The sequence below is a fragment of the Cervus canadensis genome, chromosome 1 (genome assembly GCF_019320065.1).
Source record: "Cervus canadensis isolate Bull #8, Minnesota chromosome 1, ASM1932006v1, whole genome shotgun sequence".
Lineage (NCBI taxonomy): Eukaryota > Metazoa > Chordata > Mammalia > Artiodactyla > Cervidae > Cervus > Cervus canadensis.
The window spans coordinates 109,889,945-110,092,972 of NC_057386.1; the positions used below are offsets into that span (position 1 = coordinate 109,889,945).

Consider the following 203,028-nt stretch of genomic DNA (forward strand, 5'->3'; position numbering starts at 1 on the left):
GACAAGGACTGTCTTATGTACCTATGAGGTGCAAATGAGATGTGAAGAGGCCTGTTGACAATGAAAGGGTGAAAGCGAGGGACGGAGGGGGCTACCGTGATTTTTCTCTCCTTTACCTTTTCCCGGTTATAAGCACAGGTATAAGAATCAGGTTGTTGATTAGTCTAAGTGTTAGTTTCCTCAGTCTGGAATTACCACAAACTCAGTTGTAAATTACCACAAAACAGAAATTGGATTTCCCTGGTGGTCCAGTGCTTGAGAGTCCACCTACCAATGCAGGGGACACAGGTTCACGCACTGGTCTGGGAAGACTCCACATGCCGCAGGGCAACTAAGCCTGTGTGCCGCAACTACAGAGACTGTGCCCTAGAGCCCATAAGTCACAACATGAGAAGCCCACGCAAAACAACTACAGTGGTCCCCACTCAACGAACGCAGCTAGGGAGAGCCCAGCGTGCAGTAGTCAAGACCCAGCACAGCCAAATAAAATTAAATTAAATTGTTTAAAAAGACATGTATATTATCTAGGGTGAAACAGATCATCAGCCCAGGTTGGATGCATGAGACAAGTGCTCAGGCCTGGTGCACTGGGAAGACTCAGAGGGATCGGGTGGGGAGGGAGGTGGGAGGGGGGAACGGGATGGGGAACACATGTAAATCCATGGCTGATTCAGGTCAATGTATGACAAAAACCACTACAATATTGTAAAGTAATTAGCCTCCAACTAATAAAAATAAATGGAAAAAAAAAAAGCAAATCTATTCTCTCACTGTTATGGAAGGCAGAAGTTCAAAATCAGTTTTACTGGCCTGAAATCAAGGTGTCAACAGGGCCACTCTATTGAGGTTTGAGGGGAGGGTCCTTCCTCGCCTCTTCCAGCTTCCAGTGGCTGCCAGCATTCCTTGCTTGTGGCTATACCACTCTAATCTCTACCCCTGTCTCTTTGGGTGTGTGAGTGGTTAAATACACATGGCATAAAATTTACCATTTTAACTATTTTAAAGTGTATAGTTAGTGGCACTCAGTACATTCACATTGTTGTACAACCATCACCACCATCTATCTTCAGAACTTTTCATTTTCTCAGAATGAAGCACTGTACCCACTAAACAGTAACTCCCCATTCCCTCCTCCCCCAGCCCCTGGATATCACCATTGTACTTTCTGTCTCTATGAACTTGACTACTCTAGCGTCCTCGTGTAAGTGGGATCATACTGTCTGCCTCCAACTTCATATTGCCTTCTCTTCTGTGTTTGTCTGCCAGACCTCCCTCTCTCTCCCTCTCCTTCACAAAAACATTTGTGATGGCATTTAGGGTCCACCAGAATTACCTAAGATGATGTATCTTTATCTCAAGCTCCTTAACTTAATCACAACTGCTAAGACCCTTCTTTCAAATAAGGTAGCATTGACAGGTTCCAAGGTTAAGACCTGTTACCTCTAGGTGGCCATCATTTGAACCACTGCAATCAGCGATGGTGAAGAAGTCTGAATGTGGAAAGCGTTGATGTACCGAGACTGAATTCCCCTAAAACTGATGTTTCTTGCTGAATTTATGATTCACTTTTCTATCTGAAACGTGATTCTCTTTCTTGTCCAATCCCTGCTCCCCTAAGGATTGAGGAATATCAAAGAAAAGCTAGCTTAAAACTCAGTATTAGAAAAACTAAGATCATGGCATCCGGTCCTATCACTTCATGGCAAATACTAATAGAAAGGGTAAAAAATGGAAGCAATGACAGATTTTATTTTCTTGGGCTCCAAAATCACTGTAACAGTGACTGCAGCCATGAAATTAAAGGATTTTTGCTCATTGGAAAGAAATCTTTGACAAACCTAGACAGCATATTAAAAATCAGAGACATCACTTTGCACATATGCAAGGTACATATAATCAAAGCTATGTTTTTCCAGTAGTCATGTATGGATGTGAGAGCTGGATCATAAAGAAGGCTGAGTGTTGAAGAACTGATGCTTTCAAATTGTGGTGCTAGTGAAGACTCTTGAGAGTCCCTTGGATAGCAAGAAGATCAAACCAGTCAATCCTAAAGGAAATCAACCGTGAATATTCATTGGAAGGACTAATGTTGAAGCTGAAGCTCCAATACTTTGGCTACCTAATGTGGAGAGCCAGCTCATTGGAAAAGACCCTGATGCTGGGCAAGACTAAGGTCAAAAGAAGAAGGGAGCAACAGAGGATGAGATGGTTAGATAGCATCACTGACTCAATGGACATGAATCTAAGCAACCTTCAGGAGATAGTGAGGGATGGGAACCTGACATGCTGCAGTTCATGGGGTCACAAAGAGTTACATACAACTTAGTGACTGAACAACAACAACAAAGAAAGAGGGGACTGAAACCAAGCAGAACCCTGCAGGGCCTTCCTGAGTACAAGTCCCACCATGTCCCCTACTTTTTGTTTGGTCTTCCTCAATAGACTTCCCTAGTAGCCCAGACAGTAAGGAATCTGCCTGCAATGCAGGAAACCTGGGTTTGATCCCTGAGTTGGGAAGATCCCTTGGAGAAGGGAATGACAACCCACTCCAGTATTCTTGCCTGGAAAATTTCATGGTCAGAGGAGCTACAGTCTACGGGGTTGCAGAGTCAGACACGACTGAGTAACTAACACTTTCATTTTCACTTCAAGTTCCAAAGAGCAGACATAAGCATTTAACAAATAGAACAATGGTCGAAGGACTCCTAGGTCCTCCTGAAGAGACACAGATAACAATCTGATTCATACCTTTGAGTTGTTCTGCAGAAACTAAGACACCGCCCCCCAATGGTGATTACATGCTGACCACAAGCACGTAGACCCCAGACTGGCTGGAACCAGAAGGTTGATAATGAAGATTCCTGAAACATCACCCTGTTACCTCACCACCAACCAATCAGACTAATGTCCATGAGCTGATCCCTCCCGGGAGCACCCTACAAACCTCCCCTCAAAGTTGCCTTAAAAAAACCCTTGCCTGAAAGGCACTGAGCCACCCAGGTCTCTCATCAATAACCCGCATTCTCCTTACCTGGTGCCCTGCAAATTGATGCTGCACTTGGCTTCACCACAACCTGATGAGTAGGTTGCCTTTGCTGAGCTGAGCAAGCAGACCCAAGTTCAGTTTGGTAACAGGAGGAAGCAGGCTTGAAGCTGCTTCGGGAAGGGCAGGGAGGGGAGGAGGGAGTTGCTGGAGGGATAAGTCCAGACCCAGGGGTAAATGTCAAAAAGCTGCCAGGAGAAGAGGTGAAGATGAATAGAAGAGTTGGGAGAGGGAACCAGTGAGTTGGCCTCAGCTGTCCACCCCTCTCTCCTGAACTACTGTCTGGGCCCAGGGGGAGCAGGGGCAGAATGGAAAGCTGAAAGGGACAAAGTGCTCCTGACTCTCACTCTAAAGCTAAAGTCAGCAGGTGTTGACCTCTTGTGGTCTCCATCCCAGCATCAGAGCCCTGGCTAGGCCTCTGTCATGCTGGGTGACCTTGGGCAAGCATCCTACGTCATCTGAGAATCACCTCTACAGAGGGAGGTGGCAGCTGCATGCACTCAATGCCACTGAATTTTTCACTGCAAAATGGTTAATTTTATATTATGTAAATTTCACTCCAATCTTTTAAAAACCCATGCACAAGGTTACAGGTCTGGAGATCATAAAAATTTAATTCCCCAGGCAGATTATTTCTCCCCAACCTATCGGCTGATCCTAAAAGTTTCAAGAGCTTCATTCATTTGTCCAACAAGTCATTTGAGCAAAATGAAAAGGTGAATTTATTTCTCCATCAAAAGAATTCTCTTTGCCATCTAATGGCTGGTCCTGATCATCCTACATTGAGAAGCTCCATTCACGGATTCATTCATTCAAACTATCCATTGTATGGCAGGTATTAGGGGTTACAGACTTGAATAGGATACAATCTTTGCAGTAAACACAAGAGTGTAGATATCTCTTTGAGGTATGTATTTCATGTCCTTAAAATGAATACCCAGAAGTGGGATTGCTGAATCACATAGTATTCTATTTTTAATTTTTTTAATATCTTCCATACTGTTTTTCCATGATGGTCACACCAATTTACATTCCTACCAACTCCACATCCTTGCCAGTTGTTGTTATCTCTTGTCTTTTTGATGATAGTCAGTCATTCCAAAACGTATGAGATGTGGTTTTCATTTGCATTTTCCTGATGATTAGTGATCTTGAACACCTTTTCATGTACTGAATGACTCCTCAAATATTGTTTGCATTTCTTCCATTTTGGGGGTATTAAATGATAACTGTGTGAAATGATGAATATGTTAATAAATTTGATCATGGTAATCATTTATAATGTATCCATATATCAAATCATCACATTATACACCTTAAACATATACAATTTTGTCAGTTACATCTCAACAAAGTGAGTGGGGAAGAAAATACTAGCCAAAAAAGAAAAAAAGACACAAATTCTGCCTTGGGGCCCTCCCAGTCCATCAAGGAAAGTTTACATCCAACATGCATGTGCTGTTCCCTATGCAAGGAGGCCTTTTTCCCTGCTCTTCACCTGGCTAACTCTTAATTCTTTATCTCAGCTTAAATTTCTTCCAAGAATTTTCTTGACCTGCACCCTACCCCTAGCCTAAAAGCTCTTTGAGAACCCTGTTCTCAGTTCCTATTCTTGCCTGTCCTGTCCTTGTCTCAATTTTCAATTGACTTTTAGTTGTATAACTATATATCTAGGGTTCCCTCTAGACTATGAGTTTCATGTGGGTAGCCCCAGTATTTCTTGGCCATTCCTGTGCCTAGGACTGGGGCTGAGATATAGTAAATGCTCAATAAATATTACCTGGACAAAATGAATGAATTAAAATAATGAACACAAAAAATTATAACATGACAGATGATGAGGCAAGGTGAGGTAGATCAGGCTTAATTTTGTCCCACTAAAGGGTGCAGAGGGGACAAAAGAAACCCTCAACAAGGGGCTATTTGCACTGAGTGCTCAGGGAAGGTGCGTGTTTGCTGACACGCACAACTTAAAAACCTCGGAAACACAAGAAACGGGCAACACTGACTGCCTTCAGGGAGAATATCTGGATGACTGGGAGACTTTATATATGCTCACACTGGAAACATGAGAATGTCTAATTAATTAGTTCAGTAGATAGTAAGAATGAGAGAGGGTACGAGGGAAAGAGGAAGAAGCCTACACTAGGATTGCTGAACATTCAAGTATTTGGGGGCCTCAGAGATCTTCCAACCTGGCTTCATAATATGTTCACTGACTCAAGAAATATATTTTGAGGGACTGCCCTGGGGGTCCAGTGTCTAAGACTCCACACTCCCAGTGCAGGGGGGCCCGGGTTCAATCCTTGGTCAGGAAACTATTAACAGATCCCACATGCCACAACTAAGACCCAGCACAGCCAAACAAATAAATATTTTTTAAAAATAAAGAAAGAAAAGAAATATATGTGGAGGGTCTTATATACCCCTGGCACTGCTCTGGGTGCTGCAAATAGCAAGATGCAAAGATGCAGGAGTACAGAATCTAATAGGGAAAAGACCTTCTAGTGAGAAACTGAGGCCCAGAGAAAACAGGACCTCGTCAAGATCGCCCAGATTGCTGGTGGAAGAGCTGGGGCTGAAACCCAGGTCTGCAGGTTCCTGCTTGGTTTTATTATCTACCCTGGGATTAAAGTACAGTGAAGCAAATGGACTTAATTACCCAGGCAATGCTTGCAAGTGTAAAAATAAGTGAACCACAAAACTGGCTTCCCAGAAAGAGTTTTCATCTCCTACACATGCTTTCTAGTGGTCGTAGTCACCGCCAACCCATAAAAGATTTCCCAATATGATCTTCAGCCTTCATTCACACTAACAGTATTTGTTGTTTAGTCACTCAGTCGTGTCTGACTCTTTTGTGACCCCATGGACTGTAGCCTGCCAAACTCCTCTGTCCATGGGATTTCCCAGGCAAGAATACTGGAGTGGGTTGCCATTTCCTAGGAGTCATTATAAATAAATACTAATACACACACACACACACCCCTTTCCAAATGATGATTCATTTGTCCTTGTTGAGACACCAAAAATGCTAAGACAAAGTAATAAAGCATAGACTCAGCTAAAGAAAGATCTTCTGTCTGAGCAAAAGGAAAGACCTAACCCACAGTCAAGTATACCTGATCCCTGGGATTTTTTTAAGGGTCTTCACCAAGCTCTTCAATAGGTTTTTTCCAAGTTTGGAAAATCCTACCAGGAGGCAAGAAAAGAAGAGCATCACTCTCATTACACTGAATAACAAGGATGTAATCATCAGTGGCCTGGGGTTCAGCCTAATGTCTTAGGCTAACTTAAAGTATTATATATACATAAACATACAGCTGATTGACTTTGTTGTACAGCAGAAACTACACAACATTGTAAAACAACTATACTCCAATTAAAAAAGTATTATAGAACAGGTATAAAAATGAAATCATATATACACAAACACATATAAACATCCCCATAAACATAAACCCACATAGACATACACAAAAATATCAACTCCAAAGCACAGAGTAAAATTCTTAGTTGAAGAACCATCGATTCTAAATTGGCTACAGTTAAAGAAAGAACTTCTTAAGTTCTTTAAGTTCAGGCTTCCCTGGTGGCTCAGTCGGTAAAGAATCTGCCTCCAATGCAGGAGACCTGGGTTCAATCCCCAGGTCGGGAAGATCCCCTGGAGAAGGGAATGGCAACCCACTCCAGTATCCTTGCATGGAGAATTCCGTGGACAGAGGAACCCCAGTCCATGGGGCTGCAAAGAGTTGGACACAACTGAGCAACTTTCACTCACTCAAAGAAAGAACCATTGGGATGTTACAAAATGCAAAATCCTGAAATCTCTGTCTTCCAAGTGATTCTATGATTGAAGGAGGACCTCCTGGTTGACCTTCCAGCTTTAATTTGGCTCTGACAGGTAGGTCGAATAAGGAATTGATCTTTGCTGAGACTGTAATTGATCTTTGCTGTTGGGTGAGAGGAGAAGGTCCAGGGTTGTGTTTGAAAAAAGTGGAGAAGGAAACTGAGATTTTTTTATTACAGATTTAGGACATGGATCCAACCATAAGGCCTTATTTTTAAGGGAGGGCCACCACAAAGCCCATTTGCTCTGCTAGCCAGCCAGCAATCATCACAGATCTTTGTTTACTCTCTTGTTTTCATTCATCCTGAGTCAATACCCACTTGTTCCCCATTTCCACTCCTTGTGAGAGCTTCATCTGATATTCTCCAAAGTCAAGTCAAAGTCATTATTTCATGTGAAAGAACTATGAGCTTTTTGGGGCAAAGGCCTCTTCAAATCACCACTGTCATTAACATTGTGATTACACCCACATAGTCTTGATATGGGAGGGCTGCTTGTGCCTTCTTGGGCACCAGAAGTTGCTGGTGAGTGGCCTTGAGGGCCAGTTCTTTTAATACCTGAATCAGACATGTGTCGGGTTTTCAATTTCCACAATCTCTAAGATAAAAGACTCTTCAGGCTGAAAGAGGTTTAAGAGCATTTAATCCACCCTGTTACTTCTGAGGTGGCATAGTGGTAAAGAATCCACCTGCCAATGGAGGAGACACAGGAGATGCAGGTTCAATCCCTGAGGTGGGAAGATCCCCTCGAGTAGGAAATGGCAACCCACTCCAGTATTCTTGCCTAGAAAACCCCATGGACAGAGGAATCTGGTGGGCTACAGTCCATGGGATCACAAAGAGTTGGACACTGCTGGGTGACTGAATATGCACACATGCCCGTTTTATACTGGAAATTGAGATTCAAAGAGGAAGGGTGATTTGTCCAAGGTCATTGCCTGATCTCTGAGCTCCCAATCCAATGTTCTGCCTTTTTCTCCAAAAACATTGTTCAAACAAACTCTTACAATTTCTTATGAAGTTAAACCTACATGTAGCCTATGACACTGCAATTCCACTTGTAAGTATTTACTCAAGAGAAATGAAAACATGTGGTATGGTCTAAAAGTGCCCCCCTAAAATTCACATGTTGAGTTCTAACCCCAAAAGGTAATGGTATTAGGAGGCAGGGTCTTTGGGAGATGATTAGGTCATGAAGGTGAAGCACTCATGAATGGGATTAGTGCCCTTATAAAAGAGATCTCAGAGAGATGCTTAGCTCCTTCCACCAGGTGAGGACACAGTGAGAAGGCCCCAGCTCTGAACCAAGAAGAGGGCCCTTACCAAAATTCAACCATGCTGGCACCTTGATCTTGGACTTGCCAGATTCTGGAACTGAGAAATAAATTTCTATTGTTTATAAGCTACCTAGTCTGTGGTATTTTGTTATAGCTCTCCAGAACAGACTAAGACAACATAATCCACAAAAGGACTTCAACACAAGTGCTTACAATAGTTTTATCTATAGCAAGAAATTAGATGCAACCCAAATGTCCACTAACAGGTAAATCAATAAACAGACTTTGGTATAGTCATTCAGTATAATACTACTCATCAATAAAAAAGGAACAAACTACACAATACAACATGGATGAATCTCACAGACACTGAACTAGGAAAAGAGGGCAAACATAAAGAGTACAGACTGTATTATTTCATTTGTCATAGTTCTTAAAGAAGCAAAATTAACTATAAGTCTATGGTGACAGAAAACAGAATACAGTTTTCTGGAACAGGAGAGGGGTGATTAACTGCAGAAGGGCATGAGAAAATTTTCTGCAGCACTGGCAATGGTATATTTCTTCACTGAGATGGTGTTACATGGGTGTAAACATTTGTCAAAACTGACCAAACTAATAAACCTACTGAAAGAGACAAAAAAGCTGTACTCTGAAAACTGTAAGACATCAAACACACAAACAGATAAGAAGATATACCATGCTCATGGATTGGAAGAATCAATACGTCAAAAATGTTTATACTACCTGAGGCAATCTACAGATTCAATGCAATTCCTATCCAATTACCAATGGCATTTTTTCACAGAACTAGAACAAAATATCTTAAAATTTATATGGAGACACAGAAGACCCCAAGTAGCCAAAGCAATCTTGAGAAAGAAAAATGGAGCTGGAGGAAGCAGGCTCCCTGACTTCAAATTATACTACAGAGCTATCATCATCAAAACAGTGTGGTAATGGCACAAAAATAGAAATATAAATCAATATTTAGACCCTAAATAGAAATATAGATCAATCAAAATATAGAACAGGATGGAAAGTCCAGAAATAAATCTATGTATCTATGGTCAATTAATCTATGACAAAGAAGGCAAGATTACAGAACAGCAGAAAAGTAGTCTCTTCAACAAATGGCGCTGGGAAAACTGGACAGCTGCAAAAAAAAAAAAAAAAAAATGACATTAGATCATTCTTTAACACCACACATAAAAATAAGCTCAAAATGGATTTTTTAAAGATCTGAATGTAAGTCTGGAAATCATAGAATTCCTAGAGGAACACTCTGACATAAATCATAGCAATATTTTTTTTTCAGATCTGTCTCCTAAGCAAAGAAAATAAAACTTTGAGAAAAAATGAGAAAATAAACAAATAGGACCTAATTAAACTTAAAAGCTTTTGCAATGCAAAGGAAACCTACTGAAAGGGAGAAAACAGTTGCAAATGATATGACTAATAGAGGGTTAATACCCAAAATATGTAAACAGCTCATACAACTCAACATCAATAAAAACAAACTTCCCAATTTAAAAATGGCCAAAAGACCTGAATAAATATTTTCTTCAGTCCACGGGCTCCCTTCATCCCCTCTGGCATCTTGCTACTGACCCTCCTCTTCTCATATTTCCAACTGAGCCAGACTTAGGTTCTAACTGGGTCCCAAAGTCTTGATGGACTGTGGGTGGATGGACAGACAGGAGATTCCCGGGAGCTCTGCTCAGCTCAGGACCCTTGACTCCTTCTCTGTGACCTTTAGCAGGGCCCATATCTTGAGCCTTATCACATAATGAGTTTGGTACATTCATAGGCCAATAAATCAGAAGGTACTCTTCTCTCAGAAGATATATAATTTAGGTGATAACCTCAGTCATGCCAACATGCTGCTGCTTAGTCGCTTCAGGCATGTTCAACTCTGCGTGACCCTATGGACTGCAGTCTGCCACACTCCTCTATCCATGGGATTCTCTAGGCAAGAGTACTAGAGTAGGTTGCCATGCTTTCCTCCAGGGGATCTTCCCGACCTAGGGATCAAACCCAGGTCTCCTGCATTGCAGGCAGATTCTTTATCACTGAACCACCGGGGAAGCCTCATGCCAACATACCCCCACTGAAAAATGTTTAAGGGGGCAGTTTCTAATTCTGTTATCACAGCTCCCTGATTACACATGTGTCACAAAGGCATCCACGGCTACCACACTAGGAGCCCAGAGCCAAAGTCTTGCCAAAGCCAGCTCACCACCCAGAGGAAGACAACTGGTCTACATGTCCAAATCTGCTCACCTAGATTGGAACTTTCTCAGTTTCTTTCAAAGATCTGGAAATTCCATGGCTTGACTGTGAACCCTGGAAAGTTCACTAGAGATGGCATGACTCATCCTCTATCTTTCACAAATGGGACACTGAGGCTTAGTGAGGCCATGCGGCTCAGCCAGAATTCAGGCCTGCTGCTGCCTTAATGCTTGCCCTATTTCACCCCTCAGGTTTCTGGGCCCATGGAGTCAGCCTTTTAATGCCTCTTCCAGTGCTTTCCTCACCCCTTCCCCCAGCAGCCTCCCAGACCATCATCTCTCCCCAAATTGTTGCTGCAGACTCTTGTCGTTTCCCTCCTCCAAGTCTCCGCTTCTACCAGTCCATCCTGGGTGATGTGCCAAGTCACTCTCTGACCTGAAAATTGTCAAGGGCTCCCCCTTCCTGCCAAAGAAAACCCAAAAGCCTTGACCTGGTGCTGAAGGCCCATCACCATCTGACACCAACTTGCTAATAGTTTCCCATTCCCCTTGACCTCCCCTCCCCACAGATCCTAGGCCTAGCCTAAATCAGCTGGTTGCTGTTCCTAGTATCTCCCTTCTGCTTCTGCATTTGGTCATGCTACTTCTTCTACTGAGTTTGCAAGCCTGGACTACCCACTGCTCACCTGTCACCTCCACCTGTCTAAACCACCTTCCTATAAGGCTTGACTCAAATGCCCTCTCACCCCAAGAAGCTTCCCCATACTCCACTCCCAATGGAAATTATTGCTCCTACCTCAAGACCCTTGGGCTCAAGACCTTGGGCTTCCCAGGTGGCACTGAAAAAAAAAAAAAAAAAACTGTCTGTAAATGCAGGAGACATAAAGAGACACAGGTTCGATCCCAGGGTCAGGAAGATCCCCTGGAGGAGGACTTGGTAACCCACTCCAGTACTCTTGCCTAGAGAATCCCTTGGACAGAGGAGCCTGGCAGGCTATGGCAGGCTACAGTCCATAGTGTCGAACAGAATTGGACAGGACTGAAGTGACTTCACACCACACACAAGAGCCTATGATGGATAAATCTTAAGCCTTAGGTATTTATGTACCTGTTTTCTCTCCTAATAGGATACAAACTTTCTCAAAAACAGAGTACATATTGATTTGTCTGTATGTTTCCCACAGGCCCAGCATGGTACCTTTTATTCATTGATTAATTCTTTCATTAATAATTTACTGAATGGAATTTTGGAGTCCAAGAGACCTGAGCATGAGTCCATAGCTCTATTTATCTACTACCAGATAGATCATGATAGTATTATGATCTTGAGTAAAGCACTTAACCATTCTGAGTCTCAGGTTTTCTCCTCTGTGAAATGAGGATAAGACCTAAGTCACAGTGTTACTGTAGTGATTAATGAGGTGACATATAGGATATGCTTAGCACAATGCCTTACACATATTAATAGCAATTATTCAATTAATAAGGCAATACTAATAATAAAAATAAACATAGCTCCTGCTATATGCCTGGAATTATGGAGAATGCTGGGGATACAGAGGTAAATAAAACAGGGTCCACGCCTTTGAAGACTCAGAGACCAGTGAGGAAGCAGCCAACAAGGGAACATCTAGGCTGCACATCGTACAGGGTGAGAAGAGCTCTGACAAAGACACCCACGGGGTGCTCCAGAGCTTCCGGAAGGGGCCCTGAATCAGGGCTGTGCCCCAGGAGGCAGGGGCTCAGGGAAAGCTCCCGGAAGAGTGATGTGAGTAGTTCTGGAAAAACTAGTGATAATGATCCAGGGGAAAGAGGCAAAATAGGCAAGAGGGGCACGAGGAGCACAGCGCACGTCAGAGCACCACTGTACCCTGCACACAGCCGGCGCTCAGTAAGAGGCAGCCTGGGGTGCAGGGCAGAGCCACAGGCTCATCTGCCACAGTCGCGGCGGGTGACCCTGGATAAGTCTCGTCCCGGTCCTGAGCTCACCGCCCTCAGGTGACCCACTCCCTGATGCTGAGGTCTGGGAAGGAAGCTGAGCCTCTGGTGCTCCCTCACTCCTCCGGCTGAGTCAGGTAAGGGCATGTTTTCACCTGCTCCATTCAGGAGTCTGGCCTAAGAGGTTGGCACCACCCTCTTTAGGTCACACCTGTGTCTGAAGTAAGAAACACTAATCACCTTACGAGCATTGTCACACCCTCTTCCTGGGAAGTTTTCCTTTCCACAGCTGGGGTGGGGAGCCCAGAGACTCCAGAGAGCGACCTGGTCTCAGGTTCTAGCCACAGGACACCTATTGTAGACTAGGAGCAATCACAGAATTCAAGGCAAAAACAAGCATCCTCAGTGACTGTAATTTTTGTTTATCTGGTAAGAAACAAATAAACTACATTTTAAACATTTTAAAACAATCTTTTTGAATGGAAAATTACTGATTTATATAAAACTGGTCAATTTTGTCAATGCAATATTTTCTTTCGATTTTATTAAGATACAACTGGTATGCGTGCGTATGTGCTCAGTCACTGAGCCATGTCCTACTCTTCTGCTACCCCATGGACTGTAGCCTGCCAGGATCCTCTGTCCATGGAATTTCCCAGGCAAGAATACTGGATTGGGTTGTCATTTTCTTCTCCAGGGGATCTTACCAACCCAGGGATCAAGCCCACGTCTCCTGCATTGGTAAGCAGATTCTTTACCACTGAGCCACCTGGGAAGCCCAGTTTAACCTTACGTAAGGGGAAACAGAACAAGCAAAAGATAAAGTGTAAGTAATGTATTTGCATATTCAACAAAATTGTGAGAAGGACAACAGAGAGCTGATTCATGCATGACTGGATCCAGAAACCCAAATGATGTCAAGACTTCCTTGTTCTAACTTTGTGCTTCATCTCTGCTGCTTCCGTGTTGACTGTCAGACTGTAGCTGAGCATTCCCATCTGGCGTAGAACATGTTCGCTATTGAAAAGTATTTTTAAGTCATCCAGGATCCAAAAAAAGCACTACTAACAATTTTCCTTTCCAGGTTTTATGTATGTTATTGTACACACATCTGACACACCCTAATATGTGTGCTCACATACATACAAACATGCATACATAATTATTTGTTGTTTAGTTGCAAAGTTGTGTCTGACTTTTCTGCCACCCCATGGACTGTAGCCACCCAGGGTCCTCTGTCCACGGGATTTCCCAAGCAAGAAGACGGGAGTGGGTTGCCATTTCCTTCTCCAGGGGATCTTCCCAACCCGGGGATCGAACTCGTGTCTCCTGCTTGGCAGGCAGATTCTTTACCACTGAGCCATCTGGGAAGACGACATAATTTTCCAGGGAGCATTTATCGTGTGCATATAGCTTTGTAGCCTACTTTTGTTACTTAGTACTCTTTTATGAAGATTTTGCTTGTTATTAATCCTTTTTGAAAATGGGGGGAAAGCACACAACTATTCTCACAGTTCTGGCTCCAAGGTCAGAAGTCTAAAATAAGTTTCCCTGGGCTGAAATTAAGCAGGGCTGCACTGCCTCCAGAAGCTCTAGAAGAGAATCTGTTTGCTTGCCTTTTCCCCTTCCAGAATTACATGCTCATGGCCCCTTTGTCCACCTTCAAAGTCTTCTGTGTCAAGTCTTCCTCTGTCTCTCTCTCACAAGAACCTTTGTGATGACACTGGGCCACAGAGATAAACCATGATAATCTCCCCATCTTAAAATTCTTACATGCACATCTGCAAAATCCCATAGAAGGTAACATCGGCAGGTTCTAGGGATTCAGACATACATGCTTTGAGGGACCATTACTCAGCCTCCCACCACAGGGAAGCCCCCACCAGCTGACGAAAGGAGACATGTCTCACACACACCCAATGAGGAGGAGGCAGCCAAGCCAGCTGCTGAACTGGAGTCACATCCCACACTCTTCTGGAAAGTCATGAGTTGAAACTCTTGGCCACCATCCAATCTTGTGGGTTTGTGATTTAAATATAAGCTCTCATGGACCCTTACCTCCACCACCATATATTTAAAGCAGAAACTTGGGGAGCAGAGTCTCAGAGCCTGGAAAACTTGGCTGCCCACTCACTCCTACAAAGGGCCCACTCCTCCTAGGGTTTCTCACAACACTAATCGGAAACCACTCGTGAAGCCCACCACCCTTGATTTTATTCTTTTTTTTTTTTTTTTTTTTTGACCAATACAAGTCTTAGTCGCGGCATTCAGGATCTTTCGTTGTGGCGGCATTCGGACTCTAGTTGTGAGTTATCATGTGGGATCTTAGTTCCCCAACCAGGAGTCAAGCTTGTGTCCCCTGCATTGCGAGGCAAATTATTAACCACTGGACCAACAGGGAAGTCCCACCTGCCCTTGATTTTAGACACTTCTCATCTGTCAGAGCTCTCTTGCCCTGCCCACCTCATAGCTGACTCTCACCAGGCTGCCCTGAATAACACCCTACACATAGCTCAGTACTGGGGAGTCCAAAGATAATCAGACACTGTCTTCAAGCTCACTGGAGAGATGCCACTTACATAACTCATTGTTCCTTCCTCAACAGTTTTACTTCTGCCCAAATTGCCCTGCCCTCTAATAATAATGTGAACAATAATACTAACACTGCCATGTTAATATTATGGCAGCTACTCACCATGTACTAGGCACTAGGCTAGGCACTTTTCAATATATTGGCTAGTTTAATTTTCATAAGAATCTGATATAAGGTGAGATCTATTGCCAGGTTCCATAGATGAAGAAACTAAGATGCACAAAAGTGAGATAAATGGCCCAAAATCAGAAGTAGTAAGAGACAAAGCTGAAATCTGAAATTTATATCTTAGTCTGTGCCTTTGGCACAACCAAGCAACATTCAAGTCTTCCATAATTAACCACATCCAGCAAGGATTCTACCCTTTCTCTGGCATCCCAAAGCCAGATAATAATTATAAATAACGTGATTTTAAATTTTAGTAAAGGACCCTAAATAGACATTTTTTCTAAAGAAAACACACAAATCACAACTAAGTATACAATGGTGCTCAACATCACTAATCATCAGAGAGAAGAAAACCAAAACCACAATGAGAGAGACTTCGCCTTCCAATGCAGGAGGTATGGGTTCGATCCCTGGTCAGGGAACTAACACTCCACATGCTTTGAGGCCAAAAAAACAAAAACATGTAATGGAAGCAATGTTGTAACAAATTCAATAAAAAATTTTAAAATGGTCCACGTCAAAAAAAAAAAATCTTGAAAAAAAAACTCAATGAGATATCAACTTGCACCTGTTAAGATGGCTGAGTCTAAAGTTTGTATGGAAACTTCCCTGGTGGTCCAGTGGTTAAGAATCCTCCTTGCAATGCAGGGAATGTGGGTTCATCTCTGATGGGGGAACTAAGATCCCATATGTGACAGCACAATTAAGTCCGTGCGCCATACCGAAAGATCTCACAGGATGCAATGAAAACCCCCTGTGCCACAACTAAGACTGAATGCAGCCAAATAAGTATTTTTAAAAATAAATAAAGTTTGTATGCAGGCAAAAGTCCCAGGATAGACAACACAGTATTGAAGATGAGGAACAAAGTTGGAGGACTGACACTATCCAACTTCAAGATTTATTATAAAGCTACAGTATAAAGACAGTGTGTATTGGCAAAAGAATAGACAAACAGATCAATGGAATGGACTAGAGAGCCCAGAAAGAGACTGCATAAGCATAGTCAACTGATCTTTGACAAAGGAGCAAAGGCAATACAGCAGAGAAAAATAGTCTTTTCAACAGATGCTGGGAGAGCTGGACAGTCATATGCAAAAAAAAAAATAAATAATCAAGACAAAAATCTTACACCCTTCACAAAACTTAACTCAAAATGGATCATAGACCTAAATGTAAAATGCAAAACTATAAAATTCCTAGAAGGAAACACAGGAAAAAACCTAAGTAATCTTCAGTATGGGGATGACTTTTTATATACAACAACAAATGTATAATCCATGGAAGAAATAATTCATAACCTGGACTTCATCAAAATTAAAAACTTTTGCTCTGAGAAAGACACTGTCAAGAGAATAAGGAGACAAGCCACAGACCAGGAGAAAATATTGCTAAAGATACACCTGATAAATGGCTGTTATCCAAAATATGCAAAGAATTCATAAAACTCAACAATAAGAAAATGAACAACTCAATTTAAAAATAAGTCAAAGACATGAAAGCACATCTCACTAAGGAAAACGTACAGCTGGAAAATAGCATATGAAAAGATGTCCAACATTGTATATTATTGAGGAATTATACAATTTTTTAATAGTGCTAAAAATACAAAAGAATGCAGGGTGTCAGCCCCCCAGCCCAGAGCTGCTGAAGCAGAAGCTGCATTAACAGATCCCCAAGTGACATGGGCTTCCCAGGTGGCTCAGTGGTAAAGAATCCACCTGCAATGCAGGAGACCCTGGTTTGATTCCAGGGTTCAGAAGATTCCCAGAGGAGGACATGGCAACCCACTCCATTATTCTTGCCTGGGAAATTCCATGGATAGAGGAGTCTGGTCGGGCTGCAGTCCACAGGGTCAGAAAGAGTGGGACACAACTGAAGCGACTAAGCACAAGTAACGTGCACGTGAAGGTCTAGAAAGTATTGAGTGAGAGGAACGCACAGTTGGGACACTGGTGCTGCTCCTTGCTCATTAGACAAATAACTTATTTCTTCTTGACTGAAAAAATTAGGGACTTCCCTGATGATCCAGTGGCTGAGGCTTCATGCTCCCAATGCAGAGGGCCCAGGTTCAATCCCTGATCGGAGAACTAGATCCCTCAAGCTGTGCTTAAGAGTTCTCATGTAGCAACTAAAGATCCCCATGCCACAACTAAAAAACCAGCATGCTGCAATTAAGACCCAGCACAGACAAATAAATAAATGCATATATTTTAATTAAATTTTAAAATAATAAAACAGTGCTGGGAAAATTAGACATCCTCACACACAGGTGAAGTTCAATCTAAACTTCGTACTTATATGAAAGTTAACTATCACAGATATAAATGTAAAATGTTAAACTACAAAACTTAAAAACACAGGAAAAAGTCTTCATGATCTAGAGGTAGGCAAAGAGTTCTTACACTTGATACCTAAAGCACACAGGGCTTCCCTGGTGGCTCAGAAGATAAAGAATCTGCCTGTAAGGAGGGAGACCTGGGTTCGATCCCTGGGTTAGGAAGATTCCCTGGAGAAGGGAACGGCTACCCACTCCAGTATTCGTGTCTGCAGAACCCCATGGACAGAGGAGCCTGGCAGGCTACAGTCCATAAGGTCTCAAAGAGTCAGACACGACTGAGCAACTTTCACTAAAGCACAATATCAAGCATTGGAGAGGATGTAGGGCAATTGGAACCCTCATATATTGCTGGCAGGAGAATAGAATGGCACAGTCACTCTGGAAAACAATTTGCTGTTTTCTTCTAAAGTCAAACATATAATTACATGTGCCCCAGAAATCCCATTCTTAACTTATTTATTCAAATAAAATGAAAACCTACCTTCACCCAAAAACCAGTCATGCTAAAAACTGGAAACAGTGTCCCTCAACTAGGGAATGGATAAATAAATAATAGTATAGCCATAAAATGGACAATTATTCATTAGTTAAAAAGTAACACATTACTGATTCAAGCAACAACACTGATGAATCTCAAGTATATTTTGCAAAATGAAAGAAGTCAGAGTCAAAAGGCTACATGCTGTATTGTTTCATTTATATACATTCTGGAAAACAGAAAACCACAGTAATGGAGAACTGATCACCAGGGGTTAAGGGTGGCGGGGTTTACCACAAATTGACAAAATGCGGGAATTTGTGGGGATGATGGAAATTTTCTGTATCTTTATTGTGGTGGTAGTTCTATGACTCTTTATTTGCCAAACTTCATAGAACTAAACATTCAAAGAAAGTGAATCTTATTCTATGTAAATTTAAATTAAAAAAAAAAAAAAACCTGCCGTGAGGGACTTCCCTGGTGGTCCAGTGGTTAAGACTCCACACTCCCAATGCAGGGGGTTCGATGTGTGGTCAGGGAACTAGATGCCCCAGGCTGCAACTAAGACCTGGCTCAGGCAAATAAATTTAAAAATAAATAAATTTTTTAAAAACTCCAGTGAAAGATCTGTGATTCACAATAAAGTGTCAATTAATAAATTATCTTTTTTTTCAGTTTAGTTCGGTCACTCAGTCATGTCCGACTCTTTGTGACCCCATGGACTGCAGCACACCAGGCTTCCCTGTCCATCACCAACTCCCGGAGCTTGCTCAAACTCATGTCCATTGAGTTGGTGATGCCATGCAACCATCTCATTCTCTGTCATTCCCTTCTCCTCCTGCCTTCAATCTTTCCCAGCATCAGGGTCTTTTCAAAATGAGTCAGTTCAAAATAAGTCAGGTGGCCAAAGTATTGGAGCTTCAGTTTCAGCATCAGTCCTTCCAATGAATATTCAGGACTGATTTCCTTTAAGACTGACTACAGTCCAAGGGACTCTCAAGAGTCTTCTCCAATACCACAGCTCAAAAGCATCAATTCTTTAGCGCTCAGCTTTCTTTACAGTCCAACTCTCACATCCATACAGGACTACTGGAAAAACCATAGCTTTGACTAGATGGACCTTTGTTAGCGAAGTAATGTCTCTACTTTTTAATATGCTGTCTAGTTTGGTCATAGCTTTTCTTCCAAAGAGCAAGTGTCATTTAATTTTATGGCTTCAGTCACCATCTGCAGTAATTTTGGACCCCAAGAAAATAAAGTCTCTCACTGTTTTCCATTGTTTCTCCATTGTTCTGTGGAGTGATGGGACTGGATGCCATGATCTTTGTTTTTTGAAACTTGAGTTTTAAGCCAGCTTTTTCACTATCCTCTTTCACTTTCATCAAGAGGCTCTTTAGTTCTTCACCTTCTGCCATAAGGGTGATGTCATCTGCATATCTGAGGTTATTGATATTTCCATTTTTTAATTGATATTTACTGATGACCATTTTTTTATAGTGTAATAAAGGAAAAATCCCCCAGATGGTTCCAAAATGCTATCAAGGTTAAGAACCACAGCCCAGGGCAGTTATCTTCCCACGTAGGTGTGAACATAGCTCCCCTAGGCCTGCCTTTTCTTTCCAGTCTTCTCAAGAGAAGTTCAAGTCTCCCCTCCCACCCCACTGGGTCACTAACAAAGACTCACTGCGTTGTAAAAGATGACCCATGAAGGCTTTCAGAATGAAAGTGGAGATTGACTGAACTAGGAATATTTCATTTGGTGAAAAGGAGACTCAAATCACACAAAGTTATTTTCTTTAGGGTAAAGGTGGGTCACCCAGATAAAGGGTCACCCTTTATCCGAAGGGTGACCAGGTGGAAAGAATAGAAATGCTTAGTGTTTCTAGTGGGAAGCCAGGAAACAATGGGCGGAAAGGGGACAAAGTCCAAAATAAGGAAGAGATTTCTAACAACCAGCTAATTTGAGAATAGAATGAGATGCCTCATGGAAGAAGTAAACTTCTCAGCCTCAAGGACTAAACAACAGAAGTGGGTTGACCGCTTAGCTAAGATTTCATACAGGGGATTTCAGCACTGTATAAAAGGTTAGAATCAATGGCATCTTACTTCTAGGTCAATTTTAAAATTCATGAAGTCCCAAGCACTGCACAGCAGAAGCTGAATTCCCCTAGACTCTTTAACTTAGTAAAATCTGAAAAATACTATGAAGTCCTACTGCCCCAAATCTCTCCTCTGCCTGAAATTCCCTCTTACTTCCACAAACACTAAATAATGCTCAAGTGGAAGGTAATGTGTGAAAAAAGTGTTGCTAAGGAGATAAAAAGAGGAAGAAGATGTGGCCCAGTTCCCCAACTGGCTACCTCATCCCCCAGGAACTCAGATTAACTATCATTTCTAAGGAAGCCTCCCACTGCACCTAAAATCTGGCTTAAATATTCTCCCCATGTGTCTTTAGTTCTGGGTACTTCTCATAGCACACATCATACTTCATTTTCCACTTTCTTCATCTGACTGTGAAGTCCATGAGGACAGGGGATAAATAGATGCACAAAATAAACACCCAGAATATCTAAAGAGCTCTTATGCTTACACTCTCTTTCTGGAAAGCTCTCCACAGGCTTTAAGAGCAACCTGAAGACTAAAGCGAAAGTGTTACTCGCTCAGTCGTGTCCGACTCTTTGTGACCCCATGGACTGCAGCCCACCAGGTTCCTCTGTCCATGGAATTCTCCAGGCAAAAATACTGGAGTGGGTAGCTGCTGTTCTCTTCTCCAGGGGATCGTTCTGACCAAGGATCAAAACCGGTCTCCTGTATTGCAGGCCAATTCTCTACCATCTGAGCCACCAGAGAAGTCCATAAAAGTGAAAGTGAGAGACTAAGCCCTGCCTTTTCATGTCCCCAAGGCATATATGCTAGTGTCTTTATATAGACTAAATAGCTAATAAAAAGATAGAATGAAAGCAATGTCATCTAAGGAGCAAGAGGGTCCACGGGCTCCTAGAGTTTTGCAAGAAGGAAAGACCAAATTATTGCCTCTTTTTCCGAGAACTTATAAGAAGGAATGTGGCAGAAAGTTCTGGAAAATCCATACAAGTAAGGTAAGAGTTAAGGGTTCAGTTCAGTCACTCAGTCGTGTCCGACTCTTTACGACCTAATGGACTGCAGCACACCAGGCTTCCCTGTCCATCACCAACTCCCAGAGCTTGCTCAAACTCATGTCCATCAAGTCGGTGATGCCATCCAACCATCTCATCCTCTGTTATCCCCTTCTCTTCCTGCCTTCAATCTTTCCCAGCATCAGGGTCTTTTCCAATGTCAGTTTTTCACACCAGGTGGCCAAAGTATTGGAGCTTCAGCTTCAGCATCAGTCCCCCAGTGAATATTCAGGACCGAGTTAAGGTTTAGAGACCCTCTCTTTTCTAGTGTAATGCCATTATCTTAAAAGCACAGCAAAGAAACAAATTTATTTGTAACTATCTGAAACCTAATAGAACATGAAATAGGGTAGTCAATTAAATTATCTATTTAAATTGTGAAGCCACCCCTTAGTCACAGTTCTATTTGTTGAATGACAGTGTGCAAATTTAGACATTTTCCATCAAGATAGAAACTAAAAGCAAAGAAGGATATAGCGCCATCCTGAAGTGAGACCCAGCATTGCACTGAGGTGGTTCCTCCCAAGGCTATTCCACTGGCTGTATGTTGTCTGGGTGTGGAGTCACCGGAGACAGGTGGGAGTCCTCAGAAACTAAGAACTAGAGTAAACAACAGACATGACTAGGAATCAGGAGAACCTGTTCTGGGGTTTCCTTGAAGGAATTGGAGGCCTGGAGGCCTCCCTTCTTCCTAACATACTGCAAGCAAAATCAGACGGCCTAGATCAGAAAGCCTGAAGGTGAATGAAACAGGGGAAGACAGAAAGAATAAATAGTATATTACCACTGATGTTCCCAGAGCGTGAGTGAGCTGGTATTGGACTATCTATGAGCCTCATTCCTTCTTGAAAAATAAGTTAACCTTTTGGGACTTCCCTAGTGATCCAGTGGTTAAGATTCTGCACTTCCATTGAGGGGGGCACAGGCTCAATCCCTGGTTGAGGAACTAAGATCCCACATGCCTCAGGACAACTAAGTCTGAGAACACAACCAGAGAGAAGCCCAAGCACCATACAGAAAGAGCCTGCATGCTGCAACTATGACCCAACACTGCCAAGAATAAACAAATATCTTAAAACCTCTTATTTAAAAAAAATAATAGGTGTTATGAAAATAGCTACTCCTTCTAAGCTGAATGATGGCTGTGGAAGATGTCATGTGTTGCTTCTCAGTCATCTGAAGGTTTACGTGTGTGAAGGTTTACAACGCGTGGTTGTTTTGATTTTTGCTATGTGTGCAGAATTGCGTAGATAAGAGCCCTTGCACACAGGGCAAGTTCCTCACAAGACAGTTTCTGTTCCCAAGAGTATGTGGACCAGTGCCCCAAGAGTATGCCCCCGAGAGACACGTGTTTGGGTGTCTGCAACTGAGCAGTGTGCACGTGTACACAGTATATACATACTGTATATACATAAAACACTGTTTCCTCTGAAGACTTTTGTTGTCAAGGAACAAATTCAAAAGTCATTTCCTCGTGTTTATCAGCATATCAGCCAAGGTTAGTGAGTGGCCAGATAATTAAAAATTGTTTGTTCAATGGGGCAGATCTTGTTTTAATTGAAGCCTCTTAGAAGCTTAGATATATATATATAATATATATATATATATATCTTAGGTATATAGATACCTAAATATCTTCTAGATAGTGGAGAAAAATGTGATGACTGGTTATAAGCATTCTGGTCTATAGGTTGGTGTGGGTCACCAGGCTATAGACATCACAAGGCCCTCTGCCCAGGCTTCCCAGTCAGAGTAGGAACCCTATTCTGTGGTGCCCCCTTGTCTTGGGATACCTTTTCTGCTGCCCTTCCACGGAGGTCCACTCGGGCTCAGGAGGGCTAAAGTCTAGGACACAGGACTCCAAGCTCTGATCAACCTCTGCAGTCAGCTCCCTTGCCTGTGCCAGGACTCTGGGGTCACCCCTGCAGAGGGGTTGCAGTGTGATGCGATGGTTCCGTGCACCAACATTAAAGCCAGACAAACCTGGGCTTAACTCCCAGTGCCTCTGCCTCCCAATTGGTAATTCAGTGATTTTCTTTCCTAAGCCTCCATATCATGTTTCAACTATGAAACATGGATTTTTTAATATATTTTTTTAATTTATGTATTTGACTGCAGGTCTTTTTGTGGCACAAGGGATCTTCAACCTAGTTGTGGCAGGTGCGATATAGTTCTTCGACCAGGGATGGAACCCAAGCCCCCTGTGTTGGGAGCAAGGAGTCTTAGCCACTGGACCACCAGGGAAGTCCCTGGATTTTTGGAAAATAAAATTCACCAGGTTATTGAGAAAATTAAGAACTTGAAGTGAAAAATCCTTAGTAAAGTGCCTGATATAAGGTGATGTTCATTTAATAATTACAGCTAATATTTATTGAATATTTACTCTGTGCCTGTCTACACAGGCATCATTTCATTTAATCTTTACAACAATGGCAGAGTAGTAGATAAAAGTATTATAATCCCCATTTTACAGGTGAGAAAACTGAGGCACTGGCACAAAGTCACGCAAGTAATAAGAGAGAACTCTGAGCCCAGGTAATCTAACTCATACACTGTCATTTTTAATATTATTATTATCAACAAAAACAATAACTCAAAAAGGATTCCAGTGCCAACTGTGGAGGGAATTGCTCTGCCATCAGATTCCCCTCAGATTCTTTTAATATTAATGTTAATGTGCATCCTTTCCCCCTGCTTCTAATCCAGATTTTAGCCACCATTCACTTATTCTCTCAACAGACATTCATTGGGCAGCTACTATGTGCCAGGCACTGGGCTTGGCTCTGAGGACACAGCACTGGCAAAACAGTGAAGCCCCAGGAGCTTGGGGCTGAAGAATGAGAGCAGCCAGTAGTGCAGAAACCAGAGACTCTAAGGTAGGCATGAGTGTGGCTGGCACGAGTTAAGACGGGACAGAAGGGCAGAGTGGCTGGAGCACTGAGCACGAGGAGATGGCCCCTGCCCCTCCCTGAACTCGAGACCTGCAGTTCACAAGCTGATGGCACACACCTCCCTGGTGGTGCCCAGAGCCCTTGAATATAATATGCCCAAAACACAAGTCATTATTTTCTGCAGCCCACTCCCCTCCCCTTAGCAGCCACTGCTCAACTAAGCATCCAGTGGCCCAAGCTAAAGACCTGTTAAACGTCTCTTGAATTTGTCCTTTCTCAATCACCAAAATCCTTGCTTTGGTCCAGCCTTCATCATCACTTGCCTGAGCCACTAGACTGACCCTAACTGCCTCTTCACCTTCAACACCTCCTTCAGACTGCTGCCAGAGTTCTTCCCAAAACAAACATGTGAATATGTAACTCCCAGGGTATAAAAACCCTGATGGTTCCTTTGTAGTCTCAGGATGAAGTCTAAATTCCTTGGCCTGGCAGATAACACCCTTCATAATGAGGGGTTAAGCCACGTTTCAGCCTTATCTCCCACTAGTTGTCCACGTGTCTCAGAGTACTAGCCATATCTAATGACTTTTCCATAGCACCAGGAACAGCACATGCTGTTCTCTCTGCTTAGAATTCCTCTTCTGTTCCTCTCTCCTCTAAGTACTACTATTCAACCTTTCAGATACAGCTCATCTCCTTGATACAGCCTTCCTTGATGTCTCCAGGAAGAACCATCCACCTCACTCTCCTAGGACACATCGGCTCAGTTCAGTTCAGTTCAGTCACTGTCATGTCTGACTCTTTGTGACCCCATGGACTGCAGTATGCCAGGCTTCCCTGTCCATCACTAACTCCCAGAGATCACTCAAACTCATGTCCATTGAGTCAGTGATGCCATCCAACCATCTCATCCTCTGTCGTCCCCTTCTCCTCCCACCTTCAATCTTTCCCAGCATCAGGGTCTTTTCCAGTGAGTCAGTTCTTTGCATCAAGTGGACAAAGGATTGTAATTTCAGTTTCAGCATCAGTCCTTCCAATGAATATTTAGGACTGATTTCCTTTAGGATGGACTGGTTGGATCTCCTTGCTGTCCAAGGGACTCTCAAGAGTCTTCTCCGTGCTCGCTTCGGCAGCACATATACTAAAAAATTGGAGCGATACAGAGAAGATTAGCATGGCCCCTGCGCAAGGATGACACGCAAATTCGTGAAGCGTTCCATATTTTTATAACAAAAAAAAAAAAGAAAAAAAAAAAGAGTCTTCTCCAACACCACAGTCCAAAAGCATCAATTCTTTGGTGCTCAGCTTTCTTTATAGTCCAACTCTCACATCCATACGTGACTATTGGAAAAACCAAAGCTTTAACTAGACTAAATTTTGTTGACAAAGTAATGTCTCTGTTTTTTAATATGCTGTCTAGGTTGGTCATAACTTTTCTTCCAAGGACCCATAGTACATGATATTTACAAAACAGCTATAGCATTCATCAAATGTGTTCCTTGTTATTTGGTTATACAGCTATCTCCCCACCAAACTGAGCTCAGAAGGGCAGGGACTGTGCCCTGTTGAGCACAATGCCTAGTACACAACAGATGTTCAGTGAGTGTTTAATGAAAGAATGAATAAAAAATGATAGGCCCTAGAAAAAAGTCAATGAGTCCCTTAAAAGCCAAATTTCCAAACTTGGTCTCATTAGCTCAAATCAAAAGTCTACAAGAAAGCCTGAAGGCTGAGAAGTAACCAAAACCAACCTTGTCTTACCACCTGGGAATCACAGACTGTCAGAAATAACCAAAGCCAAAGGAGATACTAAGGTCTCAAGATTAGTAATTTATCCAAGGTCCCCCAGTTAGATGCCATGAGAGCAGAACTGGAAGCCAAGACTCCTACCTCCTAGTGCAGGAAGGGCCTATCCAAGCTAACCTCCATCCACAATTCATAGATGAGGGGAGTAGGGAGTTCCCTGGTGGTCCAGTGACTAAGACTCTGCCCTCGAAATGCCGGGGGTGGGAGGCAGGTTCGATTCCTGGTCAAGGAACTAAGATCTCACATACTACAACGAAGAGGTCACATGCCACAGCTAAAGATTCCACATGTTGCAACTAAAACAAAAAAAGATTCTGCATGCCACAACTAAGACATGGTGCAGCCAAATAAATAAATAGTTTTAAAACAAACCAAAAAAAAGCCCTATGTTTAAAACAAACACAAGGGGAGCACTGTTTTGCACAAAGATCATTTTGTACACAGGGCCTCCAAGAAGGTTTCCCTAACTCAACAAGTTAGTTATGCTATTGGGTGAACTGTGTCCCACCAAAATTCATACGTGGAACTCCTAACCTCCAGTAGCTCAGAATGTGACCTTTTTGGAGATGGGGTCTTCACAGAGGCAATCAAGTTAGAATGAGGTCATTGGGGTAGGTCTTAATCCATCAGTATGACTGGTGCCCTTATAAAAAAAGGGATGTTTGGAGACAGACACATATACAGGGAGAATGCCATGCAAATGTGAAGATGGCCATTTTATATAAAGGACTTGAGCATCACTGGATTTTGGTATCCATTGGGGGAGGGGGAGGTCCCACTGGACCCTGTGGGGCCAGTCTCCCACAGATATGAAGAGACAACTATACTTTGTTATGGCAGCCGTAGTAAATTAACAGAAGCTCTCTAGCAAAGTGGTTCTGAAAGTGCAGTCTTCCAGTGGAAAACAAGGGAAAAAGAGAATCAGCACCACCTGGGATTTGTTAGACAGGCAAGACCTACCAACCAGAAACTCTGAAATGGGGACCCAGCATCTATGTCTCAGTAAGCCCTCCAGGTCACTTCTGATGCACACCCAACTTGAGAACCATGGTCAAGAGCTACTACTTTAGCTACACTGGGTTCTTTTTTGGTTTTTGGCTGTACTGGGTCTTCATTATGGCATTCAGGCTTCACTTGTTGCAGCGCATGGGCTCTAGAGTGAACCAGCTCAGTAGGTGCAGTGCACAGGCTTCTCTAGTTGTGGCTCGGTCTTAGTTGCCCGGAAGCATGTAAGATCTTAGTTCCCCGACCAGGGATCAAACCCACATCCCATGTGTTGGAAAGTGGATTATTAACCACTGGACCACCAGGGAAGTCCCTACCCTGGGTTGATTAATGTACCTTCAAAATTTATGTCCACCCAAGACCTCAGAATGTGACCTTATTTAAAGTTAGGGTCTCTGCGGATGTAATTAATTAAGATGAGGCCATACTGAATTAGTGTGGGCCCTAAACCCAATGACCAGTGTCCTTTTACACAGAGAAAACAGACACACAGACACACAGGGAGAACACCGTGTGACAACAGGCAGAGACTGGAGGGATGCGTCTACAAGCCAAGGGATGCCAGAGATTACCGGGAGCCACGAGAAGCTAGATGAGAAGCAAGGAAGGACTCTTCCCTAGAGTTTTCCATTCCTGCTAATATCATGATTTCAGACTTCTAGATAATTTCAGCCTCCAGAACTGTAAGAGAATAAATGTCTGTTATCTTAAGCCATCCAGTTTGTGGCACTTTGTTACAGCAGCCCTCAGAAAATAATTCTGTATTCAATACAAGAGTCACAAGCCATATGTGGCTGTTTAAACTGGAGAAGGAAATGGCAACCCGCTCCAGTATGCTTGCCTGGAAAATTCCATGGATGGAGAAGCCTGATAGGCTATAGTCCATGGTGTCGCAAAGAGTCGGACATGACTGAACAACTTCACAAACATAAATTAGTTAAAGTGAAATAAAACCAAAAATTCAGTTCCTCAGCTGCACTGGTCACATTTCAAACGCTCAATAGTCACATATGGCTTGTGGCTACTCTATCTGATGGCACAAATAAAGAACATTTCCATCAGAACCAGAATGGCTTTCACGTTTTTAAATGGTTGAAAAATTAAAAGAATAATAATATTTTGTGCATGTAAAAATTATACAAAGTTAAAATTCAGTGTCTATAAATAAACTCTTATTGGACTACAGTCACATCTGTTCACTTGCACACTCTGACTGCTTTTGTGCTACAACAGCTGAGTTGAGTGGGTGTGACAGAGATTACATGGCTCATTAAACAAAATATCTACTATCTGGCCTTTTTCAGAAAACGTTTGCCCTACTTTTTTCTAGAGCAAGTTTATGCTGCTCTAGAGAATAATGAAGAGTGACAGGAAAAGATATTTTAACAAATTTGCACCGTGCTGAGCACAGAGGGATCCATTCTGAGATGTCCATTGGATGTACTTCCCAGAATGGAGTGAATTCAAGATTACACACTATCTTTTTTATTTACATGCATATAGTATACATATAAATAATAACCACGTATGAACACTCACACATGTACATTATTCACAGTCACATACACACAGTATATGTTTAAAGAAGGAACTAAAGGGACATTGACCTAAGTATTAAGGATGGCTGACTAAGCAGAAAGGGGAGAAGGGAACTGTGGAGTCTATTTCTTCTGATATTATTGCCCTCAGTATTTTCTGATTCTTCTGTAATAAGGAGATATTGCTTTTTTAATAAGAAAAAAATCTGCCTGATTCTAAAGCCAAGCTCCTAACCTCTATAGCATATTGAAAAGGCTGGGCTTCATGCTTTCTTTCCCTATGCTTTCTTGCCCCATTTACACTGACATATTGCCAACTGACTCTTCCTCTCAGGGCAGAACAGTGTTACCTTTATCTGTGGCCATGAAGCTCTACCAGCAGAATGTTAGTGATCAGTAGCCAAGTAGAAACACAGAGGGCCTTCTGGTCACCCATGAAATCCCTGGGAACTGCCCGTCTTGGTTGCACACAGGAGCCTAGCCAGTGTGCAACATTAACCTCTACTTCCAGAAAAATCAGCAAATACATACAGCTACTCTTAAAAGGAAGGATCCACATTTGAGGTTTACCCAACACTAGACAGAAAGCCTCCGAAAACCAGCCCACTTTTAAGACCCAGTTGATGATGATCTAAACTCAGGGGACCTGAGTTCAAGGTCCTGCTCCGTAACTAACTCCTTGGGAAACCACAGTCCCTCTATTTGTCCTCTCCTGACCTCAGTTTTGCCTCTGGTAAAGGGTCAGCCTTGGATGAAGTGACTTCCAAGTTTCCCCTCAGCTCCAGTCTGGGCCACTTTGGATCCCCCAGTTGTGTGTGTATGCCTGGGACAGGGTCCAAAGAATTCCTCAAGGGTCAAACGATTAACCATTGTACTGGGTCAGTTCCAGAAAGGACTCAAAAATTAATCCAGTGGCTCCTGTTTTCCCTTCAATCTTTACCATCCATACTCTGGTGAGGCACCATTCCTCTCCTGCCTGCACGGTCCTGGTGCCATCCCCTAACCCTCTATCCAAAGTGCCCCAGTCCCTGCCCCCCACTTCCCCCTCCTCCTAACTAAACCACATCAATCCTCACCCCTTAAATACTTTTTGACTTCCCAAGGCTCTGTGACTACAGCTGTCTGTTCATCTCAATATATTGCACTCTATCCCAGTGGAAGGCATTTACACAGATAGACTGAGGCTGTAGTGACCACTCCTAGGGTTACTTCTTCCTACTTGGTTACTTCTCTTGGGAGTAGAAACAGCACTGTGTTCCACCTTTTATTGTATGTATGGGTTCATTGTTGAGAATGCTGGAATATTTGAAATGCCTTTCACTGAGCTGAGAAACAAGGCCTGACCATGGGGAAACATTCCTCACTCTTCAAAGTACTTGTAAGCTCTCTTAGCTCCTGGGATTTTAATGGGACACCTGTGAAACAAGTCAACCACTTAACTGGAGTGTGAAGCACGTAACATGGACGTGAAGCATCTCCTTAAGGCCACACGGCAAGTTGGTGGTAGAGCCCCAGCATATGCCAGAGTTTTCGCCTCCCAGTTCTGGGCTTCAGAGTGTGTGGCACACAGCAAAATCATAGCCTCACCCTCTTTTTAAGAAATTATAGCTAGCTGCAGCCTCCATACCAACACGTGGATACACACACACACTTCATGAATACCTCTCACTGGGCTCCAGCCTGCTCGAGGCTTCACTTCTTTAGAATCTCAGACTGTTTTCCTCCCCTCTTTTGATGTATTATTTACTTGACTAGGTCTTAGTTGTGGCACACAGGATTTTCTGTCTTCTTTGGGGCATGTGGAATCTTTAGTTTCAGCCTGTGAACTCTTAGTTGTGGCATGTGGGATCTAATTCCCTGACCAGGGATCAAACCCAGGCCCCCTGCATTGGGAGGACAGAGTCTTAGCCACTGGACCACTAAGGAAGTCCCTCGCCTCTTTCATCATCATCCTTTAAGGGAACAACAGTTCCCAACCGGTACACTTTTTGAAGAGATTACAAGAGGCCAGGAGATGCTGAACTTGGTCCTACTTGCTCTGGTGTGCTCCCCTCAGCCCCTCCTTGTGCACTAAACTGCTTACCAGGGAGAAGAGAGGCATAAAAGCTTTAGACTGTGGGCAAGCACTCCAGCACACAACTGGGAGCTGGGCTTCCCAACGGAAATATCTTTGCCCTGTCCAGTGTCCACGGAACCATATTGTCTCCCCACAGACACCACCTTTACGGTTTAGCAGGGTTATTTAGGAATCTATAGATAAATTCACATGTTCATATATATATGGCTCTTAGGTGCCAGTGTTTTTAGACAGGTACATTTATGCTAGTGTGTGTGCAGTATGTAGGTATAATGTAGACATCCATGTGTGGCATCAGCAAGTCCCTCCTGAAAAAGCATATATGTGTAGATGAGTATGTGCATGGGCATAAATCACCATTTACCCACCAGTTCAACACAGATGTGTTGTTATTTCAGGCACTCTGCCAGACTCTGGGCTGAATAAGACACAGTAGATGGATGGGCACACACCAGGGTACATGAGTGGAAGGTGTGTTTTTCAGTACTATGTAAATGTCTGTGAAATCACTGCACATATGTATGTGTACATCAGGCCCACAACAAGCTAGGAGGGCACATCTTGTTGATGCTGCTACGCTCTCTCCCCAAGCCCCAAGGGTCAGATCTAAACAGCCCTTACCTGAGCCTTGGGCAATAGAGGCATCCTCTGCCCCCTGCTCTGCCAAGGAAGAAGCCTAAAGTGCCTTGTCCACCTCAACATTCCAGCCATGCCACCCTTCCCACCCACAGGGGGGTGAGGCAATATTTCTTGATAACAGGGCACCAAGAGTCCAGGCTGCTGGAAACCATCTGAGTTTCACATGGTTTTATGGTTCTATAGTTAATGTTTGGCCCTGGGTTATTTCTATCCTAGGAGGTAAGCCAGAAAAGGCAGGGGAGAGATGGAGGCAGGGGAGATAAGGTGCCAGGTCACTTGCAGGAGGCACTCACCCCAGCAGTCACCTCTGGCACCTTAATACCTGCAATGTTCCAGGCCCTACCAAAGGAGAGAGCCACTCAAGCAGGAGAGAGTAAGGGCTTCTGGGAACAGGCCGTGGAAAAGAGAGCCCTTGCAAAATGTACCTCACGAGGCCAGCATCCCCTCTCCAACCTTCAAATGGATCCAGGAAGCCCCTCCACCAACACATCAGCTGGCCTCTGTGTGGTCACCTCCTAGGACACAAGAGCTCACTATCTCCAAGATGCTCTCTTGAGAGTTTCTCTTTTATCCCGGGACAAAAATCAACCTCCCAGCAACTTTCATTCATTGGTCCTACTTTCCCTTTCAAAAAAAAATATTCTTCCTGGGAAAAACTTTGATTAATAAATTTGATTGATGTCTCCAGAAGGTTCCTATTTCAAATGCTAATACATAACCTGGGAAAAATACGGCATTCGTTTAGCAGACTTTCTCTAGTTGCCGAGCACGGGCTCTAGAGCTTGTGGGCTCAGTAACTATGGTGTGTGGGTTTAGTCACTCTGCAACATGTGGGATCTTAGCCCCCTGACCAGGGATCAGGGCAACTAAGTTGGTGACTGTATATGTTTCCCTTTGGGATGATAAAAATGTTTTGGAAATAGACAGAGGTGATAACTGTATCACATTGTATTTGTACTAAATGCCACTGAATTATACCTTAAAATAGTTAACTTTATGTTGTGTGAATTGCACTTCAATTAAAAAAAAAAAGACCTGGGCTACCAAAGCCACTTAAATAACTTCGTGGGCACTGCCTTCTCACCAAACTGGACACCACCCCTCTGCTTAACAAAGACAGGGAACCACAGCTAGGGACCTTTCCAACCCGACAAGCCAGGGAGTCGGGGCTCCCCTTCCTCACTCTGTCTCCACCTCAGCAACTCTGTCTCTCACTCTCTGCCTAGTGAGGCCACATTGCCCCCAGAGCCCTCAGAGGTGTCAAAGCAGGAAATCAGGGCAGAGGGGAGCTCCTGAGCACTGACCATCCTCTAAGCTCACTGTGTGCCTCCTTCACAGTTCCCACAGTAATTCACCAGCTGCCCAAAGCATCAGTCCTGTTAAAGGGGTCTATGCAGGGGGCCCAGGTTCTATCCTCGGTCAGAGAACTAAGATCCCTCCAGCCTTGAGGCGCAGCCAAAAAAAAAAAAAAAAGTTATAAAACTACAGTTCAAAAAAAAAAAAAAGACTACAGTTCAAGTCCAGGTCTTCCCTCTCTCAAATGAATGCTTTTAACCATGACATGACCACACTTTATTTGCAGGCTGACTAGTCCCAGAGGGTTCTTTATCTCCTTCCTTTCCCCATACAAGCTCCTGTTTCACACCCAACCTTGTCCTGTCCTCTGAGCACCAAAAACTCCAGGCAAGTGGTTTCTTCTGCCTAAATGGTTTCTGTTTCTAAGCACTCTCCTTAATTGTTCCCGATTGTCTACAGTCTAAAGCCAAATCTCCTTAACCTGAGAATCAAGGCCTCTCAAGATCTGGCACCAGGTCTTTTTCTATCACTCTGCTCCACACACCCAATATTCTAGCCAAACAATTCTTTCTCTGCCCTTCCGTGAATCATGTCCTTTCTTGACATACCTTGTCCCTGAAAAACCCTCTCTCCCCACCTCCACAACATAGCCAAATCCTGACCCTTTGCTCTGATCCCACTTGGTATCTTCTTTGAGTTCAAAATTTACACACACATACACACACACACACACACAGAGGCTTTCATTCTTCCTCTAGTTCTCATGGGTCTCTGTATAGACCTTTATGCATGTGTCCCTGTGTTAAGGTATTTCAACATACATTCCTTAGAACAGCACAGTAAACAACCCAGGGTACCCAGCCCCAGTGTTTGGCACACAGTGGTACCCACAAAAATCATGCCCAACTAACTGAGGTGAATTCAACCTCACTCCCTCACTCAATTCAACTCACTCACTCAATCACCTCATTTCTCTTTTCCCCTAATGGAAGTTTTCCTGCCAATTAGGAACACTACAGGCAATTCGAGGAAGGTATTTAGAATGCTAATGAATGAAAATAACTTTCAGTCACATCTATTTCATATAATCACTATGAGTTTTATGACCTTGCTTGCCTTGATTGCACAACTGTTGGTGGCATACCCTGCTCAACTCAAGGAGTGGAAGTGTTCCCCTACCAGATGATGTCAGCCAGGGGTAATATGAAGGGAATGAGAATTCAACATCTGAGGTATCCATATCTTCCTGAGTTCATTGAGATCCCTCCTGCCTCTTCCTCAACTCCAACTGAGAGAACCAAGTAGTTTGGAAGTCCAAAGGCTGTGCTGAAATTCTGATCTGACAAGGTCCCAGGAAGGCAAGCAAGAAAGGGCCAAGCCAACAATCCTCACTCTAGGTGTAATGTAAGGCTGCCCTCAGCAGAAGTGCCCTTCCATTTCCTAACCACCACTGCCCCCTGGTGCCCTGAGTGGCCACATCTGACAATGTTTGTGCAGCCCAAACCTCCAGTGCAGCACTGCCCAACAGAAATATAATGCAAGCAAAGATGTAATTTTTTTAATAGCTACATTTTAAAAGGTAAAAAGAAACAGGTGAAATTAAGTCTAATAATATATTTTATATAACCCAATATATTCAAACTATTACTACTTCAACATGCAATCAATAGAAAAAATATTAATAAGATAGTCTATGCTCTTTTTGCCATGCTAAATATTCAAAATCTGGTGTGTATTTTATACCTATGGACACCTCAACTCAGACAAGCCTTTTATGTTAAGTGCCCAACAGTCACATGTATCCAGGGGCTACTGTAATGGATAGCTTAGCCCTAGTGCCTTGACGTGCACTGGCCTAACTAGCATTATCTCGTGTCCCAAGCCAATGGTAACTCTAGATCAATCCTCTCCCCTGAGCTCCAGGCTCAGAGAACTAGCTTCCTTCTTGGCCTCTCCACTTGCCTGTGTAACAGAAATCTCTGTAAGTTTGCCAAAACTGCACTCACTTTCCACCCCAAAACCTGTCTCAACAGCCCACTCAACTCAATAACATCACCATCCAACTGGTTGCTGGAATTAAAATCCAAAGGGTTATCCTTTTCCTTCACCCCTGCCCCACTCCCAAGCAGTCATTGAGTCCTATCCATTCAGCCCATAGATATGTCTGATTACTTGTCTCTACCTCCACTACCACCACCCTCATCCAGGCCAACATCATCGTTGCCCTGGACTACTGGCACCAGCCTCCAAACTGCTTCCACTCCTACTCTCCCAACCCCTCACTCCACACCCACAAGGAGCACGGAGGGATTAGACTTCTCATATCCCTCACACTGTCCACATCTTTCCATCAGCTTCCCAGTGCCTTCTAATAAAATCCAGAGGATTTCCTGGCAGTCCACTGGTTAAGAGTCTGTACAACCACTGCAGGGGGCACAGATTTGATCCCTGGGCAGAAAACTAAGATCTCACAAGTCAAGAAGCACAGCCACACACATACAAAAAAAATCCAAACTCCTCTCCTCGCTTGGCCACTCCCTTCATCACCTGCTCCCTGCACCTGGCTGCCCATCACTAAACTACCAGATATATGCTGCAAACAAAACATGCTCAATTCATTTCCATGTCCCTCTGTCTGGAATATTCTTCCTCCTCCTTGCATGGCTGTCTCATTCTCATCATTCTGGTTTGAGAAGCCTTCCCTCACCATCCTATCTGCCATAGCGCCCTCATCTTCAGTCATTTTATATCCCACAACCTTCTTTTTATTTTCTTTTTTTTATTATTATTATTATTTTTTATTAGTTGGAGGCTAATTACTTCACAACATTTCAGTGGTTTTTGTCATACATTGATATGAATCAGCCATAGAGTTACACGTATTCCCCATCCCGATCCCCCCTCCCTGTTTTTATTTTCTTTATAGCAATCATCATCCCCTGAAGTTGTCTTCCGTCTCCTCCCGCTAGAACATAAGCTCCATGAGAGAAAGAACTTCCCTTCTATTGTCCACCTTTGTTCTTCTAGCAACTAGAACAGCACCTGGCACACCGTAACCTAGGAATGAGAGCGTGAGTAAGTGAACGCTATTCCCTCCGTTTGGAGCACTCTCTCCCTTCCAGGCTTGGTTCCTTCTTCAGGTCTTAGGCTGAGTGGCACCAGCCCAGGGAACCCTCCCAAACTGCAGTGCTTTATCTTTTTTCTCAGCATCCTCTCTGCTGCTCTCATAGCACAATTTTGACCACAGTCAATTTGTTTACTTCATTTTTTGTCTTCTCTGATCTCTCTTACCACTGCTGTATACTCTGCACCCCAGAAACAGGGCGGCATCTGCTCCATTCGCTCTGTCTCTCACAGCCTAGCGCAGAGCTGCACTTGTGGGCGGCGCACACATCCTAGTTGGATGAACAGCTAACTCTTCTTGGCTCCTCCCAGACCCCCGCCCCCGGGGGTGTTCTGCAGGCCCGGTCCCCTTCGGCTCTGGAGCCGCGGTTCCACCTCGTGGACTCTGGCTCGCACCTGACAGGAGAGGGTCCCCCACCTGGAAGAAAGGGGAGGGGGCGGGGGCGGAAGGAGGGGAGACCCGCCTCCAGAGGGAGCCGAGTTCAGCACCCCCAACCCTGTCCCCACCTCCCTCTCCGCGTAGGTAAAGCCTCCTCCTCGCGAAGGTCTCTGAAGCACCGCAGGCCACGCTGCGGGCGCCTTCCGCCCGGAGACCCTGCCCCGCCAGGCCCATCCCCAGTCCCTCGCGTGGCTGCTAGAGCGCCCCCGTGGCCGCGGGAGATCCTCCTTCCCTCAGTCTCGGGCCGCGGGGGACGCGGGGGACGCGGGGGCCGCGAGGGCCGCGAGTCCGGCAGCCCAATCACTGAAGCCCGGGCAGGGGCAGGGACACGGTCTGGCCTCCTTCTCTGAGTCCCTCCGTCGCCCCTGGGAAGCCACCGAAGCCGGGTGGTGACCCCCACTCCCCTGGCTGCGGCGCCCGCAGAAGCCCCGCCGCGTCCGCCGCCAGGTCAGGGTCCCGCCGCCCGGCTCCTCCCGTCCCCACGGACCCTCGGCCTCAACGGCGACAGAGCCCCGAGATGGCACAAGGGCCGACGGGAAACTGCGGCCGTGTGACCTGACCAACTGACCTACTGACCGGCTGACCGACTGACGGGACCGACAGATTGACTGACAAACTGGCTGACAGGATGGTTGACAGAAATGACAGGCTGACTGGACTGACAGGCTGGCTGACTGGCTGAAGGAACTGACAGGCTGACAGAGAGAACTGACAGGTGACTGACAGGCTTGATGGCAGGATTGACAGGCTGAGTGACTGGACTGTAAGACGGCTGACGACATTGAGTGGCAGGTCGGCGGCGGCGGCGGGTGTTGCCATGGCCTCTCAGCCTCGGCCTCCACCTCCCGCTCACTTCACGCCAACTCACCCACCGCGAAAGGTTTCCACAGAGACCTGTAGCCGCGACTTCTTTCAGGGGCCAAGCCGGAGACCTTACGCGGTCCGCGGGGTCAGCTGGTGGCCTCACTCTGAACGAAGGGGCAGGGTCGAGGGGTGGGGCAAGGGCTGTGGGCGGGGCCATTGGTGGCGGGGCGCGGGAGGGCGGGGTCGGTTGGGCACGGCGATGGGGGTGGGCAAGGGCTAGGGGCGGGGCGACGGGTAGATAAGGGACTGTGGTGGGAGGAGTCGGTGAGTGGGCGGGGATAGAGGTTGGACTATGGCTGGAGAAATTAGAAGATGCTTCCTCCTTGGAAAGAAAGCAATAACAACGTCGTAGACAGCATATTAAAAAGCTGAGACATCACTTTGCCGACAAAGATCTGTAGAGTCAAAGCTCTGGTCTTTACAATAGTTATGTACAGATGTGAGAACTGGACCATAAAGAAGGCTGAGCGCCAAAGAATTGATGTTTTCAAATTGTGGTGCTGGAGAAGACTCTTGAGAGTCCCTTGGACAGCAAGGAGATCAAACCAGTCAATCCTAAAGGAAATCAATCCTAAATATTCATTGGAAGGACTGATGCTGAAGCTGAAGCTCCAATACTTTCGCCACCTGATGCAAAGAGCAGACTCATTTTGGAAAAGATCCTGATACTGGGAAAGATTGAAGGCAGGAGGAGAAGGGGACGACAGAGGATGAGATGGTTGGATAGCATCACCAACTCAATGGACATGAATTTGAACAAAATCCAGGAGGTGGTGGAGGACAGAGGAGACTGGCGTGTTACAGTCCATGGGGTCCCAAAGAGTGGACACGACAGCAACTGACCAGCAACAACAGCAACAGCTAGAGAATGGCAGATTTCCCCTTCACCCCTGGGCCTCCTTCTCTGGAGCAAAACGGGCATGTCCCCTCAGGAGCCTGAGCTGTGCTGCAGCTCAGTCAGGTGACCTGTTGGAGAGAGAGGTTTCCGCCTTCCTTAGAACCTGGGCATCCTGGGCTTCCCAGCTTCAGCAGGGGATGGACAGGGCCTCTCAGCGGCAGGCCGGCACAGAGCTCCACAGTGATGGAAACCTCAATATGCCTGGGGCCCCAGAAATCCTGGAGGGCTCTTCAGGGACATGGGGGACCCAAGTGAGCAGGTGTGGACAGGAGCCAGTGGGATATTCATTGTGTCTGTACTGAGCCCACACTCGCCCCCATCTACTCCCTCCCCCCACCCTCTGGTCCTGGCAGCTCATCAGCCAACTCATCTGCCTTCCCAGGGCCTGTCTGGAGTGCAGCGAACTCCGGCAAGCCCCCTAGGTGGCGGCAAAGGACCGAGAAAGTGCTCCCAGAATGGCCTCTCACTTCAGCCCTGAGCCCAGAAAAGTCTGGAAGGATGGAACCACCTCGCAGAGAACCGAAAGCCAGAAATGCAGGATCGCCTCACGTCATGCGATTTGAATTCTGACTTCTGGTCCAGGAGCAGAGACAAAGCGAGAGAGGACAGGCCAACAGGAAGGGCCGGACACTTGCCATCCCAAGGGGTCCTCACCCATCTGAGGCTGTTTCCTTACCTGTAGAATTAGGTACAAGAAGGGCACCTGCTCTTACGGGAAACTTTGAGGATTCACTGATACACTGAATGGAAATCACTTGGTACATTGCCTAATACATGTTAAGTGCTCAGTAACTAGTCACATTAATAAACATAAAGCAGCTTCCCACACGCCTCCCAAACCACGTCCAGCTGCAAACTGAGTGTGATGGTCTTGTTTACTGTGTCAGCTTGGCCAGGTTATAGTCCTCAGTTATTGCAATCAAACACTAATCTTGGTGTCATGATGAAGGTAGATGCAATTAAGTCAATTGACTTTAAGGGAGATTATCCTGGCTAATCTGGATGGGCCTGATTCAGTCCTGCTTGGAAGGACAGAGCTTAAGAACCAAACAGAGGCTTCCCTGAGGAAGAAGTTACTCTGCCCTTGGACAGTAGCTCCCGCCCTTGGCAGGAGTCCCAGCCTGAACCTCACGATTTCACACTCACTTTGCCAGCCCCACGCTTACGTAAGTCAGCTCTTTGCAATAAATCTCTTAATGTGCATCTCCTATTGGTACCCTTTCTCTGGCTGAACCCTGATGAATATATGCAGAGGAAGCAGGGGTGAGTAAGTATGTCTGTATATGTGTGTGCTGGCATCATAGGGCTCAGTCCTCTTGTTAATTCACTTTTTTGCAGCTCGAGGTAGCCTGTGTCTTTAGGGTCCTATCAATTCAGTCGCTCGGTCGTGTCTGACTCTTTACGACCCCATGAACTGCAGCATGCCAGGCCTCCCTGTCCATCATCAACTCCCGGAGTTTACTCAAACTCATGTCCACTGAGTCGGTGATGCCATCCAACCATCTCGTCCTCTGTCGTCCCATTTTCCTCCTGCCTTCAATCTTTCCCAGCATCAGGGTCTTTTCCAATGAATCAGCTCTTCGCATCAGGTGGCCAAAGTATTGGAGTTTTAGCTTCAACATCAGTCCTTCCAATGAACACTCAGGACTTATCTCCTTTAGGATGGACTGGTTGGATCTCCTTGCAGTCCAAGGGACTCTCAAGAATCTTCTCCAACACCACAGTTCAAAAGCATCAGTTCTGCACTCAGCTTTATTTATAGTCCAACTCTCACATCCATACATGACTACTGGAAAAACCATAGCCTTGACTAGACGGACCTTTGTTGACAAATTAATGTCTCTGCATTTTAATATGCTGTCTAGGTTAGTCATAACTTTCCTTCCAAGGAGTAAGCGTCTTTTAATTTCATGGCTGCAATCACAATCTGCAGTGATTTTGGAGCCCAAAAAAATAAAGTCTGACACTGTTTCCACTGTTTCCCCATCTATTTGCCATGAAGTGATGGGACCAGTTGCCATGATCTTAGTTTTCTGAATGTTAAGCTTAAGCCAACTTTTTCACTCTCCTCTTTCACTTTCATCAAGAGCCATAAGGGTGGTGTTATCTGCATATCTGAGGTTATTGATATTTCTCCTGGCAATAGCTGGAGGCTAAAGCAAAACCATGACTGTTTAATAGCAGGGCGTGGGGGGGGGGGCGGGGGGCGTCGACTGGGAGGTGGGTGGGGCGGGTGCCTGGGTGCAGATCTGGGCTTTAACCTCATGGGTGTGAACTGCTTGTTTCCAGGCTTTTTCTAAGATGCCCTTTTCCCAAGGGAGGCCAGGCTCATCTTCCTCCTCCTGCAGCAAGCGTAGGATTGGAAGGAGGGGTGCAAACTGTGCTGTCTTCCCGGGAGCCAGCTGGTGAGGAGGAGGCTTCTCCCTCAGCCATCAGCCAGTCCTCGTGTCCTTGCCCCGCCTTTCCCACCTCCATCCCACAGGCCGTGTGTCACATGCACACCCCACACTCCCACCCTCCTGCCCTCATCCCGATAGCTGCCGACACCCATCGATCCAGTCTATACTGGAGGACCATTCTGATCACTTTACTCACTTCATTCAGCCTCAGCACAAATCAATGGGGTGGGAACTCCTACTATCATTATCCCCATTTTACAGAAGGGGAAGCTGAGGCACGAAGGTCACTCCTCCTGGGAGAGCAGCCTGGGGAAGGGCCCTAAAGCACAGATGACAGTGGTGAAGATGAAGAAGGTGGCCCTTGGAAATCCTGTCAGCTCTGTCTCCCAAATATATGCTCCTTATCCTCCACCTGCCTGCCATCACCCAGCTCCCCCGCGCCAATCTCCCTCCTAGGCAAACTGCTCCCTTACTCTGCCCCACATTGCAACCAGATTTTGAAGATACAAACAGGACTGTGTCTCCTGCTCCTCTAAACACATCCATGGGGCTGCCCAGCGCTCTGGTCACCTCTCCGCTCTCATTTCCTGCCTGCCCACTCCCTCCTGCCCTGCAGACTGACACAGCTTCCTTTCCATTCTTGGTGCTCTGCACACTCCCTTTGCAGATGCTGTTCCCTCTGCCAAACAGACTTCTCCCCACCTACACCATCCCGCCCCCCTTACTAAGTCCCCTCCTGCCGCAGCTGCTTCAGTCACCTGTGTTGAACACACCCCTGGTGCTCTGGGCCCTCCCTTCCGAGTGCTGCATTCAGTCTGCCCTGCAGCACTCACCTAGTGACTGCATGTTACCTCAGCCCCCACCACACACAGACACACACACACACACACACACAACTGTGAGTTCTGTTAGGTGGGTTTTGCTCACTGTGGTATACCCAGTGCCTACACACCGAAGAGCAGAATCCATGCTTGTGGGATGAGCCATAGGTGAGGAAGTAAGGCCAGGCACTAGCCTGACCTAGGCGGGAGCCACATGCCCTGGTTCACTGGGGGAGGCCCAGTTTTCACCTTTTTCATCCAGTGTAATAACCACCGTGCCCTTATTTACTCCCCAGTGTCCCAATTTGGTGACATATTAAATGGTCAGCCTAGTTATTAGAAAGTAGAAGGGCTTTATCCCAGAGCTTCTTTTCCAGCCCCCACATTGGCTTCCCATTTTTTTCCCTACAGGCCCAAAGCTTTTACTTCTGGTTCTTGAGATCTTTGTAATGGCTCCCTACATTGCCCCCCCCAAGCCCCCAGAAATACATAAGAATTCTATTTGCCCATTTTACTGCAGAACTAGCCTCCTGGAGGGTTGCCATGGTGATTGAATGATGTCACTGCCTTAGAAACTGTTGCCTAGGAGATGAGTGATGTCACTTCCAGGAGATGATTGCCATGGAAACCCTCTTGGTGGAACTAGGGGGTGGCCAGGAAAGCAAAGGGGGGGGTGTGGAGGGCGGATGCAATAGGGACAAATGTGAAGGGCGGAAGGAAAAGGGAGGGGGAGAGCAGGAAAAAGGCCAGGAAGAGGATGGGGACCATCCCAGAGCAGTTGAAAATAACAGAGCATCATAGAATCTCCAAAATGCAAAAGTACCCAGAGACCACCCCAAGCATCCGCCTCGGTTTTAGAGGCTGCTGAGAGGTCAGGACACGCTCAAACCAGTTTATAGGTGATGTTAGAACTAAGCTCAAGGACTCATGACCCCGGGTTTTTTTTTTTTTTTTTGGCTACACCACTAGGCATACAGGATATTAGTTTCCTGACCAGGGATCAAATCCATGCACCTTGCACTGGAAGCATGGAGTCTTAACCACTGGACTGCCAGGGAAATCCTGACCCTGTTTCTTAAGTGGCTCATTGGTAGATTTGAGTGTGGAAGTGAAGGATTCCTTCTGTTCACTTCTCTTTTCAAAATTTTGGTCTCAGGTCAGTCATTTACTAATGAAGTCAACAAATTCTTACCCTGAGCTGTGTGCTAGGCCCTGAGAACTTGAGTGGCATCTTTATAGTTATTATGTTTGTATTGTATCCCCCACTAGTTTTAGCCCCACAAGGACAGGTAATTCACCAAGGTATCCACCCCCAGCACCCTGACCAGTGCCTACCACATAGTAGGTAATGAGTTGTTGACAAGACAGGTGATAAATGCCATCATGCGGTGCAGACCTACAGTACAGGAGCCCAGGGGGGAGCTAAAGATGAAGGAATCCAGTGTCAAGTTTGTTTCCCCACAAGCCGTGAGGCGCTGAAATCATTCCTATCTTCCAGGGTCTCTGTAAAGATGCAGAGACCACGTACTTAGTGTCTGGAACACAGGTGTTCGAAATGGTTGTGCCCATCAGCCCAACATCTGCGTTTTGTAACAGAAGATGATCTATTCAGTCCCACCCAGCTGCGACTCAGTGCCTGTGCCTGCCCCATAGCTGGGGGCAGGGAGGCGGGGTGTCCTGAGAACGGAGGGCTCACTCGGCCTCTGGCAGGGCCCAACAGTGGAATGCAGCCTACTTTACAGAACCAAGCAGCGCCCTGAGCTCCCCAATCCCAAGTGATCTGAGATGGCCAAGTATTTACCCCCACAATAGGGCCATTATCAAGAATCCTCCCCTTTCCTCCAAATCAAACAAATGGACCTTTGAGCAGGGTTTGAGGAGTTACTGAAAATCTAAGCATTAGCACCAATACACTGAGATACTCCTTGCCAAGTGTAATTCATTAAACTGTAAGTGAAATATTAAAAGCACTGAAAAGTGTACCCAGAACAAGATGTGTGTGACATCCATTTTTTTCTTCTCAACCCCAAGACTGTAGCCCAGTGGAAAAAAATGAACAAGGATTCCTGGGATCTGAATGCTAATCTAGGTTCTGGCACTAACTTTGCAGTGCAACCCTATTCATTTCTCTGGTCTCATTTCCCCTGCGGTAACACTGAGATGACCCTATTTCATTTCATAAATTTATCTTGACAAGCTTTTCTTTTTTCTTTGATCTTAACAAGTTTTAAAACATCAGAGCATGCAGAACTGGAAGGAAACCTTTGAGACCACGCAACAGAGATGCTTTCAGCTTTACATCACGTGTAATTTCAGGTCCTCTCTAAGAACCCTCTTTATTACTTGTGGGGCTGACTGGAATTGTGTCCATACTTCCCCACACCCTGTTTCCAGACCCAAGAGGATGCCTTGCACATGGTACTCAAGAGTTGAATTAAAACTTATATTCCAAATTCGATGAGGGACCTGAACCTCGAAGGTTGTCAGGTGCCTGGGGCCCACCAGAGGGCAGTTAGGACTCTGAATTAGAGACTGTGGACTAAGACAGCCTTAGGTCATGGGCAGAGGCTGCCTGTGGCGCCAGCTGATTCCAGAGGTCCGCCAGCTCTGCACCTATTTCCTACCCCTGTAAGGGAACAAAACTTTTCATAAGACGGCTGTGAAGTGAAAATGTGATTGCTTTTTCTAAATCCCTTTTTGTGAGGTGCATTCCTAATGTAAGAAGTTATAATGTTTGAAGTATTTTCATCAAAGCCAAGTACCTTAGCCACATAAAGCTTGTAGCTTTAAAACACATGACCTACTAATTGAAGCAAAACTCATTGTAATGATTTTTGCTAGCAATTAGGTCAACCTGAAATAGCTTCCTAAGGACTACTCATTAGCATGTGGGTCATATCAGGATGAGAAAATAGGTTAAGTGTCCATGCTGTTCTGTGCTCCACCACAATGTAGGACCAAGGACAGAGACTGGGCATGGCCCCCTTCACCAGTCTAGTGTTCAGCTTCAGTCAAGAAGGCCCTAAGGGGCTTAGGGCCTTTGTGTAACTGAACCAACCCGCTCGACAAGCATATCCAGTCCCGAGTATCAGGCTGGCAGTGCCAGAAATCATAAGGGGCTGGAGTTCAAGGGTCCAGTTGGTGACACAGGGCTTCAGGAGTGGCCTGGGGTGGAGGCAGATGGCGGGGGGAGTATACTAGGGGCCAGGCCTTTCTTGTTCTTAAAACTCAGAGGGAGTTCTGTTACCCTATTTTAAAGAATACTCAGAGCTTTCTTAATAATGATTGCTCAAGATTGTACTGGGTATCCAAGCTGTGTCCCTAACTAACATTTTATTCCACGCAATGCAGAAAAACTATTAAGAAAAATGGTGAACATGTACCTACTTTGTGTGTTAAAAAACAACCAACGTTCTGTGGGGTGGCTGGAGCTACACCCTCAAAGTCAGACACAGACACAGACACCTTCCAGAGGGGCTGTGCCTCAGAAGACGCACTAGGGTCTTCCCTTTAAAGGAACCAGCAACAGGAAGAGGGGACCAGAGAGGCCACATTAGCTGGGTTCAGAGAAAACTACTTAGAATTCATGAGTCTTATGTGTATGCTGCAAAACCTGTGATGGAATCAGGAGGCACAGACTCCCTATTCCAGAAATGCTTTGGAGTTTGGAGAGATCAAATCACAATTCAGAGCAGGGAGCTGTGACAGCTCTTCAAGAGTGAGAGAAATGAAGACCATACACGCAGAGGTAATATCCCCAAAGCAGCATTTTTATTTACCCACTGAATTCCAAAACATTTAATTTAGGAGTCTGGCATTTCATAATCACCCATCTTGATTGACATGGGCTGACACACATGGCGCTGTCAGGATACACAAGGACGATAGCCAAAGAGTTACAAAAAATAAATCCATGATTCTTAAACAATTGCAACCAAAAAAAAAAAAAAGTTACAGGTATCAAAACTTTAGATGCATTGCATTGAAAAGAAGGTTTGTGCACGTCATAATTTAAAGAGGCGAACAAGGTGCTACTGAAACCTCACGTTAAAGTTTATTATTAAGCTGATGGAAAGGAGCAAGTGGTCTCTCGTCCCGGCTTCCCTTAATGGGTTTCCATTAGCTAAGAAAGAAGAGGGAGGGGTGAATTCACTTTTGCATGCACAGATGTACTGCTTTAACAAAACACTAGCAGCTGGTTTGAAGTGGACCATTTAAATACCAACTGTAGCCTGCGTGGCTAATTCTCCTCTCTAACTTTCTGTGGCTTTCGCCTGCACTTCACCTAGACAGGCAAGCAAACGAAAATGCCTCCTTCAGAACGCACCTGTCTGCACAATCCAAAAAGGGAGCTCCTGTGGGCTCAAAGCAACCGTCAGTCCAGCAATGCCCATGAATTAATTTATCTGGAACTGCTTCCCGGGGCGGAGAGCAGGTCTGAGTAGCTGTGCTGCCGTACAGAGAGGTTGAGCACTGGATACTGAGTGAGTGTGGCGAGGAGGGACTGGTGGTGAAGGGGCGGGGCGGGGCGGGCCAAGGCGCTCAGTTGCCTTCTCCGGCTTCCTCGTCCTGCTGGTCGCTCGTCCAGAGGGTGAGGTTGTCTCGCAGCAGCTGCATGATGAGCGTGGAGTCCTTATAGGAATCCTCGTTTAGTGTGTCCAGCTCGGCTATGGCGTCGTCGAAGGCTTGTTTGGCGAGGAGGCAGGCCTGCTCGGGCGCGTTCTGGATCTCGTAGTAGAACACGGAGAAGTTGAGGGCCAGGCCCAGCCGGATGGGGTGTGTGGGCTGCATGTGCTCCTTGCTGATCTCGAAGGCCTCCTTGTAGGCCGCCTCTGAGGCCTCCACCACACTGTTCTTCTTCTCGCCAGAAGCCACCTCGGCCAGGTAGCGGTAGTAGTCGCCCTTCATCTTCAGGTAGAAGACCTTGCTCTCGTACTGGAAGTCATTGCAGTTCTTGATGAGGAACTTGTCCAGCAGCGCCAGCACATCGTTGCACACCGTCTCCAGCTCCTTCTCAATCTTCTCCCGGTAGGCCTTCACCTTCTCCAGCTTCTTCTCATTCCCGTCAGCCATGGTCTTCTGCTCGATGCTGCTGATGACCCTCCAGGAAGACCTCCGGGCACCAACCACATTCTTGTAGGCCACGGAGAGGAGGTTTCTGTCTTCATTGGAGAGAGGTTCATTAAGCTCGGTCACCTGCAACATCCCCAAAAGATAAACACTGAGACCCAAGTTCGAAAACCCGGGAGAGATCTTCCCTTCAATCCCGTCAACAACCCTCCTGAAAAACAGGATTATGTGGTACTTCGCTGGTGATCCCATCGTTAAGACGCCATGCTCCCAATGCAGGGGGCACGGGTTTGATCCCTTGGTCAGGGAACTAAGAAGCCACATGCCTCACAATATGGATAAAAAATATCCAAAATGAAACAGGATTACAGAGAAGCCACTCAAGAAAAACCAATTGGACAAGGACCCTATCTCAAGGGAGACTGAAGTCTAACAGAAGAGACAGACACCAACTCAAAAACACTAGAAGAACTTCGAGAGATTCATAATTCAGGCAGGCCTTGTGCCAAGTTCTTAAAAAGTAAAACAAGCAATTGTCTATCACCACTTCCCTCCTCAATAAGTCCCACACAAAATATAAACACCCTCCCTCTTCTAGCTTCCCCCATTTCCCAATCCCCAGGACTCTTCCTCTTCTGCTACAAGCCCTTAGCCAGGGATGGTCTCCCCCTCTGCCCAGTCCATCAACCCAACCACACTTCATTCTCCACAGTGTCTTCAGCTGTAAGCCTCCCCGACATTCCCCAGGAGGGTTGCCCACAAGCTGGGCTCCTCAGTACCATCACAGATAGGAATGGTGGCCACACAGGTCTGAAGTAATCCCCTATTCTCTACTCATCCACGTTCCCAGGTCCTTCAACACCTGGAACCCCACTGGTGTTCTCCAAGGACTGCCTTTAGACACTCACATACTCATATCACCTTACTACAAGTATAAAAAGATTTTATATTTTCCTGATAATTTGGCCTTTTATGGAAGCAACCCATATAAATCAAAATTCTATCTCAAATACAATGACAAATCTCAGAATGCCTGAATCCTTTAGAATGACACTTTTCTAGGACAATATTGCATAAAACAAAATGTGAGGCAAGAACAGAATTGAGAAAGCTCCTCAGATCTTCCAGTAAGCAAATCCCAACTAAGGCCACTTGATATTAAAGTGCAAACGACATCCATAAGGAGTCACTATATAATATACCTCATCCTGTGACCAATAAAACTGCTTTTGTTGGACTATTGCAAAGACACCTCAAGATACGTCCCCAGAGTATATCATTAAAATTCAGTGCATACCTGAAATATTTATATATCACAGAGTGTTTGTACAAGAGGCAGTATCATTATTCAGAAAAATCCTAAGACATCTGGAACATAGCCTGAGCTAGTTGTGTGACCTTCAACAGAACACAACTTTTCTGGGCATCAAAAGTCAAATTAGTGAAGCCAGCCCAAACAACCTCCAAGGATTTCTTCAGCTCTAAAGCCCTAGGATTCTGTTTTTCCTGAGCAATAACAACAGGTGTGGTTAAGGCCTGAGGTCAGTACTATAATGTGTGGGTCTATCTGTGGGTCCCAGGAATCCACAGGTCTGATCCCTTCTCCATCCAGAATAAACCGCCAAAAAAGGCTACTGGGCAATATTTGTAATGACACCTTCACAAGAAACACTACTGCCTAGGAGTGTCAGTGTTTATGTAACAATCACCTGGTTGCCTGCCAGTCTGAATGAATCACTATCGGCATCAGCTGAGTGTGACTAACAGCTAAACAAGCATTGTTCTCAGAACCCCAGCCAGGGCCTAACTAGGAAACAACTGCATATGTTTAAATATAGTGTTTTTTAATACTCCTGGATTACAACTTGGCTAACAAAAGGAAACTTATGGGAGGAAGATAGCTTTATTACTTGATCAGATAACTAAAGAAAAGTGGGCATTTTCCCCAGATTGGAAAATTATAGACTGAAGTGAAATCCGATGGCCTGTTGTAAAACAAGATTTACAGCCAGTCTTGGCTATTGATACTTATTGCAAATAACCTTCGCTAATGTTTGTTAGTGCGAATTCTCAACACTTCAACTTCCAAAATACAGGAGCCAGGATACTTAAAGACAAGTCTGGTCACCCACAAGTCTGATCTACCTCAGGGGTAGATCCTGAGGGCAACGCAATGCAGGGCAGGAAAGTAGGAAATGCTGGTCCCAACCAACCCTCAGACGAGCCAGGCAGGACAGCCACCTGCGGATTCAGCAGAGAGGACTTCCTGCATCTCTAGGATCACAAGTTTCCAAACAGCTAACCAGGAGCAGACAGACTAGATACGGAATTCTCAAGACAGAAGAGACCTAGACAAGGATTCTCAACCTTCTTTCTCCTCCAATGTTGGTTCCAACACTCTCATGTCCATCATGAGATGTCCACTGGGCCAGCTGTGCCCAGTGCAGCGCCCCCCCGCCCCACCTCTGCTCACAGCCCCTCTGTCTGGTTCTCCTGCCCCACTCCTCACCCCAAGTAATCCTACTTAGATGCTTCCTGAAAACCTTGAGATTGTTGAGTCTTTCCCATTTGGGAAGGAGCTCCTCCCATCTCCTTTGAGGACTGGCCTCCCTGCCAGTCATTCTGCTCATGTGTGTCCTCACCAGGGAGCCTCTGGCTGCACCAGCTCCCTTCACCCTTCCCTGCTCTGGACCACATGGCATTTCTGAAAGCATCGAATGACCTGGTCAGTTATGAATTTATTTATCTTCTTGTGACACCATTGGCTTATTCAACAATCCCCAAGGGCCTCCTCCCACTAACTCAAAGGGCAATAAGCTATGTGTTTGTGAGTAAAAATAGACCCGCTGCCAAAAATAGCACATGAACTATTTGGGAAAACTTAAAGTTCTCAATCTGGGAAACATCCAACCTCAAAAGTAACACTGAACAAACAAATGAAAAAAAAAAAAATCACCCCTGAGCTGCCAGACCACATGGCTCAAGCTGAGGTTTAGATACTCCTCCTCCCGAGAAGCCTTCTCATCCTTCATGGCCACACACACACACACACACACACACCCGAGAAGCCTTCTCATCCATGGCCACACACACACACACACCCCCCCGAGAAGCCTTCTCATCCATGGCCACACACACACACACACACACACACACCCGAGAAGCCTTCTCATCCTTCATGGCCACACACACACACACACACACACCCGAGAGCCTTTCATCATGGGCCAACACACACACAAACACGCACACAACACACACCCCCGAGAAGCCTTCTCATCCATTGGCCACACACCACACACACACACACCCCAGAGCCTTCTCAATCCATGGCCACACACACACACACACCACACACACACACCCACCCACCCCCGAGAAGCTTCTCATCCCATGGCCCACCACACAACACACGCAGAAGCTTCTCATCCATTGGCCACACACACACACACACACACCACCCGAGAAGCCTTCTCATCCATGGCAACAACACACACACACACCCCCGAGAAGCCTTTCTCATCACATTGGCCACACCACAACACACACACACCACACACAACACCGAGAAGCCTTCTCATTGCCATGGCCCACACCACACACACACACCCCCGAGAAGCCTTTCTCCATTCGGCACACACACAACACCACACACACACACATCGAGAAGCCTTCCACTCCAATGAGCACACACCACACACCACACACACCCGAGAAGCCTTCTCCATCCCATGGCCACCACCACCACACACACACACCCCCGGAGAAGCCTTCTCTATCCATGGCCCACACACACACACACACACACACACACCGAGAAGCCCTTCTCATCCATGGCCACACACACACACACACACACCCCCGAGAAGCCTTCTCATCCATGGCCACACACACACACACACACACACACACACACCCTTCATGGCCACACACACACACACACTCCCACCACTCCACACATTACAGCCACCCACACCCGCATGCTACCAACAAGCTTGCTTTTGATATAGAAGTTTACAACAGAGGAAAAAAAAATCCTCAAGAACAATTACATAAACATAACCACATGATAGTCTTTAAGCTTCTTTGGCAGAACCCTATATAGATTTTTAAAAAAGAAAAGTGACCAAAAAAAAAAAAAAGAAAAGTGACCTTGAAGAATGAAAACTTTTTTTTTTTGGTTGATTCTTTCCCAAGTTAATGCCCCCCAAAGTGAGGATTCTGCCTGGTACCCCACTGGCAAGGCACCCATCATTGGTCTCCACTTGCCCTAACCTGGAAAGACCACCTTCTGTCCTCACCAGCGAGAAGCTGCAGGTTCTGCAAGGCCAGGAAGGGCCCTGGCTTTGAGCTCACAGCAGGTGAGTTCGGGTAGTGACTGTTCCCTCTAAGCTCACTACCGGTCAAAATAGCTACCCTTGTATCGTTAAGAAACCACCTTTGTCTTGCTCTGGGCTTAAGCAGACATTTTCACGGGCCATGACTGGCATTAAACACAACCCCATCTGAACAGGGTCACTGCACACTACTGCCCTGAGGCACTAGCTCCGAAGTCTTCAGAAGCTGAGCGGGTTCCAACCACAGGGAAGTGCCAAAACCCACCACTAAGGAGGGGACGCCACTGCAGGGTGAGGAGCAGGAGGGGCAGTTTCAACTGGCTTCGACCTGGACACTTGGAAGAATCTGACCAACCTAAACACTGAAACTTGGGGGGTCTCTAGGCTTGTAAAATATACTAAACACAATATAGAGAAACAATCTCTTAAAACTATAATTTAACAGTCTTGCACTTCTCAATTCGTAACAGGAACTCAAAATAATACTTTTGCTTCCTAAGCTAAAAAAAACCCAAAACAAAACTGGTCTTTAAGAGACCAAGCACAATCCAGATGTGAGTCTGCCTATGTGAGACCAAGCATAATCCAGTTATGTTCCCCTGCTGTAGCTAAGACCCATAAGTGGCAGATTCTGTCTTTAATTAAACTTGGCATAAATGACTTATTTCTAATAGAGGGAATTATTTGTTCAATAAGCCCACTTATGTGACTGGCTCAGAACTTAAGTCACCAATGATGACAATGGCTAACGGATGAGAAAGTATAGGAGAAGAAACTTGATCCCTCAGCCTCATGGGGCATCATCACTGGGTTAAAGGGACAGCTCTAAACTTGAGAGCCGCAATCTTCACTTTACAGCTCGACCTTGAGAAAATTCATCTCTTCAAATCTCATTTGTAAAATGTAGTAACAGGATCCATCCAGAGTTGTTCTCAAGAGTAAATGAGAACATACACATGGAATCAAAGCCACCATTTACTGAGTGCCTAATAGGTAAAATGGTAAATTTAATAAACCTGATGAACTATAACATAGAACACAACCTTGGGTTATCCGCCCCCACCCCCCGTCATTATTTCTGAAAAAGTGTGACACTGAAGTCTTATCACTAATATCAAGTTCCAGACAAAGATGAGAAAATACATTTTTGGTTTCTTTAAAGGAATGGTGGGGTTTTTGACAGCAGGAGCTTTTGGGGGGATAATTTAGGAACCCCAAATCCAGATGGGGACAGCTCATGTCAATGCAGCAAAGCTATGTAAACTGCTCACCAAGTGAATGTCTTTTAACTGAGAATATTGCAGGACTAATGCAGAGCCCTCTTCCTTCCTCAGCCATTAAGACAAAGTGATACTTACATTGGCAACATGGCTTGCTGGTTCACATACATTTCAAGTGGTAGTACCAGTGTGGCTGTATGATGCCACACTGGTCACAGTTCTGGTCCACCTCAGAATCATCCTTAGTTTCCATATCTGCAACATGGGTTAAGTCCCAGCCTAGGACGCTCAGCTGTGCTCTCCTTTCACAGAGCACTTGCTCACTCCCTACTTCCTGAGATCTTACACCTATTGGAATTAACAGCCTTTGGCCACCAGGCTGGACCTCAAAAGCTGCAGCTTTGTTGCCTGCACTTAAGATTTCTACAGATAGCCTTCAAGTACTTCAGGTGTATTTCTCTGTCCTTTGTCGATGACTGTGCAACGATATTAGAACACACCATGCCATCCCAAATAATTTTGACATTTTATAACTTCATGATTGCCACCTATGTTTCAGTATGGATGACTAAGGGTAATGACATGACTGAATGATGTCTATCCATGAGTATTCACTAGAAATCTATCTGATTAGTTACTCTTTCCTTAGATCACTTAGTTTTATGCACTAATATTTTTATCCCACACTATGGATCTATCTCATAGTTCTCAGGAGAAACTAGGCTCATTTTATGGAGGTGATGAATTGTATAAGGTCATTCCAAGACTGGTCTGAAATGGACTTGGGTTCCAGAATCTTTCACAACTTTTCTTTCCACTATTCCACTCTATGTAAGCAGCTAGATGTGAGATGAACTGGAAGACACACCTTTATTTAACTTCAAAAACATTTCTTGCCTCTTCAAATTGGGGCATGAGGCAGGGAACTTCAGCTCTCAACTGATGTGAACAAACACGTTTGTTTTCAACATGCGTGATTTTCAGGCCTTACCGACACCATCCTCCAGGTGATGCTGGGAGCATAAGGAACATCAGTCATTACAGGCAGGCAATATTATTAGGTACCATTTAAACGATAAAGGAAACAGAAAACAAGTTAGAAGAATGAAAGCTAAAAACCCACTTGACAGTAATACCAACATAACTAGTTTTGCACTTCAGAGGACCAAGAGACAAGAGATTGTGAGCTTCAAGGTCACAGACTGGCTGCATCAGAGCATTCCCTCACTCAGGTGCTTTACAGCAGTCTACTTACCTGCCCTGAAGAAAACCCCCATAAACCTAGAGAGTTAACAGAATCCCAAATCTTCCCAAAAGCTGTATTTTAGGCCTAGGATATCAGTGAAATAGGGACTAAGCCTTCAAAAAACATTAAAAATTTAACGTTCAAACGTCAACTTGGGTAAAATGTGAGAAAGTTTTCCACTGACCTTGCTGAGTCCTTTCCAATAAATATATCCGTTAATTTAGATGAGAAAAAAATTTTCTTTAATAGAAGAAACAGGCATATTGACCAAAAAAGTTCTCGTTTTAATAGCAGTTACCTTGAGGGAATGATTCTCACAATTCTGAGATGACATAATTAGAGCTTGGATTGAATTTTCAGGAGCCTACCCAACCCACCAATCATCTCTGATACCGATGTTATGTTTCCAATACACGTTTGCAAAATCCTACCTTAATGTCTCAGAGAAAATCTGTGGCCACAAGTAGGAAGCTACAGGAAAGCATTTTTCAAGCCTGCTTACAAAGAGCAGAAAACCAATTATTTTTTCTCTGCAAACTCTATTCCTTTCCTGTTACATCTCTGCACTCTCTCCTTACTTCTCATTTCAAATTTCCTGTTTCCCACAGTTCCACAACTGCTTTCTAGTCATTTTCCTTTAATCTCACTCACTTTGTTTCCAGCCCCCCCTTTAGTCCCCAGAAGGCTTCTAACACTGCAGTCTTCAGGTCCCACTGGCAGGACAGGTGAGGGCCTCACTAAAGTGTCCAGAGAGTGGTCTCAACCTGCACAACCCCGGGCCTCAGTGACGAGGGAGAAGAGGCGCACTTAGTGTGACGTGCTGAGTGGACAGGAGTGGCTTTATCCCAAAGATTAAGCCCAGGACCCCTTGAGAGGAAATGCACTCATAGTCAGTCTTATTTCTGTAAAATCTGCTAAATTATTAAATCTTTTTTTTTTTTCCTTATGAAACCCTCAGAATTACATAGACTTCAGGTTCCAAACCTACATCGTGCCTGGCCTGGATGAAAAGCTCCTTCTTATCTAGCCCATAACACCCTGCTTGGGCTCAACTGGAGATAACCAATGAGTCAACAAATAGGCGGTGGTGATGGTGGTTTCCAGACACCTGGTTCAAGGTATGATGTGGAGAACATGGGAAAGATAGTGCTTCAAGTACCCTTCTCACCTGGATGATCCTAAATTTGGACCCCAACAACAGATTTCACAACAGCAGATTTTGTATTAATAACAAAAATCTTAAAAGGAGCTTTTCACATGACTCTGAAATTTTAGGGAGCCACTGTATTTGAAGATTTTTCAGTATCAAATCTCCTCCCAAGGCACGAAAAAAGGGCAAAGGAGCTAAATAACCCGGGACAGTCATTCTTGAACTTACACCCACTGGCACTTGCCTTGAGGGATGGGTCAAGGGCAGCTCTGAGGCCCACCCCACCCCCCACCCCGAGTATCTGAGTCTGCAGGTCTAGGGTGGGGCCCCAGCGGATCCGCCCCCGTCTCAGGAGGTTGTGCGCTGGGTGAACAGAGCAGGTTGCCGACTGTGGCTCTAGCCCTGTGACCTTGACGCAGAGAGAAGTAATGATCATTTAGAGAAGACGTGAAACACTACGAGGAGACAAAGCAGTGAGAGGGTCGCTGGAACTCTAGGTCTCAGACACGCAGGTGGTGTCTAATCCAAGGCACTGGCCAGGGTGTGGCCGGCCACGATTCCTTCCCCGGAAATGGAGCTGCAGGCGGGTCTCCGAGGATCTCGAGAGGGCAAAGGCACATGGGTTCGGCTCGCCCAGGAGTCGGAACCCGTTTGGGGTTCCAGGCAGACGGGCGCAGCATCCGACATGGGAGGGGGCCCCACGCCCTCGCCTGACTGCAGGGTAGGGGTCTCGGCACACAAAGCGGACCCCGGGCGTGGGAGGATGGAACTAGAGCGGTTCCGGCGAGCAGAAAGAAAGCGCATCGGGATTACACCGACTTCGGGTCGTGGCAGCGGAAACCAGTGGAGACAGGGCGCCACTCACTAGGTGATTCTTTATTACAAGTTGGGGTGCGTGGAGGAAAGCGAGAGGGGGTGCCCCAGCCTGGCGGAACGGGCCGGAGGAGGAATGCGGCTCCCCCACGCTCCCCCGGGCACCCTCCCCCATCCGGGCTCCAAGCTGGGATGCCGCGCCCCCCATCCGCCCGCGGGGTCCCCGCTGCGCCCCCTCCCCGGAGACCCCACCCCGCCCGGCCGCAAGAAATGGCGGGACGCGCGGCGGGCGCGGGAAGCGAGGGCTGTGGGCCGGCGGCCGCGCCCAGTCGGGCGGCGGGCTCGCCCCGGGCCCGAAGGGGCTGCAGCCAGGCCGCCCACCCCTCCCCTACACCGGGCCCCCGACCGACCACCCGGGCTCCCGGCGCGCTCACCGCCTTCATGGCGGAGGCCATGTCGTCGTAGCGCTCCGCCTGCTCGGCCAGCCGCGCCCGCTGCAGCAGCTGCTCGCGGTCCCCCATGTCGCTGAGCCCGGCCTCGCCTCGCTTCCCGCTCCGCTCGCTCGCCCGCGCGTCCTCTCCGGTCGCCGCGGAGGCCGCCGCCGCGCACGCGCACTGGCTTGCCGGCCGGCCGAGGCTGCAGGCAGTAAGCAGCGCCTCTCGCCCTCTCGCTGGCTCGCCCCGCGCTCTGTGGCTCGCGCCGCGGACGCCGCCGAGGGAGGACAGGCGGCCGCGCGGGGGGCGGGGGATGGGAGGACGGGAGGACGCCTGCGCAGTGGGAGCGGCCGGGCCGGGCGGCGCGGAGCGGCGCGAGTGGGAGGGGGGAAGGGCGGCCCGGCCCTAACGGTCTATTTCAAGGTGACGTCACCTTCTATAAATAGCTGCGGCCACCGCCCCGCCCCAGAGTCGCGCAGGCGCCGTGTGAGTGCTGCATTTTACCGCCGCAGAGGTGGAGGTGCGAGAGGGGAGACCTGGGGTGGGGCCTGCGGAGCCGGGCAGCGGAGCGCGGTGACGGAGACCCCGCAGGCCGCGCACTGTCACGGCCCCATCCAGAAAGGAGGCTCTGAGTTCAGGATAGACGTCTGGCTTGAGGAGGGACCCAAAAGCAAATACACTTAGTGCTTGGGAGAGCCAGGAGGCCGCGTGCCCGAGGGGCGGGCGGACCAGACTCGCGCCCGCCCAGCCTGGCCGTTGGGCTTCTGTGGGCCACACCCAGCGCTTGGGTCCGCGCTGGCCGGGCGGGGTGGGGTCCAGCCTTCCGGAACAGCCCCACGCGCGTTCACTCAGGGGGTCCCCACCCTGGGAGGTGGCCTTGGCCCTTCCACCACGGGAGGAGGGACTGAGTGGCCCCGCTGGAACGGGTAACACCACACACCTGCTGGCCTGGTGCTAGGCCCTTGCAGGCACGATGCTATTTAATGCTCACAACCCCAACCCTGTGGGCACTGCTGGTCTCCCCATCTTTCAAAGCCGGAATAGTGACATGCTCAAGGTTACACCGCCTGTAAGTTGTGGCATGATTCCCCCTGTGGGAAAGAGGAGAGTGGACCAGCTGTTCACTGAGCCCAGTCCTGGCGTTCCACGCTTAGGACCCCTGGTGCCAGGCCCTGGGCAAAGGAGGAAAATCCCAGTGACTGAAGCCTGGCCAGACTTAGCACAACATGCCAAGGGAAGTGCAGGAGAAGGGAGGGGCCTTTTGCTCGCTGAGGACCTTATTGAGCGCCTACTGCATGCTCAGTACTGGGGAAAGGAGTAGCTACAGAGTAGTGCCTGCCTCTGAGAAGCAGAGACCTAAGTCCTCAAGAGCAGGTGGGCTAGACGTTGAAGGAGGTGAGTCAGGGAAAAGGTCTTAGGGAGCGGGGTCCGGCAAGGGTGAGGGCTTGGCAGTGAGGAGAGAGGCCTGGCAGTGGGACCTGAGGTTGAGTAGAGCAAGATCATGGAGTGTTTTCAATGCCAGACTGAAGATCTGAGGCTTTCCCCTTGGGTGACTGAGAAATACCAGAGGCATGGGAGAGATATCTTGGGCCCAGAATCTTGCTCTGCAGAGTCAGATGCATTAGAATGGAGAGGAAAGGGACTTCCCTGGTGGTCCAGTGGCTGGGACACCACGCTGCCATTGCAGGGGCCAGGGTTCCATCCCTGGTCAGAGAACTAGATCCCACATGCCACAGCTAAGACCTAGTGCAGCCAATAAATATTTTTTTAAAAGGTGGGAGAGCCTCCCTGCTGGCTCAGTGGTAAGGAATCCATCTGCCAATACAGGAAACGTGGGTCCAATCCCTGATCGTGGAAGATCCCACATGCCATACAGCCAACTAAGCCTGTGTGCCGCAGCTATTGAGCTTGTGGTCTGGAGCCTGGGAATTGCAACTACTGAGCCCATGTGCCTAGAGCCTGTGCTCTGAAACAAGAGAAGCCACTGCAGTGAGAAGCCCACACACTGCAACTGGAGAGTAGCCCCGCTCACCAAACCTGAGAAAAGCCAGAGCAGCAATGAAGATCCAATGCAGTCAAAAATAAATCTTATAAATTATTTAAAAAGAAGGGAGAGAGAGGGACTGTAGAGTGGGCCTTTTTTGGACTTCAGCTTACCACCTGTAGAACTAGACTTGAACTGTTTAAAGCACTGTAGAATAGGAGAAATCCTGGAATGTCAGAGCTAGCAGGACCCTTAGATTCACCACTGTCTGACCCCTCGTCCTGATTCGGGGAGAGTGAAGTCTCGGGGAGGAGGGGTTGGCCCCAGTTTGCACAGCCAGCAGAGCCAGGGCCTCCACACTCAGTCCTCTACCTCCTGGGCCGCCTTCTTCCTGCCGTGATGCTGCAGTGAGGGCCCATGACACAGCATTTGAGCATGTGTCTGGAAGGAAGCCCCCACCCCAGGCTTCTCCATGCTTTGAAGAGTCACCTTTGCTAACTACAAATGGAATCAAGGTTAAGGAACCAGGCTGATCTTTCCCCTAGTGAATATCTTTAAGGTGTGTGATGAGTGACTGTTAGTTGCTCAGTTGTGTCTGACTCTTTGTGACCCCATGGACTGTAGCTCCCTAGGCTCTTCTGTCCCTGGAATTCTCCAAGCAAGAGTAGTGGAGTGGTTTGCTATTCCCTTCTTCAGGGGATCTTCCCAACCCAGGGATCAAACCTGGTTCTCCGGCATTGCAGGCAGATTCTTTACTGTCTGAACCACCACGGAAGCCCCAAAGAGTGATAGATACTAATTTATCATACATCGTGGGCCCCAAGAGGATGGGTTCCTGTGAGAGGCAGGAGGAGGGCAAGCACTAGGGGGTGCTTCCACAGTGCCTTCCAGTCCTTAGACGGATTTGAGCCCTTCTGGCTTCTAATCATGTTGGACTGAGAGTGATTTCAGAACAGTGAAAATCAGGTAGACTGGGGCATTCATACGTGTCAAATGGGGGACAGTGGTTCTCCCATAAGGCTTTTTTCTTCTCACAAAACATCACTGTCTCCACCTCCCCCACCCCTTAATCCAGTGTACTCTGGCTCCACACCCACTCCTGCACCTGGCTGGCCCTCGCTGTGGCCACCAGTCCAAGGTCACTGCACAGTCCTCCCCTTCCTGGCCCTCTTTTCTGCACTTGGTACAACTGCTCACCCCTTCTTAGCAGGTTCTCCTCTTACCTTTCATGACCCTGCCTCTCCTGGCTCTTCTATATTGCTCCAGCCACCCCTCTCTGTCTCCCATGTGGACTCGTCTTCTCAGCCTACACAGAAACGCTAGGGCTTCTCAGAGCTCTGCCCAGGCCCTCTGCCCTATCCTGGGTGACTTCATCCACTCCTGCTCTTGAAAGGAAGGGAACTTCTACCCCATTGCCAGCGCTGGGCCAGGGGCTTTGCAGAGATGCAAGGTTGGTAGGACCTCCACCTCCATCTAACAGATGAGGAAATTGGCTTGAAGATATTCCATGACTTGAATAAAATCACGCAGGGGGTAGTCAGCAGACCCAGGATTCAAGCTCAAATCTATCCACCTCCTGGGCCTGATGGCCCCACGATGTCTTGAGGTGTAGCTGAGAAGGGGTCAAGGTGTGACTCCCCTTTAGCGGTCACTCAGACTGTGAAAAGCACACACAAGCCCCCCTCTTGTAGCCTACACATTTACCAGCATTCATCCCCTTCACCCTCAAGGGAGAGCTGCCTGCTCCCTAAAGTCTTGTAAACAGAGACCAAGATGACCACCTTAGGTCACCGACTCCCAGAGCTCAAAGTACCATCAAGCAACATTGCTTTTGAGCAATTTCCAAGAGGGCTGCTGAACCCGGGGATGGGGGCTGATGATCAAGGTCAGACACACTGTGTGGCCCCTCTAGCTCGGAGCAGGTGCCCAGAGCAGGGGCCAAGTGCGCTGCATCCTCACCTAGCAGGGTCTCACCCGGGGAACAGAGCAACACTCTCCCCACTGATACGTGTGTGTGACGGAGATCTGGGCTTGGGTCTGCTCTGCCGGTTACCAGCTGAGCACCCTTGGGAAAGCCACCTGTCAGGAGAACCCTGTTTCTTAGGGTTGGGGATCAGCAAGAGCAAGTTCCCACCCCGCCTGCACCAGCCATCACAGCTGTAGAAAATTCCAGGCCGTGCCCTACCCTGAGCCAGTGGTAACGACTGTTTCTCACGCGGGACTGGATTTCCAAAGCATCACCAGAACCCTCCGCCGGAGCCCAGTGAATAGGTGACCCAGAAAAGGCACGTCCTGCTTTTATTTTTTTTTTCCCCTCTCTGGGACACTCTGAGCTCCCTGTGAAGTCTGGACACCAAGGGACGTGTTACAAAGAAGCCCTAGTATTGTTCTGGAGACACGGCGTTCACACCGTCGGCATGGTTACCAGCTTGAGCAGGAGGGGCCGCCCGCCCACAGATTCGTGTCACCTAGATAGGATTTTCAATTTTATTTTTCTCCCAAGTGCAGGCCTCCTGCCGCTTGAGTGACCTGGCCAATTCCAAGCCAGGGATGATATCACCACCAGGAGCAGCAGCAGCAGCTCTTGCTGTTAATTGCTGGCTCTCTGCCTGCCTTGGGGGTAAACACTTGACCCCTCTGGACCAGCTCCCCAAGTCCTCACATCATATGGATGAGGAAAAGGAGACCTAGAGCAGTGAGGTGCTTGCTCAGTGGTCAAGGCGGTCACGCCCAGCCTCCTTGCCCACGCCCACTCTCTGCCAACTGGCCAGGCCCTTTTGCAGATACCAACTTCCATCGGCTGTGTCTAAGGTCAGATTTCCGGATCTGAGCGCACAGATTTCAGGATCAGCCAGAGTATCCTTCTGCTCTTTGAAAGCCCTCCTTGGGAGCAGATTGGCTTCCACGGCAGCTTTTGGCATTAAGAAGTGCGAAAATGTCCTGGTAGCCGCAATCTGTGAGCTGGTGGGGAGCTTGGAGCCCCGTTCTCAGTAACCCCCATCCCCTCCCCCCGCAAGCTTGTTCAGCGGAGCTTGGCTCTGGGGAAGAAGGCCAAGCTGTCGCCTATAGAATCATAGTTAAAACAAGGGCGAAAAAGGCTTCTGCTTCAGTTCCACAGATGATCAAGGAGCTTGTGTTTCTTAGCCAGAATTTTCTAGATCCTGTGGCTGGAACCATCTGGATAGTTGCCTTCTGTGTGGCTCTCAGGAGGTAGGCCCAGGTGGGAGAGGCTGTGGTGGTCCAGGGAAAGCTGGAGTGCGGTGACTTCCCTTCTTAGAGCCTCGGACTTCCTGGCTGTGAAATGGGAGGCTGTGCTGGCAGATGGCCGAGTTCTGTCTTTTTTCGAGCTCTGAAGGTCTAGGGTGTGACACCACTGGAAGTTCCATAAATGACATGGCAGCTCAAGAGGATGAAGCAATGATGCCTCAAAGGCCCAGTGTCTGGCACACATCCACACAGGGAGTGGAAGAGGGTAGCAGGACCTCCTCCCCCGCAGGCCGTGGGCAGCGGGTGGCCAGTGAGCTCCCGCTCAGTCAAGGTAAGGACGGTGTTGTTGTTGTTCAGTCAGTAAGTCATGTCCGACTCTCTGGGACTCTGTGGACTGCAGCGCACCGGGCTCCTCTGTCCTCCACTATCTCCTGAAGTTTGCTCAAACTCATGTCCATTGAGTTGGTGATGCTGTCTAACCATCTCATCCTCTGCCACCCCTTTCTCCTTTTGCCTTCCATCTTCCCCAGCATCAGGGTCTTTTCCAACAAGTCGGTTCTTTGCATCAGGTGGCCGAAGTCTTGGAGCTTCAGCTTCAGCAACAGTCCTTCCAATGAATATTCAGAGTTCATTTCCTTTAGGATGGACTGTTTTGATCTCCTTGCAGTCCAAGAGACTCTCAAGAGTCTTCTCCAGCACCATAATTCGAAAGCATCAATTCTTCAGCGCTCAGCCTTTCTTATGGTCCAGCTCTCATATCCGTACATGACCACTGGAGAAACACGAAGGTTCGGTATTTCCGTTCTGATTTTACAGAGGAAGAAGCTGAGGCCCAGGAGGTTAAGATTGTCCCACTGCAGCACAGGGAGCAGGGGGCGGGAACCCGGATCCTGACCCACCCCACCATCATCACCATCCTTCCCATGCCCGCCCTGACCTGTGAGCACGTGAAAAGTTCTTTCAGTTGTTGAGCTGCGTGCATAACTATCATTAACTGCTGCTTAAACCATAGCGTTGGAAGTGAGGGTGAGAGCTGATAAGTTTCTACCAAGGTTCTCTGCCAGGCAACTGTGCTCAAAAACAGCTTTTCCTCCCCAGTATGTTAGTAGGAGGCAAGCAGATTGCTGCAGCCTTCTGTCTTCTTCCAGACGACAGTGGTGGGCTGGCCCCGACTCGGGAGACAAAGGGATCTAGAATCGCCAAAGCCAGGGGAGAAGACTGACTCTAGGGGGCTGGTCTCTGCAGACGGCCCTGGTCATAGGTAGGAAGAACGTACTCACCCTTAAAAGATGCAAACCCCTCTGCCTGGCATTTTGTGACCTGGCCCTGGCCCACCTTTCCAAGCTACTACCTACTCTGTGGACATCCTAAGACCACTGGGTTCACAGGCCCTGCCCCCAAGTTTCTGCCAACTTTCCCATTCTTCCATCTTTTCCTCTAAGTCTTTAATACTCAGCTGAAAGCTCACCTCCTCTCAAGAGCTTTCCCAGGTCTCCACCAAGAAGCTCTCTCTCCTTCTACTCACTCCCACCATGACTCGTATCCACCACCTGCATGGACTTCTCTTGGTAGGATTGGTATTTCCTGGCCAGCTACTAGGCATCAGGCCCTATGTTATGCAATTTAATCTTGTTTAATCCTCATGACAACTGTAACCTGGGAGCATCCTCTTGTACCCATTTAAACAGATGAGGAAACGGAAGCTCTCACACCCAAGGTTGTGGAGCTAATGGGGGCGGAGTCAGGATGTGAACCCAGGCCTTTTTGACTACGAACTTCATGCTTTTTGTCACTTTTACCAGCTGCTTCCTGCTTCCTAAAGGAAGTTGGCATTTCCCGCCTAAAAGGTAAACACTAGAGGACAAGCCTGCATTTCATTTCGTTCACCATCTAGGGGTCCGGGGTGCCGTTCTTCATGAATACTCAATCAAACCTGATCATACTTTGTGCCTACTGCAGAAATGCCACTACAAAGGACTTCCCTGGTGATTCCGGGGGTTGAGAATCACCTTGCAATGCAGGGGACGAGGGATCAATTCCCTGATCGGGGAACTAAATTCCCACATGCCACAGGGCAACTGAGCTCATGTACTGCAACTGCTAGGCCCACACACACCAACTAGGGAGTCCGTGTGCCATGCAATGAAAGATCCCACATGCTGCAACTAAGACCTGACATGGCCAAATAAATAAATTTTTTTTTTTTTTTTAAGAAATGCCACCACCAAGATCCCTCTTTGTAAGTGACCAAGGTCTTCTAGGAGGGGAATGTGCTCTTTACTGGCTGACAGCTGATTGGCAACCTCGTGGAAGATAAGACAGGAGGGAGCTGAGGGAGGAAGGCAAGAGTGCAGGGCCCAGGAGGGGTTTGAGATGAGGAGGAGGAGGTCTCCCTGTTGAATTTGGCCACCTTGCAGTAACTTGGAGTATAAGATCAGGAGTTGCCTGATGGGGCCTCAAATCCCAGCTCTTCTGCAGTAGCTGGAGGAGCCTGGACAAATCATGGCACCTCTCTGAGCTTCAGTTTCCTCATCTGTAAAGGGGGCTTGTTGCTCACCTGGCCCCTGATGCCAGGAAGAACAAGGATGAGGGAGAGAGTGGGTGCTGCCTGCCTGGCAGTTGTGACTGTGCTGTTCCATCCTTTATGTGGACATTGGAGGACCAGGCCAAACTGAAATGCCCTCCTCATGAAATCGCTGGGCGCTGCAGCAGTACAGAACTGACTGAATCACAGACTTGTAATAGTGGTCCAGCAGTTGAGACTCCGAGCTCCCAATATAGGGAGCCTGAACTGTGGTGCTGGAGACGACTCTTGAGAGTTCCTTGGACAGCAAGGAGATCAAACCAGTCAATCCTAAAGGAAATCAGCCCTGAATATTCATTGGAAGGACTGATGCTGAAGCTGAAGCTCCAGTACTTTGGCCACGTGATGTGAAGAGCTGACTCACCGGAAAATATCCTGACGCTGGAAAAGATTGAGGGCAGGAGGAGAAGGGTGCAACAGAAGATGAGATGTTGGATGGCATCATCGACTTAATGGACATGAGTTTGAGCAAACTCCAGGAGACAGTTAAGGACAGGGAAGCTTGGCATGCTGCAGTCCGTGGGGTCGCAAAGAGTCAGACATAACTTAGCAACTGAACAACAATAGGGAACTAGATCCTACATGCCACAATGAGGACCTGGCACAGCCAAATAAATAAATATTTAATTTTTTTACCGTTTTTCCTCACCAGGTGTTGAACCTGGGCCCCCTGCAGTGGAAGCACAGAGTCTTAGCCATTGGACCACCAGAGAAGTCCCTAAATAAGTGCATAATTTTTTAAATAATACGGATCTTAGAGACAAACAACTGAGGCTGGCTTTCCCACTCCGAGACCACACTGCATGATGGGCTATTAGCTAGCTCTGCCAGCAGATGAGCCTGGCTCCAAATCCAGCCCCCGCTTGCTCTGTGGCCTGGCTCCTCATCTTTAACAAGAAATTACAAATAATTCCTTTGCCACGGCTCTGTTGTGAGGATCAGAGACCCAGGCTGGTGTTAGTGTTAACTATGGGGAACTGAAGCTCACAGAGGGAAGGAAATTCACTCAGTCACACAGCAGAGCAAGGCATAAGCCCTGCCCCCCGCCCCCCGCCCAAAGCCAAGGCCTGGGCTGTCCTTGGGCAGCTGCAGCCTTAACCTCAAAGAAGGCTGAGGAATTCACACTGCGATCTCTCGTGGGATTCTGGGTCTCGTTGAGCTGAGACCCCCAGCTGGGTTGCCTGTGGCTGGAAAATGTCAGAGAGCCAAGTCAGAGCCTGGGGTCTTATGTCCAGCTGGGATCTGATCCACAGTATTACCCAGGGCTTGTGATGTCACCTCTCTGAGCCTCAGTTTCTATGCTCCCCAAATCAGGGTAAGGATCCCTGACAGGGTGAGGAATTCTATGAAGGCACAGAGCTATTTTCATAACAGTTACTCCTGAGTTCTCGCTGGGCATCAAGCCCTCTGCCATCATTAGCTGTGGCTTCCTAGAGTCCTCATAGCAGCCGGTACAGTGGAAACCCAGCTGCAGGTAAATGAGGAGGGATAGAACTCAGGTCTGAGATCTGATCCTAGTCCTTCTTGCTAAAACCCTCACCCGTCCTCTTTTCAGACCTAACTTGGGCTCCTTCTTTGGGTTTAGCGTAATCCTAGTTTCCTCTGGGAGGATCTCTTGGTCGCAGGCAGGCTGGGGTGGGCGCCTGCCCTGGCTCACAGCACTGGGTCTACCGTTCTGCATTAAGATGGTTTCTTCCTCTCCACCACCAGACAAGAATGTCCCATGATGAAGGACCTCGTCACCCTCATGACTGCATCCCCAGAGCCTAGACCTGTGCATGGCATACTTGTTGTTCAGTCATTAAGTTGTGTCTGACTGTTTTGCAACCCCATGGACTACAGCATGCCAGGCTTCCCTGACCTTCACCATCTCCCGGAGTTTCATGTCCATTGAATCAGTGATACTGTCTAATTGTCTCATCTGCTGTACGTGCTTGGCATACAGCAGGTGCTCAATAAATATCTACCTAATGACTGAACGTATCGTGCCAGCATCAGGATGCCACCGGGGCCCTGAGGGAGCCAGAGAGATGGGAGGAAAGCTCCTGGACTCCTGCCACGCCTTACATTAGTGGCATCTTCTCCAATAATCGGCCCCCAGGGACACCATCTGAGCCGGCTGAATTCCGGGCACCGCTTCACCTTGGAAAGGAGGCCACAGCTCTCATCAAACAGCCCAGTAATTGACGTCACAGCAGTGCCGGGAGCGGCTCCGTTAATATTTAATGAAGACTCCACTGCGGCAGAGCTGCAGGCTAGGAGGGCTGCGGGGCCATGCTCAGTCCCCACGGGGTCGTGAGGAGGGCACAGATGGTAAAGTTTCCTAAACCGGAAAGCCCCCCCTGACCCCGCCCCGGCAGATGAGCATCACAGCAATGAGTTTTAGTCTCCCGGCTTAACTCAGAAAGAGTCAGGGTATCACGTGCCTGCCGTGGGACAAGGAGACTGCTGACCAAGCCCCGGCGATACATGTGGGGGGATTAGGGGCTCCCGGGGACGTTTCCTGGAGACAGTGGGAGGACAGAGTCCTGGCGCCGACCGGTCCCAGACTCCACCCCAGGTTTGCATTGCACAGCTGGGCAGCAGCTGTGCCACTGAGCCTCAGTTCTCTGATCTGTGCAATGGGAATCATGATACCCTCCCCGAGAGGCTCCTGTGAGAATTAACAGAGATGAATGCTGTAAATCGGGAAGTGGCTGGTGGCTCAGTTGGTAAAGAATCCAACCGCAATGCAGGAGACACAGGTTTGATCCTTGGATCAGAACGATCCTCTGGAGAAGGAAATGGCAACCCACTCCTGTATTCTTGCCTAGAAAATCCCACGGACAGAGGAGCCTGGAGGGCTTATAGTCCAGAAGGTCACAAAGAGTCGGACATGACTGAGAGTCTAAAGCACCACCAGTGATGTAGAGGACCAGCCCAGCACACGGCAGGACCTCAGCAGACACTGTGTGCCTCCTCTCAAACCAGGTGTGGGGGCGTTTCATGCGTTCATCGGCTGGAGTGATGGGGGAAGGGAAGAAAGAGCAAGGGGGCGAGGGAGGGGAACTCCGTCGCTGTCTCGGGTTTGGACTTGTTACTGTGGTGGGGCAACATCCCAAAGAGACGTCAGACGGAGGACGGACAGAAAGCCCAGGGTGGCAGGAACCTTGTGAACCGTCTCTTCTGATTATCTATCTGACCCCTTCACTCGACAGAAGAGGATGCCAAGGGCCCCGGAGGGAGCAGATCAGCCCAGAGGCTCACACTGCAGAGCCGGGGTCTGACCTGGTCTTCAGTCACCCACCTGAGACAGCATCAGCTGAGGGATGTACCCAGGGCCACCTGCACGGAGGCAGGTGACGTGACAAGAGGCCCTGTCCTCTGTGTCTCTGACCTGGACAGAGCAGGGCCTCATCATTCCGCCCCCTTCCCGGTCTCCCGTCAGTGTGTTTTCCCACAAATTCCTGGAAGTTTCACAAAAATGTAAATCCAACCGTGTCGTCCCCTGCGTAAAGCCCTCTGTGGGCCCCAACTCGGGGGTGCCAGAGACGATGCAGCAGGCCCCCTTAAAACTGAATTTCAAATCAACAAGTAATGGTTTTTAGTATAAGAATGTTCCACATATTGCATGCCTATAATTATACTTAAAAATGTATTTGTTGTTTAGCTGAACTTCAAAGTTAACAGGACAGCCTGTATATATATATACATGTATATATATATATATTTTTTAAACCTGGCAATCCTATGCAGACTACCTTCAGGAAAGGGCTGGAGTCTTTTAACTGGCCTCCAAAGCCCACTTTAATCCCATCCGTGCTTAATCACTCAGTTGTAACTCTTTGCGACCCCGTGAACTGTCGCCCACCAAGCTCCTCTGTCCATGGGATTTTCCAGGTCAGAATTCTGGCCATTTCCTTCTCCAGAGGATCTTCCTGACCCAGGAATTGAACCAGGGTCTCCTGCATTGCAGGCGGATTCTTCAGTTGAGCTACCAGGGATGCCCTATAAGCTCCTCCTTTCCCCTCTGCTTCAGACACAGCTCTTTGCCTTTACCAGACAATCCCCAGCTCTCCCCACCCTCTGGCCTTTGCAGCTGCTGTTCTTCCGCTGGAACCATCTTGGTGTTTCCACGCCCCTGCTGCCCCACTGTGCTTGACCTGACAGCCTTCAGGCCTCCAAAGGATCATTGCTTCCTCCTGGACGACTTCCTGGCTCTCCAGGCCTGGGTGGTACTTCTTCTTGGCTCCCACCATGCTTTGGGCAGGTCCCCCGTCCTGGTGCCTTGATGCAGAGTAGGGATTCAGCAGACATTTGTTGCCTTGGATTGCTAAATCCCACAGCCCCTCACACTTCGCCTATCAACGGTTTCCCCTTCTTTATCCAAGTTCTTTGCATTCACATATCACCTCCTCAGAGAGGCATTTCTTGACCATCCTGGCTGAAACAGGAAACACCCCTGTCCCAGTCAGCCACTCCCTGTCCCATTACCCTGTCTCATCCCGTGCACAAGTCCTTGGCGGATTTTTTTTTTTTTTGGCCGTGACTTGTGGCATGCAGGATCCTAACTCCGTGATCAGGGATTGAACTCACATACCCTGCATTGGGGGCACAGAGTATTAACCACTGGACTGCCAGGGAAGTCTGTCATCCACAACATTTACTGCTGTTGGAAATCATGACTTATTCACTTGTGTTCCATCGTCCATCTCCTCCACCAGGCAGCCGCTTCCCTGAGGGCAGGGCTATAGGGGCACATTCCTGTCCATCTCCCTAGCTCCTGTGGGGTGTCTGGCCCGGGGAGGATGCTGCAGACTTGCTGATGGTAACTCCTGGGCCTGCCCCTTACTGGTGTGGCACTTGGGGTGCAGAGTGATGGGCGTGAGCTCCCACCTTCTGTGTCCTCCACGATCCTCGCCCTTGGGAGGGCAGGCCAGGCTGGGCTGTGTTTCAGGGGCAAGAGCTTCAGGGAGCCCGAGCTGAGCAGGAAGGAAAGAAATCTGCCAAAGCATTCATTTTCAGCAGGGGCTGAGATTGCGAGCAAGGACGCCACTGGGTTTTCCTTCCTCCAAGTTGATGGCTGAGTACCAGCCACTCAGCACATCCTCCTGAAGGGTGGCAAAGCTGAGACCCTAGACCACAGGAGACGGTGTTGGGGGCACTGGGTCACTCCTCAGGGGCCAAAGATTCTAAATCCCTAACACAAAGTAGATCCTCTGAGCCTGTCTTCTCCAGCACCGAAAAGTAGGTCCAGCCACTGCCTCCACTGTGGGAAATGCACACCCCAGAGCAACAGCACCTGCTCTCCGATGCCTCACGGAGCTGCCACTCTGCATCCTGTGGGGGCAGAGAGCCCATCACATGTTCAAGTCAGCCCACTTTCGAATCAGGTGGCCTCCTGTCGGAAGTGTGGCCACGCTGCCACCTGTGTGAACTTGGCATGAGGCTGACCTTCCTCGAAGCCGGCCTCTGCATCTGTAAACAGTGGACAGTGAAGACCCAAGGCTGCAGTGAGGAGTCAGGCAGGCCCTCAGCTCAGATTCAAGTGCAGAGCAACGTTAAACTGATTGTAATGTTTATGAGCGTATCTTCTTGCGTTCATGTAGCAGGGTGGACAGCAAGGTTTGCAGTGAAACAAGGACCCTTCCTGGGAACTGGAGCCACATTTAAGAATTGCCTGGCAGGGACTGGAGTTTTGATGTGAAACCCTTGGCCCCCGTTAGAGACATAGATTCTATTCGGCAACTGTTCTCTAAACAGATGAGAGAACTCCTCAGAGCATCCCCTCAACCCTCCTGGGGGCCCCCTGGTATGGATAAGCCACTGGTTTCAGGGTAGACCCCTGACAAGGATTCAAGAGGCCTAGGTGGGAAGGCCGGCCCTGGCATGAATATCCTGTGTGACCTGGCACAAATCGCTTGCCCTGTCTGGGCTCTGGCGGCCTCATCTCTAAGACTGGTCGTTCCTCCCTGAGTTACCAAACTCACAGAGTTATTGGGAGGATCAGAGATTTGTTGGGGGAGTGTTTGATGAAGGAGGATTGCTATTAAAACTGGAAGCACTATGGGAAGCTGCTGTACCTTCAGCTCTGTGCCTTTGCTATGAACCTAAAAGTGCTCTGAAAAACAAAGTCTATTTTTTTAAAAAAAAAAAAGGACCCCTATATTTTCCACCAAAGACCCTCTAAAGCCTTTATTTAAGTCAGGCACTATAATGAGGGTTCAAGTTCTAACTTGTAACTTGTGTGACTTTGGGCAAATGAGTTAACCGCTGGCAATGCTAGAGGTTTGATTTTTCATTCTGTGGAGACAGTAGCCCTGGGGCAAGAGAAGAATTGGGAATGTGCTGCAAGATACAGGATAGATGAGACGAGGAGGAGAAGCTCAGCAGCCTCCGAACACCCTGGGCAACTAAGAACTGACCCACCTGACTTTGAGCTGAGGTGGGGCTACCTGTTCATTTGCATCCCCTGCAAGCAGCCCTCTGGATCTCAGCCCCACCCCAGGTAGAGAGTGACTCAAGTTGTTCTGCAGAGACTGGTCCCTCTGCCCCTGTTGCCATGGCGCTGCAGCACCAGCCTGGCCAATCAGGAAGGAGACGTGTATCTGAGCCTCTGTTGCTAAAGCCAGAGCAGGACACCCAGCCAATGGGAAGGGTGGCAGAGTGGAGCCACCATGGAAACCTCAGCCCTGAGGTTCCAACTGGGTTTTTGTCTCCATATCTTGTATGCGGGGGTAGGGGGAGGGGTAGGCTGGGTTTTCTGAATTCCTTTTTTTGCAGAGAGCATCCTGCAGCCTGTGGAGGACACCCAGGAGTCACGGCAGGGGTGCATGACAAGAAGACATCTTCAATGAGTCAGAAAGGACCCCAGCTTAGCAGGACACAGCTTCAGATGTCCCCTTCATCACTCTTCCCTCAGATGCTCGGCATCACCTGTGTCTGTGATCTTAGCTCATCCCCACAGCTCTGCCTAGCCCCATCTGTCCTAAGAAACAGTGGTAGGCTGCAGAAGAATCCCCACTCCCAAAGTAAGAAGAGGACAGTGGGGCTAACCTCAAAGGACGCTTTTCTGCCCTGTAGCTTTGTGGTTCTATGAAATCTGTTCCCCCTGTTCTGCTACATGCAGGGTTGAGCAGGAGGAGAGAGAAAAGGATCAGTCAGACACAAGCGCTGCCCCTTTGTAAAATCAGAAGATGGGGCAAGCAGGCTCTGCGAGTCCTCTGAGCTCACATTCTAGACTCAATACTGATTTTTTTTGGTTTTGTTTTGTAAATATTTATGTATTTGGCTGAGCTGGATCCTAAGTGCAGCATGTGGGCTCAGTATGCAAGATCAGCCTTCAGTGCAAACTCTTAGTTGAGGCATGTGGGATCTCGTTCCCTGGGCAGGGATCGAACCCGGGGCCCCCTGCACTGGGAGCACATAGTCCTGGCCATTGACCACCAGGGAAGCCCCCTTGGTGCTGTTTTAACCTTCAGGCTCTAGATAAAGGGGATTTACAAGGAATAACTTCCCAAGGGGGAGCCCTGTAAATAATGCCAGTGGACACAAGTAAGACTCAGGTTGCTTTATGCCCTTAAGATGCCCGGCCGGCAGGGCTGTCCATTGTGGAGCCAAAGCCCACAGAGATGAAGCTACCCCCTCAGGTCACACAGCTGCCCTAATGCATAGCCAAGCCTGGAAGGCTAGCTAGCTCCCCAGCCCAGCTCTGCAGCCTGCCATGTGTGGTCTCCTCAAACCAGCCTTCCCACCCGCAAGCAGGCACGTTCGTTCATTCGGGGAGGGGTGTACGCCCACACTCCCGACATCCTTATTTTGCAAACACAGACATAATAACAACAGCAAGGGAAAGTGTGTCCCACCCCTTCCCCCCCCGCTCTCTTCTCGCTTTCACTCTGTTGCCTGGCAACAGCTCCATCCAGAAACCTAGGTAGCATCCTAGGCAGCTCCCTCGCCCTCATTCTTCCCACCAAACACATTGCCCAGTCACGTCCCTTTATCTTCTAAATGGCCTCCTCGCCCACTCATTCCCCCTCCCCCACCCCTTCCCAGCCTGAGGTTCCATCATGGGTTTCCTGGCTTCTCACAGGTCTCCTGCTGTTACACCTGCCTGTCCCACCCCTACTTCCATTTCCTATAACCACAGCCAGACAAATCTGATCATGTCACCTGATGCTTCCTTAGAACCTCTATGGCTGAAAATTGAAATCTTAAACAGGCCCAGGAGGCGCTGCATCAACAGGCTGACGCCCACCTGCAACTTGCCCTGGCATGCGCTCTGCCCTCTCTGCCTGGAACATTCCCCAACACACTTCCATTCCTTCTAGTTACTCCAACTCACCCATGAATTCTCACTTGCTCAGGGAGACTTTCTGACCTCCCTGAATAGGTCGAATCACGCTGGTTTGGACTCTCCTGGCACCACGAACCCCTCTGACCATATCACTTCACAGTTGCAGTTTTATACTTATTCATGTCATTATTTGATTCATATCTGTAAGCCCTGTCCCACTTGATGTAAGCTTTGAGTGACTTTTTCTTGTTCTCTACCTGAAACATGTGGATGGAAGGATGGATGTGGCTGTTGTTGGGTGATGGACAGGTGTATGACTGGATGGAAGAATGCTCTCACTTTCCCCAGGTCACTTAGATCTAATCATATCTCCCTCTATTCTGAGCCAATCCCATTCATTCAACATGCACCAAGCATCTCTCATGTGCCAGGAATGTGACCGCAGAGCTGTGACAGCCCAGGGAAAGAGAGATTGCTCTGCCCTGGAAATTTAGGTAATAATAATAGCTACCCATACTTGGGCTCCCTGGTGGTCGGACGATAAAGAATCTGCCTGCAGTGCAGGAGAACCCAGGTTCCATCCCTGAGTTGGGAAGACCACCTGCAGAAAGGAATGGCTATCCACTCCAGTATTCTTGCCTGGAGAATTCCATGAACAGAGGAGCCTGGTGGGCTATAGTCTTTGGGGTGGTAAAGAGTCAGGCGTGACTGAGCAACTAACAACAGACTCGTACTTAATAGACCGCTGTACGCTCTCCTCCCGGGAAGCTCCCCACCCTTTCCTCTCTACTTGTCCAGCCTGGGAAGTGTCTCTAGGTTCAGCTTAAGTGTTACCTCCTCCCCTGATCACCCGTACTCAGAAACGCCCCTGGCTCAGAAGTCTGCGCCACTCTTGCAGGGCTTTTTTGGTAAATTGCTTCACACGATCCTTTCCTTTGAGTCTCCTGCTCTCTACCAGGCTCTTAAGTAAGCTCCCTGGGGACAGGATTCACTCTCCTAGAAGGTCTCCCTCCTTTTTTGAAACCTCATGAGACCCTGAGGGTGACAATGATTACCCCCATTTTAAATAGGAATTGGACTTGCCCAAGGTCACACAGGTAGTAAGTGATGCAACTAGTGCTGAAAGCAGGTTGAATCTAAACAAAGATTCTTAATTGGTCCCCCCGCCTCGACCCTGGTCAGAATATTTTCTCTACCATCCCCTAATGGAGCCGCCCCAGCTGTGCCTGGACAACTGTGATGGGGTGGCCTGCTCTGCGGTTGAATAAGTGCCTGTCAGAAACTATTCTAAGCCCGGGACGTGCCCATGTGAAACTGCTCCCCAGTGACCCCGGGATGCAACCAGAACAAGCGTGTCCCCTCGTCCACATGGCAGCCCGTCAATAATTCACGGCCAGATCCTGTGTCTCGCCCGCATTTCATCCTCTCCATGGAGGGGCTGCAGAGTGGAGACAGCGTTCACCCCCACTCAGCTGCTGTCCACGGAGCAGGAAATTTCAAAAGAAAATTAAGTACGTAATTTGACAAGTGGTGATATTAAGAGGAAAAAAGAAAGTGGAAAAAAAACCTATCTCAACCTCCATCACCCTTGTTTCATAAAAGAAAGGGCATCTTGACACACAAAAAAGGAGAGCAGACAATCTGAGAATTAATTTAGCTTTACAAGAACTCCCTGTAGTGTCCCGGTTTTTCTCATTTTGGCATGTTCTGGCTCAGACTTGGGGTGGGGGTTACTGGCCCAGGACTGGAGCCTGCAAGGACCTCTGGTCCAAGCAATCGAAGGAAACACCATCAGCCAGAAAAATGAGGGCATCGGGACCCCAGAGTCGCCCTGTTTCGAGAGGGAAGGAAGAGCTGGACGTCTGGCCGTGAGCTGGCCAAGCTCAGGAAGCCAGACGGACTTCCCCATAGAGTCGCTGCTTCATGTCCCATTTCTGTCTTGGCCTCGCTGAGCAAAGGCTCTCCCGATGCCTGCAACCTTGTGGGCACCGTGTGGAAGAAGGCAGCCTGCAAGCAGGGGCTGCCCCTGGCCACGCTGCGAGCAAGTGGACCCTCCTGGAGGTCGGGAAGACTGTTCCTGCTCTGTGGCCGGAGGCTGGTGAGGGAGGCCGGTTGGTTCTGCAAAGGCAGCAGATTTTTCTCTTGGGGTGGTTCTATGTGCAATCCAAAGGCTGTCTCCCCACTCCTTCACTTAATATTTACCATATGCAAACACCGTGAGTGCAAAGGTGGCAGAGGATGACCGCATCTCTGCTCTTGTGGAGCTTAGGGTCTCGTAGGAAAGGCACACATCCAACCAGGGCAGGCGTGCGTGCCTGCTCATGGCTGCAACAAGGGTGGCAGAGAAGACTCCCCGTTGCAGGGTGGAGGGGTGCCGGAGGGAGCCCCCGTCAGAGGTCTCGGGAGGCTGAAGGGCCATGACCAAGTGAGGAGGCCTCAAGCAGGGGCAGGAAGAGAGAAGGGTCATTCCAGGCAGAGTGCCTGGCGTGGGGTGAGCAGCCGTTGAACAAAGAACTGACATGAGGGGACTTCCTGGTGGCCCAGTGGTTAAGAATCCGCCTTGCAATTCAGGTTCAATCCCTGGTCAGGGAACTAAGATCTTGTATGCCACAGAGCAACTAAGCCAATACAACACAACTAGAGAGTCTGCACGCCACCATGAAAGATTCCACATGCTGCAGTTAAGCCCCACGCAACCAAATAAATAAATACTTTTTTTAAAAAAAGAAGAATTAACATGAGGTTGGTGTGACTGCAGAGGGTTGAACAAGAGAGAAAGTTGTGCAAGGTTGAGGCTGCAAAGGGAGGTGCGGCTGCCAGGCTGCTCCCGGGGGGTTGGTCTCTTCCCAAGTGGAATAGGAAGTCCCCGGAGGGTGCCACGCAGGCAAATTGGCCAGGTAATTGTTCTTGCCTGGAGGCAGAGAGGAAACAAGAGTCGTGTCTTTTAAGAATCAAACTGGTGCCAATGGTGGTGAAAATCGCAGTAGAGGCAACAGTGGAGAAGGAAATGGCACCCTACTCTAGTATTCTTGCCTGGAAAATTCCATGGACAGAGGAGCCCGGCAGTACAGTCCATGGGGTTGCAAAGGGTCGGACACAACTGAGCGCGCGTGCACACACACACACACACACACACACACACACACACGTTCACCTACTGCCCACCACTGAGGTGGGCAGTGTCACTTTACAGCTCTCAAAATCGAGGCCCGGAGAGATTAAGTAACTTGCCCAAGGTCACAAAGCTTGTAGGGGGTAGAGCAGGCAGGTGACCGAGCGACCTCTGAGCACCTAAAGAAATGACTGTTGTAAAGAAATCAAAGGACAGGGAAGTGCTGTCTTGCAGGAGAGTCTGGGGACAGCAACGCAGGATGAACCCGATGTGAAACTTAGGCCCTTGTGTTCGGTTCTGTGATCGGGCACTCAGTGAGTACCCACTGCATGCCAGGCACCCTGTTACTGTAAGTACTGAGGCAGGAATGGAAAACAGTCCCAGAACTTACATTCCGCTGAGGAAAGAAGACAGTGCACGCGTGGGCCAGTGACGCGGGTGGATTCAGGTGATGTCAGGGGCGGTGAAGGGGAGATGACGGGGGGTGTGATGGGCAGTGGAGGGCAGAGGGATGGTGTTTCTCTAGACAGGGGAGTCAGGGAGGGTGACAGGTGACATCAACAATGAGGAAGCAACAGAGCCACGATCCTGGGAGGAGGATTCCAAGAAGAGAGGAGAGTCATGCAAAGGCCCCGAGGCAGGGGCAACCTTGGGGCATTCATGGAGTAGAAAGAGGAGGCACTGCCTCTTTCAGAGTGAGTAAGAGCAGTCAAAAGAAGCATCCAGAAGCCCAGGCCCCATATCGCCATGTGGGTCATGGCAAGGAGTTGGAATTTCATCCCAAGTTGACGGGAAGTCACTGGTGGGTTTTCAGGCAGGAGAAGGATACACCCTGTTTTGTGTTTGAAAGACAGCACATTAGTTGCTGTGAGTAAAGTTTTCAAGGCGAAGAAGGATGCAGGAGGACCAGCCAGTGGCTGCTGCTTCAGATAAAGGTGGAGGTAGGAAGAAGGGTCACAGTACATTTTTGCTAATGGATTCGATGTGGGGGTGGAGAGAAGAAAATAAAAGATAACTCCAAGGCTTTCAGCCTGAAAACTGGGTAGGTGATGGTTTTTATTGTCATTCAGTTGCTAAGTTGTGTGCACCTCTTTGCGACCCCATGAACGGCAGCACGCCATCCTCCTCTGTCCTCCACTATCTCCTGGAGTTTGCTCAAATTCATGTCCATTGAGTCAGTGATGCTATCTAACCATCTCATCATCAATCACCCCCTTCTCCTCCTGCCCTCAACCTTTCCCAGCTTCAGGGTCTTTTCCAGTGAGTCGGCTCTTTTTATCAGGTGGCCAAAGTACTGGAGCTTCAGCATCAGTCCTTCCAATGAATATTCAGGGTTGATTTCCTTCAGGATTGACCAGAACTAGCATGACTGTGGGAGGAGCAGGTTTAGGTGGTAGCAGGGAGGATGCAGCTAAATCAAGACCTGTTTTTTGTTTTTGTATTTTGGTTGGTTTTTTTTTTTTCACCACAAAACATGGCTTGTGGGATATTAGTTCCCTGACCAGGGATAGAACCCAGGCCCTTGGCAGTGAAAGTGCAGAGTCCTAACCACTGGACCAGCAGGGAATTCCTAAGAGCTGTGTTATGGGCACATCCAGTTCATTATGCTCTCTCTCAGGTCTCTAGGGAAGGCCAAGAAGGCAACTGGACAGACAGGTTAAATTCAGAGTTGAGGCTAGAAGTCTCAAGTGGAGACTCACAGGTATGTTGATGGTGGCCAGAATTACAGGACCGGTTCGCCAGGGGAATGAGACGCAGAAAGAAAGTCCAGGGTGCCTGGACTGGGATTCTGCAATGGAAAGAACTTGGACAGCGGCCCAGAGGCCAACAAGGGAAGTCACAAAGGAGACACAAGGAAAGCCCACCTGGCCCAGCTCTGCCCCGACCACCCTTGTAACCTTGGGCAAGCCGCCCCTCACCTCCAGACCTTGACTTCCTCTCTGAAACCACAAAGGGGGGCCCCACCCCAACCCAGCGCTGAGGTGCCTCCAGCCTGTGGCCCCTTGCTGGATGAAGAAACCGAAGCTCAACCTTGTCCACCTCGCTTCCAGGCCTCTTACAATCCGGCTTATGTCAGATGAAATACAAAAATATAGCAAAACCCAGCCCAAAGGGCCACCAGCCAAGGGTCGGGTGCCAAGGCAAGATCATGGTGACCTGGAGTAGAAACCAGACTCTCCCACTTGTCAGCTGGGTGACCCCGATCCCCAGAGGGTCCTTATCTGTAAAAGTGGCCAGTGGTCCCCAGCATGAGGGGTTGTTGCTAGAAAGGAGCCAGGTAGCAAGTAGGGCACCCGCATGTTTCCAGGCGTGCGTGCCTCCGGGCCAGCTCCTTTCCCCGCTCTAGGGAGATTCCTTCCCTGAATCAAAAGAGAGGGGTTCCAGGTGCCTCTACCCTTGCAGGACAATGCAGTCCTGCTGTATTCAGGCCCGGGGCTGCGGGCTCTGCGTCACCCCTGCCGCTCACCTGCAGGCACGTGGCTGCCATGGCAGGAATCGGGTGTCTGCAGAGACCAGGCTAGTCAGTCATCTGCTGGATCCTGCCTGGGGCGCCACAGGGACTAGGAGGAGGGAGGGGCCATGGGCTCCTAGTCTGGCTGTGGCTGTGGCCCAGCGCCACTTTCCAGGCGTAATTAGCGTGACTGGCAAAGGGCAGTGATGTGACAGCAGGGAATCGCTTTAGCAGAGAGCAGGCTGGAGCTCGGGCCAGTGTGTTCAGCCCGATGACAGCTCCTGGCTCCGTGTCTCCTGGAAGCACCCCGGGGGAGGCAGAAACTGCAGCCACTGGAGCCTGATTCCTGGCCCGGCTCAGTCACGATTAGACTAATGACTCCACTTAGGGGGCACCTCCGCCATGCCAGATGCCACGCCGGCGCTCTATGTAAGGGCTCGACAAACCCTGCAAGGACAGTGAACATGTTCCTACTGAAAAGATGAGGAAACTGAGGCAGGGGGAGGAGAAAGACTTGCCCAAGGTCCCCCAGCCTTCAACACACCCCTGGAGGATGCACCAAACAGGTAGAACCTTTGTGAAGCCTGCAAGGTCCTGCATGATCCAGTCTTTGCGACGACATCGTCCCCCACTACCCCTGAAGCTTCTTTCCATCACAGGAAATCTTCTGCAGCCAGGAGCTCCCCTGTCTACCGTCTCTGCCCTTTGCAAGCCCTGCCATCCACCAGGTCTCCATGGAAGAGCCTCCATGAGCCCCAGTCTCGGTCAGGTGTCCATCAGACCTTGTGCAGTGGCCTCTCCATGGCCTTTGGAGCATCTTTCCCACCTATTTTTATTTCACAGCCATCACCATATTTATTTGTGTGGCCTTTGACCGTGTCCTTCTCCCTCCTGTATCCACTCAAAGCCTGGCACGTAGATGGGTCCTAACGTAATGATGGATGGGAAAGTGGAAGCTGAATGTGTTAACAGTGAATGAGCAAACAAACCACACACACCTCCCTCCTGCAGTGACGGGCTGGCTGCGGCTCTGCCCGGAGACCAACCCCCTTAGAGCCTAAATCATAACACTGGGTAGAAACAGCATCTTCCAGTCACAGGGATGCTGCCCGAGGCAGCGAGCACAGTGGGAGGTGGACCCCAGCTCCCTGTGTGGGTCCCCACACCAGGCCGCCTCCTCTCTGTCGTCCTCTGAGTCTCAGACCCCAGCAGTGGCAGCCAGGCTCCCGCTCCTGCAGGAGGCGGTGGTGAGGGGGTGGGCCGACTTGCTTCCTGTCTCACAAGGGGAAGTGTGTCCCATTTCACTTCTGCTTTGAGGCAAGGCACATCCTTTGTGTTAGACCACCCTGGAGTGTTCTCATCCTCCCAGCACCAACTACCAATGGCGGCCAGTGCGGTGGTCAGGCCCTGGGGAGCCCCGAACCCAGCCCGCATCCCTGTGGGGGAGTCCAGGCTCGCAGCCCTGTCCTCCCTGCTTCTGGGACATGGCCACCCCGCCCTGGAAGCCACTGTTGGTGGGCTGCTGGCTCCCACGTCTCCATCCTGGGGTGGAGAATCCTGAATCCAGTCCTTCCTCTGTGTGTGTGCGCTCAGTAACCCAGGCTAAGTCCCTCCACTTCCCTGAGGAGCAGGGGTGGGTGGGGAGGGACTGTCCTCAGGCCCCAGCACCTGGACAGTGGACGCATACCGGCGGCTTGGAGGGGGTCAAGGTTACCTTTCTTCTGCTTTCTTTCCTTCCCTTCCCAAGTTTCCAACCGGCTGGTGGTACACCAGGCTCTCAGTGGACCTCCGGGCACATTCAAGTCAGAAGTTTTGGGCAGGCACAACAGCCCTTGCCCAGCTCCCCTGTACAAAATTACGCCCCCTCTTCTATTTCTGCCGTACTTTATGCATCTGCTGTCCTTCACCGGGAGTGCAGGGCCGCCTTGGTCCAGCTTTGCATAAATGTTGGCTGAACGAATGAATTCAACCCATTCTATATGAGCACCCGTGTGGCGTGGGCACCCGCAGTGAAGGTACACGGTGAGCGAGGTCTGCTCTCTGCTCTCAAGGAGCACAGACAGCTGGAGAGGCAAGCTACGGGTACCACGAAAGGGAAACACAAGAGCTGCCCTGAAAACCACGTCCCAGGTTGCTTATCCAGGCTCCATTCCCGTCCCCCCGCCTGGAAAAGCAACCCTGGACGTGACACTCCATTCCCACCAAGGCTGCTGAAGGACTGAGAAGGGGGCTCTCTCAGCCTTGGCTTCCTGCCGGTGGAGAAGGGAAGCTCTGGAGTCCCCGGGGCCCCCGGGTTTCACCCAGACTTGCTGCCGAGGGAGAAAGTGCTCAGAGAGCCAGGGGCCTCTGGGAATGGCACTGCAGCTCTCCTCCTCCTCTCACCCTCACGGGGAAGAGGGCTCCTTCTCGGAACGCTGCTGTGAGGACTCACCGAGAAACAGATGGCTCTTGCCGCAGCCGCAGAAGCGGGCAGAGGTCAAGTGTACAGGCTGGTGGCACTGAGCTGTCGGCACCCGCACATTCCAGGCCAGGCCTGGGGCCAGCCTGAAGGCCAGGAGCTGCCTGGAGCGCTTGCAGGCTGACGTCAGGGCCTTCAGGCCAGAGGGGGGCAGCCTGGGGGAGAGGAAGGGCCCTTCCCACCAGACCTGACACTGCACCTCAGCGGAACAGTCAGCTGGCACAGAGGGCCCCCAGGAGGGAAGGGTGGGCGACGCCTCCCTGTCCTAGCTCCCCGGGGAGAGGAGAGGCACAGGGCAGTGGACGGGGCCTGGCTGGGCTCTGGGGTCCCACAGACCTGATTCCAGCCGCGGTCGGCTGTATGGCCTGGGTGTGTGACCTTGGGGCTCCCACCCTCATCTGGTCGTGACAGCTGTTGATAAGATTACAAGACGGAAAACATGGCAAGTATGCTTACACTGTCCAGAACACAGGCTCAAGGAATGGTGCAACCATTATTATTTCACGCATCTGTTTTCCAGGTAACCGAAGGGGCTTGTGACTGGTTTCTTCTGCCTTCTCCCCCGCTCCCTCCACGTGAGCAAAGCCTCGTGGCGTCTCAGCTGTGTATCGTGTGCTCGTTTCTTGTACTGCCCGAACCTTCCATCTCGTTTTGATGGGTCTCTTCCTACAAACAGGCTTCCCTGGCTCAGACAGTAAAAAATCCACCTGTAGTGCAGGAGACCCAGGTTCCATCCCTGGGTCGCAAAGATCCGGTGGAGAAGAGAATGGCAACCCACTCCAGTATTCTTTTGCCTGGAGAATTCTGTGGACAGAGGAGCCTGGTGGGCTACAGTCCGTGGGGGGTCAGGAGGAGTCAGACACGACCAACCGACTTTCACTTCACTTCTCTACAAACAGGAGACGGGCTTCTGTGCCTCTCTGACGGAGAACTTGGCAGTGTTGGCCCAGCCTTTGGGGGTCCTGTGGCTTTGGGGCCCCACGCTCTGAGAGGTCCTTGTGGCTCTCCGTCCGCCCCGACTGCCATCGAGCCGTCACTTGTCATTCACCCTGCTCGCGAGTCCTCTGCCTTCCGGTGTGTGACCTTTGCTCTGCTTTGGTCTGAGAACCAGATTTCCAGGCGGGTTAGGGCTGCAGGTGAGGTAAGTGGGAAGAAGCCCAGAGGAAGGGTCTGGGGGCAGGGCTTCTCAAATGGACCATGGAGAGCCTGGTCACTTAGGCGTCGTTTACAGCGCAGAGTCCAGAGCCCCCAAATCAGAATCTCCAAGAGAGGCTGTGGAGCCTGCAATTTAAGGCGCTCCTGTGCAGAGGAGCCTTGGGAAACCACGGCTGGGACTAAGGTGGCCCCTCCTGCTCTGAAGCCCCGCTGGCTGAATTCTTGTTGCTTCAGTAACGGGATGCATTTCTTCCACCCCACACCCCCCCCACCCCCGGCGCTTTCCTTCCGCATCCCACCCCCATGTGGTTCCTCACCCAAGGCTCATTTCTACATCCGGGAGGCTGACGGGTGCTGCCCAGGTATATAGGGGGCCTGTGTGCACTCCCTGCCCCCGGCGCAATCAGCGAGCTGAGAAACGTCTCCAGAACTCCCAGCCTCGGACCACCACCCTGTTCCCGATGGGCAGGAGCCAGGAGGCTCTTCTTCCTGCTCTCAGCTCAGAAACGACTTCCAGTGAACTCACAGCCACACGCCCCAGGTGGATTCTGGAGTCCTCCCCAGCGTCCGCGGCCATGTCACCAGCCTCCAGGGCCCCAGCGACGGGGCATAACCGCCTGGCCCAGGAGGGGGTAGCTGCCGCCAGGGACCAGGCTGGGGACCGAGATGCTGCCTGGGGCACTTTATTCCCGCTTCTGCTCTGTACAGGTATATACAGCTGTGTGAGCCTATGGTACATTATTTCACAAAATTATACATCCTGTGCGCACTCCTCCTGGGAGGGAAGCGGCAGGTCCCGCTTCGCCAGACTGCGGATGCTCACGGGGCTGCCCTCCCGCCCGCTCCCAGGGCACAGCGGCTCCTGCAGCCTCCCTTCGGGGAGAGGATGGACACTGGTGGGGGACATGCACCCCCACAACCCCCATCCGCTGAGCCTGCCTGACCATCCCCCTCTGAGTCTCATGGGCAGTGGGACGCCAGCTCCCAGCACCCTGGCCCATCACGGGGCGCTGGCATGCATCTTCTCCAGGCAGCCGGTCCAGAAGGCCACCAGCCGATTGTCACGGTTGCCACAGAAGTCTGTGAAGTCCTTCAGCAGCCGGTCGGCAAACCTCTCGTCGCCGGTGGCGCTGGAGCGCCAGGTCTTGGTGAGCATGGTGTTGTAGGCCCAGTTGTAGCCCACGCGCTCCTCGCAGAACAGGGTCTGGCTGGCGGAGCTGGTGGAGTTGCGGCGCCGCCGCGGCTGCCCCGAGAACTTGCGCTTGGAGTAGGGCAGCTGCAGGAACACCGTCCCTGCAGGGAGACGGCTGGGTCGTGGTGCCGCCAGAAGGGAGGGAGGCACAGGACCCCAGGCCAGCCCGCACACACCATCCTACCCCACCATCCACACCACGCCTGGGGCGCCTCACCTGTGACGTGAATGTACTGAGGCTTGTTCTCTGCTGGGAAGTTGAAAGCGGATGCAGAGTATTTATCTTGTACAAACCCAAACCTAAAGGACAGACAGGGAGACACGCTGCTGAGGACCTCCTGGGCCGGAGTGTGGCTGACACAACCCTCGGGTGGCCCAGCCTGGGGAGAGGGGACCTGGAAAGTCCCAGGGGAACATCCCCACTGCTCCTCTCCATCCTCACCGCTTCCTTCCTCACTCCACTGCACTGGCACTCCCTCCCTCTCCCCTCCACCACCCCACCCCCGAGACCCTCAGCTCCCCAGGGAAGGCCCTTGTCTTAACTCCGCTGAGTTGGCCAGCCTCACTCCCCTTCCTGTCTGTGCTCCCATGCTAAGTGCAGTGGTTCTCAATAAGGGCTTTGCACTGAGAAATGCCGTAACTGCAGTCATTTTCCTTAAGCCGAGAAACACACAGGGCCCTGCCTCACTGTGTTCTGGAAACAGGCAGGAGGGGCTGTTTTTCATCCATGCATGGTTCTGGGCCTTGTTTTTCTGTTTCCACGAAGCCCATTCATCACAGCTCCACCTGCTAAGTGCCGTAGAGGATGTGCTGGCGAGCGCGACCCCTGCCCTGAGTTGAGGGGTTTTTGTAACAAGGGCTGTGAGGAGGCAGAACTAAAGTAGGTACAGTCCTGTCTCGTCTCCTGGACTGAGCTCTGGGGAGGTGCTGTGTTGCATCCTCGGCAGAAGCTCCTGGTTTCACAAGGGCACCTGATAACTCTTTGCTGAAGGACACGAGAAGTCAGATGCGTAAATTAAATGGATCGGCTGCTTGAACCGTGAGCTCATCACCATCGGCCAGTTCTAGCACATGCAGGCACAGCTCTGGAGTTCACCCTTCCTCCTCTCAACTTTCCCATCAAGGCTATCTACTCAGTGTGGATCAGCACAACCTGCTGACAAACTCAGCTGGGGTCTTCCTAATAGTAACTACCATCTCCTGGAGGCTTACTAGGTGACAGGAATGTCAGGGAACCCTGCCAACAAGCCAGGAGAGCATGGACGCAGCGCAGCTCACGACTCCTCGGCCGGATGCTTGGTGGAGGGGTGGGCGGGGCAGAGGTGAACCAGGCCTGTCTGCTTCTCGCGTCAGAGTCCTTTCCCACCGACCTCTTCACTTGACGGCCCCGAATCGTACACCCTCCTCCTGGGAGGAGGAAGCCAGGTCCCTGGCACTTACTTCACAGCCTTTACCAGGCATCAAAGACAAGGGCAGAGGCAGACCTAAGGCAGGCCTGGGCCAGTTTGGGTGGAGGAGGCTGAAGGGTCTGGACTTCATCTTATGGCTGTGGGTGTGTGTGTGTGGTGGAGGTGTCTCTGTGCATGATGAGGTGTGTGCACAGTAGGTGTGTGTGTGTGTACACAGTGTGTGCATGCACACATGGTGGGAGTGTGTGAGCATGGTGTCTGTGTGCATGGTGGGTGTGTGCAGTGGGGGTGTGTATGTGCACAGTGGGAGTGTGTGTGCATGCTGTGAGTGTGCATAGTATGTGAGTGTGCACGGTGGGTGTGGGTGTGCACAGTGGTGTGTGCACGGTGGGTGTCTGTGTGCATGGTAGGGGTATGAGTGTGCATGATATGAGTGTGCATGGTATGTGTGTGTGCACGGTGGGTGTGGGTGTGCACAGTGGTGTGTGCATGGTAGGTGTCTGTGTACGTGGTAGGGGTGTGAGTGTGCATGATGTGAGTATGCACGATGAGTGTGCACGGTATGTGTGTGTGCATGGTGGGTGTGGGTGTGCACAGTGGTGTGTGCATGGTAGGTGTCTGTGTGCATGGTAGGGGTATGTGTGCGCATGATGTGAGTGTGCATGGTATGTGTGTGTGCACGGTGGGTGTGGGTGTGCACAGTGGTGTGTGCATGGTAGGTGTCTGTGGGCGTGTAGGGGTGTGAGTGTGCATGATGTGAGTATGCACGATGAGTGTGCACGGTATGTGTGTGTGCATGGTGGGTGTGGGTGTGCACAGTGGTGTGTGCATGGTAGGTGTCTGTGTGCATGGTAGGGGTATGTGTGTGCATGATGTGAGTGTGCATGGTATGTGTGTGTGCATGGTGGGTGTGGGTGTGCACAGTGGTGTGTGCATGGTAGGTGTCTGTGTGCATGGTAGGGGTATGAGTGTGCACGATGTGAGTGTGCACAGTATGTGTGTGTGCACGGTGGGTGTGGGTGTGCACAGTGGTGTGTGCATGGTAGGTGTCTGTGCGTGGTAGGGGTGTGAGTGTGCATGATGTGAGTATGCACGATGTGAGTGTGCACGGTATGTGTGTGTGCATGGTGGGTGTGGGTGTGCACAGTGGTGTGTGCATGGTAGGTGTCTGTGTGCATGGTAGGGGTATGTGTGCGCATGATGTGAGTGTGCACGGTATGTGTGTGTGCACAGGGGGTGTGGGTGTGCACAGTGGTGTGTGCATGGTAGGTGTCTGTGTGCATGGTAGGGGTATGAGTGTGCACGATGTGAGTGTGCACAGTATGTGTGTGTGCATGGTGGGTGTGGGTGTGCACAGTGGTGTGTGCATGGTAGGTGTCTGTGTGCATGGTAGGGGTATGTGTGCGCATGATGTGAGTGTGCATGGTATGTGTGTGCATGGTGGGTGTGGGTGTGCACAGTGGTGTGTGCATGGTAGGTGTCTGTGTGCATGGTAGGGGTATGAGTGTGCATGTGAGTATGCACGATGGGGCGGGTGTGTGCACGGCGGGGCTGGGACTGCTGAAGGCTCCTGAACAAGGTGAAATGACCCTAAAAGCAGCACAGGGGGCTTTGATTTTCTGTGATTAACACCGGGCAGCCACCGGACCCTGAGCTAGTGACACTCTGGAGACAGAGCTGGACTGGCCTGAGCCCAGGAAAGGCCTTCCTTGGTACACACAGCAGGTTTCAGTAAGTAGCCACTGAATGTATCTATCGATTGTTAAGTGTTTACTGTCTTCTCAACATGGGTCAAGGGGCTCCCGAAAAATTCTACCGGTCATCTCCTGGCAAGTTTGGCTCTGGGTGGAGGCCGAGGAGATGGCTCTCTGCTCGCCCACCAACATGAATGAGAGGGAGTCGGGCCTGAAAAACTGCAGCTCCAGGAACTGGACAGGAGGTGCCTATCTCTGAAACTACGGCAGAGGGACCTGTCGGAGATACACAGTAAATCTCTCCTTGGAGGACTGGATCTGTCTCCCCAGAAAGGGAATGGACTAGCTTCATTGTTTGAGACAAACACCGGGGCTTCCCCATGCTTCCTTCTTGTTAAGAACAAACCTGTGTGCAATGGCTTCCTGGAAAAGGTGCATTCGGTCCCAGTATGTTTCTGGTTCAAAGCCTGAAAGGAAAAAAAATAAATGCTGAGTTGCTATTCTAAGCTTTGCAATCATCCCTGGGTCCGGCCTCCATGATCCCTTACTACTCTTGGCAATTCTCCCCCCTTGAGCCTGAGCTCTGCTTTTCCACGCCACCAGCTTTCAGAACTGGCTTCCACCCCAAGGAGGAACGTCCTAAAGAGAATGACAGCCCCCAAGCTCCATCAAGGTCTAGAAAGGGGAGGAACACAAGTCCTCAGCGACTAGCATGAGCAGCCAGAACTTGCTATGAGACTCATTCTAATGAAGTCTGTGCCAAAAGCAGAAAGGAGCAGGATATTAAATCCAAGCGAAGGACAAGCTTTAAGTGCATGCTATTTGCTTCCAAGGAGAGAAAAACGATTTACCAATTTTCCAGTTTAGGGGTGGGGAAACTGAAGCAAATCAATATAAAATGGTTTTTGGAAAAGTGATCAGCTGGGGAGGGGCATGGAGTGGGGTAGATGGGTGCCTGCCCCCACCACCCACTTCATGCTGCGGCCTGGCTGGTGTGAGGAAAGGAGCAGGGCAAGGAGGTGGCAGGGCTGAGGCAGCTGTCACACGGTAGAGGCCACGGGCCGGGGCTGCTTTTGGGGTCAAAGTGCTGAGTGCTAGAGCAGCAACCACTCAAGACAGCGTCCCAGAGGCCAGGGCCGCCTGCAGGGGCTTGGCTGCTCTTTCCTTCTTTGGAATTTTATACATATGATAGATGTGAGGATTCTGGGTAACCAAAGAGCAAAAGAAAAAAAAAAAGACTTTGGCTTTAATTGGTAAAAACAAGACACAGAGTGTTCTTGTCATGTTTTTAAGATTTTGAATCCCTTCTTATCAGAAGGGGAGAGGACAGCGGAGATGGCACAGAAGCAAGAAAATCGACTTTCAGATTCAAACCCTCATTCCTTTCAACTAGGATGCCTTTCCTTCAGCCGTAACCATGGCAACCAACAGAGGATGCTGGCCTTGCAGACTGGTTACGACTGGCAGGGAAAACCATCAGCTCATACAGCAATGTCCTCCGGGGCCAGCCCTGTGAGCACTCCTGCCCAGTTACAGCGAAGGTGGGAGACCCCAGAAGAGTCTTTGGACGGTCTGGGTGAAGATCTCGCCTTCTCCACAACATATTAACAACAGCAATAGGAGGTGGTGCCTGGCTTAAAGTCATCAGACACAGATATAAACATCTGGCAATTTCAGGACTGCAGAAAACGGTCCCTCCGCGGCCATACCACAAGGGGAAAGAAACGAGAATGTGGGGGGTGGGGGATGTCATAAACTCCAAGGATCACGGGATCTATGGCCTCCAGGGGTCATGCAGCTTGCCTGGATTCCCAACTACTGCATAAAATGTTGTGTCTGTACAAAAATGTCTTCCAAGATGTAAAAAACATACAGATGTACCTTCAGAACAAAAGCTCTTTGCACCCCAGTGCGGGGTGGTGAGGGGGGAATGGTCTCTGCCATGAACCACGCCACGGACTCACGAGAACTCGGGGAAAGCACCTCCTTTGCCTCTAAGGTTTCTTCTTCCACACTGATAATTTCTACACCTAGGAAGCTAGAGGGTTCCAATCACCAGCAGTGACTCTAGCTTTTCCTTATAAAAAGGTCATCTGTGAGCTTAGGGAACGCTTTGCAGGAGCTAACGATAGGCTCATCACGGTGCACTTGGGGATGAAAAGTCCGTGCCGTGTGAACGCAGCTCACCCCGCGATCTGTCCACACCTGCCCCTGGAGTCAGGTGGGCGAGGGTGGAGCAGCGGGCGAGGTCGGCCCCGTGGGCTCCGTTCTGGGGGAGGGCTGGGATCGGGGGGTCCCTCGTCCTCCTCCTGCTCTGCCTCCTTGGGCCACGGGACCGGAGCCGTCCAGGTGCTAAGGCGCCTCAGCCGTGCACAACAGCACACTGTCCTGCTCCACTTTCACTGCCTCCCCTTTCCAGCCCTTCTGCGTGGGGCAGTGATGCAAGCCTCCCATGAGGTTCAGCTTCCTGCCACCCAAACCAGTTAGGCTGGAGTGGAGAGAGGAGGCCGTGGGGAGAACTCAAACAACAGCGCCCCCTCCCCACCCACCATGCTCTCCAGGCCACACGAAGGTGTCCCTGAGCTGGCAAGGCAGCTCGGGCCACCCCCATTTTAGAAACAAGGCCATTTGAGGCTCAGAGACATTAGGTGACTTGTCCAGGGTTGGCCAGCCACTGAGTGAAGAAATTAGGATTAAATGCTGGTCCCTTGTCCAGAGGCCCCTTCTTTTTACCACCCACGAAAAGCTGACCTCCCTCCCGGTGCCTCGGGAGGCAACGCTGGCGGTGGGGGGGCGCGGTGCAGGGGACAGCCCTCAGGAGGGGGGTGTCTCTTACTGTCAAATAGGTGCTCGCTGCCCTCCTTGAGCAGGCAGCTAATGTTGAGTGGGATGAACAGCTGGGCCCGGAGCGGGTCGCCGTACAGGTAACTGGGCAGAGCAAAGGGCCCCTCCAAAACCGGCACCAACAAAAAGCCACAGGAGGTGGCCTTGCGGTGCCAACCTTGGACCTGGTGGGAAGCACAGAAACACAGAGTTTCCTGTTATGCACGACTCCTTTTTTTTTTCCTGTATCAAGCAGCATGCAGAATCTTAGCTTTCCGGACCAGGGATCGAACCTGAGCCCCCCTTCAGTGGAAGTACTGAGTCTTAACCACCGGACTTGCCAGGGAAATACCACATACGTTAACTTGTAAGAAACAAACGTTATTTCAAAAACCTTCCACCGAAAAGGAGGCAAAACCAATTTTTTAAAAAAAGATGCCGACTTATTCATAGAGAAGATACATAGGTGATAGGAAATTCTCAGAAAATTATCTACCTGTTAAAAAAAAAAAAGGTGACAGGGCCTCTACCTGCACAGAATGTCTCCACCATAACAGCAAAGTGTCAGGGCAATAGATGGAAGTTCCAGCGAACGGTGGGAGGGTGAGAGAAAGGGTTACTTTTTGCTCTACACCAGGGATTCTCAACTGGGGGCAACGCACCCCTCCCTGGGGACATTAGCAAAATCTGGAGATATTTTTGGTTGACATAGGAGGGGGTGCTACTGTGGGTAGAGGCCAAGGATGCTGTTCAACATCCTACAGTGAACAGGCCAGGCCCTCCACTCCTGACAGAGAACAATCCGTCCTACATGTCAGTAGCCCCAAGGCTCAGACACCCCCTAATCGACACCTTTTCCGACTGTTTGAATTTTTCACAATGTTTAATTTTTTGAAAGAGGCTATTACAAGGGTCCAGGTGAAGGTAACAGGAGCCTGAACTGAAAACAGCTGTTTAAGGGATGAGAATCCCTGCACAGGCCCGACCGCGCATGGGGTGGGGGCTCACCATCTCAAAGAGCACTGCGGCGGTCACAGCCATCCAGTGCAGCTTGATCTCAAAGGCCGCGTTCAGAGAGAAGTTGCCATGGTAGTAACAGCTGCACCACTCCAGGCGGTCCGTGCGGTTGTTCACGTCCACATCCAGGGTCACGGTCCTCTGCTCCGGGACAGTGGCGGCTACGTCAGCGTGCAGGTGGAGGGGGCGCCCAGGGGAGGGAAAGGAAGGCAGGGGTGAGGAGGAGGAGCAACCAACCAAGCATATAGACGTGAATCTGCAGATTCTAGACGCTTCCTGGAAATCGTCTAGTCCAGGGCTCAGCAAATGTTTCCTATGAAGGCCCAGGTAGTAAGTATTTTAGGTTGTGTAGCTATAAGGTCTCTGTTCTCACTACTCAATGCTGCTGTTAAGAGTGCAAAAGCAGCCAGACATTACCTAAATGAATGAGCACACTGTGTTCCAATAAAACTTTATTTACAAAAACAGGCAGATTTTTAGGGCAGTGAGACTACTCTGTGTGATACTCTAACGGTGAGCGCTACCGTGCTGTGCTAAGTCGCTTTAGTCATGTCCAGCTCTTTTCGACTCTGTGGACTGTGGACTATAGCTCACCAGGCTCCTCTGTCCACGGGATTCTCCAGGCACGAACACTGGAATGAGTTGCCATGCCCTCCTCCAGGGGCTCTTCCTGACTCGAGGATAGAACCCGCATCTCCTATGTCTCCTGCATTGGCAGGAGGGTTCGTCACCACTAGCGCCACCTGGGAAGCCCCAGAATGGTGAGTACATGTCATTATACACTTGTCTAAACCCGTAGAAGGCAGAACACCCAGAGCACACTTTAAGGGAAACCGTGGACCTGGCTGATAATGACGTGCTGGGGTAGGGTCATCGACTCTAACAAACATCCCACTTCAGTGGGGATATGTCGACGGCGGGAGAGGCAGGGGTGGGCAGGGGGTATACGGAAACTCTGTACTTTCTGCTCAATTTTGCAGTGAATCTAAAACCAAAGTTATTATAAAACAAACAAATGAACAAATAGGCGTGTTTGTTCATAGCCTGCCTCCTCTAATCTAATCCCACCCCCGATCTACAGATGAGGAAACAGCAGCCCATGGAGGGGAACTGCCCTGGCCGAGATCAAAGTCAGAACCTCAGCCAGGCTGAGCCCCAGATCTTCCAATTCCAGAGACCAAGGAGCCTAGACCAGAGTGAGGAGGGGGTATTGCTTTTTGGTTTCAACCCAGGAAGGCAACAGTTCTATAATCTTTTCTCAAGAAATGAAACTCTTACTGAAGTCTAATACTCTGTCCCCGGCTTCCCAAGTGGCCCTAGTGGTAAAGAACCCTCCTCGATGCAGGAGACGCAGGTTTGATCCCTGTGTTGGGAAGACCCCTCTGGAGAAGAAAATGGCAACTCACTTCAGTATTCTTGCCTGGAAAATCCCATGGACAGAGGAGCCTAGTGGACTACAGTCCCTGGTGTCGCAAAGAGTCGGACATGAATAAGCATACATATGCAATGCCCTGTCCCAATGACCGGGTGCTGCCCACTGATGCCAGGTCAGCACCAAAGTAGCTCATCCGACCTGGGCTCCTGCTCGCAAATCCTTCTCAACCAAGATGGGTGTTTTAGAGATGGGTCAGACATAGAGTTCCTGACCAATGGCCTGAAGCTGGCTCAGACGTAAATAAAAACCAGGGCTCCACTCTTGTCTTTCTGGGTGAGGCCAGACCCGGGGCTTCTGTAAACTGTGATCGGCCCCATTTCCTCCCTCCCCCTCAAATCCAATGGCATTTCTTTATGGGCAGCAGTCCACTGTAACAATCATGGGAGCTATTGAAATAGTAAGAGCATTTTCCCAGAAAACATGCACACATGAAAGATTCTGCTTAGTTCTAGATGTTCCTAAAGAAACTGTCAAGAACCAAAATGATACTACTTCTCCCAGAAGCAGAAACTCTAACAAAGGGGTAAGTGCAACACACGGGGTCCTGCACCCACCCCTGGGGGGAACCTCGGTGGTGGGCGGTGCCCTGCTCCACTTCTCACACAGGGCACCGGCCACGCGGGCTCTGTGTGACTCTGAGGATCTGGAAACCAGCACGGTTTCCATTCCACCAGCCAGGCAAGAACTCGAGTTAGCCAGGCGCTTCCAGGCTGACCAAGTAGGAACAGGAATTTCACTGGAGTCTGGCCTGTGTTATGTTTGTTCCCCTCCTTCTGGGGGGTTTTCAGGGTCTCTCCAACCTGCCTTTGAGGGGAATCTCACGACGCCTTGCCTAGAACTCACACCTCAACTCATCAATCTGGTTCTCAAAATCAGAGGTCACCATCATTCAATAAGAATGTATTCACCCCACCTTAGGGAAGGGTCCTGGGGTGCATGCCCCAAAGTAAGCACATTTGGTGGGGGAGGGCAGAGGGGAGGTCCACGCTCAGAGTAAGTGCCTGGAATAGACCACCTCTGAGATCCCTTCCTCTTCTGAGGTCCTGAGATGCTCTGGTGTGGGGACAGCCCCTGGCAGGGGCTAAACCAGCAGAGAATAGCCGCTCACACCCACTGTGTCCTGACCCCCTGGGAAAAGTGACCACACTGTCTGTCCGGTCCATGCAGGACTAGCACCTGGCCCTGATCTGACAACTGCCGAGCCCTGCTGGTCGGCTGGGACAGTAATGCATGCGCCCCACTCAGCAGGTGGAAGCTGCGCAGGAGCCCGCAGCATTGACAGTCACAGCGTGGCAGCCGCGGCGGCCCTAACCCTGGTTCCCACGGCACTGCCCCTCTGCCCAGCTGCCCGCCAGCACTCCCCGGGCCCCACCAGCCCAGACACCTACCCAAGAGCGCGGCGGCCTGGCTGCGGCCCCCGAAGCTGCGGCTGAAGGAGCTGTGCCTGCTGGCGTAGGAGGCTGGCCGGCTGGGCAGCCAGGGCAGCAGGAAGGCGGGGATCTCCGAGTGCAGGAGCTCCTCCGCCACGAAGGCCACCTCGAACCACTTGCGCTGGAAGCTGGCGAAGTCATCCACTGCCGTCGTATGCCAGGTGGTGGGCTGCTGCACAGCCACTGCGGAGGGCGGTGGGGGGGGGCCTCAGCACGGTGATCGTGTTTTCACCGATTCGCGCCTGACGCAGTGAATCTGAAAACACGGCGCTAAGAAGCCAGCCATGAAAGGCCGCGGAGTGCGTGAGGCCACTTGGGTAGAAATGTCCAGAACAGGCCAGCCTTTAGAGACAAGACAGCTGACTGGTGGCCAGGGCCTGGGCGAGGTGGAGTTTGGGAGGGAGCACCCCTGAGAATGGGGCGTCCCTTCAGGGTGATGGAAAGGTCATGGAACTAGACAGAGGTAGTGGCTATGTGACACTGTGAGCCCTACATGCCACTGAACTGTCCCCTTTAAAATGCTTAGTTTGGGGGAATTCCCCAGTGGTCCAGTGGTTAGGCACTTTCACAGTGGTGGTCCTAGGTTCAACCCTTGATCAGGGAACCAAGATGCCACAAGCCACATGGCATGACCAAAAAACAACAACAACAACAAAAAAAAAAAGGGAAAAATAAATAAAATAGTTAGTTTCATGTTATGTGACCTCTATTTCAATTAAGACTATTTTATCCTGCAGTGACGCTCAAACTAAGTACAGATGCTCAGGGAGGTTGACATGTCCGTCAACCGAGGGGACAGCATCACACAAGGAGCCTGAGAAGCCCTGTCATTTGAGGGGGCGCGTCGCCGGGAAACACCTGCCTCGCAGGCAGCAGTCAGCCTCACCTCGCTCGGGATCTCTGTCCATCACGATCTTGTAGAAATAGAAGCCGTAGATGAAGGTCCGCCAGGCTTCGCCAGAGGCGTGTGTGATGAGTTGCTCTTCCAGCATTTTCTAGGAGAGTCAGCGAAACTCTGAAATTCCTGCAGGGGAACATCTCAGAGGGGCAGCCCTCAGAACCCACCCTCCTCCCTATCAGCTGTATCGGTTGCACTGTGTTAAACGCTGTGCCTGATACAGATTACATTATAAAATGCAAACACATAATACAGTGTCATTAGATATTTCAAACACACAGACAAATACAAAGAAACTTCAGGTCATACCATCAGCCACCTTCGACTAATTTAACTTTTTGCTATACAGACTTAAGAGATTTGTTTAAGATCCTGCAAGCCATGCAGTGTGGCCAAAGAAAACTAAACAAAACTTAGAAATCTCTATGGATTCTCCCATGTCTCTCCCTTCCTCTCTATCCAGAAATAAATGGTGAGTGTAATATAATTCTCATGTATATTTTTTAATAATTTTATTATATAGACACATACTGATCAAATGTCATTGATTCTCCATGGGGGCCTCTGTGTGGACAGGATGGTGTGCACTGACCTTTCCCTTCCCCGCTTCTCGAGTTTAATTCCAGTTCTGAACAATGTCATTAAATTCAGCAAGGGCTGGCTCAGTGCCTACCATGTGCCAAGTAATACTCGGGCACACAAGGTCGGAGCTGCCCTGTTCTCGAGGGGCCTGGTCAGGGCGGAGGATGAACGAGATGCGGACAGACCACACGCAACTGTGCCCAGCGCTCTGGGAAGCGCAGGGAGCCAGGAAGGCGCTGAGGCAGACAGAGGGCTTTGCCTGGGCACTTTTCACAGGGATTTCCCCCCCGAGGGTCAGAAGTATAGATTCTGCCCAGAACACTTCAGTGCACATGGGAGACTGTGTCTGATATTTAAGTCAGGGACAGAAGTGCCTTCCGAACCACGACGGGCCTGTGGTTCATCGGTTAGCCCCGCGCCGCCCCGGGGCCTCACCTGCATGATGTCGATGGCCATGGCCTGCGTCTGGACCCCCTCCACGTGATTCACCAGCCAGTGCACCACCTCCGCGCTGATGAAGCAGCTCGGCGACAGGCCCTTCTGCTCAGGGAGCAGCTGGACACCTGTCCTGAGTTCCGAGGAGGCCACAAGGGGAGAGGAGGTGCGGAAAGAAGAGAGTCCCCCACGGAAGGGAGGGCCCTCACAGCACAATTCCTCCCCGCTGCTCCCAGACGCAGGGAAATCCCTGTGGCTGGACACGAGAAGGTGTGGCAGGGGAAAGGAGAAGGGGGAGGGGAAGACCTGGCCTTCAGAGAACACCTGCGACTCAGCCACTGCGGTCCCACTTTACAAACAAGCTAACAGGGCTCGGAGACGTCAAGTAACTTGCCCAAGGTCACACAGCTGTTGAGGAATCAGGTATAAACCCACCAAACCCCACTGCCTGAGCAGCACCCTTGCTCACACCATGGGATCCTCTGACCCCCTGCATTCATCCACAAGAGAAGCCACTTACGAGGGGTGCTTCATGGCCTCCAGGATCTCCACCAGGGTGGAGGAAGAGGTCAGGGAGCTGGCCGCCAGTTGCTGAGAGCTGCAAACAGAGAAGGAGAGCAACCTTCCTAAGGGTCTTGACCTTCCTCCTTCACTTCTCACGGAGCTGGAAGCCAGGACAATCTGGACACCGCAGACGCGGAAGCAAAGCACGGCCAGCTACATCCTGGGGATGTCTCAGAGGGGCTGTCCTGCTTCCAAAGCGTGTGTGTGTGTCTGAGTCGCTCAGTCATGTCCGACTCTTTGCGACCCCATTTACTGTAGCCCACCAAGCTCCTCTGTCCATGGAATTCTCCAGGCATGAGTACTGGAGTGGGTTGCCATTTCCTTCTCCAGGACATCTTCCCAACCCAGGGATCAAACACCACAGGCAGATTCTTTTCCATCTGAGCCACAAGGGAAGCCCTTTCCAAATAAGTATATATATCTATTTAAACCCCATCCTTGGGTCCCCGTGTCTCCCGGGGACTATATACGACATCACGGCTGCCCTCAGGCTGGGCTGGTTGGGCTGATCTGATAAACCTATCTGTGGGGGCAAAAATAGAGACTCAGACCTACAGAACAGACTTACAGACCCAGCGGCAGCAGAAGAGGGTGGGATGAATGGAGACAGTAGCACTGAAATAGACACATTACCATGCGTAAAAAATATTTAGTGAGCTAATGGGAAGGTGCTGTGTAATGCAGAAAGCTCAACCCGGCACTCTGTGACAATCTAGAGGGATGGAGCGGGAGGGAGCTTCGGGACGGAGGGGACATACATACACCTGTGGCTGACTCACACTGCTGTGTGGCAGAAACCAACACAACACTGTAAAGCAATTGTCCTCCAATTAAAAATAAATAAATGTACTTAAAAAAAAAAAAGAATTCAAAGTGGTTTCGTGTCCTAACTTGCTTCCTCTAACGAGCCTCTCCCCTCTGAATAATCTATGTCAGGCTCGACCACTTCCAAGATATTTCCCTGGAGGGACACTCTGGGCCTCCCACCCGTGGCATCCTTCTTCCCTGGTGCCTCAGTGGTAAAGAATCTGCCTGCAGTGTGGGAGCTGCGAGGGTTTGAGCCCTGGGCTGGGAAGCTCCCTTGGGGGAGGGCATGGCAACCGACTCCAATATTCTTGCCTGGAGAATCCCCATGGACAGAGGAGCCTGGTGGGCTACAGTCCATAGGGTCGCAGACAGTCGGACACGACTGAGTGACTTAGCATGCACGCAAGCATTAGGTAACTGTGGCCGGAGCACGGGGTACAGAATCCCACGGTCATCACCACCAGTGGGAGGGCCTCTGGTTTTACTTGGCCTCAGCTTCCCCATCTATAAACTGGGGAGGACACTGTTCCTGTCCTCCAGGGTTGCTGGGAGGTTAACGTGTATAAAATACTGGGCCTGAACTGACGCCCACCAAGTCCAAAACAGTCAATGATGCTAAACACAACAGTGACAGCCACCCTCTTGAACTTGGAGACATGAAGGATGCTGGTGAAGGGGACTTCCCTGGCAGTCCAGTAGTTAAGGCTCCGAGCTTTCAATGTACGAGGCACAGGTTCAATCCCTGGTTGGGGAACCGAGATCCCACATGCCACATGGTACGGTCAAAAAAGAAAAAGACCTGGTGAAGGTCAAAGAGCCAGGAAGCATCAAGGGTCTACATTTGAATCCCGTCTGCCTGCTCCCAGTGCCCAGATCTTTCTATCACCCGCTCCTCGAGCTCTTCCTTGACAATATGACGGTTCATAAAGATGCTAAATACTCAGCAACTGAACCCAGATCCCGGGGCACGGGTCACACCAAACCTGGGGCTTATCCGGAAGTTCCTTAATCCCCACCCCCCTCCCCGGGTGCCCCTGTCTTGGCCTCCTCTTCCTACTCGGCAGATCCAGGACCCACTGGAGCATTTCAGAACCTCAGGGGTTAAAGAAGCCTTTAAAGAAAGATCCTGGAAGTGAACTTCCTTCTGATGCCTGAGTCCCTGTGACAAGCATCTGGACAGAGGCTGTGCCATCGTGTGAACATCATCAGCGGCAGAGAGCTTGGTTCCCTGAGGCAGGAGCAGCTGCCTGGGGCTTTCTGCCGTGAGATGGAGTGTGTTCTCTGTAATTCAGCCAGGCGTCCTGACTCGTGTCGATCCCAGCCTTCTCCAGCCTAGACATTCCCAGTTCCTCTTCCAAAAGCAGAAGAGAACCTACTGTTCTACCCTCGTGAGCAACAAGGAAGCAGAAACGTGCATGCCTTTCCTGCACCCCGGAGGCTGGAGCTGAAGCGTCCACCAGGCTTGGTGGGGACGTGGGCCTGGAGAGACGAGAGGCTGGACGGGCCCAGCTCCTGCACAGCGCCTGATGCCTTGGCGTTCCTACAGGAGCCTGTGAGGAGGGCCGGGCACGGACCACCAGCCCCTTTGGAAGATGCCGGTGAGGACTGACTGCTCTGGGCTCCCAGACATAACTCGTAGTCGAGTCAGAACTCGGGCCCGAGATCCAGACCCCCAGCCTCTGCAGCCTCTGAGGTCAGAGCGTCCCCACCGCCCAGTAGCACGAGTGTGGCGTTCCTGAGTCTCACCTGCTATCACTGGAGTTTGCAGAGGGGAAGCCCTGTTCCCCCAAGCTCTGCGAGTTCCCGAAGGTCTGGCTGTTACCCCTGTCCACGGACTGGCCTGTGCTCACCCCCAAGCTGCTGCCGTCCAGCACTGGGGCAGCCGTCTGGTCCAAAGACACCTGCAGGAGATTTAAAAGTTAACGCAAAAAAAAAAAAAAAAAAAAATTAATGCCAAAAACCAAAAACCTTTCAGGCTGTTCACAAGTACAGTCCTTCCTATCCCTCTCCTTCCTAGTCCCCGCTGGTCCCTGGGGGAAGAGCTAAAGGAGTCCAGGGACCGCCCCCCACCAGGCATGTACCCCCTTCCATCAGAGTAGGGGGAGTTCATGCACCCCAAACTGAGGCCATGGGAGGCCATTGTGCACAGTGAACCCCCCAGACCAGCACCTGACTCAAACCACAAGATTTACACTAAAGAAAACCCCTGGAGAAGGAGTGAAGAGGCCGTCCCCCCGGGCTGGGAGGAGGGAGACAGCAGCCCCACACCACTCAACCCTGTCCTCCTAGCCCACGTCCGTCACGGGTCCGGTCAGTCTTCCCAACTGCCCAGGTTCACACCTCAGGCACACCTGGAGTTTCCTTCTCCCGCCTCTCCCCTAAGGAGAGGCCTCGTCCTGCAGCCTCCCCTCCGCTGACTCCCAGGGCCCACCAGATGCGCCCAAGAACCACCCAGCTCCCACCGACGCCACCCCACACACATCCTACCTGCGAGCACTCCAGCTTCACCCTCCTGAAGGACAACTCAACCCCATCACTCCTTACCCTGACATCTTTCCAGTCTCCGCACGAGCTATCAGACTGAGACCCGACTTGCAGAACTGGGGGCTTCTGCACACACACAGACACACACACACACCCACCCACACCCACGGCTGCCTTTCCAGCAGAGTCAATCCCGTGTGTTCAATCCTCTCTGTGTGCCCCTCAGGGACTCCCTTCCCCACCAACACGGGCTAGAAACGCTGTGTTCCAAGTGCTGCTCCCTTAGTGAAATGCTCCCTGACTCACTCTGGGCCCCAAACAGAAACCTCCTTCTCTGCTTTCAGTCTCTGACCCTCGCCTGGGGGCTGGCACGTTTTGCTTCATGGCATGGTTTTCTGTCTCATTCCCTTTAAACAGCCTGAAGGGCAGGACTGTGACCTGCCCACCTAGAGAGGCTGCACCCAACAGCGAACATCTGGAGAGAACAGCAAGTCTCCAAGAGCATTTCTGGAAAAATACAAGCCACCTAGTCTCTCTCACACGGGGTTCTCGAGTACTTACAGAAGAATATTATCAGATACTCTATTAGATGATAAAAAAATCACTCCTTCTAAATAAAACACAGCATCTCAACCATGGTACTGCTGCCATTAAGGGTCAGATAAGCCTTTGCTGTGGGAGTTTCCCAGCTGGCTCAGTGGTAGAGAACCTGCCTGTAATGCAGGAAACACAGGTTTAATTCCTGAGTCGGGAAGATCCCCCGGAGGAAGAAATGGCAACCCACTCCAGTATTCTTGCCTGAAGAATCCCATGGACAGGGGAGCCTGGCGGGCTACAGTCTTGGGGTCGCAAAGAGTGACTGAGTACCCACGAAGCCTTTGTTGTGGGGACCACTGGGTGCATTGTGGGTGCTCAGCAGCACCCCTGGTTTCTGCTCACCAGACACTAGCCACGACCCCCTTATCATCTCCCTCTGCTCCAGCTGTGACAAAAATACCTTCAGGTATTACCAAAGGTCCCCTGGGAGACAAAATCATCCCTGGTTCTGAAAGAACCAGTTTGCTCTTCTACACCAGGCTCAATGAATTGCCAAAAAAAAAAAAAAAAAAGAAAAGGACCACATAGACTCTGCCAGCCCCATAAATACAGAGAGAAACGCAGCAAGAGATAGCTTGCAATTACCAACCACCATCTGCCCTCAACCAGAAAGACTTAGGAAGAAGTGCCATGCCATGAAATTAAGTTAGAAGCTAATGCAGGGGACCAGGCCCAGCTCTCTGGTACAGGTGCGCTTTCTGGGCCTCTCTGTGGGTTATCTCTTGTCTACGGCCCCTGAGTCAGAACCGCACCACCAGCCCACACCAGGATGTGGTTAAAGAGTTATCCTCTAAATCAGAAGTTGGCAAATATCTTCTGTCAAGGACCAGATGGTAATTATTTTAGGCTTTGTGGGCTATAAGGCCTGTTGAAACTGCTCAACTCTGCATGAAAAAGCACAAAAGCAACCATCAATGATGTGAATGAAGGAATGTGGCTCTGTTTCGATAAAACTTTACTGACAAAAGCAGATGGTGGACCAGACTAATGTTTGTATGATTACATGGTTAATCAATATAAAATAACAAGTTAAAAAAGATAAAACTTCCCCTGCCTTCATGACACTTACCATCTGGGAGGAAAAACAAATAAGAGTTCAGCCTTTAAGTCAGGTTGCTACGTCATATGGACAAAAACACCTAAAGGGGAAGATGCTATCACGTGGGCAAAGATGGAGACAATGAGCCCCCTTTGTTGCCACAAACAGAAGGTACTGCATCTCCAAGATGAAATTCAATTTCAACTGCCCCTCAAACTCAGCTTCAGCCCAATTCCAGGTGTTTTCAGAACCGAGCTGAAGGCCAGGTCAAGGCTTCAACTGACAGACAGGCACGCACGGGCTGCAGGGCCCTGGGGTTGGACTGACCTGCGGGTAGAAGGCGGATGCTGCTGTGCGCGGGCTGCGGACAAACTCCATAAAGAAGGCCCCGTCCTGAGGTCAGAGCGGCGGGGAGCGGCGGCAGGCGCGAGGGGGTGGAGGATGGCACGCGGCCCAGCGGTGAACCATTGCAGAAGGAGGAAGGGACAAAAGAAACAAACAAAAACAAGGAGGGAAGGAGAGAAAGACGGGCACATGAGGGGAAAGGGGGAGAGAAAGAGAGAGAGAGAGACCCATCCACCCAGGAGGAAGATATCCAAATGCAAAGCATTAGCAGAAACCCACACCTTCCCAGGCAGAGCATCCCAGCCATGTAGGCGCAGCACCTGGGGGAAGGTGTGTCCAAGCGCCTCAGCTCTCATCAGAGCCAAGCTTGGATGCCTGCGCCCCCACATAGCTCTGAACGTCCTTCAGACCCATGCCAAGGGGACAGAGAGGCCGCAGGGCAGCTTGTGTGTGTGTGTGGGGTGCACAGGGCAGGAGGGGGGGCAGTGTCCTGGCCTGGTGGGGAGACTCCCAGGCTTCTGGAAGATACATGGACACCTGAAGCTTGCTGCTAAACACGGCAGCAGGTGGGAGAAGAGGATTCAATGAAGGAAAAGTTCTTGCTAAATTTTCCAAGCGAACCAGGGAGACAGAAGCAGCAGTACCTTCTCCTCTGCTGGTTGTGTAACAAAACCACGAAGCCGCTGAGACATTTACAGCGTCAGACACGCATGTGCTCACCAGGAGGGGCCCCTGGAGCGGCCTCCCCGCCATCCTTGCAGGGTTCGGGTTACCGTGGACTTGAAACATAAACGGCAGAGGGAACTTTTCCAATCACACCTCCCTCCCTCCTTCCTTCTTAAGGTCAAGACATATCCTCTTGTCCCTTCAAAATCTGCACTTTTTATGTCATTACTGAAATTTGGAAATAGCACTCCATATCCCTGAAGGTCTCTGCTTTCCTACCACTTCTCTTTAATTCTAGAAGTAGAATCACTGAAGTATTTCACTGTCTGTTTTACCAGGACTGCTGTCCTGGCCCATCAGCCCCGACAAGCTCCAGTAATGAGCCGTGGAAACACACACATGGGTACCCTCCACACATGCTAACATGTAGGATGCTGCCTGGAGACAGTGTTGGGCCATCTCCTGACCCCTCTGCCTCCTGCGGACCACTTGGAAATCTATACCCGGGCAGACCCATGGCCACCTTGTGGACTTCACTGTCCAGCCGGAAGATGAGGGGAGTGCTATGGACAACAGTCTCCTCTCTGGTCACCGGCATATGTTAAGCCTAATCCTTGTGGTTCTGTAATCTCTCACTTCTCAGTACAGTCCCCACAGTTTCTAATCCTCAAAGAGGACAGCCAGCGGACAGCACACAGGCATTTGTGTGTTCCCATGCTCTATTTGCGCCCCTCCTCTGCCAGAACACAGAAAGAGGTGCTGACGTGAGGCACCCGTGAGGACAGGTGAAAAGACTTCCTTCACTGACGGGTCGTTCCTGACGCACAGACTACACTGAGGACTGGACCCAGAGCCACGGTCTTAGAGCTGGGCTTGCAGAACAGCCTACAGAAAAATGTGGTCCCCTGGTTGTTCCAGCCCATGAGTTGAGAACTTTTCAAATTTTAAATGGTGGAGGAAGAGTCCACACAACAACCTGGATCCTGCCTCTCAGCCCACAAAGTCTAAAATATTTATTAAGGTTTGCCATCTCAGGTCTATGAACTCCCCAAGCTGCTTGCAGCCTCAGTTGCTACTTTTCCCAGATTTTAACCCCTCCATCCTAGTCATCTAATTCTAGGAACTTATCCTGAAGAAATAATCAGAGATGTGATCAAGTAATTATATGCAAGGCTGTTTTCAGCATTATTTGTAATTGTGATACACTGCAGAATAATTATAAAAACCTTACAGAATAGTTACCAAAAACTATTTTTAAAAATCAGAAATCAAAAAAAAAAAAATCAGAAACCAACATACATATTTTTGTAAACAAATGAAGGTCTATCCACATGATGAAATATTATATATTTTTTTTAAATCATGCTTTGGAGAAATAATGAGACAGGGAAATGTTCATGATGTGGGAGAAAAATAAATAGGCAGATGGATATATAAGTTAACCACAATGTTGAAAAATAAAATACATCTATTGGATCTGCTTCATCTCTGAGTGAGAGAAACCAGGTAAGGGAATGTGCAGCCACATCAGAACGATCTCAGGTTCTGAGTTTCTGGGGAGAATGAGCTGACAGAGTCGTATCTATTGGTCTTCGAAGGCAGGACAAGCCTGCCCTGTGGAGTTTTCAGCCCCTCTACTGTACTTGCCAATTCCGTGCAGAGGCCAAAGTCTCAGGTTTTGGTTTCTGTCTCCCAGGACACTCCCATCTGACTACTTCTCAGAAGTCTATGCAAACTGATGGGAATTTCGTTCACCAAAGAGTGAACGAATCTGCTCCTGGAATCTGCTTCAGTCGTTTTCTACCCTCCTCCTGCCCACCCACACACCCACCCCCGTCCCTACCCCACCCTCACCAGGGAGGGCTGAAGATGGAGCTGAAGGGGAACCAGAGGCCAGCGTCACAGCTCAAGCCAAACCTTCAGTCTTGACTGACCCAGTTAACCTGACTGATTTTACACCTGCTTTCATCAGGTACTCAGCTTCCTTACAAGTCCCTCCATCAACACAGCGATGCTACAAAGGGTTCATCAACTCCTCAGCACACTTGGTTCTGGCTCCCAGGGCTGTGTGCTACCTTCCACATCGAGGCCCTGAGTGCACACGCTGGCCCCCTGCCCATCCGAGGGGCTCCTTTACCTTTCGCGGGCTGTCCACGTAGGTGGGAGTCATGGCAACACCGCTGCTCTCGGCCGGCGGGGCGGAGCTCTTGACCCCATGTGCCGCTGCCTGCTGCTCTCCCAGGCACCTGAGGAGGAAAAGCCCAGGGCGGTTCTGCTCAGAGCCGGGGGAAGGACCAGCGTCGGCCACAACGGGGCAAAGGCTGCTCTGTGGCCATCATCTCTGAAACACGCTTTTCCCTTTGTTTCTCCTCAGACCCTGTGTGCTGCCCTTAATTTCATTCTTTGTCCTGAATGATTGCCAGCTGCCACCGAAAATCAGAAAATAGCTCAATTTTAAAAGCATCTTGGTGGTCCAGTGGTTAAGATGCAGAGGATGTGCGTTCAATCCCCTCGTGGAAGAACTAAGATCTTGCATGTCACACAGTGCAGCCAAAAATAAACAAGTAAATAAAAGTATCTTGGCACAGCTTAGGGTTTACATATTCCTTTGAAAAGGCAAGTTACATGGTTTGAGTCACTCCATCTGTGAACACCATGCTTTCAACTCTCTGGGACAGAGCTTTTCCTGTTTTTATTAAATAGACCACCAGAAGCACACTCTGAAAATTAGGGCTGCGTTACCATTCAGCACAACTAAATAGGGCGGAACGTGTCAACTCTTTACATATTTGGAAGATTTGTTAATCTTGCAAATGCACACACTTAATCCCTCCCCACCCCCTAAAAAAAGCCACGCACATAACAGGCAGTATCTCAGACACAAGACCACTGTGGTTTTCTTATGACATCTCCTCCCATCTTGGTTCTGGAGTCCATAAACGCCTAACTTCACATTTATTTTTCTAGTTTCTTTTGTGTACTAAAATAAACCATGAACCATTGTGACTTAGGGCTTCCCAGGTGGCTCAGTGGTAAAGAATCCATCTGCCAATGTGGGAGACCTGGGTTCGATCCCTGGGTTGGGAAGACTCCCTGGAGAAGAGAATGGCTTCTACTCCAGTATTCTAGCCTGGAGAATCCCATGGACAGAGGAGCCTGGCGGGCTACAGCCCATTCAGTTGCATTCAGTTCAGTTGCTCAGTCGTGTCCCACTCTTTGCAACCCCATGGACTGCAGCACGCCAGGCCTCCCTGTCCATCAGGAGTTTACTCAAACTCATGTCCATTGAGTCAGTGATGGGTCAGTCTACGGGGTCACAAAAAGAATCAAACATGACTTAACGACTAAACAATAACAAGTTGTAACTCAAATGAGCCCCCAAATTAGACGTTTAATATATCACTGAATCTTTACTTGGTAAGTTTTAGGAGGCTCCCATCCCCGTCTTGAATGCTTGGTTGTTACCGTAACACACACACTCGTGGCGGGCACCGCGAGGCCCAGACCCTCTGCAGGGCTGCACTGCATCAGGATCTGTGTGTTGTCCGGCGGCCCCCCAGCAGCCCTCCAGGAGGGCCCACGCCCCCCCCAGGCAGAGAACCATCACCAGAGGGTGTAAACGCCTGGCGCCGGTCCAACTCGGCTCACTTCCCAAGGCAGCTCCAGGGGGAGACCGGAGGCGTCAGTGGGTTTTCCTGCAGCGGGGCCTCTCCCTCTGGCCTCTGCCCGCTCCCTCCCGTGGGAAACCAATTCGTGACACGTCTGTTACTGATGGTGAGGTGATTTCATATCGGAGATTAAAAACTGGTTTCCATAGTAACCTGCTACACCATCTCTTTTTGGTTTTTATCATGGAAAATTTTCAAACCCATATGAAAATACAGGATCATGTAATCGAACCCATGATCTACTTGGACCCCAGGATCATTTATGATGGAGCCAATCTTGTCCCATCTATACCTACCCACCTCGATTATTTGGAAGCAAAACTCACATATGCTATTATTTCATCTATAAATACTTCAGTGTATACTGCATCTCTAGAAGAAAATAAAAGAATAACAATCCCATCAACACACTTAAATTTTTAAAAATTTTCTAGTATCAAATATTTCTCTAATTGTCTCTAAAAAAACTTTTTACAGTGTGCTTGTTGGATGCAGTTAAGGTCCCTACGCTGCAGTCAGTCATGTCTCTCGAGCATCCTTTGAGCCGGAAGCTTTATCTGTGGGAGAAAGGAGCTCACTGGTCCTGTAAATTTACCATCTGGATGTGCTCATCACATCCCTTCATTGTTTATCCTGCCCCTCTGTGCACAGCACTTCCTGAGAACTAGAAATTATATCTAGAGGTTTGAGCACATTTAGGCTTGATGGACAGGACCTTCTCCTCAAGCATGCTGTGTGCTTCTACCTGGAGGCCTTGGCATCTGGTGATGTGAGCAGTCACTGGTGACCTCTGCTAGATCCGTAAGCGAAGAGGAGCCCACATGTGATAATGTTTGAGCGCTCCCTCTGGACCCATTAGTTTGAATACTGAAGAGACAGACACCTCCCCACACCAATCGCTTGGCTACTCTGAGGGGTGATTCATATATGAAGAGCGGACTAAAAGTTTGACTCCGCCTGAGCCCCGTACATCGTGCCGTCTCTGCGTCACATCACGGCGTGTTCCTCTAGGCCTCGTCCACAAACACACACTGGGAAGTCCGCCTGTGCTTCCTGGGAGCCGTGGCCGTGTTCCCTGGCTGTGTCCCAGGGCTCCCTCATCTGACACGTGTGACAACCCTCGTGTCCTGAGCTGCTGTCTATGTGCTGACCTGAGGACCAGGAGTTGGGGATTTAGAGACACCTAGGACCTATCCTTGCCCTTGGAGGCTCCACAGCTCACGGGAGGGGATGCCACCAAAGAACACTGCTATCCTGTGCACGCCCACACGAGACACGTATGGGGCACACTGCCTTCTTCCCAGAGGACATGACGACTGCCAGGTGGGCTCGCTCCCTGCTCTGACTCCCTGATGTCAGTTTATCTCCACCAAACAGAAGCCACGGAGCCCATACTGCCCACAGCCCTTCTCCCATGGCCCCTGCCTCCCACGAGAGCCTGATGCCACGTGACGCCTCCAGGCAAAGACTCAGGGGAACTGGAGGAAACCGACACATGTGATAAGATGGCAGGACTACAGGTGAAACTTCTAAACCTCTTCTTCATATTGCTGCAACACAGTTTTCCATAATAAAACTGGATCTGTTTGGTGTAGCAAAAAATAAAGAAAAGCACAAGGTAAAAAACGCCACATGAGCAAACATTACATAAAGGCCTGGCTCCCTCTGCTCAGCCTCCAGCTCTGAGAAGAGGCACCACATCCCCCAGGAGCGCCCATCTGGGGGAGAATACATCTCAGGGCGCCCTGTCCTGCCTCCTGCTATGGGGTCAGCTGAGCTCCCCACACACATTAGGGGACACTGTCACCCCAAGACATCCCTCCTCTTTCCATCTGAGCAGAAAGAGGCTCCTTGGAGTGCTCAGAACAATGACTCACTGACACATTAAAATAAGATTCCCCCGCCCCCAGCTTCACACCCCTCCCAGCAACATATGTTCCTTGTTCTTTTTTTCCAGCGGGAAAGGTCTGTGACTAGCTAAGGGACAATCTGCAGGCAGAGTTCTGGGGTCTTTCCTGGGTCAGATTTTCTGGAGGCCCCAGCACCCTCAATCACGGGCCTGACCTACCCCAGCTTTGCCTGTCATCTGCCTGCCCCGCCCTCCCTCCCCCACCGTCACCCTGGCCACTCTCTTCCCTCCCCGCTGCATCCCTTCCTCTCTACCCCATCCTCGCCTCCAGCCTCTTCAGCCTCTCGCCTGGACCAGTGAGGCCTCTGCCTCCTGAGCCTATCCACCAGGACTTCCCACATGCAGGACCCATCTCTGCAAACACCACTGCTGCCAAAGATGCTGAATGAATATTTCATGATATTAAGGAACTGCTGTGACTTCTTAGATGAATTACGCTATTACAGCTTGAAGAGTACTTCTCTTTCAGAGATGCACACTGAAATCTTATAGAGGAAGAGATGAGATGTCTGGGGTTTTATAAGAAATAAAAGGAAGAGAAGCAACTGGGATATAAATGAAACAAGACTGGCCCTGAGTTAACAATCATTGAAGCTGGGTGATGGGTAAACGGGGATTTATTATGTGAATCTACTTTTTTTTTTTTTAATGTTTGAAATTTTACATTAAAATAAAGAAACTTTTAAATGGCCGCTCTTGCTATGGGAACATGTAGGAACAGCTTCGAGTCTGACTTCCCACGCTGTCTTTCCAATTGTATCTCCCGTTGGGCCACAAGCTCTCTCACATTACCTTCTGAAAGCTCAACATCTGTGGGCTCCTGCAGGCGTGGCTCGGAACCCCCCAGACCACCAGACAGAGAGCGGGGAGCACGGAGGGGACTTGATCTGGCTGGAAGGGTGGGGGGGCGGGGTTAAGGTTAGGGTTTGTGGCAATGTTTTCTCCTTTTCCCCAAGTCCCACCTCCCCCGGTATAAACGCATCCCTTCCTACAAAGACATCTTAAATCCCACCTCCCAAAGCAAGATGTGATCCCTTTGGGATCCTGAGAGCTACAGCACCTGCTGTTCACTCTAATGCCCAGAGAAGCTGGTCAGGTGGTGGACTGAGGGACCAAGTCAGGTACAAGCACAGAGGATGCACTAGTTCCACAGTAAACCAGGGCTCAAGTCCATCTAGAGTGCCAGCCCATACTCCGTGGCCAGGCTCGAATGGGGACCCGGTGCTAACTGAGTCTCCACTAGCCCAAGCAAAGCAAATATTACATATTATATGTAACATAACTTTATATGACATTATCTATATTTTTCATATAGCCACGCATCATGTATGTATATGTTATCTATTTTTTTCATATAGGAATTTACTAAGAAATTAAGATTCTTTTTTTTCTTTTACTATTTACTTATTTATTTTGGCTGTGCAGCACGTGGGATCTTAGTTTCCCAATCAGGGACTGAATCCGTGCTGCTTGCAGTGGAAGCACACAGTTTTAACCACTGGACCACCAGGCCCCAGAAGTCAAGATTTTTATATGAACTCTTCAAACAAAAAAAAAATTGACTCAAATATTCTAAAAATATTGTGTTTTTTGGGTAGAGAAACTACTCTTTAATGGTGGCTATGTGTCATTATAAGTTTATCTGCACCCACGGACAGAGAAGCCTGGTGGGCTACAGTCCATGGGATTGCAGAGTCAAACACAAATTATGACTAAACCACCACCACACCCACAGAGTGTGCAATACCAAGAGTGAAGCTTGATGTAAATAAACGGTGCACTTTGGGTCCATCAATTGTACCAAACAGGCCTCTCAGTGAGGGACATGGATAATGTGCGGGGAAGGGTGCATATGGGAACTCTCTGTACCTTCCACTCAATTTTGCCTTGAACCTAAAACTGAATTAAAAATAGAAAAGTATTAAAAAATAAAGACAAACAAAAAATCAACCCACTAACAACAACAACAAAAAAAACACTTTGTGGACCAAACCAATTGTACCTGTACTTCAAATCAAGCTCCAAACTACAAGTTTATAAATTCTGGCCTGTTTCATGACATTCAACACTTACCACGTATTGACCTTTCTTTTCACCTGCCTGTCTTTTGTCAAATACTGGCTCCTTGGCAGACAGAAGCCACATTTCACCGCACTTGGGCCTGTGGGGTGCGGAGGTGTTTCCCTCCATCGGGCACTTACTTCTGACTAGCCTCCATCTCCAGCAGGGCGGACAGAGCTGAGGTTCCCTTCTTCCCAACCGGGGGGCCAGCCGATTCAAGGGAGTGCGTGGGGATGGGCCCGGCCATCTGTAAGCCTTTCATGGCGGCCCCTTTCTAGAGCAGAGAGAAGGAAACAGGCCATCAGATGCCACTGTGTCCACTGTGCCTCAGGTTCTGGGAACCCATCAGTACAGTCGGGGAGGATGAGGTCCAGGAGCCGGAAATGCCAGGGAACAGCTTTTTACTCAAACCAAAAGTCCCAAATAGCTGGCAGACTCAAAACAAACTGCCTCCTTGAGGCGGTTTACGTACATCATCTAATTTTACTCTCATCACAGCTTGAGGAAGTAAATAATGTTACATCTACTTTATGGAAAAAGAAACTAAGTCTCAGAAAAGTGAAGTAATGTATCCCAAATCCCACTGCTGCAGGAATTCGAACTCCAGTTGACTGACTCCAAAACCAAGGTTCTTTCCACTACACAAGCTCTCCTGGAAATGATGCTGTGTACAGAAGGCAGCTGAACTTGAGGTTAAAAACGAAAAGTAAAAACGATGACTGATGATGAAACACTGCTCAGCAATGGAAAGGAATGAACTGTGGGGCCAAGCGACAAGTTAGATGAATCCCAACGGCCTTATGCTGAGGGGAAGAAGACAGCCTTGAAACATTATGTGCTGTATGATTCCATTTATAAGATATTTGGAAAAGACAACTGTAGAGTGATGAGAACAGACCAGTGGCCACCAGGGTTAGAGATAGAGGGATAGTGTGACTCTAAAGGGTGCTGTGAGAGCTTTCCTTGGAGTGATGGAACTATTCTGTGTCCTGACTGTGGCGGGGATGGTGGTGACATGAATCTATACATTTATAAAATTCAGAGACCTGTGTGCGGAGGCACACAGGCCTGCACGTGGGCCAAATCATCCCAGATCAGCCCTTTGTTAGCTGGGTGTCCTCAGACACATCCTCCCATCACCCCTACAAGCCTCAGCATCCTCACTGGGGAGTGAGTCACTGAAAGAAGGCCCGAGGGTGTGGGGAAACTCCACAGGTGACAGAAGTGACGTGGCTGCCGTTGAGCAATCCGGCATCAGGGCACCCAGGCAGCTGCGCCTGCAGCCGGGAACCCTGCGGGGGGCTCATGGAGCACTTTGTCCTCCGGTGGGGCGCTTTCCCCCGCTTCCCCACCACCGACCACTTCATCTGGACTGAAGATAATCTCTGGGCAGCTGTGTGGTAAAGAACGGCCGGCGAGGGGCCGCTGACACGAGAGTAGGCGGGCCCTGCGGCCCAGACCGGGCGCAGCCCTCGAGGGGCCCCGGGGTCTCACCCGCATCATGCGGTCGGAGCGGTGCCGCCGGCGGATGCGGTTCAGGCCCTCCACGAAGCGGATGAAGCCGTCCAGGAGCTGCCACTCCTCCTCGTCCGCCCGCGGCCGGTCCCCGTAGATGTCGCAGTGGGCCTCTCCCTCCGTGATGCGCTTGGTGGCGGTGACGCAGGCCGGCAGCAGCAGGAAGCGTGTCCTCCAGAACTTCAGGGACTCGATTAAGCTGCAGAGGGATACAGTGGGAAAGGAGGCGGAGGTGAGCCCAAGCTGGAGGTGAGCCCAAGTCAGAGGAGGCGAGCCCAAGCCGGTGAAAGAAGCACCTCCGGCGAGGTGCATCCGTCTCAGCAGCTCCCAACCACCACCTCAAGAGTTGGGTGTGAGGGTCCTTCTGCCTGGGAGCACGTGCCCATCTGAGGTTGCAGGCTCAAAGGAAGACCTCCAAAGCTGCTTTTCCTTTCTACCCCAGAGACGCTGGAATGCTTGTGTGCACCCAGGCCCAGGGTCGTGGCAGCCTTTTATCATCACAACCATAAGTCACGCATAAAAATGAAAACTTAAAAACAAGACATCACAAAGCTTTTTATGTAGAGAATGCATAAACAACAAGGTCCTACTGCACAGCACAGAGAAGTATATTCAGTAGCCTGTGGTCATAAAAAAGAAGGAAATACTGCCATTACTGTGACATGGATGGGCCTAGATATTATCACACCGAGTGGAGTAAGTCAGAGAAAGACAAATATCATATGATATCACTTATATGTGGAATCTGAAAGAATGGTACAGATGAACTTATTTACAAAACAGAAACTGAATCACAGATGTAGGAAACAAACTTAACCGGTTACCAAGGAGGAAAGAGAGTGGGGAGAAACAAATTGGGAGACTGGGATTGACATGTACATACTACTATATTTAAAATAGGGCTTCCCTGGTGGCTCAGCTGGTAAAGAATCTGCCTGTCACACAGGAGGCCTGGGTTCAATCCCTGGGCCAGGAAGATCCCCTGGAAAAGGAAATGGCAACCCACTCCAGTATTCTTGACTGGGAAATCCCATGGACAGAGGAGCCTGACAGGCTACAGACCTTGGGGTTGCAAAGAGTCAGGCACGGCTGAGTGACTAAACCACCGTATATAAAGTAGGTAACTAGTAAGAACCTACTGTCCAGCACAAGGAATTCCACTCAATACTTTGTAATGATCTATATGAGAAAAGAATCTAAAAAAGGGTAGACATATGTATAACTGATTCACTTGGCTGGACACCTGAAACTAACACAACACTATAAATCAAATATACTCCAATTTAAAAACAAAGAAAAGTATATTTACATGAAACCATCACACTGTACACCTTACATATATACTACTTTTGTCAATTATACCTCAATAAAGCTGAAAAAAGATTTTTAAAGATCCCAGGATAAACCATGGGGGGGTTCTCTGGTGGCTCAGATGGTAAAGAATCTGTCTGCAATACAGGCGACCCAGGTTTGATTCCTGGGTCAGGAAGATCCCCTGGAGAAAGGAATGGCAACCTACTCCCACTATTCTAGGAGCCTGATGGGCTGCAGTCCAAGGGTCGCAAAGAGTCGGATCGGACACAACTGGGTGACTACACTTTCACTTTCACAGGATAAACCATAATGGAAAAGAATATTAAAAAAGGAAAGTACATATATAACTGAACCACTTTGCCATATAGTAGAAATTAACGTGACATTATAAATCTACTACACCTCAATTAAAAAAAAAGTTACAGCTTTCTGCCCGTGGACGCCACCGAGAAAGCATCGTTGAAGACTTCCCCGCCTCCACTGCCGTCATGTCTAAATCAGAGTCTCCCAAAGAGCCCGAACAGCTGCGGAAACTCTTCATCGGAGGATTGAGCTTTGAAACAACTGATGAGAGTCTGAGGAGCCATTTTGAGCAATGGGGAACGCTCACAGACTGTGTGGTAATGAGGGATCCAAACACCAAGCGCTCCAGAGGCTTCGGGTTTGTCACATACGCCACGGTGGAGGAGGTGGATGCGGCCATGAATGCAAGGCCACACAAGGTGGACGGAAGAGTTGTGGAACCAAAGAGGGCCGTGTCAAGAGAAGATTCTCAAAGACCTGGTGCCCACTTAACTGTGAAAAAGATTTTTGTTGGTGGCATTAAAGAAGACACTGAAGAACATCACCTGAGAGATTATTTTGAACAGTATGGAAAAATTGAAGTAATTGAAATCATGACTGATCGAGGCAGTGGCAAAAAGAGAGGCTTTGCTTTTGTAACCTTTGATGACCATGACTCTGTAGACAAAATTGTCATTCAGAAATACCACACTGTGAATGGCCACAACTGTGAAGTGAGAAAAGCCCTGTCTAAGCAAGAGATGGCTAGTGCTTCATCCAGCCAGAGAGGTCGAAGTGGTTCTGGAAACTTTGGTGGTGGTCGTGGAGGTGGTTTTGGTGGGAATGACAACTTTGGTCGTGGAGGAAACTTCAGTGGTCGAGGTGGCTTTGGTGGCAGCCGTGGTGGTGGCGGATATGGTGGCAGTGGGGATGGATATAATGGATTTGGTAATGACGGTGGTTATGGAGGAGGCGGCCCTGGTTACTCTGGAGGAAGCAGAGGCTATGGAAGTGGTGGACAGGGTTATGGAAACCAGGGCAGTGGCTATGGCGGGAGTGGCAGCTATGACAGCTATAACAACGGTGGAGGCGGAGGCGGCTTTGGCGGTGGTAGTGGAAGCAATTTTGGAGGTGGCAGAAGCTACAATGATTTTGGCAGTTACAACAATCAATCTTCAAATTTTGGACCCATGAAAGGAGGAAACTTTGGAGGCAGAAGTTCTGGCCCCTATGGTGGTGGAGGTCAATACTTTGCCAAACCACGAAACCAAGGTGGCTATGGTGGTTCCAGCAGCAGCAGTAGCTATGGCAGTGGCAGAAGGTTTTAATTACTGCCAGGAAACAAAGCTTAGCAGGAGAGGAGAGCCAGAGAAGTGACAGGGAAGCTACAGGTTACAACAGATTTGTGAACTCAGCCAAGCACAGTGGTGGCAAGACCTAGCTGCTACAAAGAAGACATGTTTTAGACAATACTCATGTGTATGGGCAAAAAACTCGAGGACTGTACTTGTGACTAATTGTATAACAGGTTATTTTAGTTTCTGTTCTGTGGAAAGTGTAAAGCATTCCAACAAAGGGTTTTAATGTAGATTTTTTTTTTTTGCACCCATGCTGTTGATTGCTAAATGTAATAGTCTGATCATGACGCTGAATAAATGTCTTTTTTTTTTTTTAATGTGCTGTGTAAAGTTAGTCTACTCTGAAGCCATTTTGGTAAACTACCCCAACAGTGTGAAGTTAGAATTCCTTCAGGGTGATGCCAGGTTCCATTTGAAATTTATTTACAACTTGCTTGGTGGAGAAGCTATTGTCTTCAGAACCTTGGTGTAGTTGAACTGACAGTTACTGTGTTGTGACCTGGAGTTCACCATTTAAAGGGTCACCCATGCAAAGTCATGGAGGTTTTTTTCTTTCTTTTTTTTTTTGTTATTAATGATTGTTGGCACATCCTATGCAATATATCTAAATTGAATTATGGTACCAGATAAAAGTTATAGATGGGAATGAAGCTTGTGTATCATCCATTATCATGTGTAATCAATAAAAGATTTAATACCCTCTTGAAAAAAAAAAAAAAAAAAGTTACAAGCAGTCAGGAAAATGTGAAGAGCACTGACATTCCACCAAAGGGCGCATCTTTACCAGGTTTTTGTTGTTGTTTGTTGTTTCATGTGGCAAAACACATGTAACAACAGTTACCATTATAATGATCTTTAAGGGCACCTTCAGTGGCACTCAGTACATTCACACTGCTGTGCAATCGTCCCCATCCATCTCATCGCTGAGTTTTTAACCCAATCCAGATGTGTTTTTCCCTCCATTCCCCCCCCCCCCAAAATGTCCTCATTTTGGCATCAGCAGGAAGGACAGAGGCATTAAATTACAGACACGTGGCAGGCCACGACGGTGGGGAGCCACCCCGGGCTCTCTGACCTGAAGTCCTCGGAGCCGGCAGAGCAGATGTACTGATCTAAGTAATTCCACTTGTACTCCTCCAGTCGCTCATGGGAGAATTCCACCCAACAGGAGACGAACTCTGAATCGGAGTGGGAGGGGCAGAGGCTGTAGGCGTAGTGGATCTGGGCAGACTCGTACGGGTACCTGAAAAACAAAGGTCCAAACAAGGATACCCACCAACTCGTCTGTACCTGTTCTTTCTCAATACACTTGGCATTCAACCACAGTAACCATCTCATCTCAGGGGACTGGTAATGGAGATTTCTCAGTTTTTAAACCAGAAAAACATCTACTTTTGCTGTATTGACTATGCCAAAGCCTTCAACTGTGTAGATCACAACAAACTGTAGAAAATTCTTCAAGAGATGGGAATACCAGACCACCTTACCTGCCTCCTGAGAAATCTGTATGCAGGTCAAGAAGCAACAGTTAGAACTGGACATGGAGAAATGAACTGGTTCCAAACTGGGAAAGAAGTACGTCAAGATTGTATATTGTCACCCTGCTTACTTAACTTATATGCAGAGTATATCATGTGAAATGCCAGTCTGAATGAAGCACAAGCTGGAATCAAGATCACCGGGAGAAATATCTATAATCTCAGATATACAGATGACACCACCCTTATGGCAGAAAGCAAAGAAGAGCTAAAGAGCCTCTTTATGAAAGAGAAAGAGTAGAGTGAAAAAACTGGCTTAAAACTCAACATTCAGAAAATGAAGATCATAGCATCCAGTCCCATCACTTCACAGCAAATAGATGGGGAAACAATGGAAACAGTGAGAGACTTAATTTTTTGGGGCTCCAAAATCACTGCAGATGGTGACTGCAGCCATGAAATTAAAAGAAGTTTGCTCCTTGGAAGAAAAGCTATGACCAACCTAGATAGCATATTAAAAAGCAGACATTACTTTGCTGACAAAGATCTGTATAGTCAAAGCTATGGTTTTTCCAGTAGTCATGTATGAATGGAGAGGTGGACTATAAAGAAAGCTGAGCGCTGAAGAATTGATGGTTTTGAACTGTGGTGTTGGAGAAGACGCTTGAGAGTCCCTTGGACTGCAAGTAGATCAAACCAGTTAATCCTAAAGGAGATCAGTCCTGAATATTCATTGGAAGGACTGATGCTGAAGCTGAAACTCCAATACTTTGGCCACCTGATGCGAAGAACTGACTCCTTGGAAAAGACCCTGATGCTGGCAAAGACTGAAGGCAGAAGGAGAAGGGGAAGACAGAGAATGAGATGGTTGGACGGCATCACCGATTTGATGGACATGAGTTTGAGTGAGCTCCGGGAGGTGGTGATGGACAGGGAAGACTGGTGTGCTGCAGTCCACAGGGTTGCAAAGAGTCGGACACGACTGAGTGACTGAACTAAAACCACCTTATTCTTCTATCATATTCTTTGTTTTAAATTGGAGTGTTAAGACTCATGCCAAACATTGTAAGCTGAATCAAATCCCTTTCAGAAATAGGTGAGCTACAACCATAAAACACAACCCTGGAAAGCAGACTTTCCTGGTGGTGCACTGGATAGGAATCTGCCTGCCAGTGCAGGGCACACTGGTTAGATCCCTGGTCCAGGAAGATTCTACATGCAGCGGAGAAGCTCAGCCATGCGCCCCAAGTCCTGGAGCCCAAGCACCTAGAGCCTGTGCTGTGCAGCAAAAGAAGTCACTGCAATGAGAAGCCTGCACACAGCAACTAGCCAAGACACGAGCCCAGCCCCTGCTGGCTTCAACCAGCCCTTGCAAAGCAATGAAGACCCGGTGGGGCCAAAAATAAATAAATAAAAATTAAAAACAAAAACAGAAGAAAACCCTGGGAAACAAAATAGTAACTCCAAAACAACAACTACTCACTCAATCTCCCCGGTTTGAATATACATGTAATTCAGTATGTGGACAGTATGTGTTATAAACATCACTTGGTAGGTGGACATGATCTAGGACAGACGCTGAAAACGTTAAAACACCCAGGACTCACTTGGGAAGGTACCGGGTCACTGTGATCATCTTGTCTTTCAGTGTGACTTTGTGGAAGGTTCTGCCCATGCTCAGCCAGTACTGGTCTTCCTCCTCTGGGCGGTTTCGGGACACAAGGCCTAATAAGGAAAAAGAGAATTTGCTCCATCTGGTTGAGGGTCCTTCCTTTAAAAGGCAATTGCTTCTCTTCCACATAGATTCAAAAAAGGAGAGACAAAAGAGGCAACACTTTCAGTTTGGCGATTTCGTGGAAAAGAAATACTCTTGGTTAAAAAAAAAAAGTCCTGAAGGTGGAAGATTTTTCTGTTACTGAACCAGCCAGCAGGGGGTTGGAATCAGGGGTACTGACAGCATCTGGATGATACACTCGAGGCTGAACCTGATGGGTCGTCCTCTGTGAAGGGAAGTTCTGAGGTGGATGTTAACTGACTAAAATGGAACTCCACCCCTCTCAGGCACAAGCTGCCACCTGGCATCTGAGACCCTCACCCCTAGGGCGGCCCACCCAGCCCATGACTCCCACTCTGCTACACCATGTTTCATACTTAAAGGACCGCTTATTGGGGACTGCCCTGGCAGTTCAGTGGTTAAGACTCTGTGTTTCCACTGCAGGGAACATGCGTTCGATTCCTGGTCAGAGAACTAAGATCTCACATGCAGTGCAGCCAAAAAAAAAAGGAACCACTTATTTAATTGATCAAATTTCCTTCTCCAAACATCTGCTCCTGTTGCTTCTTCTTCCTTCTCTTCCTGGGCCACCTTCAAATTCCTAAAGATTGTTTAAGGTCACCATCAAGTGCCACCTTCTTCAGAAAGCTATCAGACCCCATCAATGGTGAATTCTACCTTGGATATAGCTCCTTGTATGTGTCTGTCTCACTCTATGACAAAGTAAATGTTCCAGGAGGCCAGGGCCCAAATCTTGTTCATCTTTGTATTTTCAGTAGCACTGGATAAAGTGCCTGTTTAGAGAAAAGGCAGCCTGGATGGGACCACTAACATGAAAGGGGAATTCATATCACCATGTTTAGGATAAGAACAAAATCCTTCACATGGTGTGTGCAGCCCGGGTCTCCTGATGTCTCTGGCCATGTTGCTGGCTTATTCATGGTCCTCCCCACACTCATCTTTTAGGTGCCAAGAAAATCTTACAAGGTCTCCAGCCACAGGGCCTTTGCACACACACTAATCCTGCTGCCTAGTATGCTCTGCCCTCCACTCCTCTCCCCTCACACTAAAAACTCCTGCATTTGTTTCAGGTTGCAGCTCAAACATTACCTCCTCAAAGAAGCTGCTCCTGACTCTCCAGACCAAACCAGTCCCATATTAAATAATCTCGGACGAGCATTTTGATTTTTCCTTCATGGTCCTTATCATAACATGGAATTATATTTCATAATTTGACTAATGTTATTTTGTCCTATAGAGCAGGAGCTTCAAAAATACTAATGAATGAGGGGCTGAATGAATGAATGAAATAATGAGTGATTGAATGAGTGACATAATAAAATGGGTAAACGAATGAATGAGTGAACTGATGAACAAATGAATTAGTGAAATAAGGAATTAATGAATAAAATTAGTGAGTGAAATAATGAATGTGTGAAATAATGCATGACATAATGAATGAATGAATGAATGAATGAACACTATCATAAATTCATACACCCACGCTGTCCTATACCAGGCACAGTGGCTTCCATAATGGAAGATAATAAGATGAAGCTGAAGTTATCCTAGTACTCAGAAAGGTTATTATTAGTAGAGTCTATAATATGAGAAGAAGGTATCACATGATACATACCACAAGAGGCTTTTAGAGAAAACCCAGAGGAGCCCAAAACTTCATGGTGAACAAAGGGGCATGGATGCAAGGACCACTAAGCCCCTGCTGACAGGTCCATGCTTCTTTGATCCTCTGACTGGAGGAGCTTTAATGGAACCAAAGCTGACCTGAGGTCTGGTTGTGGCTGTCTAGGGAGCAGGGTGGGGTGCTCATTAGCTATAAGGAGGAAGCAGGGGACGAAGAGATGCTCAGTGATGGCTCCAGGAAGTGACCGCTGCTCTCCGGTTCCAGGCCCCAAAATGTAATTCCCTCTGCTGGACTTGTTTCAAGGGAGACCTCCAGAGCCCAGCTCAAACTCAGCCAGCACCACTGAGTCTCTATACTCACTAGCCTCTGCCACTCACAAATGACCCATCTTGGCTTCAAGTCACTGAGCTTCGGTGAGCTGCAGTGACAGAATAGGGAAGGAGAGGAGAACAAGCATAAACTTCAGGTTCGGGTAACATTAGAGGACCTACAGTGTCAGGCACTGTGCAAGGAATAAACCCAGGCCTCTGGGATGGGAATATTCACCCTGTAGTTTGACGGTTCGGCCCTTGCTCAGCAGCCTGGGACCCAAGGTACTGCTCAAGCCAGGCTGGAACATCCCTGAACTTAGCCATACCCTCTTCCTTAAAAGGAGAGTTGATTAAAGAGTTTTAAGATAAGTCCGAACCCAGAGGAGACATTAATTCTTGTATAAAGTAAAAATTTAAAAGGGAAAAAAAAATGCATAAGCAATACAGCAGAGAATATGTGTAAATATGCCATTGCATAAACTATTAATGTTATATATTAGTATACATAAATGTATGAATCTATGTACCTAATATGAAGGTACTAGATCAAAAAAAAAATGTGTGTTGAAAAACAATGATTTTAAGTGTATGTATTCCCTACTATCTTAAGAACTTGTTCGTACAAATTGAGTACAGAAGAAAACTCAGGGTCCGCAGTGGCACCTCACCCCGGCTGTAGAGCGGGCTGCTGCTGAGTGGCGGTGGGCCGGCAGGGCTGGGCTTCTGTGCACGGGGCTGAACAATGATCTGGTAACCCTGCATGAGCCGCTGGCAGATGAACTCTTCAAACACCTGCTGGGCCGTCATCTGCACACCCTCCTCGTCCCTCCTAAAAAGACAGACGGCGTTCACAGGATATGCCAGGGGCACAGTGACAGAGTCCCCAGTCCTCAGCTCCATCCCCGTGAGCCTTTCCATGGTGGTGCGTGAAACTGAGGATTTGCAAACCAGTCTTGGGAGAAGCAAAAGCCAGGCACCTTCTCTCTGTCACCGACCTGTCGATGTCAGCCTCTGGGAGGAGATCGTAGCAGCCCTCCGTGTAGTCGTTCTGTAGGCCCTGGCGGTCGGGGAAGTAGTCCGTGGTGAGGGGGAGGCACGCGGGAGTCGTGAGTGACTTCCAGTCCACACCAACTGTGCAACAGAAGCCTGGCACTACAGGGGGAGCAGACAGCGTCAGAACTGCCTCGTGTGAACAGGAAGGAAGGCAGTGAGGTCACCAGGCAGGTGTGGGATGTGGGTGGGGAATGGGGGGGAGAAGGGTGGTGTGACAGGTGATCAAATTGCCAGGAAAGGGAGGGAGAGAGAAAGGGAGGGGGGAGGGAGAAAGAGAGAGAAACAGAGGCTGTTAGACAACGCAGTGCTTATCCGATCCCACCATGCAAATGGGAGTCGCAGCCGACACTTTTCATTTTCTGCTGATCGTGAGCTGCAGCCGTGAGTCCAGTGAGGTTACGGCAGGGGCAGGCCAGGCAGAGTTACACATCGAAGCAAATCAACGTCCTGAGAGCGGAAGAGAGGCTCAGGCCGGGAGCCTCCCCGAGGCTCCCCGAGGGGGCAGAGGGGCCAGGTAGGGAGAAGAGAGGAGAGCAGCTGATTCTGGCGCGAATAGCACAGGGGAGCAGAATTCAGGATTGAAAAGTAAGTCACGGATCCATCAGGGCAGGAAGAGGAGTCAAGGGAGGACATCTGGGAAAGTTACGAGGCTGGAACTTTAGAGCTGGAGTTTAATAATCTAGAAATGAGAGCTGCCGTGGCAGAGCAGGTCCAACCCTGTGGGTCGGTCAGAGATCGCCTGTGCTTTGGTGAAGCAGGGCTTCCCCACTTCGGGGCATGAGACCTACTCTGGTAAGGATAATTCTCTGTCATGGGGGGCGGTCCTGGGCACTGCAGGATGTAGGCAGCCTCCCAGTCCCTACTCAATACATGCTAGTGGCATCGCCTGGTTGTGAAAACCAATGGTATCTGCAGACATGGCCACATGCACCCCAATGAGCAGAATATCCCTTGCTGAGAATCACTGAGTTAACACAGGGGGGCAGTTAGCTTCTTCATTCAAGTAAGTGAACATTATTTTTCAAATCTTCATACAAGGGAGCAACGAGAAGCAGCTATACTCCACGCTTCAGCCTCTGAGTCCCCAGCGAGACCCTCAGATGCCTCATCTCCCGTGGCTCCTCGGTCTTCCGCCCACTGTCCTCCTGACAGCCCTCCTCTCAACAGCTATGGTGGCGTCATCAATCCCTTTAAACACCTGGCCGAGCTGAATCCCCCCGAGGTCACAGGACCAGAAGCCTCTCTGCTCAGGGATCTTTCCTTCATAAAGTGACCAACATGCCCCTAGGTAAACAGTGTCCCTGAGCCTGGGGGCCAGGAAGACTTTCGAGCTGGGTCCCAGCGGGAAACATGCCCCGCATGCAGCCACAAGGCTTTGGGGAAGATGACCTAACCTGCAACAAGCCTAACTCCATGGTCTCCACTCCAGGTCCCGGTGTGACTTCTGCTTGGTTGGTCTGAATTTTATTTTATTGTGGTAAGAACACTTGAGATCTACCACCTTAACAAATTTTTAAGTGTACAATTCAGTATTCTTAAATTTGGGACAGTGCCATGCACCAGGTCTCTAGAGACCTTACTCAATCTCACAAGGACTGAAGTTTTACGTCCACCAACTAGCAACCCCCGGCACCCTGCCCACCTTCCCCTGGGACCCTGGAAACCACCTCCCCACTCTCTCAGTCTATGAGTCTGACTCCATACAGGCCTCGTGAACTCCTTAATACCCCAAGAACTCAAAACACAGCTAAAGGGAAACAGGGGAGGGAGAGGAATGGACTGGGAGTCTGGCGTTAGCAGATGCAAACTACTACATGTAGAATGGATCAACAGCAAGGTATAGCACAGGGAACTATATTAAATATCCTGTAATAAGCCATAATGAAGAAGAATATAAAGAAAATAATGTATGTTTGTGTATAACTGAGTCATTTTGATGTACAGCAGAGTTGCACAACATTGTAAATCAACTACACTTCAATAAAAAACAACAACAAAAAAAAACCCAGCCCACAACATCCTAGTTAGCACCCCAATTTCCCATATGGCAAACAAGGGTGAGTTTGTGTGAGCTTCCTTGTTAGAATCAGCAGCAGAAGGTGGGTACCGCATGGAGCCCCCAAGGGGAGGCCGGAAATACAAGGCCCTCTATCTCAGCGCCTTCTTACACCATTCTGGCCCTTGCCAGCTCCCTGACCCTTGGGATTATAAAAACCTTTTAGAAACAGGGTCCGTGGGCACACATGGAGACTGCAGACCTCGTGGAGAGAAAAGCTCCCAGTTCTTAGCTGGATGCTGCTGCTGCTTCCCTGGGTAAAGAGTCTGGGTGGCCTCTTTTCCACCTCCAGTACCTCCAGGCCCTGCCAAAGCCTCTGAGGTGGTTCCAGCTCAGAACCACACAGTGACAAACACAGATGACAAAATCCAGTGCCGGGCTTGCAGAGGAGAAACAGGCTCATCTATTCAAGGCTGGCAGCTTTCTAGAAAACAATCAATCTGCCAACTATTCTTTGGAATATATTCTAAGGATCTGAACCAAGAGAAAAAAATACACCCATGACACCATGCATTATATGCTAAAAAAAAAAAAAAAAGTAGAAATCACCCAAATGGCCATCAATAGACCTGATTATCCAAATCACAATATAGTAATATGTTTGATATTGACATGAAAAATGACTAGCATGCCAGACCTGGAGAACTAGTGAAATGATTGCTAAGTTACTTAAAAGTGGGGACAGTAAAAGATTTGGTGATGTACATACATCCATCGGTCACAGTGAGGTAAAGCAATGTTGATCAAGCAGTAGAGTTTCTTTTTCTGGTCTTTTGCTATTGCTGATATTTAGATGTTCAGCTATTTCAACAGACAAGGATGATCAATGTAAATACAACCCAGACACACACTTCCAACTGCAGGGATATAAATAGCTTCAGGTCTTATTCCTTCCGACTTCTCCCCAGAGCCATTGTTAGGCATCTCAGAGCCAAGGCCAGTGCTGGGAATATGGCCACCCTTCCCGTGTGGCCTCCCCGCCGCTCCCTTTCCATCAGACAGGCTACAGACTCTCCTTCACCACACTGCCTTCCCGCACCTGAGACATGAACGTCCAGGCTGTTCTCCCCCCACAGGGCAGCTCCCTCTTGCTCCCCCACAGTGCCCTGACCATCCACCTCACACCCCCACCTCCCTCCGTCAGTCGCCCCCTCTTACTTGGGTCTGGAGAGGTAGACACACTGTCCTCCGGAGAATCCTTATTCTGGGTCCGAGGATTCACACCTATGGAAAGATAAAAAGAATCTGTTTCACTGAGGCTCCTTTTGCAAAAAAGTTCTGACCAGTTATAGTTTTTAAAAAAAAAAGAGACAGAGAGAACCTTCCACACCAGTCATTAAATAAGGACTTCTCTCTTTTCTCCAGAGCAGAGGAATCAACGGGTCTATGAGAGATGCCTCCCCCAGGCCCAGAATCACACTCCATGACCACCTGGGGAAAATCCTGAAGCAGTTACCACCTGAACCCATGGTTCCCCTGCTTCAGGTCACCAGGAAACTTGCTCCAAGTGTGGTCCCGTAAGCCCCAGAGCAGCCCTCCTTTGTATGACTTGACCCCAAACAGCTGGGAAGGTCAAACTCTGGATTCCTATAAAGTGGCTCCTTTTAGCAAAGTAACAGAAACGTTGCCTTTATCATATTCTCTTTTTTTGAGGTTCTTTTCTTTTAATATTTATTTGGCTGCATAGGGGCTTAGTTGCGTCATGTGGGATGTTTTTGTTGCAGCACATGGGCTGTCTCGTTGTGGGGCACAGGATGAGTTGCTTTGCAGATTGAACCCACATCCACTGCATTGCAAGGCAGATTCTTAACCGCTGGACTGCCAGGAAGGTCCCTTGCCTTTATCACATTCTGAAGGCACTTTCCAAGAGCCTGGAAGCCAACTACCATTTTCAGCCCCCAAGCACAGGGATCAAAAATATCTTAGCCCCAAACCTTTATTCAACATGTCTTCTCATTCAAAATGAATGATGGAAAGATGGACTAGAAATTGGAAAGAAATAATTACGAGACTTCAGGAATCCTCTCACTGCCAATCCAATTTTCAAGCCTTAGCTATAGGCCACCAGAAACATCACTAGCTGAATCCACCCATGAATGTAGGCAAACTTTATTAACTAATTTTATAAAATTTCAATCCCATTGTTTTCCTCAAGTCAACTTTCAGAAAGGCAAGTTAACTTATAGGAAACGAAGACATGAAATAGTAACTTCATTTTTTCTTTCAGTTTTAATGTTTTTCATATTCATTTGGTGTAGTATCTATCCTTTGAGGCTTTCCAAAATCTGCCCTCCACCCATCTAAACTCACGTTCCCCTACCCCTGTAAAGGTTCTCTGAATGGTGCAGAAATCAGAAACAGCAGCCAATGCAGGAGACATAAGAGAGGAGAGTTTGATCCCTGGGTCAGGAAGATCCCCTGGAGGAGGGCATGGCAACCCACTCCAGTATTCTTGCCTGGAGGATCCCATGGACAGAGGAGCCTGGCAGGCTAGAGCCCATGGGGTTGCAAAGCGTCAGACACGACTGAGCACAGAAACAGCAGGAACAGCTGGCTGCTGGCTTGAGAGATCAGAATAATATCTCCACACCTCTGGGTGTTAAGTTGCTACATGTGTAGAATATATTTAATGACTTACTCCCTACAGGAATGATCAGATAATAAGTGCTTCCAAAAAGCATAAAGCCTGTATCAGTAAAAGCTCCAACCCTCCCTGCACTTAGAATCCCTTACCTTCTAATTCTCCTCCTGACCAAATACCACCCCTTCGCGTCTGAGGTGCCTATCCACTTATGTAAGCCAGTGGTCCTCAAACTTTTTGGCACCAGGGACCGGTTTTGAGACGATTCAAGCACATTACATTTATTGCGCACTTTATTTCCATTTCATCAGCTCCACCTCATATCATCAGGCATTAGATCCCAGAGTTTGGAGACCCCTGCTGTAAGCAACAAGGTCACCCTTCTCTTCTCCAATCTCAAACCACACTGCTCCCTCTGGGTCTCTGGTCATTTTTATCGGGGGGGGGGGGTCCCCTTCCACATATAATTGAAAGCTTCTAGGCCGGGTGCGGCCCCCAGTAGTGATCTCATAAGCAGCCCTCAATCACGACTCACTGACAGACCAATGATAAATGTGTTCCCGACCAACATGTTCTCAGCTAAAAACGTTAACGTGCGGCCCATTTATAATTCCATGCATTATACAGCACGGCTTCTAAATAGGTCACCCAAAATTGTGGCTGAAATGATCCTGAAATAGACACGGCCCTGCTTTTCTATCCCATGTCACTCCCGGGGGTGGGCCTGCTCAGAGCGTCTCTTGGGCGGGTTACCTGCACCACTGCCGCTGAGCAGGCTGACCGAGAGCTCCTCCGTCCCAGCGAAGCTCAAGAAGGACGTGCTGTCACCAGGCTGGCGGGAAGTGCTGTGCCTGCAGAGAACAAACAGAGCCCAGCCGCCTGGCTTACTGTGGATCATCACCTCTCTTAGCCTGCTCACCCTGTTTCCGGGGGGCTTTCATCAAAAACAGGCCTGAATGCTTGGCCACACGGGCTGGCAAACACCAAGATCCACATCACAGCTGCCAGGCTTCAGGATCTGGAGCGCATGCCAGATGCCTGCCCTCTCCTTCCTAAGTCTGCCCCTGCTGATACCCACAGCAGGACGTGAGGCGCTTCAACAGAGGTACCACGTTAACCTGGTAAGGAGGGTCATGCCCTGCCTGTGTCCCACATCCAGCCCATGGGATGCTGGGACGACTGGAAAGGGGTCAAAGGTTGCCCCTTGCAAGACTAACGCATCACAGCAGATCCAGCATAGCCAGGGCTAGAGCACGTCAAGGTTTAAATGACTTTCTTCCTAGGCCGACTCTCTCTGGATGCCTTGTAACACATTTAGAACCCCGGTTCAAAAAGACTTGTTTCTATAAACACAGGCCTTGGTCTCCATTGTTTTTATTTATTTACTTTTTATCAAGCAAAACTTTAATAATATAGAAATATATAATAGTCCCTAACTTGATCAAAAATATCACTTGAAAGTCAGTAGTACCCATCTTATGATTTGCAATTTGTCAACCATTGCTATTAGACAAATTCTTACACACTGGTTATTTTGAGATCCTAAACAATGCAATAAAATATGAAAAACAATTAAAATGATAAATATTTGCAGTGAAGGCAAAGGATTCTAATTCATTTGGGATCCACTGCTTTCAGCATTAACCCAACAGTGGGATTCCTCAATGACCAAAATGACAAAAGTCACAGACTGACTGCCCAGAACACACAGCAGGAACCACCTGCCCTGGAATTCATTTTCAGCCTTGACTGAGGATCAGAAGTAACTCATGTCTGTGGTTGACAAAGTGTGTTTTGAATAAAAGCAGAAGCTAAAGCAGAGCCTGGGGAACATCTCTGGCAAAAGCACCTCAGGCTGTCTGTGTCCAGCGGGCCCAGTGAAGGGGACTGACAAAGGGTGATGCTGCACCCCCACCATGTCCCCGAGTCTCCCGGACATGACGTGTCATGGGCAGCCCGTTCCGCCATCACCCCGGCATTCTCACAGCACCTCCCAGAGCCCCAGGCCCAGCCTCACCTGCCGGCGGCCTCGTGGTATGCCAGCTCCAGCAGCTCCGCGGAGGAGTGGGTCAGGTCCCTCTGTCCACTGCCCTGCAGCTCTGCCATGTTCTGTCGGGTCTGGTGATGGATCTGAATGGCCTCTCCGGACGGTCCTATCCAGACAGAGACCCACTGACTCATCGTCCCCCCAAAAGCCAGAGCTGCGCACTCTACCTCACACTGTCTCTCTTCCTGCTGCTAGGACATGGGCACTGGAGAGGCTGAAAGGCAGCTACAGCACACAGGAACATCATGTCCTCAACCCTCTGGCTCCCAGATAGGACATCGCCTTCTCTGAGCAAGGCTTGTCCTCCTGTGAGGCCTCAGCCTAAGAATATTGCAGGGGACGTCCCTGGTGGTGTAGTGGATAAGAATCCGCCTGCCAGTACAGGGGACACAGGTTCAATCCCTGGTCTGGGAAGATCCCACATGCCTTGGAGCAACTAAACCTGCATGCCACAACTACTGACCCCAAGACTAATTCACCAAAATGAGAAGCCCACACACTGCAACTAGAGAGTAGCCCCCACTCACCACAACTAGAGAAAGCCTGCACATAGCGATGAAGACCCAACACAGCCAAAAATAATAAAAGAAAGAAAATTGTGGGAGCCTTTGTTTCACACACATCAAGTGAGATGCAGCAGAGAAAGACAACAGCACAGAAGGCAGGGGCTCCTCCCGGGAGGCTTAATGCAAGTCAGAAGAACACACGTGACTGTCCCAGCCTCCAGGTGCAGAGAAGGATGGCATCTCTGACTGAGGCCGAGCAGGGACGAGTGCTGGGGGCCAGGACTAGGATTTCCGGGCTCGGGCTCTTTCCCGGGAAAAACGTACCCACAGGGAAAGTGTGCATCCAGCGCCTCCTGTTGGACGTGAGCTTCATGGGCATCCGCGAGGGTGCAAAGGGGTTAATCAGTGCCCGCTGGGGCGTGTACCCCCCGGGGCGGACGTGCAGCATGGACTCTGCGCTGCCCACGTGGAACCGGCCCGGTGCGCTGGAATCCCGCTGTGGTGGCTCCATCATGTTCTCCAGGACGTCTGCCAGTTACCACGGGGACAAGGGGGGAGCAGAGAGAGAAAGCACAGGGTCACAGGGAAAGCAGGACTAGGCAGGAGGTCCTCCGAGGCTGACAAGGACCTTGGAGGGTGTACGTGTTCGGGAACGAGGGAGATGAGTGAAGTGACCAAATTATAAAGAAATGAAATACTGGGTTTGTTTACTTTTTAAACACTTAAGAGAAGGAGGTTCTGGTCCCTAAATTACTAGCCTAGTGAAGCCACACCCAAAGCCGACGGGGAGGACCACACATTGCCTGGATACCCCAGACTCTGAGCTGGATGCAATGACTCCATGGAGCTGTCTCCTCTGGGGTGGGTGTGTTCTGTATACAGGAGGAACAATACATGTAGGTATTTGGTGACCAGAAGGGCGGACCCTGGCAGACAGCCAGTGTGTTTAGTTCACTAGACCCGTTTGATTTTCCTCTGAGGCTCACAAGGAGAGGGCAGTTTCCAGCCCCTCTGCACTGGGGCCGCATAACAGAGCTCCAGTCAGCAGAGCACAGGCGGACGCAACCTGCTCCAGCTGAGGGCCTGGACCACTGACTCTCCATTCACGATCTCCATTCTCCTCTCCCCTGCTGTGGAAACTCTGGAGACCTGTGTTGATGACCATGGCATCCCGGGATAGAAGGAACCCCAGGCTCTAGGTGACTGGGTAGACAGAAACCCCTTCCCACTGATGCAGAGGCCTGGAACATGAATAAGCAATCAATGTGACTGTGTTTAAAACAACAATAATAAGTTCATGGGAGAAAAAATGAGGAAATGAGTGCATCCAGCCTTGACCAGGCATCAAGATGGCATGCTATTTAGACCCAACCTGTCCCACCCAATGGCAGACAGGTCCCTAACGTGAGTGGAACAGAGAGCTGAAACCTACAACCAGATGCCATGGTGAGTGTCCCATGCCCACTAAGCAAACACCCAGGTTAGAAAGTGGGTCCAGGGACTTCCCTGGTGGTCCAGCGGCTAAGACTCTGTGCTCCCAATGCAGGGGGCCTGGAGCCAGTCCCAGGTCAGAGACCTAGACCACACGTGACACAACTAAAAAAGATCCGAACAACGAAGACTGAAGTGCCTGAGTACTGCCACTAACACCTGATGCAGCCAAATAAATAAAGAAACAAAACAGCAAAACGGCTGCCCAGCCCTGCCCTCTGACCTCGAGTGCTGGTGTAGCCCAGGGAGCTGCTGACTTCGTACTGGTGCAGGTGGGGGTGAGGGATCACCAGGATGTTGGCGCTCCTGCCCAGCGAGCTGTCGTCGGAAGCCTGGCTCCTCACCTCCTCTGTGGGCAGCGTCCGGCCGGGCAGCGAAGGGCTGGACGAAACGTCACAGGAGCTGGCGCTCTTCCGGCTGTGACTCTCCCGCTCTCGCACAGACCTGGCAGGCGAGAGACCAAGTCACTGTCTCCAGCCCAGGCTCATGGGAAGACCAGTAATGATAACCCCCGTGGGATCTCTGGGTGGGAGGTGATGCAGGAGGTACTCTGCCCAGAGCAGCTCCGGGAAGAAACAGGGGAGATGAAGGACAGTCCTCCCGTGGCCGGAGTCCTGGGATCACAGCCTTATAGAAGCGATCCCTCAGTCTGACCCCACCTCATCCCACCATCAAGCTCGCATCACGGAGAATGGAGTTTTGACTTGAGGTCATCCAGGAGGAAGCACACAGCACCACCTGAGATGTCTCCTGGCATCAGAAATTGAATCTAAATCTCACTGGGCCTCCAGAGACAATTGCCAGTTTATAGGAGACTCAGAGACGACAGGGCAAGTTAAACATAATCAAGGAAACAAAGAGTCAGAGGAAGAAAAAGCAAGACACTCTACAGTCACAGAAAGGACACAAGATGAAATGCCACATGTGCATCTTCTTCAGATCCCAACTCAAGCAAACTAACCGTAAAAACTGCATTTTTGAGACAATTAGGAAGTCTGGAGAGGGACTGGCTATCAGAGGATATTAGCAATTAGTGTGAATTTTGTTACCAGGAACACAGGTACTATGATCATGTTGGGTTTTGTTTTTTGTTTTTTTAATTCTTATTTGTTAGAGACACACACCGAAATATTTACATGTTAAAAAAAAAAAAGGGTATCTGAGATCTGTTTTAGAATACTCCAGTGAAATTTCAAATGTGGGAGAAGTGATAAAACAAGATTGACAACATGCTGATAACTGTTCATTTCGCTAGTCTCTGAATGTTTCTTTAATAAAAATGAAGAAAAAACACCTGTATGTCCTTATTAAAACATGAAACTCCCTGAGCGGGGAGCCTCTGGAAGTGGCAGGAAGAAGGATCAGAAGGAGAGAAGTCCAATGGAAGCAAAATTTCAGAATTAAAGAGTCAGCAACTGCCCACAGGGCTGCCCCTGTAGTATCAAAGCTATTCTCTCTCCACCTGGAAGAGTTTTAAAGTGAGCTTAAATGGAACCTGAAGATAGATCCCAAGGGCAGACTGCACATTTCATTATTTCAACAATAAATATTTGAGCACCAGCATACGCTCCACCCAGTGGAGGGACAGAGCACCAATTAGGGCACGGTCTATGCCCTCAGGGAACACAGTCTGAGTCTCTGGGACATCAGGTCTTGCCATCTTCGGTCAGAAGAAAGAAAACCAAGCATCTTGGACCCGGAAAGTGTTCTTAGATGCTCAGAAGGAAAGCACCACCAAGCCCTTGGGCAGCATCCATGTGCAGGGAGCTGCTGCTAACAGCACTTACTCTGAGCTCTAAGCACTCTCGGGACCAGACATCAGGATGGGATGAGGGGAATGGACAGAAGCACGTGGCCACGATGAGCCCGCCTGTCATGATGTGAAGAGACGGGAGGTTTTTCTAGCAGTGGTACTGAGTTACAGTACACTTTCCATACTAAGAAATGCAGAAAATAGACTGGCGATGCTTGGTCAACGAGGGGGAAAAAAAAAAAAAGCTAGAACTCTACTTCCCACATTCTAAAAAAAATTTTACACAAATCACTAAGCACAAAAACTAAGACTATAGGGACTTCCCTGGTGGTCCAGGGGTAAGAGCTTCAAGTTTCCATTGCAGGGAGGTGTGTTGTTTGATCCCTGGTGAATCGCATGCCACAATGTGCGGTCAAAAACAGACAGACAAACAAAAACCAAGACTAAAAGAATTAGAAGAAAATACAAAATACACATCTTGGATCTGGGATGGCTTTCTTACACTAGACCCAGAAATGAGTATGTTGGTAAATCTAAACATATCACAGTGGAAAACTACTGTGTGACCCAAATACCAGGGAGCAAATTTCAAACACAAGAGTTAAAAAAAGAAAAGTATCTTGCTCTCTGGGAATAATAAACCTAAAAGAAACTCTGGACACTAGGATCCATCTATTGATCTATCTAACTTGGTGGCTCAGACGATAAAGAATCTGCCTGCAATGCAAGAGACCTGGGTTTGATCCCTGGGTTGGGAAGATCCCCTGGAGAAGGGAATGGCTACCCACTCCATGATTCTTGCTTGGAGAACTCCACGGACAGAGGAGCCTGGTGGGCTACAGTCCATGGGGTTGCAAAGAGTTGGATACAACTGAGTAACTAACACACTTTCACTTTATCTATTAGTGGCTGCTCAGTGAAATGAAGATTCTAGAATTCAATTGTTCCTCTTGGTTAGAAAAAGCAGGATGCTCTCCTTATTTGGGAACACTTCATCATAACAAACATAGCTAACCAAACAGCTAGGCCAGAGAACGGGAAAACAGATTCCCTAATGATGTATATACTATGGCTTCCATTTGGCTAATTTTAATTTAAGATATTTTCAAGGTTGCTCTCATGTAGGTCCCTCTGGGGCCTCAGGTTTTCCTAATTAGTTTCTACATCCACCCCAAAGCACATCTGGCAGAGAACCTGCAGGTGGCGAGGCGCTGAGCCCGGGAGGGACCCGGGAGCCTGAAGACTTGTGCGTCGTAAGCATCGTAATCCACCTGGATGGGAAGGGCGTTCTCGGATTCTTTGGGGGTCCCGAGAGCTGAAACACATGAATAATATCAACTGTCATCAAAACACACTTCAACAAGAGGCCTTCGGATGGTCTTCATCAAAATCTGCAAGGTATAGGTCATCATCAGCATCTTCCCATGGAAAAAAATGAGATAATAACCCATGATCAGGTTGCAAAGATTAAATGATTTTTGCATCAAAACGATAGAGAAATTACTATTTACAAGCACCAAGTAAAGGCCAGATGATGGCACCATTTCCTTCTGTGATACCACTGTTGAAAAACAGCATTTTAGCAGGATGTGGGGGTTGGGTGGGAGGGAGGCTCAAGAGGGAAGGGATATACGTATGCACGTAGGTGATTCACACTGTTGCACAGCAGGAACTAACAAGGCATTGTGAAGCAATTATACTCCAATTAAAAGAATAAAAAAGCAATCATAAAAAGTAGCACCTTAATGTATATATTTAGTCCTTTAAAACTTTTCACCCGATTCCTATAACCAACCTATGGAAAACAAACACAAGATTTTGAAAAAAAAAAAAAAAACAAAGTTTTGTTATCACCCACTTTGCAGTGGGTAATAGGACAAAAACATATGCAGTCATCAAGGGACCTTCCAAAGGTCACACAAGGGGAATTCAGGTCCCAAACTTGGCCATGAACTTTTTACGCAACCTCACAAAAACCTGTTGCCATGGGTCAGCTGACTCTTCCTAAAAGTGATGAAAGAAGGAAAAAAAATACTCACATGTATCACGGCCGTTTTTTGCTTTCTCAGAGGTGGGCTGTAAAGTTAAACAGATAGTTAATCACTCCTGGAATTTGCCGTGGTGTTTATTTATTTAATGCAGAAGACTATAAAATCTTAAAACGAATTTCTCAATTGCTATTCATGACCACTGGGAAACAGGGAGTAACTTAGGGCCAAAATAACATTATCAGTGACAGTCCCCAAAGGCTCTGCTGGTCAGTGAAACCTACCTTCTTTCCTGCCAGTTTAATTCGTGGAGTGAAACTATTACAAAAGAGCTGGCTTTTGGATGTGTAGAAACTGTGAAAGAAACAGACAGGGTCACTCATCTAAACCCCTTTCATTTTATTTTTAATTAAAAAAAAATTTTTGACGGTGCCACACGGCATGCGGGATCTTACTTCCCCTATCAAGGATCAAACCCACGCTCCGTGCAGTGGAAGTGCAGGGTCTGAACCACCAAACCACCAGAGAAGTCCTCAAACCCCTTTCATTCTAAACCTCCAGACACAGCTGGAATCCCAGCCATTGATCAGCCCTCCTAGGAATGCTCACTCAGGCCTCACTGATCTTTCCAATTCTAACTTTCCTTTGTAATTACTAGGAAACATTGATTACGTTTTAAATTATTGTTCTATTCCTTTTCCCCATAAATTGTCTCATGTGTGGTTTAGAACCCCCTCCTTGAGCTGAAATCAGTAGGAACACTGAAGCCAGGTCTCAGTGAAGAGGAGACCTAGGGAGCTTCCTACAAATAGAGGGGCCCAGGCCCAGCATCAGTCACCTGTGGGCTGTGGGAGTCGGGAACTGATGTGGAAAGAAGTCCTTCAAACTTGGTCTTATGCTTTTCACCACAGACTGTAATTATGTCATGGCCATGGCTTTGCATGTAGACAGGTTTGAAGCAAATGTTACAACTTAAGTTTCCACACTTTCTTGACAAAAGATTTTATATTAAGAGCTCAACAGGCTTGAAGAAAAAATGGCAAGGGAGCTAACAGAATCCCTGATCACCTACGGTGAATCTGCTCTCGCTCACCTGTGGTTTATCCAGTGAGGGATGTTGTAGTCATCGCCCAGACGGGAGTCATGAGGGGCACTCCGATTGTGCAGCTGAAAGGGAACAGAGCATGGACCAGGTAAGCTGGGAAGCAGGTGGGACCCGGAGCCGCCCAGCTTCTCCAATTCTAACTATTTCAGACCACCCTGCACTGGAGCCTGGCTTTTAGCAAGCAGGGCGAAATCAATCACCTTGAACAACGGGACCGCGTGCAGCGGCTGCTCCCCCATGCACACCAGGTCCACACCGATTCCTAAGGAACAAAAGGGAGAGTTGGGAGGTGCGTGTGATTTAAGTGGGGTCAGGGTTCAAGACACAGCTGACTTATCAGCACTGCCCAAGGCAGGTAAGAAGGAAATAGGTGCATTCCATCTTTCTAACCTTCACCAAGTCCCACTGCACCTGCCACTAATCAGCACCTGACAATCCGCCTCTGACGGCCTTGCGGGTCGTGATCTGTCAAGCAGACCACCATGTAGCCATGAGCACAGTTTCAAGGCCAGAGAGGAAAGGGAACCCTGCCAGCTCAGTAAAAAGCAAAACAATTCCATCAGTTCAGAGTCTCTTTACTGGCCATCGGGACTCATGTTCCCAACTGTGCCTTGCTGTTGGAACACAAATCCAGCTGGGGAAGGGGCGCAGGCTGGGGACATCACGGAGGGAGTACCAGGCGATGCTGTGGCGCTCCCCAGGACGGGCCGATGGGCACTGGATCCTGGAAACAACCCCCAAAGGCGTTCTCCAGCGTCAAGTGTGTTTGGGAGACTCAGAGTGCCAGTTCTGTCCTTTAGAGGCAAACAGACCCTCTGACACCGTCACCTGGCGATGAGGAACTGTGCCTGACTGCGTTCCCAAGCTGACTGACCATGGAACTCTTTTTGTCACCTGAGGTTACTCAGGTCCCCGGTCCCGATACTCAGAGCCCTAAGGCTAAGCCAGGCTATAAACACAGGACGCAGGGCAGCGCCCCGGGAGCATTACCGTTATCTATCATCCGCTGCTTGGTCAGGATCATGAGCAGCCGGTCCACTTCGAACACGCCCACCCCGGGTGTGATCACCACCGACATCTGCCCGGTTCGGTCAAAGTTGCGGTTGATATAGTGCTTGTCAAACACTTGAAACAGAGCAAAAAGTCCTCCCATGAAGATGCTACAGCGTCTCAGAAACCAGCCAATGGCAAGCGTTCCTGTGCTCTCGGACCCGCTTCGTCCATGTCCATGTCCCTATCAGAACGACTGCCACCTCCTGGCCTGAACTCACGACTGTCCTTCCCCTTCAATGTCCTGTCACCTTTGTTAATCCCCCTCTTCAAGGGTGTATACCTCGTCTGTGCAGCCTTGTGTGAGAAGTGAAAGTGTTAGTCGCTCAGTCGTGTCCAACGCTTTATGACCCCGTGGACCATAGCCCGCCAGGTTCCTCTGTCCATGGGGTTTCCCAGATAAGAATACTGGAGTGGGTTGCCATTTTCTCCTCCAGGGGCTCTTTCTGACCCAGGGATAGAACCCATGTCCCCTGCATTGCAGGCAGATTCTTTACTGTCTGAGACACCATGCCCAAATTTCATGTGGTTAATTTAAACCATCCATAAATGGATCTGTATTGCAACTTAGAAGAACCAAATATTAATTAAGACAGTATTCTCTGCTAAATGCTACATGGCAGCCTGGATGGGCGGGGAGTTTGGGGGAGAATGTGTATGTATGGCTGAGCTCTTCCGCTATACATCATGCTATTAACAACAGTTCCTCTTTGGGAAGGATCTGACAGTGGAGGCAGAGGGGATATTTTTATTTTACTTGAAGTACTTTTCTAGTATTTGAATTCTAGGAACATGGGTTCCTTCTGTGATTTTTTAAAAAAAAGCAGATATAAAAAAAATTACCTAGAAGCAGTTAAGGGATGGAGTAGAAAATAGTAAGAACACAGTTTTTAGGAAAATAAACGACCCAAGGAGAATTGCCTACAGCTCTTCACCCTTGGGTCAGTGTGAGACAAGCAAGTCAACTGCCAACAGAAGCCCCAGGACCTACATGGTGGCCATTAAATCCATCTAATCAGGACTTCCCTGGCAGTCCAGTGGTTAAGAACTGGCCTTTCAATGCAGGGGACATGGGTTCGATCCCTGGTGGGGGAACTAATATCCCAGAGGCCATGGAGCAACTAAGCACCGCCACAAAAGATCCTGCGTGATGCAATGAAGATCCTGCATGCTGCAACTATGAGCCGAAGGAGCCAAATACATGAATATATAGTTTGTAAAGTTACTGCTTTCAGTTAACCTGGGGGTTAGGTAGCTGGGGGCATCATCAGCTCAGCCTGGGTCTCTGCACATCAATAAAGAGAGGTTCACGGTCACGTGGTCAGCGAAATGCCCACAGACTGTGGCTGGCACCCTTACTCACCGTTGAAGGACAGGTTGATGGCCTCTAGGTAATTTCCTTGTGCTGAGGTAGAATTGTCTCCTTGAGGAAAGCCCTCTGAAGCAAAAGACACAGAGAAGGAACATCATCTCATGAAAGGTGGACTCGCAAGGAACAAGCGGAAGGTGCCTGGCTCCACAGGGCCCCCACCCTGCAGAAGGGACATGACTGAACTTACTGCACGCGCAATGACCAGCGGGACCCCCAACCCGAAACAGACACCTGGCCAGAAGCAGAAGCCACACTCCGCGCTGGAAGGGAGGCAAGCAGGAACCTCTGCGTCCCCCAGCCTCCACCCGACACCCCTCTCCCACCACGCCGCCCGGCACGTTAAGTGCAGTACCTGCCTGTTCCAGCCGCACCAGCACCGGGTACTGGATGAAGAGCTTTTTGATGGTCACGAGGAGTGAGGTCCACTCTTCCCTCCTCTCGTTCTGCACCACCACCCTGAAAGGAGCGCCATGGCGAGGTGGGGACTAAGCAGCGATGACACGCGGGACGTCGGGTCCCTTACAGGGTTTCACGGAAAGGGGAGGAGGGACTCCTGGAGCTGGGGTCATTTACCACACAACCATACATGATGAAGTCACACGTGTTTAACAGACATGAGCAGACTGGACCCCTCTAATGGTTCGGTGGTTAAGAATCCACCTGCCAATGCAGGGGACAAGGGTTTGATCCCCGGTCCGAGAAAACTCCCTATGCTGCTGGGCAACGAAGCCTGCTGCCACGAAAAAGAGTCGCCCCCACGGGATACAACTAGAGAAAGACTGAATACAGCAACAAAGACTCAGCACAGCCAGCGACAATTAAAACGCTCTAAAAAACAGCAGACTTGAGAGGAGGATGTAGAGACTTCCCACGTATTCCCTCCCCTAACACGTGTTTTGTACTCCCCTCCCCAGACTATGGTCAATACTCCTCATTGGAGTGGGGCATTTGTTGCAATTCCTAAACCTACAGGGACACATCATCATCGGAAAGTCCCCTTATTTTTTAGGAACAAAATGCTTTCGTATCTGTCATTTGCTCTAAAGTAAAATTTAACACACACACACACACACACACACAAAACACAGGTGAAGCAAACATGGAATGATATTAACTGTTTAATCCAGGAACTAGGGGTATGGGTTCATTATATTTAGTTCATTCTTCTTTTCTGCAAGAATTTGAAATTTTTCACAATAAAAAGTTTGGGAAGTTCAAAAGCAATGTGATATCCTAAACTGGATCCTGGAATAAAAAAAGGTGCATAAGTGGAAAAACTGATGAACTCTGAGAAAAGTCTGAGATCTAGTTCATAGCAATGTACCAGTGTGGGGCTTCCCAGGTAGCTCAGTGGTAAAGAATCCACCTGCCAAGCAGGAGATGGGGGTTCGATCCCTGGGTTGAGAAGGTCCCCTGCAGAAGGAAATGGCAACCCACTCCAGTCCTCTTTCTAGAGAATCCCATGGACGGAGGAGCCTGGTGGGCTACAGTACATGGGGTCGCAAAAGAGCCAGACAAGACTGAAGCGATTGAGCACACACCAGTGCTCATCTCCGAGTTCTAACAGATGCATCTTGGTGAGGAAATGCTCAGAGGCAACTGTGTAAAGGGTATATGGAGCTCTCTGTGCTAGCTTTGCTACTTCTCTGCAAGCCTAAAATTATTCCAAAGTCAAAAGGGTAATTTTTTAAGTCAGATAAGAAACAACCAAGGAGGAAAAAAGGCAAAAAAGGCAGAGCACCCAAACATACTTGTAAAAGTCTTCATAGAATCGCCCCTTGTGATCCTGCCTAATTGAGGCTCGGTTTATTTCAGGAAATTCATCTGAAATAGAGAAAACAACATACGCAGATCAGATTGAAGAGAGAAATTCAGCTTCTCTGCTCCCCCTTCTGGATTGGAGATCTACATCACACAAACACACACAAAAGATAACTATATTTCTAATAAGTTGGGAAAAGTTTTCAATTAGCAATAATGGCGCCTCAGATAAATAAACCTCATGGGCTACGATACTGCGACTGTGCAAAACTAGCTTGGTTTTAAGATGGATCGCAGCCCAGAAACTTCTTGCATTGGCTAATGGACTGAGTCATTTTCTCCTCTATCCTATCTTTTAACAGAAAAATTGGGAGAGATGGAGCAGGAGAGAAAAAATGATACAGAGTGAATCAGGATGGATGTGTGGAAAGCTTAATAAAAAAACAACTTTAGGAACAGTTAGAGGTTGGGATGGACATGTACACCCTGCTATACTTGAAATGGATAACCCACAAGGACCTACTATGTAGCACAAGGAACTCTGCTAAATGTCATGTAGCAACATGGATAGGAGGGGATTTGGGGAAAGAATGGATACATGTATATGTATGGCTGAGTCCCTTCACTGTTCAGTTGAAACTATCACAACATTGTTAATTAGCTATACCCCAATACAAAATAAAAAGTTAAAAAAAAAATATAACTTTGTAAGAGAAAGAGTTACTCACCAAGAGATTTTGCATCATAAAAAGTCCTAGAAAACAGGACCACTGTCACTTCATGACTGCAGTTCTTCTCCTAGGCATGAATAGAGAAAAAGAGGGCTCAAGTTTAATCCATTTACTTCACCATGAAGCAGCTTGTGTGAACATAGCAGTCTCAGCTCTGGAAGGCTTGGAGGCTCAGGTATTGGGTGACCTCCTATAACTGTAGGCTGCATAATACAGCGGACAGATTGTTAGGCTGACTCGTGGCTCTGAAACTGACCACTACATGACCTTGGGCAAGTTATCTGAAGTCACTGCAAATCACTGGATTTCCCCGGTGGTCCAGTGGTTAAGACTCCACGCTTCCACTGCAGGGGGCATGGCTTCCATCCCTGATTGTGGAACTAAGGTCCTGCATGCTACACAGTGCAGCCAAAACAAACAGACAAACAAAAAACTGCAAATCATCAATAAGGTGGGGGTGCTGTCTCCTTGCTGTGGTGTGAACAGACCAGCCCACTGTCAGAGGATCCTGGTATTTATACCTGGTGTTTTTTAACCTTTTCAGGACTGTGGTTTAGAGAAGAACAGAACCTAGGGTAGTGGGATGCCAGAACCAGACACTCCCACCTACTTCCAGGGTCACAGGATGGGGACTGGATGCTGCTTGAGATGCAGGGGTTGAAATTAAGGCAGAGAATTACCTTTGGACTGGGATGGGGATGAGTGAGAATAAACATTTCCATGCAGTCGGGAGTTCAATGTTCTAGAAGTAGGGTGTTTACAGATGGCATGAAATTTGGCCTGCACCAGGGAGTCAGCAAGCTCAGTATCAGTTCCTCCTGGTCTTTGAAAACAGAAACCCACACTAACCAACCTAGACTTGAACTCAGCCTACTGATTGCACAATTCAGCAGTCATCATATAAGGAAGACAACGTAACGCACATCACACATCACCTTACGTTCTTCACAGCTATCTCTCGGGTAGACAGAAACGCCTAAATACAAGCCACAGGACCAAGGGCACACTTTCACTAGCCACCAACTCTTTTATTGGACATCTAGCACTCCAAATGCAGCTTCAAACTCATCTGATTGGGGTGCAAGTTTTAGACAGGAAAAATGCCTGACAGCGGGCTGGCGTGGGCATGCGAGCTTCTCAACCCATGTATGACGGAGGAGGTGATGTACAATGGGGCTGACGTGGCTCAGGATTATAGAAACACAGACAGGATGGCCTGGGGGTTACAATCCCAGGAGAGCACTGGGGGAAAGGATGGAATAGGATTAGAATTCTTATTCTGCTTTCGTAGGCTATTGATCCCAGGCAAGGTACCTAACCTCTTTCAGCTGTACCTTCCCTATCTGTGTAAGACTGACAAGAGGATTCAGTGGGATAATGTAGGTAAAACACTCATAACAACTTCTGGCGGCAGTGGTGGTTGTTTAGTCACTCAGTTGTGTCCAACTCTGTGCAACCCCATGGACTGTAGCCCACCAGGCTCCTCTGTCCATGGGATTTCCCAGGAAAGAATACTGGAGAAGGTTGCCGTTTCCTTCTCCAGGAGATCTTCCCGACTCAGGGGATCAAACTCATGTCTTCTCCACTGTAGTCCGATTCTTTACCGTCTGAGCCACCAGGGAAGCCCTTGCGTAGTATTGCTATCTTAACAATATTAAGTCCTCTAATCTATGAACATGAGATGTTTTTCACTGATTTGGGTCTTTCCTTGAGCAAAGTTCTGTAGATTTTAGTGTACAAACCTTGCATCTTCTTGGGTAAATTATTGCATAGTGTTTTATTTCTCTGCTGCTGCTAAGTCGCTTTAGCCGTGTCCGACTCTGTGCGACCCCATAGACGGCAGACCGCCAGGCTCCCCCGTCCCTGGGATTCTCCAGGCAAGAACACTAGAGGGGGTTGCCATTTCCTTCTCCAATGCATGAAAGTGAAAAGTGAAAGTGAAGTTGCTCACTTCTGTCCGACTCTTAGCGACCCCATGGACTGCAGCCTACCAGGCTCCTCCATCCATGGGATTTTTCCAGGCAAGAATACTGGAGTGGGGTGCCATTGCCTTCTCCATTATTTCTCTGATACTCTCGTAAATGGAATTTTTATTTCTCTTTAAAATTTTTAACTCCTTGTTTTAATTTCCTGTTCAGATTGTTCATTGTTGATGAAATACAAATGATCTGTGTGCTGATTTTGCAACTCTGCTAAATTTGTTCATTAGCTCTGTTGTTTTTTTTAATGGACTTGGGGGGGTTTTCTACATAGAGGATGTCACCTGTGAGGAAAGATAGTTTTACTTCTTCTCTTCCAATATGGATGCCTTCTTTTTCTTTCTTTCTTTTCTTGGCCGAGTGGCTCTGGCTAGAATTCCCAGTACAACACTGATTGTTGTTGTTCAGTCCCTGAGTCGTGTCTGACTCTTTGGGACACAATGGACCGCAGCACACCAGGCTTCCCTGTCCTTCACTGTTTCCCAGAGTCTGCTCAGAATCATGTCCACTGAGTCAGTGAGGCTATCTAACCATCTCATCCTCTGCCGACTTCTCCTCTTGCCTTCCATCTTTCCCAGCATCAGGGTCTCTTCCAATGAGTTGGTTCTTCACATCAGGTAGCCAAAGTATTCGAGCTTCAGCTTCGGCATCAGTCTTTCCAGTGAATATTTAGGATTGATTTCCTTTAGGATTGACTGGTTTGCTCTCCTTGCTGTCCAAGGGACTCTCAAGAGTCTTCTCCAACACCACAATTTGAAAGCATCAATTCTTTGGCACTCAGCCTTCTTCATAGCCCAACTCTCACATCTGTACATGACTACTGGAAAAACCATACCTTTGACTCTACTGATATCTGTCAGCAAAGTGATGTCTCTGTCTGGGTTTGTCATAGCTTTCCTTCCCAGGAGCGAGCATCTTTTAATTTCATGGCTGCAGTCACCATCTGCAGTGAATACTGGTGGTGAAAGCAAGCATCCTTATTTTGTTCCTGAACTTAAGGGGGAAAGTTTTCAGTCTCTTACCACTGAGTTTGATGTTAGGTCTGGGTTCCTCACAAGTACACTTCACAATGTTGAAGTGATTAAGGTAATTTAAATCTACAGTCTCATCAATCAGACTTTAGCTCTGGTGCCTCCATTAAATGCAGATTAATAGAAATTGTTTTTAAAATCTGCACTGAATGATGTTTATACAGCAAGACTTGGTGATGAGAAGAAACATACCTTCCACTTGGTGAAGAGATCAGCAAGGAAACCATTCACAGCTTTCTCAAAATACAGATCCCCTGAAAAGAAACAATAGGAAGAAGGTGAGAATTCTCTTTATTTCTGGCTTACAATTTCTTCCCTCAGTAAAGTAATAGGAACAGGACCAGTCAAAGAGAAGGTGGGTACTGCTCTATCCTAAGAGTGGTTTCGACCTAGACTTTCTATTGAGCCAAATTTAATATTTACCTCACTCAGTAAGAGGTCATGGGTTCAAGGTAAAACACAAGATTGAAAAAGTTTTGATGCTTGAAAAAGGGTGTCTCTTCAAAATGAGAGAACCATCTAAAGTATTCTCATAGTGATGCTTCGTGTTTGTTCGAAGGTAATCTGGTAGACCCTGGGCAGTCACTAAATTATCACTTGCAGTTTCTGCTGTTCTTGAGAAAACCCTTGATGACCTACATGAAAAATTAATATGTAGTTTTGCTAAACACAAGTTAGAACTGCTTGAAACATGAGGCTGGTGTGTTGGGCACAGCACCCACACCTCACAGCAGCTTTATCATACTCGACTTATGGTAATTCTAATAAAATGAGACAAACCTGGTGATTTCTGTGAGTGATAGAACATGAAATGAAAGTTATCAAAGCAGCTGCTGGTTCCTGGCCATAAAGTCACTACCTCTATGACTTTTGATTCTGTACTTATAGAATAATTGAAGATCTGAGAAGACAGACTTTTCATTAATGCTTTACTACACTTCATGCAATTCACCGCATATATAAAATGTACATTTATTTTTAACATTTGAGGATTTCTAAAGATTCAGGACATATCTTCAGAGAACGTTCAGAGATTACTGTAAATGATACCAATTTGAAGGAAACCAGAAACCTCCCCATTAGCATTACAACCCACACTTAGGAACAGTACCATAAATATCAAAATCCCACATTTCACAGCTCATCTGAATAAATATGTAAACCATAGCCGACGTAGAACGGAACACCACCTGCAACAAAAAAAAAAACATAATTGCATTAAAAAGCAATGATGGGTAGAATTTCAGTTCCACAAAATGAAAAAGTTCTGGAGATTTGTTTCAGAATGATGTGAATATACTCAACACTGCTGAACTGTACATTTAAAAATGGTTAAGGGAGTTCCCTGGCGATCCGGTGATTAGGACTCCACCCTTCCACTTCAAGGAGCATGGGTTTCGACCCCTGATGGGGAAACTATAGACTATATGCCTTGCAGTGTAGCCAAGACAAAAAGAAAAAAAGGGGTGAATTGCTATAAAACTGGGGGAAAGATCACTGTAAAATACCAATGCATGTCCACTAGAGTGGCAAAAACTTTCAAACTTTAAAACTGGGTACTGGAGAAAGTAAAAAACAGGAGGTTTTATATATGGGTACTAGGAGTATAAATTGTTCTGAAGAATTTGAAAGATAATTTGACATTATCTTACAGAGCAGAACCTATGACATAACAAATACACTCCTAATCGGGGATTTAAGATATAGTGAGTACAAACAAGACAGCTAAAAGAGAGAGTGAGAGGGAGGAAGGGGGAGAATACATTTTCATTCCTCTTTAATAAAACTCAAAAGTAAGCAAAACGAGTAATACACTGCTTAGGGTAAAACATATATGTATCGTCACTATATAAATAAGCAAATCACAAAAATAATTTTTTGTAAGACAGAGTGGTTATCTCTCAAAATTGCCCCAAGTCCTCAACTATCTTGCCTGCCCAGGGGACATCTGGTGGTGGCTGGTGACATTTCTGGAGGTTATGACTTGCAGAGGGTGGGGACAGGGGTGGGAGCTACTGGCATTTACTGAGTGGAAGCCAGGGACCCTGACCCGCCCACAGCGCCCGGTACAGCCCCCCACAACACTACTGCCCTTTTGGGCCAGGTGATTCTCTTTCTGGAGGGCTGTGCTTCATGCCGTAACAGGTTGAGCAAAATCCTCCACACAACCCCAGTTGTGACAAACAAAGATGTCTCCAGACTTTGCGAAGAGACCCCTGGGGAGACATAATCACCCTGGGGTTGAGAACCACTGCTCTCAAGGGAGGCTGTGGGTGGGAACACGGAAGAGCAGACAGGTGCTTTCGCCAGCGTGGGGAAAGCACCCTGTGCTCTGGAGCCCTGGGGCCACAACTGCTGAGCCCTAATTCCCACCAGCGTGGGGAACGCTCATGGGTGCTCAGCTTGGAATTTCCCAACTGTACCAGAGTCACAGGAGGAGATTCCTTGGCAAAGGTCTTTCTCCGGGTTTACCAACACAATCTTCTACTGAGCTTAACTTTTGCTGTGTATTAATGGGCACAGAAGTCTGTGCCCTAGACACTCCTTTCTTACGTCTGATATTAAACAAAAGAAAACAAAGATCACCCCCAAACCAGAGAGATCAGACTGTAAAACCCTAGTATTTCAGGAGTCCCTGCTTTATTACAGTATTATTCCAGTTGGGCAGATGGTAGCTTGGTCACGAGCTTGATCATGAGATCAGGTTTTTACTAGTTTCTGTTTTGTTTTTGATTTCACGACTTACAGACATCACAACATGGGGAAACAAATCCAAAAAAGCATCGTATCAACCTCACCCTGGTATCTTCGCTGATATAACCACACATGACCTTCTCATTCTTGACCCAGAGCTCACCAGCCTGTGCCCTGAAAGGAGACGCACACGCATTATTACGAGTCCTACATAAACCAAGAAATGGAGGAGCCTTCAGGGTAGCTTCCTCTGCTCTGTCATTGTGACCCAAATGACCTGGTCAGTTACAGATTTCCAGAGTGCCACGAACACAACACAAAGAATTTTCAGCGTACACTGAATTTGTACAATAGGAGCTCTTGATTTGGGGGTCCAAAGACAACCTCTGAATCTGAGGAAGGGCTTTGGGGAACCCACAAACCCTCTAAATGATGTAATCTTTCCTAAGCACAGAACTGTACACTTTGTCAAATCTCAAAAGGGTCCATGTCACAAAAACCGTTAAAAAGCACTGATGAACAAATCTGCTAATCCAAGCTTTGAGATAATGAGTTTCAACAAAAACAAGATCCACTGCAATATCACAAGTAGACAAAAAGTATAAAGGCACGGGGTCCCTACTCAATGGAGGCCATCTTTTCTTGGACAAGCCATGCAGCATGGGGATCTAAGTTCCCCAACCAAGGATCAAACTTATGCCCCCTGCACTGGGAGCACAGTCTTAACTACTGGACTACCAGGGAAGTCCCAGTGGAAGCCACTTCACTGAAAAATTTTCATGTCAGTATCAAGTAATATGATATCTTCTGCCCCCGCATCTTTTCTATTACTCATTTTTGTTTATTTTTCAGTCATTGTCGTGAGATTAAGCTATTGCTTTTTTTTCTTTTTTGGCTATGCTGGGTCTTTGTTGCTGCATGGGCTTTTCTCTATTTGCATCAAGCAGGAGCTGCTCTCTGGTTGTGGCATGTGGGCCTCTAATTGCAGTGGCTTCTCTTGTTGCCGAGCACAGGCTCTATGACGAGTGGGCTTCAGTAGTTGCGGCTCCTGGGCTCCAGAGCACAGGCTTGGCAGTCGCGTTGCATGGGCTTAGTTGCTTGGTGGCATGTGGGATTTTTCCGGACCAGGGATTACACCTGTGTCTCTTGCATTGGTAGGCAGATTCTTTACCACTGAGCCACCAGGGAAGCCCTCCTCTTGCTTCTTTATGCTGTTTTTCAAATTGGCTACAATGAACAAACACTGTATATAAAAATACTTAGCACACGCCTGATACACAGCGTGTGCTGAACAAGTGGGGCTCAACAGTGCTAATTCCACAACCAGGACATGTGTGTTGAGACTGGTCACCACATAGTCAGAGCTCAAGTCAGAGAGAAGGTTCCAGAAGATCCTCTGCAGTTGGGCAGATCGAGCAGAAAAACACCCAAATTGGACATTCCAATGGGCTTTAAGTGTGCCTAGCAAACATATCTATTCGCTCCTGGACCTACTGTGTATTTTATCATATGGATATCCACACGCCTCAAAGGCTGTATGTAAAACAGTTGCTGCGCTGGATCCTGCTCCTGTTTACAAGCTGATGAATCAAGAGTGACACAGGAGTTACCTGATGCCTGCAAATTCCACCTTCTGAGTGATATAGGCACATGTGCTGACCTAAGTGGAGAGAGAGAGAGATTCAACAACACATCGAGGCCATAAAAGGTCACAAAGAAAGTCTCCTGGCTTTCTAATCTCTTCTAACAACCCGATATTCAATTAACATGGGAGCAATAGATTTATCCCACAGGGAAACCTGCTGGAGCGGGTATAACAGTAGGTTCTTAAGGGCTTGGCAGGTACAGACAATAGTAAAGACTGGGTGGATAGTAAGGGGCCAGCTTCAGTAGTACGCTTGTCATAGATGCTCACATATGCACCTATTATTTACACATAGAACATCTACTTCTCATTTTAGAAAATGGAACCTTCTCCCACCAAATAAAAAATAAGCAAAGACATCGCTGTCTAAAAATATACAGTGTGGACATTTTACTTAGGATTTGCTGTTCCATAATTGCCAAAGAGTCCAAAAGGAGAAGTTTCCGCACCAGCTTGCAATTCTGATGAACTGATCATGTTCAGTGGAAAATGCCAATTGAAAATAAATAAACAAGGAAAAATGGGAGGAGGGGAAAGTGAAAAGCAGCCTAACCTGGAAGCAACAAGATCTGGGTTCCAGCCTAGTGTCAACTGTTTACTGGCTTTCTTGTCGTGGGAACTCACTCAACCCCTCTATCTCAGTTTTCATAGATATAAATTCGGGGTAATAAATGTCTATCCACAGGAGGAGACATGCGGAGCAAACGAAATCAGGTGAAAACTTGCAAATCAAAGTCCCATTTAAATGTAAAATCATATTATACTTTCCCATTCAGACCAAAAAATGCAGAGTAAAACTCTGTGACAATAGACAAGCAAAACAAAGCATTAAGAAAAACATGAAAGGAGAATGGAAGGAGACAGACAACATGTCTACAATAGTTGTCTGTGATGCTGGAATCAGAAATGATTTTATACTCTTCTGACTAGATATAAATCTTCCCAGTGACATGGATTATTAACATAAGAGAAAAAGTAATAGACTTTAAAACAAAAAAAAAAAAGTCACATCTTACCAAACTTTTCTTTAGTCGCCACATATCCCCACGGCCAATATATTGATCCTTAAAGGTTAATTCCACAAGGTCAAGGGTCACATCCTAAAAAGGATAATCAGATGTATGTCTCTGCATTACTCTGCCAGGCCTTACAGTTGTAAGATACTGCTCACTCACCACAATGAAACTGTTTGACAAAAAGACAACCACTGAAGACCATTCAGTAGCGAAAGTGAAAAGTTAAAGTCACTCAGCCGTGTCCGACTCTTTGTGACCCCATGGACTATACAGTTCATGGAATTCTCCAGGCCAGAATTCTGGAGTAGGTAGGTAGAGCCTTCCCTTCTCCACGCATTTTCCCAGCCCAGGGATCGAACCCAGGTCTCCCGCATTGCAGGCAGATTCTTTACCAGCTGAGCCACAAGGGAAGCCCGTTCAGTAGCGGAACCCCGACAAATAGAATTTTATCCTGCGTGAGAAGGCTTTTGAGGACAGGGAAGTGTCCAACAGATATGACAGCCACTGTACAATGGTCAAGTGCAAAGCATACCAGAGTAGAGAGTCAGTGTTTTAGTTTTGATTTTGGTACACAAACATGACACTGAGCTGTGGGCTTTATTTCCCTAGATAATATCAATCATGTCTTTTGGACAATGATTTTTACCTCTTAATTTTATAGCATCATTGCTCCAAGTGAAATGAGAACACAGAAAGAAATTTTAGTATTTTTATAGAAAATTTTGTATTTAGCTTCACAAACATACATATATGTACAGAACCTTTATAGGACAAGCTTTTTAAAAAGGAGAACTTTAAATACAATGTACATTCTGCCCATAATCTAAATGACCTATGCATGACCACATATTTAACAGTCTAACACTATACTTGGTGTGTTAGTTGTTCCACCATGTTTCATTCTTTGCAACGCCATGGACGGTAGCCCACCAGGCTCTTCTGTCTCTGGAATTCTCCAGGCAAGAATACTGGAGTGGGTAGCCATTCCCTTCTCCAGTGGATCTTCCCAAAGGAGAGACTGAACCCAGGTCTCCTGCTTTACAGGTGAGTTCTTTACTGTCTGAGCCACCAGGGAAGCCCTAAGTAACTCATGATTTCCTTAGAGACCTAATGTTGAGGAAGGGCATTAATCATTCCCCATAAGATATTCAAATCCAGAATAAAGACACACCTTAGGGTCTACAACATTCACATACACATCCTGATAAGGTCTTAGCCGGAACACCTGAGTCACCGTCTGGTCCACACTGATAGTTTCTGAAACAGAGAAGAAATCTGGATCAGATAACACATTCTGAAAAACCAGGTAAATACATTCTAATCTATAAAAGGCTTCCGAGGTGGCTCAGTGGTAAAGAATCTGCCTGCCACTGCAGGAGAAGCAGGAGATGTGGGTTCGATCCCTGGGTCGGGAAGATCCCCTGGAGAAGGAAATGGCAACCCACTCCAGTATTCTTCCCTAGAAAATTCATGGGCAAAGGAGACTGACAGGCTGCAGTCCATGGGGTCACAAAGAATGAGATACGACCGAGGGCATGTGTGTGCATGTGTGCATGGGCACACACACACACAATCTATAAATACCCAAACATGCAACAAACAACACAACTGATCCTTTGCTAAGGGCAAGACATGTTCTCCACCTTCAGGAACTTAAAACTTAGAGAGTTCTCTGCTTTTCAGGTGAAGTAAGACCTGAACCCAAGCAATTAAAAAATGAGAGAAAGACAGACTGAAAATTTATATATATATATATAGAGAGAGAGAGAGAAAAGAATTTAAGAAGCAACATAACAAAGCTCAAAGGGTTGTGAAAACTTAAAAGAGGAAAGAGATCATTTCTCTTTCGGAATGAAAGCAGTGCTGGTAGTCAAGGAAGAAACAAACTTTCCAATGAGCCCTGAAGTCTGGTAAGTATAAAACTGAACAGGCAGCAGGAGATGAGGTGAGACTATAAAGGACACTCAAATTTGAAAGCATGTTTTCCCATCAAGTTAAAACATAAAAAAGTGGTTGACATCAAAATCCTTTAGAGAAGATTTAAAAAAATTTTTTTTTCTTTTCAGTGCTGTTTAAGGAATTACTTTTATTTGCTATCAATTAACATTTTAGTTCCTAGATCAGCAAGGTACAGTCATTAGAAGAAAGGATTTGGATCCAGAATGAGTAGTATTGATAGAATCACTGCTCTGGTTCCTTCACTTGCTAACACCAGGCAAACTTGCTCATTCCACTGAGACAAAGGTTCCACCCTCACTCAAGAGTTGGTGGGAAGATCAAGAAAGAAGGATGACAAACAGCTCCAGTACAGAGCCTTGCACAAGTGCCAGGTAATCAGCAGAGTATGTTCCTCCCCTGCTCCAACCCAATGTAGACACTTAACAAATATTTTGTGAAAAAATATAATATTGAGGAAAGCATGCTTTGCCAACAATTGTTTTGGAGTTTAAGTGTAGGGCTTCACCTTCTTTCCTTCTGATTCTAAACATAGTTTTTGTTTTCTTGTTAATATTTATTTATTTGGCTGTGCAGGGTTGTGGGAACTCTTAGTTCCCTGACCAGGGATCGAACCCGGGCCCCCTGCATTGGGAGCACAGAGTCTTAGCCACTGAGCCACCAGGCAAGTCCCTAAACATAGTTAAAAATTTCCAGTGCCCTCAAGATGCTGACAAATGAGATTCCTTGGCAGTTTTGGTATCTGACAATATTTTTACTAGCAGGAACACAATTTGATAAGGAGAGATGTACTGTGCCCTCATTGTGAAAGGGGGTTTCTTAAAGTTTCTGAGACAATAAAGTGTAAAAAATCTTAGAAAAGAGAGATGGAATTCTTACCTTTCTGCAAATCCTCCTTAAGTGACTTGACCTGCAAAAGCAGAGGGCTGGGGGGAAAAAAAGGCAACAAAGAGAAGAGATGTTGTCAGTAGTAAGTAACCAGCTTTCTTTACCACCCACAAAACACAAACAGACCACTCTGGACATATTGATAGCAGCACCAGAACAGGAGGGTTCCTGCAGAAACAAACTCTGCGCTTGTACAGTGAGGCCCCGACATCCAAACCCTCAGCTTGTGGGCTTTCAAAGACATGACCGTGCGTGCCTGCCCCTGTGTGCCTCCCATTGCACTGGGTGACGGTAGTTTCCAAGGTACTGTGCTGTAAGATTAAATTATTTTTTGTGTTTTTGATGTATGTATTATTTGTGTGAAGAAGTATTAGGCTGGCCAAAAAGTTCATTTGGGTTTTTCCATGGAAGAACTCGAATACTGGCCAGGCCAATGTTCTGAACCTACTACAGCACAGTACTATACAGCCGATTATGTCAGTTGGGAACCTAGGCCAACTTCACTGGACTTACGGACAAACGCACTCTCTGAACAGAACTCATCTGTATGTCAGAGACTTACTGTATTCAAGGAAATGAATAAATGCTACAGAATTGTTCAGAGTTCTCCTCTCAGCTTCGTAAACAGAAAAAATTGACTCCTTTTAAAAAGATGATTGGTCTAGCAAATCCCAGAGGGCAGGAACATTTTTATCCCAAGGCAAAGAGACATCTCGCCCTCCATCCCCTTAGACAATACATCACCTGGAAACAGCGGGCTGTCCAGCTAGCCCCCTGCTCCTGCTTAGACGCTCACCTGTACTCATCGTTGGGGTGGGCAATCTCCACGATGTCTCCAAGCTTGATGTGTGGAAATACTTTGGGGTTCACGACTAGCTCATCGTCTGAAAGACAATTCAGGGATCTTAGGCAGCAAGCAACTCACTTGGGTTGTGGGTTGCTGTGTGTTCTCATGCTGGGTCCTTACAACCCCATAGTTCAGTATGACAACCCCATCTCACAGAGGAAGTTCCATTTAAAATTGAGATTTAAGGCTTCCCTAGTGGCTCAGTGGTAAAGAATCCACCTGCCAATGCAGGAGACATGGGTTCGATCCCAGGTCCAGGAAGACCCCACATGCCTGGGAGCAACTAAGCCCGTGTACCACAACTATTGCGCCCAGAGCCCACAAGTACTGAGCCCAGATGCCACACCTACTGAAGCCCGCATCCCCCAGAGCCTGTGCTCTGCAACTAGAGAAGCCACTACAGTGAGAAGCCCATGCCCCACAACTAGAGACTAGTCCCTACTTGCTGCAACCATAGAAAAGCCTGCACAGCAACGAAGACCCAGGAAAGCCAAAAATAAATTATTTTTAAAAATAAATAAATAAAATTGAGATTTAGCTTGACTGAAGGATTTGTACAGGAAGCCAGAACTGGTGAGCAGCTCAGTGGGATGGTGTTCGGGGACCTTTGTCTCCAGAGCTTTACCTGCCAGCCCACTGCTCCCAGGAAGAAGGCAGCTCTTCCTCTCTGGGAATTAGGCCTCTGGGGCAATTCTTTACTTCCTCAAATGGTGTGCATCTGGCATCACCAGGAACAAGACAGCCAGGGGCCCACATACAGCACAATCCCTTCTATTTAATATTCAAAGATTTTTTCAAAATACTGTCTGAATGTGACCCTCACAATAAATCTCTAGATCTAATAGAAGCAAGGAAACAACTTAAGGGATAAAGCAACTTGCCAAAGGTAGATAGCTAGGAACAACAGTACACCAGGACTGGTTACTAGTCCAGGGTTCCAAAACCCACTGTCTCTCACATCCCTCAAGCCAAATAAAACACCCTGGACTTGGAGGGCAATGCTTGATCAGGGAAAAAATTCACATATAGCAGAACTGAATAGACAACAGAAATAACTTGACAGAGGACAGGATGCAAGGATACAGTATATACAGCGTATCTATAATGTATGAGAGTCTTCTTTTTCAGTCTGGAGCTGGGTACAGGAGACTCTTAAAATATAGAGAGAATGTGATTTTATATGTTTATCTATCCCTGCCCCACACTAGGGGTCGGGGGTGGGGGGAGGGAACTCTTTGAAATATAAAAAACTCAGGATCATAAAGATATGGTATTTTTTTGTTGCTGTTTTTTCTTTGTCTCTGTTTTAGCTTTTAGGGAAAGATGGTCTTTTTTTTTTTTTTTTTCCTTTTCTTTTTTTTGGCCATGGCTTGTGAGTATTAGTTCCCCAACCAGGGATCAAACCCAGGCCTTCAGTAGTGAGAGCGCAGAGTCCTAACTGCTGGACCACTAGGGAATTCCCAACATATCCTTCTATCATGCTAAAATTATGACAAATAAATATGTTCAGATTTCAGATATAATCAGATCCAACAAGAATTCAGCCTAGGAAAGCAAAGTGCTGAGTTAATCCACAGTTGCTTTTTTTTTTTTTGGATATAGATTCCATTGACAGGTGTAAAGCAAATCCTCTATGAAGTCTTCCTCTAACTTTCACAGTCTAACAAGTATTCCTTCCTGTTTAATCTTATCATTTCTTTTTGCATGTATGTCTCAACAAGCTGAAAGCTCCTTAGGGAGAAGGAACCTTGTCATATTCAAAATCTTTATGCTTGGTATAGGTAGATGGTTTAGTCACTAAGTCGTGTCCAACTCTTGCAACCCCATGGACTACAGCCCACCAGGTTCCTCTGTCCATGGGATTCTTCAGGCAAGAATATTGGAGTGGGTTGCCATTTCCCTCTCCATTGGTATAGGTATGTACCTAATAAATATTTGTTGGATGTATTTTTTCAATTTGATTTTTATTTTATTTATGTATTGACATACAATACTGCATCAGCTTCAGGTGTTCAGCATATGATTCAGTATTTTTGCAGAATATATTCCATTATGAGCTATTACAAGATAAGAGGTGCATTCCCTCTGCTATGTAATATATCATTGTTGTTTATCTATTTGATACATAGTAGTCTGTATCCACTAATCCCATACCCCTAATTTGTCCCTCCCCCTTCCCCCCCACCTTTGGTTACAAGTTTGTTTTATATGTCTGAGAGTTTGTTCTGCATATACATTCATTTGTTTTGTATTATTTTTTAGATTCCACACGTAAGTGATATCATTGTATTTGTCTTTCCTGTCTGACTTAATCACTAAGCATAATATTCTCTAGGTCTATCCATGTTGTTGCGAATGACAACATTTCATTCTTTTTTATGGCTGAGTAATATTGTAGGATGTATGTTTTTCTTTATAGTCCTGCAGCAGACTGGGTAAGGCAGGGATCCACCACCGTCTTACACACATGAAAAAGAAGACTTGCATACATTGTATTAATAGATACACTGTATATACTGTATCCTTTTATTCTTTCCTGTGTCAAAAGTTATTTCTGTTTGTTCAGTTCTGCTCCACAAAGGTTTAGGCAGTTTCCACTGCATACAAAGTACAATGTTAACAACAGACTGTGGTTTTAGCAGAAATTATGTTTTAAATATAGCAATGCCTGGTATATCATTTTCCTGGTACTTACAATGGCTACATTTATTTAACAGCTAGAAGGAGCCTGGCTGAATACTTTACATACATCACTTAATTTGATCCCTTAAGATCTTATGATATAGAAACTATTATTCTACCTTTTTGGCAGCCCTTACCTTTGGGAGGCTCATACATATATAACACAGGAGCAGATATAAAAGTGAAAGTGAAGTCGCTCAGTCGTGTCCGATTCTTTGCGACCTCATGGACTGTAGACTACCAGCCTCCTCCATCCATGGAATTTTCCAGGCAAGAGTACTGGAGTGGGTTGCCATTTTCTTCTCCAGGGGATCTTCCCAACCCAGGGATTGAACCCAGGTCTCCAGCATTGCAGGCAGATGCTATACCATCTGAGCCAGCAGGGATTTTGAGCAAATATATAGTAAAATACAATTTTTAAAATACTGTGTTGTTAATTCCAATTCCTGAAGTAAATAAGGTTATTAGGACAGAAAGGAAATTTATTCCTTTAGGGGAAAAAAAACGTCATATAAATAGGTGCTTCCTTATTCTGCAGATTCATAATCTCAACGTGCTAAGAAAAATGGAGAAATTACCCTAAAGAGCTGGAATTTGTAATTAACGTAAACTAGAGGCTTGCTCAAGGTCACAGGGAAATTAGAGGCAGAGCTGATACCCAGATTCAGGTTTAATGGAGGGCAACATGCTGTGTCCTGCCCCAACTCATGGTGCTTCAGAGCCAGGCAAAGGTTCCTGCTTTGATCATACCTGTCTTATGCACACCTACTACCTCTCTTTCATTGAACATAAGTTTCTCTTATCTGCCGAACCAACACAGACTGGAATTTTATAGAACATACACAGTAAATATGTAATAAAAAACACAAACAAATCAACAAGGACCTAGTACACATAACTATATTCAACACCATGTAATAACCTGCAATGGAAAAAAATACTTGAAAAAATATATATATGAATTACTTTGCTATACATCTTAAATACAACACTGTAAATCAACCACACATCAAATAAGATAAAGCAAAAACAAACAAATGGAGAGTAGTAAGCTGGAAATATCCACAACATCCCTGAAAATGCAGAATGCAAATGCTTCTGGAAGGAGCTTGTGCTCTCTGGTCCTGCTACCGTTTCAATACTTCAGTATCACACCTGCTGCTTCACTCAGTTAAGCTACCTGCTTTGCCTCCATTGTCTCCTCAGTCAGCGTGTAAACTTCAAGGCACAGGATATATCAGAATCTCAGCCAACTTACACAAGCCCAAAGACCAATCAATACTGACCACTGCCCCCGAAGCCCTTCTTGTGGATGACGAGTTTGTAGACCTTTGTTGTTCTCATCTTGTACTGTTGTTTCCTTCAGCTGTTCCAAGTTTGGGGGAGAGAAGTCATCTTGCCTCCCTGCCAGTGAAACACAAACAAAAAAGGCTGGAATGTCATAGTTTTCTTTGCAACTGCTCTTTGATTTTAGGGCAGTGAAAATACTGCTCTCGCTCAGCTGAGAGGCGGCACCAATCCTTGGATGAAATCACTCCTCCAAATACCAAGAGGGATGGGAAACAAACAGAACCAACCAATCTGGGAACGCAAGGGAATCCAAGTCAGGGTCTACTCCAACCTCCGAGATACGCTATCACACCCTAAAGGGGAAAACTTGGAGTTAACGAGGCACCATTACCTTGCCTCTCTATAAATCAATAACACTCAAACATTAAAGAGACCTTAAAAGAGGTTTGGTACATTCATTTTGTAGATGAGGAAAGTGAGGGCCAGCGCAAGGGACATGCCCGAAGTCTCTGAGACAGAGAATTCCTGTCTGTTCACGTTCGGCCACCGATGTCTTGGGCGAGGAGAATGTAAATAGAGGAAGGCTCGCTCCCCAAACCTCCACCTGCACAAACTCTCCGCGGTTCCTACTCGTACCAGCTCCCCTCATGTCAGAACTGATGTCACTGAGGCTCAGAGACGGACAGAGACTTGTCTAAGGTCACACAGTAGGTTGGGGGTAGGGCCAGGATTCGAACCGGGGCCCTGGCCCTCTCCTCCTGATCCCCAACTCCGGCCCCGGCGGACAGGTCCACTCACCCGCAGCTCCGGAGCCCCCTCCCGCTTGAGGCCGGGGTTCCGACGCCCGGACCCTGGCCAGGTCCCCGCGCCTCCTCCGGACGTCCCTCCTACGCCCGCAGAGTCCGCGAGGATCGGATGCCGGATCTCCAGGCGCCGGCCGGCCCGCCCCGGCCACAGAGCGCTCACCTGAGAACCCGCGCCGCTCCGGTGGCTCCGCCCCGGGGCACCGCCCCCTTCCCGCCCACCCTCGCCGGGCCGCTCTGGCCGGGCCTCCGCCTCGTCTCGGTGTCCGCGCCACTTCCCCATCCGGGGCTCGCGTCGGGGGCGGGGCCTCACGTGCGGCCTATTGGCCGGGATGCCGGACGGCGTTTCCCGCTTCCTAAGGGCCGTCGACCCGGGCAGGAAATCCCTTTCCTCCTAGACGTTCCGAAATAGATTGGAGCCCAAGAATTGACTTCCGACCTAGTGATTTTCCCCACAGGACGAGCGTCCCGGGATCTATAAAGGATGTTACGGACCTTCGCGGGGCCTCCTAGGGCAACGAAGAGGCACAAAATAGTTTCTGGGGGAACTTTTGTAACATGAAAAGGGCTGAGCATGTGCGACTTAGTGCGATGGCCCCTGCTGGGAAGTATCCGCTTTGAGGGGGCTTTTCAAATTCTTCCAAACCCCAAGTGGTGTTCTGTGCCTCTGTTTATTGGTAATAGCTACCATGATTTTCACAGACATTCTTATGTAATCGTCACATCCCTTTATGGAGGCAGATACTATTTCATTTCACAGACAACTGGAACAGGCTGAGGACAGAAATCCTCGGGAGGAAGCGAGTACGGATCCTAACCCAATGCAGTCAAACTTGGCTCCAAGGCTGAGCGTTTAACTAGCATCCTCCTGTCTCACCCAAGGGCCTAAGCCCCTATTCTGTTGGGACACCTTTCTCTTCTCAAGGGAAATAGCGCCGTGTGGGCAGTGCCTGAAGCTGGCTAAGGGCTCCATGCAAGTTCCCAGCTCCATGTAATTGACGTATGAAAGTGAAAACTAGTTACTGTGGGTTGCCATTCCCTATTCCAGGAGATCTTCCCAACCCAGGGATCGAATCCGGGTCTCCTGCAATGCAGGCGGATTCTTTACTGATTTTGACTGAGCTACAAGGGAAGGCAATTTACCTATAGTTTTTGGAAATTTTCTGAATATTGAAAGGAAAAAAGCACCGCATATCACAAAGGAACTGGGGGGTAGGTGTAGGGTTCAGAAGTTAAATAATTTTTAAATAATTGTAATTTTTAATAGTAAAAAAAAGCATGTAATCAAGCACACTGCAACAGTTGCAAAACTTTTCAAGGATAAAATGTTAAATGTTAGACATGTTTATGTTGCCATTTCAGGGTGGCACCCCCAGATCTCTCAGATGGTTTTTGTTTGTTTGTTTTTTAGTAGCTAGTGAGAAGTTCTTCCATCCCAGACAGAATTAAGGGGACTCTATGTCCCTGGCCCTCGGGGGAATTTGATTCTTTCTCCTGAGCAATGTCCATAATTGGTGTCATATCTTAGCAATACAAATATTTCACTTTTTAATTTGGCAAAAATTCCTTAAATCAAAAAACGACAACAACAACAACAAAACCTTGTCAAGGTTTGAGACTTTAAAAAATGTCTAAAGCTGGGCAAAGCTAGGAAAGGCTGGAGCAGGTAGCCGAAATACTGGGGAGTCAATAACCTTGGTTCTACAACCACCTGTGGGATTGCCTGTTTTTAGCTGTGTACCTTTGCACAAGATAATTCTCTTTGCTCAAATTTCTCCCTTGACAGGTGGAGAATTAAAAGTAAGTGTTATTCTTCCTTCACAAGGTGTTTGAGGGCCAGATAAGGTGAAGGACATGTTACATTAGGTCTTTGAAATTAAAAGAACTTAAAATGCCATGTAAATGTCACCAAAAGCGTGGAATTTATCAGGACATTGGCTCTCATTGACTTTTAGGGGGTTGAATGATGATGCTTCTTTGAGGTCTCTTTGTGCTTACTGCATACAGAGCTAGGAGCAAGACTAGGACTAGGGTGAGGTGGGTGAGGCTAATGAGTTGTTCAGTCATAAATCCTGTCTGACTCTTTTTGACCCCATGGATTGCAGCACACCAGCCTTCCCTGTCCTTCACTGTCTCCCCGAGTTTGCCCAAATTCATGTCCATTGAATCAGTGATGCTATCTAACCACTTGCCTTATTTAGGGCACAAAATGCTAAGGGGGTGCCAAAACTCAGCGAGATAAATGATAATGTGATTGTTTTTAAAGGAAGCAATACAAAAAAAAATCCATGTTGAACAAAATACCACATTTTAAAAATAAAGATGAGAACAATAATGGTGCAGTGCCTGTCATATTAGAACCTGAGGCAGAAGACAAACCAATAACACTGGGTTTCTCAGATCCTAGTCTGTAGGCATGCAGTGGCCTGAGGAAGATCCTGAGGTCTTGGATACTCCTGTAAAAATGTGTAGAAATGTCTTAAAGTGAGTTTCTAGTTAATTAATCCCAACAACATCTGTAGTAGCCTATATGTGAAGTGCATGCATACATGGACGATGGATAGACTCATTAGATGTAAACAATAGTTGGCATTTGGGTTTTTGTATCTCCAGCCCTAACTAAAACTGGGAAAACCACTTTCTCAGATAAAACAGTCAGTATGTTGACTGGTTCAAAGATACCTTGATCGGAGAAGAGAAAATTAAAATCTCTCACAAAACTGTAAAACTTTAGCTCTCTAATCAGCCAAGAAATATCAGACTTCTGTTTAAACACAAGGCTGTAATTTGGAGCAAGTTGATTGCATTCTCTAGACCTCCATTCCCTCTTGAAAGAACATTCTTTTCCTTCCTTTAAATATCTGCTTAGTGTTTGCTTGTGCGGGCACTGCTCTAGGCGGTGAACAAAGAATGAGGAACAAAACAGACGAGGGTGGGAAAGAGAGATGATAAAAGGAGTCGATAAATAGATGAAATGGCAATTTCAGCTAGTGTTAAAGCTATGAAGAAATGAAAACAAAATGCCAGAAAGGAGATGGAGCAGGGGACTGACATGATCTAAAATACTGATTCCAGGTATAAAAAGATATCTTGGGCTGCCAGGGTAGAAGCCGAGAGGTCCCAAGAGTTGCAACCATTAGGGCCAGAAAAGAGGACTGGACCAGGGTGGTAGCAGTGGAATCAGACAGTGGGCCTGAGGCTCAGCAGCAGTCAAAAGGTGTGTTCCGCTTTAAGAGTCCTGGAGGCGGGGGCGGGGCAGAGGCCGCCGGAGCTGGCTGGGGGAGGGAGTCTCTACAGGGAAGAGCCGCCTCAAGGGTGCGCGCGCGCAGTGCGGGGGCGGGACTTGGGCGAGTCCGCATGGCTGGCTCGGGCCCCGGATGAGGAAGTGCAGGGCGATCATAGAGACGAAGAGGCGGCGGCGGCCGGAGCGCCCCCGGGCTCTCTCGGCTCCGCAGGCTCAGGTAGATTCGGCGGCGACGGGGTTGCTGCTGCAGAGGCCGGGCTGGCGGGGCGAGCGCGGGCCGCGGAGCAGGCCTCAGGGTAAGAGGCCGGGGGCGGGAAGGCTTGGGGCGTAGCCGCCCCGCCCCACTCAAGCCCTAGCGGACCCTCAGCCGGGCTGTGCAGGCTGAGGGGGAGCCCGGGTCCCCCGCCCTCTTGGGGCGCCGACGGGAATGCAGGCTGTGCTGCGGGCGCCGAGAGACCAGGGGAGAGGGAGGAGCCCAGGCCCCGCGTCGCGAGGGCAAAACGGCTTCTCCGAGTCATGGCTCCGGCGGGGGAAGCGACTCCTCGTCGACCTTAGTACGGCGGGGGACCCCCCAACTTCTCTCTTCAGGAAGGCGACGCCCGTTGTCGTGGGCGAACGCGCGTCTCCGGCTGCATCGCGCTTGTCAGTGGAGGGAGACCCGCTCCCGGGGTGCGAGGGGGCGATTATAAACTTATTTTCAGGAGGGATAAGACCTCTCTTGATTTGGTCGGCGCCCCTCAGGTGGAGAGAAAGACTCAAGTTGCCTAAAAGTGAGAGAGATCTTCCTTTCCTGTAAAAGATAGAGTTATCTTCCCTCTTATTTTTCGCCTTTATCCCGGTATATGGGGAAGAAGACCTAGAATTTACTTAGTGGTGTTAGTCAGCCTTTCTCCCCTCCCCCAGCAGTGTCCACCGAGGCAGCCTTGCTTCTCTGCCCCTGAGTCTCCTGGTGTGCCTTGAGCTCTTTACCTTTGCACAATGAAGAGCGTGGTGTTTGGAGCGTGAGGGATGCAAGCTTGTGTGTCCCACTTTTCATCTTTATGACCTTGACTCACTGCTTCACCTTTTTGTCAGTTAGCCCATCTCTTAATTTCGGTCCTCTCTTCATAGAATTGTCCCCAAGACTACAGGAAATTTCGTGTAACTGCTTGGTACACAGTAACCTTTTGGTAAACTGTTGCTATTAGTTACTTAATTTGTTAGGAAAGAAAAGTAGTATCTCCCATAGAGAAACAGATTTTTCCATGCATGCCTCCTCCCATCCCTCCCCACCGCCCCCCGCATCACTTCCTCACTAGAGAGGAGGCTTTTAACCCCCCGGGGGCAGAGAAAGAGGCGCTTTTACTCTTTGAGATCCTAAATTAACAAAGCTGTTAGAGTAATCTGGGGAAAAGACTGTTTGGGCAAACAGGTCTGGAAGATCTGATAGGAGAAGCAGCCTTCCCTTTGTCCACGGAAGTTATCAGTCCTTCCTGACTGGTTAGAGCTGCCCTCTTCCACTCCTCCTACTTGCTCTGCTGATGAAAAAGCTTCCCTCTATCTGATCTGCACACCCCTCACCCCCAGAAAGGAGATTCCAACTTCTTTCTCTTGCTCTCCCAAGAAAAATATGACTCTAGACCTTTGAGAGGAGTGCCCTTTCCTGCTGTATCTTTGGAGTGGCACAAATAGTTTCTCTTCTCCCCTCCCTCTGAAAAAAGGATGAAAATCTCTAGTGCAGAGTCTCTGTCCGTAGAAATCAGGAGCATTTTCAGTGTTTCACTCCCCCCTCCCCACCCCCGTGGAGATAGAGGGATCCTTTTTCTGAGTGCTGATAACGGGAGGAACAGGGGAGCTGTGCCTGTTGCTCTTGAGATTTCCTGTGCACTCTTGCCGTGTGGAAGAGCGAGGCCCTATTCACTGTATGGACTTCCCTGCTCCACTTTGAGCTTGTCTGGAGAGCTTGTTAAAAGATCCCTCTTCCTCTGTCCCTCAAGAAGAGGCCCCTTTTCCAAATTGCCTCAGAGATTGGCTACAGTGTTTGAATCTTTGGAAAAGAAAGGCCCTTTCTCAAGGTGAAAGGCGTGTGGGGAACTTCTGAGGTCCCGATCACTATTGTGAGTATTGTCCCCTGACACAAGTGTGGCAGCGCCTAGTGTTCTAACTGCTTCATTTCGTTAAGAGCAACCCCTTTGCTTTTGGAATTAAAGAGAAGGGAGACCTTCAGACTTGGGATTATTGGGGCACATGGCTTTCTGTTCTGCTGTTTTCTTTGTTTGACTCTTTTTTTCTTCTTCTTCTTTTGCTTAGTGCTGTAAACTTTATACCCCCAGAACTTTTGTTTTGGGGAGTGTTTGAATGACTAAAGTAAAAGTTGTCACTTGGTCAGGTTTTTAATATTACTATAATAAAACGTATTCTAATGAGGCTGAGAGCTGCAGTGTTAGTTAATCTTTCCTTGGTAGTCTCCCCACCCTCCCCCTGGCTTTTGTCATTTGGTGGGATAGGAATTAACACTTCCCAATTGCCTGAAGATATGCTAAAGAACAGCGTTCTATCCTTTTCGTATGTAAAGTGTTCTTAAATTACCTTCTTTGCCCTTGCAGTGGGGATTAGTCTGAATTCTGTACCACTTTTGTTGGCGTCTGTAGGTGCGCTTTGCCAAAACAAAGTGAAACAGAAAAGTTATTTAGAGTCTTGGGAATTTTATGGGTTAGCAGGACTCTCTGAGATTATTTTGTTTGACTTGTCCATTTTACATGTGGAAAACAAGCCCAGGAAAATTCAGTGACACACACTCAAGGCCTTGCTGCTAGTATGTGAGGGGCAGGATAGGGACCCTGGTCTCCCACCTTGGAGACCAAAACTAGACTACTTCTTAGCCCTGACTCTGCCTTTGAAACAGAAAGACTGGGAGATGATTGTTCTCAATTGAAAAATGATTCCTTCTGTTGGAATAATTGTACTGCCTACTCCCCAAAATGTTAGTCTCCCCCCAGGGATAATTCCATCCCCTAAACAATCTAATTCTTATTTGTGTTCATGGTAAAGATGACAAGCCAATAGCAATAGGAAAGAGTTGTTTGTGAGTCTATGGGTTAGTTTTTCCTTGTACCTTAAACTAGGTAATTATCTGCTGTCAACCCAGTAGGTTGGTTGTAAGTCTGTAGTAAGGATTAAGCCATAAATCTGTCTACATTTTATAAGCACATGTTATACTCACACTTTATTTCAAGTATATTTAAAACTTTAATGTAAAAACTTTCATGGTTGAGGGAGAGAGCTAACATTTTAAAAATACTGATAAAAGTAAAGGGATAATACACTTAACAGTTATTCTTTAGTGCTTCATATTTGGATCTTGAGATATAATATTTTTTAAAAATTTAACATGTATTACACACTCATTGTAAAAAAAAATGGGGATATGTCATTCATAATCCTATCACCCACAGTAGCATTGTTAATATTTGGCTTATAGTTTTTAAAACATTTTCTCTATATGGATATAGATATATATTTTACCAAAATAAAATAATCCTATTTTTTTAATATGGGCTTTCCAGGAGGCACAGTGGTAAATAATCTGCCTGCCAGTGCAGGAGATGCAAGAGACACGGGTTCGATCCCTGGTTCAGGAAGATCCCCTGGAGGAGGGAATGGCAACCCACTCCAGTATTATTGCCTGGAAAATTCCCTGGACAGGGGAGCCTGGCGAGCTACAGTCCATGGGGCTGCAAAGAGTCAGACGCTACTGACAACAGATAAGCACACAATGTTTATCTAGTTTGATAAGACATCCCAGACAGCTTTCTATGGAGAGGTATATTTCTATACCATCATTTTTTAATTGCTCCACTAAATTCAGAAATTTAAAGGACTCAAATGGTAAAATTTTGTTTCTGCTGTCTTTGTGGCACAACCAAGTATCTTGATAGTTGGAGAAAATTGAAAGGAGAGTTTAGTGACATGAGCTGGTGAGCTAAGAATAATTGTAAACTGCTACTCGAGGCTTGTGTCTAATTACTACTTCACCTCTGGGGCTTCCCTGGTGGCTCAGATGGTAAAGAGTCTGCCTGCAGTGTAGGAGACCCAGGTTTGATCCCTGGGTCGGGATGATCCCCAGAGAAGGAAATGGCAACCCACTCCAGTATTCTTGGCTGTAGAATCCCATGGATGGAGGAGCTTGGCAGGCTACAATCCAGTCCATGGGGTTGCAAAGAGAGACACAACTGAGCAACTTCACTCACTCACTCACCTCTGGGGGTTTCAGCTGAGGCGCTCAGCTGTTCATGGTGACTCCACTGCACATACTGCTGAGAAACTTGAGGAAGAGAAGTGCTGCAGAGAAAAAGGTGGGAATGTCTTTTGCTTGAATAGCCGATGTGCATGGTTGTTTTACAGGTTGAAAAGTCTTAGAATTCTGTCTCTACCGAACACATGTATCAAGAGACAGTAGCTTTGTGACATCTGGCTTTTGTATATTGGAAGTCATCTTTTAGTCACCCAGTTTTACAATTCTGTTTCGGTCCACTTCAGTTCACAGCATAGGTGGGGGCATAGGAAAGGTAATAGCAGTTTTTCCTGAGGAATATTTTGAGCCATTTTTTGAGATGATCAGTATTGCCTCTCTGTGATAAAGATGTTTAGTGAGTGTGCATGTGTTTGTGCATGATCCTGTGTTCAGAACAAAATCTAGAGTTAGGACCATGGGGATGGAACAGTGAGATGTGGTGGAGACACAGCTGGCGTTGGGTGCATGGGTATGAGTGCTAACTACACAGCGTGTGGACAGTCATACAGTTACATTTGGGGATTCACGTCTGAGCTCTAGGGTAATGCGGTGCCATTACTGAGAGAAGCAGCAGGATCAGAAATAAGCATGTAAGGTTACTGAGAACATCTTAACTCATCCTTGAATCTCACAGCTGTTTGCATGGACAGTAGTCGATTTTTCACTGGGTTGAATGTGCTCTATTTTTGGCATGTTAAGTTTGGGGCGGGGGGCGAGGGGGCTTCCCTGGTGGCTCAGTGGTAAAGAATCCATCTGCCAATGCAGGAGAGTAAGAAAGACATAGCAACCCACTCCAGTGTTCTTGCGGGGGAAATCCTTTGGACAGAGGAGTCTGAGCAAAGTCCATGGGCTTGCAAAAGAGTTGGACACAAGTTAGCAACTAAACAACAGGTTTTGAGAGGGTGCCATCCTTGTGAATGAAACATAGATCACAACTTGAGAAAAAGTTGGGGCTATGGACAGGTTTCTTTTTTTAAAAAGTCAACTTTATTAAGATATAATTCATATACCATACAATTCACAATGTAAATTGTACAATTCAGTGGTGTTTGGCATAGTCAGAGTTGGGCAGCCATCACCACAACCAGCTTTAGAATACTTCTGTTGTGCCCAAAAGAAGCACTGTCCATCAGCAGCCACTCCCTGTTTGTCCGCTTCTTCCGAAAGTTGTTGTTCAGTCACTCAGTCATGTCCATCTCTGCAACCCCATGGACTGCAACTTGCCAGTCTCTTGTCCTCCACCATCTCCTGGATTTTGTTCAAATTCATGTCCACTGAGTTGGTGATGCCGTCCAACCATCTCATCCTCTGTCGTCCCCTTCTCCTCCTGCCTTCAATTATTCCCAGCATCAGGGTCTTTCCCAGTGAGTCGGCTCTTCATATCAGGTAGCCGAAATATGTAGAGCTTTGGCTTCAGTCCTTCATGAATATTCATGGTCGATTTCCTTTAGGATTGACTGGTTTGATCTCCTTGCTGTCCAAGGGACTCTAAAGTCTTCTCCAGCACCACAGTTTGAAATCAATAATTCTTTGACGCTCAGTCTTCTTTGTGGTCCAACTCTCACATCCATATGTGAGTACTGGAAAAACCATCGCTTCCAGAAGTAGGCGACCACTAATCCACTTTCCGGCTCTAGATTTGCCTGCTCTGGACATTTCGTGGAAATGAGATCTTATAACAGTGGTCTTTCATAATGGCTTCTTTTACCTGCATAATGTTTTCAAGGTGCATCCGTGTTGTGTCATGAACCAGCACATTGGGTCTTTTCATAGTTGAGTAATACTCCATTGTGGATGGACGACATTTTGTTGATCATTCATCAGTTGATAGACATTTTGAGTTGTTTCTGCTTTTTGGCCCCTGCGAACAGTGCTACAGTGAACATCCATGTACTAGTTTTTGTGCATTCGTGTAGTTTTTGCACATGTTCCTTAGAGTGGAATCGCGGAGTTGTGTGGTTACTCTGTGCCTAAAAGGACAGTTTTGAGTCACCCTGTTGGCAGACAAGCTGCATGAAAAGGCAAGGGCATGAAAAAAGTGAAGCCGGGGAAGGCGTGTCCAGGGCTGGATTTGAAAACCCCCACACGATGGCAACTGGGGAGACCCTCGGAGCCTTCTCCAGCCACAAGACCATCTTCTGCAGTGGTCTTTCCACTTCTGCGCTCACTCTTTCGGTCTGTTTGTGATGTGACAGTCAGAAGCTGGATGGTGTCTGTTGAGGTGAAAGGGAGCTGAACCAAATTAAAATGGAGCACTGCCAGCATGTTTTGGGAGGGGCCTCAAATAGCAATTCCACTATTATTCCCTTAACCCCACGTATCTACACACACACACTGGCCTAAAATCCAGAGTACCCCTGGAGGTCTCCAGGAGCTAGCGGAGAACGGAGACTAGCTCCGGAAAGGAGGCCTCGTCAGCATTCTGTGTGGAGGTCTGCGAGCCCTGCTGTGCTCCTGTGCTCACCGGCCTCTCTCTCCTTGTTTCCCTTTTGGAGTTAAGTCTCTTCTTATGTTACCTCAACCTCAAGGATCAGCCGTCTGCTTTCCTATAATTTCTAGCGTTTAAATGAGTGGTGTCACAATGTGTCCTTCCATTTTGAGTAGGGTTCCTTGAGAACACAGAGGCGCTCAGCAGATGAGAGCACAGGGACGTGAATAAACTCTCCACCTCAGGTCGGAAAACCAGGAGAAAGGCAGGATGGCCCACAACGAGGGAACCTATCACCCGCCCCCCGCCCTCCTTCCTTGGTCCCAGCTCCAGTCCAGCAGCACAGGCCAGTGGGGGGACCTCCCATCCCCTTGTCGGCCCAGGGGTGTTCAGGGAGCAGGGTGCTCAATGATGGGGAGGCGGAGCGTGTGCCTTTGTGGAAGCGATGTCAGTGGGCTCCCTCAAGGAATTGGGGTACAAACAGAGACAGGGCCTGAAGGCCGCTGGGTCCTACGGAGTTACACGGTGTCTCGGGGAGCCCCTCCTGCCCAGAAACACAGTTGCAGTCGCTGGAGAGAAGGTGAGACTGCTCATCAGTCAGAGCAGTTCTGTAGTTGGCACTGGGTTTTACTTGACGTAATGCGTTTCTTATGGGGAAACGTGGACATTCAGAAGCACTGGGAGTAGCTTTCCGAAACGTCCGTTCTGTGTGCATTTCGGCCAAAGGGATTGGCTGCCAGTACCTCTAGTAAATTCTTGTTCTGAATTCGGAGATGCCAAATATTTCTCACCTTCTCTGTTCTCCTGTTCAGGGTTAGGGAAAGCATCAAGAATGAAAGCATACAGTATCTCATTTGGTTAACCATTTCCGCCTTGGTCAGGTCAAGTGGATTTTGTGGTGGAAACTGCACACATTTGGTAGACTAAAATGGAAAAGTCACCAGCCAGGAAATCCTGGTTCTGGGGGTACCATACCCTATCTCTCTGTGTTTGTTTTGATTACTTTAATAATGTATCATGAACTACTTAAATATACTTATTTTAGCAGATAACCCATGTTTCTATTGCCCAACAGAAGTGAAACATGACCCCCACATTAGAAGCCCCGGGCATCCCCTCTCCTCCTTTGCATTAACCATGTAATATTTCAGGCGTGCGTGCTCACTGTCTCCTTCGTGTTCGACTCTCTGTGGCCCCATGGACTGTAGTCCACCAGTCTCCTCTGTCTGTGGATTTCCTAGGCAAGAATACTGGAGTGGGTTGCCATTCCCTTCTCCAGGGGATCTTCCCAACCCAGGATCGAACCCATGTCTCCTGCATTGGCAGGCAGATTCTTTACCACTGAGCCTCCTGGGAAGCACCCAATACTTCCGGCAGGTCACCCTCCCCCTCCTCAGTTATGGTGTTGGAGCCTACAACGGAAGGACGACGGCTGCCCTGCTCAGCTCACGGGGCTGTCAGGAAAATCACGTGAGCAGTGTCTGGGAAGGTGCTTGGGCAATCTTGAGGTGCTGAGTAGAAGTCAGGAAGGATTCTGCCCCAGAGCTGGTATAGCCCTATCCAGCTCCAGGCTGTGTGGACACAGTTCAGGGGTTTGGTGACAATAAAAGAGTGGAATTCTGTTTTCTTGGTGTGTTCTTCCAAAGAAAATTCTTAATGAAGAGAAGTCAGTCAAACAGATTCTGAGCCTCTCAGTGTATGTTAATTCAGAAGATACTTTCTGAGTACCTGCTAGATGTGAGGCAACTATTCCAGGCAGTGGGGCTACAGCACTGAATAAAATGGGCAAGGTTCATGACCTGAAAACTAAGTGGAAAACCATCTTTATCTCCTAATTTAAAACATTTATTTCTTTTTGACCTTGCCTCACAACTTGCAGGGTCTCAGTTTCTAAAGCAGGGATTGAACCCAGTCCCCAGCAGGGAGAGCTTGGTATCCTAACTGCTGGGCCACCAGGGAACTCCCATTTATCTTCTTATTTATTCAGTGCATTGGGTCTATCCTTGAGTGCTTAGACATGTCTTATTCTTATCTATATTTGGTCAGATCTCAGTTAAATCCAGCTTTAAATTGAGAATTGTTCACAAGGCAGTCTCTGGATTGAGATTAGACAGACGTCTACTAAAGGTTTAAGGTATTTATTTTTCCTCAAACTCAGTCTGTTAAGCAAATTCCTTGGTGCCAGATAATGCTGGCATTTGAGGTAGAATTTTTGGTGCTTGTTTTAGCCAGTTTGAGCTGAGACAGCTTCCTTCTACCCTGCAAGGTTTTAAATTCTTATCCCTTCCTTTGATTTGTGTCAGGGTGAACCGTTTGGTGTAAGAGGCTTGACTCCATATCTGCACCTGCCCCCATGCTGTCATCCGGCGTGGAGACCCAGCCTGTTCCACTTGATTCCTCCATGTCTGCTGAGGTGCAGGAATTATACTCTGAACTCCCAGGGAGTGCCTCCAAAGAGCTTCATGCTGACCCCGAGCCGAGTGCAACTCCAGATGTAAAACCCGGAGCCTCAAGCTCTCGTGTAAGTCAGAGTAGGGCTGCGCCCTTGGAGCTGCAGAGGACTCCTGCGGAAAGTTGTCGTGAAGAAGCCCCCGAGACCTCGGACCATGGGGGTGAGCCTGGGCCGTGTGGGCTGGTGGGCCCCTCAACAGAAGGTCCCGTGGCTCCTGGGAGCTTGGATAGGGAAGCGAAAGCCGAGAGCCTGGAGCAAAAGGCCTTCAGAGATGGAGGGGACCAGGCAGAGGTGGTGAGAGCCCCCTGTGAGGGAGCGGAAGAAGACCTGCATCAGTGTCCCACAGCCACTGGAGAACAGCTCAGCCCCGGCCAGGTAAGACAGAGACCTTGACTCACTCAGTGTCTCCCCAGCTGGACTGACACTTCCCAAGATAAAGTACGGATGCTCACAGGTGGCTTACAGTTCATTCTTGAAACATTTTCCAAATGTTGATCTCGATGTTAACTTTCTTTCAGTGACCTTTAAAACTGTGTGTCACATCAGACACTTGAAGAGAAGAAGTGCTTATCTCATGAAAAAAGTGTCAGTCCTTTGTAGCAGCTGCTGTGTGTGGACTGTTGAGTCTCTTTGTGACAGTTGTGTGGGGTTTCTGCATCCAGTGTTAAGGAACGATGTGGACTGGTTCCTTGAGTTTTGGTAGCATCACGGTTAGGACAGAGTGAGGTGTCACAGAGGTGCCTGAGGGAGACTGTGGACGCAGCAAGGGCTTCACAGGATGGATACTCTCGAGGGGTCTCCATGTTTCGGAAGTCATTTCTAAACTTTGATTGTATTTTTTCTACATCAGAGATGATGATCTGCAAAGAACTGATTCAAGGTAACCCACTTCATGGGAGGCTGAAGCTTAAATCAGAAAGCCTGTTCTTTAATACAGAGTGAGAAGTGGAATCTCTGCTTGGTGTGGCATGAAAAATCCAGTCTCTGTGAGTTTGATATTAGAGTAAGAGGGATTAGTTAGGTGAGACTAATGGTTAGTTGATCCATGGTGTACGGGATCTTCCTAGACCAGGAATCGAACCCATGTCTCCTGCATTTCAGGCAGATTCTTTACCACTGAGCCACCAAGGAAGCCCTGTGCTTGCTCTTTTGTTTGTTTTTCTTGGTGCTGAGTGTCACAGGGATAGATCTGCCAGGTTGAATCTGTTGTGAAAGCTTTAGCCTCAAGATATTCATGCTCAGCACAGACACCGGAAAAGTTCTGAATCATCTGCTGGGTGAAACATCCAAGGACTCAGTGTACATCGTCTGACAGATATGTGAAGATATGTGGACAGGAGACATCCAATAAGGATGCACAGTGGCTGGAGATCACTCGAGGTGTGTGACGCTCTTGAGAAACTTGTTATTTAACGTCATGTTCATAAAAGACCCGATCTCGTGCAATTTCCATGACTTCATTTAAGTGAAAGGCCAGTATGCTGACGGCCAGGTAAACTTGCTTCATTGCCGCCCCTAGAGTCTGATCCTGAGGAAGCTTCTTGACAGTGTGAAGGAGCTTGCTGTTTGTGTAAAAGAGATCTTGTTGGACAGAACTTGTTTTCAGTGATTAAGGTGAAAAAATCTGAACTTCACACTGTCAGTAGTGAAGCTGAAGGCCGTAAGCTCTCCTCCAGATCAGCCAGGACACAGTGACCCCCACACGCCTGTGGTTCTCGGCTCCTGTTGTTAAAAGTGTGACAGAGCAGTGCCTGAGGCACCACGTTCTTATTGCCAGGCCTTAAGGTAGAACTAGGGCTTCGTCAATGGCTCAGCAGTGAAGAGTGCGCCCGTAGTGCAGGAGATTAGGCGTTTGATCCCTGGGTTGGGAAGATACCGTGGAGGAGGAAATGGCAACCCACTCCAGTATTCGTTCCTGGAAAATCCCATGGACAGAGGAGTCTGGCGGGCTACAGTCCAGGGGGTCACAAAGAGCTGGACGTGACTGAGCATGCACACAAGGTAAAACTTTCTCATTATTTTAGCAGTTCTCTTAGGTAAGTCCCTGTGGGGGGCTGTCATGAAATGCCTTACCTAGCTTACATAATCGATGCCTTATCTAAAGTTTCTCTGACTTGAGATCCATGGAGGAACATTCCTTGTAAATGCTGTAAAGGTGATTTAGAGTTCCTGTCCCACAGCTCTTCCTCCCCAGTTGTGCAAGTGTAGGTACAGGTCCATCTGGAGACTCCAAGTCTCATTGATTTTCAGTGGTCTTCACCATACACACGTGATCATGGCTGTTTCCATGAGTGTCAAGAAGTGTGGGGTATCTCGTTTGCTCCATGTTGCGGCCCGGCTCTTGTGTGTTCCATGTGTCAGCGGTAGTTCTGCCTGAAGCTGGGACCACCACTGCCTGCAAATCAGGAAGCTCAGTCTTAGAGGAGGTCTGCAGTATCTAGGGCTCAAGGCTCAGAGATACATCAGGCCCCGAGGAGCTTGTAACCAGCCTGCCTACAAAAGCCGAAGAGCCCGGTATGTGTTCATTTCCCTCCTAAAGATATTTGTGGGGTTTGTTTTTTTTTCTCTCTCTCTATACTAACCTTATAGGTATGAACCAGTATTGCATCTTTTCTAGGACTCATAGGCAACTTTTAATAGGAAATGAGATTACAGATGAACAGTAAGAATGGTTTTCAGTACCCTCCTAAAATCTGCCTAGACTGGAGAAGTATGGCAAGTTGGTTTTGGTTGAAAGCAGTGGGCAGGAGAGTGACATGATGGCTGTGGCAGGCTGAGGTGGAGAAGTTGCTGTCATTTGACAAATTCCACTATGGCGTGACCTTTCTTCAGAGAAGGCAATGGCACCCCACTCCAGTACTCTTACCTGGAAAATCCCGTGGACGGAAGATCCTGGTGGGCTGCAGTCCGTGGGGTCGCTACGAGTCAGATATGACTGAGCGACTTCACTTTCCCTTTTCACTTTCATGCATTGGAGAAGGAAATGGCAACCCACTCCAGTGTTCTTGCCTGGAGAATCCCAGGGATGGGGGAGCCTGGTGGGCTGCCATCTCTGGAGTCATACAGAGTTGGACACGACTGAAGCGACTTAGCAGCAGCAGCAACAGTGACCTTTCTTATTTTACGTAGTTTATATAATGCTACAGATTACTGCCCTGATCTCACTTGATTTTGCAAGAGGGATCCACATTAACTTTTGTCTTGGAAACAGATTTTGCAAGGAATATTAAGATACTAGTGATCAGCTATGGAGATTTAAAAAAATCTAGATGATAGAAATGTTTAGGACTTTACCTCTAGGAATCCTGAAGCTTAAGTACATTTGTTGTTATTCAGTCGCTAAGTTGTGTCTGACTCTTTGCGACCCCATGGACTGCAGCATGCCAGGCTTCCCTGTGCTTTACTGTCTCCCAGAGTTTGCTCAAATTCATGTCCATTGAATCAGTGATACTGTCTAACCATCTCATCCTCTGCAGCCCGTTCTCCTGCCCTCAGTCTTTCTCAGCATCAGGATCTTTTCCAGTGAGTCGGCTCTTTGCATCAGGTGGCCAGAGTTTTGGGACTTGAGCTTCAGCATTAGTCCTTCCAGTGAATATTCAGGGTTAATTTTCTTTAGGATTGACTGGTTTGATCTCCTTGCAAGACTCTTCTCCAGCACCACAGTTCGAAAGCATCAGTTCTTCGACACTCAGCCTTCTTTGGGCTTCCCAGGTGGCTCAGTTGGTAGAGAATCCGTCTGCAATGCAGGAGACACAGATTCAATCCCTGAGTTGGAAAGATCCCCTGGAGCAGGGCATGGCAACCAACTCCAGTATTCTTGCCTGGAAAATCCCACGGACAGAGGAGCCTGGTGGGCTACAGTCCATAGGGTCACAGTCAGACAGAGCTAAAGTGACTAAGCACACACACACAGCCTTCTTTATGGTCCAGCTCTCAACATCTGTACTTGACTACTGGAAAAAACTAGCTGATGAAGTATTTTAGGAAAAGAACTTCATGTTTGATAAGTGTTTGCAAGTGTTTATTACATGACGGGCTGGCCTCAGGAGGGTGGAGGAGTTACACACAGGACGCTTAGGCTGCTCAGTCACGGCTTGCAAGTTGTCTGTTCTGTGCCCTTATCTGCACTTGGGGCCCAGGCTGGTCAAGCTCCCACGTGATCTGGAGGTCGCCCACCACCCTGCTGGCGGTGCTTGGGTGTCCCTCACATCCGACCTCAGCCTCACCTGGTCATAGCTGATAACCCAGATCAGATTTGAAACTTAAAGCCTTGTAGGGTCCGCAGCCCTTGTGAGGGGAGACTTGCTTTTCCTGACTCAAAACCTTTCGAGAGGTCAGCGAGGCAGAGGGAGAGGGGAGTCTGTCACTCTTGGCCCCCTGCTTCTCCCCTTCCCTGTTAGGCTCGTGGCTGCTAACCAAGGAGAGGGGGATGGCCTGAATTAGTTGGCTTGGGTGTGGGGGTTCCAGCTAGGAACCCTCCTTCGAGCAGCAGGTGTGGAGGAACTGAACTCCCAGCAGCCCCACCAGGGCCCCCTCAGGAGTCACCTGGCGAGATCACCAGAGCCCTTGGGAATCTGACGGGAGCTGTGTGCTGCCTGCGGGAGGTCCGCTCTCACCCTGCAGAGGCTCTTTAGACCCAGAAGAGCTTAGGGCGGTCACCCCAGATGACACCAGGGTCTGCTGGTCACAGTCCTGTCAGCGTTCTCACAGGAAGAGATGACAAGTGTCTGAGGTATGCTGGGTGGCGAGAGCTTCTGTTGATGGCGCAAGCTGCCTGTGGTCCCCATTTATAAAACCAACTGTGAGCTCACTCTCTGCCCCGCAAAGCTACAGGCGGAAATCCTGAGGCCGGAGCAGAGCTGAGTCTGGGTCCTACTCCCTTGGCTTCTGCTCCAGCACTCGGCCTTGCCTATAGAGTGTTAATCTGAAGAAATATTCTAATGGCATCCAGTCTCACCCCTCAGACACTCAGCCTGAGAACTAGAAGTGTGCAGGGCAGTGTCATTTGGAGTAAGGATCAAGAGTTGCCACAGAAAAAGGTGCTTTCTTAACCTTTCATTTTGAAATAATTTGAGACTCACAGAGAAGTTGCAGAAGCAATGTAAAGACCTTCATGTGGATCCCTCACCTGTTAGCTTTTCACCACATTTGCTTTTTTTCCCTTCTGATCTTAGTTTGTAGTTGCAGATGTGAGGCCTAAATACTTGACTATGTATTTACTCGCAAACATTCAGCATTCTGTTAGGTGACCACAGTACACTAATCAAAATCAAGACATTAACCCTTTTATCGAAAGACCATATTCACACTGGACCAGTTGTCCCACTGATGTCTTTTAGCAAAAGAAAATGTTTTTTTGGTCTAAGAGAAAAATTCAAGCTCACTCGTGGCATTCATTTGTCATGTCTCTTTCATCTCCTTTAATCTGCAATGTTTCCTCTGCTTGTGACCTCGACACTTGAAGACTACAGGCCATTTATTTTGTAGCATTTCCCTCAGCTTGAGTTTGTCAGACGTTTCCTCATCATCAGATCGTGGTTGTGCATTCAGGGGGGCAGGAATCCCACAGAAATGATTGGTTCTTCTCCATGCATCCTCTCGCAGGCTTGGTGTGGGGGTGCCTCCTTCCTGGGCGGGAGAACTGCCCAGCCTCTCCACCGTGGAGGTGCCATTTTCCCCTTCACAGTCATTGAGTATCTTGTGGGGAGATACTGGAGACTACATAAATATTTCTGTTTCTCATTCAGACTTTTAGCCACTAGGTTTAACACCCACTGATGATTCTCCTTGAGGTAATTATCACCATGATGGTTCCCAAGTGGTGATTTTCTAGTTCCATCCTTCCATGATAAGTAAGAACTTTCTCCTCTCCCCATTTGCAAATAAATTTGACCCAGGATCATGCTAGAATTTGTACGTTTTGGTCAAGTACAGTAACACGTAAGTTCTGTGGGAGAGATCTGTTTTAAATTCACGGTCCTCCAAAGCATTCATCTCTGAAGTTGCGAGGAAAAGCAAAGGAACGGTCCTGCTTCCTACATGACGCTCCGTACCTGGTCTCTTCTCTCAGGTCCAGTGATGATGCTTTTTTCCCCTCCCATTTACCCCTATACTTGCCATCGCTTGGTCTTCTGTTTCCACCGCAGAACTTTGCTTAGAGATGAAATGGTTTTGCTTGTTGTTTTTTTAGATGCTATAAAAAAATTATCAGAAGTTACAGTGACTTCACCATCTGTAGATTTAAGTGAGTGTTGTGTCAGTCAGAATCTTGTATTTACCAATTAAATTAGTGTGGGGAAAAATTTTACTTTTTTTTTGAACATCAAAAGATTATTGATGTAGAAGAAAACCAGTGGTTAGAACTCTACACTTCCGCTGCAGGGGGCATGAGCTGCACCCCTGGTTTTGGGGGGGGGGGATGTACTAAACCCCTTGTGCCTCAGGGCAAGGCAAAGAGAAAAACCAAAAGATTTAAAAAAAAAATAGAAGACCAAAAAACCCCTGATATCTCCAGTTAAGGAATTTAGTGTTTCTGTCTATATGGGAAGATGCAGGAGTCTGAACTCACTGAACTCGTTCCTTTGATACACACCTTAGCTACCTGAGGTCAGTGTCCTGTGCCTCTCTTCCTGAGTGTCCTTGGGGTGCACCATCAGGTGTGGGCGTGGCTGCAGCAGTTGGCTGCTGGACGGCGGGCATCAGGTTTCTACCCTCGGTTTCCTCAGGGTGATGCTGAAAGTTCAACCTTTCTGTGCACTGATGCTGGTACTGATCAAATCTTTGGGACGGGTGAAGTAGAAAAGGATAGCTTTGTTGCCTTGCCAGGCAGAGGGGGACACAGTGGGTTAATGCCCTCAAATCCAAGTGTCCCCACTTGGGGAAGACAGTGAGAAGTTTTATAGTAATTGTTCAAAGAGGGCATGATTAGCTGGTGGACACCCTTCTGATGGGTTGGTGATGAGGTAAGTAATAGTCCACATCGTCAACCTTTGGGTCCAACTAGTCTGGGATCTACATGCCAAAAAAAAAGGTAAATCTGTGGGCAGATAAAAAGAGGTGACCCCGAAGGACACTTTGATGTGAGCAGCCATCGCTGGTGAGTCAGTGTCTGCAGCCGGACCCTGTCCTCACGGGGCTGCACACCCGTGTTGCCCCTGCCTGTTTCCCTGAAGTCCCTTTTGTCAGTTGTCATTGATGGCGCTCCCTCTCATCCCCTCCTCCAGTGAACAGGGATGAAAAGGGAAAGTAGCCCTTCCAGGAGGGAAGAAAGTGGTTAGGGGCTGGGTGCCCTCCAATTTCCTGATAGTTTCCAGTTAGGTTTTCACTCTATTAAGATCACACTGCACCAGTGTGTTTACTGATTCGGAAGACACAAGGTTTTGTTTGGATCTGTCAGGACCTTTGGAAACTTGACTTTTCAAGCTCATATTCTAGAGGAATGGAAGTTTTACTAATAATATGAACTTGAATTTGCAGCTTCTTTCAGTTCCCAGTCCTTGTGACAACTAGCACATTTCCAAGAACTGCAGAGAAGCCTCTCAGAGGATCGTTGGCATTGTGAGCTCAGGGTCTCTGGGTCCTCCTTGACCACTGGGTTTTCTTACCGCAGGAGGACCTCCGGATGCAGGCAAGCGAAGAACTTTTATGCATGGGCCTCCCTGAAGATGGTCTGAGGAACAAAGGTATCTGTTTCTCTCACATCCTTTCCTTTTTCCACTCGTTACACCGTTTTTGTTCCCACTGAGAACATGAGGATTGTAAGTCTCTGTCTTGCACAAGGGACTGGCCTTAGCAGCTGTCGGTGTTACTGCCCATGGACATGCTCGGAGGCCCCTGGTGTTATCCAACAGTGCCTCTTTTCTGTGACAAGTTTGCTTCCCACTTTTTCTGTAATGAGGCCCTATTGACTATGAGTTGAACCTTAAAGCTAGTGTGGAATCTTCCATTTGACTTTATAAAGCAACACTGCCTTCCAAACAAGTTCACATGGATGGGGCAGGAACCACTGCCTTGCAGGACATCCCACTCTGTTCATCCCATGTCCACTCCCCATCACCTTGAGAGTTTGCCAAGCTCATTTCTGTTACCTCATTTGCTCCTCAGGTATTGCAGTGGTAGAGAACTCTGCCTGCCAGTGCAGGAGATGCAAGAGACTCAGGTTTGATCCCTGGGTTGGGAAGATCCCCTGGGGAAGGGAATGGCAAACTGCTCCAGTCTTCTTGCCTGGAGAACCCCATGGACAGAGGAGCCTGATGGGCTATAGTCCATGCGGTCTCAAAGAGAAACTGCTCCAGTCTTCTTGCCTGGAGAATCCCATGGACAGAGGAGCCTGATGGGCTATAGTCCACGCGGTCTCAAAGAGTCAGACATGACTGAGCACATACACATATTTGCTCCTCAAAACAATGGTAGGATATGGGCATCGGAGATACTGCCTTCATTGTGATTGATCTTTTGATTGATTAAGGAAGAAACTGAGGCCTAAAAGTGCTGAGCCATGATTCTGTGTGTATCTATTATATAATTAAGATTAACTATGTAGAATAATTGGAGCTGCAAAAAAAAAAAATACAGCAAATATGTTTAATCACGTGAACCTTTTGTTACTGTGGAACAGTATCAGATTTGATGATGCTTCTTGGCAGCCTGGATAGAAAAGAGGGTGCAGACCATCCCTGTGAGAAAGGACATTTGTCCCAGTTCATCCTCCTGCTTCCTGCTGATGGAGGTTCTCTCTGTGGCTCAAATTCCTCGCTGTCCTGTGGAGAGTAAAGCTCTGAAGCTGAGGATGGTCATTATCTTCCTGTAATTCACATTTTGGAGGAGTGGGAAGTTGAAAAATGAGCCAGTACCACACCCATTTAAAAGGCAACCAGGAAGCAGTCTAGACATGTGGGGCACTGAATTTTTTTTTCTTTTTAATTAAGGTACAGCTTATATACAGTGGAATTCACTCGTGTGTGTGTGTGTGTGTGTGGACACAAACCATGCAGTTGTGTGATCACAGCTGTACTGACACAATAAAAAAAGGGAACATTTCCATCTTGCAGTCTCCTTATCCTCCTCTCCGACCCCTCCAGTCCGTTTTCTTTGTTCGAGATTGTATGTTGGCTGTTAATGTGTCCATTGCATTTTCATATGAGTTTTAGGATGTCTGTCAATTTCTGCAAACGTAAGCACCATTTAAACAGTTATCACATGACCACAAATCCAGGATGTTCAGCCAAGTCATGAAACTCCTATGCTGCTTAAACCTCACAGAACACATTTCACCCTCCAGTGTACCTAACTTGTAACAGCTTCCCTCACTTAATTCCTCATTCTGCTGACATCTGTAACATACCTACCCATCGCCAGGGTCACCATGGGGTGTTCAGTACAGAGTGAGCAGTAAGATCCAATAGCATTTGTTGACGTCACCTGACTGTAGTCATTTATCAGCTCCATAAATACTTCCTGAGTGCTGTTATGTACTGGTTATTATGCTAGACAACAGGGAGGTGGAGATACCAAAACAGAGGTGATCCTTCCCTTTGTGGAACTTACGTTCTAGTGGGAACTAGATCTGTAGGTTAATTTGCATCTTGCTTTGTCTGCACAGTGCAGGCGTCCTGTTACATGCATGCAGCATATGTACAAGCATATACACATGTTTACCTCTAAGTGAACAGCTTTGGGAGAGGGACAAAAAGTCTTTTGTAGATTAACAGTTTGGGGGAACTTCTTTATACTGCATCCTGTGCCTAGAATTTCAGAGAAGTTCTGGGCAGTAAAACTCCTTCGTAAGTTACATTTACATCTTAGGTATTTTGTGTGTGTGTGTTTTAATGTTTCATAATGAAAAATTTCTCACTCACTCAGAAGTGGAAAGGAGAAAATACTAAACCCCTGTGAACCTATCTCTCACCTTCAATTATTACCAATTCATGACCAACCCTGTAGGGAGGCAAGCCTTGCAAGTAATTGGGTTCAAGACTGATACTCCACTTTCAGATTAATCTCTTTTACTTAAGGCTTTATGTGTTACTATTCTTTTTCAAAGATAATTTTATTTATTATTTATTCAAGTATTATGGTCATTTCGTAACATAAGCTGTTTTAATGTGAGTCTGCTTTATAAATGCTTTAGAATGGAAGCTCCCTAAGACTGAATTAAGCATATATCTCCCCATTATCATCATTTGTCCAGCTAGGTCAGTGCATTTAAGTAAGTAACATATTTAAAGAAAGGATTTGTTCAGAATAACCTGTTTCTTTCAGGTACTCTTTTGGCTCTCTGTCATATTTTGCAAAGAAGAACAAAGCCAATGGTACTGTAGCACTAACTTTGCAATTCTCTTTTGGAGTTGTTTTTGTTGCGTGATTAAATTTATGAAGGTAGAGCAAATGATTACACATTAATTCAGATTTATTTCTCTTGCACAGAAGAAAATGTACAAATCACAGCTGAAACTCTTCTGACATCTACTGAGGAAGTCCAAGTTATGAAGGTCCATGGAACTAAGGCGGACGATAACGAAGGACTCGAGAATGGCCGTGTGAGTCAGGGTCTCTCGGCTCGGTGCCGTGGACACTCAGAGACAGACAAAATCATGACCAGTGCTGAGGTTTCAGAGTCCAGCACCTTAGTTTCCCTAGAGCCTTTAAATATTGTGGACCCTGGACTAACAGAAGCAACTCCTAAAGAAAAGGAATGTGAAGAAATAAGAACTTATCCTTCTTGGTTGTCATTGTTACCAGGGAACAGTGCCATTTCCAAAGCGGACAGCAGGGAGGAAGAGTTACGTAAATTAAACCTTGTCTGTGAAGCCGACGACAATCACCAACAGGTCCCTGGCCACCATAGTGAGAGACACAGTTCTGCATGTGACAGTCTCAAAGCCACGAGAAAGGTGGTTCTAACAGAACCCTCAGAAGAAAATTCTAAAGTTTCCCATTTCACATCAGGTTTATCTGGTCCAGGATCCAGAACAACGTCCTCAGAAAAGTGTGGTCTTGAAGGTGATGGCTTGCCAAAGGGATCCGCTGAAAAGACGCACAATTCCTGTTTGGATGGGAATGGTCAAAGCCAGAACTTGTCTTCTAGAGAAGAACACAAACAGCCTTTGAATCCCAGGAGTGAAAGAGAACTCTTCCTTGTTAACGCCAGGCAACCAGGAGAGGATGGTAGTCGTCACTGTTCTGGAAAAAAAGAGACTACTGTCTTCCCCAAAGAAAATGCCCATGATCACTACTGCCCTCGAGGCAGTTCCCATATAGGCTGCTCCAGTTCCTTCATGCCCAATTCTTTTACTCAAGCCGTGGAAGGAGTGCTTGAAAAAAATGATTTGAAAATCACTTTAGACGTTCATGGTAGCTTGGCAAATGATGAGGACCACAGAGGAACTTTTGCTGAAATGAGCCATCCAGGCACAGACTCTGAAGGGAGTCATTTTCCCTCCTCAGTGCAGATTGAAGAACCAGAACAGACAACCACTCTAGAGCCCAGTGTGCTGACTGAGAAGACTCACAGTAGAGACTGTGAGTCCTTAGTCCGTACCCAGAGAAATCTAGAAGGCAGACCCCAGTTAAATGAAGCCTCGCCTAACGGATTTTTAATTGAAGGGAAATCCCTTGTGAGTTTAACACCAGAGGACCAGATCAATTCTATAACTGAGATGTCTAAGCTCAAGAAAGACATTACTCCGTTACCACCATCCCTAGAACTTGATGACAGGCCTGAATCAGAAATAGCCATACAAAACGCCCAGGACCACGGTCCACATTTAGGTAAACAGAGCACCTCCTGGGAGGTGGATAAATTTGCTCATGACAACAAACTGGTTGTAAACAAAACAGGAAGTGAATGTGTTTTAAATCAAGTGTCCCTTAATTCTCAAACCCACACAAAGTTGCCAACCAACAAAGAGATGCCTGTAGCAGCAAGCAGGGGTTCCCGACAGGGCCAGCGCCCTCCGTCAGAGGATGGCACAGGTGTCGCTGCCGGAACCCACCCCGTTCCCATGAAAACAAAGACGAAAGACATCTCTCGACCAAGTGACGGATCCCGTGGTGCCTCTTCAAACAGTTCCACCTTAAACAGCAGACTAGAAAGAGAGACCGAAGCAGCCAATTCGGGAGCAGGTAGTCTGCATTCTGGACTCCTCTCAAATAAGAACGAAGTGGCAGCCTTGCCTGTAGAGGTCTCTGTCCGGGAACGTCAGAGTGTTCCGTCTCGGGATCTCTCTAGCTGCCCTTGTGTGAGGAAAAACGTCCCAGAGGAGAGCAGGTGTCCTGCCCATGCTGCCCTGGAGCCCAGCAGAACTACCCTGAGCATCGAAAACTGTCTGTTATCCAAGTATGAAGATACCTTTCAGCATATCCATCACCACCCCCAAGGGAGCGACAGCTCTGTGGAAAGCTGCAGCTGTAGAAAGAATTGTGCATCGGAGGAAAGTGAGCCAGGTGAGGGAGACACTGAAGACAGCCTTCCCAGAGGTGAGGCCAGAGATGAAACGATGGCAGGCACATTAAACAGTGAAGCTCCAGACCAAACCACCCAACCAAGCAAGGAAGGGCCAGAAGAAAAAGAACAGGACACACCCAAAGACACTGTGTTCTGTCGATGTGACGTTTCTGATCGCGTCGCACAAGAATTCAACCAACCCACAAACATTCCAAGTCCTGAAAAATTGTTTGGTCAGTGTCCTCCCATGTTCTCTGGTGTTAAGAATGTGAACCAAGCAACTGAAACTCCTAAGCAGAAGGCAGATGATGCCGTCAGCTCCCAGGGTGACCCAGGCAGACCCAGTGAATGCAGAGGTGAAGGTAACCCAGCTAAGGAGACACTTGGCCGTGACCAGCGAGAGTCGCCCACAGAGCCTGACAGAGAGGCGAGCCACAGCCTGAAGGCTCTACCTGTTGGTTCAGGCAGTAACAGCTCAACATCTGGCAGGAGCCCCACAAAAGGGGGCTGTGGGAGGATTTCTGATTGTGAGGAGCCCACAGATGGGACAGCAGACATGGTCTCCACAGGCGGTAGTGATGAGCCCTCAGAAGGCATTCTGGAAGGAAGGCTTTCTGGTACTCTGACTGGGGGTGCAAGGCACGCCAGGGCGATGTTGCCGGAAGCCTCAGGGAGTACGGTGTCCCAGAGGGGAGCACCTGTCGCTGCTTTTGTAGGAATGATTGGCCAGGATTCGGATTTCCAACATGCTGCTTCCTCTGCATCAGACTCTCTCAATATTAAAAAATCGTGTGAAGAGAAGGTATGCAGACCCATAGAAGACTGTGAAATGGAAGTGTGTCCAGACCCTTGTGTGCCTGACGTAGGGTCTATTGCAGATCATGAACCAGATGTAAGAGTATTGGGTAAAATAAATATGTCTTTCAATTATGTTCATCATGAAGAGCAAGTTAAAGAAGCATCTCTGAGAGAAACACAAGGAACAATTGAAGGATCAAGACTCGAAGTAAACCTTGAGCAAGACAAGGAAAATACCATTGGAATTTCTTCAGTAGAGTTAACATCTTCTGGACACCAGGGTGTAGACTCTGTACCCTCAAGAAGCCTGAAATCCATCGAGATAATGCCTTTGCACCCACTGTGTGAAAAAAAATCAGAAACAATTATTAATAGTGAAGAAACTGACCCCCCAAACCTTTTTAAGCCAATAGACGGTGAAATGCCTTGTGAGAATAAGAACAACACAGTCCTGCCTGAGATGGAGGGAGGAGCAGCGAGGAGTGAGAGTGATCCTAGCAAAGAAGGCAGCACAGCCCTCAGGGCGGAAGGCTCGCCTTTGACGCTAGATGCGGAAACTAAAGTGAAAGGAGAGCAGGCTGCAGAGCAGCAGAGGGGGCCATGGGGTCAGCCTCCTGCCGGGCAGGAGTCGGAAGAGATGGCAATCAGGGAAGGTGGTCTTGCTGATAACCCGAGCCAGGTCTCTCAGACCCACCTTAAAGCTCCGAGGATGCGGGGTGACTCAGAGAAACGACCAAGCCAGAAGGTTCTGAGCCACAAGGAAGAGGAGCAGGTACGTCAAAAAGAAGCACACACAGTACTGGAACAATGCCCAGCATCTCATCCGTTGTCGGATGAGGTGCAGGAGGGTGGCGACGATGAGCCCGCCTCAGAGACGGGAGTCACCTCAGCAAAGCCGGCCACGGGCACCTCTGCCGTGGGGTCTCAGAAGCCCACAGGCCTGACGGAGGAAGGCTCGTGTCACCCCCCAAGAAAGGACACGGAGTCATGCATGTGCCCCGGTCCCCGCACTGCCCCTCGGAGGGCTCGAGACCCCTGCTCCGCCCGGCGTGAGGCCTTCCACGGTGCCTTTGGGAACACTTCTCACCGGAAGGGGGCGCTGCCCTTAAAGAAGCAGCCCCCCCGAACCTGCAAGAAAGTTTCCTGCCAGGAGCTGGTCTCCGTGGGGAGGAAAATGAGTAGAATCGCACGTTCTGCTTTCCTAAAGAGCTCCTCTGAGACCATCCCCACGAAAGCACACAGAGTTCTCAGTTCCCGTGCCATGTCTCTACCTGTGCGCCCAGAGCCCGAAACAGCCCCTGCCAGAAGCCTTGTGAGCCATGTACCAAAGCCGAAGGCCGCCCCAGGCCTGCCCTCGGGGGGCCTGAATGTGCGGATGCCTACCAAAGAATTGGCCTTACTCAGCAAGCTATCCATCCTCGCCTCCAGACTGGCCCCCGCTGCCAGGACCCAGAAGCTGCGGTCTCGGCGGTGCTCCTCGGACCTTCTCCCTGTGGCTAAAAGCTACAAGCAGCTCCGATACCGGAGGCTCCTGGACGGCTTCTCCCGCAGCACAACGCAGCTGAACCCATGTCTGGCAGCTGGTGACTGGGACAGGAGGCCTAATAGTAAACCCCTGATGCTTTATTCGCTCGAAACTGTCAAAATGAGCTTCATAGATCTGAGCGACAAGATGCCATCGCTGCTGTTCGGTTCCGAAACCTTCCCGGTGTCCTTCCATGTGAAGCTGGGCCCTGAGTGCGTGGCTGAGTCCCCCAGGACTTTCCCTGAGCACTGTGCGCCTGCGAGACTCGCCTTAGGAGAGGCCCGCTGGGGCCGTTCTCCACCTCCCAAGTGGACCTTCTCCTTCTTCCTGGCCCATGGCTGCCCTGGAGTGGCCACGTTCAGGGAAGACCCCGGCCTCCACGACCAGGCAGGCGCCCAGCCTCCAGTTCCCCTCCAGGACCGCAGGGCCACTGCCCTAGTCCAGAGCAGGGGGGCCTGTTCCATCCTTGGCCTCCACACGCTCCTAGCGCTCTGCTCCCCGGGATGCTACCGGATCTGGACGAAGAAACGGAGCTGTGCCAGCCACACGCCTGCCATGCAGAGGCTCTTCATGACCCAGTTAACACAGGGCCTCAAAGGGCTGCGGTCTCCTGCCTCCATAGCTGACAAGGTCTTCTGTTCTCTGCCCTACTCGGTGGGCCGGGTGCTATCCATCTGGAGCCAGCATGGGCCTTCCGCCTGCCCCTTGGAGATCTCCGCCCTTCCACCCTCTCACAGCAAGCGGCAGTCACCTCTGGGCGTCATGAGCAGGTAAACTCCATGCCCTGTCCTTTGCTTAAGTCCTGTGTTTGCATCCTCCCACTGGGGAGAGGGGAGGGCGCTCCTAAAGCTACAAGGCTCAGCGTCTGTGTCTGCATTGCCTGTTTATTGCCAGATCTCTGCTAAGAAAGTGCAGCAGTAATTCTGAAGTGCGGGCCCCTCGAATTTTCCGGAAGGATCTGGATTTCCTGCAGAACCCTTAATTTGGTACCTTCCTTCATTGTGTTGGTTTAATTCTACAAACCAGTAAATCTTAAATCTCTCCTTTTCTTCCCTTGGCCTCTTCTTGCCAAGAACAAATCGCACTGCATGTTAAAGACTGTAAGCGGTGACTTGTGACTTGTACCTATGATCTGTTCACAGGTGTTATACTCAGTGTTTGGCGTGTAAATGATACAGAAGTACTTTTTAAATTATTTATGCAGGCAAAACCCAATCTATTTATAAGCCTACCTCTCTTTCTTTCTGGAGCAGAGGAGCTTCAAAGATTGGCATGTACATGTTACAGCTATAGAATTCATAGACTTTTATGTGAACTGGGAAGGAGTTCTTGTGGTTTGACCACTGAGAACAGTTGAAAATAATTCCACCAATATCGTTTGCTTCTAATCTCTCTGCCTTTCCATTTAAGTCAGAACACAGCCCTCCTGTCAGCCCACCTCCATCCCAGTGATCGGCACGTACATGAAATTTCTGTGCCCTGGAGGCAGGTTTTTGTCTCCCTGGTAGATGGACGCTTCTCAGGTCTTCCTTGGGCTCTGACTGAGCATCCTTCCAAACCCACGGGTCCTCACAGCCTTTCCCACCATCCTGCCGCCCTAACCCGTCACTCTTTATTTTTGCTCCACTTCAGCCGCACCGTGTTACCGTCCATGCCTCTTCCGGGCCTGGAAGCTGCTTACAGTGTTGGCGGCAGTCACCTAAGGTGAGGGCTTGTGGAGGGAGGGAGACGTGGGGAGGGGGGGTACTCTAGCTGCCGTGGGTTGAGCCTGGTGCAATTCTGGCCTCTTGTTCTCCTTCTAAGCCTCATCTGCATCTCTCAGGAGCACAGGCAGAGGTTCAGCCTCAGGACTGTGTAACTAAAGTTGTGTGATCAGTTCCATTTACTGAAAAAAAGAAAAAAGTCAAATCAGGAGCCAGCTCATCGTACTGCAAGTCCCCTCAAGATGCCTGTCAGGCATTGAGCTGATTTCAGTGCCCGGATGCTATTGATCACATCCAAGCAGAATTCGTTTGTTCAGTTCCCTAAATGTCTTCTTCCTGCAAAAACTCCTTTCTTTTTTCATATTTTTTTCCTTATTCAAATCTGCATCTTCCAAGTTTCCTTATTCCACTCCAGGGAACTGGGTTGACCACATTCTTGTAGTTTATCACACATGCAGACACAGGCATGTCCAGAAGCAACATGGGGATAGCCTTATGGGAATGTCACTTAGCTCTTATCTGGATGTTAGGACGAAGGTGATGAAGGTGAACCTGTCCCACGTTTTCTTCTTTGTCTCTGTCTCTGTGGTTTCAGGCTAGAGCCTCCATTCCCTGCCTTGGTACCAAAGTCTCACCTGGTAACAGACTCAACTGTCGGCAAGCTCCTGTTCTCAGCCTCCGAGTTCCCGGTTCCTGGGTTTGACGAGCTGGATGGTGTGACGGCCGCCTGCCCCCGACCACAGGGCAGCCCTCCAGAACAGAAAGAGGTAAACTCAGTGCCGGTGGGTTCGGGCGGCAGAAGCTCCTCAGATCCCATGACAGGTGCAGACAGCCCCCCGGGTCTCCTTACTGCCACCTTTAGCTTCAGCCCAGTACCGGATGTCACCAGGACAGGGGCTTTTCCGTTGACCACCAAAGGGTGCCTGGGATCTGTTCATCCTCATTGCTCTCCAGACCCTTTTTTCTCAAGGACGCATTTAACAACATTCAGAGAATTGAAGCATAGAGCAGGAGGCTTCTCACATTCAGAGATGAGTGAATGATGCTGTGCTTCAGTTTCTCAGCATCCACTGTCTCCAACAGTTTTAAACTGTATTGATCATCTCAGTATCTGAACTGCATGCACAGTAACATGAAGGGGGCAGTTGCTGAAAATGCTGTTGGCAGGAGTGGTTGGGTGAAGCTTTGTCATAAAACTACTTCCTGAAGTCCCCTGTACACTGAGGAAGCAGTGTAGTGAGTGTCAACAAAGGGGCTCTGTGTATTTAGAATGACTTACAACCTTACTGTCTGTCTTCTTAAAAATAGGCTGAGCCAGAGAAGAGGCCGAAGAAAGTCTCACAGATTCGCATCCGGAAAACCATTCCTAAGCCAGACCCTAACCTCACACCCATGGGCCTTCCTCGACCCAAAAGGTGAGCGCCTTCTCTAACACACATGGATGCATTTTTCTGGAAATTGTTTAGTATAATATAATGGCCTTTTCAATGATCATATACTCTGAGCTTTTGTTATATCAATACTTCTAGGAATTTATCCAAAAGAATTTCACCAGTACTGTGGCCAGAGATTTGTGCGCAGGGTTCTGGGTCACTTCCTGAGTCTCTATGCCCGGTTCCTCTGTGTTTACAGTCCCAGGGCCTCCTCCAGGGGTGCTGGGAAGTCAGCACTGCCGTTGTCCCCAGGCTTAGGTGCCGGTGCCAGGGCTCAGTGGCTGAGAGACCCGTGTTAAGCCAGAACGTCTGTCCTGGCCCTGGTGGCTCCTGTCCCCACAGGTCTCACCCAACCCCACAGCCCAGACTCATGACATTCTACACACAGAACTGGAATGCGACCCACAGGTTATGAGAGCAGTCTTTTTGTTGTTGTTTTTTAAGAAAATGCTAGATCCATGTTATGGTAGAGTATAGCCTTTAAAATTTTGGATTCTAAAGATTTCTGTGACAGAGATGATTGCTCATCCCTAAAGAGTGAAGTGGAAAGAAAACGATTACTAAATTATGTATTGGGCATGATTCCAGATTGTATATTTGACATGATTCGAGTTTGGAGATGATGTGTATTACACAGATGGGCTTCCCAGGTGGCGCTAGTGGTAAAGAATCCATCTGCTAATGCAGGAGACGCAAGAGACCTGGGTTTGATGCCTGGGTCAGGACGATCCCATGGAGAAGGGAATGGCAACCCACTCCAGTGTTCTTGCCTGTAAAATTCCGTGGACGGAGGAGCCTGGTGGGCTGCAATACTTGGGGTCACAGAGTGGACACCCCATGTGCATGTGCACGCACGCACACACAGTGAAGATACACACATTGTTACAAGATACCTAGTTAACGTTTCCTTTGTGATGGATTTCACTCATTCATTTCTCATTGGCAAATGGAAGCCTGTGTCCCTTGACTAACCCAGAGTAAGTTATTTCACCCTCCTGAACGTCAAGGACTTACCTGTAGAAAGTAAATAAGAATTCCCAATATTTAAAATTGTTGTACAGTCCAGTTGAGAAAAAAAGTTATCTATTTTATTGCTTCACACAGCACAGATGTGACAGTTAACTGTTCCTATGATTGACATTCCACTTTTCCCACTTGGTTTTATCTTAACGTGTTGTGTCCTACAGTTCTTTTATTGATCATCCTACGATGTCTTTTCAAGAGAAATTTTTAAAGTATTTCAGATATCCTGTGTTGAGTACTACTTTTTACTAGAATAAAATAGGGTTCAGAAACATGGTATTCTACCTTGAATTTTTTGGTAGATATAAGTTCTAGAAAACCTTATTCACCTTATTCAGATAAGTAGTGGGAGTGGAGAGAGTTTTAATGGAACAATGGCATTCAACCCTTTCAAGTTCTGTCAAGTAATATTAAAAAAATCTCAGTGATCTATCATCAAATTATATTTGATGGTTTATCACTTAATTTGTTTTTGAAAGCAAAGAATTGAAAAGTGCTGACTCCCTTGGGTTCTGTCACCCAGGCTTTGCAGGTAGGCAGTGTCTCGGGTTGTGGGATGTGACCCAGGAGGATCTGACCAGTGTCAGATGGCTAACAAATTACATGCTACTTTGGCACTTAGAGGTACTTTATTTAATCCTATATAATGAGTGAGGTTGAAAACTAAGATCTTCAATAAGTCTTTACCACCGACATTTTGATTAAGATGATTTTATTACTTCAAGTACACTTTTGTGTCTTGAAGATGCTGATTTAGTGCCTTAAACTTAGGGAAAATTTTTGACATGTAACTTAATTAGCAAAGGCATATTTTATTTTTCAAGCCCATCAGCCAGATCAATTCTTACTTCCTTACTTTTCTGTTTTCCAATTCAAATGTAGTCGTCCCTCAGTATCCTTGGGGAAGTAATCCATGGATGCCCAGGTCTCTTATATAAAATGACATAGTGCCACAAATACGGTCTCCCCTCTATGTCAAGGGCTATGAAACAATAAGTGTGTTAATATTCACATTCAAAAGAACCATACAGACCATTGAGAAATAAACTATGGAACACATCTTATAGATTTCTAAAAGTCATAAGACAGTTTAAATTTATAAGAATTTCCTGTTATTGAATTTATAATAAAGCAATGTGATTTGTAGCTAAAATAATTACGAAGAGAGGAGTACATAAGAAAGCATGATATTGCTTCAGTACATGTGTGCACATGCACCAATCAAACTGTGATTAGACTTTTAGGAATAATTAATTGTGGGGAGAAAGATCCATTAATTAATATAAAATCTCATGATCGCTTCAATGTAGGGTACAAGTGTATCACTGCAAACCGATTGTCATGGCAGCTCATCATATAATTTTTGTTGTTAACAGGAAGTAGAAGTTGTATTTTATAAGATGAAGATTGAATAATTGACTTAAATGTTTCTGTATAAGATGTGATTAAAGTTCTTCTGAGTTTTAAATACTTTATCTTCAAAAGTTTGATAGTCCTAGTAAACATTTCACTTTTTTTTTTAAAAGAAGAATCAACAGCTTTTCTAAGTGGTAACAGACTGAGTGTTGAGAATAGTTTGAAAAAGACATTGTGTACAGTTATGCTATTTTTGGTGTTTGAAGCTCTCCTTCTTAAATAGGCGTTGTCTGATGATAGTCAGGAGGTGAATGAATGAAACAAAGTCCCTCTGAGAGCTCCATTCCACACTGAATCTGAAATCCAGATATCCTTATACCAAGTCAAGTCTCCAATAAACCCACTTCATGGAACCTTGTGTGAAGTGGGGAGAGACACCTCCAAGACAAGTTTACGGTGACTTCATTAATCTGTAAAGAGGGGTTGGTGAGATCATTGATTTGATTCCAATACTAAGGTAGAATTCAGGGTGGGTGGGGCTATTCAGAAAGAATTTATGGGAAGTTACGCATGAGCGTACAGACACTTCTAGATGAGTCATGAGCAGGAGGTTAGAGTTCAGGAGGTTGCTTACACTGGAGGTGAGTGCCCGTGTGCTGTCTTGAAAGTCTTCCAGCATGCTGGTATGAGGACCCATGGTCTAGCAGAGCCTTAGGGGTTTTACCTTAGTATCACATATCAGTCTGAGTCCATTCAGGAGATGGAAACCACATGGTATGTTAAACAGGGCAAGTTTAATATTAAAGTGTTAAACTATTAATATAACAGAAGAGTAACCATAAAGGTGTGCAGAGAGTTTTCTCTAGTTGCAGGGAGCTACTCTTGGTTGCAGAGGGCAGGCTTCTCAGTGCACTGGCTTTTCTGCTTGTGGAGCACGAGCTTTGGGGCGCTTGGGCTTCAGGAGTTGCGGCACGTGGGCTCAGTAGTTGCAACACATCGGCTTAGTTGCTCTGCGCCATGTAGGATCTTCCCGGACCAGGGATCGAACCTGTGCCTCTTGCATTGGCAAGCGATTCTTTATTACTGAGCCACCAGGGAAGCGCCCCGTACAGAGAATTCTGAAGGGCATCTTAGGGCCCTCCCTGCAACTGGAGTCTGACTTTGTTGCAGGAGATATGGTTGCAGCCATCAGATGGTGGGTTGCTAACACTGGAGCTGGATGAGCGGGAAACAGCAGCAGCCGTACGGGGCATGAGATGAGGCTGGAGGGCTGCACCCAGGCTGTTGGGGTGCTGCTGCAGTTGCATGGCCTGCAGTGGGGGGTGTTTGCTCCAGGGGAGTCACAGGAAGTGACCCCCAGGAAGCTGGGGTCCCACCGTGGGCTTCTGTCCCTGAATGCCTTGTCTGTGTGTGGTAGTCACCAAACGTGCTGCAGGGGTCCTCGGGGGCTACACTCTGGCTGTTCAGGTAGTGCTGAGCCCCTCCAAGTGTCCCCATCTGACTTCACCCCAGACCCCAATACACAGACACCCACGATGGACCATGTGGCAGAAGCAAGGAAAAAAGCTCACTTCCTCTTCCAGTGCTCCTCTAGTGCCTTCTTTTGCCAAAGTCCAGCACTGTACTCACTGTGGAAAAGAAATGTGCAAGGAGGCCAAGATTCCATTGTCACAGAGCAGGTACTGAGAGCACATTCTGAGCTGAGAAGCAGTAATTTAGTAACTGGTACATTCCAGTAAACAAAATTTAAAGCAAATACACTTGACCAAGCTCTGTAGTTTCAGGAAGAGATGTGAATGAACGGAAAGCCATGTATTTAATGTAGGTACAGAACTAAAGCAAGAATAGCCTGGAAAATTCAGCAAACACGTGAAATAAAAGAGTACTATTCTTGGGACTTCCTTGGTGATCCAGTGGTAAAGAATCTGCTGCCAATGCTTGGGACATGGGTTCGATCTCTGGTCCAGGAAGATTCTACTTACTGTGGAGCAACTAAGCCTGAAAAATGCAACTGCTGAAGCTCGCATACCCTACAGCCTGCATACCACAGCTACTAAGCATGAGTACCTGGAGCCTGTGCTCTGCAATGAGAAGCCACTGAAATGAGAAGCCCGTGCAGCACAGCAGAGAGTAGCCCTCGCTCGCTGCAACTGGAGAACGCCCAAGCAAGACCCAGCCCAGCCAAAAATAAGTAAATTGAAACAAAAAGAATGTAGTCTTAAGAGATCTTATAATATATTGTAAAATATCAGCAATTAACATGATGCCAGGACTTCCCTGGTAGCACAGTGGATAAGAGTCTGCCTGCTAACACAGGGGTCATGGATTCAATCTCTGATCCAGGAAGATCCCACATAGTGCGGAGCAGCTAAGCCCATTTGCCACAGCTACTGAGCCCACGCTTTAGAGCCTGCAAGCCATAACTACTGGAGCCCACGTGCCGTGGAGCCCATGCTCCACAAAAGAAGCCACCGCAACAAGAAGCCTGCACACTACAACGAAGAGTAGCCCCCACTCACTGCCGTTAGAGAAAGCCCAGTGCAGCAGCGAAGACCCAGCACAGCTAACGGTAAAGCGGTGTATATGGTAAAGAGTCCGCCTGCATGTTGATGTATAGCAGAAACCAACACAATATTGTAAAGCAATTATCCTTCAACTAAAAATAAATTTAAAAAAAAAGAATCTGCCTGCCAGTGTAGGAAATGTAAGGGACCAGGATTCAATCCTGGGTCAGAAAGATCCCCTGGAGTAGAAAATGGCAATACCCACTCCAGTGTTCTTGCCTGGAAAATTCCACAGAGGAGCCTGGTGGACTACAGTCCATGGGGTCACAAAAGAGTCGGATGTGACTGAGCGACTAAACACGTATATGTCAAAAAATAAATATGGCAGTGTGAAGAAGAACAAAATGATTTGATGCCACAGGATTAATATACAGGCTTGTAAAACAAAAACGGGAGTCCATAAATAGACACAAACACATAGAGAAATTCAATACGTAACAAAGGTGTCCCCTCAGATCAGTGATATAAAGATGGGCTGATCAGTAAAGTGCTACTGGGACAGCTGGGCAGTCATTCTAAGAATAATAAAGCTGGGTCTCTATCTTAGACCTTTCACCAGAATATATTTAAGTCTGATTTCATGTGAAATCAGACTTAAATATAAAAACAGAATACCTGAAGAAACCATAGGAAATGGTTAACTATAACAAAATTCAGAGTCACAAAATAAAAATCTGAATAATCTTTTTCATAAAAATCTATCTTTCCTGCTGGGGAAAAAAGAAAGAAACTATAAACAAAGACAGAACACAAACTCGTACATACAGGGGAATATTAGCCATAAAAAGGAACACATTTGAGTCAGTTCTGATGAGGTGGATGAACCTAGAGTCTGTCATACAGAGTGAAGTAAGTCAGAAAGAGAAAAACAAATATCGCATTTTAACACATATATATGGAATCTAGAAAGATTGTACTGATGAACCTATTTGCAGGGCAGCAGTGGAGACAAAGGCATAGAGAACAGACGACATGGCAGGGAGGAGAGTTCAGAGTTCCAAAGACAGAAAGGTAATCTTAAAAGAAGCCAGGAAACTTCGTAAATGTAGACACCAAAATCGTCAGATACTAGCAAACTGAATCCAGCAACATATTTGAAAAAATGATTGTACCCATGACCAAGTGGCTTTTATCCCAGGAATGCAAAGTTAGTTGAACATAGGAAATCAATCCATGTAGTATACCATATTAATAGAATAAAGGAGATTTAATTAACAGAATAAAGAGATAATATGGTTATCTCATTAGATGCATAATTACAAAATCAAAAGGCAGAATAGAACACTGCTAACGTATAAATTGGGACAGTATTGATTAGACTTAGAACTTCCAGGGACCTTGTGTTGTTTGAGAGAAGGGTAAAAATAAAATGTTAACTGTACTTCAGTTTCTAAGTTAAATATGCTAATCAAAATTCTTGCCAACCGCTACAAGAAAAGAAGATGTATAATTTTCAAGCCAGGATGGGAGGATAAAAAAGAGAGCAGTCCGTCAAAGAGAAGAAACATAGAAAAAGTAGGGAAAAAAAGAAGCTGTAAGCTAAGATAATAGGTAGAGATCCAGTTATATCCCTCCCAGTAAGTATAACTGAACTGAATCTCATAAAGTCTAAGATCAGCAGCATGAAAAGGAAGATCCAGGATTCATGGTTCACGTGAGACATACCGAGAACTCTTGGAAAGTAAACGACTGGAAAGGATAAAGTTGGGAAACCAATCCTGTTCCTCTTAGGAGACCATGAAGGGACTTCCCTGGTGGTCCAGTGGCTAAGACTCCAAGCTCTCAGTGCAGGGGGCCTGGGACTGATCCCTGGTCAGGGAGCTGGCTTCCACGTGCCACAACTAAGCAGCAGAGCCAAATAAATAAATCTGTCTTCTTAAAAGCGAGATCATGAAGAATTTATATTTCTTTCTCTTTTCAGGTTAAAGAAAAAAGAGTTTAGTTTAGAAGAAATATATACCAACAAGAATTATAAATCTCCTCCTGCAAACAGGTAGGTACACACAAGTAGGAAATAATAGATTGGGAGGGCTTCCGAAACGATCGACATAAATCTCCAGTCTTCATTATGGAAAGGGTTTTATGTTCAGTTCTTTAATACCGGATCTCAAAAATAACTAGTGTTCACTTGAGTTGGAGTCGGCAGTAGGACAGGAAAGAAATGTGTGTCAGATTGGGTATCCTCTTTTCGTTTGTACTTGCGTCTTCAAGACTAAGAATCATTGATCTTCAGATTTGACTCCATCCCCAAATACAGAAGGCATTTCACTTACTTGGCTTTGTTTGGGTCTAAATTCTGTTGAAATCATTGAACGTTTATTCCATTCCTGTGGTGTCTAGGATGAAGGAGGAGAGTTTTATCCTGTAAGATAGGATGAGCATTTGCTCTGAAGCCTTTGTCATATAATGCTATTCATTGCAGCATCGCTAAATATTGGATTGGCAAAAAAAGTTCTTTTAAATTTTTCCATATGATCTTGCAAACCTGCACAGACTTTATGGCCAACCCAATAATAGGAGAGGGTTGGAAACAACTTTAAAAATACCCATGACTAGAGTTCTGACTAAATTATGATCCATCCTGACTGTGGGTTACACCGCACAGCCGTTTAAAATGGGATCCCTGCATACCCAGCTGGGGCGCTCTTAAAGGTTATTGCTCGTCAGAGCGGCACAGTGCACAGGATAGCCTGTGGTCTGCTACCCCTTAAGTAAAGAGGAACCCAGACTGTTGGATGGATGGTGCAAACTACAGGCCAGGTTCAGCCAGCCGCCTGTTTTCTTTCTTTTTTTCCAGTCCTATGAGCTAAGAATGACCTCTTCTTTCAAAGGACTGTTTAAAAAATGAAAATAAATATGTAGCAGAGACCCAAGAGGCTCATCAGTTTTTAAAATGTTTGCTACCCAGCCCTTCACACAGCAGGGCTGACCTCTGCTGATGCATGCTTACCTGTGCACATCTGTACATTGAATGACTTTGGGAGGACACACGAAACACTCTTGCTAGTGGGGTGGGGTGTCTTACTTTTGTTCTTTACCATCCTGTCCAATTTCTGTTTCTTCACTATGTGCTTGTATTCAGTTCAGTTCAGTCGCTTAGTTGTGTCCGACTTTGTGACCGCATGGACCTCAGCACACCAGGCTTCCGTGTCCATCACCAACTCCTGGAGCTTGCTCAAACTCATATCCATTGAGTCAGTGATGCCATCCAACCATCTCATCCTCTGTCGTCCCCTTCTCCTCCTGCCTTCAATCTTTCCCAGCATCAGGGTCTTTTCCAATGAGTCAGCTCTTCGCATCAGGTGGCCAAAGTATTGGAGTTTCAGTTTCAGCATCAGTCCTTCCAATGAATATTCAGGGTTGATTTCCTTTAGGATTGACTGGTTTGATCTCCTTGTAGTCCGAGGGACTCTCAAGAGTCTTCTCCAACACCACAGTGCGGAAGCATCCGTTCTTCAGCATTTAGCCTTCTTTATGGTCCAACTCTGACATCCATACATGACTACTGGAATAACCATAGCTTTGACTAGATGGACCTTTGTCAGCAAAGTAATGTCTCTGCTTTTTAATATGCTGTCTATGTTTGTCATAGCTTCTCTCCAAGGACCAAGCGTCTTTTAATTTCATGGCTGCAGTCACCATCCGCAGTGATTTTGGAGCCCAAAAATACAAAGTCTGGCACTGTTTCCATTGTTTCCCCATCTATTTGCCCTGAAGTGATGGGACTGGATGTCATGATTTTAATTTTTTGAATATTGAATTTTAAGCCACCTTTTTCACTGTCCTGTTTCATCAAAAGGCTCTTTAGTTCTTCACTTTCTGCTGTAAGGGTGTCATCTGCATATCTGAGGTTATTGATATTTCTCCCGGCAATCTTGATTCCAGCTTGTGCTTCATGCAGCCTGCCTTTTTGCATGAGGTACTCTGCATATAAGTTAAATAAGCAGGGTGACAATATACAGCCTTGACGTACTCCTTTCACAATTTGGAACCAGTCTGTTGTTCCATGTTCAGTTCCAACTCTTGCTTCTTGACCTACATACAGATTTCTCAGGAGGCAGGTAAGGTGGTCTGGTATTCCCATCTCTTTCAGAATTTCCCAGTTTATTGTGATCCACACAGTTAAAGGCTTTGGCATAGTCAATAAAACAGAGGTAGATGTTTTTCTGGAATTCTCTTGCTCTTTCTGTGATTCAGAGGATGTTGGCAATTTGATCTCTGCCTTTTCAAAATGCAGCTTGAACATCTGGAAGTTCATGGTTCATGTACTGCTGAAGCCTGGCTTGGAGAATTTTGAGCTTTCCTTTGCTAGCGTGTGAGATGAGTGCAATTGTGCAGTAGTTTGAACACTCTTTGGCATTGCCTTTCTCTGGGATTGGAATGAAAACTGACCTTTTCCAGTCCTGTGGCCACTGTTGAGTTTTCCAAATTGCTAGTATTACATATTCAGAGTGCCTGTATTACATATTCATATTTGTCATAAAAAAATTAAAGCTGCAGGCCAGAGACAGGAGCTGAGTCAGGAGCAGTGAGCCTTCAGCATAGACGGGGAGGGTCGGTGGCCCCCCAGGTCTGCATGTCAGTGACCCTGTCTTGTACTTCACCTTTAGGTGTTTAGAGACCATTTTCGAGGAGCCTAAGGAACGAAACGGTACACTCATCTCCATCAGTCAACAGAAGAGGAAGCGAGTCCTGGAGTTTCAGGATTTCACAGTCCCTCGGAAGAGGCGTGCGCGCGGAAAGGTCAAGGTAGCGGGCAGCTTTACTCGGGCCCAGAAGGCGGCCCTGCAGAGCCGGGAGCTGGACGCGCTCTTGATACAGAAACTGATGGAACTGGAGACCTTCTTTGCCAAGGAAGAGGAGGAGCAGGAGCAGCCGTCCGGCTGCTGAGTGGTGATTCAGGTTGGGGGTCTTGGCTTCAGACTTTTCTTGGCCTCCTTGGAAGAGGTTGCCTGATTTTGCCCTCCCGCCTAAACCCCTCAGAGCGCAGGCTGTGGATTTTACCTCCTTCCGGGTGCAGCTTCTATAGGAGCTGGTGCAGGAGGGCCCTCTAGCTTGTACTGCTGAGCACTGAACCTCAGGAATGCTCCCTTTCTCTTGGAAATGGTCCCGGATGACGCCGGCCTCCTCGCCCCGCTCTCTGCCATCCATGGAGGGGCACACGGCACCCTTTCAACAACACTAGGTTTCAGCGACTCACAGCATTTGCACGTCCATGTGAAAGTCCCACATCGTTTACGGTGGTGCTAGACCAAGATCATTCAGACATGTGGCCTAGGGAGAGAGACCTGGCGTCCTGTCCCATGAGGTCTCACTGGCTCACTTCAGTAGTTGAGGAAAGATGAGCTGTTGTGTTTTCTAATCCTTTGAGTCCGTCTGTCCAGAACCAGGAGAGAGAGAGAGAGAGAGTGTGTGTGTGTGTGTGGCTTTTCCCTATTGTCTTCTCCCCTCTGTGACTGTGGGTCACTAGTGCCAGAGGAGCCCGTCCAGGGCCCATTTGAAGTAAGTTGCACTTTTTAATGTTGTGGTGTTGATTATTTTCATTTGTTTTATTTCCCTCTTTTTTTTTTTTTTAAATTTTTGCTGCATGTTTCGAGCCTTTAAATGTGATTTTAAAACTAATTTTTTAAGACATCAAGAAGAAAGACAATACACATCTCCAGAACACACGACAGGCATTTGTCCCGGTTTGTCGGTGGGTAGCCAAGAGCCTTTCCCCATCAATGCGTTCTGGCAGCCTCTTCCCCACATGCAACTCGAGGCATGACTATTGTCTCATCTGGGTTCTCATTCTTGCCCACTAAACTAGATGTATTTATCGTAATGATGAAAGTAAGAGCAGGTTTCTCTCCCGGTCATTTAACAAGTCGGAAGGTTGGGTGTGGTCTCAGTGGGTTTCATCTGAAGTGGTGTCCGTGACAGAGGTCCACAGCGGCCCTGGTGGTGACAAACGCCAACCCAGAGTGTCCACAGCTGCCAATCCTGCGGGAGGAGGGGTCAGCCGAGGTCATGAAGTTCTCGGGCAGCCCCCTCAGAGGGCACCTCGCTGTCCTCTGGGCCCCTGCGTCAGTCCTACTGGAAGTCTGGAGGCATGTTGGGCAGGTCTCTCAGCTGCTGTGTGTGCACCTGAGGGAGTCTGTGGGCAGGGGAGCAGGGGCTGCTGCGTGCGGCCCCCGGCCCAGAGGTTTCATTCCTTCCCCACATCAGGCCTGTGTGCCCTCACCTGCTTCCCCTCTTCCCCTTCCCTTGTGTTTTATCTTGTTTTTTCATCTCTGTCTCTGAAACCAAGAGTGCAGAGAATTAACATTCCGTGGCTGGAGAGCAGGATACTAAAACCTCGCCTCAGGGCACTGGTCGCGCCTCCGTCCTCCTACGGGAGCAGCGCCGGCCAGCGGGACTGTCAGATCTCCAGGGGTGTTTCCGAGTCAGCCTGTGAGAGGAGTGAGTGGTCCCGTCCTGGTCCTGTCTCCTGGGCTCCTGTTGTCTCCCCGTGTGTCGGCGGCAGGGAGATGGAGTGGGGGGTGGGGGTCTCTGTGTGCCTTTCCTCTGCAGGCTGACAGTCTGTGCCACACTGGAGCAGAAAAACTGACAGTGTGAGAAAAGTGCCACGTCTGTCTCGTGGGCCCACTGCCTCAGGCAGAGCTTTCAGTAACCGAAGTACCCACCTGCTGACCCGCGGAGGCTTCTCAGGCCATGGCCACAGCGCGTCGGAGGAGAGCCAGGCATTCACACCGCTGTGGACGGTGCAGACCAGACGCTGCCCCGTGCATCCCCTTTGCTCAGACTGTAGACATGACCTGTGTGTTGCCTCAGTACCTCTCCCGTCCTGGGACAGGGTCCTCAGACACAAATGCTCCATCTTTTTGCTCAAGGGAGTAGGGATGAGTTTGTGCCCGCGTACGAGCATTTTTAGGGCGCTCCCGCTGGACAGACTCCCAGCTGTTCGCCAGCTCCGTCGTCAGTGGAGACGAGTCCACCATGTGGCAAACGTGGCAGACTGAAGTGCAGCTGCGGTTTCACCAGCGTCCTGGAGATCCAATTTCAAGTCTGCCCGTTGCAGGCGTGGCACCTGTCAGGGCTGGGAGCGAGGTTTGGAGCCTCAGTGTCTGGAGGGGAGGCATGGATGAGGTGGGACCCGGGTTCCTTCCTGTCCTGGGAGTGTAGGAAGTAGCTTCTCTGAGGCCAGCCTCCCCTTGTAATTTTTGGCCTGCCTCTGGCCGAGGCCCCGCCTCATTCCAAAGTTAAGAAGGGGCCCCCACTGCAGACTTGAAGTTGCTTGCCTGAAGTCCACGTCAGGCTTTAGCTGTGTCCAGCCGCACCTGTCTTAACGTCTAGCAGCTGCAGCACTGTCTGTGGTCCTAGAAGCTGTGCCACCTGCCACCAGTTGGCTGCTGGCGCCACCTGCCCAGAGCCTTGGGAGGTCTGGTTCTGCGCTGGGAGTTAGTAGCTTCCAAGGATGGGGACTTCCCACCCCACGAGATTTAGTGATTTTAATATGGGAAAGAGAGGAGAAATCTCAGGTCCAATCAGCAGTTCTGCCCGTCGGCTTTTCACTGACCCCTCAGCTATGGTTTTCTCCCTGTGTCGGTTTCTGGCAGTGTTGGCCGCCCTCCCCCTTTTCCTCCTGGTTTCCTTTGCAGCTTCCTTTCTCTATCAGTTTAAATGTACCTCATCACCCATTCAAGCAGATTATGTCCACTTTTTCTCACTCACCGTACTCTTAAGAGCTACAGCCAAGGAGCGTGCCGTGCAGAGATATGTAGCGTTTGCCTTACTTGGAGCCTGAAGAGCTCAGAAACTCATGCTGTGAATCTGGAGCTCAGCACTCCCCATGGAGCTGTGAAAATCAGACACTTTGTCACAATTTTGCCTGGAAGGGCCTTACTTTGGGCGCCAGAGCCGACCTGAGGTGGACTGCAGATCCCACCCTCTGGACTCGGTCCTCCCCCTGGGGAGCTGGCCCCCTGCCTGCAGGCCGAGGGCGGCACGGCGTGTGCAGGGCAGGGTCACCGACCCCGGCTCTCGCGGCTGGCGGGGCGCAGAGCCAGCCCTCGTCTCCAAGGCTGGGGTTTCATCTCACGGTGCACGCTGGGATCGGCAAAAGACCGACTTGTAGGCGGTGGTGCTTTCCCCCGTCCCTGGGGGCAGAGTATGCAGTCGGCGCTTTCCTTAATTCCCTTGGGTTCTGTGCGTGTCCCCGGACCCCAGTATCATGGAAAGGACCCCTGAGACACAACATCGTGGGTGGCTGTTCCCAAAGTCTGTAAGTGGTTGGCCAGAGGCTCGGAGCACCCTACCCTGGATTCGTGCGTGGGGAGGGCTCCTTGCTGTAACCAAACTTCCTGTATCAAAAGCTGGCCAGGAAGAAGGCTTCATTTTAGTAAAATCAAAGTGTGATACTATCACCTAGCCACACACTGAACAGCAGAGGCTATTTATTCTGATTGTGAAGCAAGGGTCCCCGCATAGTCTGCCCTCTAGCACCGTACCCTGTCAGATTGGACGCTTGTACATCGTGTGTCTTCACGAGCCCCTCTCTGGTGCTGAATTGGATTTTAATCCTTGGCGAGAGGCCTCAGCATCTCCTTGGGCGGGTCTGGGCCAGTAAATAGCCGCCTGAAGTGTTTATATAATTATCATGGTCAATAGTTCAGTGAAATTTGTACATTTTTGGTAACATTGGCACACACAATGCCCCTGCAGTTCCTTTTCTGTTTGGTAGTTTGTGACTAAAAATCCCACTGTTATGTGTGTTAATTTATGAAAATAAAGATTCTTTTTTTTTTTTTTGGAAAACCTTTCAAATAACTCTCAAGGCTGTTGTTCTTTTGGCTTCATAAGTTAAATTTTTACCTGTAATGAGGTTGCTGTTGTTTTTTAATAGACATTCCAAAGTTATATATATCACAACAAACATGTTCCCTCCGCAGTGGTGACCATTTTCTGAGGACTGCCCAATGCTCAGGACACGTGTAGAGTCCAACTTGTGGGTGGCCTTCTGAGCCAGTTGTGTAGCATTTTAAGTTTACTCGGGTGGTGAATCATTTTGAGGGCCATCTGTATCTGGAAACAGCTAAGACTCCCTGAGATTCGAGTCACACCCAATTAAGTTGGGTAGGGAAGCCGACCACACACAGTGTTTTAGGTGTGATTTTTGAATAGTGCTAGATTTGTCACATGGCTGGGAAATGAAAAAGCAGTAACAAATTCAGGTCAAAATAAACATCAAATATTAGCAAGATGTCTGGAATAAGCTTAGCCTGCTGAGGAGGCTACCTGGGAGAGTATAAATATGGTGGAGCACATTCACCTACTTTTAAAAAGGCTTTATAACAATAAAATGAAAAAAAGGTCTTGCCTTCTATCACATACCCTTCCCACCTGTACGTGAGGTTAGGCTGCGAGTCTTCTGATTCTCAACTCTGTATTTGACCAGTGGGAGAATGACTGAATACAAGGCTATTTACCATCACGTTCCAGAAAGAAGCACAATTCCTGAGGATATTCTTTGTCCGGGGAAAAGCAGCACCCAAGTCTCTCTTCCTGGCCTTTTTCCGATTCCTGGATTTCTGCAGCAAAGACCTCTGTCCATGTGATCTGTCACCTTCGGGGAGCACCCTGCCTGGCGGATGTGCTTGTGCTGGTTAGGTTTCACAGGTACTTTGAGTAGAGTCCTCTCCACACCTTTTCTTCCTTTAGAAGGAAGAGGCCCATCATCATCTAAGGCTGTGTTACTAGTTTCATCCTTTATGTTTGGCTGTGCTGGGTCTTTGTTGCTGTGCGGGCTTTCTCTAGTTGCAGCAAGCAGGGTCTACTCTCTAGTTGCATGGGCTTCTCATTGCAGTGGCTTCTCTTGTGGAGAATGGGCTCTAGGCATGCGGACTTTTCGTAGTTGTGACACCCAGGCTTAATTGCTCTGTGGCATGTGGGGTCTTCCCTGGACCAGGGTTCGAACCCATGTGCCCTGCATTGGCAAGCAGTTTCCCAACCACCAGGGATATCCCCATGTTACTGCTTTAGCATCCCTACCACAGAAGCATAGCCTTGATAGGGCCTCTTGAGAGCAAGAGGTCCACACTGACGGAAGAATCCTCTACCATGTCCTGCCCTCTGCGTGTGATGGAGACCTAATTTCTGCAGTTCCTCTGGGACTTGAGGAGGGTTTTAGAAAATTCCCAGTTCTTCAGGTAACTTCCAGGGTCACAGGTGAGTCTTTCCTAACAGCTTTCTCAAGCTTACTCTGTCCTCTCCCTCCTCGCTGCCAGCCAGTACTTCTGCTTGGGCATTTCCCTGGGGTGGGAGCAGTTTGACCAGGACTTGCTCGCAGACCCTTTCTGCAGTTCCTTGGCCGGTGCAGGCGTGGTCCTCCCTATGATGTGTTCACCCAGGATCCCTGCTGCCCAGAAGGGTTTTCTCCCACATGGTCACATAGTGCCCACAGACACTGTTCAGCTCTCTGCCTTCCCAAATCACTCTTCTTAAAAGTGTACCCTCCCTCCACCCCAGCTCCTTGTCCATCCTCTTTCCGATGCTTTGTGTATCTAGCATTTATCATTTCCTCCCTGTATCTGTTCATCCCTGTAACGGAGGCTCCTCTCTGGTCCCTCTTGTGACTCCTCAGGCACTCAAAACACTGCCTTGTTGTTGTTCAGTAGCCAAGTGCTGTCCGACTCTTTGTGACCCCACGGACTGCAGCACACCAGCTTGCCCTGTCTGTCCTTCACTCTCCCCGAGTTTGCTCAAGCTCATGCCCTTTGAGTCGGTGATGCCGGGTGACCCCGTGGACTGTAGCCTACCAGGCTCCTCCCTCCATGGGATTCTCCAGGCAAGAATACTGGAGTGGGTTGCCATTTCCTCCTCCAGTGTATATTACAGGCGCTCCGTAAACACTTGCTTGTGAATGAAAGGTCGTCTTCATTAACAGACCCTATTGTTTTGACAGGCCTGCTGAGGTTCTCTCCATCCTGCCGATTCTGAGTATTTGAAGACCTCATAACTCTCCTCCCTTCGATTACCCTTCCAAGGACCTGGTTGGTGGCTGCGCGGCAAGTGAACTGGGCCCTTCCCGGCGCGGCCACACCCACTGCTGACCTCGCGACGTCTGATTGGCTGTAGCTCACAGGTGGGGCGAGGCCAGCCAAAGTGTTCGCCCTTCCCGTGGGGTCGCCTACCTTCCAGGTACCTCCGCGCAGCCCAACCTGGAGCCTGCATCCCTGGCCCTGGAAACGGACACACCGGGATGCGGAGGGTGGAGGTTCCTGCGGGAAAGAATCGTCTTGAGAATTTTTCTCCCTTTTGTATTTTAATTTCAGACTTTGGGAGAGGGTAAAATGGTCCTTGTAAGAGTACAAACACGGGGAAAATATCCCCAGGTACTGCAGCGGTTGATGGGTGCCCCCCTACTGCCACCAGCCCGAAGTGATCTAATTTCGCCCTTGTCAGAACCACTCACTCCCTTGAAATCCTTCCCCAGTGTTCCTCTGGCCCACACTAGCGTTTACTGACCCCCAGTGCCAAGCATTCTGTGTTTATTACCTTCTTGAATCCTCACAACTTGATGAGGTACATGTTTTTAATCCCCCTTTGTGGATGAGGAAGCTGAGCCTTACAGACAGATTGATTGACGGCGCCTGTTTGGTAAGTGTTAGCGCCGAGGTCTCTTCCTACAGTCTCTTCCTACACGCCATCCACCTCTGCTAGCAAGCCCCACCCCTCGGCCCACACCTGCCTCTCCAGCCCCAGCCCCGCCCGCCCCCCCCCCCCCCAGGCGCTCCGCCCTCTAGTTCTTCAAACCCTCCTTGCTGCCTCTGGCCTTGGTGCCTTTGCACAAAAAGCGGCACCATCCGGTGCAAATACTCTTTCTTCCACCCGTTCGCTTGTGCCTCCACGTCTTCGGGTCTCTGGAGGTTCCCCCCCGCCGCCCCGCTCCCTTCGCTGTCAGGCACATCTCAGCTGCTGCCTCAGCCCACACACTCCCCATGCGCTCAACTACCTGCACTGCGATCCACAGCCCTCTCCACCCTGTGAGCTTCAGAGAAGCCCCACCGAGTACGTTTATCTGCCTACAGGTCGTGCACCACATTTAGGTCCGCAACACATCTTTGGAAGAACTTTCATGATGTTCTCTAAGAGGCCAGGTGCTGGAGGTGAACCCGCCAGGTGCCCTGCGGGTGAACCCGCCGCCCTCCTTACAGCCTCCTGTTCACGTCAGCAGCTCCCTATGGGCGTGTTTGTTTCCATCATGCCTCTTCCTTTTCTGTCACTCCTTTCCCTCCCTCTCTCTTTGTCCAGTAAGTACCCCTCTTTTCTCCTCATTAAATAGACACGATCTAGAACAGATTTATTATCTTAAAGATTTATGGGGACATCTTTGGCAGTCCGGTGGTTAAGACCCCACAATTCCAATGCAGGGGGCACAGACTGGGTCCCTGGTTGGAGAACTCAGATTCCATATGCTGCATGGCTGGCAATATATATATTTGGGAACTGAATCCCAAATCAGGCACATGCTACCTTAAAATCATAGAACTGCATAGCTGGAAGGAGGCCTTGGAAATAATTTTCCCTTTTGGTGAACTATATCCAAATCCCTTCTTACGTTTTTTGTGAGGCTGCGGCTAGCTCCCATCTCTGATGATGCCAAGACAGAGGCCCCCGTGCAAGGTGTTCTAGACGAGACTTTAGACAACTTTTTCTGTGAAGGGTCAGACAGTAGCTATCTCAGGCTTTGCAAGTCGTATGACCTTTACTGCAGCTACTCAACTCTGCAGTCGTAGCAGGAAAGCCACTGTAAATGATATGTGAGTGAATAGGGGTGACGTATTCCAATAAAACTTTATTTACAGAACAGGAAGTGACACCTCATTTGCCAGCCTTCACTCTGGAGGATGAGCATCTTTACTTGGACTCAGGAAACTCCTCCCCACTTGGATTTTACCTGGGGACTCACCAACCCAATGTGTTTCTACATGAGATGACTTAAAGAAAAAAATGAGATAAAATCTGTCAACACATGAAATCAGTATAATTGTGCTGACCAGAGGAAACCCATTGTCAACACAGTATTTGGAAGCTTCTAGTAGTCCAGTGCATGTCAAAGGGCTGCTGGGAGGTAGCCAGAGGAGTCCGGAGCAGAGGGTTCCATCTGACCATGGTAAAGGCCCTCGAATCTGTCCCAAGCAACTACAATGTTTTTTCCTCCTTTTAATGCCACCAGGACCTGGTTTGACAGTAGGTGGGGTGCTAGGAGAAGGGTTGTGTCTTTTACTGTACGTGGGGCCTGGGCATGCCACAATGAAGATGGAAGATCCCGTGTACTGCAACTAAGACCTGGTGTAGCCAAATAAATATTTTTTTTAATGGGGCTAGAGATGAATCCATGCACCTATGGACAACTTATCTTTGACAAAGGAGGCAAAGATATACAATGGAGAAAAGACAATCTATTTAACAAGTGGTGCTGGGGAAACTGGTCAACCACGTGTAAAAGAATGAAACTAGAACACTTTCTAACACCATACACAAAAGTAAACTCAAAATGGATTAAAGATCTAAATGTAAGACCCAAAACTATAAAACTTCTAGAGGAAAACATAAGCAGAACACTCTCTGACAGTCGTGTCCAACTCTTTGCGACCCCATGGACTGCAACACACCAGGCTTCCCTGTCCTTCACCATCTCCGGGAGCTTGGTCAAACTCATGTACATCCAACCATCTTATCTTCTGTCGCCCCCTTTTCCTGCCTTGGATCTTTCCCAACATCAGGGTCTTCCCTAATCAGTTGGCTCTTCGCATCAAGTGGCCAAAGTATTGAAGCTTCACCTTCAGCATCGGTCCTACTAATATTCATTATTCAGGGTTGATTTCCTTTAGGATTGACTGGTTTGATCTCCTTGCAGTCCAACACCACAATGCAAAAGCATTAATTCTTCAGCATTCAGCCTTTTGTATGGTCCAACTCTCACATCCATACATGACTACTGGAATAACCATAGCTTTGACTAGACGGACTTTTGTTGGCAAAGTGATGTCTCTGTTTTTTAATATGCTGTCTGTGTTTGTCATAGCTTTTCTCCAAGGAGTAAGTGTCTTTTAATTTCATGGCTGCAGTCACCATTTGCAGTGATTTTTGAGCCCAAGAAAATAAAGTCTGTCACTGTTTCCATTGTTTCCCCATCTATTTTCCATGAAATGATGGGACCAGATGCCATGATCTTTGTTTTTTGAATGTTGAGTTTTAAGCCAGCTTCTCACTCTCCTCTTTCACCTTCATCAAGAGGCTCTTTAGTTCCTCTTGGCTTTATGCCATAAGGGTGGTGTTTTGATTCCAGCTTGTGCTTCATCCAGCCTGGCTTTTTGCATG

The 203,028-nt window shown here is 48.0% G+C and overlaps 4 protein-coding genes, 1 long non-coding RNA gene and 3 other non-coding genes across 21 annotated transcripts; 5 read left to right on the forward strand and 3 right to left on the reverse strand.

The window, feature by feature from the left end:
* Nucleotides 1-6,626: 6,626 nt before the first annotated feature.
* On the forward strand, nucleotides 6,627-6,698 carry TRNAW-CCA. Its single transcript has one exon. It is a non-coding gene; the product is annotated as a tRNA-Trp (tRNA).
* An 18,380-nt stretch (nucleotides 6,699-25,078) lies between these two features.
* On the forward strand, nucleotides 25,079-25,187 carry LOC122425088. The gene has a single exon (XR_006264692.1). It is a non-coding gene; the product is annotated as a U6 spliceosomal RNA (small nuclear RNA).
* Nucleotides 25,188-44,615: 19,428 nt separating this feature from the next.
* YWHAH (tyrosine 3-monooxygenase/tryptophan 5-monooxygenase activation protein eta) lies at nucleotides 44,616-55,451 on the reverse strand. The gene is made up of 2 exons (XM_043435765.1): nucleotides 55,137-55,451; nucleotides 44,616-46,062 (listed from the first exon to the last, which is right to left on the reverse strand). The coding sequence occupies exons 1-2, from the start codon at nucleotides 55,221-55,223 to the stop codon at nucleotides 45,409-45,411; spliced, it is 741 nt and encodes a 246-aa protein (XP_043291700.1). The 5' UTR covers nucleotides 55,224-55,451; the 3' UTR covers nucleotides 44,616-45,408.
* Nucleotides 55,452-81,030: 25,579 nt separating this feature from the next.
* DEPDC5 (DEP domain containing 5, GATOR1 subcomplex subunit) lies at nucleotides 81,031-153,612 on the reverse strand. 10 transcript variants are annotated; one of them, XM_043435684.1, is made up of 43 exons: nucleotides 153,416-153,612; nucleotides 152,614-152,731; nucleotides 148,595-148,682; nucleotides 147,790-147,836; nucleotides 146,126-146,211; nucleotides 144,955-145,038; nucleotides 143,904-143,953; nucleotides 142,398-142,467; nucleotides 140,711-140,789; nucleotides 139,792-139,853; nucleotides 136,587-136,656; nucleotides 135,849-135,921; nucleotides 134,450-134,553; nucleotides 134,089-134,163; nucleotides 132,666-132,800; nucleotides 131,876-131,937; nucleotides 131,664-131,737; nucleotides 130,855-130,924; nucleotides 130,622-130,658; nucleotides 129,777-129,897; nucleotides 127,053-127,273; nucleotides 125,663-125,866; nucleotides 124,803-124,938; nucleotides 123,539-123,636; nucleotides 121,363-121,428; nucleotides 118,091-118,247; nucleotides 117,764-117,924; nucleotides 114,973-115,090; nucleotides 112,963-113,130; nucleotides 108,913-109,132; nucleotides 107,559-107,692; nucleotides 101,918-102,026; nucleotides 99,097-99,162; nucleotides 96,396-96,550; nucleotides 93,799-93,876; nucleotides 93,279-93,411; nucleotides 92,250-92,358; nucleotides 91,322-91,546; nucleotides 88,490-88,659; nucleotides 87,495-87,666; nucleotides 85,065-85,125; nucleotides 81,773-81,855; nucleotides 81,031-81,656 (listed from the first exon to the last, which is right to left on the reverse strand). In XM_043435684.1, exons 2-43 carry the CDS (start codon nucleotides 152,669-152,671, stop codon nucleotides 81,364-81,366), a joined length of 4,782 nt encoding a protein of 1,593 aa, XP_043291619.1. In that variant the 5' UTR covers nucleotides 152,672-152,731; nucleotides 153,416-153,612; the 3' UTR covers nucleotides 81,031-81,363. The 10 variants fall into 10 exon arrangements, with proteins under 10 accessions (XP_043291619.1, XP_043291592.1, XP_043291611.1 ...); XM_043435657.1 differs by having other exon boundaries at nucleotides 93,279-93,534; XM_043435676.1 differs by having other exon boundaries at nucleotides 118,091-118,274.
* LOC122420555 lies at nucleotides 89,580-91,307 on the forward strand. The gene is made up of 3 exons (XR_006263319.1): nucleotides 89,580-89,694; nucleotides 90,380-90,456; nucleotides 91,101-91,307. It is a non-coding gene; the product is annotated as an uncharacterized LOC122420555 (long non-coding RNA).
* LOC122420545 (heterogeneous nuclear ribonucleoprotein A1-like) lies at nucleotides 110,676-112,483 on the forward strand. 2 transcript variants are annotated; one of them, XM_043435750.1, is made up of 2 exons: nucleotides 110,676-111,486; nucleotides 111,646-112,483. In XM_043435750.1, the coding sequence occupies exons 1-2, from the start codon at nucleotides 110,736-110,738 to the stop codon at nucleotides 111,855-111,857; spliced, it is 963 nt and encodes a 320-aa protein (XP_043291685.1). In that variant the 5' UTR covers nucleotides 110,676-110,735; the 3' UTR covers nucleotides 111,858-112,483. The 2 variants fall into 2 exon arrangements, with proteins under 2 accessions (XP_043291685.1, XP_043291675.1); XM_043435740.1 differs by having other exon boundaries at nucleotides 110,676-112,483.
* On the reverse strand, nucleotides 135,995-136,130 carry LOC122424800. The gene has a single exon (XR_006264539.1). It is a non-coding gene; the product is annotated as a U4 spliceosomal RNA (small nuclear RNA).
* A 3,144-nt stretch (nucleotides 153,613-156,756) lies between the features above and the next one.
* PRR14L (proline rich 14 like) lies at nucleotides 156,757-197,473 on the forward strand. 4 transcript variants are annotated; one of them, XM_043435791.1, is made up of 9 exons: nucleotides 156,757-156,881; nucleotides 165,669-166,192; nucleotides 173,427-173,499; nucleotides 176,243-181,355; nucleotides 182,218-182,289; nucleotides 182,884-183,055; nucleotides 183,597-183,703; nucleotides 190,586-190,657; nucleotides 193,275-197,473. In XM_043435791.1, the coding sequence occupies exons 2-9, from the start codon at nucleotides 165,719-165,721 to the stop codon at nucleotides 193,552-193,554; spliced, it is 6,363 nt and encodes a 2,120-aa protein (XP_043291726.1). In that variant the 5' UTR covers nucleotides 156,757-156,881; nucleotides 165,669-165,718; the 3' UTR covers nucleotides 193,555-197,473. The 4 variants fall into 4 exon arrangements, with proteins under 4 accessions (XP_043291726.1, XP_043291720.1, XP_043291743.1 ...); XM_043435785.1 differs by having other exon boundaries at nucleotides 156,788-156,960; XM_043435808.1 differs by lacking the exon at nucleotides 165,669-166,192 and having other exon boundaries at nucleotides 156,790-156,960.
* The last annotated feature ends 5,555 nt before the right edge of the window (nucleotides 197,474-203,028 follow it).

What these genes read in the sequence shown, in the direction of transcription:
- DEPDC5 (XM_043435651.1), bottom strand. Translation starts at nt 152,671, where the DNA reads ATGAGAACAACAAAGGTCTACAAACTCGTCATCCACAAGAAGGGCTTC. An exon ending in TTCTATGAAGACTTTTACAA is followed by an intron (nt 134,554 to 135,848) that starts GTATGTTTGGGT and finishes CGCTCCTTTCAG; the next exon opens with GGTGGTGGTGCAGAACGAGA. An exon ending in GCTCCGACCGCATGATGCGG is followed by an intron (nt 107,693 to 108,912) that starts GTGAGACCCCGG and finishes TCTCTGCTCTAG; the next exon opens with AAAGGGGCCGCCATGAAAGG.
- PRR14L (XM_043435791.1), top strand. Translation starts at nt 165,719, where the DNA reads ATGCTGTCATCCGGCGTGGAGACCCAGCCTGTTCCACTTGATTCCTCC. An exon ending in GCCCTCCAGAACAGAAAGAG is followed by an intron (nt 183,056 to 183,596) that starts GTAAACTCAGTG and finishes TCTTAAAAATAG; the next exon opens with GCTGAGCCAGAGAAGAGGCC. An exon ending in GGCCTTCCTCGACCCAAAAG is followed by an intron (nt 183,704 to 190,585) that starts GTGAGCGCCTTC and finishes TTCTCTTTTCAG; the next exon opens with GTTAAAGAAAAAAGAGTTTA.
- YWHAH (XM_043435765.1), bottom strand. Translation starts at nt 55,223, where the DNA reads ATGGGGGACCGCGAGCAGCTGCTGCAGCGGGCGCGGCTGGCCGAGCAG. An exon ending in TGGCCTCCGCCATGAAGGCG is followed by an intron (nt 46,063 to 55,136) that starts GTGAGCGCGCCG and finishes GGGATGTTGCAG; the next exon opens with GTGACCGAGCTTAATGAACC.
- LOC122420545 (XM_043435740.1), top strand. Translation starts at nt 110,736, where the DNA reads ATGTCTAAATCAGAGTCTCCCAAAGAGCCCGAACAGCTGCGGAAACTC.